At 37.9% G+C, this 239,785-nt stretch overlaps 1 protein-coding gene across 2 annotated transcripts; it reads right to left on the reverse strand.

The window, feature by feature from the left end:
• Positions 1-66,411: 66,411 nt before the first annotated feature.
• ntrk3b (neurotrophic tyrosine kinase, receptor, type 3b) lies at positions 66,412-205,126 on the reverse strand. 2 transcript variants are annotated; one of them, XM_058400188.1, is made up of 18 exons: positions 204,631-205,126; positions 176,833-176,907; positions 173,868-173,939; positions 153,773-153,841; positions 147,553-147,707; positions 145,730-145,872; positions 145,481-145,622; positions 124,601-124,906; positions 124,443-124,457; positions 123,501-123,553; positions 123,240-123,342; positions 95,933-96,121; positions 89,355-89,411; positions 82,744-82,874; positions 77,267-77,439; positions 75,714-75,957; positions 69,011-69,169; positions 66,412-67,941 (listed from the first exon to the last, which is right to left on the reverse strand). In XM_058400188.1, exons 1-18 carry the CDS (start codon positions 204,867-204,869, stop codon positions 67,756-67,758), a joined length of 2,511 nt encoding a protein of 836 aa, XP_058256171.1. In that variant the 5' UTR covers positions 204,870-205,126; the 3' UTR covers positions 66,412-67,755. The 2 variants fall into 2 exon arrangements, with proteins under 2 accessions (XP_058256171.1, XP_058256172.1); XM_058400189.1 differs by lacking the exon at positions 89,355-89,411 and having other exon boundaries at positions 204,631-205,125.
• Between the last annotated feature and the right edge of the window lie 34,659 nt (positions 205,127-239,785).

Below are 239,785 nucleotides of genomic sequence, written 5' to 3' on the forward strand. Positions count from 1 at the left end.
ACTGTTCGGTACGGAGCAGTGAAACCTGTTGCTAAGGTAACAGTCCATCTCCAGCGCAGGTACAGTGAACTTGTTCAGGAGTCAAAAAATGACATTGAATTATGAAAGCTGAGCTGCACTTACTCTAAAGGATGTGTTTACTGTCCAGGAAAGTGACACAGGAAGCAGAGCTAATGAAGCAGATTCATTATCAGATGTTTCTGGATATCTGGGCTGGATGACAACCACTTTGGATCCGATTTAATGAAAATCTAGGCTCAAACAAGGTTGTTATAATCACCTTTACTATATTTCATTGCGATATACCGTATCTTCCAGTCATGCAATTACAATAAAGATAAATAAATTTAAACTAAACTGTCAGAGGAACACTTTGTAATCTCCTGCTCATGTGTCCAGTCTCCTGTTACCAGTTCCACATTTTTACTTTTAGATTGGGATGAACTTTAGTGGAGGTTCATCAATATGTACATTATTGAACAATTATTAGGTCGTATAAATGGGTAATTATAGGCCATATAAATGAGTAGGAAATATGATATGATGTTCGTTGTTGGCAATAAGCTGGAATAACAAGCTACAACACATGCTGTTACAGGAAAATAATCACATAATCAAATTTAGGGGGAGAAACCATCACATCGCCATGTCATTGATCGTCATAGATGAGAGATCCTATAACAGAACATTGCAGTTAACCTACTGAAAGATGTTTGTATCATTTGGAGGGAAAATGTCATCATTTTTGAGCCAGTAGAAAAAAAAAAACTAAGCTTATTCTAAAGCACAAAGTTCTAGTGCTTCTGTCAGTCAGCCAGGAAAACGTGATATAGCAAAATGTAAATTACAAGTGATCTGTAAGGAAAGGCAATACATCATTGCACACTGGCTCCACAACTAGATATGACTTTATTACCAACCAAACACAATCAGCCATAGACCGGGCTGTGAGCTACTGGGAACTCCTAGCTCTGTCCACTAGGGGCTCTATTGGACAAGGCTGCTGATAGGGCTATATTAAAAATAAAAAACAGATTAATAAATAAAATGGATGCTGCTTTGCCAGGTGTTGGTATTTTATTAATCCAAACACTGCTCCAGCTACTACTGTTTTTTTTTTTTTTTTATTATTATTATTATTTGATTAGATTTTATTCATTCCATCCTGAGCTCCTGCTACGCTTCCAGTATTGCCGGGATGCAGACAGGAAGGAACGAATATTTTAAACATGCAACAAAATGTGAGTGTTAAAGAAAGGCATCTGCATTGGATAGCTGTGTTTAGTGATACTGTCTCTATAGATACCCGAGTCAGATTTCTGACCTATTTTACAGAATGTGGAGAGAAGCAGACTGTCCATTGCAGACACACATACACACACACACACAACGGAGGTGTGAGGTGACATCCCTACCTGCTGTGCCACTGTACCACCCACACAGTCCACCTTCAATTACAAACTGTTTCTCTCCAAGCTGCTTGTAAAAAGCATGTTTCAGAAAGCTCTCAATATTATTACAAAATCTGCAGTGTGGTACTGCATGACCCTTGCCACAGTATGAATAATTATTTTAACAAACAAACAAACCAAAAAATAAATAACATTTTATTTAAAAGACCCCATTACCTCTGACACAGTGATTTTTTTTTAAAAAAATGGCTTTTAACAGTATGATAATAGCCAGTTTTCAATTAATAATTAAATCTGTTATTAAGAATATTCACTATTCACACACTTTGGTTGTTAAGCAACAGAACAGAAAACTATTAGAGTATAAATTGTTTAATTGGTTTAAACCCTGGCACGATCACACTGCCATCAAACCTGCAACACATATTGATCACTTAAAAAAGAGAAAAAAACTCCACATGATTGACAGCTATAGTACATATTCTTAAATACTTTACTTGAGTGAGACTTGCTTAAGAAAAATATGATAAAAGTTTCCACACACAAAGTATTAGTAAACTGAAAGAAGCATACTTTCAGTAAGGGTTACATAACACCCCGCTCATAAAAAAAAAAAAAAATAATGAAGGTACAATTTTCTTTTCTTATATAGCAAAGTTTTACTCAAACTTTTGTACCAATAAATTACAAATTATAAAGATCATTGCTACTCCTTAACTGCTACTGACACATGAAACTGTTCCATCTAGAAACTAAAATCCGGAGATAAATGCATTTATACCTCAACCATCAAAAAGACAGAAACTAGCTGTCTGCTTAAACTAGGCTGCCTGCATACACATAATCCATACACATAACTGAGAAACACCATGAAAGCTGAGCCAAGAAACCTCTACTGACACTTGATCTTCCAAAACATTTCATAATACAACAGCCTCAGGCCTTAAAGTGAAAACCCCCAAACAATGAAAAGCCGAAAAACAACCCGATGATAACACACAAACTCATTCAGTTTAATGAACACATGCAAACCGAGTCCAAAAAACCAAGCCTGCACATTATTATGCAATTGGTTCAATGTCCTTTTTACTAGTTTTCTGAGCTCTTTTAAAATAATAGCAAAACTAACCAGTAAAGTAGGTACAGATATATATACAGATTAGCCACATATTTACTTTAGAGTACTTATGTACTTACAGCATTTAAGGAAATCTATCTTTTCTGCCGGAAAGTTGAATTTTTACTAATATTTCTAGCATATTTACTGAACCTCTTGATATATATTTTTCAAAATTTCATTTCAAGTAACCCTAGAGTTTTTTCCCCCTCTAATACAGTTCATCATTACAAGACTTTTTGATAGTCCAAACTCCAAGTCTACACAGTTGATGCTTCAATTACGCCTAATAGAGTCCACTGGGAAGGAACTGCACCACTGGTCATAACAGCAGTGAAAAACCCACTCTGATGTCCCTTTTAATAATGTTCCAGTGCTCTCGCTTCTCATCAACCCCACTGAGTCAAAGAGCTTCCTGCTTTCATGTCATTTAATCTCTGATGTCAAGCTTTCTTCATGAAGGCTCTATTCATGAACGGGGATTTCTTTATGAAGCTTTTCTTAACAGGCTTTCGGTACTCTCATTCAATTATTCCTTGTAGTTTTTAAGAGAATCCGGATGAAACAGAGCCTAAATTAGCATGCTTTAGAAATTGGTTGGCGCCAGACATGTCATACATGTCAGATAACATAGCTGGATAATTCAAGCAAAAGTCAGATGGCTTTAATCGGCTTTAATAATGTGTATTTAACCCAATGAACAAGAATCATATTGAAACATTGGCAGGCTAACAAGAAATTTGTTATCTTTAAGCTACAAGGCTACAAGATCTGCGGGACATTTGAAGCTTCATTTCATTACGGTACTTCAGTGAGGATCGTCAGTGTCATGCAGGAACAAGTGAGTTCAGACAGCTAACACAGAAATCTCTGACCACGAAGAAAATGCTGAGCGAACTTAATGACATTCATTGTTGGGAAGCATGACATCTAGTTTCTATAAGGCAGTGATAACCAATAGATGTTGAATTTGTAACACTAGTAACTAATAGGTCATATGATGTGACCTATTGTTGTGTTAGCTTTTATGTAGCTTGCCAGATGACAAACAAAAGTTGCTGAAGTGTGTGCTGTTTATTCCCAATGTTGAGGCCATAAACTGATAGGTGTAGTCATATTATGCTACTTTATATGGATGTAGGTTAGAATTTTGCTTTACTTTAGATTGATATGACAATATAATCAATGGATCTATCCTTGCAAAAGGTCTGTTCCAGCTGGAATGGTACTACAGACAACATTTTATCATTCAGTTGTCTGTATCATGTCTCTCTGCACTAGATTCTTTGAGTTTGCTAAGAACTTACATTAAAGAAGCTAATGCAAATGATCCAAAATACAGCTATGCGACTTGTTTTCAACCTGCCTAAGTTCTCTCACACCTTCCCATTGCTTCCAGGAGCTGCACACATCAGATTCAAAACACTGACACTTGCCTATAAAGCCAAGAATGGACCAGCACCCTCTTACCTCAAAGCTCTTACAACTAGATCACTACGATCTACTAGCACTGATCGACTGGTCCTACCATCTCTCAGGGTACAAGTTAGGTATACATCTAGACTATTCTCTGTTCTGGCACCGAGGTGGTGGAATAATCTTCCCCTAGATGTCCTTACAGCTGAGTCACTGACTGCCGGATGAAGACCTACATCTTCCTGAAACACTTAAACTAGCTCTTATTTTCCCCTGTTTGTTTTATGTATTGTTGTAAACTCCCAATAGAGTTTTTAGGCTGATGGTATCCAAAGTCTGTGACCTGCTGAACCAGTGGTATGCACTGAGAGCTATTCACTGATAGAGAAGCACTTTGGCACTTCGCTCTGGATAAGAGCATCTGCCAACTGCCAGAAATAATGTAAATGCATGGTGTGATATAAACTAAAAACCATTGCGGTCTGCACACAATGTGAAGTTGCCATTTGTATTTTTATTTATCTTTTTTAAATATGCAAATTGCAAGAGGTTCCTGAAAGGAAATGTGTTCAATGCCAAATCACATGTTCTAAAAAGGTGTCAAGCTTTTTCACACCACTGTGAGACTACGAACAAAACTGAGGTTTTGAGGGCAAAGAATATCAAAAGCCTACAAAAAAAATAATAATTTGCATACACAGAAATGGTTTAGTGTGGAATTCATCACAGTATGTGGTAACAGGGTCTAAGTGCTTCAGAAAGATGTTCAAACTCTTGAATTATGTACCTAATCATCAAGCCCCCCCCCCCCCCCACACACACACACACATATACACACCTCAAAAGCTGATTCAAGTAAGCTACTTGCTGTGAGTTATAGATTTCAATATTAAATATAGATTACAGATTAAAATATTCGTCAGGTTCCCCTCCGTATAAGGAGATCATTCAGTTTGAATGTGCTCACCTCATCAAGCCCAACAGCGAACAGAGATCATGCTTGCACACATTATTCCCCAGGGTGAAGGAAGCATAATTTTAGCCGGAGGAGATCTTCACCAAGATATAGTTCAGAGCTTGCAATCTGTGGACGCAGCTTTCCCTTGGATGAGCCATATGGCCACTGTGTGCAAGGCTCCTCATGAGAAAATAGAAGAAAAGTAGGTCACCATGCAGGAGCACTACAAGGTCCTATCAAATACTTCCCACTTCTGTGGCAGAAAGTTTTGCCAGAGTGTTACAGCTTTACCAGATTCTGAAAACACTTATGCAAGGATCACAATATTCTCAAAATCTAGCCGGAGAAATTCTAACTGATCTCTGATGTTGTGTATCAGCTGCAGAGTTAGCCTTTAACAGAGATTTTAGTAGACTAATTCGATTAACGGATAATGCCTTTTTGCTAAGTAGCCGCCATGATATTCATGTATTATCTATAATTAACCCAAGGTTTGTACTTTGATTCCAATTATTTGCTCACTCTGTAATTGTTGGCTAAATCTCACTTCATTTGTGTTTATCATGGACTTTCAAATTTTATGTTTCGAAGCTTACTTGCTCTGCAGATCCCTCCACATTTATGGAATATGTTTATTTAAAACCCCATTAAACTCTGAATTTATATTTCATTTTTTGACAGGTTTATACCTTGGATGTCTCAAAAGATGATGCATTTCTCATTACTTGTGATTTGATATAGGTGACTTGTAGACTGACTTGTGGGTGATGTAGGGTGACTGAACACTAACCAAGGTTAGAGGTGACAATACACACAAACACACACCAATCTCCACCTACACATACACAGATCTCCACTCACCTTTATCCTTCCATTCTCCTACTTTTCCCTAAATTCCTGAAGACGCTTCTGCTGATTAAAAGTTTTCAAATACTTTAAGTTATATGAATAAGCATCAAGGGCCTAGAGTTCAACACCTCTCCTGTTTACAAATTCATCTACGGTAAATTTTTTAACAACTTGGTGCCGTGACCCTCACACTAACACCTTTCTGGTGAGGTTTGTCATTATCTGTGAACCTAACATAAAAGTGTTTGGTGGGATGTAGTGGCATTGAACATCTTAGCTACTGCTTGTTAGAAAAGAGAAAAGAAGTCAATTTTACTAGCTTGCAGGATAATCATTGTCAAAAGTTTAAAGTTGTGTAGTTGCAGCTGTATGACTGAGCCTTGACCTTGTACAAGAATTAGACTGAAAGCAACATTTTTTCATCTACACACTGAAGCCACAAAATCGCAATAGTCAAGATAGTCAAGCTGTCTGCTTTATTTCAACTGTTCCTTTCTGCATTCCATTCGTAATTCAATGTCTATCGAAGACAATGCGGCCATTCAACATCTATTTTTTGCAATTAGATTATGAATTGTGGTCCAAGTTCAGAGAACACAAAGTGGCTTGTTTACTGATTAGGAATCTAAATCTACATCCCCAGTCTCGGTAAATCTGCTTGGTTGCAAAAGTCACAAAGCGTGAGTGGAGACGGATGCAAATGCAGCTCAACACTTTTTAATAAGGGCAAAGGCAGAGAAATCCAAAAACGTCAAGCACGATCAAGATCAAAACACAGGCGTGGGTCAGACGATGAGCAAACAGAGTAGACGAGACAAAACAAGCTCGTAAATCAAGAAACAGGCAATAATCCAGAAAAGGAGAACAACAGTCTGCAATGACAATGGCTTAGTAGGTGAAGCAGACACAGGAACACTGAGTGCTTACTTCAGAAGATGAGTTGGAAATCTGAGTGCTTATATACTCTGGTCTGTAACTGTGAACAGGTCTGTTATCAGTAAGATGGTGAACTTGAACTTGGGTGTTGAGTGTTGTAGTCCATAGTGGCCATGTTTGTAGTACTCTAGATTGTGTAGCGGAAAGTTGTTTACCATGACTCTTATTTCAGGGATGTCCAATCTTATCCACAAAGGGCCGGTGTGGGTGCAGGTTTTCATTTCCAACCGAACAGAAGCCACACCTGAGGTGGGTTTTAAGACTGGACACTCCTGCTCTATATACTAAAGATAAAATTTTAATTGAGTTTTCAGATTAAAACATCCAAATGGGCTGTTTTGAAGAATTTTAAATAGTGACAAAATGATCTAAATGACCTTTGCTTCCTTGTACCCCTCTTTTAGATAGATAGATAGATAGATAGATAGATAGATAGATAGATAGATAGATAGATAGAAATCTAATATCGATAGATAGATCTACAAATTTAAGCAGTATCCACAAGCATAAGTAACAAGGTAAAAAATAAAATAGAAATACAGCAAAAATACTAAATACTAGAATTTAAGGGTACAAAATATAACAAAATATAATAAAAAATAACAAAAAATACTAAATACTAGAATTTAAGGGTACAAAATATAACAAATAAAATAATAATAAAAAATAACAAAAAATACTAAATACTAGAATTTAAGGGTACAAAATATAACAAATAAAATAGTAATAAAAAATAACAAAAAATACTAAATACTAGAAATTTAAAGGTATAAGAGTTAATAATTCTGATTATTAGGTCACTGTTGATCAAGATTCTGACATTTTAGCCACACCCCTTTTCTTTCTTTATAACTCTTTCATCATCACGTCAGAAGACTGAGAGGACCACTGCAAAAATGTTCTTTCCTTTTGGATTGTTGGTTGACGATGCAGCATGCACCTTTCTATTCATGACATGGTCTCAGATAAACTGTAAAACAGAGGTGCTTGACATGTTCAAGGTCTGCTAACCGGTCCTTACTGCACATGCTTGCAGCAGGTCACCCAATACATTTGCTCATAGGTCTAATGGGATGAGCATATTCATCAGCAGCCCCTGCATAATGCAAGAGCATGAGAGGATGAGGTGTTGGTACGAGGTCTGTTAATGCTATATTGAGCCTCGCAGGCTTATTAGAAGACGAGTGGGAACACACAGATTACAGGGTAGTTAATCATGGCTGTAATGTGCTCCTGTATCTCAGCCAGGTTAATGGAATCCGTGTGCGCTCTCGCAGCATTAGGTGAAGATGTTTCATGATTCACTGTCTACAAATGATAAATGTTAAGGCTCACTGAGCCATAAGGTGGTCGTCTTACAGAGGAAACCTGTAGATTAGCCTTTACTTACACAGTGCCAACCAGAAGTGTTTAGACAACCTATATTTTGATATTGTTTTGTGATGAACTCATTTTAAATAACAAATTTCTTGCAAATGGAAGAACTAGGGTGTGCTTTCATGGGAAAATAACCAGTGTCACTGTTACCAGCCCAAAGCTGATTATTTTCCTCTAACAGCACAACCCAAAGTGTATTATTCTGATTATACCACAGTAATTCCCTAAAAATCACAAGTTTTTACCTTATTAACGATGAGTGTGTTTTAAAACTATTTATAGATACATTTAAAGGTGAATGAAAGAGAAAGTAAAGAAAGCTGTATACAGTTATTCCCTCAGCTTCTCATTTCCACACTCTTGATGTTAACTGAGAATTGTTTGACTCCATTTCCATAATATAAATCTAATCTAATCAGAAAAATCCAAAATCTGTATTACCCAATTCTGCACTTGTAGTAGCCCCCATATCCTTTTTCACAGTAATACTAGCACTGTCTATGAGTCTTTTATCTACAGGCTTAATGGGTTTATCCTCGCAGTGAGTCTCCTTATGATCTGAGGGTGACCAGATCCACATTTAGGATTGCTTATTTAATTACTGTTCTGTGTCATTGTATTTGGTCTGTGGCAATAAAAATGTAATATCACATAAAAAGAACTCCAGATATTTAAAACCCTTTTGACTGACAGTGTACCCAATTTACTTAAACTGTTAGATTCAAGTGTTCAAAGTAATTAAAGAAGTATATAAAAACCCGCCAGATAGAATTACATCTTATGCTAGATTAATATATTACGTGCTTCCTTTGATAATTAAAACAGTCAATACATATGCCGCCTGTTACATGCACATAATTAAGCAATACAGATTTGTGGATTTTTCTGAGATTATATTACACCGATTAAAAAATTTCTCACAACTTTTAGAGTGAAGTAGAGAAGCTGGTGAGGGTTTATAGCTTAGATGGATATTTACATTTATGGCATTTGGTAGATGTCGTCATTCAGAGCAACTTACATTTTCTCTCAGTTATATAGCTTGGCAGGGTAGGATTGAAGGCCTTGCGTGGGGGCCTGGTGGTCCACAACCTTCCAATAAGAAATCTGACACCTTTACCACTGAGCTACAACGACCCCCAGAGAGATATACAGATAAATAAAGATACACAAAACAGCCATAACATAAAAACCACCTGCTTAATATTATGTACTGTAGGTCCACCTTATGACACCAGATCACCAGATTGAGGCATGGACTCCACAAGACCTCTGAAGGAGATCTCTGGTATCTGGAACCAAAACACTGACAGCAAATCCTTTAAGTCCTATAAGTTGTGAGTTGTGGACTCCATGGATCAGGCTTGTTTGTCCAGCACATCTCACAGATGCTCAATCAAATTGAGGTCTGGGGAATTCGGAGGCCATGTCAACACCTTGAACTCATGTCATGTTCCTAAAACCATTCCTGAACAATTTTTGTGTGGCGGGGAGCATTATCTTGCTGAAAGAGACCAGTGCCATCAGAGGCCACTGCCATTAGGGAATACCAGCAAGCTGTGATGCACTGTGTGTTCTGACACCTTTCTATCAAAGCCAGCATTTACTTTTTTCAGCAATTTGTGCTACACTAGCTCTTCTGTGTGATCAGACCAGGCAGACTAGCCTTTACTCCCCACGCACATCAATGAGCCTTGGGTGGCTATGAGCTTTCTGGTAGGTACTAACCACTGCATACTGGGAAACCCCATCATACCAGCTGTTTTAGAAATGCCATGTCTGAAAAGTCTAGCTTTTACACTTTGTCCTTTGTCAAAGTCACTTAGATCCTTACTCTTGTGTATTTTTCCTAGTTGCAACACATCAACTTGGAGAACTGCTTGTTCACTTGCTGACTAATATACTTCGACCCCTTGACTGGTGTCACTGTAACAAGGTAATCATTGTTATTCACTTCACCTCTCACTGGTTATAATGTTATGGCTAATCGGTGTATATATATACACTTAAGCTGCAAATATTTCATAATCCATAAAGAGGGAAAGGTGCAGAGGTGTACATATGATCACCTGTAGGTGGTGCTGTCTCTGTGTGCTGAGCAAATATCTGTATCTCTCCCATACAAAATTCTGTTGAATTACCATAATGTAAAATCAGACTTGAACTCGTGAGGATTTCTTCACGCACCAATCTCATGGGCACTAATGGCACCATCGAGTCCTCATCCTCACATGGAAAGTGGGTTGAAACACGTACTTCATGTAATTCATGCTCACTTTACCTCTGAAGAAGGTCCTCATCGTGGCATATTCCTGTTGATCATGTTGATCTGGATTGATTTTACAATTGGTGGGCGATATACGGCCAGCTCTTCCTGTCTTGAAAGGCTTTTCCTCTAAACGGCTGCCATTCTTTTAATGGCCTTCGCCATTATTTTTTGCAAACAGTTTATTGGCTTTTACGATATGAAGACAAACAACACACACGGTATCACAAAATCAATAGGAATATGGCACCTCCCAGGGGATAGAAGAAAAAAATGAGAGTAGCGCATCAAACATGATCATTCACTGCAGATGACATTTGACCAGTTATCTAATGTATGCTATTTATTCTGAGGTGAAATTAAAACTATTTTTACTCTAGCTATAGAATTCAGCTGCTCCTTGGCTGGAGTCTACAGATTTATGTGGCAGTCAGACACCAGCAAATGGAGACGTGTGCAACGGGTGCAGACTCCAGCCTTGCAGAAAATCACAAATGTTACACGTGCTTCACATGCGATTATATACAATAAATCACGTGCAAAATATGGTTCAACATCCATCCATCCATCCATTGTCTATACCCGCTTTATTCCTAATTAGGGTCACGGGGATCTGCTGGAGCCTATCCCAGCACACATTGGGCGAAATGCAGGGGTACACCCTGGACTGGTCACCAGTCCATCAGAGGGCCACAACTGTTCAACTTATGCCTAAAAAAACCCCAAATGAACTCAAATAAACATGACAGCATCTAAATAATACCCCTAAAACCCTAAAAATTGAAAACGAGTTAATGGTGTGTAAAACATGAAACATTGTAATGTGCATTTATCTGAGTTAATATGAAATGAATAATTATGAATAATTTCTTTAGAAAATTGAAAAATAAATGAATCATATGGGAAAACAAATTAATCATTGGTGAAAAGCAAGTGTGAAAGCAAATGAATTATATATTAAAATAGCCTAATTAATATGAGTAAAAAATGTGAATACACAGAAAAATAAATGAATAATAATAATAATAATAATAATTAGTAGTAGTAGTATTATTATTATAATTATTTTTATTATTGATAATAGCAATAATAAGAATAAGAAGAAACGCTTTTTTATTTACACTTTACATTAAATTTTATGAATCATTTGTAAAAACATATGTGGAAAAAAATATTAATAGGTAAAATAAAACTAAAAATAAATAAATAAAATAAATAGATAAAAATAAATAAATAAATTTAAAAAAAAATCTAAATAAACTTAAAATACATTAATTACATGGAGGGGGAAAAAGTCCACATGTGACAATGTGTGAATCTCAGCATGTGAATGTTTATTGCTCAGTGGAGCTTTATCCCATAGCTAGAAACAGCTTACTAAATTAGCTTTGCTAAAACTGCAACATTTCGTTTTAAAAGAATGAAGATAATAAAGCTCTTTAAATGTGTCTTTAGATTTGTTTGCTATTGGTATCTCCTAGTAACTGGTAAATGCTGTGTTCAGTTCAGCAGCAGGTTATAAATTGTAAAGCTGTTGTAAAGCTGCTAGTTTGTCATATTACTCCATTTACTGTTCCCCCAAATTTACATTTTTTTTAAATAACACTATAAAAACCATGAAGGATTGTGAGCAGATGTGAAATCACTGATTATACAGGGAAATCTCTGCTTTCAAGCTTTTTATATATACATATAATGTGGCTTTGAAGGACAATAGATTTCATTCTCTGTCACATATTTACCTTTTACAGCAGACACAACAGGTTGTTTTTTTCTCCTCAATATTTCAGCTGATGAAAGACTCATTTCCCAGTGAGACTGGATTTAATTTGTAATTTCCAGGCACCACAAATTATTTCATCATTCAGTCAGATAATTTTAAGGGTATTTTGGAGATATGGGAGAGGTGGATGCCAATCACACACACACACACACATTTCCTGGTGATGATGGTGTTTTTAGGAACTGAAGCATCTGCAAAAGCGAGCAGCAGTTTGGCTCCGTTCCGGATGATTCCTCCGTACTCATTTGCCGTCCCTGCAGTAACACACAATAAGCTCTGTGTTCATGTGCACTATGTAGTCAATAGAGTGTGAGGGTTGGGACACACCCACAGCAGGGTGCATGCTCTTGCCTGGCAGGAAACCAGGAAACTAAATGAAGGTTATGATGGGAATGTTGAAGGCATGACAGAAGCTGAGGAGTTAATATCCAAACATCCTGAGAGACACAGAATAAAGTGTGTGTGTATATTTCTCTCTCTTACATGAAACTATTTTCGGTTGAGTACCCACAATGCCACCAGTGCAGTCATTCACTCACACACACACACACACACACACACACACACACCCTTACTTATGGGCAATTTAAAATGCGAGGAAATGAGAGAACCCTGAGGAATCCCATGCAATCATGGAGGAAACATGTGAAACACACTGAAATTAAACCAAGCTCAAGATTGAACCCTGGAGCTGCGAGGCAGCAACATTAGCCATTATGCCACAGTGACCCCATTCGTCATATGCCGTGAAATAAAAATAAAAACAAGCGTATTATCCTGATTTCAGGTAGGCCATACTGTACTCTCTGGTTAGAAGCTCCCACTCCAGACTGTAGTGAGTAGGCACTGACACTATTTCAGGCGATCCACTTTTGGTCCGTCTGAAATCATTTCCTTTGCACAGAGCGAGATGACTCATTTAGTAACTCTCTCATTACCAGCAAACCAGATTCATGTGCATCCCACAGGCAACAAAAAGCCTTTCACTTTCCTTCCAATTACGCCTTAGGATTGAGTTTGTTGCTATTGGAGAATCTAATCGTCGACGATGAATAGCTGCTTGTGTGGAAATGGGGTGTCGTGTCTGCGCTGAGCCTCATCTCTGAAAAGTCAGTTGTATGCAGTTTATAATTCGAGAGGGTAATGGGTAAATAGAATAGTTATCTTTTTGATACACAACTGGCATAAAACGTTTACACAGGAATGCGGTGAATCGGCTTCCCAAAATGGTTAATGTGCCATTTTCTGTGATTCACTGTGCTCACACTGAATTGGTCATCATGTGATGATATTCATGAATTCATGCTTGCATTACAGTGTGTTACTACATGTTGAAAACTTGAATCTGATTGTTCAGGTTGTATTGATTATTAATAAAGATTATTTTCAAAATCAAGACAAGCAGATCATAGTGTACGGTAACGATCATGTCTTGGTGTAACAATTAATTTGAGATGCAGTCGCATTTGATCGGTCATAATGTCTTAGCTCATTGCTATTAACTTAACAAGCTACACGAAGGTTAATCCACTATTTCTGGCTTTGCTACAGCTAAATCTTTTTAGTATATGATACCACAAAATAATTAACTTTCAACATAATTGCTAGGCTCTGGAAAAAAAAACAAAAAAACAAGCCTGGTCCTGGAACGGCACTCCTCCCCATGTGTCCTCTGTCCTTTAAAATGACACGAGCTGTTGGCTCTGTTCCTGCACATTTCCTCTACCATGCATTATGCGGAGATTTCGTGCAGCGGCTCGCTTCATGCTCTGATCCGCTCTCACACTCCCATTCTTCCTGGCAGTCAATAGATTTGTCAGCATTAATAATTTCAAGGGACTCATTTCTTTGACTCATCAGTAATGTCTGCATAGTGACTGCAGTGAATCTATCACACAATAGAAGAAGGGGGGAAAAAAATATGTTGCCCTGGTGATTCCTGTGACATCTGTCAGATTTGCAGCACTTTTTTTCATTTGCAGAAAGTCACATTTGTCCTGCTATCCATCACAAACGACATCCTGGCATATATATATATATATATATAAAAGATATATGGATGAATTATGAATTACTCACCTTCTGGTGTAAGAGCTAGAATTAATACTTTCAGACCATGATGCCTTGCTGCCCGCTAAGTAAGATAATTGTTTACGGTAAATACTGGAGCACTGATTAGCTTATGTGCTTATATTATATGCATTATGTACATTTGTTATGAAACATCAGTGCGCACGTTTTCTTCAAATTTGTTCAGCTTTATAGCGTTCTGAAAACGAGTAAGAGCTTTTACAGGAACAAAATGAACAACTTTAGGCCTGAAAGCAGTCAGAACAGTGAGAGCAATCAGTCAACGAGGGAGTAAGAAAGTGAGCAAGATTGTAAACGAGCAGAAGTCAGAATGTGAATATGGTACTAGAAGAGCAGACAGTTTACTCCTAACAGGTAATGCAATTATTTGCCTCTTATTTGGTTTGAAGCTACTGAATGATAGATGATAGCCAAGTTATCCTCACTCTTGTGTTAGAATCATTTCCCAGCTGTGAAGTTGTTGGGATAGAGAAGTATTTTTTAGTTCTGGTGCTGGACTGAGGCATTGCACACAATTTTACACCCATGAGATTTAAATGAACTGTATCTTAGCTTAATTAAATGAAGAACAGTCTAAATAAAGGGATTCAGTGTCAAAGTTATGAACGTTTATTAGGCAAAGTAACAGGAGAAATGGTACAGATTAGATATTAGGTAGAAATCATATGATTTAAACACCCTTTAAATAAGCTTTAAACACCCAGTGTCACATAATGAGATGCTGAGAGGATGCAAGTGGAGGTAAAATGGTTTAATGGTTTAAACGTCCAAGCAAACAATTTAAAACACAGCAGGTTGGAAGTCAAAGCAGGTTATAGTCAGGGAATGAACAAACAACATTAACTGTGCAAGGCAAGAACAAGTCGAGGAAACCAGAAAAAACACTAGGATAGCAATACACAATTAAACAGATTTGTAATAACCTGCTGATAAACGACACAGAATGTAAACCTCACCATGTGCTCGGTTAGAAGAGTCTCTTGGTGGTGTGGTGAGGCTGATTGTGCACAGGTGCTCTCACTCAGAAGTGTGTGTGTGTGTGTGTGTGTGTGTTGGGGATTGTAGTCCATGGAGGCCATGTCTGTAAGCTGAGGTGTTTGCTTGGAAATGGAGTATGGGGTTGGTGTTGATGTGATACCAGCATTGGTAGTAGTATAATTTGACCTAGGCTGGTCCTCAACATATCATTTCAAAATGCTTGAAAATGATCCTAGCAGAAGTTTCAAAGGAAATACGTTTCTTCCAGGGTAAGAAAAAATAAGTAAGTCTGTTTGAGACGAGTATGTAATGATTTATACATACAAGTATGTATGAGTTTGGACCAGGTCTTACAGACTTCCCTTATTTGTTAGCAATATTTGCCCTGAAGCACCAGTGCAAAGCTTTAAAGCAAACTTTAGAATTCAAAATCTGAGTTTAGGAGAAAACAATGTACATTAGCTGGAATAGAAGAAGCAGGATACCACAAATACATATAGAGACATAATATTGGGGCTGAAAAGTTACGAATATCGGATTTTGTTTCTCACTTGTCCATGATCTGAATACTGAATCCACTGAACAACACATTTCTCTGGCTGAAATTTCGGTCCATAAGCCAGGCCTGTCTAAAGCTGAATTGATGTTTGGCATGTTCAAGCCTGCACCGGGGAATTTGCTTTTCTGTCTGAGTCTAAATTTAAGCACGTCCTGCACTTTGCCCTCATCAAAGCCATTTTCAGAGAGCAAACTGACCGTTACGTCTCCACACAGCATTGAATTTACAGCCTACAGAAATAAAAGAGCATTGCTTGAAGGATGATGTATGCTCTATAAATGAAGAGTGAAATTTTAGTGATCGCATGCAAAAATGAAGGCAGAAGATTGCTGCATTGTGCAGTTTTGGAATCTTTGTATCCATTCCTGAATGAGGTAATATAATGCAATGCAAATGCAAAAACGACCCTGAACTAATACAAATATTAAAAAAACAAAAACAACCCTATAGTTAGGTAACATTTTTGCTTATTTTGAGCTAAAGGTTTTTGGTGGCATTCCAGATGTTCTACATCACTATATACAGTATTATATAAAGGCAAACCTATGTGGAAACCAGACCAATCATTAAGTGTTTGTTGAATATCCCAGTCCAGATTAAGCCACCCTTTCCGGCTATAACAGCCTCCACTCATCTGGGAAGGCTTTCCATTCATTTTTAGAAAGTGACTTTACCCAATCTGCCCCAAGAGAGATCAGACAGTAAAGTAAGGTCTGGCAGTGAAGTTTGGCACAAAGTCAGCTCAAGTTTTTCCACACCAACTTTGGCAAACCATGTCTTCATGGAGTTCACTTTGTGCACAGGGCATTGCCATGCTGGAGCATGTTTTGGGCATCCTGGTTCAAATGAATGAAAATCTTAATGCTACACCAAAGACTATTCTAGACTAAATGTATGGCAATAGTTTGTGATGAAAACACACACTGGAGTGTCTGCATTCTTTTGGCCATATAGTGTAGATTTTATTCATATTACATTAAATATGAATAAATTATATTAAAAACATTTTCCATTTACCTGACAGACAGCTAGGCCACAATTGTCAAAGAAGAAAACTGCTTCTAGGGAGTCAATATTAAATATTGAATTAATAATGGAGACATATTCAGCCGTAAGTGTTGCCAGATTCACTTGTCGATTGGTTTTTCTGCCATTGAGTATAATCAGTGTCAAACTGCAGTGTTCCTCTGCCACAAGTTTGGCAGGTCTATGTAACCAAAATGTACTTACTTTAGATATGAATTTTAGACAGACCCCATGACATGATCTTAACCCCTTGTCAGCTTCTCAAACTTTAGACTACTATTGCAATATTAAACCACCAGTTTACCTCAAAGATCCTAAAAAAGGGCACAGAGCAACAACTGAGCTCATAGTTACATAGAAATTGCATACAAATAAATGATTTTCATCTGAGTACTGAGATAGTACTGGGTAAAGTAGTTAATGACAACAGGCTTCTGATCAGAGTTGTGTCTGCTTGCTTGTTTTTCTCAAACACAGTGCAGCTTTTGATACCGCAGACCACAATATTCTTTAGACTAGACTTTTTGGAGATAAAGGAAGAGCTTGTTCCTGATTCAAGTCTTATCTCACTGACTGTTATCAGTTTGTAAATGTTGATGGCAACACAAAGCAACACTATTTCTCCCACATGTGCTTCAGTACTGCTTTTATAAATTTAAGACTTTTGACTGAAGTTCTGAGAAGTTCCATTTTTTTTATATAAAGTTACAACATATACGGTGAACTATTTTTATATTTCAAGTCAAGTCAGATGGGTTTCATTATCATCGTTCCTCCACACAGTGGAATGGACAAATAGAAAATGTTTCTTCAAGACTGTGCTGCAAGACAGGATTGATTATATAAAGTTCCAAATATACAATAGTGTAAGATGAGTGCAAACACACAGGAAGTGGGTATAGGCTCAACAAAACTGGACAAGTGAAGACATAAAAAAAGACGTCCCCAATATAAGCTTCGATTCCTGTTCTTGGCTGACAGGTATGGATTTCATGAGACATCCTCAAAATCTCAGCCAGGCAACACATCACTTCCCACCTTCTCAACTTGCGTTCCAAAATCATAAAAACCCCAAATCATAAAAAATTATATAGCTCTTTACGTTACAGACTGGCTGGTAGGTGATAAGGACTTATAAGGACTTTTCTGGTTGCACTATATTGTAAAAACATTGTAAGGTTTGAAATTTTTATGATCATTGTTTTATTACTTCATAGTGTCCTGTTTCATCCTGTTGTTTAAAAGGCCTATGTGATACAACTGCGATGAAAAAGATGAACAAGTGTGAAGTGTAAAAAAAAAATAAAAATGTCTGTACTGCATTACCATGTGACCGGCCACTGAGAACTACCACTGAGAAGAGGAGAAATTAGGCTTGTTTCATGAGCTTTTTAAGCCTAATCCTATTATAATTCTAATAGAGAAAAAGTGCCAAATTACCCATGAAGTAGGCCCATTATGTTTACAACTGATGTAAATGTATTTATTATATATCGATTTTATTACATTAGTATAATGGAGATGTGGGAGTGCTAAATTACGGTGGTGCAGAATGTGACCTACAGAGTGGTCAAGTAAAAAGCTTGATTTGTTTCTGTGTGCTTGCAACAGAACAACGAAATCATAGAAATCAGATATATTGACATTTTTCTGTGAGTCTACCAGCAATCACTATATGCATCAGACAACAAAAATTCAAAGCAAGCTGCAGCTGAACTGCAACCTATGAAGAATCCGGAAATGTGTTCCTCTTTTCTAACCTCTCTGATATTCTAGTGTAACCTATAACCTCCTGAGAGATGGGAACCGTGAAATTTTAGAAGAAGACCTTAATGCCTTAAAGAGCATGGCCAATTAGAGATGCAGAAGTCAATCTAGTCAATGAGGCTATGGCTCAAATAGGACCACATTGCACTGAAAAATAGAAACTGCAAAAAAGTCCCATTTTGTAATCATTATATATTAATTTCTTTGGCTTTTCCCCCTTTCTGAATCAGCACCAGATTCAAGCTCAATGTAGCAGCTAAAAAACAGGAACAGGCTGACTTTCTCTTAATAAACTGCAAAGTAAGAAGCACTCAGGTGTCCTGGCCTCCACATTTTACTCATTTAGCAGTAAAGAACATCATGCCAAGGTGTTCAGTGGCACTGTGAGATTAGTAATGGTTGATCCATTTAAAGATGATGGTGCTATAATGATGATGTGCTGAAGCTGAGGGAAAAAGTAAGGCATTAGAGCTGGACTGCAGATGATTTAGGTATGAAGAGGTGTGGAATGCCATGAAAAATTCATGGTAGAATAAATGTATGGCAAAAGTATTGCAGTAGTGCATCACAGGATATGGTTACATCTTCGCTTTTTCAAAGAAGATGACATTAAATCACATGTTACAACAATAGCAGTTCAAATATTACATCTTTTTATTTGGAAAAAATCATAATTTATTTATATTTATATTTTTAAACAGAGATGTTTCAGCATTTTTGCTTTTAAGAAGAAAACTAGTCCACGTTTAGTCCAGGAAGAGTTCCTTAATTTGACCGAATCAACCAGTGCTGGAGTCTGCACAGATGTGGCATCATGTAGCGTACTCAGAAATGGCCAAAAAATAAATAAATAATGTGGAGTCATTTACCATAGTAATATTCACCTTACATCTTAAATGAACCTATTCTGACAGCAAAATGTTGATGCAAAATGTTAACTATTTTAGATTTCCTTATTATTATTTTTTTTACAGTCACACCATTAAGCAGAAACCTCAGCTCAATGGAACTTTTTTATTTAATTAATATATATATATATATATATATATATATATATATATATATATATATATATATATATATATATATATATATATATATATATATATAAGCACTTTTCACAATGGACAGTGCCATGAAGCAGAAACCCAGGTAAGGATTTAGATCCCTAATGAGCAAGACAGAAGCTGTGTTGCAAAGAAAAAGCTTCTTGGGTCTACAGGGAAGAAACCTTGAGAGGACTCAAAAGGGAAGTCAGCCTCATCTGGTGATACACAGTGCGAATTCTATATAATAGAATCATGCAGTATTAAGTCTGTTGAAAGCAGTAAGTAAAAAGCATTTTTTTTAAGGCTAGCTTTTTTTTAAAGCAAGATTTTTTTAAGGCTTTAAGTCTGTAATATGCAAGTAAATATATCCACTGAATAATGACTTACATTTACTGTACTTGACTTACATATACATGAGATCTACAGTTACATTTACTTTTTTGGCTGATGCTTTTAAACAAAGTGACCTATAATTGAGGTATTTGCTTCGGTGGTCTAGAGTACACACATACACTGTATATACTGTACATACACACTCACTGACCACTTTATTTTAATAGAAACTTCCTCACACCTACTCATTCAATAAAACATATCTAATACCATCATCATGTAGCGGCAGTGCAATGCATAAAATCATTCAGATACAGGCTAGCAGCTAATGTTCATATCAACTGTAAAAATTTGGTGATCTCAGTGATTTTTGGTGCCAGACAGCCTGGTTTGATTATTTCAGTAACTGCTTATCTGCTGGGAGTTTACATAAAATGGTGCATGAAAGAGAAAACTGCAGTTCTGCAGACAGAAACTCCTTGTAGAGTAGAGAGGTCAATGATGAGAGAATGGCCAGACTGGTTACAGAGATAACTACACTGTACAAATGTGGTGAGCAGAAAAGCATCTCAGAATGAACGACCTGTTGAACCCTGAGGTGGATGAGCTTCAACAGCAATAGACCACATCGGGTTCCACTTCTGTCTGCCGAGAACAGAAAGCTTAAGGCACAGTGGGCACAGGCTGATGAAGCTTGATTTCTGCTGAGACACACACATTGTAGGATCAGAATTTGACAGATATATACGAATTTACTATATATATAGGGCCAAAAGTATGTAGACGCCTGACCATCACAAACATGTGCACAGTGAACCATAGGCATAATAATGAAGCTGATCTTTGCTTTCATAACAAGCTCCAGGAAGAATTTCCACTAGATTTTGGAGTGCAGCTGTGTGGACTTGTGCTTATTAAGCACTGAGGTTGAGTGAGGAGGCTTGGTATGTAGTTGGCATTCCAGCTCATCTCAAAGGTGTTCACTGGGGTGGAGGTCAGGACTCTGCAGGCCACTTGAGTTCTTCCTAGAACATTTTGTGTACAGAGGCATTGGTATGCTTAGGCTGTATAGTTACCTACATAACTACAAATGTATATTAGAAGATATCTGATATAAATAACTTATGTAAATAAGGGTACGTGAAACCTGAGGGAAAATGTGCTCTCTTATTGTATTAATAAACACAAACAATGCTGTACATTTTTAAAGAACTGTATGCAACAAGCCCATGTACCTCATCTCCTCTGCTGAAACGGGACATGCCCTTTTAAGGTGCTGGGTCATTATCTGTGTAACTCGAAGTCTGAAGAGAAGAAAGTTCCCTTGCATGGCACTATTACAAATCACAGTTCTTATAATGTGTCTGAAATGATAACTATCATAGATTTAGAGACATTTTTAACACTACTGCACTTAGAATTGCTTTTTTGTCTCCAGACAAATATCCTAGTTGCAGGACTCCATCATCTGGGACTGAGCACTTGACCCTGGCTTACATTTCTTTTTCTTTTCTTTTTTTTTGTGAGCATCACTTTGAATGTTTTATAGGTTTGTAAAATGGACTAGGTATTACAGGAAGCCGTTCGTTTTCTCATCTCTTGCATTCAGATAGCTTTGCTGCTTTCTCACGCCAGTGTAGCAGATGAGCTCTGCTGAACAGCAAACCACCTGAACACTATTAAAAACATATTGTAAATCACAGTAATGGCCTTCTAAATGTAATGTACTGTATCTATTACAAGAATATTGTCTCGTTTCACTCAGCAAAACACATTACTCACAAATCCAGTCATAGTTGCAAATCCCTCGCCAGTGTTCTAGCTGTTGGACATTACAATGCTTGATAAATAACTTCATCATTTTGTGAACTGAACCAGTAAGCTTGCTAAAAATCATTCATTAAGACATGTAATGAGTTGGAATGAAATATACTTGTTTATTTACATACGAAGCCGTTTCAGAAGCGAGTAATAGGCTAACTGCTGTTAAGAATGAGTAAAAATGTCATGTAAGTACATATATAGGTGCCACATTTACATATAGCAAGTAAAAAAGCAATTTAAAGCCTGTCAGTATGGTGTTTGGTGACCATGAAACACCAGATCAGCTTCAGCGAACGTTCAGTTTACAAATCCTACAAGTATATGGAATTGTACTGGGTGGATGAACGGCTTTATTTCAAAATATATCCCTTCAAGATTCCTGCACGTTAATGAGATGATTTTACAATCCCTTAAATTATGAATGACCTATAACTCTATAGGGCATAGAAAACTGAAAACATCTAAGAAGCAAAAACTATGACCAGCTACGGTAAATGTACCTTTATCAGCTAATCATTTTACACGAGTTCTTCTGTAGTTTCTGGATAATAAGGTACAGTTTTTCGAATGTAAAATCAGATCTCACAAACTTTGTATCTAATAAGTGTTTTTACATCCAATATGCTGAGAAAAAGCAGTTATTAAATGTTCACATTTATTATCATATTTATGCTAATCGTGGCCTGCTAAAAACAACACAATGCATTTTACTCATTTGCAATTCCATGACAGCTTCCCAGCCGCTGCATGTGTAACGAGTTTCATTGTCTGGGACATTTGATTATGTGTTTACCACAAAATCAGCATCAAGCAACTGAAGAACTGAATACAGCTGGGGTCAGTTTTATAGCTACAGAATAACACGAGGATTTAACAGAATACATATTTGCATTTGTTCATTTGGCAGAATGCAAAAATTCAAGCAGAGGCCAATTGAAATCAAAAATAGCTGAGCGTTTAAGGACTTGTAGTTCTGAGTGACATAACCATCCCAGTGACCATTTAAGAATAGAACAAAACACAGCTTAAATAAAAAAAAAACAGTCAAATTCTCAAAACTAGACTCTGTCTCAAAACAACAGCTGTGAGACTTTGATAAAAAAAAAAAGCTATTTTATTATTATTATTAATAATAATAATAATAATAATAATAATAATCAGGTCAAAAACAGCCAAGCAGAGTTTAAAAATGACAAAAAAAGAAACTTAGACAATACAGAGCACTGGTACGAAGGGAAAAACTAAACTGCGAAACCTGGGAAGTATTTAAAGCTGATGGTAATTACTAAATGAGGTGCAGATGAGTTTGATTAGTACACGGGTGAAGCTGATAGGAGGGTGTGACAGTGTGATGGTGAGAGAGATGGAGTAGCAGAAGATTTGACAGTTATATGGCAAATGCTTTGTATAAAAGAAACATTTTGTTAAAATTATGAAGCTCTTAAAGTGGTCCTGGATTAAAAGATTTTTTTTTTCTCAGCCATGAGAGTGATTAAACCTAATTAGTTTTACTGAATAGGTAGCCTATTAAAATAAATAAAACCTAAAGCTAAAAGTAGCCTATTAAAATAAGTAAGTAAATAAATAAATATCTTTTTTATATCTTATTTATAGTAACATAGCACATGGATATAATTGTGTGTGTGTGTGTGTGTGTGCCTCTGCTTCACGAGTGTCACTTGGCTGTAAGACTTGTAAGTCTCAATCCACTCCTGCCTTTTCCTTCTCTGTGATGACAGTCTGACGTCCAGTCAGGATTTGGGACACATGCTGGATCTGGTGTTCCTGACTGATGGAGTTTGATTCACCAGGGTGGAGCACATTGGACTCTCTGTCCCCCCCCACACATGCACATCTCCTTTGATGCATATTAACAGCAAGTTCTGCCATCTGCACCAATTTCCCCAGTGAAGGTCTAAGCATATGGCAGACAGAGCTGGCACAAAAGGCTCAAGAGCATATTATCACATCAAACTAGCTCAGTCGTCGCTCCAGGGAGTTAACCCTGTCACCTATGGCTTCATAAACGGACTCCATTACCATGATCAAACGCTGCTGCAGCACCTTGCACTCACACCCTCAAACTCTCAGAGGATGGAGCGCTCCATGAAAAATTGACAACGGGCCATCAGTGAATTTTTCATCTTGTCTCACTTTTTGGCCTCTTGAGCATGAAATTCAATTTCCTCACTTCTTGTAACTTCCACTGTAATGCATGCTAATCAACCCTGGATATCATTTGCATATATGTCTTTATTAAAGAAATAATTTGGCGAAGAATCAAATTGATACAATTTTCCCACTTCTCCCCGAAATGCAATCAATCAGCCGGTATTATATGCTGTCTGAAGTTTTGCTTCTTTCCTTTCGCACTGAAGATGAATACCACTAACAAGTCATTTGCGTCTGTGTCAGCAAAAATCTTATAAACATCTGCTTCACACACACATTCAGTTCTTCAGTAACATCACACAAACCTGCTGAGGTGGTTTAGTGTGACTGCAGACTGCTGTAGCGTTAGGGTACAATCACTTTTCTTAGCTCAGTTTAGTGTCATTTTTTTACACCGCTGTTTGAATTCACAGAACAAAATCTACCCAGTAGGCTGACTTACACTACAGCAAGAAGCAAAGTGGGTGTGACATTACACAGAAAATCAAGCAAAAGACCAAATTCACAGTTTAAACAACTTACTATCGCTAGTAGATCAGCGGTAATGCACAAGACAACTCTTTCTATTGTTCCCAGTAGTGTGAGGGTGGAATTGTGCTTCCAAAAAAAAAAGGTTATTTTAAATGTAGATTTGCACATATAGTTTCTCTCTTATTTGTTAGATGCATTAAAAGGAAAAATGAGAATGCCAGGCAACAAACAATAGTTGGCTCATGAAGTGCATGTGGGGGAAAACAAAGTATGCTTATTTATTTATTTATTTATTTATTTATTTATTTATTTATTTATTTATTTATTATTTTGTTTGTTTGTTTTTAATTTTTTTTTAAATTATTTTAAAATTTTATTTATTTATTTATTTTTAAAGTCCACATCTGGAAAGATTCGTCACTGTTCCAGGTCTTAACGACTCGAGCCTACTTCAGATTGCTGGAAAGTTCTATTCAAGTAATGTTTAGAATCAAAAGGGCTGTCTGAACATCACTCTCACTATCAATCATTTTAAGTTTGATACAGAGCTTTCATCTTGTCCAGCTAATTCAGCTCCCTCAGCTAGCTAACAGGTTTATCAGTGCATGTTTCCACAGGTTGAGCAGTAGGATAGCCAAATCTCCACAGGTTTGGCTAACATCATTTGCAGATGATTTTCACTCTGTATCCACTGAAGCATTTAAAACTAAAATACTGATAAATTCCACTGTTTCATACTGGTTCCAGTGGTTTCTCTTACTTAGTTACAATGATCCCAAAAATTTGCAGTGACAAACATTTTCTTAATATATTGTTTATGTAGTAGAGTATGATTTAAGTATACGCAAAAAATTGACTGTTACATTGAATTATGTTCTTGAGGACAGGAGCACATGCCATTTTTAGCCTTCTGCTCCTGCCAATTATTTATATATTTCAGCTGTCACATAGATGAACAGTGAAAGCAGAGTGAAGCTTCCTGCCCTGAGTTCATGAACATCAGGTTAATTTGGGATCGAGGGCTTCCTCACCAGAAATACCCTTCACACTACAAAACTTTTGTGTGTCATTCATTTTTCTGGTCAAAACTACTGGGAAGATGTCGATCCCCTGCTAATTCACAGGATCAGTGCTAGATCAGTGGTTCTTGCTGGAAAAGCAAGTGAGGTTTTTGCAAGCTCTGGAGAGATCAGACCTCTTTTCTCAGTCAGAGAGTCTATTTTTGTCTCAACTAATTGAGTGGACAACAGGTTCTCTTTTCAAGAGAGTTGCTTTTTCACATGAAAGAGCTCTGAGGGATTTGAGAACTGGTCATGCAGAGAGATCTGGGGACTGTGAATGTATTTTGTGGCCTTGAAGCACATAGTACTTGTGCGTGCCCTGAATGACACATGGCACAGCTTCCAGTCCTATTATGCTTAAGTATCTGTTTATTGGCCTTTATGCAACAGTTAGCTCTGCTCCACTAATTTGATCGGTCAAAAGGTGTTCCAAGAAGTGTTATATTTCCTATAACCTCACTGGGACGTTACACTGAGTGCTCGTTTATGTTCAACACGTAAAACTCCACTTCCTAGATTGAAACCTTAACTACAGTAGTGCTAGTAACAATTGTATCAGCAGTTGTGACGACTGTATCAGCAGACAAAACAAACAACCATTTTCAGGAATGACTTGAAATATGAAAGCTAGTCAGATAAAAGTAAGTAAGATAGAAAGGAAGCAGAGATGATCATTTTTACAGTAGCACCTTTAACAGGAATATACAAATCAGCGTGAGCTAGCTAGCAAGCTAGCCGACGAGCCATAAAGTGAGAGTTTTTACTTATAAAGTGAGAAATTTTTAATCCTGCAGAAACCACAAACAGAACATTTGCTCATGTTGTGTCCAAAAAGTGACTTACTTGATATTAAATTCTTCTTTATAGAACTGTTGTATAAAAGCAATATCACACTCGCAACTATGTGGCTTCAGCCGCAAAAGCTTGCTTGTGCAATATTGCTCTATTGTATTGCTACACAAGTCAATACACGGTATGTACTTTTTCAAACACTAAGAGAAACTGAGGCCAGAAAGCGGATCAGTCTATTAGGTGTTTCCGAAGAAGCTTTTGGGTAAAACTGTGCATCATATTCAGTCAGGAAAATAAAATTTACCCTAAGGTGGTTTTCACACCGGACACGTTTGCTGCTGTCTGAATCCGAGTGTGATTATTCCCTGTGCCCCCACAGTGTTGGTCTGGTTCTCAAAACAAATTGGTTTTTATTATAGATCTACATTCTTGTGAGTTTTGTTTGACTGTGTTCCACATGTGTTGTATAAACTAATAAAGTCATCGGCTACAACAATGAGCAGGTTGCTGTACTTCATGACCGAGTGTGAGTAGGAGTTGTGTTCACATTTATAGGAATCAAAGCACAGTTTCAGTGCAACTAAGCTCATTTAACTCTTCAGTGAATGGGTTAGCTCCCTGCCCAGGAATTGAACCCGGCCCACAGCAATGAGAGCATGGGATCCTGCCACTAGACCACCAGGAGGCTATCCATTTAACATCAGCTAATTAGCTAAAAAAAAACAAAACCCACAAATTGTTATCTGTATATTTTGTACTCTGTTACAGAGGTTTGTTATCCCTACTACATTTTAACAAGCCAGCTAATGGTAACCAACTAACTCATCACCACTGACCTCAAGGCTGTATTAAACATTTAGTAATGCATTGAACTAACATGAGTCTGGCAATAAAAGTGTTTTGGTGAAATAGCTAAGTAGCTAGCTCACCCTCTTGACTGTGTTGCTTTGATTCTTATAAAACCTCTGTGCAGAAAAGGAGATTACAGCCGCAGCACTAGCAGAGGTGCCAACACTGCTAACAAGAAGATGGTAGCAGGAAGACTAGAATTGTAGCACAAAATCCCTGGTGTATATCACTGGATGAGAAAGCTCAGTGCTCACAGCATAAATGATGCACATTTCCCCCTGCACTTTTACCAGTCAGAGACTAAAGCCCCACCCTCCATCTTCTTTTGGTTCACAAATTCACATGGTCAAGTTATAGCGGTGTAAAACTATCTGTTGACAGGAGTTGCATCTTTCATTACCCTTCAGTTTTCTCTTCAAACCATGTGAACTTTCTTTGCGTTTGATCTGATTGCTGGTTTAACTGAAGAAAACAAAAACATAGTTTTAAGGTATCTTCCATATCACCAGAGGATCGAAAAGCTTAAATGCTAAATCATTGATGATATGCAACTGATACCAGGAGCAGGAGAAAATGCTCATCTTTCATGTCCCACGTCCTTTCCCCTTCGGTGAATTGTCTTTTCTCCTGGGCGAATTTCATTTCTGATTACTTATTATTTATTTATGACTGACTGCTGCTGAAGTATATTTTTCAGCTTTCACCCATATTGACACAGTAACAGCTTAAAAATTGTTAAATGTTAAATAAAGCTAAAGAATAGCTGTTGGCAAATCTACACCAGATAATTATATCCTCCAAGTAGTGGATACTTGGGCTGCATCCCAAACGACATACTGCTAAATACCGCGTCAGTACACAAATGGTGTCATTAACATTTAGACATAATATTTAGTGTGCATTATGTGGTTTGGGACCAGTGTTAAATTCTAATTGAACGTATTAACTTGTCACTTGCAGCTGTCTGATTAATCCACACAGTGCAGCAGAAGGGTGCAGCACAACCCACATTCTAAAATGTTGTTTTTTCTTGCATCAATAAGAAGACTAACACTGAAATCTTACATGCTAAATATTGGAAGAGAGGACACTCATATTCCTGACATTCATGTCTATTAATGAATGTTTTCTACATAAACTGGCTTAGCTGGTCAGGTTTCTCTGTAGTGCCGTCTACTTTTAGAGCATTAATTATGTGGAACACAGTATATTGTTCACACAGCAGAGATTCTCAGAAGTAGTGATCTCTCATATTAGCTTGCTAGGGTCACAGCAACTCTGTTTACCATATGAAAATACATAATGTTTTCCTCTCTTGAGAAGGAAGGAACACTTCTCCAAATCCACTTATCCCCATTCAACCCGATGAGATTCAATCCTTACTCAAGGCTAGCCTGAATCTACCTACTGTATTAGTCATTTTTTCAACCTGTAGCAATGGAGAAATACACCGATTCTGTTGCTAAAATGATCTTTTGGGATTTTGCATTCCCTCATTAGAGGATGCCACTTTTCCCTTTCCCCGTAAGTAAATGATAAGAGCCTTGGATAAGAAGAGCTGCTCCCAAATCACTCCTCAAAGCATTGCACCTCCAGTAGCAGGTTCTTTTGCCTGACGTTTGTGTGTGTCCTCCGAGCCTCACTGAATGACTGCAGAGCTGTTACACTGGAACTGTTGCCAAAACAACTTCACATAAGCATCAGAAAATGAGTTTTTAATCTCACTCCAAGTCCTCTGGGTCACTTTTAAACATCGGTTTGAAAAAGGAACTGTAGGATTTCCACAATTTTTTCGTGCTTTTTGCAAATGTCAGAATCTGTATCTCAGATTAGTGCAGCTGCAGGAGGAAGAACGAGTTTGCTTGGTTTACTTGGTTGTTGCTGAGGCAAAAGTACCATAGCAGGATATATGCTGGGCTTCAGTGCATTTCATGTTACTTATTTACAGATACTATATGATTAAACCACATATGGATATATTGAGGGCAGTTCTTTAGCTACTTCAAAGCTCCAGTGTTCCTCTGTGTTATGCTTACTCAGAACTAAGCTTAAAAAGTGGCTAAATAATGTCATTTGAATAAAAAGCTGAAGAGCTTGAACTTGAATCCTTGAGAGGGATTTGTGCCAAAAAAGTGTTTTCACACCTGGCTCATTTGGAGCATTTATTTTGAAACGTGGTGCATTTTCCCATTTGGATCGGTTTGTTTAGACAATTATGAACATGCTAATCATGGGCAGTTTACAGAAAACAATCAAATTCGATTACAATCAAACTCGGTTCACTTGTGCTGAGAATGCAGTCCAACCTATAGGGCCAACCTGTATAGCAATAGATGATGGAAACTGTGTTACATACCACGTTTTGTAGCGTGTTTGGTTAGCTAATGGCACGCAACATCAATCACATTTTAATGTGTCTGATAGATTTTTTTGCATAAGCATGTCATGGTAATTTAAAACTTTTTAAGATGGCCTATAATGGCTCTTATGCGAAACAGGTGAATTGAAACAGTATTCTCTTGATGAAACCTTGATTCCTGCTCATCATCCTGATGGATGATGGCTATGAGCAGAACCCTGGAATGTAAACAGATGCATCTGACCAATAAGAGGACAGTCTACTCACATGTGACCTATATAAACACATTCTGATATGCTTTGAAATGTTGCAGTGTGAAAGCAAACCGAACTAATGAGAAACTACCGCACTGTAATAGTATAAGTCCCCTGTTTCTGGAACAAAGCACTGATCTACAGGTCTGAAAACACCCAAAGTCTTTATCCTTTCTTGATTACGTCTGTGGTGATGAAACGTTACGGTTGCACTATCAACAAAAAGCAGAAAGTCTTTGGCTAACACTTTGGCTGTGAACAGTGTTGTTCTGTCTTTGACTTGATTTGAGCTGAGATCTTAAATTTTGCTACATAAATGTGAGGTGATTATGTGTTTTTCTAGCATTAGTGGTACACAACAGGTTTATACTGAATTGTACTGTATTTTACACAGTTGTCATTGTTTTCATATCCTGGATCTGGAAAGATTTAGCTAATTAGTGAACATAGGTCCTAGCCACAGCCTTGTCTGTGTTGTGCAGCAGGAGGAAATTTCCAGGAAAAAGCATCTGAAGAATCAAGGTGCACTGAGAAATCTGTGAACCAAATGAAGTTTGTTTTATTACAAGTCATTAAAAAGCGTTTCCATTCTCAGTTGGTTGGACAAGTGGTTTAAAAAATAAAAAAAATGCCTGATTTCTATTGGATCAATACACATTAAGAAGCTTATAAATAGAAAATTGTGACGCACTTTCTCAAAGAGAACAAGCACATGACACATATCCAGTTTGGTCTCTTGTTTGATGCAATATGCAGTAATTATAGTGCCTTTATCTCAAAGGACATCACAATATTAGTAATGGTAATTGGTTGCAGTTGTGCTGTTGAACTCTATGATTTTTTTTTTGTTCCAATTTGGTCCATTGAATTACTAGGACACATAAATGATGAGATCATTTGGCTGTGTTTGGTAATTTCCTGCTAATATTTCCCAGTTGTAAATAACAGAGGAAGTGTGATAATTGTATGTGATTGGAGTCACCCATCGAACTGAAAACCACAAGCTCAAATAGTGTTGTTACTAAACCAGAGAGCTCTTGAACAGACATTTGCATGATTTCTTAGACACTGAATTATTTAAATGAATTGGGGGAGCTTCTCACCATCATAAGAGAATATCAAATACTCAACGTTGTGATGTAGTTATCAGCCCATGGACACAAACAGCAGAGAAGCTGAATTATCATTTAAAATACAAAACTGGGAAGCTCATTTGAATATAATTGTGATTGCACATTTAAAGAGACAACAACGAGGGCATATCCTACATAGGAAATGGGCTCGAGAGAATAAGTTGTATTCAATTTCATTCTGAAATGCAAACTTTTTTGAGAAAACTTCAGAAGATCTCCAGAAAAGATTTTCTTTGTGGTACTGTAGATGTTTCCATAGCTATCTAAAAATAACTCTGATCTATACATATCTGTAACCTTCTATGTTCCAGTGTTATACCTGGTTGCATTACATTATGGGTAAAATAGATAGATAGATAGATAGATAGATAGATAGATAGATAGATAGATAGATAGATAGATAGATAGATAGATAGATAGATAGATAGATAGATAGATAGATAGATAGATAGAAAGATAGATAGATAGACAGACAGACAGACAGACAGACAGACAGACAGATATATGTCTGTGCAATATGTGTGCCTTATGTACATTGTATGTACAACAGTAACAGAGATAATATACAGTGTATATGCAGATATAAATAAACTAGGGTAATCTATGAATTAACAGTTATGTACATTAATAATTAATAATAAAAACATTATGCAGAGAAGATGTAGCAGAACGTAGAGGGTGGAGCAGAACTGCAAGTTGATTACAGGCAGTGAAGTGTTAGTGAGACATGAGAGTCCTAGTGGTGGACTGTTGAGTTCAGTAGATTTATGGTTGTGGGGAAAAAACTGGCCTTACATTTACATTTACATTTCTAGCATCTGGCAGATGCTCTTATCCAGAGTGACGTACACGAGTGCTTTGAAGTCTTTATCAATGAATACATTAAGACTGGTTCAATAGGTCACAGACTTAGGATACCATAAGCCTACAAACTGTGTTGGGAGTATTTTTTTAAACAACAATACACAAAACAAACAGGGAAAAATAAAAGCTAGTTAAAGTGTTTCAGGAAGTGGTCGGCCTTCATCGTTTGAAGACAGTCTGTGACTCAGCTGTAAGGACATCTAGGGGAAGTTCATTTCACCACCTTGGTGCCAGAACAGAGAAGAGTCTAGATGTACTATATACCTACCTTTTATCCTGAGAGATAGTGGGACCAGTCAAGCAGTGCTAGTAGATCTGGAGGAGGTAAGAGGGTGTTGGTCCATTCTTGACGTTGTAGGCAAGTGTCAGTGTTTTGAATCTGATGTGTGCAGCTACTGGAAGCAATGGAGAGGTGTGAGAGAACTTAGGCAGATTGAAAACAAGTCGCATAGCTGTATTTTGGATCATTTGGATTAGCTTCTTTAATGTAAGTTCTTAGCAAACTCAAAGAATCTAGTGTAATGAGTTATCTTGAGACATGATATAGACAACTGAATGATTAAATGACATCTGTAGTAGGAAGCCAGTGGAGGGAACGCAGCAGGTTGGTGTGTGAGAACTTAGGACGGTTGAAAACAATTGCGGTCAGAGGTAGACCTGCCAGTAGAGAGTTGCAGTAGTCCAGTCTCGAAATGACCAGAGACTGAACAACCTTAGCAGCCTGTGTGGATAAACACGGCCGAATCCTTCTGATGTTGAACAGAAGAAATTGACAGGAGCGTGTGACAGTAGTAACATGGGACGAAAAGGACAGTTGATTGTCCATGGTTACCCCAAGGTTGCGGGCAGGGGCTGGGGATAAATCACCTAGGATGACCAGCAGTTTAGTTTTGCTGGGATTGAGTTTCATTTGATGAGCCATCATCCGCGATGATATGTCCGCCAGACATGCGGAGATACGAGCAGAAGCTGTGGTAACTGGCCTTGAAACTGCTGGTTCTGGTGTGGATGGTCCTGTATCTCTTTCTGGATGGAAGGCGGTTGAATAGTTTGTGACTAGGGTGGGAGGAGTCCATGATGATTTTGTGTACTCTGCGCAGACATATACTGTGGTGAAGAGACTCAATGGCAGGAAGTTTGGTGCCGGTGATGCGTTGGGCTTTTTTTTATACTCTTTGCAGTGATTTCTTTTCACACACTGTGGAGCTGCCATATCACACTGTGATGGAGCTCGTCAAGATGCTCTTAATGATGCAGCGTTAAAAATTGGTCAGGATTTTAGGGGATAGATGAACATGGTCCTGCAGCTAATGAGAATAATGCTGTATGCTTACAAACAATAATATTGAATTGGTGTATTTATATGAATTCATGATCTAAAGTGTAGCAGTGTGAAACAAATGCACAAGTGAATGCAAATGTTTCTGTACTTTAATTTCCTATTACTATTACTGTATGTCCAGGTGAATTGGGTATTTTGAGCTGTCCAAACACTTCAATAAGACATGTCTTGAGTGTTTTGAGTCACGAATCATCTCAGTAAAAAACCTTCAAATGCAGTAACTATGATTGCCCTAGACTCAGATTTCTGTAATATTTAGCCTGGATATTGTAATACTTTCTATACAAATGAATAACAAAAAATGAAATATAAAGTCTTGTTTTGCAGATAAAAGTAGAGGGATATCAAACAGTGGTCATTTTTTGTTTTAATCTAGAGACTAAGCGAGATCCAGACTTGTGCAGAAATCCACTGCATGCAGTAAGAAATAAATGAAAAATGAAAAATAACTTTTTGTAAAATGAAAAATTAAATACTATTCCATTTTAAACCCATCTAAAACAGCCTTTACTGTAACCTATGTGGATGTTTCACACAAATAACTTCACACATTAATGAAAGCTCCACAGCAATTAGAAATACTTTTCCTGCCCAAGCCCTCTGTGAATACATTTTACCTTGAAGTAAAATAATTAAAAAATATTTCAGAAAATCTAATTAGTTCTACATTAATGTGTGTAACCATACACACAAGTTGCCCATTCTAAGTCATAAAAAAATGCACATTTTAATGCAACATTCACGTGTACACATTCACCACTATGAAATATTTAATTAACACATTCAACAGGAGGAAAATGATCTGAATTTCCTGAAGATCATTGAAAAACGTCCTCTCGTTTCCTCCCTTATACAGTATTTATAATAATATTGTGATACTGTCTGACAGGGTCACTTTGAAAGTACGGCCCTGTTCACAAAAATATGGACTGAGAATAAATTATTCATTTGAAAAAAGTCAATATTTATGATGCTCTAAAGATCTTTATCCTATTAACATGGTTGCTAGTTAACCACATTTTCTTTATCTGTTAATTCTATGCAAAATTATTTTCGATTTTATGTTGAAGAGGTACTAGGGTTAAATGGAACTCTGCTCACAGAATCAGTACACAAGCAGTAAGATATAATATAGTGCAGTATATACTGTACAGTAATAATGGCAGAATCCAGGAATAAAATATATAGCATTAAAATTTACAGCAAAGCTACAGTTCCAAGAAATGACTGATAGCTTAAGAATAAGGATTATTATAAGCATCCACTTTCTGTACCACTTCCTACACAGGGTCACAGAAAACCTGGAGTCTATCCCAGGGGACACCCTGGTTGGGGTGTCAATCACACATACTCCCACATCATGGACAATATAGAGATGCCCCCAAACATGTGTTTGGATTCAGGGAGAAAACCCCTAAAGCACTGGGTGAACATGCAAAGTACACTCACACACCAGATGCTGGTATTCAAACCCCCAGCCATGAAGTTGTGAGGCATATGTGCTGAGCACTAAGCCACCATGCCCCTAGTGATCCAGTATATTCTAAATATATCTTGCATATATATTTCAGCTGACGCCTTTTCTTTAGCAATGTTGCCTGTAGATATCACCGAACACAACACCTCTCTTCTGTATGAATACTCCCTGTTGGTCTCAGTAAATTTTGAAGAGCTATTGAGTCCCCATCTCTGTGTGGTACTTTTGGCATTGGTAGCAGACTTCTTCTATGAGTGAACCTGTAAAAATTAGAAACCTAGGATCAACTATATTGATGTATACTGATATATTGATGTCTGCCATCGAAACTTAAAATCAGTCTACATCTAGAGGCAAAGGCCATATTGACTGAAGTCTTTAGGACATTAGTCACAAACCTGGAATTAATCCAAGTCCCAAACTAATCAAGGCTTTTTGTCACACCAACACTCTAAAGGCCAGACTGGACATGTTGCTGATTCTTGTTCTTCCTCGTGCTCACTGGCTGCTGAAACGTTAACATTAATGTTCTTTAACAGATTCATTCCTTCCCCTTCACTAAACGCTTTATCAGTGTCAGGGTTGGGGTAGGGCTGGATTCTGCCCGGAGACACTGAGCGTAAGGGAGGAGAATACACACCAGGTCATTACAGGGCACCACACACACACACACATGCACACACACAAAAATCACTCACTCACATTTACGAGCAGTAGCCAGTCCACCAACCTGCATGTTTTCAAGTCAAGTTAAGTCAAGAGTCAAGAAGCTTTTATTGTCATTTCAACCATACAGTATATAGCTGATGCAGTAGACAATGAAATGAAACAGCGTTTCTCCAGGACCCGGGTGCTTCATAAAACAACACAGAGCTAAGGACTGAAAGTAAGTTGTTCTAGCTATATAAAGTGTAACATGTGCAACCTAGTGCAAGCAGTGCAAGACAAAAAGACAGTGCAGAACAGACACAAAACAGTACAGGACAGATGCACAAAATATGTCATATAGTACAATGTGCAAAAATAAGAGAACTGTACAGAAAGAGGGTTCTTGTAAAAGTGGACAGAAACTAGTGAACTTGGTGGAAACCCAAACAAGCATGGGGAAGTACTGCAAAGACAGTAACCTGAACTGAGGATCAAATCAAGGATCACCTGATATCACCAGAGGTTAATACAAACATGCTCATTCTGATATGTTATCATTACTATAGATTCACTGTGCAGTAATGTATAGTATCTCACAAAAGTGAGTACACCCCTCACATTTTTGTAAATATTTTATTATATCTTTTCATGTGACAACACTGAAGAAATGACACTCTGCTACAATGTAAAGTAGTGAGTGTACAGCCTGTATAACAGTGTAAATTTGCTGTCCCCTCAAAATAACTCAACACACAGCCATCAATGTCTAAACCGTTGGCAACAAAAGTGACTACACCCCTAAATATACAAATTGGGCCCAAAGTGTCAATATTTTGTGTGGCCACCATTATTTCCCAGCACTGCCTTAACCCTCTTGGGCATGGAGTTCACCAGAGCTTCCAGGTTGCCACTGGAGTCCTCTTCCATTCCTCCATGATGACATCCCAGAGCTGGTGGATGCTCAATAGGGTTTAGGTCTGGAGACATGCTTGGCCAGTCCATCACCTTTACCTTCAGCTTATTATAAAAAATAATAATAGTTGGTAAATTGCCTGTATTATTTCATCATCCCGGTCCATCATCTCTTATTCCTTACATTTCATCTAAAACAGAAACACAGCTGAAACTTTTGAACTTGGGGTAATATAACAACTATGAAGACTTTGCTTACCTATCAGAATACACTATAACTGCATACACACTTTGCACTTTACTTAATAGTATATTCATATACATTTCACTCATGTCAAGATATCACATGCCATATATATTTCTTTTTTCCTCCATATTTAGTCCATTATCACCTTTAAATTGCAGCCTCCCACTTATTTATTTCCTTAATATTCTATTTCGGTATTTTATTTTTCACTTCATTTCAGTTTTATTTGCATAGTGCTTTTAATAGTGGACATTCTCAAAGCATCGTGATGAATCGTGATCTTATCTCGATTTATTTTTTACAGTTGTAAAAAGCATTTCATCACGTCATACTGTGTAGGATTGGGTATATGACAAATAAAATTTGAATTATTAAAAGAGGGTTTTACAGTATGTGGCTGACATTCATGAGAAGCTAGACATCAGTTTTGTCATCGAGAGAACTTTGTCCTGTGTGGACTGGACATCAGTAATGTCATCAGTAAGAGCAGCTCTAGGCCATCACTCTACAGCGATGGTTTTGCTGCGAGAGTCGTAAGACACATTAAGGAGTTCGGTTTATCTCCTTTGGTCACCATTTCGCTCCATCCCCCACACTCGGCTGTCTGCACTATCACTGTGTCTAATCAAAATCATAATTGCCTTCTACTAACGCTCCTTTGAGCAGGCAGAGAAACGCCGACAGCTTAATCACGCCGCCTGTTGTTCGATGAAGCTGATGAGCCGCGGCCTGAAAGTGCCACTTTGTTCGAGTAGCTCCGTTTCAGAAAACTTCAACATAAATGCAGTACTACTTATGTTAAAAATATAGAGTGTAAAGATCCCACTTCTGTCCTAAGGGTCAGTTTAGAGTTTGTTCCTTAAATAATAATCAAAAGTATAAGATTGTAATATGGAGACAGCTGTATACTGTAACACAGACTACACTGTTAAGCCATGCAATGCTAATAACATCCATTTATCATGTTGCAGAAGGTCGAGCAAACAGATTTCACGACGCATTCTTTCATCATTAGCCTCGTTTGTATGGGTTTTTTTTTTGTAGTGTACGTCTAAAGATAGTCACCTTGCAAATGCGAAAAGGATCTGACAGTGTTAAAAAATATGTCTTTTCGTGTTCCTGATAATTTAGAATCACAATCAAGCATTTGTGAGCTCACTACTCTTAAAATTACAGCCTGCATCATTTATAATCAATGCAAATTGTTTTGACTTTTTTTTTTTAGCAGATTCTGTATAAAAAAAAAGTGAAAATTATGCACTTAAAATGTACATGCTCCAGATATCGGAGAAACATTGCTATGCAGACCATCAAAGCCGGGAGAGAAAAAGATTTTTTAGAGAGCGTGAAGGAAGCAAGGCATGGTAAAGTGGATAATCATGTTATATGAGATGGCATTATGTAACTCCCTCTTTTCTTTTTTAAATTCAATCTTTGGTGCATAATGTATAGTAGCAGTTTGGCCTGAAAATGGCAGATTAACCTCAGCTTTCAGGTTGAAAATACATGAGTGCTTGTTAGAAGTGCAAAGAAGCAGAGTGTTGTCAGTTCCTCGCAGGGCACCATTCACGTAAACACTCTCTAAGTCGTAATTACCTTCCACTGAAGTGACTTTGCATATTAAATATCCAATAACTAAAGGGGACATCAGCAGCTTTCCGTTTACCTTCCAAACATACAGTGAGCATATAATGTTCCTAATTGCTGTGAGTGTTTTTAAAGCCGGTCATGAATATACCATGAAGATTAAGCATCCCAGCGGTGCTAGCGAGGCAAGCTCGGAAATATCAAGCCAAAGCAGCACTCTGCTTAGTGGCTTTGTGTTCAGATTCTAGCCTGCGCTATGGGATGACATAACTCAGCCATCACAGTTTTACCCTGGAGCTGCTTACTCTGAAAGCCACACTGTCGCATCTATCTATTTGACCTTGCCCGTGAGTCAAAAAGCAAAAGAAAGAAAAACACCAGCTGTCCAGATTTCTTTTATTTAGTGCTGGGAGGAGAAATATGACTCAATCCCAAGCAAAGGGACCTGGAGAGACGAGCCATGCTGAGACGGCACGATGCTCTGTGGCCATCCAGCCTGAGACAGTGACACAGTGTCGAGGTTTCAGCAGTCAGAGCAAGGCAGGTGTATGACAAATGGCACGAGCAATCAAGAAACATATGTTATTCATCATTCCTCCCCACCCCAGATCCATCCCTCTGGTGCAGTGCCAGCCAGCTTTAAAGACAGAGGTCAGGTCTGCAGGGGTATAGGGCATGAAGGTTAACACGAGTCACGGGCAGAAAGAAAGCCTGAGTCCCAGTGAATGGATTTGCATGAAAATCTAGAGTTCTAGAAAATACTGTGTTCACTCGACCGTGAAAAATGGCTGTTAATCCAATGTGCTTAATAAATTTGCATTTTATTTTCTTACTTCTATATTCATAAATAATTTACACCTATTATAAAATGTGGTAGTGTGTTGAATAAAACTATGGTTATTTGTGTTGTAAGCATATGTAAGGTTTTATTTGAGGAGTTATTTTTTATTATTGCCCCATTTTCCTCCAATTTAGTTACCAATTTATTCTTAGCTCTGTCTTCCCTATTGCTACCAGGTACGTAGAGTTACACAAAATAATCACACACATGATGAGCTGCTCATGTAATGCCATTGTGCAGATGAACATGCTGGGAGGACAACATTAACTGCACAATCCTGTATACATGAGCTAACAGCCGCCTGTGCTAATCTAGCATGTCTTTGTTTTGACCAAGAAGAAGCAAGGTCAGACAGAGATGAGGAGCAGATAGACAAATTTACTAGCTAAACAGTAGAGACAAAGAAGGAACATGAGAGAAAATAATGCAAACAACTGATCTGAACATCCAATGTCTCATTACTATCCACGTAATCGATCAAAATCCAACCCTAATAATGAAAGAAAAACATATAATCATTGATATGATGGATATATTTATTTAACATTTATTGAATGAGGCTGTAGAGAAGATCGTTATCATCCTGAGAGTTTCTGTAACATACAGGTTAACTTTGAGGAAGTTCCACAACATTAAAAAATGACTATGAACAGATAAAAAAGTACAATGTGTTGTTCATTGATAAATTTAAAATGATAATAATTGGCAAACTGCTGTGGTATAAAAGAAATGCAGCATTATTGGCGTCCTGTTGGGTCTCACCTTATTCTTCTTCTTTTCCTATAACAGCAAAAGCGCCGGTGTTTTATTCCAGCATCTGGAAAGCACTTCAGGATTAGCTTTGATTTCTTATGTACATTTTTAAACTGTGTCTATCAAACCTCCTATGATACCTAAGCACTATTATGAGCAACTGCTCATAATTTCCTTTGGGAAACCTCCAAAGATGCGATAAATGTGAACATGATGTTTTTTTTTATTTTATTTTATTTAAACCATGCTCTGACAATAATTTCAGATCTCCACATAGAGAAAGCTGTCAGTCAAAAGGTGTTTTTTTCTCCGTCACACTGCAGCACTTCGGCGTTAAGCAAAGGTTAAAATCTGGTTATCTTGACTTGATATCAGTAAGTCATTCAGCTGACATTCAGTACAGCAGTGTTGGAGATGCCCTTAACAACATCTGAGGACCGCCGCTGATCATGCAATTACAATTACACCCACATGCCCTCTGAGAGCTCCACTGCTACTCATGGATGCACCGTAATTAATTGTATCATAATGTAGGATTATTACTCCAGACAATAAAGGCTGTGTTTATACAAAGAGTCATTGTATAAATCCTCACTAGATGGGGTGTAAAGAAAACAATGTGCATTTACCAAAGATTATAATGCAGCAGTTACTGGGTCCTCTCACCTTAGGTGTATTAGCCACTATAAATTGCTGCTAGGTGTGATTTGTGTGTGTGTGTGTGTGTGTGTGTGTGTATGCGCGTGCGTGTGTGTGTGTGTATTAGACACAGTGACCCTTCCAGAGAGCACACACACTTTGCAACCCTTTAGATTCACAACAACTATCACCAGTAGTTAATAAAGATGGATGGTTGAAAATATCTGCTTTCTCAAGTTAGAACATGGATCAGAATCACTTATGGTCACTTTACACCCAAGTGTAGGATGAGTATGTTTAGCTCACCTCTGTGCTGAGTTACCTACAGTACATTTACATTCTCGGCATTTGGCAGATGCACTTATCTATAGCGACTTATTTTTCTCATTTATACAACTGAGCAATTGAGGGATAAGGGCCTTGCTCAAGGGGCCCAGCAGTGGCAGCTCAGTGCCTCGCGATTTTAACTCAGAACCTCCTGATCAGCAATATAATTTTTTTAAGAGAGCAGCTAATATTGGTTAATTACAAACCATGAACTTGCTCATGACTCTCCAGGTATATGAAAAAAGTTCACCAAAGGAAAAATGTCAGGTTGCTGTTCCTGGAGTAACGTTTCTTTTGCCCAATCAGTGAGATCTAATGTCATCAGTTACACTCCAACCACCTGCACTAGATGTATAGTTTTGTGTCTAGCCTATTTGCACTGTAACCTTTTCCTATTTGCACTACATTTTGTCATTATCTTGTACACTGCTGTCATCTTTCTATAAGACAGAACACTATTTTGCTCTACAGCAAAGCTCTCGCTCTCTACTCTACTCTATTCTACTCTGCTGCATGACTCTACAGTCTGTGCTAGAAAGAAATCAGACTTCCTTCTTCATATCAATCTGTATATATTTCTATGATCATTACTGGTTTCTGTTCGCTCTTATTTCCCAAAAATCCAAAATAATCCACCTCAAGATATTCATCAACAGCTAATAATCTAATGTCGGTGCCAAAAATGAAACTGTTAATAAGTGTGTTTTTAAAAAGATAAAAAGTGTGTTTTTATCTTTAAAATACAGTAGGGTCTTAGCCCTGCTCGGTCATTTATACCAGCTGTCACATGAGGTGTTTGCATGGACAGCTAGCTACCATTAGCTTAACACTGCACGGCATGCAGTGCAAGTTAGGTAGCTTGAAATAAACAGTCTTACTGAAATGATGCAACAAACAGTGAAAGAACTACAGCTGAAACATGTTCTGTGTTTGAAGGAAAGGATTTTGTCCAGAACCATCATGCAGTGCTACATAACAGCTTACCTTTCTGAAAAACAAAAAAGAAAATTTGGCTCTGGAATGGAAGAAGTAGAAGTTTCGTGAGATTGGGTTCTGAAGGTGTGTGTTCAGCAGTCTAAAGGGGAAATAACGTTTTTTTTTTTGTTTTGTTTTGTTTTTTAAGCCTAGCAGGCAGGTTTCTTTTCCTGTTGAAACAGACTGAGCGATTCAGGAGATAGAAACAGGCCATGAAACAGTTGACTGTGAACAAAGAACAAGTCACACAGAGAGGTTTTACATGCCTCAGGCGACAGAGCCTAAGCCAGCCCTAACTGCTGATGCGCATACACAAAACGAGCAATAAAAAGGCCCACATCTCACATGAAGTGGCCTACAGGTGGTAGTACACCAGTCAGGCATTTTAGAAAGATTGGGGTGAGTTCAGCTGTCTGAAACCTGGGCTAGAATCCGTGTTTGAAAGAAGATAATATCCGTATCAGCGTATCTACATCAGCTAGTGTCATATTGTTTCATTAGATGAGACAACCAGAGAAGCACATAATTTTCAAGCTACATTATCCTAGGGCAAAACAGCACAACGTTTCAGTATTTTTAACTAGACGTGGCAAATGAGCAGTGATGAGAAGCAAGCTGCAGGCTAAGACTAGAAAGCCTACTTTGCATTGCTTCCTCATTACTGTAGCAATTGCATTTGCCAGGTTTAACTTCAGCACACTTTATAGTGAGGATTCACCGTTCACAGCGGAAAGCCAGTTTTCCACGATGCAAAGCTCGTGCCCAATAAGATTCAACTTGGTTCTGTGAAGACGCAGGAAGAGAGTTCTATCATGGCATAAGTAGCTCAGCAGCAGAACTGCATTAATCACCCCCCAAAAACAGTCAGTTAACATTGCATGGAATAACACGGATTGTATATCAACCAGAAAGGAGGTATGCAATCCACACCAGATGGTCTCATTATAAAAACATTAAGGACACAGTATGGCTTTTCTGTCTCCGAGTATCTGGTACCCATGCAAATCAGGTTACGTGCATATGATATATAATAGACTCTATATACTCTATGTTTTAGCCATCAGTACCTAAAACATGCTCTGTCACAGCTGAATGCTTGATGGTGACATGAAAATCTGGCTAATAATTCAAGTTATATAGACAGACATTAGAAAAATAAAAATAAAGTCTGCTTAAATATATGCAATGGATTTATAATGAAAGTTTTGGCATATATAGTTCTTTTTTTTATTTTTATGAGTGAGATTATCATGCTAATTATTAATGAGCTTACTCTTAACATGCTAAATTAAAGAAATTAAAAGAAAAGTCCTTTTAAAGAACTTAAGTTAGTGGGAGTAAAACTAGTCATAATGAGTGAGTTTGTCTCTTTAGATGCGTACAAAGTCATCGCAGCTCTGAGATTATAATTATCCGCTGTGTTTCCATAGTGCCTTGGTGTAACAGAAGCATTGCGAGAGTAAAAATCTCTAGGTAGCTCCACTGTAAACACATCACGCTGCTTTGCAGGCTTGCATCTATCTGCATGAGCCTACTTCATCCAATATAAAAATAAACACAGAACAAAACAATCACCTCTGTTCACTTCTTGTGTGTATTTTTATTACTTGATCTGTGTTTTCCAGGTATTTCATTATCTAAACTGTGTATTTTGTTCTTTACTCCGTGCAACACGTTAGACATTAGCTAGTTTCCCATAACCAGAGCTTCGGGCTGATGGCAGAACTCTATAGTCTGGCTATAGAACATCTTTTATTAGCCAAGAGGGCATCCGGCATGTAAAGCAACCAATCAGAATTTCTTTTGTTCAGTGTCATGTTTAGGTGGTAAAAATGTAAAGTTGATGTCCGTACGAAAACAGACCAGCATGCAACTATAGATTGTTGTTTTAAGAAACTCATGCAAAGTAATGAGTCTACACTGTAAACAACACAACATTTAGAAAATCTAGCATTTAGCTGAGCCTCATAAGTGTTCTTGTAGAATCCAACCAATCAGATGACGAATTTAAAACTCCTGAACTGCTTCCATATGCATCAGACATTCAGCCAGTGGTTCCTGGGGCATATCGTCTGATGCTGAGACTAAGCATGAGCTGGATTATGCTAGCAGCCTAGCTAAACCAAGAGCAATTAATGTTACACAACAAAGTATGAGTATGGATTATTTACTTTCACCTGATATACTTCCTAATACAAAACACCTCTTATTAGTCATTAGTTGGATATGAATTCTCTAGCACAACAACTTTTTATAGTATTAAAGCATAGCCTTAAAAAATCACTTTTTCACTCCCTTGTGCATTGTTTACACTCTTATACATGCTCTCTCCTGATTGGCTGGCTATATTTGTCAGTCATTGTGTACTTGGACTTCTTTCATGTTTGAATTTGGGGTCTGTTGATGTTTGCCATACTTCATCTGAGATAGTATATGACAACATGTTTGAATAAATCTTCTGACACCCCATTTATGAACGTAAATGTAGTAGAAGATTGTCAGGGTGTCTGGGTACAGCACATCAGGAACATCATAGCATAAAGCATTTCTCTTCTATCTCTTCATGACTAACTATCATGTTTTTTTTTTTGCTTTTAAAAGGCTTATGCACTGTAATTATAAATTTCTGCCTCAAACAACATCCCGCTCGTTAGCAATGTTACACAGACTCGTTGAATTGAGACGCTGTGAAAATCGCTGTAAAAAGTGTATGTGGTGACAAACAAGACTTTACAGTGAAGCTGTATTTTTATGCTATGGGGGGACACAGAACCACTTTCTTCTTCCTGTTCTACCTCCTGAGGTTTGAGAAGTTGGGATCAGAAAAAACAAATAAATAAAATAAATAAATAAATAAATGAAATAAAAATAAATAAATAAGATATAATATTCAATTCATTAAGAAATTTATTTTAATTTACAAAACCACTGTATAATTTAATTTATATATATATATATATATATATATATAAGTGATGCTAGCACAGTTTTGAATATTTTGTTGAGACTGTTATATATATTCAATTTATGCTGCAGAGCATTCATAAAGCACAATCATGCTTTCAAGCTATTCCAATTTGTGCAAGCTCGCTCTTATAAAAATGCAGCCAATTTTTTGTAATAATATTATTTGTAATAATGTTATGTCCGGTTTGATTTATTCTGCACATTTTTGTTTCTGCTTATTATTCAGATATGGACCTTTTACCACTTTATTTTTTTATTTTTTATTCGGTTTAGGAGGTCCTGTGTAAAGTTTTCATCCAGCAGCAAGCCGAAAGGTGGTTCATAATTGGACACATAAGGCGTCGGGGTCAAAGCATGCTCGTATTTATGCATCCCAAAGTGTCCTTTCCCACTAATGAAGGGGTACATGTGTCATCAAAATCATTCCACATTCCACAGGACAAGCTCATACAGAGACAGCCGAGCCTCCGGATGAGAATATTACCAGGAGTCAGTGGTTGTGGATTGGAATACTAAATGCTTGATTGTCCTCATTCTCGCTAAAGTCTCTGATGAGTGCTTTCATTAGAATTTATCCAGATACAGTCATCACGCCGAAGCCGTGACTTGCCTGTGTGAGAAGGGATGTGCTCGTGCTTTTAGTCTAATTCACAAATCATTTACTCTGGAGAATAAAGGTGACTGCAGCCTGCCTTGTTTTATGACTGATGCACTCAAAATGGGAAAAATGGCGAGCACTGATACATTTTTTCATATGATTTATTCAATAAGGAAATATTGTGCATATTGTTGTGTCCAGCTTCACAGCATTAGTTCATGATTTGCTTTGTGATTTGCTCGACAGGAAATGAGATATGGTGTAAAACATCCCTCTCTGTGGACATTTGACATATTGTTAATACAATCTGACATGCGCTGCCTTCTTGTTCTATTACAGTCTGCTAAATTAAGCCAGAATGCTTTATTTGCATGATAATAATACAGTCTTTAAAGCTGTAGCTGATAGAAGCCTGTTTCTGGTTATTCTAGTTTATACTTCTAGTTGAAATAATTGTTGGTAAGTTATAGCCACATGCTGTAAGTCCGTCCTGCTTGTCAGAGCAAATTTGCCCTGTGGAAATACCTAATCCTATCGAGTCTGTGTACCCAAGCTTAGAATTCTTGTCTTGTTTTTGTTGGGCTCTCATCTCATTTTCCACCCTAGAAAGCATATAATCTGTTCTAACAAGACTTCTTGATAGTCGTTGCTTTCAAATATCCATATGGTGAAAGAGCCATAATCAGTGTTGAATTATTATCTGTATTGAAATTGCATACATCAGCATTCAGACCTCAGATGGAACTGCAGTAACGTGGATGACTTGGACAGCTGCACTGGAAATGCATACAGATAAGTTTAATAATCTGACTATGAGGAACTTTTCTCAAGTAAACTCTGAATATAGTCCTATGTGTCAGTTTTGGGAGCATGTTCACTGAAAAAATGGCTGTAAATTGGTTCAGACAGAAATTAAAATATGGTCCCAAATCATATTTAGTGCCTTTTAAGGAAAGCTGTAATAAGGATGTCTAAAATAAGGATTAATAAATATGAGCTAAAATGTTTTGAAAGCAATGGGGCACCGAATATAACGGTTTAATACAGTTTCATTCTGACACATTTAGATAGAGATTTCAATAAAATTATTTTTTTTTTTAAAGTTCGTCTGAATGTAACGACAGGGAGAAGTACATGAGAAATGCGGTGAACCTATTTCCTATGGACAGGCTCAGAAAAAGAAGAAAAATGTGTCTCCCTTTTCCAGTGGCTGATTTTTGGCTAGTTTCGGGTCTTTTGTGTAGTTTTTGAGTAGTAGGAGTGGAAATTTTGCTGAATCCTGGAAAACCAGCTTGGTGATATAAGCTTTTCGGTGTGCGCCTCAGACATTATAACAACGCAGAGAGGAACACAGCTTCTCTATTGAACATGGCTGAATAAAGAAAGGTTTAAAACCACAATATCAGCTGCTAATGACCGTGTGTTGTTATTTGTTACAGGGTTAGTCACTGTTTAAAATTCACTATATAGGACCTTATACTGTAGTATGAGCCAAGTATGATCGGTTATTGGTTTAAGTTTGTTTGAGGTCGTGTTGTTATTAATATCATGCTGCAATCCGTGATAATGAGCCACTGTTGAATTCAACGAAACTTATATCCTGTTTTCAGGGCTGCTCTGTTCCAGAAATGTAGTCCAACCAGGGCTGAAAATGCTCGGCTGCAGCCTGAGAGCGAGGAAATGAGTTGCGCCTGGAAGTGCAGCCCAGTGTGTGTCGGAGAACAGAGGGTAGTAAGGCTCCACTGAGCGCTGCCTAAAACACCTGTCAGCGATGACAAATCACCTATAATGTCTGGCCGCGTTTCCAAAGGGAGGTACAGACAGAACATTGCCTTCATTTCTAGATGTCAGAAGTGCAGCCGAAGCTTTATTGTGATGGATCTCGTCAAAGAGATGGCAGTCTGAATAGCGCAATGGTTGAAAAACTGACATTTTGAACAGGGAATCACATATCTCGGAAACTTTAGGATTCATGCCCTTACTTCTATGATGTGTAAGAAATATTGGCACCCTAAACCGGTAGTTGTGAAATATTAGTATGTAAAGCTGAGAGAAAAGTGTATTGTTATTGCACATGCTTTTTTTCTGTTTGGTCAGCATGTCCATACTTAGCTTAAGACAGCAGACCGATTATACACCTCCAAATCCAATATTTCAGCAATATTTTCCAAACGGAAATCAAAATACATACGTGCTTGAATGTTAATGTTGCCTATGAATAGTCACTGCTTGGAGCTAGATTCACTGCACATCTATTCTGTTCTAGAGCTAAAGCTAAAAAAGCATTGTTCCTTTACAAACAGTCCTGAAGGTTAAGCAGTGTGCAAAGTGTCAGAGTTAATCAGTTCCACTGAGCGCGCCCGGCAAAGGTGACACATAATTATCATTCTTTAAGATGACACAAATAGCCCATAGCACAATACTAATTAGATAAAGGGAACGTCTGCTCTTCTGAGCACCAAGCTGGGGTGATCATTAAGAGATGGGAAAAGAACTATTTTCATTACTGGGAATAAAATCTCCCCGAAATGCAGCACACACTGTAATTCCATTATATTCATATCCAAAACACAAAACACTGGTTTTGTCATCTGTACTATGTGTAAAGTTATTATCTGGGAATTATGGCTTTGTCTTACGTTAGGTCTTTGTTGTTTAGTGTAAAATGCATTCTTTGTATTATTAAAATGATAATTACATATATAGAGAAATATTTGGCAAATAAAAGGAAAAAAAAAACATTAAATCTTCACCAGAACAGTTTTAGTGCACCTTAACATTGTAGGATGCATTTGTTGAAATTCATAATGTGGTACAGAGTCTATAACCAAAACATATAGAAAGTTACGCAAAAACAATCCGTAATCAGAATCTCGGATAAGAGGCCAGAGTCTAAACTAGCAGACATGAAAATCACGATCCAAGCTTAACAAATCAAAATAATGATGTAAACATTACATCAATATCATGATATATGGATAAATATACATTTAAAATTGAAAGTTTATTTATATTCTGTCCAATGTCCATTGTTTAAAGCACTATACAAATTGAATTGAAATGAATAAAGAATATGAACACAGAAAATAATCTACAACTAATACAAAATATATGAACATGTGAGTGCTGTCCATCTCATGGAGGGTGGAGTCATCCTAAAAGAGACCACTTATTACATTATCATAGGATAAAAGTGATTTTTTTAAAAACTGGTTACAGCTTCAATGTTGCTAACTCGATGTGGTGACTTCTACCAGTGACGCTACCTAGATTCTACCAGTGACGTTATTTTAGGAATATTAGCCTAGCGACAAACAACTTTTTGAGCAACAGTTCTGCGCTCTGTATGGTCACAGACCAGTCTCTGATGATAGCATTTCATGCTGATCAGTTACTAATCATCATCACTTCCAGTGACCGAACACTGATCAATATTATATCCAGTGGCCTGTCAGTAATGCCCATTATCTCCAAGGACCAATCACTAATCACTATCGTTTCCACTGATCAGTCACTGACCACCATTTGTTCTGACCAAAGGACAGGGTGATTCTGATTCTTCAAGATGGCTTCCTTCATAACATTAGCATATCCAGCCACATGATGATGTTTTGTTCATTTTAGCAAGTCCAACTAAAAAACCACATCAAATCAAGTGCAAGAGCAGAAATGTCTGGAAATTACGGTATGCTAGCCAACATTCTTGGATGATCAATTACATTTAGGTAAACAGCAAAATCGAGTTAGCGCTACACAATTCTTTTAAGGTTAGGTGCAATGATGGATAGGATTCACAACATCCAAATAACACAAATGTTTGTTTGTTTTTTTTCCCTCCAGGTGTGTGACTCATATTATTCCATATTCTGTGGGCAGTGCAGACCTTGTGCACACACCCTGTGCATGTGAACTCCACTCCTGCCTGTGGTCACAGAGAGAGCTTTGTTATCTCCAATGCCTAAGGCGGTCCAAAAACTCCATCAACAATGCTGACAGTCAAAGGGACAGCTAAAAAAATTGTCAGAAGTGCGCCACAGGGCCAACTTCAAAGTCTGTAAAAGATTCATTTATCTCTTGCTGTCCCTCAGCGCTGGCTAGGGACACTTTCTAGTGCTTATAAAATTAACAGCACTGTATAAACCCTATTCACTATGGAACAGTTGACATTAAAAACATAAACTAGTTTACTTGCTAAAGTGGTAAACTAGCCTGCAGGTCATTTCTCTGTACGTGTCATTCTCTTATTTTTAGTCCATTTGCAGTAAATGGTGAGCTGATTGGTGGGGAAATTGGTTATTATTCATCATGGAACAGTATGATTACCATATTACAGCATGTTTGCCTCACACATCCAGGGTTGGGGATTTGATTCCTGCCTCCACCATCTGTGTTTGCATATTCTACTTGTGCCTCAGGGGTTTCCTCCAGGTACTCTGGTTTTCTCCCCCAGTCCAATGACATGCAATGTAGGTTGATTGGCATCTCTAAATTGTTTGTAGTGTGTGAATCAGTGTGTGAGTAAGTGTGTGATTGTGCTCTGTGATAGATTGGCACCCTGCCTTGGGATAGACTCCAGGTTCCCCGCAACCCAGCAGGATATGTGGTGTAGGGGATGGATGGATGGATAAATGGATGGATTGATGGATGGATATCTGTTCACAGATTTCAGACATCTAGGGGAAGTTCTTAAGTGCCAGAGCAGAGAAGAACCTTTGTGCCTTGTACCCTGAGAGTTGGTGGGTCCAACCAAGCAGCGTTAGAGGACCAGAGGGAGTGTGTTGCAGTGTGGTGTGTGAAAATTTCTTTAATATAGATGGTCCATTTTTAGCTTTGTAGGCAAGCATCAGTGTTTTACATTTGAAGCTACAGGAAGCCAGTGGAGGGAGTGTAGCAATGGGGTGATGTGGGAGAACTTGGGAAGGTTGAAAAGAAGTTGTTCAATTGCATTCTTGATCAGTTGAGGAGGTCGAATGGTGTGCAGAGGCAGACCTGCCAGGACCGAGTTGCAGTCTCAAAATAATAAGAGACTGAAAAAGCACCTGAGTGGACTCTGTGGATAGAAATGGACAAGTCCTTTTCTGATGATATAAAGGAGACGCTGGTATGAGCATGTCAGTTTAGCAACAAGGACTGTTGATTGTCCATGGTTGTGTGCAAGTAAAAACTAAGAAAGTCTATTGGTTTTGCATAGCAGCATAGCAATTCGCAGTTGACATTTTGCAGTTATTAAAGATAAACAAACTTCAAACTACAAACAACTTTAAGACTGGCATGATGGATAAGATTTTGATATCCTTTTGTGGTTTATCGAGTGCACCGGTGGTACTGAATAATGATTAGATAAACATTTACCACATTGCTGTTGGGGTATAATTTTTTTTATTTATTACATGAAAAGGATAAAATATTAAACATTAAAAGATACATGGGTTTAATCCTTGAAGGTCAGCTGACTTGAATGTGATCATTGATTGTGAAACAAAGTGTTTTTGTTCCCTCTTGATGTAAACATGTCTCTTCCTGAGGTCATGATGTTTTTCTATTATCTTAGCCGTGGATGCTGTCTATATGGTATAGAATAGAATAAATCCCGACTGTGTCCAACTTTTGTTTACACTGTTGAACACCCAGGATGTCTTTATGCATGCAGTAAACCATCTCTTTCATTATACCCTTGCTCCAGCTCTCCTGATTCTTCAGTCAGTTCTGATGAAATTGCACTATTTTTATGGCCATTCAGAAGGATTTACAACACTGTTGAGGTTTTGATTCTGACTGGTCAGAAGGTTGTTTCAACAGCAGCTCCGACAATAGATTCAGCTGTAAGGCAAATCACAGGTTTTACTAAAGTGATCATGGTTTCTATAGTAACAGCTGGTACATGTGGACTCGTATGACATAATCTAAGCCTTATAGGAGATCTAAGGAGAGGAATGTGTAGTTTACTGCTTAAGGAAATTGTTCATTGAAATGCTTTTTGTAGTCAGATATTACAGTCTGTTTAACATTTAGAAGGAGTCTCCAATGTCAGAGCTTTGTAACAGTCAGTGGTTTTCACCACAGAAAAGTCTTCAGGACAGAGGAAGTCTTTCTGGTTTCTCTGTTACATGACAAGCTGCATTTTAAATGTAAGTAAACATGGATAAAGTGTATAATGTGTTGTTCATAACAAAAATGTAATTAATTGCAAATGAGTTGTATAAAGGTATGTTCACACATACAGCGAATCATGGCATCAAAGCAACTAGAAACCATTCCTTTCAATCAGAGTTGCCAAATTCTGACAACATGAGCGACGGAAACTGATGGTGCGCTTGGATGTGGGTGTGTCCAGCCAAGCAACAACAATGTGGGGATGTGGTAGTTTAAGCTGTTGGACTAGTAATCTCAAGGTTGTGAGCTTGAACCCCAGGTCTACCAATCTGCCACTGCTGGGCCCCTGAGCAAGGCTCTTAACCCTCAAAAGATGTAATGTCACTCTGGATAAGGGTGTCTGCCAAAAATGGCATAAATGTAAAAAAGTAAAACAAAGTTGACAAAAGTTTAACTTTATAAGAAACATGGAACGACTACCAATAGGATTGAAGACATTAGAGTGCATGTCATCCATGACAAAGAGCACACACTTCTTCGCCTTATGTGATACGATGCATACATACACTTCTGAATTTTATATCCAAATGGCAAATCTCCCTCAGAAAGTTTCATTTCAGCAGCAAGAAACCTGATTTGTTGTCAAATGGAATGCTAGACACACCACCCGCTGATAAACATCATTACTATGGCAACCAGCAGTAGGACTTCATCGTACAGCGACTGACGACTTGCAGCAATAAATGTGTGAATGAAACTTAAGTGGAATCCAAAAATTTCAGCATACAGTGTGATATAGAAAAAGAATCAGTGACAACACATATCACAGCACGGTCCATCACATTTTATTCCTTGCATATTTTTTGAACCAGTGTGTGCCAACTTGAATGTTATTTTGAACATGGAATGTCTAGCTATAGGCCAAGACTGCCAGGCATCTTCTGAAAGCTTTTTCACAGCTACTCAGCCCTTTGGTCTTAAACTGCTGCTCACACAATCTAATAAACCCAATGAGCTCCAATTTGTTTCGACTAAACACAGTCGGGGTTGAAAGTGCCCTAGTTGTTTCCTGAAGAAGTTTCATCTATGCGAACTCTCGTTGCTCACCCCTGCGGCAATGTCTGCAGGTGTGACACCTCACTAATGAGACACTCTGAGACTTATTTTGAGGATTCAGTGTGGTGTGAAAACACAATCTGTTTGGGGTATGCTGATGTCTGGCTATCAGCAGAGAGCAGGTTAGTATGTTATTGCTCATTTCCAGCCAGAAAGCACACACTTCCTCTCCATGCATGTATGGTTATGTAAATGTATACATTTTGGGCATGATGGTTGTATAAGTAGGTAAGGTTTAGGGCTGTCTGTGTTGAGGTCCTGAGGAAGGACCTTAACCTCAACTGCTCAGCTGTGACACAGACCAGAATCGATGTGTTTATTCACCAAAGTCTGATATTGTAGCTTTTATTTTAAGAATAATACTAGTTGATCTGTAATCTTTCTTGCATGTTACAGGTGTATAGCATATGGCATCAGCTAGGTCAAAAGGATATATTTATTTTCAAACTAGCCCCAGATTATTTCTCATTTTATTTTCTCCAATGTGAGTACAGAAGCAATACTTCCTGACCCTACTTATATGTTCTGAAAAAACCTTTTTTTCATCACTGCAACCACTTTGGCATGACTTATTGAAGACTCACAACCAGAGGCACCATTAATGGTTTACAGCATGAGCTATTTTGAATACTTTTATGTTCACACACTCCCTGAAACTGACAAGGTGACATTACCATCTGAATTGAAAAAGAAACTTTGCTTTTTGCATATCAGCATATATTCAGATGGGTACCACTGATACCACAAATATCTATCCAGCCATCCTTTTTCTGTACAGGGATGCAGGGAAACAGGAGCCTATACCCCAATGGACATGAGGCACAAGGCAGGGGACAACCTGGACAGGGTGCCACAAACCCATCAAAGGGCATCAGAGATGCACAGACATACCCATTCATACACTGCCAATCAGTCTACAGAGCATGGGCAAGCTTTATGTACACAGGGCAGGGTTGGGAATCGACCCCTAGAACAAGGAATAATAAACGTCTTTATTAAGTCCATAATAAGTTTGGATTCTTCGTATATTATCAAATCTGGACGTCACATGAGCATCAATTCTATCATGTAGAGCTCGGGTCCAACATATCTGGACATTGTTTGCTTTTTCATACTCATTTACCAGATGCTTTTATCTAAATCCAATTCAGCTTAAAGGCACTTGATACAAGTGTGTTTTCCAGCAACTTACTAGAAACAAGTGTGAAATAGTTAGCAAGAAGAACATAAGGAGCCACAGCAGGTTGGGGTAAGTGGCGGTGCTCAGAAGAGCTACACACACTCATTACAATGCAGTCAGATAATCTACACATGTTGCAATCTTGTGAATTGAAATCTAAGTATTAAAATAGTTCAAATTATTTGTGGGAATCCTTTTACTATCTCATGCTTCTTACTGTGATTCATTCAACATGTTACGAAAAATGCAGTATGTTTTATTTGTGTCCAGGAAAATTGCCCATATTACCTGAATTCCTTTATAAAATATTTTTTAATTTTTTCACAAGTTGCAGGAATTTCAATTGGTTCAAGAATACTTTGAAAATTTGTACATGTATTTGAGCAAGAATAAATATTCCAGGAAGAAGAATGTTTTCTTAATGATACTGTGATATAAGCTAATGACTGATGTCGCCCAAATTACCCAAATTTAAGTAATTAAAAATAAGCAACTCATTAGCATGTCCCCAATGTCCTCATGCCATCAGCATTAAGACTAACTACATTTTGAATATTTGCTAATTATATGCTAAAAAAAAAAAAACCTCAGCTCTGCTATTTTCAACTTGAAAGCCAAATGACATTTTGGCAAAAAAACAAACAAACAAAAAACATGGGTTCTTGCTTGTTTTTTTATTAATGAATTTAAATAACTCATAATGTGTATCTTGAATTTATGTTTTTCTATATTCCTATAAAGCTGCTTTGTGACTACAATTGAATTTTTGCTTGTCATGACATTTTTTAGTTTTCTTAAGATTCATTGTTGAAAAAAATCAAAAGAAAAGGGAAAAGAAAAGGACTAATGGCACACCGGCTGTGGAATCAGTTTGGTCTTTCTTGGCTTATGTCAACCGCTGAAGTTAGTGACAAGGTCACACAGGACTGCCATTTCAGTGGACCATTGAATCAAGCAGCTCCAGATCACATGTCAAATCCCATGTCACATTGTTCGCTCCTCTCTGCTGGAGTTCTTCATTACAAGTCACACAGTCTCCTGTGTGCACTTTGATGGTGCTCTTTAGAAAACCTCGGCCTGCTGACAAAGCACCTGAGAATCACAGGGCAACATTTAACGTGCACCATTTTAACACCAACGGTTTCCCAATCATTTCATTAATATCTTGGGCTTTTTATTGCTATCAAGATGAAGGATAGATTTTTTTTTGTAATGACTGCATTATTTATTTCATCTATAGACTATTCATAGAAATAGTATGTATTAGTATATTCCTTAGTTTAGTATAAATAGCTGCTGAAATTAAGGCTGAAATTGAAGTCATCCATTGTTGGATTACATAAGAAGTGTAGGGTATACGTTTATGTTTCCATCATGTTTTCAATCAGGATTTGAAATTCTGTTACATTTACATTTATTCATTTAGCAGACATTTTTATTCAAAGCGACTTCCAAATGAGGAAATTACAAGCAAAGCGAAATATCGAGCAGAGGACAATACAAGTAGTACCACCATACAATATTTATAATTGAGTGCTAAAGTGCACAGAGTAAGAGCTAGTGCAAGTGCAGTTGGGGGTTAGTGAAGTGTTCACAGAAGAGATGGGTCTTTAGCTGTTTTTTGAAGATGGAGACAAATTCTGCTGTCTGGATTAAGGTTGGAAGTTCATTCCGCTACTGAGGGACAGTCAGTTTGAAGATTCACGGCCCTGCGTTTGTATAGGAAAGAGCAAAGGTAGCTGTTTTAAATGTGCAAGCAGAGCCAAGTCCCTCCCAAGTTTATTTATCCATCCATTGTCTATACCCACTTATTCCTAATTGGGGTCACGGGGGTCTGCTGGAGCCTATCCCAGCACACATAGGACAAAAGGCAGGGGTACACCCTGGACAGGTCGCCAGTCCATCACAGGGCCACATATGGACAGACAGCCACACTCACTCCTATGGGCAATTTAGAATTAACAACCTGATGTACATGTTTTTGGACTGTGGGAGGAAACCGGAGTATACCCACACAGGCACGGGGAGAACATGCAAACCCCACACAGAAAGGCCCCTGTCTGTTTGAACCCGGGACTCAAACCCAGGACCTTCTTGCTGTGAGGCAACAGTGCTAACCACTACGCCACCGTGCTGCCCGCGTTTGTTTATATAAAGATTTTTTTTCTCCAGTTAGCGAAAGCTGTTTCAAAAGCGTCAACCCATGAGACCAAGACTGACTTTGGCACACGTTCAAAAGCTACGTGATTTTTCATGCGTTTTTTTGTTGTGACAGATTGGTGGCATGTGTGCTCTATTCTAATTTTAGCCCAAGCTTGGTGGCAAGACTTCCTGTGAGGACTCATGACATGGAATGCTTGGCTTGGGTCAGTTGTTTGTAAACAGCCATTTACATACGCTTCGTATTGGTAATATTGGCAATATTTTTGGGTGGCTAGAACAGATTCTCTGCATTTACATTATTTCATATGGGAAAATGTGTTTCGCAATACAAAATTTCATCTTAAGAACTCACCTCCAGAACGTATTAAATTTGTATGCCTAGGTTCCACTGTATAAGGTTTCATCTTTGATATCGGCATAAGATTATTTGCTATTAATTTAAGGAATTTCCTGGATTTATTTTTGGAAACAGCCACAACAGTCGCACCACTGGTCATAAGGAATGAAGCTGGGGCTGATTTCCTTACAGCCCAGATTGTATATGGATGCAGCTTCAGTGTCAGGTGATTCCACAGAGTGAAATATATAGATCTGTTCTCCATGTACACTGATACTTTTCAGCTTGCTTCACTGAAGCATCCCAACATAGCAGTGATTAAGAAGTGAAATACAGTCCAGTGTGTAATGAACACAAACAAGAAGGATTATTTACTCAGTCATCCTTTTCCCTAAACGGAGATAGACTAAGCACACATTGTCCAGTGAAAGCACGTGTTAATTACAGCAGTATGTATACACACATTTGGTGCATGGCCCTCTAATAAGTAAGTGAATATGACAGGACTGATTACAATCTGGACTTTACAGTCAGCAGCTGGAGGAAGATCTAATGAGGTATAAAGGAAACGTCCATGCTGTAATCCCTTACAATACTTTCCATGTTGTTATTGGAAAAGCAATCATTGGCTAGCATAAAAAAGTTTATAATCAGACTTTTAGCCCATTAGAATATTGAAAACACTAACAAACTAAAGTACGGGAGTATATAGTGTCTAGACATGCTTTGCTGTTGGGAATAAGCATGTCCCATGTTAGCTTTGGTGCTAATTTATTAAAAATGAAAAGCATTTTCAGCATCATATCTTTAAATTGAATTGTGCAAAACAAAAATCCCAGGCTAATTAATCATGTGTTCATCTTAGTGTGAAATTAGTGGAAAAAGTAATCATTTACAAATCTTCCACAGGTCAATTAGTGCAGGTGCCTGCAATGCATTAACCGCTCCTGGCAACAATATGAGGTGGATGGAGTGATCGATTGGGTGGCAGCAGATGACTGATATTCGTTTTTTGGGGTGGGGAAACCCAGACACTTGCCTTGAGTTCTAATTAAGAAAGTCAGTGAAGTGTAGGGCGCTAAATACTGATGGCATGGCAATGAAGCCCAGTGTATTTCCGTTGTCAGAACCTCCTCTCATTAAAGTCATTACGCTGTGAGATGTGTGCTCGGTAAGCGCAGATGAGGACACCGAGCGGATAGGTCAATGAGAGAACTGGTCAAGCCTGCACATTTATTTACCTGTAGGAGTTGTAACGGGAGTACAGTAAAGCTTTTATACATCATCAGCAGGGTGGCTAAGAGGCAGGACGTATATAGTGGGGTTTTGCTAAAAAGTGGCTGACTTTCCAGACTTCTCCAAAACACCTCAGGCTACTTAGTGAGTCATGACGCATTAGAAGCACCACACATTACTATTCATGCCTCAGTGAAAAATAGGAATGCAGTGTTTTATTAGAAGAGATGCATTTGGGCTGGTATCATTTATTCAGGCTTCTGTCAGTGAAAGAACACGGAAAAGTGCTTTTGCGGTGGAGCCTGGGTTCTGACTAGCTAACGGTGCGCTCTTCCCATCAGACTGATAATGAAAAATGACTCGGCCCATAGTGAGGGCTACTCATACATAAAGGGAGGGGCAAGAGACAAGAGACACAGAGTCGAGGCCGATTGCATAACAACGGAGCTGTATGCTGACTCCAGTGGTGGAGGTGACAGGCTTCTAAGAACCCAAGGCATCTTTTTGCCATCCTGAGTGACCGGATGCAGCTCAGAAAGAAAGTTATAAAAGAAGAGTTAAGAATAAATAAACTGAATACACTGTAAAATATATACAAAATTACATGTATGTGTAATGTGAAATTATTGAAATGGGTGTAAATATTGCACATATATATGAGTGTCAGGCTTCAACACACTGACCCCATGATGAAAATACTTGAAATACTTTTTCCAGCAAGGAATTCTAAATGATATATATATATATTTTTTTTATATACAATCACCAGCTACATTATTAGGAACACCCGCACATTCATACAATTATCCGATCAGCCCATTATATGGCAGTAGCACAATGCATACGATCATGTAGATACAAGTCTAGAGCTTTAATTAATATTCGCATGAACATCAGAATGGAGAAAGGTTTCATCTCAGTGACTTCGACCATGGCATGGTACCAAAGTGTTTTAAAAAGCTTCTGATCTCCTAGGATTTTCATACGAAACAGAATAGTGCAAAAAGAACCTAGAGTTTACACAGAAGGTTATACAGAAAGGTACACAAACAAACAAAAAAATATATCTAGTGAGCATCAGTTCTGTGGGCAGAAATCCATTATTGATGAGTGTGGGTCTGAGGAGAATAGCCAGACCAGTTCAATCTGACAAGGAAGTAACTTAATGCAGTAACTTAAAAATCACTCTTTACAGTCACGGTCTTTAGAAAAGCATTTCAACAGCACAGGATCTGAGCCAAGAAGGGGAGTTGTAGTGGACATTTGGTATTTATATGATTATATGTGTTGTGCTGCTGCTGTTTGATTAGAAAATGTGCAGGTGTTCCTAATACATTGGACGCTGGCACTCTGGATCCACCGCTGCCCTAAGCAGGATAAATGAATGAAAGATATATGTTTAACATAGTATTTGTCATGTCACTATACATTTCGCACGTATCCTGTGCAAGGCAACGTTAGGCACAGGAACGCTGTGCAAAGACAAAGCTCCCTACAGCACACTCATGCTCGTCATTCCAATCACGACACACTGACATCGAAAGCATTACCACATTCCAAAAAACAGACAGGGCAGCTCACCAGGCTCGAGTGCTAACCAATTCTGTATTTCTGCTCAGCTGTCTGTTTTCTGAACCTCTGCAGGAAGATGTGACCTTCACAGAGAAGCGTGTGATTGACAGTCAACATAAAGGCAAGCCCGCCTAATTAGATTAGGAAACACGGCTCCGTGGGGGCTGCAGATGTGAAGAGCACGCTGATCAGTTGAGCAGGCGCCTTTGTTCGTGTCTGCAGGTATCTGCAGTTTCCCACTGCTAACAGACATATGCACATACACACACACACACACACACACACATACTCAGATGCAGGAACACATAGGTGGTGTTGTGCACACAGTAAACATAAAAAGGTTTGCACAGTAGCCTCATGGTGTGGGAAAGAGAATCATCGTGCCATGCTAAAGATGCACAAAAGTAATTGTTTCACATTTTCTCTGATGTAGACCAATTTAAAAGTGCTATTGACACTGACTGCTATGGAAACACTCATTAACAGCAAAAGCAAAAGCATGAATGCACAGCATTAAATGTGCAATGAAACTTAATAGACAATGACAATTTTTAAGCAAATGGTGTTACATTTTGTACGGCTAATTGATGCTGAAATGGACAGAGTGCCGATAACGATGGCGAATGTGATGATGAAATGACTGCAGTGTTAAGCTCCGCTTTGATCAAAAGGCCAATTAAGCGATCACAGAGCCTCAGTCAGCCTGCGTTGTTTGTATAATGCAGCTTTAAAGGGCGCCATGAATCTTCTTGACAACTAATGATGCCACAGTCAAGCCTGGATCAGGTAGGGGACGTTTGTACATATTCCTGTGGAGTGGTGCATAGAAAGGGCTGGGTGGCTTTTCCGTGTGAATGGATTGGTCAATGTACAAAATTCCTTCCACATACCATGTTTTATGAATGTAATCCAGTAATCAATAAAATGTATATTACCGAATGGTTCCACAGCTGCTCGCTTATCTCACCCTTCATTGCACTGGAACTGACAAGCACATTGCTCCTATTCCCAACAGGAAGAAAATCTCCTCCGGGGAGAGCACAGGACAGAGTGGGTAGAGGTGAAAGGCCAATGAGACGTCCCTGCAATCCCCACATGCCCACTTAACTGACACACAGCAAGCACACACACACATACACACGGCTCAGACGAGCTGTCTCGCTTACACTCAGCCAGCACACACACATGGTGACTGCAATGAGCTGTCTCACACACACAGCAAGCAGAGACCCTGAGTGCTACAGCCCACCTGTGCAGCTATCGTCTCTGGTGCATTGTGAATTCTAATAAGCTTCCAGCAACAGCAACTCTGCAAGCCAAGGTTAATCTAAGTAGCATCACCTAGTGATGTTGTGCCGCAGTGACAGCAACAAGCACAACAATCCACTTGCAGCTCATCCCACACACTCTCCCCGATCAGTGTGTGTGTGTGTGTGTGTTTGCTGCATTGTGCCTCACTGGCCATCACATTGAGTCAGATATGATTTCTTTCTGGATTGCATTTTTATGACACTGGGAATTTCTTTGCTATTTGTAAATTCGAGGCATGTTAAATTGATAACACTACATTCTATAATTTGGGAAATCTGGGCAAGTGTACAACCTCAGGGCAATAACATCACTCGGTAACGTAACAATGGCACAATATCCTGACATTACTTATTTTTCAAGACATGCTTTATTCCTCTTATACCACAGGAATTTGCCAATTTTTCACTAATTAAAGACACTTTTTGTAGCCACCTCACATGGTTGTTGGGCTTCAGTCATGAGCTTGGGTTACTGCCTCTGTGGAGTTACATATATTCTTCCTGTGGAATTCCTCCTGGTTCTGTGGTTTCATCTCACCTCTAAAAACAGGCATGTTGTCTATGTGACTCTCTTCAAGATAAAGTCATTACTAAACATATCTAAATAAATGAGTTATGTTTAATGTTATGGATCGTCTATGAAACAGGGTCAGTCTATCTTTTACATTATTGCAGTTTCAGACTCCCACAAGCCTCTCTATTTCTCACGCTCTTGAAATAGCCAATAATAAATAAATAAATGCAGCTTGTTATGGTACCTGAAGACTCCTGCTCCCAAATCAGAAAAAATATTACAAATTACAGCTCACCCTTACGCATTACAAAGGGTTAGAACTAGAAACTCTTTCCATTCTTCCATCTTCTGTAGCACTTATCCTACACATGGTCTCAAGGAACCTAGAGTCTATCCAAGGGAACTTGGGACACAAGGCAGGTGACACCCTGGGTGAAGTCCAACCCATCACAGGACACAGAGAATTTAGAGATACCAAATGTCTCTGAACTAGGGAGGTAACCAGAGAACCCAGAGGAAACCCCTGTAACACAGGGAGAACATACAAACTCCCAGAGATGGGAACAGATCCCCCAACTCCTCACATCCATGTCACGTATCAAGAATAAGCTCTATTTATAATTATGATTTCATAGAATTTAAGTTGTTACTATAGAATGTGTGCATTATTATAAACTTGGCTTTGTATCAGAGCTAATGATAAAGAAAATTCATGAAAACCTTCTGACTAATCACAATTAATCATTTACAGCACTGTGGTATAAACCACTTAACGTGCAATAGTTCAGCTAGGTATGATATACGAGGAAATATTACATTTCCTATATTTGAAGCTACAATCTTCCGTGCATGGGACATTACTCACCCCAAGAACTCACCCTTAGTTGTCCATTACCCTAATAATATTAGGGTCAAAATAATACATAACAAGGACTCTTAATTAAATTATAAAATTAATAATAAGAAAAATACATAAGCCTAATACCTCAGCCTAAGTGTGATGTTGGTTTCCTCAGTCAGCTTCAGAATCTATGAATATATTTGTGTGCCATGAGACTCCTGCAGATCATCAACAAGCTTTTTAATCATAACAGCGCAACTGGACAGAAAACATCCTGTTTTGCCTGAAGTAGCAATCTTACTCATTTCCCATTGAATTTCCTGTGACCAGAGACATGCAATTCTGTTATTTATGAAGCATTCACAGATGTCATTCACAAGGGTCATTACAGAAACTAGGGATTCATGATACTCAAACAAAAATGGTGGCAGAAAAATCAATATTGATAGTAAGCTGCTCCAGTTTGGTGTAATTGTTTACCTAGCATCAAAATTTTCACTTGGACTTTGCTGCTGAGCAAATTCTCATCTTTTTATATAAAAAATATATATATAAGTATTTTGAGTGAGATCTGATTGTTTTAAATAACTAAATACACTCACTGAGCATTTTATTAGGAACACCTGGACAGCTACTCATTCTTGCAATCATCCAATGCATAAAATCATGCAGATGCAGCTTCAGGTAACAGCCATCAGAATGGGAAAATGTGCTCTCAGTGATTTTGACTGTGGTATGATTGTTGGTGACAGACAATTTTCTATAAATGCCGGTCTTCTGAGATTTCCAAGCACAACAGTCTCTAGAGTTTACTCAGAACAGGGCAATAAAGAAAAACTATCCAGTGAGTAGAAGCTCTGTGGACAGAGACGCCTTGTTGATGAGAGAGGTCAACTGGAAAATGGACAGATCTTCATCTTTAAAAAGCTTTTCTATATAAGTTAAATATTACCAAATCACAGGAATGACCCATATACTGTTCATTCTAGAGTAATGACTTAAACTTTATGCAAGACATGTAATCATACGATCTTTCACACTTGTACCACCTGCTGTTTCCCTCAATTCGTGCTCCAGCTCTGCCCTGACTCTCACCTGTATGTAGTGTGTTTTAGCAGTGTCTTGCTCTGTTGTTCTAGTCTTTCTAGTTATTTATATTTCATACAACTGCCTCTGGCTTTCTTGTGCCTTTGTGCACTAGAACCTCGGTCGAATTACCGCAGCAATTCCGAGCCATGTTTCAGATGCAGCTCCAGTTCCCTGTCTGCAGGTCACCTTGTTCCACCACGCTAGACTCTTACTGACCTAGTGTTTTTTTTTTTTTTTTTTACATACCGATATGTAGTCAAATAATCAATAGAAGGCATATAGCAGAATAGCTCTAGCTGCTGCCTGATTTCAACCTTTATGGGTTAGGAACTGAAAATGGCTTCACTCCCATTTGCAATAGAAACAGCTGAGGGCTAATTGCACACAATGGCTCTCCATCAGTGAATAGGGGTCAAAGGCCAACGAGACGGCCCCTGAAAGCCCCACGTATTCATTAAGCTGATACACTCACACACAGAGCCAGACTGGAGTGTGGATTTATGTTTCATAACCTAATGTCTACCTTGGCTGTGGTTTCTGTGAGTTTTGGACAAACCTAAATAGAACCTCCTTCCACAAAACCAACCGTTATATTACATGTAAACACATGAATACATTTATATAAGGGACTATTACATCAAAACTGTATCAAAAATTATTACACCAATTAGCACAAAGCCTTATGGGTAACACTTTACAATAAGGTTGTACAAGCACATGATATCATTTGGAATATAGTAACTGTTTGAAATGAATAATGTGTTACACTTCATTACAAATGAATGAAGGATAGTTTACCACTTTCCTATGGGGATTGAAAACGCTATTAGAAATGAAGGGTTTTAGTATTAAGACATTATTCCTGTTAATGATCCATGTACATATGCTGACGTTTCAGTAGTAGTAGTATTATTTTTTTAACCCAAAAATAATGATTGCAGTTTTCTGTGGAAGTGAATAAGTCCACAGTAGAATATACTCTGTAGTAGTAACTTTACAGTTTTTAAGCTATATTTTTTGAGTAGAGGTAGAAAAACTACTCTATTTGAGTGTATGACTCAATTTAATGGCAATTTTTAAATAATTCAGTTTTTACACACAATCAAAATCAATTAGTTTATTGGAAAATGTACATTTTAGAAGCTCCATTTTCATTTCGGAAGCAGCAATGACTGAGATAGTGAAGACTGATGAGCATCCCTGACCCAATATATCAGATATCTTCAATATCAAGTGCTTTAAATAAAACAACATGATAATGATCTCAAGTCAAAAGCCAATATGTAAATATCATCATTTCATTGCTGAACATCCGACTCGCAGAAATCTGTACAGTTAAGACATTAGTTATCTGAGTAACCTAGACTAGCTAGCCATCTACAGCATGAAAACACTGGATTAAATGTAAAATATCATTTTGATATTTAGCTAACCTGTTAAGTATCCTGTTAAGTTAATACCTAGGATATTGCAAAACCTAGCTAAATGTTGTTAAAACCAACATTTCTAGGCATAACCATTAATGATTTGGTCATGACCATAATTAGGAGAATTCAAAATGGTTATGATTTCATTCATAATGGTTAACTAGTGCCTCAGACTCTGTATCTGTGTTTAACTTGACAGAAGAGAACACACATACATCTCTGTACATCCATTTTCAGTACCACTTGTATTACACAGGGTCACGGGGAGTCTGGAGTCTATCCCACACTGACACACACACACACACACACACACACACAAACAACCACAAACACACAAATGCTAATCAGCCTACAACCTGTCTTTGGACTAGGGAGGAGACTGGAGGACCTGAAGGAAACCCTCAAAGCAGAGGTAAAATGTGCTAAACACTAAGACAATTAAATATTCTCTTTTCACCACTGACCTTTTTAAAGAAGCCATTGTATCATTTCACTAATGAGACCAAAGAAACTAAATGAAATTAAAATCTATGAAAGTCTGTGAACTTCTTTCTCAACGTGCTGCCTTCGGCTATATTACCCTGCTACAGCACAGCTCTGCTGGAGTATTTCTCACAAGCTCAGTCTGATCCGCTGAAATATTTTGCTGGGTCTGCCAGTTGACATCCCTTGATATAATTACTGCCAGATGTTTATTAGAATTTTTTGAGGCAAAATGCAATTTCTTATTCAAAGTATTCACATGACAGTTTCCATAAATCTTTACTCCCTTTGCGCCGAGGCTCTCTGTTAATCCCTTTTGTACTCTTCCTCCTGTAATCCTACTATCCGCTGTTCAGCTGATTGTCAATTCCTCCCAGGAATTCTTCCTAATGTTCTTATGGAGTATTTTCCTCACCATTGTCAGCTCCGAGCTCGAACTCGCTTACTTACTCACTCATTCACTCATTCACTCACTCATTCACTCACTCATTTGCTCACATGCTCACTCACTCACTCACTCACTCATTTATTCACTCACTCACTCATTCGCTCACATGCTTACTCACTCGCTCACTCACTCATTTGCTCACTCACTCACTCACTCGCTCGCTCACTCACTCACTCACTCACTCACTCACTCACTCACTCACTCACTCATTCGCTCACATGCTCACTCACTCACTCACCCACTCACTTGTTCAGTCATTTACTCACTTACTCAACTCACTCACTTGTTTACTCACTCATTCACTCACTCATTTACTCACTCACTCACTCATTCGCTCACTCACTCATTTACTCATTCGCTCACATGCTCACTCACTCACTCATTCGTTCACTCACTCATTTACTCATTCGCTCACATGCTCACTCACTCACTCACTCACTCACTCATTCGCTCACTCACTCATTTACTCATTCGCTCACATGCTCACTCACTCATTCGCTCACTCACTCATTTACTCATTCGCTCACATGCTCACTCACTCACTCACTCACTCATTCGTTCACTCACTCATTTACTCATTCGCTCACATGCTCACTCACTCACTCACTCACTCACTCATTTACTCATTCGCTCACATGCTCACTCACTCACTCACTCACTTGCTCACTCACTCACTCACTCATTCGCTCACATGCTCACTCACTCACTCACATGCTCACTCACTCACTCACTTGCTCACTCACTCACTCATTCGCTCACATGCTCACTCACTCACTCGTTCAGTCATTTACTCACTTACTCAACTCACTCGCTTGTTTACTCACTCATTCACTCACTCATTTACTCACTCACTCACTCACTTACTCATTCGCTCACATGCTCACTCACTCATTCGCTCACTCACTCATTTACTCATTTGCTCACATGCTCACTCACTCACTCATTCGCTCACTCACTCATTTACTCATTCGCTCACATGCTCACTCACTCACTCACACACTCAGTTGCTCACTCACTCACTCACACCCTCACTCACTCAGTCATTCACTCACTCATTGACTCACTCACTCGTTCACTTACTCACTCATTCACTTGCTCTCTCAGACTCAGACATTCACTCACTCACTCTTTCACTCAATCACTCACTTGTTCACTCACTCTTCACTTTCACTCACTCACTCACTCACTTCCTCACTCACTCCCTCCCTCCCTCCCTCCCTCACTCACTCACTCACTCACTCACTCACTTCCTCACTCACTCACTCACTTCCTCACTTCCTCACTCACTCACTCACTCACTCACTTCCTCACTCACTCACTCACTCACTCACTCACTTCCTCACTCACTTCCTCACTCACTCACTCACTCACTCACTTCCTCACTCACTCACTCACTCACTCACTTCCTCACTCACTCACTCACTCACTCACTCACTCACACTGGAGCTGCTGTGGATTTGTGTAAACCTTCACTGTTAAAAATGTTACATAAATATGGAAATTGTTTAGAAATGAATAACCTTGGGAAAAGTCCAGGTCGAAAAAAACAAACGCTGTGCAACATGCGGCAAGAAGTAAGTCTTTCCAACTAACCAGGTTTGAATATTTATTTAATACATCTTCTAAACATACATTTTTCATTTGTCTTTAGCAAACCTTTCTGGTACTGCAAAGAGGCAAGAGAATCGGAAGTTGTCAAAACGGTGACGCTGTGAAAGATTTGGTGTAAAATAACTACAAACACTCCCATTGCAAAAGAACACAGAATTGTTTCGCTACGGACAACAAACACCATGAGATCGTTAACTTCAGATGCAATGGCACTGATATCACGTACTATGAAGATTCGCAAAAAACATTGCTTAGATGGGTGTCATTGCAGAATAGTGACACAAAGCTTGCACTGTAGTTTATGTTGTTGTTTTTTTTTGGCAAGTTGGAAATAAAGCAGTTTACCATTGAATATGATTCTGCAGAGAGCTGACATTTCCTCCACAACACATTCACTTGCCTTTGACTGTCTTACAGCTGATTCTTTAAACTGTAAATGATTTGACTGTAGAGAGCGAGATTAAAGTGATACAATAGTGGTCACACTGAACAATATTTATGCCCTCTCATGGCTGTGTTTAGAAAATTCGATGCTACCAACCAAAGAACAAAACAAAAACAATCATATAAAGAAAAAAAAATAATTTAAGCTGACCAGTATAGAAATTTACAGTATGTACAATCACATACAATTAAAATATACCTATATTTTAGTATTCTAAAGATTTTTTTCCATTCAAGCACTCGTCACTGACAAATCAAAATGGCAGAGTATAAAAAGAAGAAAGAGGGGGGAAAAAAGAAAACAAAAAAGCCAACCAAACAAAAAAAAAAACTCAAAACAAAACAAAAAACAGACTCTAACTAGAGTAACTGAAGTTTAGTAAGGCTTTGCCGACTATGTGCCAGAGAAAACAACATCAGAAGTCCATCTTGAAATGAAGATCTAGCAACATTGCTAAACACGACAGGCACCCATACCTCCAAGAATGAAACTAAATAAATAAAAAATATATTCATATATGTATATATACGTTTATAAAATGAAACACTGGAAAGCTTTGTTCATTAGATACGTGGTCGCCATATCAAAGGCAACATATCTTTTACACAACTTTGCTGTCTTTTATTCATATCAGTTTTTAGGAAAATGTTTAGCTTTGTAGAATTCTGTACACTATATACTGTACGAGTAAAGAAAATGTAAAAGTTTTCTTTAAATATTTTGTACTTTTTATTCGAGTGTATTGAAAAAAAAAAATGGTGTTGCAGGCACTTAAGTCCATCCCCGACGTGTAGGTGATTTTACAGTGGCGCAGTAAGGTTAGGGGCCGTTTGGTTTCTCCTGGATTGTGTTGGCCTCAGGCCTGACGAAGCGCACCAGCGTTAGCCAAGGATGTCCAAGTAGACCGGTGCGGCTTTGCCCAAGGCATACAGGACTTTCTGAATGTCTTTGATGTTCAGTCGCTGCTGCGGTTCTCTCTGCCAACACCCCAGCATGAGGTCGTAAACTTCCTTGGGACAAAGACGAGGCCGATCCAGAACGCGCCCTTGTGTGATGCACTCAATCACCTGTAGGATGAAAAGGAGTTAGTAACTTCACTTTGTACTTACAACCTTATAAAGCGCCTAGAATTTGTAAAGGTTAAATAAAGTTTCTTTCTAACATTCAAAAGTAACCAACTGACTGAATAGTGACAACAGTTAACTTTTAATGCTTGCTTGATCGGCTATAAACAAGACCATTCAAAATGGTTGCTGGTTCACATTAGTACTTATGACAAACACCATGGACCAGACTCCAAGAAGAATAAACTTCTCCATCCATTTGCTTGTAAACATTGTTTTCATCACTGCCTTTAAAAAAAAAATCTATATGTAAAATATATAACCTATAAAAAAAACCTCATTTTTCTGACCTAAGGTCTTTAGACCTGTAGTCCAATGATCTGCCTTCAGGTAAATATTTGACATAAATGTATGTGATGAGCTAAACCACAATAGAGGATCAGCTACAGAAGCTGACGAAGCTATAACGAAGACAGTTTTTTTCTACAATCATCTGTTCAGTCTGCTGAAATACTTTGATGGGTCCATCAGTTAATGAACCATAAACCAAACTGGTAACTATATCATATAAACTATATGATAAATTCTGTATAAAAAGCTCTAAATGTTTAACTAAAGTCTTCTAATGCACATTACATAGTTGTATTATTACAGTACAGTACGTATTAAAATGCTCTTTTGGAGAATCCAAGCTCATATTAAGCATATGCTATTTTTATTGCATCATCAAATAGGCCAGCCAATCACATTGTAGTATGCAAATAATATTTGTCATAGCATTGCTTTACCAGAGCACAAGTGAGAGCAAGTAGGTTTGGGGTCAATTTCAATTTATCTGGATTTCGGAAAGAGAATTTCTTGAAGAGATGCACCCTTTTCTGTGCTATTTTCTATTTTCTAATGATTTTATCTGGAACTGCCACATCTAGAGATGTATTATCCAATAAAACCACAGACTTAAACTGCTCAGGGTGAATATGAATCACTACAAACTCTGCTGGCTGTGTGGCAGCCAGATCAGAGATCACACTCAGGTCCTAAATATGTCTGTATGCGTGAAATTCTTCAGCACCTCATTATTGGACAGCTGAAACCACGGCTGCTTGCCGTAGGTGAAGATCTCCCACATGATGACGCCGAAGCTCCACACGTCACTCTCTGTGCTGAACTTCCGGTACATGATGCTCTCAGGCGGCATCCAGCGAATGGGAAGCATGGTGTGACCGCCCACCTGGAGAAGAACAGATTACACACGCCACGGTTAGTCAGCCAGCACGCGTCACACTCGCTAACAGCATGATGAGCTGTGCCCCAGAGCACTTGTAGCTGTAAACAACAGATATAGTCTGATATTGAGTGATTAGAGGTGACATTCGAAGGTGAAATTGTGAAAAGAAGCACAATGAAGAATTGCACTTTTTTTTAGCAAAAGGATCATCATCCATTTAATCTCTCTGGACATAAAAAAAAAAACTTCCATGAATGGCAATAATTTATTGTACAATGACTCTTCTTTGCTGTTGTGGTCAGGGTAGATGTTTGAAGGCAAACACAGAGAGAATGAGGAGGAGCTTCTTCCCACAGGCCATTCAAGCCCTCAACCATGACAATACTTACAGCCTGGACTTTCTCTACGTAACACACGCAACCTCAACTGGACTGCACTACATACAGTATAGTGTACATATTTTGCACATCTGCACTTTAATCACAATAGTCATACTGTTCAATCATTGATCTGCATTGATCTCTTTTGTTTGCCCACTTTTCGGGTCACCACAGCGGATCACATGTTTTTGATTTGGCCAAGTCCTGACGCAACCCTCGCATTTTATCCGGGCTTGGGACTAGCGCTGAGAGTTAGTAGTGGCTGGGTTAGCTCCCTGCCCGGGAATTGAACCCAGGCCACGACAATGAGAGCAGAGGATCCTGCCACTGGACCATCAGGAGGCCGCACTGATCTGCACTGATATACACTGATCAGGCATAACGTTATGAGCAGTGACAGGTGAAGTGAATAACACCGATTATCTTCTCATCACGGCACCTGTTAGTAGGTGGGATATATTAGGCAGCAAGTGAACATTTTGTCCTCAAAGTTGATAGGAGTGTCAGAAGTGTTAGAAGCAGGAGAAATGGGCAAGCGTAAGGATTTGAGCGAGTTTGACAAGGGCCAAATTGTGATGGCTAGACGACTGGATCAGAGCATCTCCAAAACTGCAGCTCTTGTGGGGTGTTCCCGGTCTGCAGTGGTCAGTATCTATCAAAAGTGGTCCAAGGAAGGAACAGTGGTGAACCGGCGACAGGGTCAAGGGCGGCCAAAGGTCATTGATGCACGTGGGGAGTGAAGGCTGGCCCGTGTGATCCGATCCAACAGACGAGCTACTGTTGCTCAAATTGCTGAAGAAGTTAATGCTGGTTCTGATAGAAAGGTGTCAGGATACACAGTGCATGATGGGTCAGGGCTGTTATGGCAGCAAAAGGGGGGACCAACATAATATTAGGCAGGTGGTCATAATGGTTTACTTTCTTCCTTTTCCAACCTTTACAAAATATTCTGTTGTTTATTGTAATATGTAAAATCTAATTTCAGAATACCATCTGAAATTTAAATATTTAAATTTTATCATTAGTATTTTTTATTCTTTATTTTGATTCTATTTTCTAATATTTTTGATGACTGATTCTATTTTATGACCCGGACAGTCAATAAAGCATTTCACTTCACCACCCGCAACGTATGGTTGTGTATCTCACAAATGAGCTGGACAGTTCGCGAACCTGGATAAATGAAAGTGTCTCAACACTGACACATCCAGCCATAACGGCCATAATCTGTAATGGCCGGACAACAGGTTCTGTGCTGCATTAATCAAGCTAACACTCTGCTTTCATTAGAGGGGAATATTCTCAAATCTCACATGGCTATTACTGATCCCCGAGATGATGTTTTCCGTTCTAATTCCCATCCCTCCTGCTGTCCCATGTTACTTCAGGCTACTCTAACTTAATGTTGTGCACACAAACGTAAACGTGCTTTGTCAATATCTCCCTCTGCCAGATTTAATTAGGTGCTTTTATCATAATTCTGGAACCATGTTGTTCAAACATATTCATTTACATGCCATCACACAGCGTTCACTATAGCACGTCTCCTCACCTTCGTAAAAGTGTGAGCTTTTTTTTTCCAGCATGGCATCTGTGGGATGCTTCTCGCTGGATTAAGCAAACTAATTAAGTTAGGGTGGTGATTTGAAATGACCTTTTGGTGGCACACACACACCGACACACACAAACACACACACACACACACACTGGCTTCACTACACGTGCAAATGGATCTGAATCCCTCTTTAAAGAAGGCGAATTATAACCGGTTAAACAGGCGTGCAAATGATAGCGCTATCACCTTGGGCTTTGTGGCTGAGGCCAAAGCAATTAGCCCAGCAGGGTAGGAAATTAATAACTCCCCAAACCCCCTCCTCCGCCCCCCCCCCCTATAAATAAAATAAAATTATAGAAATATCTGTTGAAAAAAACAAATGATCTTCTCATTCGCAATTACTCACACATTTCCTTGTCATTCTGGAGCTTTCGCTTTCACTGGCGTGTAAACTGGATTACAGGCCAGTCGTGGCTGCACGGTGGAAGGTGAGATTGGATTAGTGGTGTGGAAAGTCGTGCAGCATGGCAGAGGACGGATTACAGTTCCTCAAGTGCTACTCACCAGGCATTTACACTTTTAAGTGAAGATGAAGCAGATTGTACTTCGCCCATAGGCTTTTTTCAAACTCCAGAAGAAAACAAGTTTATCCGTTGTACAATGCTTGTTCTATAAACACTATAGGACAGCTAGAACACTGGTTCCAGCTTGCAAGATATTTATCGATTTTTCTGCTCAAAATGACTGACATGGCTGAGCTGTGAATTTCATTGGTTTATCAACAGCCACCGCAGGAAATCTGAAGCCTGAGCAACAATAATCCAGGCAAGCTGAACTCGTACTGTTATTTTCTGGGGTCGCTGAATTTGCAAATACAGGATGTGAGGTGATGCAGGCTCACATGATGAATGTGCCTGTGTGTGTGTGTATGTGTGTGTATTTGTCACAGTAGCTCTCTTTTACGTTCTGTTTTACTGCCTCATGCTTTCTGGTTCCTAACAGCTCCTGGGTTCTCATCCATGAGTTCATCAGTGTGTGTCCAGAGATCAATTTAAATCCACAACCATCATCGTCTTATATTTACATTTATGGCACTTGACATACGCCCTTATCCAGAGCGACTTACATTTATCACATTTATACAACGGAGCAGTTATGGGTTAAAGGCTCTGCTCAAAGGTCCAACAGTGGCAACTTGGTGGTCCTGGGATTTGAACTCACAACCTTCATTTGAACTCCACACATCAGTATTCACACATTAAGATTTATGAATTCCTTCAGTATTTCATGTAATTCTCTGTCAGGGCATGATGTCAAAAACAAAATGAAATTCATATTATTCCAATCTGCTGGATCAAGTGCTATTTTATATGATGGGGTATAATGAGAGTGGAAATAAGTTGAACTAAATTTGAATTGACTAGGATAATGATATAACTATATCACAGCAATATACCAGACTCGTGTTAGATGTTTATTTCAATGCTGGCAGCAAGGACCTTCTCATTCTTATATCACTGTGCTAGTCTTTCTATTTTTCTGTCCCTCTTACTTTTGTGATGCATATGACCAGGGAAAAAAAAAAGCTGTTTCCTTCGTCAGCCTGCAGTTTCTTGTCCTGTTTTTTTTCTCATTTAAAGGCATGTGTTTACATTTAAAGCTCAGTCCCACCAGGATTTTCTGATTTTGCAGTTGCGGAAATTAATGCAAAATCAGCAGATTTCAGAGGAGCTGGCAATTTTTGAAAATTTACTGCAGATTTTTCAACAGATTTGGGCCGAGACATGGCATGTGACATCATCACGACATGGCACATTCAGCCAAAGCCCATGCACATGAGTACAGCAATCATAGAAAGTGATTACATATGTGTATTGACTGGTAGAAGCTTAAAAGAAGAAATTGTGCTTGCAATTTTGTGAATTCAGTTAGTTTTCTGATTAAAGCACCAAAAACTCACAAATGTCACAAATTAAAACAAAACAATCCCCAAAAAACTCTGAAAACCAGGCAGGACTAAAAGGTGGTGGTCTAGCCTCTATTGGAAATTCCTGTATAGGACAATTCTACTAAGACAAATCTGAATGGGGCTGCATAACTCATCCGTGAATAAGCCTAACTTTGCCCACGTAAATATTGACGTAACTTTTAGACTTAAGTTCTCGACTCTGAATACAGCCCTATACTGTGATCATGTAAATTAGTAGTAGTTTGTGGCGTAAAGACACTGTATGCGGTTACCTCAGGATCAGGTTGCTATTGTTTTTCCCCCTGAAAGTTTCATTCCATTTATCAAAAGACCTAAGACATTGGATACTTGACACAGCATTAAACGTCAGGAAATCAATGCAGCACTTTCAATACCAGCACAAAAGTGTTCGGATTGGCTGTTAGTGAAAAGGTTGCTATCTTTTCCCATTCTCCCCCATTCACTTGTTTCTGTTGGCCAGGTGCTCGAGGCCTGCAGGAGCGCCAATGTCAATATGACTAGTGGTGTGTGGATTGTGTGCTTGGCAGAACCCATGTTTATAATCACTCGATGCAGTGAATATGTCCAGTGTGGTTATGATTTCCTAATCTTTCAGCTGTGTCAATATCGCAGCATGTGTGTGCTTGGGAGATGCTATCAGCTGGTGCAATATGAGCTTTCTACTTCCTGCTTACTGGCCTACATTCAGACCTCCATCACTTAATAAGGACAGGAGGTTTCACTAACGTAATGTGGGTGCAAGCAAAAGAAGTCTGAGGTTTAAATTCAAATTAATTAGGTATTTTAATGCTAATTAAAAAAACACAAGCTTTGATCTAAGGTTTGAGCAGGTGTATTAATACTAATTGAGAATTCAACACAAAAATAATTAGACGTAATTACGCAAATGAATTAGATTATTTGGTCTATGATATAATAAATTACAATTTAATTATAGGCCAAACATTTGGTCCCTATGTGACTCCTGCTTGGTTTTTATAGTCTCGTATAAATCATCGCCAGCTGTGTTGACATGCAAATCTGAATGATTTCAGTCTAACAGACTAAACCTAAACCTGGCGAAATTCATTTAGTTAAATTTACACACATGCGAAGAGCAGCATTTTGCATCAACGTTACCATGGCCTAAGTTGGCACTTGACTTCGTTACCCACCAGCCCATGCCTGTCACATGATCAAAACACTCATGTCACATGCCCCAGTCACCCTCACCTGTGGCCCTAACCCTGAGCACCACTATTTAACTTCCTGTGTTTCGGTGTATCACTGACAAGCTTCTGTTATTTGGCTGAGTCATCGTCCATTAGCCTCTTTCTTATTCTGTATGTTTTACTATTTTGGTTTGTGCTTCCCTGTTTGTTTGCTCTTTTTACACCTTGTAAAAAAAAAATTCTGAACATGCATCCCCTGACTCTGCGATTGCTTGACATATCTCTGCATGTTAACCAGATATTCAGTTTTATCAAGTCATGACCTTGCTATTATAATGTTCTATCTCTCACTCCTTCTAGAACCAGTTAGAAACTTCTGATACTACGATGACAATGTGCTAAATGAGTTTTAGCAAAATGTCCCACACATGTCCTTACTGAACAGAAGGTGAGAGGAAGAATTTGCATTAACTGAAAGGTTACTTGGATGCCCTCCAAATTCTCAATACATTTTAAAGGGTTTAAAATCCATAACTCTATCTTTGTTTCACAGCATGATGGAGCTGAATGTATGCCAGGATTCAGATTAGTGAAGCAGTGATTCTTGCCCTGAATACATTCGCATAAATGAAGTTTATTGAGCTATCTGCTGGATTATTAACACACACCTAAGTTGCACCCTCACTTTGGTTCATATTCAGATCCAGGAACTTAAGTACATAATTTATGTCTGTATTTATGCAGGGAAAGTTACTCATATTCAGACTCGGGTTATGCAATTGCTTGACTTTGCCATTCAATTTGTGCAAAGCACTTGCATGTAGTTGCTCATTTTTCTTGAGTAGAAACATCTGAGACAGGGTGATAGAAGGACCAGCTTCAAAATATATGCACCTACAATTAGACCAAAAAATTAGGATAGAAATAGACAGAAAATTAGGGATAAAAAATGCAGACTAAGGAAGGACATAGCTGGGGATCACACCTCATGCTGAGAGGGTTAAATCTACATGTAGGTTATTTTATCATGCTTTTATTTCACTATGTTCTATTGTTATTTTGTTCATTTGATTAAAAAATCATGCATATAGTTTGAAGGATAAGCTGATCATACACTCATCTAGTACAGATGCTTGAAACTAATTCGTAATTTTACGATAGATAGGCGTTTAGATAAGTGTCTCTGATAAAGATACTGTCTCCTCCAATTTCCTCCATATTAGAAAAGGATGGAACTATTCATTCATTAATTACAGCCACAAAATCTCATACTGTGGATACATCAAGAATTGAGAAGCTACAGCAAATATGTGAGAATATTCTGTTTTCAACTAACTTCACCACGTTGACGCAACTCTCACATAACTCTGTAAGTTCTGAATCCTGATGTGCATAATCTCGGCATCTTCACTACACTGTTAACATCTGCTGAATGCAGATCTTTAAAATCAGCCGTGAAACCGATACACACCCGATAGTAGTCCATGCTGTAGATGTCCCTGGACATGCCGAAGTCTCCAATCTTCACCAGGAGCCCATTTCCCACCAGGCAGTTGCGTGTGGCCAGGTCACGGTGCACAAAGTGCTGTGAGGACAGATAGACCATGCCGGCTGCAATCTGTGTAGCAATGTGAAGCATCTGAGAGAGACCGAGTTCGCCGTTGCTCTGCATCGGATGGCCGTCCACCAAGATGGTGGCGTCTGGACCATGAGCCCTGGGAAACAAAACAGGAGCAAAGATTCTCAGTCTACTTGGTCATTAATGCTGAAGTTCTTGCAGCTTTTCTATAAAAAGAGGCAGAGGCGAGGCATAAACGGGTAAGAAGCTTGTCCTGGATTGCCGTGAAAGGTCAGACTATGCAAAAAAGTTGCCCTACAGTCACTGCAACCTCTCGAATCTGTGAACGTGCTATAACTTTGAAGTAGCTCGATGTGTAGCAAAATATCTCACATTTCGTTTCCCTCTTTCCTGCTAAACAGAACTCACACGTTGTTTAGGGTCCGGGACTTTGTTGATTTGCCGGGCCCTTTTTCATTCTCACTGAATAGCTGTGATGATTGCAGACGGATTTGCATAAGGTGTCTGTTTAAATGTGCTCCAGCGTAATTTCTGCCTTGCAGATAGTCTAACACGGGAAACGCCCCCTCGCCAATGTGCTGGAGATCTAACAATCAAGCAGTCTTCGAGTCAGAGAAGCTATTTTGCATGTAAAACACACTCCTGCTTGTCTTGTGAGCTGGATAGCGAGTTCTCTTCAGGCCAGCTTTATTCCACACACGCAGCGTCTGGGTAAGACCTAATTGGAGTCAGCGACCAGCATCGCTCTATTCTTTTATTCCCCCCCCAAAAAAACTGACTAGCTCCATGTGCCTGCTGCATTTTGGGGGAAAAAAAATCATTATTTGGCATCTCAGAGTGCGAGTCGATAGGAAGCCTTTGTGCGTGAGAGATGAAATGTATCCTGTTTTAATTCACAATTGAATAACGTTATCTTGTTCAACAATATTCATTTAACTCCGAAGAGCACCTTCTCTAGACATGATCAGCTGAGAATATCTGTAGCACAGATATTTTCACCCCATAGACACAAAGGAATTATCCTGTATGCTGCATGTACAGTGAATATTTATGACAGGATAATTCAGGCAGAGAGTAGTATGAGCTGTGAAATATCTCACAGTTGAACTGTCATGCAAGAGCAGAGTAATAAGACTTTTTTTGAAAGAATTTCTTCAGCCATACTACACAGGATTTGAGACGTGAGTAGCAATTACTCTATGTGTACGCTACGCGCAATCTTCCTTACACTTGCATCGTAACCTGGCGAGCTGACTTGTCGCGGTAAATTACTCAGGACAGATGCAATCATCAAAATGCACTTCTGGCACAAGTGGCAGCATCCCGCTGGCGTGATAAACAGCACTTTGCTTCAGCAATATTGAGCGTCTCATTGATGGGAAGTTTCATTGCTGCTTTAGCACTGCCTGTTCCCGACGCTCGTTTTCTGAAGGAAGGCATCTCACCTCAGAAACTTATTAAGGTCTCCATGCTTCATATACTCGAACACCATGATGAGCGGGTCGCCGTCCACACACACGCCGTAAAACTTCACAATGTGCTCGTGCTGCAGGTTGGTGAGCAGCTCAGCTTCTCTCTGGAAGTCTTTTCTGGCGGCCAGAGTCGGGTCTTTCAAGGTCTGGGAAAAGGGAAACATCTAAATTAGATTTAGAAAAAAAAAATGGAACAAATCCACACTATGATGTCTATCCTGAGAAAACAGGGACATCTATACTGCAGAATATCTATAAATCCTCTACAATATTAAATAACTCACACTTTCACACTGATGGGAGCCCTTATGAAAGAAATTAAGCAGGATAAATAATGGTGTTCAGTTGAATGTACATCTATGAGTGTAATTAATCTAATACAATAACTGAACTGAAAAAATATTAAAAAAAAAAAAAATTCCCCTTAGGCTAAATGTTCTTGATCGGACATGCTGATTAATGAGTTATAATAAAGGGATAATTCTGTTGATTGACTTTTGGGCCATTTGTGGGTGCAGGATTGTCAAATGCAGGGCTGACTTTGTTCAGACAAGTGGCTCAAATGAGACCATGGAAGCAGAGGCATGGTTAAGTGCTGGTTTGTGAATGGAGAGTGAAGTGAGAGTGAAAATTTTGCAAAATCATAACACATACAGCATTCAGCATCACTGATATTCCATATTTAACAGCAAACGAATGCATTCCTGAGTTTGTTTAGTCACTTTTATTAGCTACTTTCTACTCTGATGAGAAAAAAAAAACATCAACCAATCAGAATCATGCATTTTTCCTGTTTCTGTTTGAACACCTGACTCTGAACAGAGGGATATGGAGGTGACATTTCTTTGTTTGTAATGCTCTGAATGTCTAAGAAATAGAATGGCACAACCACACTGTAATAGGAACACTGCATACTATCAACTGTGCTTTTAGTTGATAATTTGTTGAATACACCAGATTGCAAACATCCATCCATTTTCTATACCACTTATCCTACACAGGGTCACAAGGAGCCTGAAGCCTATCTCAGGGGTCTCAGGGTCAACTCATCAAATTGCACAATCCCACATTTTAGAGATGTCTGTGGACTGCGGAGGTAAGAACTGAGGGCACAAAGCCTTTATCTCCACATGTACATTACAGCGGAATCCTTTCATTGCATATCCCAGCTGAGGAAGTTGGGGTACAGAGCGGCTATGATACAGCACCCCTGGGGCAGTTAGGAATAAGGGCCTTGCTTGATTGCCCAACAGTGGAGCTTAGCAGTGCTGGAGCTTGAACCCCGATCCACTGATCAACAACAGAAAACCTTAACCACTTTAGCCACCACTGCCACTATAACTGGAATATTCAGAGAAAATCCCAAAGTACAGGGAGAACATACAAACTCCATACACACCACAAGAGTGGGAATCAAACAACCAGCCCTGGAGGTACAAGGCGAATGTGCTAAACTCTAAGCCACTGTGGTCATAGTAGTTTATGGACCCTTAATATGCAGTTCTAATGCTGTTGGGCAATAGTCAGTCACACTCTACAATGACTGTCCCTCAGTGGTGGAATGAACTTTCAACCTCACCAGAACATGTTAAAAAAAATGGCTAAAACCCACTTCGTCTATGAAACCCTTAACTACCTCTAACTTTCCCATAGTCCAAACAAACAAAAAAAAACTTATTTTACCTCTTACACCTCTACTCTGTGTATTTTGTTCCTGTGCACTCAATTATGGTTGTATTGTCCTCTGCTTTGCTTGTATTTCCTCATTTGTAAGTTGCTTTGGATAAAAGCATCTGCTAAATGAATATGTAAATGTAGATGGATATCCAGTGTGAAGCTCACCTTTCTTTCAAACAAAAATCTATCAATATAAGATTTTTAGTTTTGTTGCCCACTGTTTACAAATGTTTTAGGATTATTTTTGAGGAATCAAGCATAATAGCACCACCAACAGTACACAATACAACTGAATGGTATGAAGAAGAGATACTAGGGCTGATTTCTTTCTAGTCCAGACTGTAGATTCCTGAAGCATATCATTGACAGCCTCGCCAGTCGATTACACAAATTACACAGACACTCTCTGGATTTAGATTTGTTGTCCATTTGGGGTGATATTTTTCATCCCACTTTGCTCATCTGCCTCATCTGTAGCATGTCATCAGCAGTGACTGAGAAGGTGTGTGTGAAATAATGAGTGTATTGAATGTGAACAAAGAGTTATGTTTCTATTTCCTGTCTCTGATATTTTGAGAAGAAAAACCCAGCAAACCCAGTAGAACGTCATGCATTTGGAAGACTTTTAAATTAGATATCATAACTGTAGCTGCCTTATTATGCCAACAAGATACAATGCAACACTCAATCCTAATACTTTTATGGCTGAGATAGTGATACACACTAGATTTAAGCCGTCCTAACTGATATCACAAGTATCCGCCACTGTAGGTATCATACTACTACTCACTCACAGATGAACTTGACAATTTATTGTGACCTTACATGTAATGAATCTAGTCCTAATCTGCTATATTCAGTTCCTCAATTTTCAAATCTCATGCTTTATGTTATCACAGATCTGTGAAATGGCATCAGACACGGATATGCTATTTTAATGATGCACCATTGTGCTTAGCAGGAGTGCTCTGAATGGCTGGGAAGATCCTTAATAATCATCAAATCCTCCGTTTTGTATTTTAATAGGCCAGGACTCATATGAATGAAATCTGAATGCGGCTTTTGGATATACTCTTATGACCTTGTAGCAGTGACTGCGTAGGTTGAGGCTTTTGCCCGATAAAGATAGGTGCCTCATGCTGCCACAAATGTTCAGCCTATCCACTGCAGATATTTAGAGAGATTCCTCAGTGTAGCCTGCAGCTTCCTCCCACGCTCCATTACTCTGGGTATTGGATATTTCTTTCTGTGATATAATCCAATCAATTACACCATCCTTAAAAAATAGCTGGGGCTCAAACAGCACATGGGCTGATCTGACTGCTCGACGAAAAACTCTCTGAAACACGCCACGTGGATGTTCAGATGGAGAGCAGTGCTAACACTACAGATGGCTCACCATCCCCCCTGTCAGCGAATCTGTTAGCTTCCTGTAGCTCACTGCCATGTCCTTAACAGTGTTCCTGCCCTGCATAACAGACACCCCATCAACGGTATCACTGCGGTGTGTGCTGTCTGCCTGCGAATCTGTCTTACCCTCGCTCCACAGTGAGGCACCTTGGAGGCAGAGGAGCACTGGCCTCTGAGTTTATTTTCATGCTGTAATGGTTTTAATTCACTCAATTGAATCAACAGAAAAGAGTTCAGTTGCTGAGAGCGCACGTTCAACACTAAACATCATTACAGGTCCTAAAAAGCAGTTCCAAAACTGTGTTATTGCTGGCACAGCAAAACAGAACCGTCAAGAAAACAGGACGCCTGATGATATCACTTAGGTAATGGAGAGGATCTGCCCTGAAGGCTTCATTTTTACATGTTACTAAATTCACTGTATGCTCTACAAGACAAAGTAGTGATGCTTGAAGAGATACGGTAGACATGGACGAAGATATATGTCGCCTAAAACATGCAAAAATCAATATGACCAACAGACCTCTGTGCCTTCTATAAAAACGGCTAACGACCCAACATCCATCAAAATGCCTGAACTATAAATTGGGGTGAAGTCAAGACAGAAATGGTCCAGCGTTGCAGATACTCAGCCATTTCACTGAGAAAAATTGAATTTGAATAGCTGTCTCACAAACTTCAACAGGCCCAAATCGAGGGCATAATTTTGACCCTCTCTTGAACACAATACAGCAAAAGGAACTGTACAAGTAAAGTGCACAAGCCTGATGTGTAACAACTAAAAACAGCAGGCACTTCCTTTAACTCTCCAGTTCTGTTTTACAGCAACCCTCTTTAGTGCCCACTTTTCTCCCAGTTATAGACTACCAAATCCCATCCACTGGTCTCCTATAATAGTATAGAAGGATGAAGACTAACACATCCTTTACCGATTCAAGAAAAGCCAGCCAATGCATTTTTTTTCAGAGATACACTACCAGTCAAAAGTTTGGACACACCTTCTAATTCCATGGTCTTTCCTGATGTTTATTTCTTTCTACATTGTAAAACAATGCTGAAGGCGGCCGAAATACACAATAATCTCGTTTGAACAGTTGATATTGAGATATGTCTGCTACTGATGCTCTGTACAGCCTTCATAACGGCTCTAATCTGAGGTGCTGTTAATTGGTGATTTCTGAGGCTGGTAACTCTAAATGAACTTCTCCTCTGCAGCAGAGGTCAGTTTTGGTCTTGCTTTACTGGGATGGTCTTCATGTGAGCCAGTTTCATCATGGTGCTTGATGGGTTTTGCAAATGCACTTGACAATACTGTTCTTGCAAGAACTATTCCACAACACCTGACCTTCGTGTCTTAAAATAACAACTGACTGGTTTTTGTTGTCATTACATATGGATTACTTAAGTCCATGTGTGTTATTTCATAGTTTTGAAATCTCCAGTATTGTTCTAGAATGTAGAAAATAAATCCCTAAACAAAAAACACTGAATTAAAAGGTGTGTCCAAACTTTTGACTGGTAGTGTACATCTCAGTCAATGTTACAATGGCTAAACACTCTTGGAGGAGAGCACTGAGGGTGACCTGAGAATGTTTTATACATCATTTGCAAACATTGCCACTTTGTATGAAAGCATTAGCACTAATGTTTATGTCTGATTGAGAGCATTGTTCTAGATATTTTTTAAACATTGGTGGAAAATAATTTTGAATACTTTGTGATTGAGTATTTGAATACTTTCTGCTAGTTGGAAATAGGGCAAAACTTCAGACTATGGAAATCTGTATTAATTAAAGGAAATATTAAATAATATCAAAACAAAACAAAGCAAAATATCTTTACACATTTGGCCATCTTTTTACTTTATCTTTACTTACAGGGCTAAATGTGTTTTTTTGTTTGTTTGTTTGTTTGTATTTGTAATATAAATCTGTAAAATATATATTGCAAAAAATATAAATTTGTGATTTTTGTTGAAATAATTTTTCAGGTTGATAAAAGGCTTTAAAAAATAAAATGCATTTAAATAAATAAATAAATAAATAAATAAATAAATAAATAAATAAATAAATAAATAAATAAGCAGTATTGCTCCATTCATTAATTCATCTTCAGTGCTTTATCCTGCTCAGGGTCATGGTAAATCTGGAGGACACTAGGTGCAAAGTGGGAAAAAGCAGCTTTGTGACCATATCTACGGTTAAATGCAGCATACAAATAAACTTGAATTCAATATTCAACACAGCCATAAGCACTGAACATGAACGTAGCAGAAACTAACACAGATGTTGGGAAGTATTATAAATGGCTCATTATAAGTTACAATAAACAGAACAGGGTTAACTGAATAAGACACGACGCACCTTGACAGCTACCAGCATCTTCTCCTTGGTAGGGCTGAGGTTGTAGCACTCAGCCAGGAAGACTTTGCCGAAAGCCCCTTCTCCCAGCTCCCTCTTCAGAACAATGTCCCGCCGCTTCACATGCTGGACATCTAAGTGAGAGAAAGAGAGAGACAACAGAAAAATGAGTCAGAGACAATGTTTTATAATAGATGTGTTGTCTGGTAAAGGAAGACAGACAGACAGACAAAATCAAGAGATTGACCATAATACCTAGGAACATCGCACCAGTTTTCAGCTTTGTTCTCATTACCCATTTCTGAGCTCTCTCTAAGAATATTCATTGTTGACACATTAGTAGTTGCCAATTCGAGCGTGAGTAACTATGCATGTGCGAGGTTGTGAGTATATGATGTGTATGTGTGGGTGTGTTTTTCATAGTGTCTGAAAGGTCACTTCCTGTGCAGATGGAGCTCTGGAGGTTTCATTCACTCTTACAACTGGATGTGTTTTCTGCATTCCTCAGAGCTGACTTAAAAAAAAAAATTGAAAAAAATAAATGCAAATGAGAGTCAATTGTAAAAAGCCTCTTTAAACCATCTGTGAAAATTCACTTGGGGCCATTTAGGCATCGGCACTCGATCATTTTCATTATAGTGCTGGATATTAGCATTTCTAAAAAATGCACAACTATCCTCATGCATACGATCAGGCCCCTCTGGATATAAACACGTTTTCAAATATGACCTTCATTTATGAAGCTAAAATGTGATATGTCACTTTTTTTGTTTTTGTTTTTTTTTAGTTTTACTCTAAGTAGTGTGACTTTTCTAATTTTCTTGAAGAGATCTAAATCTATATCTAGATTTCCCTAAAGCTAAAAGCTGCTTTGTCACAAATCGTCAAAAGAACTGTATAAGTTGTATTCCGCTGTATTGAACCAACCCCTTACTATGTTTAGATAGATAGATAGATAGATAGATAGATAGATAGATAGATAGATAGATAGATAGATAGATAGATAGATAGATAGATAGATAGATAAGCCATCTCCTCAAACTGTTCATTTTAAATAACCACAAACCTTTATTTTATGTGTCCACAAAGCACAAAATGTGCTGTTAAGACTCTTCACACCAGAGCTGTCCTGCCTATTCACACTCCATTTCCAAATTTAGACCAACCTTGGACTAAAATCCATCGACAGATGGACAGTTTCCTTAGAATATGTAGTGTGAAGTACTTCGCCAAAAATCTTGCTCTGCATCAGAAGTTCATCGCAAACTCCCTGTCTGTCTGCATTATTCTTTACAATTCATTATAATGTGTGAGTTTCCTGAAACTCTTTGTACTAAACCTTTTAAGACAGTCATTATGACTGAACTGTTGTCTGTCTGATTTATATCATGTTAGAACCAGACGGAAGTTTTTCCTATGTGTCAGGAAACACTTTTGTTCACTCTTTTTTGTTTTTATCAGAGCCAATACAAATCTGCAGTTTCATGCCCCAGAAACAGATCTATACACCAATGGCAATACCAATAAAGCACCATGCAGGAGGGGACAGTTATTATTTGTAAAAATGATATACTCTAAGTTACTATAAATGTGTAAGGTTATTGAGAGAAAGAAACCCTCTACACTGAGAAACTGATGTCAGGTAGTTAGCATGTGTCTCTAGAAAACACACCTATGGTGATCTAAAGACAGCCGTGAACACTGCTGTATGTTACAGGGCTAATAAGGTTACTATATTAAGTTATCCATGTTGTTATTCGATGAAATCTCATTATAATACATACATGTCACAGTCACTGAAAATCTGTGACTGAACTCTGGGAAACAGATGAAATTAAAAATCCCAGGGAACTTTAGGGAAAGAAAGTGGTAGCTCAGTGGATAAGGTGTTGGGTTCCTGGTCAAAAGGTTGTGAGCGCAAATCCCAGGACTACCAAGCTGCCACTGCTGGGTCCTTGAGCAAGGCCTTTAACCTCCACTTGTTCAGCTGTACAAATATAAGTTTCTGTGGATAAGGATTTCAGACAAATGCTGTAAATGTAAAACTTTAAAATATATGCCAATAAAACAGCATGGAGATGTTTTTTTTTTGCTTTACTACACTCTTAACCTTGCCTTGGCTTTGTTCCTATAAAGATAATATTAGGTAACAAGCCAGTTAACATACACAGTCAGTCTGACTAAAGATTTCTAAAACCTTGCTAGCTAAGTATGATTTCCTTGATCAAGCTGAATACGCTATAGCAAAATGGACACAAGCCTAATCAATTTGGCACCATGATCATCAGAGAAGAAGGTTTACTGACCCAGTAGAGACGACAACGTAAAAAGCTTTAGGATGTTTAAATGGCCTAATAAATATATATTTAACAGCAATAACATTAACATGAACATTTGAATGAACAGACTCTGACAAGCTTGAGATTTTTTTTTTTTTTAGTTTGACTTTTACCTCAGGTGATGACGGCTGATGTAGATGATGATGATAATCAAAGTGAGAATTTATTTCCCATTCTTTCCAAGATTGCAGTAATGTTTCTCCCCCATGAGTAGATTATAATGGCAAATTTAGAATTAGAATTAAATTATTTAAATGCAATTTTCTCCTTTTCACTTTTGCCATTAACCAGATTCGAAATTGTTAAGCAGTAGCAAAATTAATTAAAAATCACAAAAATTTTGATAACTATATATAGTAGAGAGGTTCATAACCATGGGAAGGGTATTTCCAGGTTGCCACACCTACATGATTAACAAAAGGATAACTGTTGATGAATGTTGCTAGTTTCTGATTGTTTTGTATGTCCATGCATGTGTAACCTACACAATATAGCTCTTCATTACAAATTCAGTCTAAGTTCAAACCCCTAAATTGCTGAAAAGTCACTGTTATGACCTTCTCAGCTCTGTGCTTAGACTCCCATGTACAACACTTTGTACAATATTGTTTGCCAAATGCATAAAAATGTAAATGAGGCATTTCACATAGATTAAATATGTACAACTGCTGTGTCCAATTGGGTGACAGTTAATAACATTAACAAAGGTTACTGCAGTTAATTTAATTATACAGATGATATTCTATTTATTATTGACATTTTAATTACTGCAAATGATCACAAAAGTGACCAAAACGGCAACCGATTTCTAAGTTTGTGAATGTTTTATTAATGTTAATGCTCTCCAAAGCTTTTGGCCCAGCAACATGCTGAGAAATTAACAAAGAAGAACTGTGAATGCTTCTGGCTGGTAAAATCAACAGTTACAAAGGCTTTTGGAAAACGCTTGCAAAAGTAACACATTCTCTTCACACCTCCACCTCCAAGTGGCTCATTAAAGTCTAAAATTTATCAATATTGGAAAAGCAGTCCAGTGCAGACTTCAGCGTTAAATTAACACATACAGAATGTTCACAAATAGCTAGTATGGATGATGATACTGACTAAAACTCTATAGAATATATCCTATGTGTTGGACCTGCTTGGAGCTGCATAAGATAGGACAACTGAGATATTACTACTTATGGTTAGATGCATGCAAAAGAGAATCATATTTCAGAGCCTACATTTTTTAGAAGTATATATTGTGTGAAAATATCATCATGCGAAGACTCCTGTTTGTTCTTGGCTAACATGATTGGAACCCAGTGTGGTCTTCTGCTGTTGCAGCCCATATGCCTCAAGGTTTAATGTGGGCCTTCTGAGATGCAGAGATGCAATAAGTGTGAGATATATATATATATATATATATATATATATATATATATATATATATATATATATATATATATATATATATATATATATATATATTAGGAATATATATATTATATATATATATATATATTAGGAACACCTACACATCCAAACAGTTATCTAATCTGCCAATCATGTGGCAGCAGCACAATGGAAAAAATCATGCAGCTACAGGTCAAGACCTTCAGTTAATGTTTACATCAAATATTAGTATGGGGAAAAAAACTCGGATTTAATCACCAAAAAAAATCACCTAACTTTTGCACCACACTAGCCCATCCTCAGCCAGAAACCCAACATGACTCGTCTCTCACGCCACCTTGTCAGAATTCTGACTTCCGCCCACAAATCTTTGACAACAGAGGGCGAACGCACTCGAGCTGTGAATGGCATCTCATAGCCGCTGTTATTGCGTTCATCATTCATGCACGGAAAATGTAGGAGTCTAAGAGGGGAGACGCGAGGAAGGGTCAAACCTCCACTTCTGCCTCAAATTTGTAATTTATATTCACTTATTTGATCATTAAGTGGTCTACTGCCTTTGTTCCGTCCTCTGAAAGAGCCATTTCACAACACACCTGACAGCACAGAGCTGGATGGGTTGCCTTAACCTTTTTTTTGCGATCCCTGATCCCATCCCTAACGCACATGCACACTTCAGCAGTAGATTTAAATGAAATGTAACACTTGGATCAAAATAATAATTACACCAAAACATACATCGGAAACAAAACGCTTTGTACCGTATGTGCGTTGTTTATCTTTAACTAGAAAACAATTCGTCAAGACACCATTATTGACAAAATGTTATCACTTTATTTTGTTCGCTGAGTAGCTGTAATGAGGTCAAGTGCACTCCAGATCTCAGCAGTTGTACAATTATGATTCCTAACAATAGGCTTTGTGTGGAGAGAACCATGTTGTTTTTTGGAGTCACTTCATCCACAGGTGCTGATATCTTTGTCCTCTTGTCTTTACTAATAGTCCTCCTCATAAATTGTTAGCTTGAGATGAGATGACATAAATTGTACCTTTATTAAACGCCCATGGGGTAATTTAAGTTGATAGTGCAAGTAAGTGGAAAAAAAAAACACAAAACCAAAAAACTATACATAAAGAAATGGTGCAAATTAAAAAGATGTGTAAGATGAATAGAAATGATAATAATCAGTGTGTATGTATTATACTATACCCCCCCACTCTCTCCCTCTATCACTCTGTCTATCTGTACACACACACACACACAAACACACACACACACACACGTGCAATATCCAGAAACCAGAAATTAAATTAAGTACAATTTCTGGATATTGCACATGTGTGTGTGGTTGTGTGTGTGTGTGTGTATGAGAGAGAGAGAGAGAGAGAGAGAGAGAGAGAGAGAGACTACCTTGAAGCTCTAAAATTATCTTGTAAGAAACAGACAGTCCATGGGCAGGGTGGTCATCGTGAAAACAAAAATAATCACTGCGTTCCTAATTATCTCCGTTCAATGGGTCAATTTTAGCTAGGGAGAAAAAAAATCTCTAGACAAAAGACAAAGAGAATATAAAGATTTGACTCTGAATAAAATGAAATGACATTTCTAAAGGTTCCTTTCCAAAACATTCTTTTTTTATCTCTCGCTTCAATTAATGGCAGACAGCCTGTTAGCCTGCTTTTAATCCCCAATTCATTTCAAAACTGTCTACTTTTAAAAGTGATTTCTGATCTTTAGCCTTCTAATCTTCTTCCACAATGATCTAAAGCCTCCTGGTATTTTTAAACATACATTGACTTTATAGCGTGAGATGCTAAGTGATGTAATTGGATGAGTGATTCAGGCAACAGCTGGGAGGGGGGGGGGGGAGCAGAGAGACGTAGAAGCACTTTATTTGACTTTACAGATGGAGGATGAGCTTGTGAACCTCCAGCAAATGCAAAAGTGCCTTCATAAAGCATCATGTACAACTGACTATAACTGGTGTGACAGAAAAAAAATTCCTGTCTGTTGGCTTCATCAGGGTTTATATCAGGGAAAAAACAAGCAATATGCCCAAATTTGTCTGAGAGTCGCATGATAATGCAAGGAATAACGCAGCTTAGGATGTACAGAAAAATAAAATAAAATAAAATAAAATAAAATAAATAATTCTTAGAAATAAAATTACATGTGAAAGGCTTTGTTTTCTGCCATAAAGTTTTGTCATGTCTGCTCATACTGTATACCAGGCTATTTTAATTTTCCTTTCTTATAATATTGTATAAAATAATGATTGATTGGCAGCAACATTATCAATCAATAAAATAACAATTATTAAACATTCAGTCTGTTAAAGAAAGTCCAGTATGACAGTGTTGAGAAGAGAGAAGACTCTGAGGATGTTAACTAGTGAGTTAGCTGGGATGAAAGGAAGCTCCTCTGAGAAAGGCAGAGCCCCGGGGGTCTGGCCTGAGGCAAAACACGGGAAATGAAGCTCTACACAGATGCAGAGAGCTCAGTGCCTGGACGCTGGCAGTGCTATTCTCTCTCTCTCTCTCTCTCTCTCTCTCTCCTTCCGCCTTCCTTTCTATGGGTGTGAAACTGAAATAGGTAAACTTAATGGCAAAGCTTCCACGTTTTTCTCTATATTTTGTTTCCCATAAGTGTTGCGTCTGTGTTCCGTCTCTACATGTCTGTGTTTTGACCTTGAGTATAAATATTCCTCTTTTACCTGTTTCTGTCTGTGCATTGATGTCTGCAAGGGATATTGACAATAGTTCTCAGATAAACCCAAATAAACCAGTTATATTTACACAAGTTTATACAAATTGACAAGTCAGTTGGCATGTTATGTCTGATCTCAAAACATCAAACAAAAATGAATGAATATTTACCGTTTTCTTCTTTGTCTGAACAGAAGACATCAAAACGGTCATAACTGTAATGATACTCTGAGGAGGAAAAAAAGGCCGTGTCTAAGGAAACCAGACATTCAGAATAAAAAATCATTTCAACTTTGTACCATGGAGACTCAGCATGAAGTCAAATAAATGACACCTGACTGACAAGCTGGAAATATTTTTTTCTGCTCAAAGAAGCTTGCTACAGCATACAAGTGCATTTATGACACATACTGATGGTGTTTTGACTAGTGCATTCATGACAGCTGGGAACTTGATGTTTTCAGAACTTCCTACTTCCCACCTCAGAGTGTTCCTGAGACCTCACAGTAAGCTAGCATTTGTTTGGCTTCTGTATGAATATAAAAAGCTCCTGAGTAGCTTTTAAAAAGACAGACGAGACCTGTTTAGTTAGTCCTATATTAAAGCAATAAAACACAATGGGATGTGCTGTTACGGGAAAATAATCAATGACAGACGGGTTTCATGCTGCTAGCACCATGAAGTTGATTGTTTTCCTATAACATCACATCTTGATTGCTTTTGTTCCTTTTCCACAACAGCAAGTTTTATTTTTGCAACTTCAAAAAACATCATACTTTTTGTCCATTTATAGTTATGTTTAAAGCCACAGAACACCACAAAACAAGCTGTTATCTATCAGCATGTTATCACTTATTCCGTAGCAGCTACAGTATAAACAGGAACAAGTCAACAAGGAAACAAAAATCTAGCTCGGGATGTTGCAGAGAAACAGCAAACGCAAGAATAAAACTTTTATCCATTTATAGGAACATTTAATGTTCTGGAACGTCTGTGGAAACAAGCTACTTCCTGTTCCCTCCCCAGCCTATTTATTTATTTATTTATTTATTTATTTATTTATTTATTTATTTATTTATTTAAAATCGGTTATTAAGACCAAACTTGCAGCTTGTTTCAAAGACGCCACAAAACCCACCTGAATCCCCAGCACTTGTCAAAATATCCTAAAGTATTCCAATAAGAATCTTGAACAAGATTCTAATTAGAATTCCTATCATATTTTTGAAACCGTTCCTAGAAGATTCCTAGTGGAATTGTCTTATAGAACAAGACCTAAATATCCTGTAGGACCATTTCTACAAGATTTTTAATGGGGTTCATTTTAATTCCTATTCAGCTCCTTATGGGAAATCAATCTGATATTTTTAAGAATCCTAAAGGTGCACTTTTCCACATTATATAAAATATAATCTTATGTTACAAAATGGTCTACGGGAAAGGGGTTCCTTTGCTGCTAAATTTTTACTTGTAGGTACATACAACTAAAGCCATCAATTATTTCTTATCTAAAAGTTGCACAGGCAAAAAAAAAAAAAAAATGATGTGAAACTCTCATTACAGCAGATGCTATCAGAGGAATATGAAATTTAGAACATAACCTTCTAAGAACCTGTTGAGCAAATTCTCATAATATTTTCTGTTAAACGAACATAAGGAGATTGTGATATGCTTATCAGGTCAAAGTTAGGTTTCACTGGTTAATTACCCAGCCTTGTATGTACCACCATTTCTTGCCTCCTCTCTTAGAAATTATATTTTTAATGCGCCTTTTTACATTAAATAAATTTACTGAAATAATACAGTTCTGAGCAAATTATGTTGTTTCAGTGAATTATAGCTCATTCAGCGATGTGTTTATTTCTACAAGGTAATTTGGCAAGAACACTCTCTCTAGGGGGCAAAAAAGCAAACAAAAAAAAAATAAAAAGACACTTTAGTCTAAAAGAATTATCAGTATGCAGTCAGTGATAGAGCACTAAAGAGAGAGAGAGAGAAGAAGAAAACTGTAGTCCTACAAAATCCGGATGAAAATATTGCTTCACAGATAACGCATTTTATCACCATATGAAACATATTGTGTGTTTTGAGCCAAATCAAAAACAGATTGAGCCAAATGTGTTTCTAATTTTAAACAGCAGTCTAACAGACTCACTGAAATCTAGAGGCAGAGGACTAAAAATGTGTGCATTCCTTTTAAGAAAGTGGCACTGAAATATCACGCGCTCGTGTTCCAGGGTGTTTAACGTGAAATGGCCACGAGCCATAAAGAATTTATACAATCTATAATGAATAGTTTTTTAATTTATTCATGAGAGCTTAATTTGAATTTCTCTTCCTTGTGTCCGAGATGGCTCCACATGGCTATCACAGTGCTCATAGTTAACAGACCGCTGCAGAGTGCAGGGAATATCAATGTGTGAAAAGTGTGTGTGTGTGTGTGTGTGTGTGTGTGCACGACAAAAAAAAAAAAGAAAAAAGGAATTCATCTCTCTCAGTGAACGTGCTTCCTTTTACTGTTTATATATGTGACAAACATCACAAAAAAAGGATCTATGTGGCAAAAGGACAGTGTGTTCTTATTTATTTCAAAGGATTTAAATGAAGAATCTCCATTAAGATCAGACCGACAGATGAGTAGGCCACCGGGATTCGGCAGAGCAAAAAATAAATCTTAGCAGCACCAATGATCAAAAGAGCAGCCAAGAAGCTCCATTTGGCCAACAATAGAGTGGTATTTGTGCCAGTACAATTTGCAATGACAGCAGGTCTGTGCCATCCATGAGTCATCTAGTTTTAATATGTGCGACTTCAGCTTATCGAAGCTTTGCACTTATCTCCATGTCCTACATATCGTATTTTAGTAATGACACAATATATTGGTGTAATGATTAGGGCAGACGCCCACAAAAGTCTACATCAGGGTGTGTTTTCTGACCTTTAGAGAGCCAAATGCAAACAGCAGCTGTGTGCAGATTTAAGTGCAAGTGAATAATAAGAATAAAAGTATGCTTCCACAATAAAAGTCTTGAGGCACATGAAAAGAAATGCTGTAAGGCAAAGTTGTCTTAAAAAAAAATGAAATTCTAAATAAAAAAATATATAAAAACAGCAATAAACTAAATGCATATATTAAATTTTTTATCTTTAAAAGTGCATTAGTGTACTCAGATGCACCTCATGAAGTTTTATGACAACATAGGATGCTATTTATTTTGGACAACCTTCCATAATTCTTCTGGAGACTTGCTTCTGCTTATATTTGCTTTCTTTCTTTCTTTCTTTCTTTCTTTTTTCAGTCAATCCCCGACCTTGAGCATTTCCTTCTGTCTAACATTTTTTTCTGTAAAATGAATTTCTTTTTTAATAAATCGAAAAATCGAACTTTTCTTCTAATGCACTAATGCAGAAAACATCCATTAAATATTTACTCATTCACTTTCACTTTATTCTGGTCAGGTTCCCGTATCCAGAGCTCATCTCATGAAGACTGGGTGTGATGTGGTAATACACCTCTCAGATGAGATGGCAGGGTTTCATAGGACAACCTTCACACACTAAATCTCACTTAGGGGTAGCTTAAGCTAGTTAAACCTTCTAGCTTGTTTTTGGGAATTCGGAGGTAACTAGAAATGAGTAAGTACAAAATCTCCACACTGAGTTCAGGATCAAACCCAGGATTTTGGAGCTATCATGCTGCACCACTTTGTTGCCCTCAAATAAACCTATATGCCAAATTTGTAAAAATAAAAAATAAATAAAAATACTAAGAGCCTAAGACCCACAGTAATTGCACAGTAATACATCTTCCTTCTTTATGACATTTAATATGCAAGCACCAAGGAAGCATATAAATTCCTGCTCTAAAAACCCTCAAATCAATATCTTCATCTCATATTTCAGCAACATTGACACAAAACTATTCATGGGATTCCTTCTGATGATTGGTGTGTGGTGCACAGGTGGGAGTGAAATAAGAGGTGAAGGAGTGTAAAAGTGACCAGAGCCAGCTGAAATAAATGCGCCAGAGGGGCTAAGCTACTTCATATTTGCTGTTTAAAAATGGCTTGAAGTGGATTTATTTTTACTTTCGTAGAACCAAAAGCAATAAAACCACCAATGGTCATAAGAAAGAGCACACATGGGCAAGTAAAGGTGTGAGGCTGATTTCTTTCTTGCCCAAACTGTACATCTATTAAAAACACTTGTTTTTTGCAAATTTATTGTTGTCAGAGCTGTAAACCTCCATAACATGTGAAATGCAAACGTTTGTGAAATACAGTAGTGAATATGAACATAGTGCATTACTTTCTTGATAACTCTTGATCATTTTTCAGAATCAGAATCAGAAAACGTTTTATTGCCAGGTACAGCAAAGGGTCAGCAAAGAGCACTTTACAGTACTAGGAATTTGTCTTGGTGTCAGGGTGCAAACATATACACAGGTATGTAATGTCTGTACAAATGAACACAATTTTAGAAAAGAGCTAGAATAAGTTAAATAAATGCTGTATAAAGTGACTTGCATGAGAAGTAGTGCAATAGAATGTAAAAAGTGAAAGTGACTGTCCAAACATACACTATATTGCCAAAAGTATTCGCTCACCCATCCAAATAAACAGAATCAGGTGTTCCAATCACTTCCATGGCCACAGGTGTATAAAATCAAGCACCTAGGCATGGAGACTGTTTTTACAAACATTTGTGAAAGAATGGGTCGCTCTCAGGAGCTCAGTGAATTCCAGCGTGGAACTGTGATAGGATGCCACCTGTGCAACAAATCCAGTTGTGAAATTTCCTCACTCCTAAATATTCCACAGTCAACTGTCAGCTGTATTATAAGAACGTGGAAGTGTTTGGGAACGACAGCAACACAGCCACGAAGTGGTAGGCCACGTAAACTGACGGAGCGGGGTCAGCGGATGCTGAGGCGCATAGTGCGAAGAGGTCGCCAACTTTCTGCAGAGTCAATCGCTACAGACCTCCAAACTTCATGTGGCCTTCAGATTAGCTCAAGAACAGTGCGCAGAGAGCTTCATGGAATGGGTTTCCATGGCCGAGCAGCTGCATCCAAGCCATACATCCCCAAGTGCAGTGCAAAGCGTCGGATGCAGTGGTGTAAAGCACACCGCCACTGGACTCTAGAGCAGTGGAGACGCGTTCTCTGGAGTGACGAATCACGCTTCTCCATCTGGCAATCTGATGGACGAGTCTGGGTTTGGCGGTTGCCAGGAGAACGCGTCTACACCACTGCATCCTTAGTTCCAGTGAAAGGAACTCTGAATGCTTCAGCATACCAAGACATTTTGGACAATTCCATGCTCCCAACTTTGTGGGAACAGTTTGGAGCTGGCCCCTTCCTATTCCAACATGACTGTGCACCAGTGCACAAAGCAAGGTCCATAAAGACATGGATGACAGAGTCTGGTGTGGATGAACTTGACTGGCCTGCACAGAGTCCTGACCTCAACCCGATAGAACACCTTTGGGATGAATTAGAGCGGAGACTGAGAGCCAGGCCTTCTCGTCCAACATCAGTGTGTGACCTCACAAATGCGCTTCTGGAAAAATGGTCAAAAATTCCCATAAACACACTCCTAAACCTTGTGGACAGCCTTCCCAGAAGAGTTGAAGCTGTTATAGCTGCAAAGGGTGGACCGACGTCATATTGAATCCTATGGATTAGGAATGGGATGTCACTTAAGTTCATATGCGAGTCAAGGCAGGTGAGCGAATACTTTTGGCAATATAGTGTATATACAGATGTGAGGTCTGTACACAATCTAGAATGAGATAAGTATTGTGTACAAAAGTGTGAGTTTGAATGAACAGTAGTGCAATTTATGTGGAAGTGAGTGTCCGGGTGGGGGTGGGGGTCATCTGGGGGTAAGTGAGGCACTGTTCAGCAGGCTGACTGCAGTGGGAAAGACTTGTGGTGTGAGGTCCTGGTCCTGATGGACCGGAGCCTCTTGCCAGAGGGGAGGGACTTTGCCTTTGGAGAAGCTACTCGAAGTAAACAGACTTACATAATAAACAAAGGAAGAAATTACAGAAGAGTGCATTTTAAATTGTTTAAACAAAAGGCCCAGTTAATGGCAAGTGCACAGTGTAACACTGTGAGTGCCATATCAGGCAAACCCGCAGCTTCCTGCATATGCTTTAATCACAGATCCTACACTGATTGCAGTGCAACACCCTCATGCAGGTAATGACCTTGTTGAAAGTTACTAAAGTTACTTGGTTCACACCCTAGCCAAGGTGCGAACCTCGTTTCGCTAAGCTTGTTAGCGGTCAGCGTGCACTTTCCCATTCGCTTTCACACTTGGTACCCTTAATTATACATCGCCCTTTCAGCGACAAACAGGTCGAATATTGTGCGGCTACCTTCATCCTGCATGAGCTCCGTAACAAGCACAGCTTTTCTGTTTACCTTGTTTGCCATTCAGAAGAGACGCTGCATGATTAGAATGACGAACACTTAAATAAGAATATGGAAAGCACAAGTAGTGCTGCCTTAATGTCTTTGAATGAAAGATAAAGGAAGTGTGTCTGTTCCTGACATGTATAATAGTTTTTATGTTTACACAGTGGAATTTATCTTCAGTATCATGACCAGCCATCACTAAAACTGACAAACTTATAATGGCCTGAACTGAATCTCTGGAATGTGTGTATACGTGAGTGAGCATATAAGTCGAGTTCGACTTTCTGTACAAAACAGTAGAGAAAGTAGTGTATAGCTGACTCACGAGTGGTCGGTTTGTTACAGTTGTGTCCGTGCCGGAAGTACTGCGGGTTCTCCAGCACAGGAATGCGGCTCATTCCGATCACCACGGCGTCAGGGCCGGCGTCCAGCGTGCAGGGCGTGATGATTCCATGGTTGACATGATGAAGTGGACTGGCGGAGTCTTCCTCCCCACTGATCACTGCTACAGGACCTGTGGACATAAGACAGATTAAATTTCAGAGGGACACTGAAGACAATAAGGTGAGTGTAGTGGAGATTGACACGATTTAGCCCTTAGTTCTGTTATGTAGCTTTAGCACTTTTAGTTCTGGAGGAACACTGTTTCATTTCAGTATCAGCTGCAAATGGCAATAAAGCCTCTTGATTTGGCTTGACTTTTATTAATAAACACCATCATGCATATTTTTTCTTTTTAATTATATTTATTGTGGTGGAATGTCCACAAAACAGAGTATGACACACTTATGACATCGCAGCTCCAAATTCCCTCCCCAGTCTTTCTGTTTTTCCTCTCTCATGGAGATAATAAGTCGAACCGCAGCTTGTCATGTTAGAGAAACCTCAAAGCGAAAATCCTTCATCCTTTAGACTTTTTAGAAGTTACTGCTTTAGGTTTGACAAAAAGCTGACACTCGAGACTCTTTCCAAAATGCCACTATTCCAAAATAAACATTTTAAAATTCATTTATTTACACTTTGTCAATTCACAGTTTACCTAGGTAAAAAGAGAGAGAAAAAACATTGAAATCAATTAATCAGTTAAAATAGATATAGGTAATATTGGGCATGGTGGAGAAGTGTGTCTTAGTATATGTATATGTCTTAGTAATGTGATTAGTATATATAATCTAAAGTATGTATAATATATTGTGCTATACTATATATTATTCTTAATTATGTGTAGTTTTTACCATAGAAAGGTATTAGGAAGTATTATAAGCAGATTAATATAAAACTTGTGGCTGGAACTACTGTCAGAACTGCTCTTATAGAAAATTTTTTGACCAATCAGAATCATTTAGCAATATAGTAATCTAATGTGAAATATTACTTTGGTTACGTTATGATGGTTATGATGGTAACTCTCTCTCTCTCTCTCTTTCTTTTTGAAATACTCAAGATCACCCTGAGAATCAAAAGCTTTTATTCGAACCCAAATATTCAAGATCGCCCTGAGATGTTCAGTGGGTAAAAATTTACACTTCTCCCGTCCTTTGCTACATTCATTCTTTAGCCTTTATAGCATCAAAAGCCTTTTCAAACCATTTTAAAGATTACCGTGCAATTTGTAACCAAGAAGCACATTCTGATTCATGCAAACCCTCCAGTACTCATCTATGTTTATTGCTAAGCACAACTGCAAATTGCAGCTTCTTCACAGGGGTCAATATAACCAGGGTGAGATAAACCAATTACAGAAACCCAACTGTACAAAAAATATTTAATCAATTTTGCCTGCTGACTTTTTGTTGCCTTCCTTGCTTTCTAAAAAAAAAATAATAATAATAATAAAAAATCAGGATTTTATACAGATGAAAAAATAAAGCCTATAAATAAGTGGTATATCTCTAATTTCCATTGGCTCTTAGAGTGTAAGTACTTTAAATTTGTTAGGGATCTCTAGGAACATCGGAGGAAATTGCATGCCTACCATTTCCTGCCTCATTTAAATTCTCTGTGATGCCGCATGGCTGCAGCCTGATGAGTCGAAGATAGTCCAACTTCTCAAATGGGCTCCACAGCACTCTGACCTTGTCCCAGTGAGATGGCAGTTCTACAGCACTTGCCCTCACACAGGTCACTGCCCTCGAGAAAACCACTTAACCCAGGTAACTCCAGTAGTGAAGCAACGTGGCACTCAATGTTCCACTCTGCTCTCATCAGGGTGGCCTTAAGATGAAGAATCCAGTTCACAGTGGGCTCACCCTTAATTAAATGGGGGAAAGCAAACTACATGTATTGGTATTCATTGCAAATCAGGTCATAAATAAGTAAAAGCTCAGTGGTGAATTCCTGGTTTTAATAATGGTGCTAGACAATTCTCAATGGCCTTGACCTTAATTAAACAAGTGGAACAAAGAAACCATGCTGGTGTTATTAGACTGGTTGAAGCTTTAAAATCTATAACCTGGACACTCATGAGACTTTTTTTAATCTTAGAAAGTAACTATACATAAAAATGAGTTAAATAAAATAAGGAATGTCAGAAAAGTCCACTCTGCAATTCGGTATTATTTGGCTCTGTCGATTTGGACACATTTGGTTCTGAGTCTCAATTAGCTTGACATTTTATGGAAACTTCACAAAGTGAAAAACACATGAATTTCTAGTTCGCTGGTGAATTTGTGGTCAGGATGGAGTGTATGCAAGCTAGTGTACTGATTCTTATGTTTCCTAATGGTGCCATAAGTTTGTTAAAAGCCTCACCCTTCAATAAATTAAGATGGTAAATAACCCTTTCTTGTAAATCTGGTCCTAACTTTGATTAACATTGGTTAAATCAGGATTATTTACACAGTTTTAAGGAATCCCATTCTGTAGGGTAACACAGGCAATCTGAACCGCAAATCATTTATAATCGATGAGCGCTAGCGACCTCCGGCTACATGAGTAACTGTGATCTTCAGTGGGCGTGTCCAGTGAAGTTTAAATTTATACAAATGTGGAGAGACTACATGCAGTGACTACCAATGGGATTGAAGACAGCAGAGTGATCCGTGTCAAAGAGCACACACTGTTTCTCCTTCATCTCGTATAAAATTATGCATATATATATATATATATATATATATATATATATATATATATATACACTGGTGAATTCTATATACAAACACTCTCTTTCCTGAATGTTTCATTTGGGTAGCAATGAAACTGTCTTGCCGTCAAATGGAATGCTAGGATTTGGATGGATGTGCCACCCACTGAGAAACGTTATTATTATGGCAACCAGCAATAGGAATGCCTACAGGTGATGTTATCGTACAGCATCTGGCGACTTACAGTGTAAAATCTGTGTATGTGTGAATGTAGGATAAGTGTTCATGATTGAACTAGATGGCAGTGTGACGTATCCATCTTTAGAGTGTGATACACTACCAGTAGCGTAAATACAAAATGGGGTCTATAAAGCATATATAGAGAGTCCTATGTTTGAGAGTGTAAGCCATAACCCACCATTATTAAAGTTAATATCCCTATAAATAAGGTTTATATGTATATTTAGATAAATATGGTAAGATCTTTATTTAGATTATAAACTGAATTATACATCGGAAATGAACCCTACTACAGTGCATTCTGTTTCTGAAACACCAGTGCACAAGACTATATTTTCATTCTTTCGCTTGTATTTATTATTTTTGTTTGTACCTGCTTGAGATATTTCCTAATGAATTTATTTGGTTTTCTTTCCGCTGTGACTCAGAACAGGTAGGTACTAAAATGTCGTAAAAGCATCACTCAGTGCCACATGTTTGTTATGCTTTCTTTTTTTTTTGTCCCCCATTTTTCATATACCTCCATAAAATTAAAAACACAGCAGTCTCAGCCAGGATGCCATGTGAAACTTTCTGCAGGCAGATTTTCTTTTTGTTTTGTTTTTTAAAGGTGCCACCTATTCCTCTTATTCGCATTGTCTGTTCATTTCAAATAATACATTCAGTTACATCTCTACTATAAATAATGTCAAAATGGAACCTGACACTTTCTGACAAAATGGGTTTCACTGAACACATGGGCCATGGATATTTCAGGAAAAAAACTGATTTTGAAGAATGTCTGCCTAGAATAAATAACAGCACTATTATTGCGCACATTTCCTCAATTTTTTTTGAAAGATTTGTTTTGTAAAAATAAATCTGTACTGAAGTGGTCTGTGGCACGCTCCCTCACTGTAGAGTCTGCAAATCCTTGAGGTTGATATTTCAAATCACACCAGATCAAAATCAATATGTTAATTTATTAGAGGTTTCTACTATTCTACTACATGACCTACAGTTATAACCTAGATTTACATTTAGAGCATTTTTGGCAGACGCTCAAATCCAGAACGATGTGCATTTATCTCATTTTATACAGCTGGGAAGTTAAGGGTTAAGGGCCCAGCAGTGGCAGCTGGGGGGTCCTGGGTTTTAAACTAACAAGGGGGAAAAAAATGTTTGGTTTGTTTAGTCAAGTGTAACATTTTCCTGAAGGTACAGCAGATTTCATGGCATTGCAGAAACGGTGCAGTTTCTAACCCAGACATGCACAAGGTAAATATTAAGGTTGTATATTATAATACTTGTTTTTTTTTTCAGTTCACTGTTATACTAACCATCCCTGTGATTCCTGTTAGACGACTTGGGAGGACATCAATATTTATGATCCATCATGAAGGAGGCCTTGCAAAAATTGATGCTTTCTCCATCAGTGCAATTGCTCATTTTGTTTATGGAGGCATAAAATGCATCTTAGACATAAGGGAGGGCAAGGAGCACATATCTGTTCACATAAAATCTAAATCTGGCATGCATGAATTTCAGCTGTTAATGGTTTATCTCAAAAGCGTCGATCAACAGCCTTATGGGTGCCATGTAAATGAGATGAATAAAAAATGAAAGGTGAAAATACTGTATATAAACCTTTCATCAGCAGGAAAAAAGAAAGAGTAATCGAAAACCTTTGCTATCTAAATGAAACATACTTTGAATCAACCTGAGAAATTAACCAATATCGAGAGCTCCATCTATGCGTGTGTTACACTCCTCAAGTGGCAGAGTTAATAACCGGCTATGGATCATAAAATGGTAATGAGAGAGTGCTGACAAGAAGAAGAGTGAAGTCAAGCATAAATAAAAGGAGGTGAAAGTAACTAAAGAGGGTTGAATATAGTGTAAGTGTGTGTTCAGTAAGTAAAGTAAAAGGATCACATAGAATGCACAATAAATGCCCAAACTGATAGAAAGCAAGAACTTTTTCCACGGCAGAAGTGTACCTCATGTCCTCCGTCTCCGCCGACATCAAAGTGATGCCGGTTATATTCAGGTGTCATCAGTCACTTGGAGGACAGCAGAACAGAAAGGTGCTAGAAACTTGATAATACGGCATGGCTCTAGGCAGCTGGGTGGTGTTCGCCGATTGAGCTCAGGGCATTAAACATTTACCTTTTATTACCATCTCACAGGGAAGGAGAGAGGGAAAAAAATGAGATAGTTGCGGTGGCCACTGTAAAGCCGTCATCGATCAGACCTCGGAAATGCCCCGAAACGCAGCTGCTCCAGCAGAGCAGAGCAAACTCCCTTCACTGAGTCGCACTCAAAGGCCACAATACCAGGTCCACAACAATACACACATAGGTTTAGGAGATTGCGTACTTAAACTGAAGATGAATAGGGTGCCGATGGAGCTATTTCTACAAATAGCAGGGAGGAAATCATGCATCAGGATTTTACATTGCACATTCCAGAGGCATAGTCAGACTCATTCAATCAGAAAGCTCATTTTCACTGGTATTATCATTGGAATGTGTATTTGATCTGTAGGCAGGAAATAGCATCATTTCAAATCAAGAATCATATCCTGTGAAATAATAAGAGAACCTTCTGAATAATTTTTTTTCAAAGCAGTGATGAGAACAGGATGTATTTAAAGAACGTTCACTGGCTCTTTCTCTCTCTCTTAGCCCTAAAGGTACTTAAAGTTTTTTATTCGATGATTTGACAAAAAATGATTAATTCAGTTAATTTCCTTAGTTTCCCACTGTTTCATAAAAGTTTGTTATTGCTTTATACTCGCAGTAAATCAAATATTTATTCATCACATATCAGGAACTCACGTGTTTATCTGATATATAAATGTAATTGTAGCATGCATGATCTCAGAATTGGTATAATTCAATCGATTGGTGACAATTATGTATTAGAAGTGTGTCGTTTTTCAAAATGCACGTACATGATTCCATTGTGAAGCAGTGCAAGTGTTTGCAGATTTCATTTTATTTATTGTTTGTTCTTGCATCAGCTCTCTTTATGAATTTTAAGAATGCAAAATATAGCAAAACTCCATCTTCAGCAGTTTGGAACACTTAGTGCCAGGGGCTGCTACTTTGTTTCTCTGAAAATCCGGCAATTTCAAAACCTAGGCAAACTTATTTGCAAGCTTTATATTTATTTATTTAGCAGGATGAGAGCTTAAGGCAGGTTCATTTTGCATGTAGTGGCTTCTTTGGCACGAATTAAGCTTGAGTGCCATGCCAATGTCAATCAAAATGCTTTTGGATACTGTTGTCATCTTTAAAATTGCCATGATCTTGGATGCTGTGCACATCCAAAGAGAAAAGGTGTTGTAATGCTCCATCTGAACCAGCAGGATGTTATGATATGCGCATTTCATGCTGTTATTTCCTCTGACTATAAATATCGCTGGAGGTTTCTGGGAATGTGAGAGTATGCTACTGTCTTCTACTGTTGCCATGCAGGCTGAGCAGGACATTTGCTCTCTGTTTAGCTTTACATTCTGGCTACTATTTGGGCAAAGAATCTACTTTTTCATGTTTAATGAGTCTAACGATGTTGCAGAATAACAAATGATATACATTTACAGTCCATATGCCATACAACCATATAAATAATTCATTGTTCATATAAGATAGATATTCAAATGTGAAAGAGAGACAGGATCGGGTAGTTTCTCGATACATTAAAGTTATAAAATGAGTCCATACATTATTTAATATTATTCCATTTGAATGGTTAGTTGCATGCTAAGCCATTCAACTGCATGAAACTCAAACACATGAAATTGGGCTCTGGGTCATGAATGTCTTCCCTGTCTAGTTTTTGTCTTTGTAATGAGCTCTCATGAGCTTCTATGCCCTGGTTTTTGCATTGTTTAGCTGCATGGGGAAAAGCTGGTACTAAACTGCACCTTGTGGCTGGGGTACACCTTTTCTACCTTTAATATGCCTGTTACACCTAGAAAGATGGACACAATTTAGCTTTAAAGCTTTACTCTAAAAACTACTCATGGTACATTTGTCATTTTTAAAGGTTTAAAAAAGGAACATTATTACTATTTTATCTAGGAATGGTCCTTTAGTACAAAATTCATTTTTTTTCTGATATGATCTGGACACTGAAGAAAAATATTCTGGATACAAATTTTATTTTCCTGGTAGCTCAGAAACAACAGTGTGGTCGTAGTTTCTAGGTTAAGATAAAGGGTTTGGTAAGCTAGGAGTGGTGGTGTCTATCATTATAGACAATTTCTAGACAGCACATATTGTACAAAAGAGACATGGAAAGCATCTAAAGTATCTTTCAAACACAAATCAGTCATCTTTTAAGCATTACTTTGTAATGGATTGTAACCATCCAGAATGCCCTGACTGATAATAGCCACAGAGATTTTGCTGAAATCCCATACAAGCTTTTCCAAAAATCATGGAAAATCATCAATCAGCTTCAGGTATCCAGATGGTTCTGAAGAAAGATGGCTGGAGGCAATGCTACAGTAGGATGTAATAGTCTAAATCCATTAAAAAGAACGGATATTTTACCACATAAAGGACTTTTTTTCCCCCCATATAATACTCCTCAGGCAAAGATCCTACCTATGTTTCACTAATTCAGTACAAACACTATTACTGCCTGAAAGCAGTAGCAAAAGCAGAAAGTACAGAAAGTGTAGAGGATCACACTAGACCCTGAAAAATAGGTTCCTCTAAAATTAGGTTTCTTTCAGCAGCCTAACCTGTAAGGGTTATTCAGTTTATCATGTAGGAACTCTAAAACTGTAAAACTACAACAGAGGGGTTTCCTCTTACAGGGGATTCCTAGAAGGTAGGAACATGAAAGATATAAAAAAGAAAATAAAATGTTTCCAGACATTAAATGTATGTTTTGAGGCTAGTCACATTTTCTACATGATCATCTTCTTCTTCTTCTTCTTCATAATAATAATAATAATAATAATAATAATAATAATAATAACAATAATAATAATAATAATAATAATTATTATTATTATTATTATTATTATTATTATTGTTGTTGTTGTTGTTGTTGTTGTTGTTGTTTTTGTTGTTGCTGTTGATGGATATTTAGAAACCAGATCAATGTGGACGAGGACCAACAATGACCAATGCTCCTCTTTTCTTATAGGTTAATATACAGTAGGTCTGGACAGTTTGGCATTTTTTGGACACATTTGGTCAGTGAGTGCAAAGTGAGATCTGTTTTAGTCTTTTGCAGAATTACAGGCAAGCAATTCCTTAAAATCTTATATGACGTTCTTGAACAGCTACAGATACTTGAACTGAATTCAGCACCTGAGCATCCTTTTAAATAAAAGGGTAAAAATGTCTGTTAGTATGAGATCAATGTAGCATCTTGGAAAACATTACACAGTCTTTTATAAATTCCAGGAATCCATCTCGAACAAAAGCCTAGGTCTGTGGCGTTTATTGTCCTTACAATGTCTGACTGTTTGGTATTCCACTGGCAATTAATTCTCTGACACTGCTTTGTAGTATTCACTTAATCAAGATCTTCACCAATGTGCAGTTTAATTGAATCATGTGCAATCATGTGAATCGTGTGTCTGGTAAAATAAAATGCTTTAGGTAGGAGGGCCTGAGGACACTGGTGCAAATTTCAATGGAGAGATAGGGGAATTTAATTATTTATCATTTAATTGTACTTGTACTTTTTGAGCCTTAAACTCCAGAGCTCCATATATATATACATTAAGGGGAAATCATTGTGCTTTCTGGGCTTGTTAATCCAAGTCATTTATGCGCTTATTCACTTTCAAGCTCATACTTTCATATTTGTGGGCTTTACACTTTTTTATTAAAACCGATTGCAGCAAGTTTCTGCTAGACCTGCAAATATGTCCATATCATTTACCAGGTACTGCAACTACATTTTCCATTTAAGTCTGTATTTCACAGAATAATTATGGTATCCATTTTAATTTCCCACTGTGCTATTTATGTTGCCTTTGATACTAAATCTGGGTACTGGATACCACTAGTTAACTGGTTGAGATGACTTTTGAATAGTGTGCCATCCTTTATCTGTTATCCAGTCATTTGCCTCATGATTAATTCAGTTCTTTACACCAATCAACCATAACTTTATAACCAGACAGATTTGAATAAAATTGATTATCTTGTTACAATGGCACCTGTCCAGGGCTGGGATATATGCACCTTTCTATTATAGCCAACATTAACTTTCTCAGCAATTTGTCATACTGTGGGATCAGACCAAACAGGCTTGCCGTTGCGCCTCAAGGGCATCAGTGAGCCTTGTGTGCCCATGACCCTGCTGCTGGTTCACTGGTTGTCCTTCCTTATGTGTACTAACCATTGCATACTGGGAACACCTCAGAAGACCAGCTGCTTTGGAGATGCTCTGACCCAGTTGTCTAGTTATCACAATTTAGCACCTGTCAGAGCCACTCAGATCCTTATGCATGCCATTTTTCCTGCTTCCAACGCATCAACTTGGAGAACTCTTTCTTTTTCAGCCCTTTGACAGGAGCCACTGAAATGAGATAATCAATGTTATTTACTTCTTACTTCACCTGTTAGTGGTTTTAATGTTATGGCTGCACCATCTGTATATATATATATATATATATATATATATATATATATATATATATATACAAGCTATTTTCCATCAGCCTTAGACCTGCACACCAACTGTAAGTGGTTTGTAAGTGTAAGTGGTTTACTTTAATTCAATTATATTAGTTTAGTGCTTTTAACACATGACATTTTAATAGTAGCTTTAAAGAACCCAACCCCTGGTCTTCTTGTAAGTGGTGGTCTGAGGCTCGCATCCACTGAATTGTGGTGTGGTCCACATTGTGTGTGGAGGAAACTATCTGATCTTAACACTGCATGCTCTCTAATTTGATTAGTTCAACTTGTCACTTTGCTTCCTGTTTAATGTTTTGTGAAGTGCAGGAAGGTCAGCTTCCTGACATATAAAACTACACTTTCCTAGGACTGGAGTGCTGTAATTAGCTCACCTTTGTTGTGTGAGTGCTTTCTTATATCCAGAAAGTGCCGTTTTATTTCCTACTATTTATCTTAGTATTCTAGAGGCTACTATTTGGCAAATCTGAGTCACAAACGTGACCTCTGGAATTGTGCAATCAGTCCATGGTTTGGAAGAGATTCTTCAGTGTGAAAGCCACCAAACCAAGTGTGAAAATGCCCTTAGACAGAGGACAGTTCGCCCGTAAGACACACTTCTTTGTCATTTAACACTCTCTCACATGCAATCATGTTCTACAATCGGGATGTATTAGGTCAGTTGAATAGCAGATGAGGGAAATCCAATAACTGCCTTGGTGTGATGAAATAAGATTGTAGGTCTTCAGGCTTGAAAGGAAAATCACTGCCTAGGAAATAAAAAAATAAATAACAGCACATGCACACAACCAAATAAAAACTCCCAGGACCCACATGACCAAATGCTGCTTGGAAAGGTCTAAAAATACAGCTGTAGCAGATCCAATCGGTGAGGTGAGCCAGTGTCACGCTGAATCTGGGTTAAGATAATGGGCTAAATCATTCGTCAAGCCGAAAGCAAATGTAATTATTGTTTGAGTCTACTCAAGTAGCAGTGCAGGTGGCTGCAGGAACCACTGTCTCAGCATTTTTGGCCTCAGAGGATGGAGCTGTAGTAAGAGATATGCGGCTAGAACATTGTGAGTCCTTTAACTGGGCTGCACTGAGACTTTGGGAAGCAAGTATGCACACACACACACACGCTTAAGCCCTCATATTTGCAAACTGTACAGTGGTGATAAGAAATTAATACAAGGGACTTGTAAAGGCTCGCATAAGGTTTTTATAATCCAAATGTCTCTGATCGTCACATTATGCAACAGCAATCTGCAAAGGTTTCCATTTCACTTAACAAAAAAATAATAATCTAGTTGGGTTATGTGAACTAAATTTGCTGTCAAGTCAATTTCAGTACAAGTTTTCTGAGTACAGTTTTGTTAATTGCTTGATCATGTACTGCTTTGTACACACATTATTTTACATAAATTAAAGACAAGACATGATGTCCAAAAGATGCATTTGCTTTTCTACTTCTACAGTACTTAAGTAAAAGGGTTTGGTGGGGTGGGTGGTGGGGGTGGGGGTGTCTACCTTATCATCATAAAGCTAACCGTAATTTCCAGACAAAACATAAAGCATCTTTCAAATACAAATCAGTCACTTGTTAAGCATTACTTTATAAAGGATTGTAATCATCCGGAATGACCTGACTGATAATAGTCATAGAGATTTTGATATCCCACACAAGCTTGTTCAAAAATTCTTGTAAATCATCAATCAGTTTCAAATATCCAGATGATTCTGAAGAAGGATGGCTGTAGGCAACGCTACAGGAGGATGTAATAGTCTAAATCCATTACAGAGAACAGATTTTTTTATCGCATAAAGGACATTTATTGCCAAATAATACTCCTCTGGCAAGATCCTACCTATGTTTAACTAATTTAGTACAAATGCTATTACCGACTAAAAGCAGTAGCAAAAATATAAAGTATAAAGGATCAAACTAGACCCTCAAAGAACAGATTCCTCTCAGTAACCTTAAGGGGTAAGGGTTATTCTGTTTATTATGTAGAAATTCGGTAGAACTACAACAACGGGTTTTCCTCTTACAAGGGATTTCCAGAAGGTAATTTGCTAGAAACCCCTAAAGCAGGGGTGTCCGAGCTTATCCAGAAAGGGCCGGTGCAGATTTTCATTCTAACCAATCAGAAGCCACACCTGAATCTATTTAAAGCCAAACAGATCTATTTAAAGATTAAACAGGTGGAATCAGTTAGTTAGAATCAGATGCAGTTATCAACCCCAAGTTTTAGTTGCTGAGGGAACGCAAACAATTAGCACAATATAGTAAAAGTGTGCATGTGTTAGTGTTATTCCCAAAGAAAATGGGTGTAATCCGTCACATACTTGCTGCCTGACTGGCATTCCCCTGATCCCGGTGGTCTGAGAACATGATCCCCCAGGACTGTCTTGAGTGGTGATAACCTTAATCCAGCCAGCATACACTTTACCCTTTTTTGTATGTTTCATGGGAGTATTTAGGCTCATTATTTGTCTGATGCCCTTAGATCTATATGCCAAGGATGGCCATACTAGGACGTTTAACATTCATTGATGAGCTGATAGCTTGAAGAAGTAGCAGCAGTAATAGAATTCTGAATTCTAGACCATCAGTAGATCTCAGTTTTGCCTCTGGCAAGCTGCTTACATTAAACCATAATGCTGGCTTTCAGTCCCAGCGTATGCAATGCCATTCGCGCATTCAACCCTGCACTCCCTGTCATCCAATAAGGTCTGTGAATGAGCTGCATTTCATTTATTCCCTGCTGAAAAACCCTGCTAACTAACTTAGTCTAGCTAACTACCATCTACCAGAACACAGGGGTCAAGCTGGTAGAACATTTCTGCAAATTAGTATCAAGCTGTCAAGTAATAGACAAGCTGGAAAATATCTAACTAGCTGGCAAAGATGGTCTACCAGCTTGACCCCTTCAGCCTATGTTTTGGTAGCTGGTCAGAACCAAGAGGAATTTTCCAGCAGGGTTCCTGATTTAACATCATTAGCGACTCTTGCAAGCATCTCAAGAACCATCTCAAGACTAATCTGATCTCTTTTGCCCCTAGATTACAACATGATGGTACCAGGAGTTGCATATTGCAGGACATTTTAGTTTTTATAGCTCTTTTTATATCTATATCTTTTTATATTATATCTTTTAGCTCTTGGCATTGAAATGGAGTTTCCTTTCTTAACTTGTACAGCTGTCTTGTGCTATTTCTGAAGGGCAAGCATAGTCATGTACTGTAAGTCCTGCATCAATATTGGCTCATGTCAAAGCTCTATATTTGGATTGTATCTACTTCAGTTAAGATACTTCGAACACGGGCATTTTTTGAATGTATAATTGTAAATAAATGTAGCAAATAAATTCACATTTAAATCATCAAAAAGGGCAAAACTTGAAGTCGTTAAAAGCAGACTGGCCTATCCAAGAGTCCTGCAAAAACATTCACACCTTAGCCTATTTGTGACGATATAAATATTCAATGTGGAGGCTGCGGAACATTGCCTGGGGCTTATCTGCATTTGAGAGAAAGCAAACAGCTCTCGTTTGCTGTTTCAATAAAGCTCTGGCCAGCATCCTTTTTTGCATCTTATTTTGCATGAACACCTTCCAGCTTTTCTTTACAAACGTCTTTGCAAGTTTTTTGTTTTTTTTTTTGCCTCCGTGGTCTATTTTGTGATGCGCAAACCGAGACAAATAACCTCCTTGCTGAATTGTAGAGTCTCTTAGCAATGTGGCTTCATTCCAAACTACTTATGTTTCAAAATGAAAGATTTCATATCTGCTGCAAGAAAGGTATTAAGGTACTTGAAAATAAAAGAAGCTTGTTCAATCGAATTTTTAAAATATTTTCCAAATATACATATATTTTTTTTTAAGTGAGAAGAAATAAAATTCTTTTTTATTTGCTGCCTACTGCTGATTAATGAAACCCTGGAAACTCTGGAGCTGTAAACCATATTTGTTCTCTAGCAATTCTCAGTTTTGGGAATTTCTTTTCACATTTTTCTGAGCATGAAGTCACAGGATGTCTCCATAGGAGGTGTCTTTTTCTTCTCTCCAACACCAAGCAAAATCGACATGTTTCTGCCTGAGAATTGATCGGCCTGTCTCACAAGTGGCTCCCTCATTTCTGAATGTCAGAAATGGACACGATGCACATACCAGATTCACCTTTTTTCCCCCTCATATTGTAATCTTGTAATCATATTGTAATCTTTAAATATTGAATATATTTGAAGATATTTGTATCTTTGAATTCACTAGGAATGGTCTTAAATGTTTTATGCCTCTGCAGTAAATAATGAAGAGCAAAATATAACAGCTTGAAGAATTATTCACAAATAAAAAGTTGTGATTGCATAAGTACAAAGAAATAAATCTATATAAAACAATCCAGATTGGAAGCAAAAGGAGAGGAGCATTAAATCTGGTATTAAATGATGGAAAAATATACGCCATAACTTCATCTCTGCTAAAGAAAGCCAGTCACCATTTTTTTCAGTCACTTTAACAGTGGCATGGTTGTTGGTGCCAGATGGGCTAGTTTGAGTATTTTAGCTGATCTCCCAGGATTTCAATCTCTAGAGATTACACCAAAACGGTACAGAAATAAATGAACAAAAATATCTAGTAAGCATCAATTTAGCACATGGAACAGAAAACATTTACATTCATGCCAATTTTTGATGCCCTTATCCAGATCAACATTTATCTCATTTATACAACTGTGCAGTTGAGGGTTAAGAGTTCTTGCTCAAGGGCCCAACCTTCTGAACCACTGAGCTATCATTTCCCAGACCACTCCTATGTGCCAAGAGCATGACTCTAAGGCTACAGCAGGCACAGACTCACCCAAAATGGGCAGCTGAAGACTGGAAAAAGACCAGACGATGCTTTCTATTGCTTGTCAAGAACTTGGCCTACAAGAACTTCAGAATCTTGAGTTGTCCAGATAATGACTTCGTCAGTTAGGGACAAGAAGACAAATGTAAAAGGACGTGGAATGCATCTCGGCTGCTTATTGCTCTTCAAAACACAATATATGAGAAGAAATATTGCAGTACTGCTCTGAATAGCCACAAGATTCCAGCTCATTTCCTCCAAAACTCCATCAAACCCACAGCCATTTTCTTCTCCTCTATAAAGTGAATGAATTCCTCAAAGAATCCAGAGGCAGAGACTAAGACGATAAGCAACCACCCTTTTTTTTTATTAACCATCTTGATTATGAAAAACGATTATCCCACCCGTTCTCTTCCTTTCACATCTCATCGTTTAGTTTCCTGTGTAATGTGCATTATAATTCACCCCCCACCCCCCAGCCCCCGAAGATCAAAATGAAGCAAATGAAAGCGCTTAGAAATAAAAAAATAAAAAAAAGTGCCAGAATTGTTCATGTATTCCCAGAGGAGGAGAGGGGCCAATCAAAAAGAGGTCGGCTAACAATCAGTACAATCCTTTTCTTTGATCCCTGAGGGAGAAAAGACAGGAGCTGTGAGCCTTCTCGCGCATACACTCGTCGCGTCATGACATCTTTTCTGTGATGTAAAAATAAATAAATAAAAAAAGAAGTGAGACTCCCGCCCACATCTGGGATTCAAACAATTAGAGCTATTTTCAGGACACGCGTTTGGTACAGTAGTGCTCAACAAACACTACAGCGTTTGTCTTGAACACAAGCAGTGATTTGCATCCGCCCCTGTGCCAATGTGTCGTGTTCTTTTTCAGGATCACAGGTTGCTTTCAGAGCAGATTTGTAATTTGTGTTTGCTCACATACAGTATGGACTGCTTCTCTTGCAGACTAAGCCAATACAATGTTAACAAAATGTCAATAATCGGTAAAAAAAAATATATGGTAAGCGCTGCATATATGTGATAAAGAAATCCAGGAGCGTTCATTTGGAGCGTTATTATGTGGCTGTGTAAGCTATTTGACGTGTCCTATTTTCCTGTCCCAGTTGGGGGACTGTTTTCATTTGATCTGACTTCCTTGACTGACATCTCAATTGACCTCTGCTGTGTCACTTTTCCTGCTCATATTAGCTTCTTAAATTAACTGGCATCATTTTCTAGGTTGTTTGACTTGGTTAACTGCTTTTACTACAGGTGCTAATCATGGCCCTAAGTGGGAGCGAAAAAGAAGAACTGCACGTAGGGCTGAATTATAACTAATTAGAACTGAGAGTTAAAATGAAAGGAAGAATTAATGAGCGATTAAATTACACTGCCCCCTTTTTAAAAAAAAATCATTTCCCCTGTGCTCTGTAATTCAGCAAGCAACAATCCTCTGCCATTTTAATGCAAAGCAGCACTAAGGGCTGTTAGAGTAGAAGAAAGTACCAGAAACTTTGGCACCAGTGAAGTGAAAACAGATCCAGGACTTAAAGTTCCAGTTGTGGTACTGATCATTTTGGTTGGTGATATATACTGCATCCTGCACACCAGATGTGAAGGCAAACATCACATAATGTGAAATGGCAAAGTTCTCTGTTTACACCAACACTGTACAATTTTATTTCTCAACCTGCATAAACTGTATATATTGTAAAATTACATAGAATATTGGTGGCATAAATGTTGCACTAACAACTGCTATTTATTTATTTATTTATTTATTTATCTATCTATCTATCTATCTATCTATCTATCTATCTATCTATCTATCTATCTATCTATCTATCTATCTATCTATCATAAATTGTAACCCTTTTATAACAGTTTATAGATTATATAACAGATTATAACAGTACAATTTTTTGCATGGCACAAATAAAGCATTAACAGATGGAATGTATTTATTTATTTATTCCTTCATTTTTGTTTTAAATAAAACTGCTTAAAATCTAACATTTGCAAGAAATTCTACCAGTACAGTGTTTTTGCGTGGCACAAATCATCCATTAATAAATGGAAAATCTTACTTTTGTAAGATTACTTTTTTGGTTTGAAAATTAAAAACCATTTTAGTTTTGTCTCTGGGTACCTTTTTCATTGTTAGAAGGTTTTTTGTCATTAGAACTGACAAAAATAAATAACCTTTTTTTTCAGCAGTAATTTGGTTGCTGTCAATATAATAATGTCGGCTCATCAGGCAAGAGAACCCTGACAGGCGGCATTCTTCACTTTTGTATTTATCAGAAATTCCCTAATTTCAATTCCATCAAATTTGAGATCAAATGTGTTTACTGGCAATAACAATCAACACATAGCAGTGTGAAAATAATCTCCAGATAAACATCTGCAGTGTAAATTCTGATGAAGCTTTATCCTGTTGTTAGTGTGTGTCAGCCAATAGGAGATAATGGGTGGGGCTTCAGATATCATGTAGCATGAAAGGAGATGCTCATCAGGGCTGGATAGGGTCGATACACAGTCAGAACACAGGTTGTTGCGTTGCAGCACGAAGCAACAGTTTACCTAAAATCTATCTCTAAGCACAAACCCACCTACTGCATAATTACAACACATAGCAGAGAGGCTAAGACTCCACGAAGTTCAATTCAATACAGAATATTAATATACATTATACTGTATGTACACTCATATTTTCAATAAAGCAAGTGAATGCCTTTAATGAAAAATAAAACAAACAAAAAATATTTAAATAATAGCACTTTAATAAAATGATAGTGTACTTTTAAAATTTGGGTCACATGGCATAGAAGCATCATGGGATATCTGTAGAATTTCTTATGCAAAAATATAGAATTATGATGAACTTAAACAGTTGTAACCTTGCTGTAGTGTGTGTTTGTATCCCTCACGTTCTCTGGAAAATAACAAATTAAATTAAATTAAAATTAAATAAATTAAATTAAATAATGCAATTTACAGATAAACACTAAGCTCTCTGTAGGAAGACTTTCCTGTGGTGGAAAACATAAAGCACTGATACTCTGAGACTCCATTCATGTTAAATGTTAAATAATCACCTCCTTACAGAAAGCTTCACTATATATCTGGCTCTTTGGCTTAAATAACAATGTTTTCAATATTATGTATTTTACCAGTAGAATCAGTAACGAACAAGCACATTTATATATAATACGTGGAATTTGCCTCGCAGAAATGCACCACTGCACCAGTGCAGTACAAAATTAGCAGCACTACACTTTCCAACAAGAAAACACCACAGAACTCAATAGAACAAAAAATAGAATGTTATGAATGATTAGTAGATGCAAGCATGCCATTTCAACAACAAAGCTAACAGAGCATGCTGAGATGTGATTCAGAAAAGAAAAAGGCCCAACGGATGTGTGAATGCACGTCTCTGTTTTCCGTCGCCTGGGCTAGGGCTGCGATAAACGAGGCTTGTAGTGGCTCCATTAAATCAAGTGGCCAGTCGCTGCATGCCAGCCAGGAGTGTGTGGGAGAGTCCTGATGTAGCATGGAAATAAAAAGAATCTCTCACTCCCTCTAGCACTCTCGCCGGCCGCAGCCACATCTCCTCTGACAGCCGTGACAACACACCATGATGATCACAGAAATTGCCTATTATAGATGACAGTTCCACTACAGCCCCCACGTTTTTTTTAATGCAGTGTACAGGTGGCGTCAGCATGCTTTAGGAGCTTGAGACGTAAGCACTCACACGTGTGCTGATTATTAATTGTTCCTTTTTGGCATTGTTTAGGGTTTCGATTAGAAAAGAAATCTCTTCATATCCCTTCAGATCTCCCTGGCCCTTTAGCTAGTTAGCGAAGCAACCAACACAAAAATAAAATCAAATGTGCCTCGTATTGAGAATCTTACCCAGAGGCTGTGCGCAAATTAACCATTACTTGAGCGTTCTGTAACATTTGCCGTGATCTTAGCAATGGGGTAGAAGGGGCTTTTTTTTGCATCATGTGAACAGGGTGTGAAAAAATTAATTTCCTGACAAACTCGTTCTCAGCATCTGTCACAGAGGCGTAAATCTCTGAAGGGTGGTGTTGAGCTGTCTGCATATCATCACGCCCATCATTATCAAAGCATGTGCGCATTACGCCGCTCTAAATCATGTTTAATGGTGTTGTGGCAGTGAAGATCGGGCCGTTTTGCAGTCATTAAATTGATTTACTGCGCTTCCTTTGAGCAGCCAGTAATGACCACTCATCTCCACCACACAACACACCTCAATCTCCATTTCACGCACGTTTAGGATGAAAAGGACGGCCTTGACACCCTCCTGAAGACTGTTTGCTTGCATCCTGTTCTCTCATGTAATGAGGTCAGCTGCAGCACATCCTTAGGAAGATCAGCAGCGAAGAGTGAGGTATTGTTAGGAAACTGGGCACGTTATTGAAAAAGAGAACATTTATATTGGCTTCACAAGACTTTAATGACTGTCTGCAGAAAATCTAGCAATCTCATTTTCTGGGCTGGTCAAAAGCATTTATTAATGCTTACATTTCATTAAGCTTCTATTGTAAGCGCAGAACTATAGGTGAGCCTGGGAGAGCCATTAAAAGCTCCATTGATTGATTTGACTCGTGATCTGTAGCACTCAGACAAAGACACATCTGAGACCGAAAGAAAAAACAAAGCCTACATGCAGCTGAACATTTAATAGACTGGTTTCTAAAGGCAGCGTGAGGCTATCGCTAGAAGGCTGAGGATTTTATAGCCAATTAAAAATCTATTGATGTTTTAAAATTAGGTGGAATTCGGGTAATTACGTGAGACTTTAGATTTAGACAAGGAAGTACAACTTTCTTAAAAGTGTTGCATAAACACCTTCTGGATAATAAAAACCTATATTGTATGTAATGATACCAGAAGGGATGGAGCAAACATCAAAGCACAGAGAGTGTTTTATTCAATATAAACGGTTTACTGACTGGTTTGAACTGATAGTAAAGGTACAGCAACTCAAAGAAAAAAACAACCATGGTGTACTGGAAGGCATCTGAGAATACACAATTTCAAAACATGAGATGGATGAGTTACAGCAAAATAGTAAGAGTCTGAGGCTACAGTGAGAAAGGCTAGGAGATAATATAATGATAAAATAATGAGATATGTGTCAGCAATAATACCTGAATTGGCACTATTTGAGTGCAGGCATGGTATTTCTCTCTTTTCTTGCACTTACAACAAACCACTTCAGACGAGTCTGAATGCCTGACCAATGCCCTGCCCAACTGTTTTTATTGCCATTTTAGAGCACTTTTCTTATGTCAGTAGAAATTCTCACAATGTGTTGTGACTGCGGAAAAGCAGACAGGATCAAAGTCTCTGTCTAATACCCACCTGCAGCAAAGTGAGGCACTTATTTTTTCAAAATTGCAAAATGGAGAGGTACAACACTAACGAGAAAGCTGTATTTATCCGGCGATGCCGACGTGCCAAATGCAGAACCATTTCTTCATACACCGTACAGTCAGTTTATTTCTGCCTCTTTCTTCCTGCCCATCTGTTGATGAAACTACGTGTCACGTTAGCCTCAGAAAAGCAAACGTCTCTGTAGGCAGCTTGCTATATTCTGTGTGTACTGTACCAGCAGCTGACACTAAGCCACTCTCAGGCAGGAAATGCTTTGGTTAACCAGTGGGTGCAAAATAGCCTGGGGCTTATTTGCAGTTCTGTAGTGGAGAGTTGGCTAACCTTGTATGACAGCAGTGATATGATGCTGAAAGGCTGCTGAGGATGATGAAAACACTGAACTTTACTGATGAGAGCCATGCTCTGGTCAAATACTGTAACAACCACATGCACAGTTACACCCTTAACCCAAATGTAGTCATGTTCAATCTTCAGATTTGCAGGACTGAACACCCAAGCTTTAACTCAACACACACGTCTTCAAATTGGCTAATTTTTTACAAAAGGTAGTTTCAGAAAATAGCAGAACAAGTGTGCACTTAAAAAATTACTATAAACCACAGTGTTCTAACTTTGGGCCACACCTCCTTCATAAATGTCTGCCAATCAATTTTCCTGTATCAAGAGAGCTAAAAGGACTTGCTTTATGTCTGAATTAAAATCTTGGCTGCTGGTCTGTCCACTTTTTTAACTTTCAGCCTCTCATCTCTTATAAATATAAGCATTAATAAGACTTTTTTTTTTAAGTAAAGCTAAATGATACTGCTAGATGAAAATAGGCCTGACAGCTAGCAAGACTTAATAAACAACAAATTTCAACAATGAGCACAAATAATCAAACAAAACTTTATACTAACAATTTATTTATAATAATTACAAACCACAAGGATTAAATAACAAGATGACTCCTTTCTTAAATACTTAAAGTAGCACTTGTTTTATTTATTTATTTATTTATTTATAAATATTTATTTATAAATGTACATTTCTTGCTGTATTTCATCCCAAAACAGTTTTAGACTCATGGTATTTTAGTCCTAGTGAACCATATCGATTGATAGAAACTCCAAAAGCACTTTTCTTAGTCCCTCTGGATAAAGCCGTCTTCCAAATGCTGTAAATGTAAATATTTATTTTATGTTTTAGAGAGAGATTATTATAACTGTATAGTCCATGAGGTTCTGCCACTTGGTATTTGTTACCCTTCAGTCTTTTTCTTAAGAAACATCATAAGCAAGTTTAATTGTGGTACTGAACAATTTAAGAGCGTTTGAAGCAAATATTTTTAATGACTTAGAAATGCCTTAAAAAATCATATGATATTTCTGTCATAATGCCCACTCTTAAATACTCAAATGTAGCCTCAGTGGTTAAGGCTTTAGGTTACTGATTGGGTTGTGAGTTCAATTCCCAGTATTGCCAAGCTGCCAAGGTCCTTAAGCAATGCCCTTAATCCGTCACTCAGCTGTTTCCTGTCTCAGTTGTACATTGCTTCATTAAAGCATCAGCCAAATCAGTACATGTAAATAACTCCCATAAGCATCCCATACCTGTTAGCTACATTAGACTTGTAGCTCCAGGACAAAACGAAACTTCAGATGCCAAACATGTCTTGGCTGATCGAGGACATTTGTTCTAAATTTGTATGTGTTTCATTCCTGAGCTGTTATTTTAATATTTGGCCACTACATGTTGGAGCTAGCATGAGCAGCTCAACAATACAGTTCCAGCATCCTACTCAGTTCTCTATCCTATGCCTATAATGACACACTGCACACTGCTCACACTATCCCTTACATCAAGCAACAACAACAAAAAAAACCCTATATTTGTGAGGTCTCATCGGGTCAGGAGAGACATCACTGGGCTCTCTTTCACCCAGTAACATTAACATAGAAGAGAAACATCTATCCATTGCTGCAAAACCATCTCACAGTTCCTAATGTGCCAGCTGTGAGTCACTACTAGATAATTTCTGCTTCCACAGTTATTGGAGAAAAAAGCTCTGTTCCCTGAGACTGCAATATTACTCCAGGCTTGAGATATTATCTAGTCTCAGTTCAGCTAGCTATAAAGGAAACTCCCATGTCTCTTTATGACCACAACTTCAAAATCATGCAATGATCAAGCAATGAGATTGAATTAAAAGAAGAAACAGGGCCAAAGGATTGGACTCTAATTCAATCAAAACGGTGGCCCACACCAGGCCTATAAGGAAGGCTTAGCCTGAAGCTCCTTGAAGGAAAAATAATAATATCCGACCCTGGTAATGGTAGAATGAATTATATGGAAAGCACTCCAGCAAAAAGTCCCATATGGGAGGAAATCAGTGTAATATACTGAAGGGATTGTGCATTAAGCTAATTAGCCTGTGTTCTGTTTGATTTTTTTTTTCAACTTATTGCTTTATGCTCTCTCTGGATTCTGAATGAACAGGATGTTCAAGGCAAACAGGATGTCAACATGACGAACAAAGGCCAGATTTTTCTATCTACATGAAAGAGATATATAAGAAAATAAAACGTGAAATATTTTTGATTCAGGACCAATGAGTACTAAAAAGGAATAAACCTAGTGGGAAATTAAATCGACAACATTACACTAAACAAGTATAAAACTTGCGAGTGCATGCTTTCAGAGGTTTGAGGTATATTTGAAAAAAGTGAATTTTTTGCCATAATCATGTTTTTAATATATAATATTTTGTCTTTTCTTTTTAATTATGACTCAAATCTATTGCTTAAAACTGAGACCAAACAGAGATTTACAGCTGAATGTTTACTTTAGAGATTCACAAAATCCCATAAAGAATAAGTTTTTGTCTGTAATACTCTTAAATGATTATAATAATATGAATAGTGGATGTAATGATACTTACATTTCCATTGCTAAAGGCGATTTCAACAGTTCTCAACATTTCAACACGGGATGGTGTGAGGCAAATTTGACACAAGTTAGTGTTGCCAACCGAAAGTTGTCCATTTATTTATCCATTCTCTACCCCGCTTATCATACTGGGTTGCAGGGAATCTGGAGCCTATTCCAGTAGAGACGGAGCACAAGGCAGGGTAGACCCTGGATATGATGCCAGCATATACACTCACACCCCCACTGACCCACTACACACAATTTAGAGATGCCTACAAAGCATGTCCATGGACTAGGAAAGGAAACCTGAGTATTCAGAGGAAACCCCTGAGGCACGGGGAGAACATGCAAACTTTACACACACACATAGTGGAGGCAGGAATCGAACCCTGAAACTTGGAGGTGTGAGGCAAGCGTGTTACCCAAAGTTGTTTCTATTTTAAATACAGCACATACAATAGGAAGTATTTTATTACTCTTCCACTACAGCAATTTTCCTCTGATGGGTTTTTTTTTATCTATTTATTTTTAGCTTTACTTTATATAGTGGCCACACAAGTCCCTTTGAATGAGCTGTTGCTTTGAAATAATAAAGCTGAATTACAGCCGGCACTGCTGTAAGAGCGGTTGTTATAGCAAATAAATTGACACTGACTGACAAGATGTGAGAATTGTACAGCGCAATGATATCAGAAGTGTTTAAACTTGGGGTTTTTATTCCATCCCCAAGACATTTTTCGTGTAAGATATCCTGAGCTAAATTAAATTACCTCTGTGTCTTTATAGTAGATAAATAGTATGAAAAGTGGGGCAAGATAAATAAATGCTACGATGAAAAAAACCCTGTTACAAGACTCATTTTCCTGTACTTAGCCTTCTAAGGATAATCTTAGTGATCGGATTGTTATTGACAAGCATGGACACCTTTTCTGCTCTCTAGGCTTATGACTCACATACAAGCTGCTATTATAATCAAACCCCCAGGCACTCAGCACAAGAGAATTAAAGCAGCAGCACAATCATTAAAATGGCAGACGTTAGACAGCAGCCATGTTTGAATGGCAGGTAAATCAATCGCATGTAAAGCTGCATGCAACCCTGCAGCAATTTAATTGCAATCTGGGGGTCTCACCAGAAAAAAGAAAAAAAAAGAAACGCTGCCACACACCCTGTGTACATGCTGTGATTAGCTTTGGCACCTAGGAATAGGCTGTGATCAAACACCAGTCGGCAAAAACAGGGCCCCAGAGCGCCTGCGACAGGCACAAATCGGCTTCATACAGCCTCGGGTAATGACTGCCTAAGACCTCCAGCTGATGTGAGGAGAAAAAACAGGACAAGTAGGTCTATTATTGGAGTGAGGGGATGCTGAAAAAGGCTCCATATTAACGTCACAGTCTGAACACCGCCTCCTTCATGGCTCTTCAACCTTGTCGATCATGATGAAGTGCAGTATAATGAGGCGTTCCGCTTAAAACACAAAGAAGGAGCTCATATTCTGCGGACTGAAAGGGAGCGCATCACAACTTGTGAAACAATGGTATCTGATGGGTGCAAAAAAAAATTTTTAAGGGAAATAGCAGTGAGGTTTATTTCATGCAGTGTTTTGTAAAGGGAGAGAAAAAGATGATGGGTGAAGGTTTTGCCAGGAAAAGCCAAGCAATTACTGCAACTTTGCTCACTTTCATATTGTCCTGGTTTTTTTCCCCTGATTTAATAAGCATTTAATATTATCAGTGCTGAGCAGATATACAGGTGACATTGAACTGTCCCCAGACACGAACGATTGCAGTAAATGACCTCAAGCTCCACAGCTCATATTGAGATTCGGCTACTCAATTTAAAGCCATATTGATAGATAGACTGTTCTCTGTCTTCAGAGCAGGTGCTTGACTTGATTTTTTTTTTAGATTATCTTCATACGATTCACACCTCTGAGGTTGCTAGTTTTATTGGGTAGCACTCTTGGGACATCCATTTTTTTGATTACATTTTAGTCTCGAGCTCAGCCTCAGCCGGCGAATACCCACTATGCACTTATCTGGCTATAAGCTTCAGAATCTCGAAAGTTTTAATCTGATTGGCTGCCTGCACACACTTCTGTTTATATGCACTTGTGTGCACTTGTTTGTGATGAGAAAATAAGTTCTGAACACTTGCAGCCCTGCGAGCTTTTCAGAACAAGATACAGTCACCCTGTATCTTGTCTTTAAAAGCTATTCCAAAGTTTCACTTGAAGCACTTGTGGGTGAACAAGATGTGTTTGCCAGTGGGCTCAGGGAGAAGTTCAGTGGTTGCTCATTTGTAGTGTGTGCCAAATGGCCTCCTTTCTGTAAATATAGGTGGTTCTTGGCCAAATTTAGTGACAGAAATGAACAGACTCTCTAGCCACAGTCTGGCTCAATAAACTATTTGCATATAGTCTCTCCCCTTCAAAAACAAAAGACTATCTTTTAAGCCTGAAAAAAAGGGGGATCTGCTGATTTGAATGCAAATTAGAAGCAAGCTTCCACCCACTAGTCCATTCACTTCTATGTCATATGCATACGACACGTCTCAATTTACCCTCCTATCCATTTCCTGGACATGATTAAACGCCCTAATTTATGCAGATGTTGAGTTAGTTATCCTCCGTTCACGGATTCAGCGAAACACGGCAACAAAGCGACCAGAGACTGTTCATTTTCAGAGAGAGCTGGCGACTTCCGGCGACATAACCGACATCAACTGCTGGTTTATAAAAGTGGGTGTTTCCAGCCTTGAGAAAAGTTTAACTTTATGCAAATATGGAGTGACTTGGTGCAGCAGCTACCAATGGGAGTGAAGACAGTAGAGCGCACGTGATCTGTGACAAAAAAGCACACGCTGCTTCTCTCTCATCTTGTATGATATCATGCATACATACAAACACCGTTGTTTCATTTTAGCAGCAAGAAAACTGAGTTGTAATGTTGTTGCACCACCCACTGAGAAACCGTATCACTATGGCAACCAGTGGTAGAAACGCATATAGGCAACATTGTGGTACGGTGTGTGAATCGCTGTATGTGTAAATGTGACATAAGAATAATCCAAGATCTAAGAAAGAAGTAAGAAAATGGACAGTAGAAAAAACTAATAATATCGCAGAAGCCTTAAATAAAAAGACAGTTAAGGAAGTGTACTCCTTAATAGCGCTTAACTGTAATCAGCTAGCAAATAAAATCCAGTCTCACTTGCAGGCAATTATGTGAACTTTATTTATCATTAGGTTTTTATTCTTTTTAGACCCTGAATAGATCAGACGTAACTGAAGTTTTATTTATAAATAGGAGTAAGTCATCCTGATCAAATAGTTAAATCTATATTGTACAAATAATGCTAAATGATTATAGACTACTAGAATAAATAAAATTACATCTGTTATGTTTAGTATATATTTACAATGAATAACCTTATATTAACTTTATAATTATTAATGTATAATAATATCCAAAGACTTGGTTCATATGTCAAAAAGGTTTGCTTCCAGGCCTCTTTTATGCATCTAATGTACCTATTATTTCCAAATATAGCATAATGATATGAAAAAGATCCACATCTTTGTATTCTGCTGCATATTTACAAATGACATGTTGACACTAAGCCTTGTAATCTACATGTATGGTTAAGTTTGGTGTTATCAGTGTTATTATCTATTTTTATTGTTATTACTTATAATATTCTACCTCAAATACTTGCTAAAATGAGTCCAGTGATTTTATATGTTTAGCAGGAAATCAAGTATTTCCTGCACACTCAGATACCAAGTTATACAAACTCTATACAGGTAGATCAAAGATTTAAAAAAAAAAAGAGATAAATAAGGAAACTGTAGGTTTTTGTGTATACGCATTTTATAATTGTTCTTAACCAAACTCAAGGTTGATATGTAACAGCTCTTGAGTATCCCATCCTCTGTCCTACACATATTTCAGTATTTACTCTATCCCAATACAACTGATTCACCTAATCAGCTAATAAATAGACCTTACTGAAGATTAAGTAGACTAACCAAGCCACTGAGGGGTTAGCTCTCAGTTTTGGTCTCAAGCCAGGGTAAAATAGGAGGGTTGCATCAGAAAGGGCATCTGGCATAAACAGCCTGTGCCAAATCAAAATATTCGGATTAGATGATCCTCTGTGGCGACCCTGAACAGCCAAAGGACAACAACAACAACAACTGAAGTTTAATTAGACTAAAACACACTCGAATGTGCAGGACAGTGAGTAATCCAGGAGCAGAGTTGGCAACCTGTAGCCCAAGAAAACATGCAGCGTCTTCCAAATGCCAATAGAGACGAGAGGAGAAATCTCTAGTAAGTTTGATCTCTGGGCTTTATTCAAAATGAAAGATGACCTTTGTCCTCTGATATGTCAGACATTTTCTAGCTCTCAAAAGCTTTCTTATGAACCATTCAGCAAGTCTTGCAGCTGACTTCTCCCAAATGAAACCAACCGAGTTTCTCTTACCTTTCATTCCATACTTGTTGCGTCTGCCGTACTTGTTGATCAGCACGAACATCACAATGAGAAACACGCAGCCAAAAGCAGCCAATCCGACGGCTATAGACATCTACGGGAACAGAGGGAGCAGCGGAGCGGGTAATTAAGAACAGCATGGCGTTAACACGGAGCAGAATATAGAAAATGCTCAGGGTGTGAGTAGGAAAGATCACTTAACAGCGCTGAACTGTAAATAAATGCAACAGACAAATGTAACATGTAGCTCACCCCGAACGAGTCCTCGTCCGGCCGGTTCACATCGTTTCCAGGCGTGGGGTCTCCTGGTAAAAAAAACCCCAAAATAAAACAGTCTCTCAAATGGTGTCAAGAAACAATGTGCAAGTGATATCAGGTGTCCTTTTGTTAAACCGTCATTATATAACAAGGAACAAGGAAAATGTCATGGTATTAAGGTGAATAATTTTATGCACATGTGACTCTAAGTGCACTCACAGGAAGCTGTGGAAATGAATATGAGTCCCTGATTTATTAAAGAGAAGGAAGTACAATGCAATCGCAAACTGAAGCCAGGTTCATTTTGGCTGGAGAGAAATGCATTTTGTAGGCTGGCGAGTTCGGCACTCGAGATCAAAGGGTAATTCCAAGCTAATTAATTGTCCAATAATGGAATAGGCGCCATGGGTTAAAGTGATATCAAAGCAGGTTTAACAGGAAGCACAGGCCTTCCTTCTCTAAGCTTAGACTATTTGTTCAGTTTCATTCTCCGTTTCCAAATTTTGTACTGCACCAAGTGTCAAGCAGCATTTAATAAGCAGAGAGTGAATGGATTTAAGACATATCAGCATATAGGTGCACAGATCACAGGACAGAGGTTATGTCTATTTTATTGCTTTTCTTATTGCTCATTTGCAACATTTGTAGTAGGACAATAGAAAATGGGACATTGATCAAATTTAGGAACTTAAGTTGCCAGTAACTTAATTTAAAAAAAAAAAAAAAAAAAAAAATCTGATCAAGAAGAGAAAGACCACAGTACCACATGAGTGAGCACTGAATAGCTGGTTAATGACTGTCATTTAGTGTTTGAAACATCATAATACTGATGATTAAATCGACTTTCAAGAGCATCACAAGGGGCAAGCAAAGTTCACTTCTTAAATTGCTTAGACACACAATTCTGAAAATATTCCGTGCCAAAGAAACACTCACCGTACTCGATAATTCCTTTCACCGCAGACAAAAAGAGAAAGAGACAAAAAAAAAAAACTCAATGAGATAATATATATTTATGGATTTCTTCAAGAATTAATCATTAACCACCGTCATTGTCAAAAGTACCACATGAGACTCAAAAATCAAAAGCCTACCGTCCATGTCGGGAAACGGCGGTGCCTCAAGGAAATGTCCGAAGACAGTTTTGGTGACCGACCCGAGCGGGTTACTGGCCACCAGTGTGTAGTTCCCATTATCATGGTGTGTAGGGTTTTCAAAAGTCAGGCAGCCTTCCAGGTAGTCCTTATAAACCTCAACCTCCATGTGGATGTACCTGGACTTGATCTCGCTGCCTTTGTGGAACCACTTTAGTGTAGGATGAGGGAAACCTCTCACTGTGAACTCGATGCAGGTGTGGTGTCTGCGTTCAGGTTCATCCAACTTTATAATCACTGGGGGAACTGTAAGAGAGAGAGAGGAGGAAAACTACTGAGTAAATACAGATGTTCCTTACGATCAAAAATATTCAACTAAAATTTAGGAAGATCAAGTTACACCGTGTTTCCAGATAAAATATGTAAAATATGACCAAATAACTGCATGACTAAATACAATATACTGATTCCTATATCACAGACTCTTTGTACAGAACCCACAACCACAACTGACTCTTTATACAGCACAGAGTCTTTATACAGAACCCACAACCACAACTGACTCTTTATACAGCAGTCTTTATACAGAACCCACAACCTCAACTGACTCTTTATACAGCACAGACTCTTTATACAGAACCCACAACCACAACTGACTCTTTATACAGCACAGAGTCTTTATACAGAACCCACAACCACAACTGACTCTTTATACAGCAGAGTCTTTATACAGAACGCACAACCTCAACTGACTCTTTATACAGCACAGACTCTTTATACAGAATCCACAACCTCAACTGACTCTTTATACAGCACAGAGTCTTTATACAGAACCCACAACCTCAACTGACTCTTTATACAGCACAGAGTCTTTATACAGAACCCACAACCTCAACTGACTCTTTATACAGCACAGAGTCATTATACAGAAACCACAACCTCAAATGACTCTTTATACAGCACAGAGTCTTTATACAGAAACCACAACCTCAACTGACTCTTTATACAGCACAGAGTCTTTATACAGAACCCACAACCACAACTGACTCTTTATACAGCAGACTCTTTATACAGAACCCACAACCTCAACTGACTCTTTATACAGCACAGAGTCTTTATACAGAACCCACAACCTCAACTGACTCTTTATACAGCACAGAGTCTTTATACAGAACCCACAACCTCAACTGACTCTTTATACAGCACAGAGTCTTTATACAGAACCCACAACCTCAACTGACTCTTTATACAGCACAGAGTCTTTATACAGAACCCACAACCTCAACTGACTCTTTATACAGCACAGACTCTTTATACAGAACCCACAACCTCAACTGACTCTTTATACAGCACAGAGTCTTTATACAGAACCCACAACATCAACTGATTCTTTATACAGCACAGAGTCTTTATACAGAAACCACAACCTCAACTGACTCTTTATACAGCACAGAGTCTTTATACAGAATCCACAACCACAACTGACTCTTATACAGCACAGAGTCTTTATACAGAACCCACAACCTCAACTGACTCTTTATACAGCACAGAGTCTTTATACAGAACCCACAACCTCAACTGACTCTTTATACAGCACAGAGTCTTTATACAGAACCCACAACCTCAACTGACTCTTTATACAGCACAGAGTCTTTATACAGAACCCACAACCTCAACTGACTCTTTATACAGCACAGAGTCTTTATACAGAACCCACAACCTCAACTGACTCTCTATACAGCACAGAGTCTTTATACAGAATCCACAACCACAACTGACTCTTATACAGCACAGAGTCTTTATACAGAACCCACAACCTCAACTGACTCTTTATACAGCACAGAGTCTTTATACAGAACCCACAACCTCAACTGACTCTTTATACAGCACAGACTCTTTGTACAGAATCCACAACCTCAACTGACTCTTTATACAGCACAGACTCTTTGTACAGAATCCACAACCTCAACTGACTCTTTATACAGCACAGACTCTTTGTACAGAATCCACAACCTCAACTGACTCTTTATACAGCACAGACTCTTTGTACAGAATCCACAACCTCAACTGACTCTTTATACAGCAGAGACTCTTTATTCAAAACCCACAACCTCAACTGACTCTTTATACAGCACAGACTCTTTGTACATCACCAACAACCTCAACTGACTCTTTATACAGCACAGACTCTTTGTACAGAATCCACAACCTCAACTGACTCTTTACACAGCAGAGACTCTTTATTCAAAACCCACAACCTCAACTGACTCTTTATACAGCACAGACTCTTTGTACATCACCAACAACCTCAACTGACTCTTTATACAGCACAGACTCTTTGTACAGAATCCACAACCTCAACTGACTCTTTATACAGCAGAGACTCTTTATTCAAAACCCACAACCTCAACTGACTCTTTATACAGCACAGACTCTTTGTACATCACCAACAACCTCAACTGACTCTTTATACAGCACAGACACTTTGTACAGAATCCACAACCTCAACTGACTCTTTACACAGCACAGACTCTTTGTACAGAATCCACAACCTCAACTGACTCTTTATACAGCACAGAGTCTTTGTACAGAATCCACAACCTCAACTGACTCTTTACACAGCACAGACTCTTTGTACAGAATCCACAACCTCAACTGACTCTTTATACAGCACAGAGTCTTTGTACAGAATCCACAACCTCAACTGACTCTTTACACAGCACAGACTCTTTGTACAGAATCCACAACCTCAACTGACTCTTTATACAGCACAGACTCTTTGTACAGAATCCACAACCTCAACTGACTCTTTATACAGCACAGACTCTTTGTACAGAATCCACAACCTCAACTGACTCTTTATACAGCACAGACTCTTTGTACAGAATCCACAACGTCAACTGACTCTTTATACAGCACAGAGTCTTTATACAGAACCCACAACCTCAACTGACTCTCTATACAGCACAGACTCTTTGTACAGAATCCACAACCTCAACTGACTCTTTATACAGCACAGACTCTTTGTACAGAATCCACAACCTCAACTGACTCTTTATACAGCACAGACTCTTTGTACAGAATCCACAACCTCAACTGACTCTTTATACAGCACAGACTCTTTGTACAGAATCCACAACGTCAACTGACTCTTTATACAGCACAGAGTCTTTGTACAGAATCCACAACCTCAACTGACTCTTTATACAGCACAGAGTCTTTATACAGAACCCACAACCTCAACTGACTCTTTATACAGCACAGAGTCTTTATACAGAACCCACAACCTCAACTGACTCTTTATACAGCACAGACTCTTTATACAGAACCCACAACCTCAACTGACTCTTTATACAGCACAGACTCTTTGTACAGAATCCACAACCTCAACTGACTCTTTATACAGCACAGACTCTTTGTACAGAATCCACAACCTCAACTGACTCTTTATACAGCACAGACTCTTTGTACAGAATCCACAACCTCAACTGACTCTTTATACAGCACAGACTCTTTGTACAGAATCCACAACCTCAACTGACTCTTTATACAGCACAGACTCTTGTACAGAATCCACAACCTCAACTGACTCTTTATACAGCACAGACTCTTTGTACAGAATCCACAACCTCAACTGACTCTTTATACAGCACAGACTCTTGTACAGAATCCACAACCTCAACTGACTCTTTATACAGCACAGACTCTTTGTACAGAATCCACAACCTCAACTGACTCTTTATACAGCACAGACTCTTTGTACATCACCAACAACCTCAACTGACTCTTTATACAGCACAGACTCTTTGTACAGAATCCACAACCTCAACTGACTCTTTATTCAGCATAGACTCTTTGTACATCACCAACAACCACAACTGACTCTTTATACAGCACAGACTCTTTGTACAGAACCCACAACCACAACTGACTCTCTATACAGCACAGACTCTTTGTACAGAATCCACAACCTCAACTGACTCTTTATACAGCACAGACTCTTTGTACATCACCAACAACCACAACTGACTCTTTATACAGCACAGACTCTTTGTACAGAACCCACAACCACAACTGACTCTCTATACAGCACAGAGTCTTTGTACAGAATCCACAACCTCAACTGACTCTTTACACAGCACAGACTCTTTGTACAGAACCCACAACCTCAACTGACTCTTTATACAGCACAGACTCTTTGTACAGAATCCACAACGTCAACTGACTCTTTACACAGCACAGACTCTTTGTACAGAACCCACAACCTCAACTGACTCTTTACACAGCACAGAGTCTTTGTACATCACCAACAACCTCAACTGACTCTTTACACAGCACAGACTCTTTGTACATCACCAACAACCTCAACTGACTCTTTATACAGCACAGACTCTTTGTACAGAATCCACAACCTCAACTGACTCTTTATACAGCACAGACTCTTTGTACAGAATCCACAACCTCAACTGACTCTTTACACAGCACAGACTCTTTGTACAGAACCCACAACCTCAACTGACTCTTTATACAGCACAGACTCTTTGTACAGAACCCACAACCTCAACTGACTCTTTACACAGCACAGAGTCTTTGTACATCACCAACAACCTCAACTGACTCTTTACACAGCACAGACTCTTTGTACATCACCAACAACCTCAACTGACTCTTTATACAGCACAGACTCTTTGTACAGAATCCACAACCTCAACTGACTCTTTATACAGCACAGACTCTTTGTACAGAATCCACAACCTCAACTGACTCTTTACACAGCACAGACTCTTTGTACAGAACCCACAACCTCAACTGACTCTCTATACAGCACAGAGTCTTTATACAGAATCCACAACCACAACTGACTCTTATACAGCACAGAGTCTTTATACAGAACCCACAACCTCAACTGACTCTTTATACAGCACAGAGTCTTTATACAGAACCCACAACCTCAACTGACTCTTTATACAGCACAGACTCTTTGTACAGAATCCACAACCTCAACTGACTCTTTATACAGCACAGACTCTTTGTACAGAATCCACAACCTCAACTGACTCTTTATACAGCACAGACTCTTTGTACAGAATCCACAACCTCAACTGACTCTTTATACAGCACAGACTCTTTGTACAGAATCCACAACCTCAACTGACTCTTTATACAGCAGAGACTCTTTATTCAAAACCCACAACCTCAACTGACTCTTTATACAGCACAGACTCTTTGTACATCACCAACAACCTCAACTGACTCTTTATACAGCACAGACTCTTTGTACAGAATCCACAACCTCAACTGACTCTTTACACAGCAGAGACTCTTTATTCAAAACCCACAACCTCAACTGACTCTTTATACAGCACAGACTCTTTGTACATCACCAACAACCTCAACTGACTCTTTATACAGCACAGACTCTTTGTACAGAATCCACAACCTCAACTGACTCTTTATACAGCAGAGACTCTTTATTCAAAACCCACAACCTCAACTGACTCTTTATACAGCACAGACTCTTTGTACATCACCAACAACCTCAACTGACTCTTTATACAGCACAGACACTTTGTACAGAATCCACAACCTCAACTGACTCTTTACACAGCACAGACTCTTTGTACAGAATCCACAACCTCAACTGACTCTTTATACAGCACAGAGTCTTTGTACAGAATCCACAACCTCAACTGACTCTTTACACAGCACAGACTCTTTGTACAGAATCCACAACCTCAACTGACTCTTTATACAGCACAGAGTCTTTGTACAGAATCCACAACCTCAACTGACTCTTTACACAGCACAGACTCTTTGTACAGAATCCACAACCTCAACTGACTCTTTATACAGCACAGACTCTTTGTACAGAATCCACAACCTCAACTGACTCTTTATACAGCACAGACTCTTTGTACAGAATCCACAACCTCAACTGACTCTTTATACAGCACAGACTCTTTGTACAGAATCCACAACGTCAACTGACTCTTTATACAGCACAGAGTCTTTATACAGAACCCACAACCTCAACTGACTCTCTATACAGCACAGACTCTTTGTACAGAATCCACAACCTCAACTGACTCTTTATACAGCACAGACTCTTTGTACAGAATCCACAACCTCAACTGACTCTTTATACAGCACAGACTCTTTGTACAGAATCCACAACCTCAACTGACTCTTTATACAGCACAGACTCTTTGTACAGAATCCACAACGTCAACTGACTCTTTATACAGCACAGAGTCTTTATACAGAATCCACAACCACAACTGACTCTTATACAGCACAGAGTCTTTATACAGAACCCACAACCTCAACTGACTCTTTATACAGCACAGACTCTTTATACAGAACCCACAACCTCAACTGACTCTTTATACAGCACAGAGTCTTTATACAGAACCCACAACCTCAACTGACTCTTTATACAGCACAGAGTCTTTATACAGAACCCACAACCTCAACTGACTCTTTATACAGCACAGAGTCTTTATACAGAACCCACAACCTCAACTGACTCTTTATACAGCACAGAGTCTTTATACAGAATCCACAACCACAACTGACTCTTATACAGCACAGAGTCTTTATACAGAACACACAACCTCAACTGACTCTTTATACAGCACAGAGTCTTTATACAGAACCCACAACCTCAACTGACTCTTTATACAGCACAGACTCTTTATACAGAACCCACAACCTCAACTGACTCTTTATACAGCACAGAGTCTTTATACAGAACCCACAACCTCAACTGACTCTTTATACAGCACAGACTCTTTGTACAGAATCCACAACCTCAACTGACTCTTTATACAGCACAGAGTCTTTATACAGAACCCACAACCTCAACTGACTCTTTATACAGCACAGACTCTTTGTACAGAACCCACAACCTCAACTGACTCTTTATACAGCACAGACTCTTTGTACAGAATCCACAACCTCAACTGACTCTTTATACAGCACAGACTCTTTGTACAGAATCCACAACCTCAACTGACTCTTTATACAGCACAGACTCTTTGTACAGAATCCACAACCTCAACTGACTCTTTATACAGCACAGACTCTTTGTACAGAATCCACAACCTCAACTGACTCTTTATACAGCACAGACTCTTGTACAGAATCCACAACCTCAACTGACTCTTTATACAGCACAGACTCTTTGTACAGAATCCACAACCTCAACTGACTCTTTATACAGCACAGACTCTTTGTACATCACCAACAACCTCAACTGACTCTTTATACAGCACAGACTCTTTGTACAGAATCCACAACCTCAACTGACTCTTTATTCAGCATAGACTCTTTGTACATCACCAACAACCACAACTGACTCTTTATACAGCACAGACTCTTTGTACAGAACCCACAACCACAACTGACTCTCTATACAGCACAGACTCTTTGTACAGAATCCACAACCTCAACTGACTCTTTATACAGCACAGACTCTTTGTACATCACCAACAACCACAACTGACTCTTTATACAGCACAGACTCTTTGTACAGAACCCACAACCACAACTGACTCTCTATACAGCACAGAGTCTTTATACAGAACCCACAACCTCAACTGACTCTTTATACAGCACAGAGTCTTTATACAGAACCCACAACCTCAACTGACTCTTTATACAGCACAGAGTCTTTATACAGAATCCACAACCACAACTGACTCTTATACAGCACAGAGTCTTTATACAGAACCCACAACCTCAACTGACTCTTTATACAGCACAGAGTCTTTATACAGAACCAACAACCTCAACTGACTCTTTATACAGCACAGACTCTTTGTACAGAATCCACAACCTCAACTGACTCTTTATACAGCACAGACTCTTGTACAGAATCCACAACCTCAACTGACTCTTTATACAGCACAGACTCTTTGTACAGAATCCACAACCTCAACTGACTCTTTACACAGCACAGACTCTTTGTACAGAACCCACAACCTCAACTGACTCTTTATACAGCACAGACTCTTTGTACAGAATCCACAACCTCAACTGACTCTTTATACAGCACAGACTCTTTGTACAGAATCCACAACCTCAACTGACTCTTTACACAGCACAGACTCTTTGTACAGAATCCACAACCTCAACTGACTCTTTATACAGCACAGACTCTTTGTACAGAATCCACAACCTCAACTGACTCTTTATACAGCACAGACTCTTTGTACAGAATCCACAACCTCAACTGACTCTTTCCACACCCCAGACTCTTTGTACATCACCAGCAACCTCAACTGACTCTTTATACAGCACAGACTCTTTGTACAGAATCCACAATCTCAACTGACTCTTTATACAGCACAGAGTCTTTATTCAAAACCCACAACCTCAACTGACTCTTTACACAGCACAGACTCTTTGTACAGAATCCACAACGTCAACTGACACTTTATACAGCACAGACTCTTTGTACAGAATCCACAACCTCAACTGACTCTTTATACAGCACAGATTCTTTGTACAGAATCCACAACCTCAACTGACACTTTATACAGCACAGACTCTTTGTACATCACCAACAACCACAACTGACTCTTTATACAGCACAGACTCTTTGTACATCACCAACAACCACAACTGACTCTTTATACAGCACAGACTCTTTATACAGAATCCATAACGTCAACTGACTCTTTATACAGCACAGACTCTTTGTACAGAACCCACAACCTCAACTGACTCTTTATACAGCACAGACTCTTTGTACAGAACCCACAACCACAACTGACTCTCTATACAGCACAGACTCTTTGTACAGAATCCACAACCTCAACTGACTCTTTATACAGCACAGACTCTTTGTACAGAACCCACAACCACAACTGACTCTTTATACAGCACAGACTCTTTGTACAGAACCCACAACCTCAACTGACTCTTTACACAGCACAGACTCTTTGTACAGAATCCACAACCTCAACTGACTCTTTATACAGTACAGACTCTTTGTACAGAATCCACAACCTCAACTGACTCTTTATACAGCACAGACTCTTTGTACAGAATCCACAACCTCAACTGACTCTTTATACAGCACAGACTCTTTGTACAGAATCCACAACCTCAACTGACTCTTTATACAGCACAGACTCTTTGTACAGAATCCACAACCTCAACTGACTCTTTATACAGCACAGACTCTTTGTACAGAATCCACAACCTCAACTGACTCTTTATACAGCACAGACTCTTTGTACAGAATCCACAACCTCAACTGACTCTTTATACAGCACAGACTCTTTGTACAGAATCCACAACCTCAACTGACTCTTTATACAGCACAGAGTCTTTATACAGAACCCACAACCTCAACTGACTCTTTATACAGCACAGAGTCTTTATACAGAACCCACAACCTCAACTGACTCTTTATACAGCACAGAGTCTTTATACAGAATCCACAACCACAACTGACTCTTATACAGCACAGAGTCTTTATGCAGAACCCACAACCTCAACTGACTCTTTATACAGCACAGACTCTTTATACAGAACCCACAACCTCAACTGACTCTTTATACAGCACAGAGTCTTTATACAGAACCCACAACCTCAACTGACTCTTTATACAGCACAGAGTCTTTATACAGAACCCACAACCTCAACTGACTCTTTATACAGCACAGAGTCTTTATACAGAATCCACAACCACAACTGACTCTTATACAGCACAGAGTCTTTATACAGAACCCACAACCTCAACTGACTCTTTATACAGCACAGACTCTTTATACAGAACCCACAACCTCAACTGACTCTTTATACAGCACAGACTCTTTGTACAGAATCCACAACCTCAACTGACTCTTTATACAGCACAGACTCTTTGTACAGAATCCACAACCTCAACTGACTCTTTATACAGCACAGACTCTTTGTACAGAATCCACAACCTCAACTGACTCTTTATACAGCACAGACTCTTTGTACAGAATCCACAACCTCAACTGACTCTTTATACAGCACAGACTCTTGTACAGAATCCACAACCTCAACTGACTCTTTATACAGCACAGACTCTTTGTACAGAATCCACAACCTCAACTGACTCTTTATACAGCACAGAGTCTTTATACAGAACCCACAACCTCAACTGACTCTTTATACAGCACAGACTCTTTGTACAGAATCCACAACCTCAACTGACTCTTTATACAGCACAGACTCTTTGTACAGAATCCACAACCTCAACTGACTCTTTATACAGCACAGACTCTTTGTACAGAATCCACAACCTCAACTGACTCTTTATACAGCACAGACTCTTGTACAGAATCCACAACCTCAACTGACTCTTTATACAGCACAGACTCTTTGTACAGAATCCACAACCTCAACTGACTCTTTATACAGCACAGACTCTTTGTACATCACCAACAACCTCAACTGACTCTTTATACAGCACAGACTCTTTGTACAGAATCCACAACCTCAACTGACTCTTTATACAGCACAGACTCTTTATTCAAAACCCACAACCTCAACTGACTCTTTATTCAGCATAGACTCTTTGTACATCACCAACAACCACAACTGACTCTTTATACAGCACAGACTCTTTGTACAGAACCCACAACCACAACTGACTCTCTATACAGCACAGACTCTTTGTACAGAATCCACAACCTCAACTGACTCTTTATACAGCACAGACTCTTTGTACATCACCAACAACCACAACTGACTCTTTATACAGCACAGACTCTTTGTACATCACCAACAACCACAACTGACTCTTTATACAGCACAGACTCTTTGTACAGAATCCACAACCACAACTGACTCTCTATACAGCACAGAGTCTTTGTACAGAATCCACAACCTCAACTGACTCTTTATACAGCACAGACTCTTTGTACAGAACCCACAACCACAACTGACTCTCTATACAGCACAGACTCTTTGTACAGAATCCACAACCTCAACTGACTCTTTACACAGCACAGACTCTTTGTACAGAACCCACAACCTCAACTGACTCTTTATACAGCACAGACTCTTTGTACAGAATCCACAACGTCAACTGACTCTTTATACAGCACAGACTCTTTGTACAGAATCCACAACCTCAACTGACTCTTTATACAGCACAGACTCTTTGTACAGAATCCACAACGTCAACTGACTCTTTACACAGCACAGACTCTTTGTACAGAACCCACAACCTCAACTGACTCTTTATACAGCACAGACTCTTTGTACAGAACCCACAACCTCAACTGACTCTTTACACAGCACAGAGTCTTTGTACATCACCAACAACCTCAACTGACTCTTTACACAGCACAGACTCTTTGTACATCACCAACAACCTCAACTGACTCTTTATACAGCACAGACTCTTTGTACAGAATCCACAACCTCAACTGACTCTTTATACAGCACAGACTCTTTGTACAGAATCCACAACCTCAACTGACTCTTTACACAGCACAGACTCTTTATACAGAATCCACAACGTCAACTGACACTTTAAACAGCACAGACTCTTTGTACAGAATCCACAACCTCAACTGACTCTTTATACAGCACAGACTCTTTGTACAGAATCCACAACCTCAACTGACTCTTTACACAGCACAGACTCTTTGTACAGAATCCACAACCTCAACTGACTCTTTACACAGCACAGACTCTTTGTACAGAATCCACAACGTCAACTGACTCTTTATACAGCACAGACTCTTTGTACATCACCAACAACCACAACTGACTCTTTATACAGCACAGAGTCTTTGTACAGAACCCACAACCACAAGTGACTCTTTATTCAGCATAGACTCTTTGTACATCACCAACAACCACAACTGACTCATTATACAGCACAGTCTCTTTGTACAGAATCCACAACCTCAACTGACTCTTTATACAGCACAGACTCTTTGTACAGAACCCACAACCACAACTGACTCTTTATACAGCACAGACTCTTTGTACAGAACCAACAACCTCAGCTGACTCTTTACACAGCACAGACTCTTTGTACAGAACCCACAACCTCAACTGACTCTTTATACAGCACAGACTCTTTGTACAGAACCCACAACCTCAACTGACTCTTTATACAGCACAGACTCTTTGTACAGAATCCACAACGTCAACTGACTCTTTACACAGCACAGACTCTTTGTACAGAACCCACAACCTCAACTGACTCTTTACACAGCACAGACTCTTTATACAGAATCCATAACGTCAACTGACTCTTTATACAGCACAGACTCTTTGTACAGAATCCATAACGTCAACTGACTCTTTATACAGCACAGAGTCTTTGTACAGAATCCACAACGTCAACTGACTCTTTACACAGCACAGACTCTTTGTACAGAATCCACAACCTCAACTGACTCTTTATACAGCACAGACTCTTGTACAGAATCCACAACCACAACTGACTCTTTACACAGCACAGACTCTTTGTACAGAATCCATAACGTCAAGTGACTCTTTATACAGCACAGACTCTTTGTACAGAATCCATAACGTCAAGTGACTCTTTATACAGCACAGACTCTTTGTACAGAACCCACAACCACAACTGACTCTTTATACAGCACAGACTCTTTATACAGAATCCATAACGTCAACTGACTCTTTATACAGCACAGACTCTTTGTACAGAATCCATAACGTCAACTGACTCTTTATACAGCACAGAGTCTTTGTACATCACCAACAACCTCAACTGACTCTTTATACAGCACAGACTCTTTGTACATCACCAACAACCTCAACTGACTCTTTATACAGCACAGACTCTTTGTACAGAATCCACAACCTCAACTGACTCTTTATACAGCACAGACTCTTTGTACAGAATCCACAACCTCAACTGACTCTTTATACAGCACAGACTCTTTGTACAGAATCCACAACCTCAACTGACTCTTTATACAGCACAGACTCTTTGTACAGAACCCACAAACTCAACTGACTCTCTATACAGCACAGACTCTTTGTACAGAATCCACAACCTCAACTGACTCTTTATACAGCACAGACTCTTTGTACAGAATCCACAACCTCAACTGACTCTTTATACAGCACAGACTCTTTGTACAGAATCCACAACCTCAACTGACTCTTTATACAGCACAGTTATTCATAACAGTCATCCTATATTCATACCACTGTATCTCATCAGTAATTGTATCATTTCATATGTTGTATTTTTCTATATTTTTATCTATATACTTTTCCACTTTACAGCTAATGCCACTTTATTTCATTTGCTACTCTACTTTGCATAGCTATTTCCAACTGATCTTATTTTATTTGATCTCGTTTTTTTTTTTATCTCATCCTTTCATTTTATTTCATTGAATTTTATTCTGTATTAATTTTATTGGCCCTATCCTATTTATTATATTTTATTATATTTTTTTAGAGAACAGACAGTCGGAAAAAAATGCCATATTGTGTATGATTGTCTAGATGAAGATGGCCAATAGAATTTAAATTTGAAATTGAATAAATAAATCAATTCAATTCATCAATTCAAAATGGTCTGATTTGTACACTGGTTTTTCATATGGTCAATTCTGACATCCTGGACAGGGACGCAATCACACATACTTTCACAAACCATTTAGAGACACCAGTCAGCCTACAACACTTGTATTTGAACTGAGGAGGAAACCAGACTACCCAGAGAAAACCACTGAGATAACATGCAAAAAGAGTGGAGGCAGGAATCAAAACCCTAACCACTGAGGAGGAGCTAACCACTAACCCACAATGCCCCACTGCATATTCATAATATTTGGATTTTTCAAGCTAGCATCCCATGATTTTTTCTGCTGACACTGACCTACACTTATCTGACTTCATCTCTGCCTTCATTTAAGAATGGCATCTAATCAACATCTAATCATGCAGTATCAACATCATTTTTAGTAAGTGCCCCATTTTATTATAATCCTCAATTGATGCTAGGAAAAACACTGACTACTAATCTCTGCCTGCTAAAATAAGAGGAAGCATTTAATGCCCCGACATATTTCGTGATTGATCTCCTTCAATTTTTCAGCAACTTAAAATCAATGGTGCTGGAATTCCTCTACAAGTATTTCTACTGTGTTTTTGTGTACTGTGTATTGTTAGCTCTTAAATATAGTGTATTCAAGTATGCAGGTTCTTAACTGCAAGAGAAGAGATGAGACAAGTCCCAAATGACACACAGATCATAGCCATTACTGGATAGTAAAAAAAAAAAAAAAAAAAGCTATCAAGCTTTGAAAGTGTAATAAAATCCACCTTGTATTAAACCTTTCAACATTTTATCGGTCTAGCAAAGAAAAGCTTTTTCGGCTGAATATGCGCCACTGAACAATGCTAAATTAGGTCTCCAAACGGAAAGTGGTTGTTAAATCCAAGAATGTAATCTTGCTGTCACAAAATATACATTAGTGCTCGTTTTTCAGATTAAGGCGGCGTGTGATCTGGCATCAAAATGAGAGAACATCATAAGTGCCAGTCGATCGCTCTCATCCACAACTGAATTGATTTGATGTTTTCTTTTTCAGAGGTTCAAACTGATGGGCTGATGACTGATATATGCCTCCCTTTATGCTTGGAGCTGCCCAAAACCAACCAAATGATGCTCAGCTTAGGGATTTAAAAATCAGCATGCTGCAGCATCCCTCACTCACTTTACACGCCCTCTCCACTATATAGGGTGTTATTTACAGAGTCCTGCTGAAGCTCCCAAACACACAGAGAGAGATCCATTTACCTCCTCCAAATCTACAATAGCCGCAGTATCCTTTTATAGATTTTTTATAGCACAGCTCATCTCAGCTAAAAAGAAAATCTCTGGTTGTTGAGTAGCAGTAAGTGAAGGCAGACTTGCAGTGCAATGTTCAAGGTGAACTAAAGTGGCCCTTTAGTTCAGAGAAGGAGAGAAAAGAGATCGAGATTATACCACGGATGTAGTTTTCCTGACCTATCATCAGAAAAATCTTGGATACGCAACAAGACAAAAAAATATATATTTTAGTATATAAGTTCATGATGCATAACTTTGCATCTTTGTTAAGGTGTCAATAAAGCAGTAGAGCCAGAATGAAATTATTCGTAAAATAAGGAAAAGGAGGAAAAATAAATAAAAACAATCAACAGTATAGTCAATCAGTGTTGACAATTAGACAGCAATGTACAGTACAAAGACACTGATTTACTAAAGGTTGAAACTGCACAAATATCCAGGCAATATGCGGCGTTTTTCTACCCAATTTCCACCCAATAAGTGCAAAATAATACACGGTCTATACAAATAGATTAAGTTAGCACCTTCAGTGTGATTTACTGCAGCCTGAATAGTCACTTTATGAAGACCAAATAAAACATTCTCAAAATGATGTCTCAGTGTCTCAAAATTATGAAATATCACCACAGAAAAGTTTCATATTTCATATTTGCCACATATTTTTGCGTCTACAATGCCAACAGCCATACACACCATGCATATTGCCAAGGCCTGGCACAAACCATTTAAGAATGTACCCCTAGGATACACACACACAAACACACTCACACACACACACACACACACCCCTTGTGAATTGTAAACAGCTGTAACCCATAATAGAACTATAACTCATTCTAATGCAATATTCAATATTGCTTACACATACAGTCAGCCTTTTTTTCCTTTCCTTTTCTTTTTTGTCTACCTGATTTATCTGACATCCTAGCAAGCTTGCACGAATTAAAGTATCTAATATCTAGGTATACTCCGAATATGAGAAATCGTCTGTAATTAGCCGTAAATATTCATATTACTGTGAAAACTCAGCAGACTCAAGCATTTTACAACAACAGGAGCGTATTTTTTAATTATGGGAAAGATGCATAGACTTAGACCATCACAGTTTGATCAAATAGGTGCATTTCAGACCGTCCTAATCTGCATAGTCTGTTCTGGATTAGCACACCCCTCCTCAACCCTAGACAGCTTCTCTGTTTGTCCCGCTATGATGACAGGGCTGCCAACAGCATTTAAAGGGAGGGTTTCTTTACACAGACCTTATGAACAAAACACACTCTTGTTAGCACTCTTTGATTGCGTTCCTGTCCTATTTTCAACAGTTTCTTGACATTTTGTCACTTTTAATCTATGTTGCACTTGACAGCACTTTTGCAGACATGTGGCAGATTTCAATATCTCAGCATTGCTATTAACATCCATTAGCACAAACTTAAAGTCCATATGGCATCGTTTACAGATATGCACTGTAAAGCAGCCATAACATGCCCACACAAAGCATTAGCAATGTATCAGATTACACACAAATTACAGGTATTAGTGAATTAGTATTCAGCATGTTTGAAGGGTGGGTCGATTTCCACCTCCACTGTGTGTGCGCTGAGCTTGTAAGTTTTCCCACAGAGGTTACATGTTCAAGGGTTGAACATGTAGTCCGATTTACTCCCCAAGTCCAAAGACGTGTTGCAGTGTATGAATTGAGGTTGTGAGTGTGTGTGTGATTGTGCCCTGTGATGTCCAGTGTGTTCCCCGAATTGTGCCCCAGGCCCCTGGGATAATCTCCATGACTGTGTATAGAATAAGTGGTAAAAAAGGATGGATGAATTAACAGTCTTCATTTGGGATCTGCTCTGTGATGGACTGTTGTCCTATCCTGGGTATATTCCTATCTTGCATCCATTGTTCCTGGGATAGTTTCTGCATCCACTGCAGCCCTTATCAGAATAAAGTATTTACTGAAGATGAATAAATGAATATTTTGCACCACAGTATTTCAGGGCCTATTTATTTGCCCTATCAGTGAGAATTTAGAAGTTTGATGTGAATCCAAGTGATGCCCCAAGAGACCATAATGGGTCCTGATCTCTGGCCAGGAAAAAAAATTCTCTCCCTGTTGAATCAGAGATTATCACAAAATTACGGCAAGAGTAAAAAAAAACTTATGAGAAAGTAGAAATGACAGATGACAGAACAGTCAATTTAGTAATTTTGGCTTGAATGAAAGGGTTACAGCTTGTAGGGTATTCAGAGGAAGCACACCATGAACTCAGTAGATCATTACGGACTTAAAAAAGAGACTGACAGAGAGAGAAATCTTAACTGCCTTTCTGTCTGTAAATGTGTGTAATAGTTTGCCCTACATCATTCTTATTATGCCATCAGTGAGACCTCAAGATATAATCCATTGCTCAGCCCTAATAGTTGCATTGTCACACTATTGATATATAGACATAAGTGCTTAAGATCATTCCTAATTACAGACACACCAATACCTTTGAGGGTTGAAGCTGCTGCATGTCAAATAATCACACACTTCAGTCACTCATATCTAGCACTGTCATTCCACAGTCGTTCCTTAACAAGGAAAGCAATAGCACTCTTCATTGTGTTGTCACAGCTAAACATCCCGAGCGCGCCTCCTTGGGTCGGAGCTGTCATTTCATTTTACTGTCAACGTCGTTCATCGACGCGGCGATTAAACTAAATGGCTTCCTCTATGCAGCGGCTTAAATTCATGTGCTATTTATTAAACATAATGTCTCCTGAGCGACACACTCTTCCTTTAGTGCCTGAAATGTCTTCGATGCTGAGATATACTGGCTCTTATGGAAACTACTGCCAGACTGGACACTCAGTAGGGTTACATCCTAGGCTCAGCTCTCCAGCACAAAGCCACACACACACACACACACACAGAGCGTACAGTGTGTTACTGATAGCCCACTACCTATAATGAAGCATTTTCCCAAAATGGAACATCTATTTCGGTAATTAAATTCCAACTGGTGTCTTTCTTTTCACCTTCTCTGCCTACTAAGTGTTTCTGATTACACTTACATAAAAGCTTCGGGGTGCTTTCTTGTTAATTGGCTTATCTGTTCATTTGCCATCTTGTCACCATTTGAAACTTCTTGAGGAAGTACAGTGAGATTGTATCTCTCTCTCTCTATCTCTCTCTCCCCACACACATACAGTATATATATATATATATATATATATATATATATATATATATATATATATATATATATATATATATGTGTGTGTGTATATATATATATATATATATATATATATATATATGTATGTATGGAGAGAGAGATAGAGAGAGCGACAGAGGCAGAGAAAGAGAGAGAGAGCAGCTGGGATTATCTAAAGATTATCTAAGATCATCTGATTTCATCAGACCTTCCAAAATCATGTGGGTATGTAGCTATTCTGAACCATCCCTAGCTGTAAATGGGTGTGTGCATGGTGTCCCATGATGGCCTGGCAACACTTTAAGGGTGTATTCAAACTATTCATAGCATGACTCTGGATGTACCAGAACCCTGACCAGAATAAAGTAGTTACTAAAAATGAATGAATGGGTTCAGTTTCTAATCTACTTTATCATATATTTTTTAAAAGAAATAAAAAAAACAGAACATGGATGATTGTTCTTTGCTCACCAACTGGTGATACATAGTAATGGATATATTAAAAGATTTTCTATCTCATATAATATGCCTTATCTGACTTGCACTGGAATGGCAAATAATTAATCATTATATTTCAATTAAAGGCACTTAAACCAATCGATTCCTCACTAATGTTAAAAAAAGTCATTAAGACAATGAAATGGTGATCAGACACTAAGTAGATATTATAAGGATGTCGCCAGCAGTGCTGGAGTGCAGCACAGTTCATCTAATCTTGATTTCCACATTATGCCACGGTGTTGGAGAATAATCTGGAAGTCTTCTGTGCTTTTTATTTGCATATTTGGTTTCAATCCAACACCAGATAGCTGAACATTGGGGAACTGTTGATAGTGGAGCTTTAGGAAATGGTAATTTCGTTGCCATTACTTCAATTCAAGCAATTTACAAGAGTGCTATTATGGAAAAAGATGTAAGCACCACACAGGTTTGGAATAAAAAAGCAAACATTAGCCAACAACCTGTGGCCTGAGTCCTAGTAAGTGTTGTAAATGATCTCATGCCTATTCTGGGTGTGACACAGGAATATACTCTGGATGGGACACCAGTCCAGCCCATGGCAGGACATGTATACACACATTCACAACTAGGGGCAATTCTGAGCATCCAATACACCTCCTTGAATGTTCTCCTTTGAATGTTGTAAGTGGAAATCAGAGAACCCAGAAGATTAATATGAGCTCTGGATCAAACTAGGGACCCTAGAGCTGCTCCTATTTCCTACAAATATTGTAATATATTAGTTGCTTCACTCAAGCTGAGATTCAACTACAAGACAATAATGCAATAATTTGGTGGACAATTTTCACAGACTATGACATGTAGTACTGTAGTGTAGTCATAAATTTCTGCATGCTACAGATGTAAATGTTAGTCTATATGTACTGCCAGTATTTCCGCTGAGACTAATTCCTATAAACGTCCAGCAAATTTGAACGTTTTACAGCCACTGACCCATTTACATCCCCAACACAGTTGATAAATTAACTATTACAGTAGCCTAACAATGATAATGTAGAGATTAATTTATGATGCTTCCTTTGAACAGCTACAATTTCTATTCAAGTCAATTTTATTTGTTTAGAGCTTTTAGCAATGGACATTGTCTCAAAGTAGCTTTACAGGAATCTAAAAATTCTGAGTAGAAATTGCAAAGTTATACTTTAAAGTTATGTTTAAAGGGTAACACGGTTCTTGAATTGATGTTCACCAAAACCTGGAGTTGGTGGAGCAGGAGTAGTGATATCTGTAGCCAGCACAATTTCCCTGAACAAAGAGAATTGGTAGAACTTTGTGTGTCGAATGTTTGTGTTCTGTTTCATTGTACCAACACTAAAAACGAACTGTAATGAAATTTCTTAAAAACCAAAATTCATATGTATATTATGGTTGTATTACTGGGATTAGCCAATAAGGCATAAATGAATTGGTAATTAACAGAACAAAAGACTAAGTGTTTTCCTTTTTATGTTCTAATCTGTTGCATTTACATTAACTACTGTTATCAGTCTGTGGTGTAGAATTACTTTTTTAATCAAGTTCATTTTAGGTGGTAATATCATCATATATACCTACCAGTCCTCAGTCACAGACCGTTCGCTAAAGATTTTCATCCAGCTAAGCTCAGATGACTCAATGGTCTCTTAATGCATGTAATTACACAGCTGCCTGTCACAACAACTGACTCTTGTGCATATGTGTGATATGTGCATATGTGTGAAAAAAATCATTTCAGGAATCGTTTCAGGAATTAAACCACTGTGAATCAAAATAACTGCACTGCAGCCTGAGATCATTAGTTACTATAAATCTACCAGATTATAAAATAAAAGAAAATTGTCTACAATGAAGATTTGGAGAGTTATTAAAGGTAGTAAACAAACACCTTCAAGCATTTTCCAAGGTAATGTTTTGGCAGCTCCACAATGTTTGCAGATGTTTATTGCAGGCAGCATCCTTGAATTTTAAGAGTTTGTGTTATTATGTTGCAGATAATATCCACTGTAATTTCATACTGTCTCTTCTTGTTAGGGTAAACTATAATTTATGGCTTTTGCAGCTAAACTGAGATTATGTGAATGCAAAACAGTTTTGCGGAATGTTTAAGAATTCACTAAAAGAATAAACCCTAGCAGCATTAAAAACTAGAAGAGAAAGCATACAATGCTGAATCTGAGTTGATTTCATATAATAATTATAACCTCTCGAGACTGTTTGAATATAATAGTACTTTGAAAGCTTTTAACATTTTGACATCTTCAATTAAATATTATACTGCCAATAAAATGATTTCCCTAAAGGCATCTAGCTCAAAAATGCTCAATTCATTATGATTATACTAAAAGAGTGAGGGCCACTTACATTGCACAGCCAGCTGAAGAGACATGTTGGTCATGCCGACCACGTTCGCAGAGATGCAGGTGAGGACGAAGTCGTTGTCGTCCCGGCTTACATTGACGAGAGTAAGGTTGATGGAGTGAATGTTTGGCCAATAGACGTTTGACTAGAGGGCAGGGAAACAAATACCAGATAGCATTATAGGGGTATCAATACATGTGTATGTGAGAATGTATGAGCTCTATGAGCATGTAGCAAGCGAATGGACATCACCTGGTGGGTGTTGATAGAGTGAAGTCCTTTCACGGTCCAGTCCACATCAGGTAATGGAGAACCTGAACCGTTACAGCTGACTGTGATGTTGTCTCCCTCCATCACCGTCAGGTTACTGTGAGTTACGCTGATATCAGGGAGGTCTGCATTAGAAAGAAGACAAGATCAAGCTCAGTGTTAGGATTCTTGTAAGAATAATCTATAGCCACTCAAGGGGGCTGATGAGAGATACAGTGCATTCTCAGCTTGTTGTAGTAGATTTTTAATTTAAGATCGTTGCACCAGTTGGAAAGAAGACTGCATTTCTTACTAAGACTGAGTGGGATCAATCGCTAGATTGTTTCAAAGGTAAATGCTTTAGGGTACTTTCTAATATAGTCTGTTTGAATCCCTGGTTTGAAAACCCTGCTGTATTTTCCTCCTCTGTGTGGATTGTTTAGGCAGGTGAGACCACAGCAATCACACACAGACCAAAAACATGATCTCTTTCTGCTATCAAGAGAATTCTAGTATAGGTCAATTGCAGCGAGAAAATGACTTGACTCTGAATCTACCAAAGAAATGTACAAAAAGACCAAACTTTCTGTGTATTTTGTGCTGTTAGTGACATTTTTTTGTATGTACAAGTTGCAGATGTGTACTGGATATTTGGGTTGACAAAAAAAAAAGATAATATAAAATGGATCCGGTACACAAAATGATTTAGCTATTTATGTAATTATTTCATTATTCCATCTTCTCCATGCTTGGGTGATTTTGTGGTTTCTATGCACACTCGGCAAAGTATCACTGACCATGCTGTTCAGCCTCTTACGCCCCAAGCCATTTTTGCATTTTGCTTTTTGTGTTTTGCGTTTTATGTGAAACCAATCCAAAACCAGAAAACAGCAAACAAAGCAAAAGTATTCATTTCATTCTTATTCAGATTCGGCACATAGACTAATAGATGTGAAAGAGCCCTGGAATTTTAGTCAGTGCACTGCAATGGGTCTCATATTTATAATGAGCAAGATTTTAGACGTGGTTATTGTGGGTTAAAGATGTAAACTGCTTGAGCAAGTGTCTAGTTCTGTCTATGTATAAATTTGGAAATAGATTTTCTTTGTCGTGTCACACTCCACAGTGGAGGTTAATGACTCATATGAAAGTAGACACTCAGATTTAGGAAGGTTTAGTTTTTTTTGTATTATACTGTATTTCTGTTTTTTTACTAAGCTTACAAGGGGCAACATATTCATAGAAAAGTTCCCAAAGTAACTTCTGCTCTCTGAGATGCCCCAAGTGCTTGTTTATAAGGATCTAAATTTCAAAGACGTTATTTTCAACCACTAAAATTCTGTGTAAGGTTATCCCAACAGAGGTAAAAAACCGACTGAAAGCCAACAGAGTCCTGACTTGTTTTCTATCAGATATAAAATAATTCATTTGTTTATACTGATTGAAAATAAGATAAGTCGATTTCCATTCTGCCAGAATAGAAAGCAAGTGTACTGATAAAAATACTGGTTGTGATAATATTGTATTGTATTCTATCAAATCATATCATATCATATCATATCATAAATACCTTCTATTTAGCAGTTAAGGCTGTATAGGATAAGACCTGCACTTAAAACCTAATGAGCATGAAATTTCACTGGTACATATTTGTTACAGACTGGTTACTGACTTTTTGCCATACCTCAAGCGTTTTTCAAATCCCTTCCTTCCCACACTGTGTACGAAGTGATTTGTTTCTGATATACAGTATACATTTGCCTGGATATCAAAGCAACCACTGCAACAGCTCCTGACTATTAACGGTGCTCAGAAAAGGTTTATACCACAGTGAGCGATGTTCATTGAACGCAGGCGGATCTTGTTGGCTCCGGTCTTGCAGTAGAGCTGCTGGGTTTGTAAACCTGCCTCCCCTCTCTGCTGCCACAGCTGGATCCAGCGAATCTCACAGCCACAGCTGAACACAATCCCCTCCAGTCGTCTGCACACAGTCAGGTCAAGCAGAGCACAGATAGGAGACATGATTAATTGTTATGTTATGGTGATAAGAGTCCAACATGTTACATTAGTGAGGAATACAGAGGGCTTTGAAGTGTGCTGTTATAGGAAATGTGGTGTTGTGTTGTGGACCAGTATGTGCTGTTTGTGTTACAACACCATAAATATGTTTTGTGGGGCAGTGATAGTTCAAGTGCAGGGCAGTGATATCTCAAATGTGAGGCAATGGTAGCTCAAGTGTGGGGCAGTGGTAGTTCTAGTGTGAGGCAGTTGGTAGCTCAAGTGTGGGGCAGTGGTAGCTCAAGTGTGGGGTAATGGTAGCTCAAGCATAGGGAAGTGGTAGCTCAAGTGTGGGACAGTGGTAGCTAAAGTGTGGGGCAGTGGTAGCTCAAGTGTGGGACAGTGGTAGCTAAAATATGGGGCAGTGGTAGCTCAAGTGTGGGACAGTGGTAGCTAAAGTATGGGGCAGTGGTAGCTCAAGTGTGGGGCAGTGGTAGCTAAAGTGTGGGGCAGTGGTAGCTCAAGTGTGGAACAGTGGTAGCTCAAGTGTGGGACAGTGGTAGCTCAAGTGTGGGGCAGTGGTAGCTCAAGTGTGGGACAGTGGTAGCTCAAGTGTGGGGCAGTGGTAGCTCAAGTTTAAGGCAGGCGGTAGCTCAAGTTTAAGGCAGGTGGTAGCTCAAGTGTGGGGCAGTGGTAGCTCAAGTGTGGGGCAGTGGTAGCTCAAGTACTTACGGCTGTAGGTTGTTGATCAGAACAGCATTTATTGATCAGAATAGCTCATCTGTTGATGAGATTCACTGCTGTTGCTGTTTTGCCCACATTTCAAACTGCCACCAAATGCTGCTATTACAGAATGACAATAAAGCTTCTTGACTTGACTTGAGAAGATTGGCGTTCAAGCCCCAGCACCACCAAAAGACCACCACTGGGTCCCTGAGCAAGGCTCTCAACCCTCCCTGCTCCAGGGATACTGTATCATGGCTGACCCTGTGCTCTGACCTCAACCTCCAAAGGTGGGATATGTGATGAAAGAATTCCACTGTGCTCTAATGTATATGTGCATTTTGTGCTATTATGTATATGTGACAATAATAAAGGCTTCTTCTAAAATAAACATCTCCTCATAGAAAATCTATAATAAACAGTTTTTTTGGTTAAATAACAACACATTTATTCAATCTTAGCATGAATGAGCCATTAAAATTTCATTTATATCATATTTGGAGTGCATTAATATAAAACTGTCATTTATTTTGCAGCCAGAACGACTGTCAGAGCTGTGCTGTAAAAAAATAAATAAATCACTGACTTCTGACATGAAATTATCCGTCAGACACGTAAATCTGAATTATGTTTTTTTAAAAAAGGTCACATCAAACTACTCAACAGTGAGTTGTTCTGAAACTCCCCAAACCTTTAGAGACTCTGGAGTACTTTGATTTTATGCAGCAGCATTAATAGAGGACAAAACCATTTCATCTTTGGCTTAGAGGTCAACAAAACAAGTGTGAAAAGTGGGAGAGAGAATAATTTGAAAAGTAAAAAGGGTCTAGACACTAATTCCGTTCCCTATTATGATTACAATATTACACTGATAACAGATCTGTAAACATAAACATTTTCTTTATTTTCCCGCTTATATTATTCAGCAAGGATCAGGACACTTGATGATTTGCAATATTCTATTATCATTAATTCTGCTGCATCCAATAATCTATTGTATGACAAATAAGAGTAATTTGCAACGAGCATGCTGAACAAATAAACAAGTATTTGGACAGTCACTATACGTCAGTAATTACTGACCTAGAAATGATTATTATCCTCAGAATAGCAGAATTCAACATTGCAACTTGAATGAAAAGATTCTACAAAACTGCACTGTATATCATTATACATGGGCTTTCATCTCAGCATGATGCCCTTCCAATAATCTCTATGTCTGAGACTGAAACCAGTACTTCACTGTATGTTTTCAAACACTCCATCATTTTGCAAACCCTTTCATGCAATCTGAATGAATCTGTAGTGTGCTATTTGCTTGATTTAGCCTGCAGCCACAGTCCAGAGAACCCAGGCTTTGAAGTGAGCTCACAGGTTTCTATGCATTTTCTTTTGTCTTCTTTTGCACCCACCAGAGCAACTCGTCAGAAACAGCACTGCATTCGCAGGATCAGATGAACATTTTTTTCGCTCAGTTTTGAGCTGGTAATGAGAAAATGAGGCAGCATTTGAAATAAAACAGAGGTAAAGGATGAAAAGAGATGACTGGACCAGAGCGGAAAAATGGTAAAATTACAACAATCAATCATCTGTCTGTGCAATAAATCCCTTTTATTGACGTACAGGAGGGTAATCCTTTGTGTGCTAGCAATTCTTGGTTAGGCAGGATTCACAAAACAGGCATGCAAATATATATTTTTAATGGAAGAGTCAATAAAATTCTTAAAGACATTTGAAGAATCTAAGTACAATAAGGCTATACGCACATTGTTCAATAAAGAACAAGGGTCCTCTAAGGATAACTGCTTCTCAGCCCAAGGACCCAGGAACAGATAACTGAGCTGAATGACATGTTGTGCTGGCTAAGTCATATTTTTCCCCGTGACCACTTTTGGCGACGTGCCCAAGTATAACAGGAGTAATACTGAGAAATGATTTTTCTGGCAGTGCTCCATGCATCAGGTTGAAGGCGCAGACCAGGACAATGGCAATATGGTGATATATATTCAGTACATTGTGCACATAGCGTGCACTCGCTGACCACACCTGTACATCTGCACAGTCATGCAATTATCCAAGAAGCCAATCATGCATAAAATCATGCAGATACGGGACAATTAATGTTCCAATATCAGAATGGGTGAAAAATTTTAGTCATTTTGAATGTGGCATGATTTCTGAAGTCTGGATTTTTACATATAGCACTTTTTTTTACACAGAAAGATGTAATAAGAAAAAACATCTAGTAAGCAGAGGTTTTGCTGGTGGAAATGTCTTTTAGATAAGAGACATGAGAGAGGTCAGAGGAGAATGGCAGACTAGTTCAAGCTGACATCAAGGCTACTGTGTGGTGACTCAATTAACCACTCTTTACAACTGTAGCGAGTTAAAAAGCATCAGTTTGCATAACACATTGAACCTTGAAGCAGAACACATTTACATTTACAGCATTTGGCAGACACCCGTATCCAGAGCAACTTATATTTATCTCTTTTATACAACTGAGCAGTTGAGGATTAAGGGCCTTGCTCAAGGGCGTCGTCCTGGGATTTGAACTCACAACCTCACCTTAACCAGTGTGCTACCACTTCCCAGAAGGCCACCTTGGGTTCCACTCATATCAGCCATGAACAGTAATCTGAGGCTACAGCAAGCACAGGCTCAGCAAGACTGAACAGGTGAAGACTACAAAAATGTTGTTTGGTCTTTGTCCTGTTTAGGACATTTCTTCAATAATATATCTGGATATAAATTCACAAACACTAAACACAAACACTGACCGCTCTTTTGTGTAGCCTTTGGACTTGGCTACTGAACCGCCCAGAGAGGGCTCGAGTATTCTGATGGCAGTTTTAGTCATCTGGGCGCATCATCAAAATCCTGCAGATGTGAACGCGCATATAGTTTCTAAGAGCTTAGAGCACTGACAGGGCTTCTTCTGTCAGGAAAGATAAAGTGGACTCTGCCGGATTCAGGCGGGGCTAAGAGTGCAGGTGGGCACTTTATCAGCGATTCTCATGCTGAGCTTCACTGAAATAATTACAAACAAACTGCAACACCCACCTGGTAAATAAGCCTAATTCACTGTGACTGATGGCTGCTTCAGGTTGGAAGAAAAAAACCTATTTTTCAACATTTTACTGAGAATGCAGAACCTAGTCTGGCACATATTTTCCACACAAATGGCATATTTTTAAAACCTGAGGAAATAATACTGCTCATTTTTTCAAACAAGCATGCATTCAGGCAAAGACCTGACCATAAAAATAGACGAAACCACTTCTCTGTAACCCACCGGTAATAAAAACAAGGCTGTAATTAGCAATGAGGACACACTGAGGACACTTTTGTTTGCATCTCCAGTTGTCATATTTAATATTGAATCCACAACATCCTGATAATGTCATGGCAGAATTTAAGATATATAGACTTTACATATATAGACTTTACATTTTAACACCAAATCTGTAATGATGATTAGTTGTAACTTCAGAGAACACTTTATTTTCCTGTACCACACATTATGTTTAGCTCTCTCTACACAGAGCGCACAACACTGGGCATGATCATTAAAAATGAACAAAAAGATGCTGTGAATTGTGCACATACAAAGGTGTTTGCTAGCATGAAGTCTGTTATGAGTGTGAGCACTTCATGCCTGAGAGCACTGAGCACTGTAAAGTAAAAAAAAAAAGTGATTTATAATCTTTTTTAATTGCATTTAAAAAAATAAATAAATAAATAAATGTACTTAAAAATGTTAATAAAAATATTTTGTATTCATTTTCACCAAAAACTACTATTATTTTTTATTTATTATTATTAGTATTTGCCATTTTATTTTTATTTTCTTATATTTACTTTTATTTTGGGTTATTTTTTGATATTGCTGTATATGTAAGCACTCTGAAAAATAAGAAAAATAAAAGGTAATCCAAAGGGGAAAAAACATGGCCTCCTCTGTTGAATTCTGCGTTAACCTCCTCCTCCTGCCAGACAGGTTTAAAAATTTAGCATGGTTATTTTATTCACTCTTACTCCTAATAAGACTGTTACCCTCACAGGCCTAAATGGAAGTATAATATAATGGCTAATTAGCAACTAGTAATTGGTGTAGTACACATTGGGCACTGCAGTATAACAAATACGAAGTGGGTCACGTTTCCGCAATGTGGACCTCGCAAAAATTTTGATCCGTGTTCCGGCCATGAATACAAATAAGATCTTTGGTAATCATGGTGTTGTGAGTGGCTGGCATGAGAATGTTAATTCACCAGGAGCTGTATTGTCTTACTAATTCCGGCATGGCACAATGACAGCGCCTCCCTCAATGATCTACGAACAAACTGCACGCTTTATTTAACCACAGAGTGCACAAATATTCATGACAAACAAGAAAATGAGGTCAGGCTCCCAGCAGACAAAACCAATACATTTCACTGCCACGTCTTAATTAAGTAGCTCAAATGCTTCGCTTGCTTACGGCTGTGTGGTGAAGCTCCAAGATCTGATGCAAATACACATTTATATGGGTGAGCCATAGTGCTGATGGTGCTTGTACAACCGGCAAATTACCTGTGTTGCAATAATTCATAGTAAATTGTCCTTAATCAGCAAGTGGTCAGGCTAGAAATGCGAGGATGACCACTGCAATATGACGAAGGAAAAGAATATAAAATTAATGACAGACTGAAGCAATGTCTGCTCTTCGGCTCCAGAATAAATAGCAATCGAAAACTGCAATTTTGCCCTATGCCATTAGTTAATGGAAGACTTTTATTGAGACATATGGACACTGCCTTCCAATCAAGCATCTCTAATTAGAAAAGGCACCATTCATCAAATGCTAAACAATCACAGTGATTTGTGGGACATGTGCTGTAGAGCATCCTGACCTCTGATATATGTCTAGAATGTTCCGCAAAAGATATGACACATTGCAGGTTCACACATCCTGACCAAATCACAGGATCTTCCAAGAACTTCATGGTAACTGTGAAGTCAAACGTGCTAATCATTGCAAATCCTGCCAACTGTTTTACTAATCATTATAATTGTCTACAGTTCTCACAATAGTACACGAGAAGGTAAACCATAAAGGGGAAAAACATGTGGAACTGTGTGACTGCACTAGTCTTTAGTTCTTTGGGGATTTTTTTTAATGTAGCTTTATGTCTTTAGGTTCTGGAAGCTATATATGGTTGAAATAACAATAAAAGCGTCTTGACTTGACTTGAGAAGGATGTTTGATTCTGTACGATGGAAACATTATTAAATTAACCATTAAAAAGTCACATAATCAAGTTAGTGCCTTAAAAAACTTACAGTTCAACCAGCTGAAGATTCTTGAAGAGCTGCCAGGAGAGCGTGGTAAGTGGGTTCTTGGACAGATTTCTGTAAGACAAGATAAACAATATTAATTAGAGTCTGCTCATGTAGAATTATTTAAATGTTTATGATAACAAAGTGATGAGATGCGATCCAAAATTAGGGGGAGTTCCTGCTGTAGAGTTTTATTCATCAGCAATTTTTATAATTTTGTCCCATTTTCGCCATTGTAATCCCCTATCATTCAGCATTTACCAATTGTGAAGACTAACATGGGTTTCCTCTGAAACACAAGAATCAAGCCAATCAGATCTGTTATAACAATGCTGCATTACAGAGTAGAGGAAAGCCAGACATGAGCTCACAGATGTCCATGATTGGCTAGCGTCACTGTGATTGACAGGGGAGTGGTATTATTCCCTCCCACCCTGGAAGAGCAGGCAAATTTGCTCTCATGGCTTCTGGCCACAGGTGGCTATGACATCTTTGAAATAATGACAGAGTGGGACAAAAGAATACCTATCTGCTGGTTCCTTCTGGAGCCCCAACAGTATGAATTTTAATTTAACCAGCAGAAACAACTTTGCAATTGTTAAAGTCACTGAGTTTTCCCATTTTGATGTTTGGTGTGAACACTAACTAAAGCTTTTGGACTGTAGTCTGCATGATTTTATGCATTTTGCTGCTTTAAGATGATTGGCTGATCAAATGTTATATGACTAGGAAATGTGATTAGTAGTTGTTCCTAATAAAGTGGACAGTGAGTGAGTGTATATCGAAATCTTTTCTATCTAGCTCTTATATAATTTTTAACGCTTATGAAAGTCTAAAAATTGTATGTGCAACAGCCTTAGTCCAAGTGTTACTAAAGGAGTTAACAAAAGCCAGGCAGGCTTTATGCAACAGGAAGTCAGGGAGAGTCTCCATCGCTGCCAAGAAGAGCTGAGAGAAAAGGAACACAGCTGCGAGGGACGAAGCTGCTCCGCCAACTCAATAAGGAGAACTCGAGCGCTTCGCAGTCGGCAAATTCAAGAGGCAATCAAAGGCTAGGGGTTATAAAAGCCAAAAAGCTGGCCGGGGACTCATAAATGGCTTCTAACCAATGACATTGGGGTCATGCTTTGTGTAACGGGGGCATTAGCAAATGGAGGTTCATGATACCGAGTGAAAGCTTCTCCTTTCAAAAAATGGAAGGTTATTTACCTAGTTATCTATGCCTGGTGGACCATAGGATATTGGCTAGTAGGCTATAAATAACATTCCCAGGTCCTGATTTTTTACAGACCCTTTTATCCTCAGTCAGCCGTCCAAATATTTCTGGACTATATTCAAGAAGATTCAAAAAGAATTCAACAGATATTCTGTCCTTTAACTTCAAAAGATGCTGTCAAAAATAGCAAGCTTAGCAAGAAAATCCTTATGACATTAATAAATAAATATACGATTGCATTCGCTAATTTCAATCTTAAATAAATTGCAGACTTATTGAGAAATAAATGATTTAAATAGGCAAAATGATGTGTCAATGGAATAAGTCAATTTCATGCTTGAATATAAAAGCAATTATTAATATCAGAATGAGATATAGTGGATAAAATTGCTTATATCTGAAATGTTTTTCACTTTTTAAATTTGACTGGATTCACTGGGTTTCTATTCAATTAGTACATCATGGACTATTTATTTCAGTTCATTTGATTTTGGGATTCAAGCTTCTTGGAGAGGTGTTTATTTGCAGTGTCTGCACACTGCTGATGAGTTGCTCAGGTTTGCCTAAAAACCCCAGATATTTGAGTTAAGCCCTTTTTCTGCTTGTTGTTATTCATTCTTCTGAATTCATGGCTAGGTTTTTTTTGTACAAGCACGGACATTGTTTTACAGTCAGAGTAAGATTTTGGCCAATGTGAATGACTGAATTTTATTCTATTTCTATTAAGATGGATACAGTTGCAGTTATTGTGATCGGTGCATTAAGAAAAGGAACAAATCATCACATCCTTACCTCACAGTCATTGTGTTAAATTAAATCCTGCTGAGTATCCCAAGAGAGAATACTTCAGTACAGTTTTAAATGGCAAAAACTCACCACCACAAAACAAGCAATTAACATCCTTGGACTAATTCACTGAATAAAACATGCTTTTTCCTCCTGTGAATACAACCACGTACGTGTTCCTACCTAACAGACAGGTCTGCACGCAACATGCAATTATGCAATTAATCCTATTAAATCCAGTACATGAAGCTAATTGTTCTTCGTCATGTTGACCTGCACTTAAATCCAAACTTAGTCTCGTACAGCTGAAATGACTCTCTAGTGCAGACAGCTGATTCAGAGGCAGTGGGTTGGGTTATGCATGTGTAAATGTTAGTTCATCCTATCGGATCTGATTCTGTATAGAAGCACGAAGGTTGGGGAAGGAAGTGGCGACGAGGCTGACTTTAGTGAGCCTATTTTGACTACATGACCGGCTCATTTTCAGGGTCGTTGGGAACTCTTATGAGTTTTATAACAAGCACGGCTCACTGCTGAGACCCGTCACCATAGCAACAAGCTCAGCCGATGCAAGCTGATGCAGTGGGAGGAGTTTGCTTGGCTCTGTGCTGGTCTCTGGTGTCATCACCCCCTACACACACACACACACACACACACACACAAACACACACACTTTCACACTCCTCAGGAAGTCTGGGTTGTACCTTTTTTGTATTCTGATGCTTGTTATTGACTCAAGAATTTCTGATGGAGATTATCAAACCATATTACATAACCCCAAACATGTGATAGATTTTTCTCTTTACTAAACCTTCTGAAGGGAAATATTCAAACTGTATTAACAAGTGGTCACTCATGATGGTGGGATTATTCTGAGATTAGGGTGACATCTCCGGCCACAAAGTCATATTAGCATTAAATATTTAAATATGTGGCTATAACACAATCTAAAACCAAGCTGTTTCTAACATCAGAACTATCAAGAAGTCAGTTTTCCTTTCTTTGCTGTCAACTCATCACACCCACATCGTGAACAGATAGCCTTTTATTTTTGTAGGTTCACTGAATCAGCGCCTTTCAGAGATCAAGGCCAGTCCACCAGAGCAAAGCAGGTGACTAAGCAGTGAGAATCATCTGCAGTGTATTCCTGAGCCTCAAGCTAGAAGCTCAGCCAAGTGAAGGAAACATCAGCACTGTAATCAGACAATTGCCTGGTGATATGAATATTTTATTACACGGCTGAGAGAAGAAACATGGCTGCGACAGATGTGAAGCCTATGGTATTTACAGAATTTCCTCCCGGGTGGAGGTTCGAGTGTCCCGCCGAGCATTAACATTGTGCAAAATCTTCAGTCTTGTCTCGTTTTTGGTTTATTTGTCCAAACCACCTACATATTTAAGGAGATGCTCTTTAAAAAGGTCACCTCTCACCACCGTGAAGAAAAATGTCAGCAAAAAAAAAAAAAAGAGAAGAAAAAGAATAATTTGCTGGATGGAAGTTAATAAATTAGAAAATAAATTAATTTGTCATGTGACGTGAAGATCCACGGTGAATTTAACATTTCCAATTCCAGTGAATATTGGAATTGAAAAACTGATAGCATGGCTGAGAGATAATAGGATAATCAGGTCAGAGGTCTCAGAGTCTAAATGCTACTAACCTGTTTCTCTTGCTCTTGGATTTCTAATTAAGGCATATTTAAGTGCTGAGAGTTTCAAAAGAATTGGCCTTATTGCAGTGGCTCACGTTGTGATTTGCAGAAAATTCACTATTCAACACAAAGAACTAATTTAGAAAAAAGAAATATTAGTAATAATTGTAGAGAGGCCATTTTCGTCATTTTTTGTATAACAGATTCAGCACATGGTAATTTGCAGCAGCTACTGGAACACTCAAGACAACAGCTTTAATATGGAGCTTGAGTAGGCACAAAAATATGCTTCATTCTTGTAATCATTGCCTCATTATGGACCATTGGTGTGGAGCAGAACAGAGAGAGTCATTAATCCCTGTGTGCTATAAGAGAACTATAAGAAGTCAGAGTGAATGATTCTGTACGGCAGCTGTTTGCTTTACTGACTCAATACACCTGACTCAGAGAAGGCAACGCTTTGGTATTACTCTTTACTCACAGCTAAATGTGTCATCTAGGGACATCTGTTGATTCTGTGCTAATTATAGAAATCAGATAGCATGGCAAAAGTGCATTATTAGATGCTTCGCAGTGGATGGATGGATGGATGGATGGGCAAAACATACAATAAATCCTGAAGAACTGCTTTTTTCAAATGCTTTATTTCTGTTCTGAATTTTCAGCAACTCGCCTTCTGCTGTTTTGGAGAATATTACATGAATACTTTTTTGGGGCATCAGAACAAGTCTCACTTTTGCTTCAGGTTTATATATATATATATATATATATATATATATATATATATATATATATATATATATATATATATATATATATATATATATATATATATGAGCTTCTGTTTTAATCATAAAGTCTGCCCTCTGCTCATCCCAGGAATCTTTTTCACATTATGCTCATTTTCAACATCCTTTCAATACACTTCATACCATTTGCCTTTACTCTTCACACCTCTATTCTGCAATGATTTATATTTCCACTATCCATTGCCAGCTTGCACAAAGAAAAAAAACTGAAAAAAGTACTCAACATTTTCTAGAATTCACTCCTGCATCTCTTAGTGCTGAAACTCTGCTTAAAATGGTTGCCCCACAGCCAACAAAAATACCTACATATGTGTTGAAAAGTGAGTGTTATGGCAAGAGAGATTGGAGACTAAGGACATATCTATGTTCTTAACAACCATGAGGTTGAGTGAGTGCTTAAATTGCATCAAGTTTCTGTTTTCTTCTTTCATAAAAATGCATTATTCTACTTTCAGAGCCTATTGCTTTTAATCGACTGAATAGGAAATATGTCAAGAAAAATAAATAGCCTCATATTATGGCTCACAAACATGTTGATGTGGCCCAGGATAAACCCTCGGCTTGAAAGGCTGGTTCGAATTGAAGTTTCTTCCTAATTTTCTCTCAGGCAGTTTTTCCTTGCTGCTCCGGCTTACTGACTATCAACGCCGAACACTCTACAAACCCACTGATCCTGATATTGTCCAAGTCTGGCTTCAGTACAGTTGTACAGTTTGATAGCTGTCAGCAGGAATGATTTCTTCTCACACTCCTTCCTATCATCTTTACTAAAAGGTACTCCACAAACTGACAAGTATGCCCTGGAGGAGGTGGAGATATTATCTGTAATAGTTATCAATCTGGACACTGTTCTCAACTCCACCACCACTTCCGAAACTTTCCTTATCTAGCCTGTTAGCCTCTGTCATTTTTATTGCACTACCCTGCCAGACCGGAGCATTGGGAATGGCACTCCTGGCACCCCAAAGTCAAGAGACTGCAAGTTTAAATCATGATAATTCCACAGATGTGTCTCATTGGGGGTCTATGAAAGTATAAATATCTCTAGCTAAAAACAGTACGTATACAGGATTGGGAAATTAAACAAGGGTCAGACCAGGTGGAAATCCAGTTTACATGAAAGAGAAAGGATACCAAATGTATAAGATGAATTTGTATTTACATAAAGTAGCAGAAAACAGGGGAATAGGTTGTTGACTATGTAGAAATCAATATGTAAAAAACAAAATTAGGAGCAATTACTCACACTGGACTTTGTTTATGTACTGCACAAAACCTAGCTAGCTAAGATACCATTTGTACAACTATATCTGTTACAAAATTACTGGATTAAGTGGCAGAGATTTACTTCAACTCAAGTTACAGGGCTAAACTCCTGGAGTGACTGTTGCTCCAAGAAAATGACATTTGCTAATATATGTTTTTATATCATGAGAAACTTTTTAATTCTTATATTCTTCTGAGTGGGATAAATAAGTACTGAGACATTTTAAATTATTTAATGGAGAAAAAGAAATGACAAATTAACAACATTAACTTTATTCCTAAGTTGTTATTGGCAATTACAGCTTCCAGATATCTACTGGAAGAAGTAATTAACTTTTTACAGCATTGTAGCTCAGTTTTGGCCTTTCCTCTTGGCAAATCCTTTTCAATACCCCAAGATTACTTGGGTCCCTCTGATGGATTTGCAATTTCCAAATCCTCAGTAAATTGTCAATGGGATTCAAGTCAGGAGATTGACTATAGGCCATGGAAGGTGTCCTTGACTTATTTCAACTGTATATTTGGGGTCATTGTCTTGTTAAAATGTCAATCCTCTTCTGGATCTGCTCAAATTCTTGAAATCTCCTGCTACGTCTCTCCGTTCAGGTTTTCTTTGAATGACATGTACTCATCTGAAGAGAAGATGCCCCAAATCATGATGCCTGGATATGATATACTTGCGATCATTCACACAAACTTTCTGTCTCCAAGTGTAACTAGCTGAGGTATTTCCAATGAGTTCTATTTTTGTATAGTCTGAAACATATTGTTCCAAAGAGTACTGTTTGGTGTAAATTTAGCTGTGCTTTTGTTTAACAGAGAATAAAAATAGTAGCAAGATAGATATATAGATAGGTATAGGTTGTTGTGTAAATTTGAAGTGGATATATGGACTGGAAGTATAGAAAACGGCACAAACATAAGAGTCTGAATGCTTTTTTCTCCTCACTGCATTGTACTGCAGATTGATACAGTATGTTAGACATGCAACAGTAAACCAGCAAAAATGAATGCATGCTTTATGAAGAAAACAGTGCTTCACCAGATGAAAATGGCCATTCACTACAAAATGCATATGTAAGGACTGCTCTGAATGGCAACCAAGATCAACTATTAGAGAACTCACAGCACCCTGGAGAAATGAAACCGTCACTTTAAAGGAAAATTCTACAAACTAATCATATCAGATTGCACTTAGACTTGATAAGTGAAACCCCACATCTTCATTATGTGCTGCATTATCTAACAGTTATTATTCAGACAAATAGATGTTAGATATGCTGCAATCTATTAGTGCTTAATAGTTGTTTATTCGGCCATGCATAGTAATAAGGTCTTAGAAGTATTGGAGAAGAGTCCTTTTGATCCATGTTAAGGACAATGACTAGCCCTGCATTTGCATGCCAAATAGGAAGAGAAAAAAAAGAACTGAGACCCTGCTCGGTGCCACAGTGAGAGCCGTGGCGGTTACACTGCGTATTTCAATAACCTGATGCAATACCACTCCTTGCGCCATCTGTGCTGTCCCATTTTAAATAACTGACTACTATATTATTCAGTCTCTGTCTGTGCATACTGACACAGAGTATGTAGTATACGTGTTAAAGATATCATACAGTACTGTGTAAATGTCTGAGTGTTCAAAAATAATAAAAACTCATTTTCAAACCTAAAAAAAAAATCAGACCAATAAACAATACTGAAATAAATGTCTAAATTATACTAAATAAAACAATACTAAACTTAAATTATTATTAGATAATTTAGATATTAGATATTAAAAGTCAATATATGATGTGAAAACCCTTTGCACTGAAAATAAGCTCAGTGACTTTATATAATTCAGCTGTGTACACTGTGACTGAATTGAGAAAAATGAATACAGTTTGCCTTGAATAAAATAGTTTTCTTGAGAAACTGAATATTTCTACATGAAGTATACATAATGTTTTTTTCTTCAGTCTGACTGACCACAAAAATATTTAAATATACACAGCTTCAAAACTCTGGGTTGTTGATTGGAAGATCACGGTTCAAGCCCCAACATCGTCAAGCTGCCACCCCCTCACGCTCCAAGGGTGCTGCATTATGGCTGTCCCTGTGCTCTGACCCCAATACTTCAAAAATGGGATATGCAAAGAAAGAATTTCCCTGTGCTATAATGTATAGGTGACTTAACTTAAAAGGAAATAAGATTTCTCAGCATCTTGGAGAATCTACAATTGCTCTTCTGTGCAAATTGCAATTGCATCTATTCTTACAGCTAAAACAGCCAGCATTCATTTTTGTTTCTTCACTCAAATACAAATATTTGACTTTAAAATGTATTTTTGGTTGGAAAAGTACTGTTTTAAAAAAATGCCATTTTGTAACACGGAAGTCATAAAATAATTAGTGTGTTTTTGCGCTGTGCTGTACAGTATTATACTTTTTACCACTGAGCTGTTTAACTCTGTAAGGAGACATTTATTTAACATTTATGGAAGGAGTCTCCAGTGTCAGGAAGTTTCCACCATGGGAGTTTGCACTTTTCAGTTTCATTTTAATGACAAGCTGCAATTTTTTATTTTTTTTGTCTTAATAACTTCAAGAGGAAAAAATGGCTGTTGAGGGGATTACTGTTTATAGCTGTTATATTGTAAGAGATAATAGGAATTCACATTTCTCCACGAGTACTATAAATACCTTGCGAAATCTCACTGTTTGGTTTATTTGCTTTACTTAAGTATCAGCATCAAGAGCACAGATAAGCAACATATTTGTAAACTGAAAATCAAGCAAACCAAGAAATTGCAGAACTAAAAAAACAAAACACTGGAAAACAAGACTCAGGCATAATGCTAGATATGGATAATAAAAAGTTCTCACAATGAGGAAATGAAACTCTAAATGCATGGCATTATAAACAAAAACACACAATATTAAACCAAAAGAAATTACATGAGAGCTTTTACATTTCTGCCATTTGGCAGACGCCCTTACTCATAGCAACTTACAGTTTATTTCACTTCATACAACTTAGTAATTGAGGGTTAAGGGCCTTGCTCAGTGGCCCAGCAGTGGCAGCTTGGTGGACCTGGGATTTGAACTCACAACCTTCCGATGAGTAGTACAACACCTTAACCACTAATCGACCACATCCTCAGATGAGCAGTTGACCATGTCGTGCCCAGAGAAGGGAGATTTGTGAGACTGTAACTTTAAACAATAATGATGTGTTTTTTTATTGATTTATAAAAAATTGTTATTGGCAAACTGCTATGGTATACAATGTATAAAACATTTCATAACATGCAATTATAGCAAATTTGGGATGCTACCAGTAACCCCACTTCACACTGTTAAGCATCACACAACCCTCTTAATTATTTTCCTACAACAACACTTTCCTCCATTACATTCCTTACATAATAACTACTATAATAATGAGGCATTAAGAAAAATAATCTTCTTCACTCTGTACTTGCACAGGTGTAGCAAAACTCATTAGTGAATCTGTTTGTGGATAAAAAATTGTACTGGCAAGTGATTTAGAGTTGCTACTACAGTTCAACAGCTTGGCACAGGTTCAAGTTAGGATGTACTCAGGCACTTGAAATCATTTTCGTCATGAATGAGAAATCCGTCTGAAAAGATCCCTTTGAACTTAACCTTTGAATGAACCATTTCAAATTGCGGTTCAGATTGCTTCACCCCTTTCCAACAACGTGAGACGCAAATGCATCCTTTTGCCCATTCATACTTGATCAGGCAGAGAATTATGCATAAAGCCTCTTCAAACAATCCTTCGAAAGGATGTGACTGTGCCGTGATTCAGCCGGAGTGAAACTGCCCACACTGAACGACTGACTAAATGTCGTCTTTCTGTCATAAAATAACAGCACAAAAAATTGTGCCAGATAACCTTGGAAAAAGGTAAACACAAAGCTGCAGATTAATTGCCTATCTGTGGTTCAAGGGCTGAAAAGATTTCTTCAGAATGGCTACAGCTAAGTTTCAAAAGGCGCTTTGGTGCAGGTGCGGCGCCTCCCATCCCACTGATGCTCTTTTGCTTCTCAATGCACCCAGGCTGAGTCATACAGCTGTCTATTATTCATAGCTGAAGATACCTGCTTTAAATTTAAAAACACAGAAAGTCCTAAAAGGTTTGCCGTCATGGCTGAAAGGAGGAGGAAAACAATATTTTGATGTCAGGCTGATCTGTACCGATGATTTGGGACAGAGTTCTCTCGTATGTAGTCTTTCACCTTCTCTTCCTTTGTAGTTCTCCCAAATTTACCATAACTGTCTCTCTGTTGCTATTTAAAAAACACTGTTTTTATCTCATAAAAAGTCTTAAAAACCCAACCATTTGGTGCTGATTATTACAACTTGAGTAACTGCATTTGAACTGCAGCTTGAATGAATCATTGAATATTTTTATTAGAATTAAGGATTATACAGTTATCTAATTTTCTGTAGCACTTATCCTTGCAGAGAACCTAGAGACCATTTCATGGGACCCGGGGCACAAGGCAGGGGACAGGGTGCCAACCCATCATTGGGCACAATCACAGAACACACAATACACCCAATTTACAAATGTAAATCTCCCTACAACGCATGTCTTTAGATTAGGGATGAGACCCACAGGAAACCCCATGTTCCCTTAACTAGGCTATCCAGGGAGGGGAGGATCCTTGACCCTGGAGGATACAAATTTGTGGAATCCTGCCAACTTCCCACAGACTAAAAAAGCTACTCAGATGAGTAGGGAAAACGTTTCCACTTGACATGACTCAACTTTCTGACCCCCTAACCTGTCACACCCACATCCTGCCCCGGTAAACCAGTGTTGCTTAAGACACATCTGCATGCCACAACATGGCTGCTTCTTATTTTTTACGATGCAGTGACACTCTCCTGCCATGTGCATACTGCTGTAGTGACAATTTTCCCATTGAAGAGTCTGTGCACTCAAATGACTGTCCCTAAATGGATTTAATAATGAATAGCATAATTTATGCTTTTAAGTTTAGGTTGACTTTGAACCAAGTAAGATAGCGATGTATTATCTATGAATGTTTTATGTTTTTCTGATGATGTATTCTGTTCACTGTTAGGTGATTGTTTTTTTTCAACTGACTGACCATGCCCTTTATTACACCAAATTATTATTTTACAGGATGCACATAGGCTGCCTGTTGGAATAGTTTTGCTTTATCTCAGCCTGAGCAATCCATGATAAATGAAGTCACATATGGTAGACATAATTTTGCTCTTTCTGCTGGAAAATGGCAAGAAATGGGAAGCATTTTCCAAAGGGCACACCGACAAGCAACTCTCTATTCAAATGCTCGTTCCTCTGATTGCCTGGCTTTGATGGAACTGGCTTTCAATGATTGCAAAACGGCTGAAAGAGATGAATTTAGGACGTCGGACATCACGCTTTGAGATATAATCCTGGCAAGAGATGTTTAAAAAGATAGAAAGTGGCATTGCTGGTGGTGGTGGATGGTGGTAGTGGGGTAATGGAACCCTGGAGGGAACAAAGAATAAAAACATTTTTGACATGAATGATCTGTAGCTTTCAGAGTCTGGGTAAAATGAAGGATCATCTAAGGTCCTGTTCCTCCAGCTGGTCTCTCCCAGCAGGTCGTCTCTCCACTGGCGCCTCCATATTAAACTCACGGATCAATTCAACCTCTCATCTGTTAATATTGCTGCACCAATAACAGAAGCCCTTAGCTCTTGGTCGCATATGGTCCTAGGGGCGAGAATCTGCAGCTGAATTGTTATTTCCCATTGCTTTTTTAGTCTGCACCATCAAAGGCGTTGATTGCAAGACCAAAGCTCAAAGAGATTGACACCATGCACAACGAAGGTGTGAGAGGGCAATAATGAACGTGGAGCTGTTACTGTGAGCTCGATCTGGCAGAAGGCCAGCACCTCGCAGCAGCAGCTCAAAACTGTCATCTGCCGAGCTGCTATGCCCTGGCACCTGGGCCTGGCATCTTGAGCTGTTCTGATGAACTGGAAGAGGAGGGCAGATGGCAGCAGGAACTGGCAGAGTTCTCTCTTTGGAGAGAAAAGCAGCACGCCCGTGCGAAATTCAAACCAGCAGGTTATCTTGACCTTACAGAGCTGCTCTTAATACTCTCACCCAATGGAAGGCACCAGCCAAGGATCCAGTGGAACCTCCAATTTTCGCCTATGGAACCAGGCTTTTATATACCTGTAACAATATTAAGCTCTCTGAAGAAGGGTTTGTTGTCTCAGACTTCATTTTCTTTTGTTCATGGGCAAAAATACTATTGCTTAGCAAAAATCTTTCATGTTTTTATGCTAGCTTGGTTTACGGAAAGCGCTCTCACAGGAAGAGGGTATGGGAAGCCGACCGTATATGTGCAGCATGTGCTTGTGATACTGCACAGGATAAAGATTTGCCTCCTCCGTGTCTCTGGCACTGCCACCGTAGTGTTGGCTGAAATGTCTCAAGAGCTCATCAGAGTCTCCACAAGCACAGCAGACCCGAGCAGATGTCACTCTGACTATTAAAATATTATGGGTCTCTTCTAAAACTTCTAGAACTCTTTTCAAATGAGATTTAGTTATAAGATACACAGATCAAATAAAACCGAACAGCATAGGAAAATAATCAACATCATCGTGGTGTGATTCTTTTCTGGTCATCATGGTGTGAGTTTTATTCCTGTTAGACCTCAGCAATTGCCATTTTAATTTATTAATAGACGACGAAGATAGTAGAAAATGAAGAAGATATCATACTTTTTTATCCAGATGCTGTTAAAGAAAATGAATGAAGACCTTGTAACCAGTCAGATTCAAGAATTCAGCAGTGCTGTGGTATCATTTACTTACTTCTAATTTATTCAACATGCATGACCAACTCTGCTGAGGGAAGAACTACTTAAGATTTTGCAGAATGACCCAGACATATGGTTAAAGATGTAATAAGCCTATATCAGCGCAGTCCCTAATCGACACAAGCAGAACTGTCTTAAGCTGTTTTAGTTTACTTCATTTAAATTCTGCCTGATCCCTAATGAACAGGCACCTTAATATGCCTCACTTACAAATTATACCTATTCTATGCTAATTTTAGCTTAAACAGTAGAGTTTTTTCCTTGACTTTTTTTGGACATCAATAAAAAGTGAAATGAACCACCAGGGCAAACGCTGAATTCAAATGAAATCCTTGATTGTTGCTTTAATAGGAAACCTGATTACTGGGTAAACACTCACAGAATGCACTCATTGATGAAGCCTAGCTTCCTGAGGGAAAGGAGTTTTATGGGAAGGAAAAGTCATGATGCTAAATTCAAATTATTTTCAGACAGGCGATTACAAAGGGCAGTATATGACAGATAAATGTCGACTGAGTGATCTGAATCCTAGTGCATCTTCAAGATTTTGATGTTTTGTTTTGTTTTTTGTATCGTTGCAAATATATAGTTGGTCTTGTAGTTGATTTAGTGAGAGTTAGCTCATAGGATGAATAAAGATTGTGGTGCTGTGTGGTGTACTTACAGCATCTTTATACCTGCATGGTTAGGATCATGCTAGTTTAAATTAGGCGAGTAGTTTGTTTATATTTTGGGACCAAAATTGGACCAGCTACATTCTTAGATGGCCAAGTAAACAAAATAATAACTCACATAGAAAAAAAGCAGTCCTACGCACGTCTCTAACACACCAATTATTCTATAAACCTGGATTAATGTAGGTGAGGTTGAGCAACTGCAGAGAGATTTGGTATTTCTAACTCTGGGTTTTTTGTGGTCATAGTGGTAGGGTTTATATTTAATTTGACATGTTTTAAAGGGTTTAAGCTACCCAATTTGGGTTTAAATCAAATATACAGATATACAGATTTTTGGGGCATTTCAGTAATACAGACGATGTCAGTCTTTTGTCCACACAACAGATGCACTTCAGTTGTAAGTTTTTTTGCAATTAAGCATACTTCAACCATGACAGTACAACGACAGATGAGAGGCTAACCGATCAGGTCTTACACAGGACTGTAGCAGCTGCGATATTATCTAAGACAACATTTTTACAAGCTAATGAGCATTCTGTGATAGTTTTATGGAACATCCAGGATTGCTGGTTCATCAGAAGATTTAATTTCCCACATGTACAACAAACAGAACATTAGAGGGAGATGTTTATTCTGGTTCCTCGTGTTGGTGCAATAAATATCATTATGGGACAAACACAATCATGGCATTGTGGGAGATTATGGATGATCATTCTTTAAGGTTATAGTTAAGTTTCTGTTTAACTGCAGAGTTCACCACCAAGCTACTACTGTTGGGCCCTTGAGCAAAGCTCTTCTTCAGAGACAATGCATAATAGCTGACCCTGAGTCCTGATCCCAACTCCCAAACAAGCTAGAATATTCAGAGAAAACAATTTCATTGTGCTGAACTTGCTATACTTGGAAAGCACATCTCCTAGAAAATGTGGGTGTTTGATTTTAAAGTACAGACGTTATTATGGCTTGAAATGTTGGTTAAAATAGAAGCCTCTGTGCTGTAACACAGGTATAGACAGCTCAAAAAACTTGCGGTAAACAAGTGCCCGTGTTAGACTCGTACTCAATCAAGCTAATTACTGGAAGGTCAAGTTTCCCCTTAGGGTGCTGACAAAGTTTATGCGCTTAGACCAAAATGGAAAGAGAGATGTCCAATATCGACAGGAAGAAGAAAAAGCACACAGGATGCAAGCAGGAGGAGCGGTGCTCCCCACGCCGCAAAAAATCGACTCCCAGCCAGAGTCTGATGAGCAGGCTGGAACAAGGCCCACCTCATTGGTGATCAGACAAGGTGTGAATGGAAGACATCTTTGCTAGCATCTCCCCAAGGTCTAAGAAAATCTCTCTCCCAGTCTCAGAGTTGAGCTGCTGTATTCTTGCCATCGCCTTCTCCAAGCTGTGTACACAGAGCTCCAGCGGCCGTCTGTCAAAGACAACCCGCCTTCGTCTCATCTAGACCTTCAAACGGTGCATTGTTATTTCAGCCGATGCTGCCACCAGCAGAATGAGATCTGGAGGGATTGACTCATCTGTCAATTACAGCTCGACTGTCGCTGTTCAGTCGGCAGCTAAGCGTGCTGAAAGCTTTCATACCGGAAAAAAAGCAGGAATGCGTCGCCTCGACATGACAAAGAGGGAGAAGCAAATTCACAGGGGATTCCCTGTGCGTAGACATCTCAGAGTTTATCAGCTACAGGGAATAAGCATGTCCCCAGAGGCTCGTGCACGGTTCAGCGATTGGGTGTTACACGTGTTAAAGCTGCTATTGATCCAAGCACAGTGTCACAGCGGGAAGACACGTTCTCCTGTGGGAAAGCGGTCACTGTATCCTGCTCCTGCAGTTGCAGCTATTAGCCCATCACCCTGCAGCAGCAGAACACAGACTGTGTGTTTACACACTGGGGTCTTTTGATGACGGCCTAGAAACACACTTGCTTTCTTCCACGTTAACTGTCTGCCGGAGGCCTGACATGAAACCAGTTCAAAAAACAGCAATTTGAACGGACAAGGAGTCTGTAGTAAGGAGGTCTCGAGTATAAAACAAACCATCAGTGGCAATTGAAGAAGATATGAATAAAGTAAAATATTTTAGCCATTAACCATCAGACCTTCAATTTTTGTGCCCATTCCCAGTACTTCAGAAGTAAAATAATTTGTTAAATCTTCTTAGATTAGGCCCCATGTATCAGTTATAAATTGGACACTCTGAAAACCCAAGCTGTTTTACTTCCGTTGTCATTGGACGATATACAGAGCCTCCCAGATGGTGTCTGGAGTCTGTCAGAAACACTTAGGAGCAGAAAATAAGGTCATTGAAACATTTTCCCCTGCAGATTTAGCACCTCATAGAGTTCAGGTTGATGTGAGAGAAAAGTATTACATTTGTATTCTCTCACATCCTTAGTATTTCTTCTATTGATGTGTACAATGATAACGGCATTGCTATAAAAGAAAAGACTCGATAGCGGTCACTGTGTGTTAGGTTCTCAGCTTCTCTGACTACTGGCCTAAAATGACCACATTTCCTCTGACACAATCCAGATATTTGGATTGTGTTCAAGATGTATAATGTTATACGGTCTACTTCACTCTTATTATAGGAGATACGGCTAGATATTAAAGCTCTGGCTGTGAGTTTCTGCATCTCCACATAACAAAATAAGTTTAATTTACAGTATATACAGATGATATGTGACCTGCAGGATCACTCATTTGTAACCAGCAGGAAATTCAGTTAAGAAACTTTATTTTCTGCTTTCTGTATACTATTCTGCTTAATAATGAATTGACTGAAAACCTTTACAACCTTTCTTTGTATGCTGTTTTTTTTTCAGAGGTGCTAATATCATTATTTTGAGAATTGCATTTTGATGATCAGAATTACACTTTATAATAATAATAATAATAAAAATAATAATAATTTTATAATTGTATAATTTTATATTTTTATCATTTTAATAATTTTATACTTTTACAATAATAATAATAATAATGTTAATAAACTTTTACATTATTTGAATATAGCATATAGCATCATTTGGTCTTCAACTGGCTAAAGCTAATATTTATCCGTTAATATGTGTATATACATATATCACTTTCTCATAGAGATTTTTTGGGTTTATTAAATCACATTGTGGCTGCTAAATGAATCTACAACGGATATAAGCCTACACACCCTCGATTAAATCATGCTAGATTTTTTTCCAGCCAACAAACAAGTGAAAAACAAACAAAAACAATTTCAAATTTTAGGAAAAAATGAAAAAGAAGCAATTTATATTAACCTGGTTTCACAACACCCTTTAACTAATACTTTGTTACAGCATCTCAGTCTTTCTGGGTAAGAGTCTGCCAACTCAGCACATCTTGATTTAGCAACTTTATTCCACTCTTCCCTAAAAAAATCTCCAGATCTATCATATTATAAGGGGATGTCCTGTGCAATGCCCTCTTCATGTCATTCCACAGGTTGTTTTTTTTTTTTACTTTGATCTGTGCTCTGACTGGGCCTTTCCAAAACATTGATCACCTTTCTCGGAAGCCGTTTATTTGTTGGCCTTGATTTGTGCTTTGGGTTGTTTTCATGCCAGTAGGTGAACATTTCCTTCATCTCTGTCTAACAGAGACCTGAAGGTTTTGGGCCAAAATAGGTTGGTATTTGGAGTGATCCATGACTCCCTATCTCTTGAACAGAGCCGCAGTCCAAGCTGAAGTGAAGCAGTCTGATAAAACGATGCTGCCACCACCATGCTTCACTGTGGGTATAGCGTTCTTTGGATGATTAGCTGTCTTGGTTTTGTGCCAAACTTGTCTTTTAGAATTATGTCCAAAACATTCCACCTTGGTATCCTCAGACCATAAAACAGTTTTCCACATGGTTCAAGGTGATTAATGTTGGCTTGGATCTTTTTTTCCTTTCGCAAAAAAGGGCTCCCATCTAGCAAACTTACCTTGTAGACCACACATGAAAAATAGGAGAGAACGTTTTCACATGCATGGAGTGACCAGCACTTGCCAGATATTCCTGCACCCCCTTGAACATTCCCATAGGTCTCTTGGCAACCTCCCTGATAGATTTTCTTCTTGTACTTTCAGCAATTTTGGAGAGATGCCCTGTTCTTGGTAATGTCACTGTGGTGTCCCATTTTCTCCACTTGTTAATGATGGCCTTTACACTGTTCCATGATACATCTAATGATTTGGAAATTCTTTGTACCCCTCTATGATTTGTACTTTTCAACAACAAAATCTCATACATGCTTTTGTTTTTTTGGGGTTTTTTACCACTGCCTCCGTAAACAGATATAACCAAAAATATGTCAAGAAAATCCTTTAGAAACAGCTGAACTTTAGGTAGGTTTCATCAGGATCCCTTCACTGATGACATTTTGCATGAGTTGGAATACGCATATATGAATGTGTTACTTTGTGAAAATTATCCTCCGCAGACTCTGTTAGAAATTCAGCATGCGTATTTTTCCAGGTGTTATGAAGATTTCACAGGTTTTTAGATATGCAAACCTTCTATAACTCAGGGCCCTGGTGATGCCTTTCAGTTTTGTGCCCTGAGCCTCTGATTGTGTTATAGCAGGTGTCATAGAGTATTAAACTCATTGCTACAGCAGTGAGTTACAGCCAGTGCTACAGCAACAATATCAGGAAGGTTTTGTTTTTTATTTTCTTCTTTCTATTGCATACTGTAGATATCATCTTACTTTAAAACCTAATCTAAATTCAGAAAAATTGCATGGAAATCCTTCTCATGAGATACACTGTCGTGTAGGAGTAGGGCGGTTGAGTCAGGTAGGGGTAAACACTTTATAATTGGCCCTGAGTGAACGAGGTGACATTGAAAGTAGTTTCGCTAAAGTGACATTTTCAGACAATGCATTACGTAGGCTGGGACCGAGTTAATGAGGGACAGACTTTTCAGTCCCCCCAGCAGGACCTGACCTTTCCTCTTCCCCTATGACAACAAGCCCATCAGATTTATACTGTGTGAGGTGCAAGTATGAAGCTTTGAAGCTGGCAGAATTATTTCAATATAAATTGCATATTTTTAAATGACACATTATTAAATATGCATCACATTAAATAGCAGCTCTTTTTTCTGTGCTGTGTTTAATAAAGTAAAATAAATAAACATATTTGGCAGGGTTTATTTTCTTTGTTTTGAACTTGCTAGGGGTAAGAATTTACAAAAAAATATACAGTAAATATGATGTTTTTGTCATTTTTAAAATCAAATAAGATTTTTTTGGAAATTATGCAAAAGGTGTTTGCTTCCAGGAATTCCTGGGAAACTTTTTTAGTTTCTACTTACAGTGGTAATTCTCTGTAGTGGCAGCTCTTAGCAGTTAAAAGTCAAATTTAGATGCTGAATTGGAATTCAGTTATTTCACCATTAATTCATTCATTTATTCATTCATTCATTTTTTAAATCAGCATTTTTAGAACATAAAAAACCATGCTCAAAACAACTATGTGTTTGACCACTCTGAAAGAGTCTAGCTATCCTTTTGTCTAATTTATATAAAATCTTTACTTTTGAGATTTGATATTTTGAAATCTGTCTTTAAAACTGTGAATTATTTTAAAAAGCAATTCAAATTATATCTGTACAAAGTCAAATCTTCCCCCGAGCAAGTCCAAACAAAGAGAAAAACAAATAAATAAATAATTGTATTTCATGTAATGTATTTAGAATTCAAATAAACAAGTTTTTTTCTGTTTCAAAGCTCCATATGGAAGGAAACTGAAGGGTCAGTGAATCAAAAACATGCACAACAGAGCAAGAAACTATCCCTTTGTTTGTACACCAAAGGATTAACGTTCAAGAGGAATCCTGAGTGGACATGAAGGCTAAAAATTGTTACTGAAACACAATACCTATTGACTAATGCACTGATACATGAAGGTGTGCACCAGCACCATTAAAACTGTTGATTGCTGGATTGATTGAAAGTCTAATGCACTGCCAGTGGGCTCAATCATTACAGTTTACAGCTAAATTAGCAGTAATTTAAGCACCAAGCGCATGTGTTAAATAATAAAACGTCTTTTGTAGTCGAACATATTAAAAGTAAAATGCGTCATCCCAATCATAACCAGGAAAAGTATTGCATCTTGTAGTACAATAGATTAAATGTGACTGTGGCTATAATTTTCCCAGGGTCAATGTGTAGCTAAAAACTTTATGTAGTTCAAAGCGTAATATTCATTGATCCTTATTGTCTGCCTTGGTGCCCATTAACTGTGACACTTTTGTGCACTTCAAGTGTGCAACTTCAGTTCCTGGCATTTCAGAGTCCCTTTAAATCTGCATTGATGAAGCTCCCATCTTCGTCCTTAACGACTTCACAATTAGCATGTCCATCTGCTCTATTTGTGACTCAAGTGAAGACATCCTCTAAATGACTTTTATTCCATTCATTAAATCCTGATGAGCTACTCCAACTCAGCCTGTCCGATTGTTTATAATGGTGGCTGGTACCGCCCACTTGGCACCAAAGGACCAATTAGAAAGTGACTGACCAAATAGACCACCACAATGTCCAATCCAGCTCTGCTTGATTTACATTTACATCAGTTGGCAGATACCCTTATCCAGAGCAAGTTACATTTCTCTAATTTTAACAACTGAGCAGGTGATGGTCAAGGGCCAAAACAGTGGCAGCTTGGTCTCAGGGTCAACAACAGCAACAACAGTTCAAACTCCTAACTCCAAACTCCCACTGATCTACCATTTCTCTAAATTAATAACCACAATTTTGTCATGCTTTTATTAATCTATAACCCAAAACGGGGAAATTGAGATGATACTCACATGTAACGGAGATGAGGGTTTTGTGCAAACGCACGTGCTTGAATGGTTCGTAGATTGCAGTTTGTGATAGTCCTGGGGAATATAAACACAACTGGTATCAAAGAAAGAACTTCATATTCATGTCAAATAAGATGTGTAAACAGGTTTCAATTAGATTACCAAAGATAAAAGGAACTCAGATAGATTATTTGTGTTTTTCATGCCCATATCTTCCGTCAACACAGCTGTCCGTACCATCGTTTCATCTGAAGCCCTCTGTTATTGATCATTTGCAGAGGGTACTGCAGGTTAAACGTTCAGAAATGAGAATGCCACCAGTTCATTAGGAGCTGCCAGGCTGATTTTCAGGGAATCATTAGAATAATGGTATCATCAGGGGCCACAATTTCACCTTGATGATTTCCTGCAGCAGCTGCAATGAATAGTAGCTCCTGGAGAGCGATAAATTGGCAGTCATACCGGTGCTTTCATTACAGAAAGATCATGGAGAAATTGACTACACTTAACAAGTGATCAGTAGTCGTTACAGGATTACCCTTATTACCATGGCTGTAACGCATTATAACATTTGTTGCACAACTTGTGTTGCACATGGTTGATAAGGTGAATGAGAAGACTTTGCAAACAAGAATGTAAATCATAGTTAATATGCAGGAATCTTATCAGAAATTGGTATTGACTTCATGATAAGCATGTGTTACGATGTCATAAATCATAAGAGCCTACTATTTTCTGAGTTGTTGGAAACGCAAAACATTGCCTCTTCCATTTCTGAATCTAAAGTTTCAATAACTTTAGACTGTTGTTCTAGAATCTGTACCTTTTTCTGTTCTTCTTATGCCATTTTTCTGGGAATCTACAATATCGAGCAATTTATTGAAAGAAAATTAGTCTTCAAAATGAATTTGCAGACTTTAAAAAAGCCTCATAACAATGTTACCATTAAAGATGTGCCACAACTTATAACACCTTGTGAAGATCGTACTTATCAGAGCAGCTTCTTTTTTTTTTTTTTTTTAACTTTTAGTGGTTGGTACCAAATTTCAACCAGTCTACATCTAAAATGGATCGATCAGGCTGGTCTGTACCAGAAAACTACACTGTCACAGCCTGTCCAAATACAGAAATAATCACATCTCTGTGTCTTGGTATTATCTAATTAGAGCTTGAGAATGTTAGGTAGGGATTTGAACAAAAGATGATGATGCTTTGACCTCAAGTGGGTTTGGTGGTTGACTCAGATGCGGAAGTGTGAGTCACCCCCAAGGCGTAGGATGCACTAGGAGAGCCCAACAGGGGCAGGAGAAGAGTGTAACGCTAATGAGAAAAATGCAAATCGGAGTGGGGATCCATCACTTGTTCTTTCTTGTGAGGGATTAACAAGAAAGAGAGGACTGCACCATTTTCTGGGTGAGCACAAAACAAGCAAAAAAAAAGGGAAACAATGAGGAGGAAGTGGGAGGAGTTGATGGTCAGCATGATGGTGGTTGTGGGATTAGGAGGAGGGATAGGGAAGCTCTGCATAGGATCTACAGTAAATATCTTTGATGTCTGGTTCTGTAAAGTTGTCATAATGTTTGGATTTAGGTATGAATATACTGGTATTTTCTAAATCAGGGGTTCTCGGATGTTTTGGCAGCCAGGAACCCCTCAAACTTAAACAGAGCTTTCTATTAACACTACATCCATGTTATTATTTACAGGCTTGTGTTTGAGTGAGTCATTTGGATATAACCCACAAAACCAAGCTATTAGCTATAATGCTTTGATGAAAATTGCCTCTGATTTCCACCATTGTAACAAAATAAAATGACAGACCCCTGAGGGTTCTTGGACCCCACTTTAAGAACAGTTGTTCTAAATGGCCTGATTAATAAGACCTTGCCATTTCTTAATTCAGTACATAACCCACTCAGCCTTAATCAGCCCTTAGCTTCTGTAACTGAGGGTAGATCAAATGAGTCCAATCAGTTTTTAAAAGCCATTAGAGTTTTTCCACAATTGAGCTATTTCTGGATGCTATGCCATTTGCACTGTGGGTTCGGTATGCTTCGTTGAGTGTAAAAGCTGTTTTCAAACCCGGATGCTGTCCAGAATAGCAATCTCTCGACAGCAGCCTGGGGTTCACTTCAAAAGAAAGGGCTGGAAGTCGAATAATGTGATTGGTTCACCCTGTCATATTATTTCCTGTTTCACAGTGGCGGGTATCTTGAGAGGAAATTGAATGACTTCTAGATATATGGGGTGAAGAATGCCATTTAAGAAGAACAAGGAATAGTGATCAATGTTGTTTATAAGCCAGAATTTTCAACAGACAAGCACAGAAAAGAAATGCTTGTTTAAAAGATAAAAAGTTTTATTCTAAAGTTCTAAAGTTTTTTCTAAAGTTTTTTGGGGTGATACATATCAAATTATTTGCTTTTAACAAATGTCTTAAGGTGGATTATTTTGGTCTAGTGGAAACAAGTTGAACAACACCACCAGTGACTGTAAGAAAAGCAAGTCTGAAATCTTTCTAGAAGAGACTGTAGATTCATGCAGCCTAACAGCAACAGTCTAGTCAGATAATTACACAGAGTGAAACCTAGATTTTGTGTGTATTTGGGCTGAATTTTGTAGCCTGTGTCACCCATAATCTCATCATCAGTGACTGCGGAGGAGCATTTAAAATACAACCAAGGGTATAACTGAAAATGTTGGATTATTCACACTATTTTTCCCCCCAAGATTGGGAGGAGAAATAAAATGTAGACAGACTTAGGAAACATTGTCCTGTTTAGGTACAAATTACACAAAAAGACAAGTGTACCATTCCATGTTGGATACAGACATGACTACTTAGCTGTAATCAAATGGAATTTAAGTGCGAAAACAAAATGAGATAAATTTAGATAAGTAGCTAAGTAATAGTAAGTATACAAGGACTTGTACTAATGCATTTGAATTCAGCTAGTGATCCACTCACAGCCGCTGGAGTCCCGTGTACAGCTCCATGTCAACGTCCTTCAGGATCTGCAGTCCTGTCCAGTTCTCTATGTGTCTGCAAAGGGAACAGAGAAAAAAGAAGTGAATGCCACTGACACCAATTTATTCAGCAGGGGATGGAAATATTTGTGTTTCCATGTTCCTTCTATGCTGGGTGCATTTCTCCAGTGGATGGTCCCTGTGGTTTTGAATAATGCAAAAATAAAAGCCTCTGGTACACCTGTGAAATATATATACAGCATAGAGAACAACAGCTGCAATTCTTCCTGGGCAAAGTAGACAGCCTAAGGGAGTGATTGCTGGCAAACCACACAACCACACAAGTAATTAGAGCAAATCAATCCGTTTCCCAGACCCACTGTGAACACTAAGGTCACAATCAAAGCAACAACAAATGCTATATGTTATCAGCTGCAGTGAAATGATTGTATTGATTCTTATTCTGCATAAACAACATCTGAAAAAATATGCTGGGAGATCCAGTGAATGTCAGAGGACATAAAATGTCTTGACGTTCCATTCTGGCTAAAACAAACGCAGCCTAGGCAGAAGAGAGAGTCGTTCCTACTGAGATATCGCATATTCTGCTGACAGACGGACTCCACATACCGAATAAAAACCTTCTCAGTTGCATGCATGTGCACACTGCTGTGCTCATCCACTCCCTGGCAAGCCTACGAGCCCCTGAAAGCAGACTCCAGCGCAGTGGATCTGGCAGATTTAATGTTTCTGTTTACAGCAGGGAAGAGGGTGACACTTTACAAATGAGTTGCACTGCGGTTAATGTAATACAGGAGAGGCCACCGTGCTTTACTGGCCCTTGGTTTCAGACAGCCTCCTTAGGCCTGTAATTTCCCCAAAGAGCCTTGATGGCGGGCTCACTCTAATATGAGCTCAGCAGTACACTAAGCCGCCTGCCTTAAAACCAAATTGCAGTTGATTGCCTGGCCCTTTTTAACAACACACAGTGGTGTATGAAGCTCATCCGAGATGCTCTGGAGATCTGAGTTGGGAAGAAAAGGTCAGTCCATCACAAAACAGGAATACCACGAATAAATATTCAACTGTTCCCTGAACCTTAAAATGAGTTTAGCATGAGCTTAGCTCAGCATGTAACTATATCCATAAGACTGCAACAAGTGCTAATGCAGGTCCATTGGGGCAGGATTCACTCTTTCCCATACACACTCTATGAACATCTGTAGTTGAAAAGCATTTGCTGACAGAAACATTGCCAGAGTCACTGTTATTTACGCCATGGCTATACATCCAAAATTCAGTGACCTTGTTTCCTATTCAAAGACTTGGAAAAGGAAGAAAAACATGTCTTCCTTTTCCATATTCCTTTTTTTTTGTGTGGTGATTTGTGCGATTCTTGAGATGTATTTGTGTTCGTATCTTGAGAAGCTTCTAGACCGTATGCCAAATAACTCTCCATCATCAGCTCTTAACTGCTTATTATTGGATTACTCTAAATACTCACTAAATAGTAGCTTGTTGCATAAGTATGATAGCCACTTGACCGTTGTTATTAATGTTGTCCTGACCCATCAAAATCTACGGTCACAAGCTACTAACTATGCTAACCTCCATGTTGGTTTGCTCACAATATGAACAGAGAGGTAAAAAAAAAAAGACCACACGCAATTCAAGTGTCTCTAAATAATCAAATCACCCCAATCCAATTTAAAACCTTATCTCATATACGACTGGGGTAAAGTACGTCTTCTAGTTTACACTTAACTTCACAATGGTTTGTAGCCTGTTATCTTTTCCAATAATCATGACTGAACATGATTAACGACTTTGTTTAAATGATCTATGGCTCAGGTACATGTAACTTGATGGGAGAACATTTAATAAAAACAAACTGTCTGAGAAGCACTCTGCTGGCATTGATCTATGTTCTTTTCAATCTGAAACCTGGCATTGTGCAGCACTCTTCCAGGGAGAGAAATTCCCGGATGCTTTGGGGACTGGATGAATTTAGTCTGGAAACTTCAGAGTCACTTAGCAGACAAGTATTGTGAGGTGTTTGACATTTTTCTTTTTACTTTTGCTACTATAACAGCCAAGGTTTTAAAATAGAAACACTGCTCTGTGAAACAGAAGAACTCTGTACCTGTTCCTATGGCAGGTTTTTCAATTTTCTCATTTCTCAGTCCTGAAGCACCATCTAAAACAGTGTACCCATATGATTTTTAGCACTAAAGCAATAACATGAGCAAGCAATGACATTTACAAATCTTTGCCTAAATCCAAATGCAGTAAATTAGCTAAAATATGTGTTAAAGTTTGCATAGTTAAGCTACAGGGTTTCAGATTTGTATGTATGACATGCTACTGTTATCTATATAATGGATGGATGTTGGAGAGCTACAACCACTCCTAACTTTAAGTAAGTCTAACATAACGTTTGTTAAAATATCTCCATTGGCTTGCTGTGAAATGTATTTTTAGTAATATTAACACTCAGCATGTTTTAGTAGTTATTATGAAAAAAAGTTGATCAAGGGTTAATCAATGTAGTTGGACTGAAGCAATAATCAAGACAGTAATGTGTCCATGAAAATTAACCTAACCTATTGGTCTGATTGGAGAGGTATTACATTTCAGTGTGGGACGATTGATGAAAGTGAACTACAGTGCAATATAGAACTACCTTCACCTCTTATGCAAAGTCAGCATTTAATTCAAAAAGCAACACCATTATGATTGTGAAGTAACAGCAATGCAACAAAAAAAAAAAAAAGAAAAAAAAAAAGGTTTTGCTTTTTGGGTTTGCTTTTTAGGTCCTCACATCACAAATGAAAATCGATACTGTCTGTGCATTGCAGCTCTTTTCTTCTTTTAGTGTGATTGCTTTTTTATCTGGAATCTTCTCGATATACACACAGAGCGTCTGATATCTTTTCTACACCTTTCTGGCCACAAGCGTCAGAATCTTGGCTCTCTGCTCTTCTGTGTTTATGCATGTCAATGTGCTTGAGTCAATCAGGAAAACAAACTTTTGGACCCTGTGGCACCATGAGCTTTTCTTTAGAAAGGTTTTAAGTCTCTGGATTGAGAAAAAGGTTCATAAAATCTCATCTTTGAAAGTTATTAAAGAGTTTTGTTTGAAATAGTTATTGGTGAGTAAACAAGCTAAACTGAAACATATCAGACTCTAGCAAATGCTAAACATCTGGCTTTTAAGACTAGCTGCCACTTAGTGTAGAAGCCAGAATCATTTCCTCACCACCAAGTTTGGCATCATTCATTTGGCTTGGTCAGGACATAAGACAGCTATAGCCCAAAGCTTGAACCATCCTTACTCTTTCTTTTCTGGTAATCTGAACTATCCTCATCATTTTTTTTTCTATCCTTAGTGTAACTACATAAAACCAAGCTGCACAAACATGTCTGACATGCATAATCTTTCAAGAATTACTTCCTGAAATTACATCTGCCTCCCATCTGTTGTTGCAGTCATGTTTTGAGACACATTTTAGGTTTTCCGTGCAAAAAAAACAACAACAGAGGTTATGTAGAACAGAGGTTATGTAGGCTGGTCCCTGCATGATTCATACTAATACATGTAGAGTACACTATACATCTAAACATATATAATACATCAAAATCCTAATTATACACAATAAGTAGATAATATGTTCTAAACAGATACAGATAGGAGTCACACAATTTGGGGGGTTTATTTGGCCATCTGGTTAAGACTAGAGGTGTGTGTTCATGCTGAGATCCCATGGGACATGCAAGCAGGAGGTTTTCACTTTATTGCAGGTGCAAGTAAGCAGCCAGATATGAAGCTCATGCGACAAAAACCATGAATGTGAGGCACCATACATCATATTTGCATTGTTGCCTCATTCATCCTTAGTAACTGCTTGGTCAGGATCAGAACAGTTTAACATAAGGCCACATCCACATTATTCTAACTAAATTTGAAAATATACATTTTTATCTATGTTTTGGCCTTCTATCCGCACTGAGAGGCTGTTTTTTGTCCAGGGAAAACGGAGCATTTCAAATATGCTCTGCCGAGTGGATGCATTTGAAAACACTGAGAAAATGGAGGTATTCAAAAACAATGGAAACAACTCCACTTCCTTTTGAATGGCACTGTGCTTTTCCTCAACTTTCCAGCATCAATTCAAAGAGATAGAAAGTAAATAAGCACCTGATGGAAAGGACGCAGACCAAAGCTTCAGTGTAGACTAGCAAATTTAGGAAAACATTTGAAAATGCCCATCAAAACAAGAAGCATTTTAACATTTTTTTTAGCAATTAGTTTTAAATTTTATGGAAGAAAATAAACTAAATTTGGAGGTGCAAACAAAAATATTGACTGTGTGAGTATAATTAAAAAAAAGTCTCATGCATATCTTCAGTTGTGACCAATTATAAACTCAAATGATGTAGCTACGGCTGAGGAATTGTCAAAGACAGAATTTACAGTCCAAGCTGAAGGTACTGGCATTTATACTACTGGGGTTTATACTGCCATGGTGTTTTCCAGTGTTTCAGAGGGCAGAGTGGTTAAAATATATTTCCATTCACTTATCTGAATAGATATACAGGTATGGCTATGTGGAGCAATAAACAGATACAGATGCAGATCGTGACATTATAAGGAGCATAATGCAATGGCACTTTCACTGTGGACATTTTACTGCCAGCTGCCAGAGGGCCTCCTCCTACATATTTCTAAAAATCCTCCTCTGTTGTCTATCCTTTTTTTGTTATGGCTCTGATGGCTCAAATGTTTAGCCCCAGCACTGCCAGGCTGCTCTTGAACCCCCTCTCTACTCCAGGGTGCTGACCCTGTGCTGTGACCCCAACTTCCTAATCCGGGATAAGTGAAGAAAAGAATTTCACTGTGCTGTAATGTATACTTCTTCTTCATTTCCTGTGTATGTGCACACCTGCCTTGTGTTCTCCTTGATTAGGTTTCCTATATACTTTCTGTCTTTCCCTCCTTCATTTGCTTCAGTCCCTCCGTTCTGTTATCCATGATAGTGTAACATTATGTTTTTGTTGCTCTATACACAGTTATATGTTTTGTGCAGTTTATGAATCTTGCCATGACTTTGTCTACTTATGGGTTTGGGGTTGTTTTTCAAAAGTTTTTTAATAAATAAATGTAATAAAACCACCAAATTGCAATATTTGCAATACGATTACAGCGTTTGCATAGTTATTATGTCCGATGTCTTTTAATTATTTAAATGTAAATTCGTGTGGAAATTGTACCTATGCAGCATAACACACATCTACAATCACCACACATTTATTAGGAACAACTGTACAATAATCAGCCAATCCTGTAGCAGCAGCTCAGTGTATAAAATCATACAGATACCGATCAAGAGCTTAATGCTCAGATCAAACATCAGAATTGGGAGCAACAGTCCTGTGGGTGGAAACACATTGTTCCTATTTCACAACAGTAAAGTATTAAAAAATGTCTCAGACTTCGCAACATTCAAACAGTTCAGTCAAAAAATCATGGGACCTGAATGTGGCGTTTTTTGTATGACCCTTAAAATCTATATCTGTGAAAATGTGAAGTTATTAACCAATTCTGCTATATACTAAAATGTTATATTGCTTTGTACAGTTATGATACTGTGAATTCTTCCATACTGCCCGACCTCTATTTCTTATCTTATAATTTGTGCAGTTCTCCATTGTATTTTGTGCTTTACCACCTTTCCAAATCTATTTCTTAAAAAAAAAAAAAAAAAAAAGCAACGGAATGAAAGACTGTGGTGCAAAAAATAATAGAGAACATGAGTTTTCCATTATCTCCACTAGGTGCATGTGATGATAAAAGGACAGCATGACATTGTTCACTATCTCAGTCACTCTGTCAGTCTCTATTTTACTGCCTTCTCTCTCGTCTAAAGCTGCAATAAGACTAACCAACCAAATAATAAATAAGCAAAGCAACAAACTTGGAATGTGGGTAATTGTTTTCTTTGAAGGGGTAGTCAAAGAGGCAAAGAAAATACAATGAAAAGGGTATTTTTTATTCAAAATACTTGATACAGTGTCATGTAGACAAAGCAAAGTTATTACGCTGATGGTGCATGAGCATTTAAAATGAAAGCTCTGAAAAGGTCCTATTTTATAAGCCAGTTGTTTGACATTAGTCTCATATGATGTACTGCTTCATTGAAGAGACTTTAGAGATACAATCTTGTACGTATTAGTGTGACAACTTCCTAATTCATGATTGATTGATTATAATTATGATTATCTTATTAATTAGTTGTAATTAATGATTATGTTAAATAGGTATGGTAGTGTCTACATATAAGACATGATTTAGCACAGTTTAGATAATGAGATCCATTAGATCTTGTATTATTATTGTTGTTGTTGTTGTAATTGGAACGGGGATAATCTTTATTAACACTGACAGATTATTCAATTGTTTGTTATAAACATTGCTTGTTATAGTCCTGTTGTCTACACCCGAATTTCCGAAGTTCCATCACTGTTGGTTTTTCTATCTATAGAAAAATAATGGTAATGACTTGCATTGCCTGTACAGTAGCAATGATTGCTCAATTTATCTAAGTAAGCCTGCTTAGATCCTCCTTAGATCATCAATTTAAGTGATGTTCAGAGTCACTTATTAGAAATCAACAGAAAATAAAAGCAATCTGTATGACTGTAAATATATTATCGTGAATGTTGCATTTTGCAGATATGCTCACTTTAAGAAAATTTAGAAAATCTTTGCTTGCTTGAAATATCAGACAGAAGACATATTGTGACTCAAGCAAAGTGATTAATCGGTTAAATATCTCTTTAATGGTTGCAGGTACATCTTCCACTTTCTGCATCCCCTACAGTCCTTTTATTACAAATACCTGAAGAGCCTTCCACCCAGAGAGGCAGGTGGGAAAATATTTTTTGTCATGGTCAGCTTTCTGTTGAGGAAAATCGTAATTCTTAACGTTCCTGTAACCTGGTGTAATAAGTTAAAAAAGGATAAAGGCTGCCAAGAAAACACAGCAGGCCTTCGATAGCTCTTAACAGTTCGAGGTTGTGCAATGTATAGTCTGTGGCCAGCAATACAAGGGGGCCTACAGCTGGCGATGTTCCCAGCCTCACTCTTTGTGGAGGAAATGATTTAATCAGCTGTCTTGATAGTCGATCTGAGATCTAGATCGTAGATCTGAGGCCTCATGGGTCTCATTGTGTATTTAGTCTTCACTCCCATACCCTGATGGTACTGTCAGATGAGAATTACCGGTACAGAATAACAAGGCTTGGAAGCTGGAGACAACTACAAAACACAATGTGACATCTCACTTGTACCTGTTTATCCCATAAGAGTAAGGAGATACAGTTTGTACAGCCCACATTACCATATTATCTTTGTCAGTACTATAAATGAGAACAACAAAAGCTTAGCAACACTATTACAGGATCAACCAGGAAGTCTGATTGTAAAGAGATTTACACAGGGTATATTTAAATGCTAGACTTTGATACAAAAGTTATTCCTATAATTAAGAGAACTTAAAAGAGTAAGTAGCTTGGGACAGTGTACACACACTTGAAGAAAAAGAAGAAGATATCCATGATAGCTACGCATCCCTTTGGGATGAATAAAGTATCTATCTATCTATCTCTCTGGGTGGAAATGATGGCAGTACTCTCTCTCCTGTCAATCAGTGCAACACTATCCAATCATCTGTGAGCTCATGTATAGAAAAGAGGGTAGTTTGAATTTTTCTGACGATATAGAATGTTACAATTGTTAACAAATCTTATGCTTGTCGCCATTTCCTAGTCTTAAACCCATTAAGGTAAGCTTATGAATCTACTTTCTACTATGTTCATTAACAGGGGTGAGAATAACTCATAAGCCAGTGCAAGTCCACTGAGAGATGCAGCAACACCATGATAAAAATCTGCTATAACTCACTTTATGCCCTGTTTTTGTGCTTCTGTTTGGACATCATATATTTTTTATAATGCAGCTAATCATTTGATTAATGGAAACTTTGTTGTAGGTTATCATAAACTAAAACCTGCCCTGAGCTAGGGTTTTGTTTTGTTTTTGTTTTTTTTTACCACTAATGACACTTTTAATTCTACTACATATAATAACAGCCTAATAATACTTAATCAGACGACAGCTTAGAACAGAAATTAGCAATAACAAGACTATCTAAGACCTAATAACCAAATTAATCTACCTGATTCACGTGATCTACCAAATAACAGTAGTCAAGAGCTGAGTTTCAATTCAAGAAAACCAGTATTAAATGCTAATAAGCTGGTGAAAGGTAATCTTTTGTTCTCTTGCTTTGAGGTGTTAATGATTCTTACTTTCACTTGCTGCATAGTGTTACAAAAATATTCTGTTTAACTCAATGGGGACAATCAGCCATGAAAAGAGGGCAGCACCTTTCATGTGGCATACTTACATACATCTTCTTCAAGTTTCTTATATCTATGGATATGACGTGTTCACAGTGCATTATGGGTTAGTTATTCTGATAATAAATCCTTATAACACCTTATAAGATAACAGCATAAAAGAAATCTCATTATCATGGATGAATTTGGGAAAGTATCCCATTAAACAAATCTGATCAGCTTCACAATCCTCCCTGTTGAGCATGTCCAGACAAACCGCTGTTCCAACAACAGAGACTAATCTAACTATCAAAACACTAGATCATCTATAGTGTTCGAGTTAGCATGCTAGACTCGCTAGACTTTCTCATGATTTCATATTTTCATATTTCATGATTCATTTCTTATCATATCCACATACCAGTATCTGAATACTAACACACACTGAACCACTGAACCATACCATTGTTGTATTTTCTTGTGTATCCTGCCACTCAGGTTTCCTGATCTGCACTCTGATTTTTTTTTGTATTATTTTAGATTTTGGCTTATGGTTATAAGAAAAGGTCCTACTGTTTGTGTTTCCAGCAGAAATAACACCAGCTCTTGGATTCTTGGTTCCTGTTCACTGCTTTGACACACCGTGAAATTTAGTTGAAATTATCTGTGATAAGTGGTCATGCAATTTTCTGCTTTAGAACAGCAAAACAAGCATCATTTTTTTACTAATTGCCTAAGATAAACATGTAAACATGCCATGTTCAATCTAACTTGGGTTAACAACTATATATATATTGTAGCTTCATGAATACTAAAGACACAAAGCTGAAACTATCTTAGTAATTTCATGTTGCCTTTTACAGAAACTCTTCTCTTTCAGCTACGTTTGTAGAATCAAATTAGACAAGGAATAATTATTAAATAAAGTCTTGCAGCACGGCTGCTGTATTACAATGCTTTTGGCAGACAAATCAATCATTGCTAAGTGCTTTCTCCACTAGCATCTTTCCAAAGATAGGCATTGTATCAGCATACAGAATAGAATAAAGGGCAGCATTACAGCTCCAGAGTCCCCAGCTTGATCCTGTGCTTGTTTTTAATGTTTGTGTTGCGTTTCCTTATGTTGTCCAGGTTTCCTCCTGGTTCTTCAGTTTCCTCCAACCTCACAAATGCATGCAGTAAATGAATTAATGACTCTGAATTACTATTAGGTGTGAATGTGTGCTGCAATAGACCGACATCTCCTTCAAAGTGAATTCCCACCTGTCCACCACCATGTGATCCCGGGATAGGCTCCGGAGTCACCATGACCCTGACCTGGATAAATGGTTTACTGAAGATGAATAATGAATGAATGAGAATAGAAGAGAGACTTTACAGGATGTGTCCAAAAAGCTGCCCACAGACTGCATTCAAGGCATTACCAAAGAGAGGATTATGTTTGTTTACAGATTAAATGTATAATTGGACATGAATTAACGGTAGATTTTTGACAGAACAAAATCTTTGTTCTGTTACACACACACACACACACACACACAAACCCCCATGTTAACGTAATAGCCTGAAATCAGTAACCTGGCAATGTTGTGATGCATCACTACCTTCAAAGCATGTTTTAAGCATTTCCTTTATAAACAAGCACCTTTACAACTGACAAAAGACTGCCTTATAGGACACTGACTTATGAGATAGTGAAGGCTGCAAGGCATCAAGCCAGCTATTTCAAAGACAACCATTGTTCTGCTACAGTATGTTGAAAATGTATGTTTGGTCTGACTGTGGAAAACCACATAAACAGCCAGCACAAATAGCATGCAGTTAGACACAACATGAATAGCACAGAGGTTAATAGCATTATGATCAAAGGAAATGTTTTTTGTTTGTTTGTTTGCTTGCTTGCTTTTGCTTCTTCTTTTTTTTAATCAAATATCGGCAGCCAAAACATCACCTACATGAGGGCGACAATTCAGGGCGAGATCAAATTCAGAGTGACGCGCGCTAGGTACGAGACTTCAACATCAAATCAAACCGCTTTCTCTCCTGGCCAATGATCCTTTATGGTAAAGTGTGCCTCTGTTTTTTATATTTAAGTTCCAAAACTCAGGTATGATCATAAAAAGGACACTTTCCACAAACCTTTTTTTCACATCAAAACTTTAAGCTTCCTAATTAAATCAACCTCTGGCTGGCCTTCTTGAAAATGCTTTCTGTATTATCTGTGAAGGTGAGACTGTCATCTAACGCATTGTAGTCATTCACAATTTTCTCTGGTTGGCTATAGAGAAAGAAAAAGTAACAAGGTCAGCTCAGTTCCATCAAATTCAAAGCAGACTTTTCACGTGTGTTCAGGAAGACTCCATTCATATGTGAATACACTTGTGCATGCATGTGCTATTTAATATTTCAATTTAATCATGGATAATTGATCCAAATCAATTATCAATAATTACATGGGTCCAACTCCATCAAAGAAATAGCCCTGATATGAACATTAATATAATTGTGCCTCTGAAAATTAACTCCTCATTTCATAAAGGCACAGCTTCCTTTCACAAGTACTCTGATGTGGCCTATTTACCGTTTCATTACAATAATAGCGCTAGGTATGAATAACTAGGTTTACTGTGGGTGGCAAACTGGTGCAATATCACTTCATGTTGCATGTATTGTGGCGGTGTATTGTGCATCCTACGTATTACGAACGGCAGTCCATTTCTATTGTACATAGTAACGCACACCACACAGGAGAGCATGTACTTGGAGATTAAATGCATCACTCAAAATGGTGGTGATGAGGTTGAAGTAGTAGGAGTGAGTCAATTGAGTAGTGAGCTATTGAGCAAAAAGCTGATGAATTAAAGGATGGATCCAAAAAATTTTTCATTTGAAAATAAAGCTTCGAAGAAGTGAAAAGAATTCCTCCAGCATAGCAATGCAGTTACTTATGCACTGTGGTTGCAAACGGGAGCAAGGTAATGTATTTTATTTGTCAAATTAGCACCTGCAGCCAGAATAAAACAAAGCAAACCCAACACCTTTGCTGCCGGCGTCTGCACTGAATTTGCTAATAAGAAATGAAATGCTTATTTTAGCCGTTTGTCTTATGAGCCTAAGTAAATACATGGTAAATATATGATATGCAGAGATATGAGTTGTGATGACACTTCTGCTAGAAATAGCTAACTGTAGACCAGAAGTGTTAATCTCAGATCCAACAGTGCCACAGCTCTACAGAGATTTGTGATTTGCCTCTTTTAGACACAGTAAAATCAGCACTCAGTAATTAGCTGGTGAGCTGAATTATATTTGGAATTGTGGCCCTGTCACTGAGACTTTATATGACTGGTCAAGTCATGAAGGCATGCTTTGGCAAAAGTTCATATATTAAAAGTTGCTGTCTATTCAGAAATGCTCTTGAGTATAGCCTCCAGTATGTAAGAGTTGTAAAGAAGTGACGAAATTTCTTGTTGAAAATGAATCACAGGATACCCAGGCCCAAAAAAGTGATTTAATTTTCTTTTTTTACTTTTACATGCTCTGAATAAAACCTGATTTATTTTTATTTATTTATTTATTTATTTATTTATTTTTATTACAAAAATGATTGCCAGTCCGTTTAGATAAAAGTGAGCTAATAAATAAAAAGTTAACATAGACTAAATTTCCTAAAATTATTATGCTGATTTAAACTAATTAACTAAATTGGCTTCCAAAAAGCATTTTACCTCACTTTTATTACTGTGTAGGCAATGCAGCAAAAATAATAGTATAAAGCACAACCTTACCTTGGCTGAAACAGCAGAAGAGCACAATATGCTCTATTATACTAGGAAATCCAACGTCATCAACAGTTAATGGCTGGTCAACCAAGGCCATGAATTTCCATTATACTTTGAGATTTAGTACATTTGTGAATTTGTCATCTTTTCATAATTTATTTTTAACACAATCAAAAATTTTGTGTTGTGTCAGATTGGACACTTGGTTTTCTAGTTTTTTCTCAGTCAAAACCTTGGAACTATTTTATGCATACAACCAGTCTGTAGAAAAGAAACTTATTTTTCCTCCAAACTGTTCAAAGTTAGAGAGAACATTTTATAATTTATTGAGTAATGGACTACATTTCTGATAGAAGTTCTGGGATTTTACCAGCAGAAAGAAAAGAACTGTAGAAACTCTCTACCTGTCAATTTCCTTTCCCTTTCACAGTACTGTATGAGAAGGTATTTTCACAGTTTTCGTAAGCCAGCAAGTTAGAATAAGATAATTTGAGGATATATGAGGGAAAGAGATGGTCAAAAATCTTTATAATCTCCACTATCAATGCTAGTTAGATGTTTAATATAAGCTATGTTAACAGGCTAGCAGAGAAAACCTTGCTCCTTTGTTTGTTTATTACTTTTGAGAACTGTGTGCTACTCAGAAACATCTCTCAAAGATGGCCACAAGTCCTCCTTCAAGCTTGCAGTGTTGTGACCCTCCTGGACTGAAGTCTGACACCTATGCTGATTGTCTGTCCAAATCTGATGTCCCATCTGGTCCTCTAGAACACCTACGCTTTGATTTCCTGACTGTTCAAGAAAATGGATGTTGGTTTGTGAATACTTCATGCCGAGAAAAGCTCTTTCCAGAGAGCATAGTGAGACCCAGTGGTCACCTGTTATGCTCTTTGTACTCTGGAAAGCTTTCATGTTTACATGAATAAGTCAACGACTCCAGCTGTAACGATCTCTCGGCCATTACTCCCTTAGTTTGTGGGTGCGTCAGCCTCAGTCTGTAAGTTTACATTTGCTGAGCTTATCAGGGCCCTTATATATACACAGATGCACTGTTTTTATAAGACAAGCCTGCATATAATCATCAGTGTGACGCTTCTGCCACTTACCTCTGATTAAAACTTTAAATCCATTCATACTACGCAATGTCACACCTAATTGCATCCCGATAATGAAAACTCGCTTTGAATTTTTCTACGTCTATGTTTTGAGTAATGGGTAATATATCTTAGCTGACAGTTCTATCATGTATAGTGTCATCCCAAATCAGAATGTATCATATCACAGAATCAAATCCGTGGAAATCGGAGCTAAAATTAAAAATTTTACTTCATTGATTAGATATATGCTGCTTATCTATGGTTTTCTCGCTCTAAGAGGTAGCTGACAAATGCATTAATTTGCACCACAGAAAAGCCTTACGACTTTAGTATTATTATTTTTTGGAAATAAAGGAAGGCTCTTACTGTGTAAATTCATTTTGACCATGTTGTGGTCCAGCACCCACAGACTGAAGCTAAACTGCCATGAGTCCCAGAGAGAATAATGACCGAGATATGATTACGCCTGGAGACAATGACTTATTCATGTAAACACGAAAGCCTTCCAGAGTACAAAGAGCATAACGGATGACCACTGGGCCTCACTGTGCACTCTAAAAAGAGCTTTTCGCCGCATGAAGTATTCGTGATCCAAACTGCTGCTGGAGTGGTCATCAAAGCCAACATATGCAGGCACTTTACCTTGCACATTCAAGCTCTTCGAGGGGCAGATTCTCTTTTTTCCCCCCTCATGTATCAGTAATCAGCAGTGTGAGGAATCAACCTTAGCATCCCTGCTGTGCTTATGAGCGTGGCTTGGATTGGCACTTTAAACGTAGGCACACAGAAAGCCACCCTGAACTGTATCTGCATTCTGTATTGTACTTTTCTCCTCTTCCTCCGCCCACCTTCTGTCCAAAATAAAAATGAGTTGATGTGACATCACATGCCAGAAGCAGAGGCGAGCATCTGCTTCAAAACCTGCTCCTGCAGGTAAATTAAATATCAGGTTTCAAATCATTTATGGAGGCACCAGAAGTGGTAAAATACCGAAATTCCTCACTCAAATAAAGGTGTAATTACTCCTTTAATTAATCCTCTGGTAAAAGTTGAAGTACAGCTTCAAGTTAAAGTAAATTAAAGCATGAAAGTTAAAGTATGAGATATTCACAAAAAATGTGTCTCAAATCCCACTGATTTTAGTTACTGATGATAAATTATTGCTTTGTTTTAAGGAAGCAAGGAGGAAAACATTGGCAAAGGCTTTATCCCTAATCTCTCAAATGTTAGCTAGCATGGTAATAACTTTGACGATACACACTAGTTGAAATCTAATAGCTAGCTGTCACAATGCAAACTGTCTTAATAAGTACAAAGTGTACAAAAAAAAGATTACAGTGATTAGTATTATTAAAGTAAAGTACAGACAAAAGCAGGCCTAAATTCATTAACAAAGAAATTATACTGGCTATTAATTATTCCAAAGAAATGCAAGAGCCATAGCTAGCTTGGAAACGACTACTACTTAGAGGTTAAACAATTCCAGTTGAAAGAGTCAGCGAGAAATTTGTTTGTCTTCTCAAGCTCTTGTTAGCTAGTGGAGTCCTGTCAACATTCACAAACTGAGTATTCATGGCAAAAATCCCTTTTGATCTCAAGCCGCATAGTGCACTCTTTATAATGCTGGGCGCGCCTGGCCTTGACTTTAGAGTGCAGATCAGCAGATTCCAGATTTTTGCAATGTAAACAAGAGATGCCTGCAAGGCACATCAGTTTTCAAAGGAATAAATAACACTCTATTAAGCCTGCTTATCTACGACAAATTTTAATTGCTACCATGGTGAAGTAGATCCATGACCGTATCCGAAAGGCTTATAAAAGAATCTTTAACATGGGTTGCTAAAGCAGCGTGTATCCCAGGACAGTCCGGAATAAACGAGCTAGCAAGCTAAAGCTATCCTTTTGTTGGTAGGAAAACAACAGATAAAAACAAACCCGCCTTGGATTATTAATAAACCAGACTGTAGATTTGCAAAGCTTCAGCAGCAGTCTTATTAGCTAATTATGCTTAGTGAATAGACTAAGCAAACACTATCAGAACTAAAACAAAACACAAAAAAGCAAAAACACAAAAAAGCAAAAATCGTCAGATTTAAAATAAGAAATTGCGCAAAGGGACAAGAAAAATACTATAAGTGCTATGTCCATAAGAGCTGATTAATGGCAAGTGCATCTTTTGTGCTTGTTCAGCAGAGACATGACATTATTAGGGACTTAAAACACTTTAAAAAATCTCAAATGGTGCTTCCTGTGGGTCATTCAGTGAGAGTGTTCCTGTGACTTTTGTGCCTATGGTGAGACACAATGTTAAAAGCCTCAGCTGTAATGGACTTGTAATATTTACTGGGAGGTAGTACAATTTTTGTCTCTAGCATTCAATATCATGGCCACACATCACTGTTGTGTCCAAGTATTGGCTCTTGAACAGTAAAACTTAAAACTCTCAAATTTTTCAACAGAATCCATTCCTGTGATTAAATCTATGGAGCATAAAGCCTATTTTGTCTGCTCACAGCAAATAAAGAAGAGACACACGCTGTGTACAGCGTTTTTGTACATGACAAACAATCACACTCAGCCCTGTTACCCGTCCTTCTGTTGTGCTGTGCATTTTCATGTGCTGCGTTGGAAGTTTTTAATTAAATAAATGGTCACATTGCACTGGCGCAAGTCCAAAAAATCTATATAGCATGCAAATCTGTGAAGGGTTAGAGACTAGAGTGCGGTTAAAGCGCTTCCCATCTGGAAGCCTTATGCAAACATGCAGTAGCTCATCATTTGCACACCAGTGACTACTTCGCAAGCTGATATACAGTGTGAAGGAGGAAATGCTTAAACACATGTGGCTGAGAGAAATCTAGTAGCCTTGGGTACTAATGGTAGGAGGACAGCATTCATTATATACACCTTCTGACTTTAAACAAGGTCCATTAAAGGTACACTTGAAAATCTTGTTAACAACAAAGGAAAGCCAACAGGAAGCAGTTGGCATTACATAAATGTGACTTTGCTAAATGATCCCCAGAGGTGTTAATGTAGTACACATAAGGCTACATGACACCTGCATATTTCTTTCGTGACAACAGAAACATGTATAAAATCTTAATCCGACAGACATCCAGATTCATTTTGTTCATTTTTAGGTCAAGTTGACATAACGTGACATACGGTACTGTTATGACACTTACTTTAAGACATCATGACAATTGATTCTATCACTCAGTGTTCCACTAGAAGGTTAATATGATAACACGTGGCATAACCATGACACCATAATGACAGAGTTATGTCTATTTCTTCTAATACATCATAGTACCAAGTCAGCTGTCATGACAATCCAAAGCAAGTCAGACTACAAAGTCCTGACATAACCTTAACTCAACAGAAAATGACATCAGAATTGAGAAAAGCAGTCTTTTCCTTGACAGCTTGAAATAAGCTTTTATAAATGCCTGTGTAGGCTTTATATCAGTTTTAGAGAAGGCCTTGTATATGCCATGCAACCTTAGAATTGTAGACTTTAACTATTCTCCAGGGTTGTCTTTATTATTAGAGACTGGGAAGTTTTATCACTTAATGTGGAGTAGAGCTGATGCTCCTCTGAATTGAGAAGAGCAAGTTCAGATGGTTCGGGCACTTTGCCTCCTGGACTTCTCCTCCTGGCACTGTATCAGCTGTACAGATGGACTAGATGGAGACCCCAGGGGTAGACCAATGCCCTGCTGGAGAGATTATATCTTATGGTTGGCTTGGGAATGTTAGAGGAATCTGAAATCTATGGCAGGGAATAAAGAAGTCTAACCTTCTCAGTCTTTTCAGGAACTCTGAACCCTTGGGGCATTTACCTTCTTAGTAGACATCTATCACATTCAAGTCAAAACCAAAGACAACCATTCTGAGATGACTGGCAGAAAGGTGGTCATGGTACAATTCCAAATTTCCGGGGAAAAAGCATTCTTTGAAGTGGTTAATTTTGATTGTTAGATACTAAGCTTCTTAAATTAAAACTAGTCTACGTCCAGTCATATCTGACACGGAAAACGTCCATTGCAAGGTTTTTAAAAGAACTTCCCGGATGCTGTGAAGCTCAAAATCTTTTTGTTCATTTATATCATTCACAAGAAATTTGGAGATGGGATTTTGAACAAGCTGTACAGTGCCGCTATACTTATCAATACCGGCATCAATAGAAATAATGGACATGATTTTAAGAGGGTTGCAGATTTAGATACTATTGTGCAGTTCATTTGCAGACAAAACATGATTTAACCCTGACTGCAAGGAAGCAAGCAATGACTTAAATGTATCTTTATGTGTGTGTTTCCAGTCCGTCATCAACTGTGCTTTGATTTAGAACAGGAAAATGGACTAATAGGTGAAAAAGTGCCCCAAGTCAATTTCCTCATCTTAACATGGCCTCTGTTTTAATGTTGAAGCTCAGGGTCTATAAACAAACACTAAAAAAGTGTTATTCACATATGCAGTGACATTCAAATGTGTGTGTGGAAAAAAAAACAGCCTGGCTTATCTAGCTAGCAAAAAGCTTGCCTGGGGGAAATAAATGAAAGGTTGAAGAGAGTTCCCAATACACTGCAGTAGCACCTGAGTACCTAGGATTGGAGTAAAGGCAATAATGGATTAGCATATTTATATCAACCGTGAGAAATATGAAGATGGTATTTTAAACAAGTAATGCAGCTGCTTTGCAATCATCAATTTAGCACTGTGATTATAAAAATTACGTATGTCACGACTTTAAGATTCGATTGAATGTTCGCTTTCCTTAAATGGAAATTGAAGGCAAGCATTAAATCTATCATTCATTTATCCATTAGTCCTGTATACTACACTTGATAATAATACTGTATATTCATCTTCGTACATGAAAAGAAGCAAAGCATTACTTTCCATGTATAATGTTAAAAGGGAAAACCTGTTTAAGCATGTCTAACAGAAATCAAAACTCTATTTATTTATTTTTTTAACGCTATTATCACTGTCGAGCTCTACTAAAGCTATTCTACTCCAAATGGTCTGACATTTCATTTCATGGTCTCAGCGCCTACACACATGCACAGTGTGGGCTGCTACTGTAGTCGATTCATGCAAGAACACACTTCCCCAGAAGGAGGAGGAGTAGGAGGAGGAGGAAGAGGAGGAAGGTGCTCAGCCCGCTCAGGGAGCGTTTCATAATAGACTATCGACTGCATTTTTTAAAATTACAGCCCTTGAGTGATTAGTTTTTTTGTTTTTTCTTAAATTACGTGTTGCCAGCAGTGTGAGCACAAATTAGAGAAAATATTAATTAAATTGAACCTAATTAGAAATGTGTCGGCATAAGAAACGTACGTCACACTTGTCTTTTACATGACCTAGAAAAAGAAGATCAAAGGAATTTTGTTCATGGATTGGAAGAGTTCAATATTTTATGGTGGGGGAAAATTTTTCACTTGAAAGGGGGCTGCAATGGCGCACAAAAATGATGCAGGACCACACATCTGTAATAAAAAGGTTTTATTTATTACTATTATACATAACTCTCCCGTTTGGCTTTAAAACAATACATATAATTTCGAAACATCTCATATCTCTGCTTGTTGTTCATAATTTCTGATTCATTTCGGGGCCAAAACTAATGAACAAGCTTGAATGATCCTAATTGGTTTTCAGCAATTACCGAGTAGCTAGATTAAAATTACATGCTTTTTAAAAACAGCATGAGAGTGACGCTAAATTAGGATGACATGGCAGCTGAAAATATCAGCAGGATTCTCCAGATGCTACATTTTTGGGGGATAAAACTCAACCCAAATCACACAAAATTTATTTTTTACATTTGAGGGTCCCAGTTTTATCAAGAAACAGATTAGGGTTCAGAAGACACACCTTAACCATATAATAACCTTTAGCTTCCAGGTTGAGTCTGTTGAGTCTGCCATACACTGCAGCTGGCATTTCTTTATACATATAATGCCTGTCTGGTCATTTCAACCTGAAAAACAAGCCCAGAGAGAAATGCTTCAATGTAATATGGATGTCCTCGCTCTCGCTCTTTTTCCGGGCTCCTCTCTCTCTCTTGCTCCATGCATAAACAATTAAGCGATGATTATTTCATGATGTGACCTTTTTATCAGATGTTTTGCACACTTATTTCCATTTTAACTGTCAAAAGCCAGCAAATACCTATTCCCCTTCACTGCTTACACTTCTTGTATTGCCAGAATTACTCCGAACAGCAAGACGACAAAAAAATCGATACTGAAGGGTGCTGCCCATGCAACATGCTGTTACTGCTAATTGCGAGTGCATGCTGTGTTGTGCATGCTGTTACATGCTATCAGTGCCAGTGATGCACCAACCTGTTCTTCAGAGACCCAATTTGCTACTATAGTGGTAGTGCAACATCTCAGGGACGTCATTATGCGGCTGTATGCTGGTAGACAGCACCTAAGGGCTCTTTGAAATCAATCACGAATTCAGGAGTCATAAAGTATTTGCACTGATCTCCTTAAAAAAGTCATTGACACCACTATTTGATACCTCTTATATAACATCATGTAGTAACTACAATCTGAGCAATATTCTAGCTATATTTGTATGTACTTCCTGTGTCCATGTCAGTTTTCTTTCCAGTTTTCTCCCATCTCACAAAATCATGATGGTAGGTGGATTGGCTACTCTGAATTGTCCCTAGCTGTGGAGTGTGGATGTGTGTGCATGGTACTCTGCCACCATGAACCAGCGTCCCATCCTGTGTGTGTTCCTGCTTCGTGTTCAGTGTTTCCTGGTAACGACACCATGATCTACCATGATCCTGACCATGCAGGATGAATGAATGTATCCAGCATCGCAATGGCTCATGAACATTTAGCTCATGAACAACAGCAAGCCATAGACACTTCCAGTATATTTAAAACGAGGCCCATATTTGAAGAGGTGATCTATAATATTTAGCTACTTATGCCGTGATTTCCAATCACTTCCTAACTGAACATGCCCCAAAACTCGGTTGAAACTACATAAACCACAAGTGTTGGCTTTTTTTTTTTTTTTAAGGCTGAGCTCAGTTATAGCCGGGGTAGAGTCTGTTTCAGGGTCTGAAAATATTCACAGACAAGGTAAAATGATAAATTGCCCCTTTAATCTACCTTGCCTATTTGTATTATGCAACATATGGTACCTCTATGCCACTGATCCCATGTGATGACCCTTACCCTGCAAAGTGAATATACTGTTCCTTTACTTTGTGAGCAATTAGTGAAGCAGGTATGACACTGGAAACATCTGGTCGGGGGGCATGTGTGTTGACCTTGCTGACCAAACTGTCTAGACGGTAAGCAAGAATAGGGAATGTATCTCTTTTTTTATATCTAGCCATGTGTAACATGACAGTATGCTGATTTTTCCACAGGTCTCCACAGGTCTATCATCTCTCCCTTTTTGTCTTGACTAAGAGATAATCATAATAATGTTAACTCTTGAGCTAAATTTGAAGGCTATTTATAACTCTGTGTTTAAGCCAACTGAATACTGAAATTGCAGTTAATAGAGGACATTGTGCCATGTATATTGCAGGGACTGAACACAAAACACTGTGTGGTTAAAAATAAAAGCTCCTCAGCTTATGTAACATTTGTCAAATTCATTTGGAACAGATTAATGTGTTTTCCTGTTCACTGACAGCTTGTGATTTTTTTTTGTACACCCACCTAGTCTTGCAATAACCCTAACCAAGTGATTAGTACTTTTGGGGTGGCTTAGAAGTGTCAAGGCAAACCTAACAAGTCTTCATAATTAAAAAGTGTCCCATCACATTTATTTGTAGTCCACAATATATCACTTATGCTACATGAAGTGATTTACTTCCTGAATAAGATATTGCTAACATGGACACTTTATAATATTGGGTAATGGTTGCTTAGATAGGCAGCATTTTTTGGTGGCAGCTGTGCTTCTCAGATAAAGTGTGCACCATTTCCTTATGTGGAAAAAAATAGCAAGTCAGGACAAATACATTTCTGTTGCATAACTCACCAGACCATATATAGTTTATTCTTAAATGTTGCTGTGAGATAAAACAAATACAGCCTGATGGAATGAAACTACCTGATGAATTCAGATGAATTAGGACAATGTGGTTAAATTTTGTGGGCATGGTTTGGTGTTTAAATCCTGCCGTTTCCATGTTTCAAGAGTTTCCTCTGGTTACTCTAGTTTTCTTCCCTGATCCAAAGAAATGTAAGGTAGGTTTATTGGCTTCTCTAAGTTGTCCATGGTGTTTGAGTGGATTATATGGGTGATTGTGCCCTGCAATGGGTTGAGCCCTGAGTCCATAGGTGTATCCATTATTCCATTACAATAACCGTGTTGTATTAGTGTGACTATCGCTTCCCACATTCTTTGCTAAAGCACCTTTTGCTTGTAATACAGTGCTCAGTTTTATTTTGTTAAAAATCTACCAACTTGGCTCATAATGCTTTAGCAATTTTATTTCACTCTTCCTTGATCCAAACCAATCAAATTGCAAAGGATATAAAGTCATTCCACAGGTTTTCAATAGGATTTAGGCTAGACCATTCCTAAACAATGATCATCTTTGTTTGAAGTCATTCCTTTGTGGACTTGGATTTGTGTTTAGGGGAAAATGTTTAATCTTCAGCTGTCGAGATCTGCAGAGACATTTTATGGCAAAACAGACTGGTATTTGGAGCTATCCAAGATCCCTTCTTTCTTGACTAGGCCCAGATGAAAGCAAGAAGCCTTATAACATGATGCTGCCCTCACTGTGCTTTACCATGGGTGCAGTGTTCTTTGGGTGATTAGCTGTCTTGGTTCAGCACCAAAATCTTTTAGAATTATTACCAAAACGTTTACCTAGGTCTCATCAGACAATTACACATCTTGCCAGATGGTTTCGGGTCTTGGATTTTTTTTCTGAGACTCAGCTTCTGTCAAGTCATCCTACACCCAGCTATCTGAAGAATATTAGAGATTACGGTCACATTCAAGGAGTGTGCAGCATGTCCCAGATATTCTTGAAGCTCCTTTAATGTTGCAGTAGGTCTTTACTTATTCTTCTTGTCTTTTTTTACAATTTTGGAGGGACATCCTGTTCTCAGTAATGTCACAGTGGTGCCCCATTTTCTTCACTTGTTAATGATGGCATTTAGTGTGTTTTTGGTACATCTTATGTTTTGGAAATTCTTTCATACCCTTTTCCCGATCGATGCCTTTTGACAATAAGATCCTATACATGCTATGTAAGTTCTTTTATTGTAACATATTTTTCTTTTCATTCTCCTCCCCAAAATGTTTCTATGTGTTTTTCACCTGGATTTTTGCTGGTTGCTATATCACAATAAAGATGGAAACATAATCATCTGATATGCTTGGGCTTGGTTTCATGATTTCCATCACAAAAACCTGCAATTTGAACAATGGTGTGTATATCCACTGCATGTATTTAATGACAGTCATTTGACACACAGTTTCATTACTTCAAACCCTCCGGCCTTATTCTCTGACCGTAACCTCTTCCCTCTCAGATTGTGGTTGCTTCCCCTCCACACAGGTTATCAATGTGTCTTTTGATTGTTGCCTAAGAAGGTTCTTCATTTATATTCCTGAGTAAAAGTGGAGCCTCTGCAGATGGCTCATAGAAGGTCTTTCATACTGACGTAGGAGCAGCTTCCACCAGCCACGCTGTTACTTCAGCCATGATAACTGAAAATGCTGCAAGGCCGAGTTCATGAAGGCAACTTCTACCAGCATTCTGCAGATGTGTGTGTGTGTGTGTGAGAGAGAGAGAGAGAGAGAGAGAGAGAGAGAGAGAAATAGAGAGAGAGAGATGGTGCATGGGATAAGCAGGGTCACATGTACAGGCAGTTTTGCTGCAGCTTGGTTTGCTGGGGAGTTGAGCCCAATGCTCCTCCTAATTCTCAGATGGCAGCCCTGACCTAGTTAGCAAGATAACACAAAAATCGACTTGAACAAACTTTTACTTCTACAGGCAGTAGCAAAAGCAGTAATTATTGCACTTGGGTCTGACTTTCTTTTTGAATTTGACTGGACTCTTCTAAATTGAATATTATATTATAATCAATGAACTGAAAATACTAAATCTACATGGGTTTCTGTAAAGCTGATTTGTGACAATATCTGTTGTTTAAAGGGCTATATAAATTTTATTTTATTAGATTATTTAGCTATTCTAGTTAAGGATATTATTCATTAATTTCTGCAAGTGACTATGAAATAAAAATAATAAAAATGTATATAGTTTGGGGACCATACGTCTGAATTTATTAAGTTATTAGGTTTAAGGAAAATACATTTGTTATGGCCAAAGTATAAAGTAAAATTATAAGCATGGAAGTGTCTTCTTTAATCTGGATCATGACAACAGCCATATTTAGGCTGGACTCTAAAACCCAAACCAAGACTAAGCACTGAAATTAAAGATACTACAACAATGAGATATAATTTAGGACTGAATGATTACCATAAAGGATGTATTTTCCAACAGAAGAATTTTTAAAGTTGTATTTCTTCACACATTTAAATGTCCAGACAAGCGCATCATGAATTAACACATGAATAGGCGAAAGTAGACATCTGGGGATGGTGACATACTTGCAGTTTTACAAATTGTTTTATAACTCGCAGGCTGTTGCGTACGATTGCACTCAGTCATGCCAAGACGCCAGACTCTATAATTCTAACACATCGCTCTTTATTCTCAAATACAGCACGGTAGTCTAAACAAAGTGTGTTCACAAGTCACAAGTACATCACTTTCATCATGAAATACTGTACAGCAAGGCTGTATACAAAGATAGATAGATAGACAGACAGACAGACAGACAGATAGATAGATAGATAGATAGATAGATAGATAGATAGATAGATAGATAGATAGATAGATAGATAGATAGATAGATAGATAGATAGATAGACAGACAGTCTTTCTATGGGGGAGCTGTCCAAGGTGTTGAAAGTATGTGGTAAGCTATGATTCTAACCCAAAAGAATGTGGCCATTTATAAAAAGATGATTAATTACATACAGATTTTCAATGCTCCTTTGACATGTTCATATTAAAAGGCCTAAATTACTCAAGAGCCATTTCAGTGATTTGTCATGACATTCATCAAACCACTCCGGGAACGACACCCACACAGGAGAACAGCTTTGGTGTTAGTTTCAACATTGCTGTAGATTGTTTTGAACTCAGTGAATAAAGTCTGCACTGAAAGGTGAATTAACTTCCCATTTGCCATCCAAATGATCAGCAAACTCCAATGGCACTTTGTCAGCCTTAAACACATTCAAGTGGCTTTGATAATAAATAGATTAGTTACTTTGATAATAATTTACAATAATGAATCAAGCATGCTAGTGGATAGAACTGCAGCTCCCAGATTAATTATATGGCTAACAAGCAACAGCTCTTACATCATGTTTATACTAACATTGTGTTTATAAGCCTGGAGAGCATAGCTGGAGCTCAATTTTCAAACCAAAGTCACTTAATGTATAATGTGTGCAATCTTGACTAAATAATGGATTGGGAAAGTACTCTTTCCTACACAACACCTCTTTCTATCCAGTTTTCCATTAAAAGTGAGAAGTCCTGCCCTTAAACCAAACTGTTTAGAAGTCAAATGCAACTGGTGTCTTCCTTTTTGCCTCCTACTGTTTCATATTTCTGTCCCAGCAATTTAGAAAGTACTTCATAAAAGTGTATATAGTCTGTCCTGTTTGTGTCTCTTAAAGCATTCAGTTCAATTTTAATTTTTGTCTGTGTTTCCACTGGTGACTCTATGCATTAAAAATCATAGTTAGCTATCTAGTAGTGGCCAAGAATAACAGGCTTCAGTGATCCACTCTCTAATTCTGAGTGGCATCTGTGTAGTGTCTGTAGACCATCCATTCCCACATTTAATGCCTTTGTGAACAGTTGGACCACAGTTTTTATCCTTAATGCTACAATAATCCAATTACTAAATTATGTTTGGCCATTAAATTCTATAGATAGTAAGTGTAATTTATTTTGCTATAAATGTTCATTTACATATACTGTATTGTGAACAGTATATTGTATTTTTGTACAGTAATGACAGATCAATACTATCACTTCTCTTTACTGGATGTAGGAATACTCTAAATACATCTTAATAACTGTCCCTGGAGCTGTAATATGTGTTGTAAAATGTTAGTCTATACCAGGTTCTTTTCTTTTCTGCTTATTTTTACTTCCCAAATTTACTAATTCACTTGTTTGTAGCTCATCACATTATATTTGACCTTTTCTTACCTGCTGTGATGGTGATTATGGCTTCCTGTCATCCTGTGTTTTGACCCTAGCCGAGCGTTATGGCTATGTCTAAAAAATGGTTCCCAACTGGCTCAGAGCACCTTATTTAAGTGCATTACCTCAGGAATGAAATAATAGCTTCAATACCATATGTAGCTGACAATATGTCCAACCAGGAGCCATTTGGGGAGCTATTTCCTTTACCAGACTGGAGAGAAGGACACAGCAAAAAAAAAAAACTAAAATATCATTATGCTGCATGGTATAGCTGACTGACCAACACATCCTGTTTGAAAGGTACTCTAGAATAAACCCTAATACAGAGAATCAGCATTTGTTTCTATGCAAGTGTTACAGCTAGACATCCTAATAGAATACACTCAAGATCCTTTTGTCTCATGTGGAAATACACTGAGCTGCTTATTTAACCAAAATCATCCAAAAGTGGATGATTTCAAGCTACACTAACAAGCTCACAGGCTCTTTTATGACTCATCAGGTACTCCTGGTAAAAATACTATTCAGACTTGCCATGTCTTAAACTAGATACCTATGTATGTTTGCGTTCCTTGTCTTCTAATGTTGCCTACAATCCTCGAAGACAGCATGCAAATTGAACTGCAGCTGAGAGTCCTGAATACATCAGCAGCATAAACTGCTGCTTTCTGCTCTCTTGCAGGAGATATGGGACTTGTTGCTGATTGGAACAAAAGCAGTGTCTACGTGCGGACAATGAACATTATGTAATGCAGTGCAATTTAACCATCTCAAAGCACACATTTTCAGCAGATGGTTTTGTTGCGTTACTGGAATAAAAATATATATATAAAGGCTGGCATACAGGAATTATGGGTTACCATCAAAACAGACACTTACTAATAAAAGAAGCAACGTTAGGCAGTTTTAGCACATTGTATGAGATTTGACTTTCATTTGATACTTCTACAGACGTAATCTTGGCTGTGTGGATACCGTTGTGCTGATTTTAACATATGGAAAACACCTACATTCATCTAATGCAGATTGAATATTGGAGTTATAGGAATGGAGAATATCTGATTTTTATTTGTCCTGGATTAATGCACATAAAACATTCAAATGTAATAATAATAATAATAATAATAATAATAATAATAATAATAATAATAAAATCCATTTTTAAAAAGGGGTAAAAAAATATATATGTACTGGTTTTGTCACATTGATATGATACATAAGTAAAAGCAAAAATAATGGACAGCATGCTGTGGTCAACAAGGGCTATACAGCAACAAGCCCAGTGTTAATTTAAAACCTATAATCCGAGCTTGACCCAGACTTTTGAGCAACAATTATTGACGAATTAACACATTGAATAAAATAGGAAATATATATATATATATATATATATATACACGGTAAATTTCTCACACCGTGTCTTCTCGTACGCGATTTAGCCCCTACCTCTCTGTATGAGTGCACTAAACAGGGTATGAAATAATGGTTTCTACATCATACCTAGTGCATTATATGTGCACCAGAGAGACATTTGGGATTCAGCCCGTGAAATCACTCGAGGTTTGCTCTCAGTAGAGATGAGTATTTTTCCGCAGTGAGGAGAGAAATAAAATGAAGTAACGGCACGTAGCGTTTACCATTAATACAAAAAAATCTGTTTGGTGCCAAACTGTTCGGTTCAGATGCTGAATAATAGGTGATTGAACCTAGCAACCATAATAGTGTCTATTAATAAAAGAATAGCCTACCCAGTCACACACATGTGTTTAACAAGTGTTTATTTAATTAACAAATTGTTGTGATGGTGCTACTTTGTATAAGCTTTGCTTAACCGGATGCTAGAGAATAAATGATGCTGCTTATTATTATATTCCCCTCAACACCGCCAGGCTACACGATATCGATAACCGACCAAAACTCGCTGACGGTTTAAGTATGGTACTTTAAAAAACAACAACAACTAAAATGTCAGTATTTCATTATGAATAAAATGCAAAACTACTTTATGTAAGTAATTCCCTGATGGTGTAGCTCACAGCAGCAACCTAAATGTGTTGCTATAGTGACCAACCTGTCAGAAAAAGGACGGAAGAGAAGTTAGCACGCGCGGCCAAAGGAGCCGTTCTAAACGCCAGTGGAGTTAGTTATGGTTAGCGCTGAAAACGAGGATTTCGATGTAAAGGGAATGCAAACGAAAGCATAATTACATGGTGGTGATGTTTCTGAACAGGTCTTCGATGTCTCCGCCGCCGCTGCTGCCGTTGCTGCTGTCCTGCAGAGCGAGCAGAGGGAAGAAATTCCCCCCGTCCGATTTATTGCAGTAAATGTCGGTGGAGGAACAGGTGCAGGCCGGCGGGCAGTCGAGCACCGACAACACACAGCCATGAAAGACGCTGGAAAACAGCAAAATCCTCAAAAGCACCACGAAACACAGCCCAACATCCATGGTCCAAAACCGAGTTAATGAATCCGGGGGGAAAAAAATAGGGAAAAATGTGCGGCGTGTCTGAATGCGGTTTTGGGCTACATAAGAGCGCCTATGTACATGATGAGATGGGGGGGAAAAAGATTAGTGGGGGGGGAAATCCTTAATGTCTTTTAGAAAGTATTCCGTTATGAAGACAAGGTGAACGAATAGCACCGGCTTTTCTCTCCACAGTCCATGACAGGAGGAGGCTGAGGAGTGCAGTGATGCTGAGAGTACTGACAGCAAGCAAGAGCATAAAGACCCACCTCCCGGCCAGAGAGAGAGAGAGAGAGAGAGAGACGGGGGTGGAGAGAGAGAGAGAGAGAGAGAAGGAGAGGAAAAGAAGAAGAGAGAGAGATGGGGGTGGAGAGAGAGAGAGACAGAGAGATGGAAAGAGAGGAAAGGAAGGAGAGAGAGAGGGAGGGAAAGAGAGATCACGACTAATGTCGTGAGGGTCTAAAGTCAGCACCAAAGCAAAAAAATCTCTTGTTGAATCAACACCTGCTGCGTATATAAGTTATAATTTCAGATAGGCACACCCACCAAGAAGCAAAGACTAAACAGAATTCAGAGATTCATTCAGAGTTTACTTTAATTTCCATTCAGACTCTGTTGCATTTAGTTTTAAACGTCAAACAGCTTAGCAAATCAATGTGTACTGGCACTTTTTCTTTGCTCTTTTGCGTACCAACACATCCCATGAAGGTGCTCTGCTTTATGCATGCCTAATAACATTAACTAAACTTCATTACCCTTGATCACAGCTGTCGTCTACTGTACATTTGTATGCAGCTAGATGTCCTACCCTTCTCTTGCCCTATCTTCTTTCCTCAATTATAAACCAAAAAAGCTTCTTCTTCTTTTTTTTTTTAGTTTATTTAGACTTTTTAAACTAATTTAATAGTTTGTGTTCATAATTCTGGCTCATTTAATAAAGTAATATATGTTATGTTTCAAACTTTGGTTTAAAGTAATTGAGCAGCAAGATTAAAGTCAATCTAAATGTGTTGTCTAATTCCAGTAATAAATATTCTGAAGATACTTTTTCTTGTCTCTGGGGTGGTACCATCAAGGGTACATTTTTTACATGTATAGTATGCATCTAATACCTAGAAAGGTACATGTGGTGTACCTTTAGTTGGCTTAAAAGCAAAACTATTAAAGCTTTAAGTATACATAGGTCCTTAAGGTCCAATTACGTACCTTGAATTATTGTTAAAGGTATAAGATATATACTAAAAGTAGAAAAAAAAGAGATATAACACCAGCGGGACAAAGAAGAAGACAGTTACCTTATTTCTGAGAGTGCTCTAACAATAGGATTAAATGATGCTTTAATGCAATTATAGTCATTTTAACATGGTTTAACCTTTGGTACAAGCCTCGATATGTTGAACAGTAAACTCAACATGATGAAATAGTGAACTTAATTTGAAGTTTTTCCACTCCAATCATGTTTTATTGACTTTTTTATGCATGAGGAATTGTCATTCTGCCACTTACTTGAGGTAGGGGCTCCTAAGTTCCAATGAGGGGAAATTATTATGCTACACTGTACAAACCATACAAAGATGTCCTATACAATTCTATGCTTCAAACTTTGTGGTACCAGATTGGGGAAAAATGACATATGGTTATGATATATATATATATATATACAGTTCTGGAAAAGAGAGAGACCACTGCCCAATCTCCAGAATTGAACCCTATTGAAAACCTCTGGAATGTCATCAAGAGGAAGATGGATGGTCACAAACCATCGAGCAAAGCTGAGCTGTTTGCTTTTTGTGGTATAAAAGAGTGGTATGAAGTTCCCCAACAGCAATGTGAAAAACTTTTGGAGAGCATGGAGCCAAAACGCATGCAAATCAGGGTTATTCCACCAAATACTGATTTCTTAATGTTATTTAGCCAAAGCATTAACACAATTTGTTTACAAATTATTTGCATTTTGTTTTATTTGAGTTATTAAAGCTCTGCAAATACTGCATGATCTTGGGTTATTTTGATGTGTTGTCATTTCCTTTAAATATACACTCTAAATAACAATAGTTATATTTTGAATTTAGGAGAAATATTGTCAGCAGTTCGCAAAAAATGAAACAAAACTGTTCATCTCACCAATACATGTACCTGTAAGAAAAAAACATAAGAAAATAATCATGGATCACAGTCTATACACCTGTATCAGATTTAATAGTGATTATTAGTATTATTTTAGTTTTTTAAGTTTTGGAATTGATTAAGTTCTATTCTGGCTATATGTACCTGTTTGGATAAGGAAATACATTTGGGTGCTGTATTTATGGAAGTTAATTTATATATAATATGGATGGAAATATTATGTGTGTGTATGTGTTCTCATATTGCATATTCCATATGTTTTTACTATGTCCCTGAACTGAATACTGTAGGTGTTACATCATGTTTGTAATTGTTAATTGGGCATTTGGGGGATTACAGTTTGTTGTGTGAGGCAGGGAGAAAGAAAAGAGAAATCCAAGTGCTATATTAAAATAGAAGAATTTCCATTGTAACTTGACAATGAAATTGTAGCCAGCATGGTGTCTTGCAGACTCCTACACACAGTGGGATTTTTTTTCCAGTCCTTTTCTGCAATCCACAAGTTGGGCCTGTCGGACTGACACCGAGGTTGTCTCTACAGCCTATAAATAAATCATCATGAATACATTTGCTGCTTTTAGGATATTCACACTCTAACTTACAGTAGAGCTGCAAAATTTCTCCAGAAGGAAATCCAAAGCTGTCATAAGCTATATGACATATTTCAAAATTGATAACTGCACACTATATAATGCTTACACAGTATTATGTCACTTATTTAGACCTTTCGTGGCCAATTAATGTATTTACATCATTGTTTCACTATATATCAAACAAACAGCCCCCCCTACATGAGGCTGAAATGATGATCAGGATTATTAATGTTCAGTTTGGAAATTACAGCTCCTTATAACCTCCACATTATATATTAAAACCTTATATTGATTTCCATGGATGAACCTACGACTCAAAAGCAGATTGGCTGTAAGTCACTTTCAATAAAATGTAAATTTTATGTTATTTTTTATACCACATTGGCACAAAGCAGCTTTACAGAAATCCCTAACCATCCCTAATGAACAAGCCAGAGGCAACATTGGGTAAGAATAAACTCCCTGAGATGGAATAAAGAAGTGCCCTTGAGAGAAACCAGACTCAAAAGACAACCCATCCTCTTCTGACTAATGCCAGATGGTGAGATTTTAATAACTACTGCAAACAGTCCTATAGTCAAAAGACAAGTACAAAATTCACTGAACGGGCAAAAAAGAATAAAATACATTAAAATGAGTCTACTTTAGAATGCTAAATATAAACACAATTTGGAAGCATCTAATGCACCAGAGTGAATTTAAAACAACAACAACAACAACATTTATTAGCCACAAGTGAATTGTGTAACTTCACCAATCACCAAATCATCAACAAAGCCAAAATAAAAGTCATGGTCATGATTAACTGTGCTACCTTAACAACCAAGGACATTGAAAGAACAACGTCCTGCTTTTGAATCGGCCATAAACCCAGACCCAGAAAGCCTAGAACTCTAAGCCATCGTGTTTTCTTTATAATTTTAACTTGAATGCATCTTCGATTTGACTTTCCAGCAATACCTGGTGTACAAGTTGATTTAAAAATGCCAATCACAAACTAGCAGGTAGGCTGATGCAATCTCTTGATAAGAACGTGAAAATAGCGAGGACTGTATCAGCCAGTGCGCCAGGCTTGCTGAGAATGACATTGCACTTCTGGAGACGAAGGTAAAAGTGTTATTTTTGGGACGGTTCTACAGGAAACCTCAATTCTTATAACATAAAGAAAACACCGTAGCTTTGTATCAGTCCTGTTCTTGAAAAGCAAGCAGGTCAGAATCAGTAGTGTCAATATTTTCGTTATCGACCTACTGACACCTTCTTTGTTCTGTAGAGAGGTATGGAATCCAGAGTATGTTCCCCGCCTTAGGTTGAATTGGAGTTATGACCATTGTGAAATATTCAGGCCTTATTCAACCAAGCCTTAAGGCGCACAGTGATAGCTTGGTCCTGGCTGCAGTCTATCACACCTGCCAAACACGAGCAATAAGGTACGCATGCATGACACAGCAGCTGCTAACAACATGGCCTGGAGGTAATGTTCACACTTGGAAGAATCCCTTGCTGCTTATTTGGCACCCTCCATTAACTTGACTAACACTCCCGATGGTGTTGCCCATGTGCACGATTCGCTAACCTGACTGAATTCATAAACCCTTGTTGGTTTTTACCCTTCTGTATACTCAGTAAAATGTTTATATTGCCTTACTGTAAATATGGTGTTTAAATAAACATTTTTTTAGTTTTTAACCTTTGACACTTTGCCACATACTGTAATTGTTTTATACCTACCAATAAGTGTTATTATTATAGCCATGTAATTAAACAAATGGGATGGAACTAAGATGAAAACTTTTTTTTCCTGGAAGCATTTTGCATGGATTCTGCTATTGTGTAGACTGAATGATTATGGGCATACATATTTTTCCCCCAGTGGTACAGTGTACAGGTTCCACCCCCATATCAACTGATGCAGCTACTATTAAAAAGAGGGAGTAAAAAACTGCAGCTGTTTTAGTGCATAATACATTATACACAGCCTACCATTTGGGTGTTACTACTGTGATAAGCAGAGGATGGTATTAGGGCATGTTTCATTTCTTCTTTACATACCTGAGGCAACAGAAAACCTTGGGGAAATTACAGGAAATTGTCAAAACATCCGTCAGAAACATGGGCAACAAGGTTAACTTGTTGTTGAATAGTGACAGCATAGTGCCATGCTCAATTTACCAACATTTATGAGACCACAGGGTCAAGCTGAGACTGGAAATATGAGGTAATTGATTAAAATTGCATTTTTGTTTCCTCTGTATGTAGCCAATTACAAGGTGCATGCAAGTTATGCACCTTAAAAAACGGGATATCTTTAAATGCCCAGATTCAGTAAGCATTTGCAACCTTACAGTTCAACATTTCGTCCATACTTAGACGCTTTTCAAGGTAAAGAATGGTTATTTGAATTACTGTAGCCTTCCTCAGCTCTAGCAGCCTGTCCATTCTCCTCAGACCTTTCTAATCAACTATGCATTTTTACCTGCAGGACTGCCACTCACTGGATCTTTTTTTCCCTGCACCATTCTGTATAAACTCTAGAGACTGTTGTGTTTAAAATTCCCAGGAGATCAGCCATTTCTGAAATACTCATTCCAACCCATCTGGCACCAACATCCGTGCCACAGTGAAATTCACTGAGATCACTTTCCCTCCTTCTAATATAAAACGTGAACATTAACTAAAGCTCCTATCATAATTATATGAATTATGCTGCTACCATCTAATTAAATGATTGTATAATCGCATGAATGAACAGGTGCGCAGGTGTTCTTAACAAAGTGGACACTGTCTTCATGAGCATCACTAACTAAGCTTTCCTTGTTATACCACAAATTAACAAAAAAGCATGCCTTCATATTGTTGATCATTAAAAATGGGCCTAAATGAATATGCTACTCCTATGCTAGGTATGGTTACATTACTATCACTATTTAGTTTATCAGTTTAATTTCCTTTTGTTCAGTCAATTATTATGGCATGTAATTATTTCTGTAAACACTTTTTTATCACAATGCACAAAGGCACTCAACAGCATAACATTGATCTCAGCTTTTTGTACATTTGTATGCTATAGATCGTTCGTTATATATATATAGAGGGGGACATAACTCAGAAACAGTAGTAAAATCAGGCAATAACAATACACAAAGCCCCACAACAATATATCATTGATCTCAGCTTTTTGCTGAATCTCTATAACTAGATCCTATTTGTGCCTTTACATGGCAGAGTTCTCATTCCTAATTATAAAAGAATCGCACATCTAGTGTCTACTATTTTTCACATTTTAAGTATTAGGTTAGCACTGTTTGGATGATCAATAAATCTTTAGACTGTTAACATCCAGTCTTGTGTTTGTCATCAGCAAGCAAGTCTATTCTTTCTAAACAATATGTTAACAGTTCATGATTGGTGATGTTTATTAAATAAAGAATTCGTACTCTACAGACATCTATTTTCCTTTTATTTCATTTAATTAATCTTGTTTATAGGTCTTGAGGCTATAAAAATCTACTGACTACTGAAAAATCTACTTAAGCCTTTTTAGGAAGGATGTAAATCATTTTAACATTGCCATAGATTCTACAAGCCTATAGAATTGCCCTGGAAGATGACCACTATTTTTCCAAAATAGACATTCCATCAACTGGTGTTGTTATGACAGTGTCTAGAAATGGCAGTCCAAAATCTCCCATATTGGGAGATCTGGTGATTCAGTGACCCCTTGTGTCCTTTGTCTGGGGGTAGGGTCATCCTGGAAGAGATCACTTCCATCAGGATAGAAATGGTTCATTATAGGACAATGGTGATCAGTCAGGACACGTTTTGGAACTTAGAAAACAAGTGCAACAAAAATTCTTCCTGCAAAACAACAAACTCACCAGCTTTCACTGGGCACCCATCTATAAACTATATTAGGAATCAGGAACCTGGCATAGCCTTCTGCTTCTGTAGCCAATCCACCTCAAGGTTTGATGTGTTGTTCATTCTGTGATTTTATCTGCTGGACACATTTGTATAGACTGGTTATCTGAGTTACTGTAACCTTTCTGACAGCTTGAACTAATCTGGCCATTCTCCATTGTCCTCTCTCATCAACATCGAGTTTCCATGCACAGAGCTTGCTGCTCACTGGATGTTGTTTCTTTATTGCACTATTCTGAGTAAACTCTAGAGACTGTTGTGCTTGAAAATCCCAGGAGATCAGCAGTTATAGAATATACTCAAACCAGACTGTCTGGCACAAACAATCATACCACTGTCAAAATCACTGAGATCATACTTTTTTCCCCATTCTGATGCCTGATGTGAACGTTACCTGAACCTGATGGCCCGCATCTGCGTGATTTTATGCATGCATTACTGCCACATGACTGGCTGATTAGATAATTGCATGAATGAGTAAGGTGCGCAGGTAAAAACATGAGTATATATGCTAACAATATTCCTCAGGTACATTCTTTGGCATTCTTACCTGCTCACTTGGAGATTTTGGTGTTCATTTCTTCTTCCTCTACATTTCATCTAGCCCTGGCACATACATGTAACACCACAGACACTAGCTCAAACATAAGCCTTCTGGACATGCATGCAAATTTCTCTTTGAAAAGCTCCATTTATTATACATCTAGAGACTCTAATTCTTACTTTCTGCATAGCTCTTCCCACCAAAACACGGCAAAAATTACATTCCTTGTTCAAAACTACTGAAACTTAAACACATTGAAACTTCTCTCAGACAAATGAGCAGTTGTTTTTTTTTTAAATATAACCATGGTCCAACAGTGATAATAGACAAATTAACCTTTCCTATGAATTGCACACTTATCATCATACATATCAAGCAGCAGCTTATAACAATTATAAATTTTAATAATAAAAGGCAAAACAATTAAATGCTTCCTACAGCACAACAAAGTCACCAGTATTTCCTTTGGTCACCCATCTATATGTACAGTATATAAACTCACCAGCCGCTTTAACCTCCAGGCGGCTTCTCTTTTGCAAAAAAAAACTTCTCTTTTTATTAATCATCACTCCTAATGCATCAGAAAGGTTGCTTGGGGGAAATTCAGGTTTTAACCCACTACAGGTATCATTTTGGCTCTTTCATATTTAATACCCGAGACATCAAATGAACACATTCATAGATCATATTTACTGACTAGCACCTGCTGTGGTGATAAGTAGGATTAACCAATCAGGATTTTATATCTAATATAATGATTGCCACATACAGCAAATGTAGCAAATAAGTGAATTTCTTAAATTCAGTTATGGGTATTAATCAAGAGGACAAGAGAATGGAAACTTTAGTGTGTCCTATGTAATGTCATAGGAATATGACTCCATATGCAATAACATTTCAGTTCTTCTTTTTTGCATATTGTGCAATAGTTCTGTTCATAGCGAACATGATACAATACCAGCCTTGTGTATGTCCTTGCCTTTGTTACCGTGATCTGTGAAGATCACAAGAGCAAGAACAAGAACAAGAGCTCAACAACATTGTATACGCTAGTGTTCTTGGCATGATTCTGATTCCGACAAAACATGACTTTATACTTTGACCTAAATGTACAGCACTTGAGTGAAAAAGTGAACGTTTTCAGCCACACTGGATAAATCATGGCTAGTTCTTGAACACCAGCACCACAAATGGTGCATGAGCGTGTCACACTGTTCTATTTAATTTTACAGATCACCCAGTGATTTTATTTAGCATATTTCCTAATCCCCCTGAAATGAATTCCTGGCTACGCCACTGCCATGAATCACAGCAGGAGTTGTTTATTCTCTCTTCTGCAAGAGATGCAATCAGCTGCACACTGGAGAAACCAAAAGAAGACTGGCTGATTGTGTTGTTGAGCACTTTCTTTCTATTAGAATGAAGGATTTCTTTTTTCCACTAGCGAGACACTTCCATGGACATAACGTTAACGACACCTCTGTTTGCATTGCTGAAGAAAGTTCCGAAAAGGAGAGCTCATTCTCTGCACGTCACACTCTCTGAACTTCAGGCCATGGATTGAACGTCAAGCTTTGACAACAGCCATTACGTTATCAACCATTTTGAATAGCCACTCGTTTTTCCTTCGATGTGCTTACCTCCTATTTCCTGGCACAGCTAATGGAGGATCTTTGTCCAAAACAAAAATGTTTTTTGTCCAAAACATTTCGATTTTTAACTTTAAAAGCTTTTTCAAAAGATATTTGATCCTTTATGCAGGCCAAGACTATTTTTTTGGGCTCTTTTGATGACTAACACCATGATACATGCTCATATTTTTCATTTATAAAGTCTAAAATTTGTATTATCTAATAAATCACTAGCAGCCATGTTAAAAGGGAATTCAGATGAAGAAAATATCACTGTGAATATCTAATTCCTCAGTGTTCTCTTCTCTTATTCAGTTTCTTGGTGTTCTTAAATGAACTTTTCTCTTCGTGTTCAGCTGCCTGTCACTCCTACATACAAATGGAGAATATATATATATATAGAATATAGTTTGATGTGAACATCAAGCGGTGTATCACAATATGGATTTCCCATCGTTGCTTGGAAAGACAGTGTACTGCACAAACCTATCGTTTTTGAAACTGTTTGTGTGAGATCTGTCCATCTCTCTCTCTCTCTCCCTGTCACTGTAGTCTGCCTTCTTTCATCTACAGTGCTTTATTCTGTATCTGAATGATCTACTGGAACTGCAGAAACTGAAGAGTACCTCTCAAAAAATTTGTTTGTTTTATATATAAATAGTGGCATTTCATTTTATTTAGGTTAGCCCTTTCCTGTGGGATGTGGAAAGGAATGAACTGGATTAATAAGGAGGAAAAAACTGCAACATACAACATTACATTTAAAAAAATGCACCTTACTATGCCCTTACATAATTAATGTGAATGTGACAAGCCATGAATTATACAGGTTTAAATAAGATATGTACAGAGACATCGCTTACAAGAAGTAAAACCACCAGGCAAAATCAAATTCTTATAAATTCTTCTGTGATATTGAAATACATTAAGGTTTGCCGACGTTCATCAAAAGTAGACCTATACTTGAACTGTATTTTACATAGTATATTGTATTTTTAATAAATGTAATATATTTAATATATTTTAACAACCAAATACACTTAGAATATATTGTCACCGTATGTATTATTAAAAGAAATTGTTAAATGGTTCCTAATATAAAATACCAAAGTTTAGTGAATTTATATGCTAATATACTAAAACACAGCACACAAACGTATGATTAAATTCTAGTTGTAAAATTAAGTCATGCAACAATACAATTTGAAATATGGTATGCTACGATACTGTATACTAGAGTGAGTCCATACTATAAAATATTTACATATCCCAATAAAATCTATAAATTACAAAGCGTGTATCTGTAATCTGTGATATATAAATAGAATATTTTTTATTATTATTTTAGGAGGTATTTTGAGGGCCGTTGCCATATCCCAGTGTCTGACAATAAAGGAAATATGCTTACTGATTTTTTGCTTATCATTTAAATCATAACAACTAGGGTTTTTGCAATCTTCCATTGTTTAATGGAATTTTCAGATTTTCAGACTTTATTCAATCCCAGAATTTAACAGAAATAAATCAATCCCACCCCGTTAATGAAACATGAGATACTTTTTAATTAGAGATAGAAATTTACACTGAACATTCCTCAAAGGACATATCTGTCTCCTTTGCCACTGTGTCTGCTAAAACTCATTTTCTACATCATGGGTCCACCTGTTACTATGGTACAGCTCATCATCAGTGTTATCTATAGAAATAGAAATGGTCAGCGACATCCTCTTCATAGCCCAGCCATAGAATATTTCCTTGTCCTGAACAAAAGACACAGATTGCTGCCTGTCTGAAGTTTAGTATGTTCTCTCCATGTCCATGTGAGTTTCCTCTGGGATCTCTGGTTTCCTCCAACCTTCCAAAAAGCATGCTGTTAAGTGGATTTTCTAACCTAAATTACCCTTAGGGTAAATAATTATGTAAATGTATGCACACCTCATGCCCAGTGATCCCAAGACAGGCTCTGGATTCACCATGACCCTGACCAAAGTGGTTACTGAGGATGAGTGATTGTATAATGCATAAAATAATAGTGGAATAATACATTATAAAAGGAAATGTCATATCACCTTCACAAATGAAATGAACAATTTTATGTAGACGTTTTTCTATAAGAGCAGCTCTGAGATTCAAGATTCAAGAAGCTTTATTGTCATTTCAACCACATATAGCTGACGCAGTACATAGTGAAATGAAACAACGTTTCTCCAGGACCTGGTGTTACATAAACATACAACAACAAAGAGTTCAACACAAAAAAAAACAACACCACAGAGCTAGGACAGAAGTTAGTCTTAGCCACGTAAAGTGCACAGTGTGCAGCTAGGTGCAAACAGAGCATAGACAAGACAGTGCAAAAGACAAGAAATACAAGAAAGACAACACAAAAGAACACAGCGCCGAAAAAGAAAGAAAAGAACGTGTGTAATGGAATGTAAGTGAAATAAAATAAGATAAAATAATAAGAGAAAAATAAGAGAGTAGTGTTATATGATTTTTCTAATCTGTTATCGTTTCTATAGTAACAGCTAATACACAGGGACTTGTACAAACGCTCAGTGTCGTTTAAGCCTAGAAAATAAATGGATTAAAAAGTAATCCAGCAAAATATCATATCATGAGAATACAAAATTGCTTCAACACACCATCCTGGTATTATTTTCCTATTTGCCCTATCATGTTTTATTCCTTACATGATAATTGTAGTACCATAGTATTTTAAAGTTACATAATGCAATTTAAATACAAATTAAGTTCTTAAAAATGCACAAAGCACAACAATAATCATTTACAATATATTGCAACATTACATATATCTTTCAGCTTAAATCATTAGTTCCAAAAGATGAATAATATATATATATATATATATATATATATATATATATATACTTGATGTGTGAAATATCAAGACAGAAATTATATTTAAAAAACTTATTAATTTCACTTAAATGCACTTTTTAATCACAATTGCTTTACACATATCTGAAGTTATTTTTATGCTGTTGGAAGGAAAAGTCGCAGAGAAACTTATATTAATGTTTTCCACTGGAGATGAAGGGTAAGAAATGTTTGCATTCTGTCAGATCCCTCAGTTTATTTTTATTTTTTTTCATCATTCAATACCAAATGACAGTTACAGCATATAAAGGACATTTGACATAAACTCCTGAACCTGTGTTCAAGGATTTATCAAAATTCTTGAAAACAGATGTTGTTTGTCTAGAAAATCTCACTAAGTTAGCATTTGGGGGTGATTTCAAGAGACCTGCAATATTACTGAGCACTGAAGCCCTGCAAAATAGTAACTTGTGAAATCTTTTCTTCTCTGAGTCTGAGTCATGCTGCAATGACACCTGATGATCTGAGAGCACTATTACAGAAGCATTGGAAAAAGAAGGCTGCTGGAAACAAAATTACAATTGAGTGTCTTTACAGTACTTTTGCTTTTTTATGCCCTTCCAGCTGGTGACCCATTTTACAGAGAGCAAGAGAGAGAGAGAGAGAGAGAGAGAAGGAAGAGCAGTGTTGGATGAAACATCCAGATTTTCAATGTGTCACCCTTAATTAAATATGGATTAATCAGAACTAGGTAGGGAATGAGTCCGAGGGGAAAGAAGAGTGGAGATCTTCAATTCATCATCCCAGTCTGTCTGATAAGTAATTATGTAACAGTTCTCTTGTTCGCCCAGAGGTCTGGGACTACACATAACTGAAATGAGCTCCAGAGAGAAGCAAACCTTTCTGTGGGCTTGTGCTTTTTTTTTTACAAAACAAAATAATACAAACATTTTTTTTTTTATCATCCATTCAGCGTTTCCATTTCATTTAGTACATACTCAGAACCACCGAGTTGAAAGCATGAGCTTGTGTAGGCTTTTTACTAAACTTAGAAAAGTGCAGGCTCTTATGTAATGCTTGTTAGAGATTGCAGTATTGCAGTATCTTACGCTTAGAATATTCATTTTTGTTGATGTTAACCATTGTTTTAATAAAAGTGCTGCGAGGAGGTCTGGCAACAGATATGGGGCTGCTCAGTAGCAGCTTCACATATCCGCTCCCACACAGCGGTTTAGAGAGCAGTGCTTTCTGGGAGTGGGCGTAGGGCTCTCTGCCGGAGGCCGCTGATTTCAGTGCCAGGAAGTACAGAATGCACTGAATGCTTGCAGGCTTATGTCAGAGGAGAGGATGCACAGATATGGCAATGACATTTAATAGACAAAATCTCAACTACTGGTCTCAAGAGTTTTCTGTCGGTTGTGGTAACTGAGACAGGTACATTGGAATAAGATAAGAGCGTTGGAATGGTGGGGCAGATCAATAAAATTTTAATCTTCATAAACTCCATTGAAATGGCAAATTTCAAATTCAAAGTACATTATAGAGCATGATTGTTAGCATAAAATATTGCCAGTATCAAGTATCAAGATGGCGTTACAGAGTTATAATTGCACCTAGTGGTCAAAATGGAAATTGCAGCATTGCAGAAAGTGTTGACAGCCTCAGCTTCAATTTGTTTAAGAAAATATTGTCTGCCCCACTAAATTCATGTCAAAGACTACGATGGAAAGATGAAAACCAAGAACATTTATCACAGTCAGAGATGTTCACCTCGATTATGATCACCTCAAGAAACAAGGTAATGCTTCTTTTACCCAAATAAAGTACTAGAACCACCTAGACAGGACCAGAGTTTTTTTTATATTTTTTTGTTCCCCAAGAGAAAACGCTGCTCTAGTGCATATTACATTATATACAAAATCTGTTTTAAAAAGGCTTAGCTTCTGGGGAAGCTGTTCAAGTGCATTTCAATGACTGTGTGATCATTTTTTTGTTTCCATTTTGTTGAAATTCTCCTTCAAAAGGTTTCTAAGGAGACTGCTAAAAACAGAGAAGTTTCCAGGTAGAGTCCTTAACTATCAAAAGGACCTTTAAGAAACACTTTTATTTTCCAACTGGGCTAAGAATACGGCATGTAGTGTGTAATTTGAGACGAAGTCAATGTCATGCCCTCCTGCCTGGGTATTTTTGTTCTACATTTAACTTCATATATATATATATATATATATATATATATATGTATATATATATATATACTATATTTTAAGCGCTTGTTTATACATATTTTGCCATTAATTTTGAAGTTTGTGTGGTCAAGCCTCAATGCCCTCATGAATTTTGGCATGTATTTTAGACTCTGGTTTATGATTGCTTCACACACACACAAACACACACAATACAATACAACAAAAAAACAAACAAATAAATAAATAAATAAACAAACAAACCTCTGGGGGAGTTCTGTCAAAAAGTAAAGAAATCTTTACAGTTTGAATTTATTTATATACTTAATAGCCAACTAAAAGGTACTTTTGACAGCTTGGATGTATGTTTATTCTGTTGGTCTGTATTGCACAAACATGCATTTCACACTTGGTCAGCTCCTAATGCTCTGCTGCTAATCTAATAAGATAAAGTCTTCTTCTAGGCTTCTCCTTTATTCCAGTCACAAATGTAACAGTCAGTAAAAATCTGTTATGTGTTGGAAACTAGGAGGCATGGTGGCTTTGTGGTTAGCACGTTTGCCTTGTACCTCCAGTGTCCTGGGTTCAAATGTTGCTCCTGCTTACTTTGTGTATGGAGTTTGCATGTTCTCCCTGTGCTTGGTGGGTTTCCTCCCACAGTCCATAGACATGCTTCTAGGCTGATTGGAGTGTGTGTGTGTGTGTGTGTGTGTGTGACCTGCGATGGGTTGGTACTCTGTCCAGGGTGTATCCTGCTTGATGCCCAATGATGCCTGAGATAGACACAGGCTCCCTGTGACCCGAGTATAGATAGGATAAGTGGTACAGACGATGAAATGAATGAAAATCTGGGATTCTGTATTTTTTAAAAACAACTGGGATTTTTTTAAATTAGTGTAATCACATTATTTTGTATATTAAATATAATAATAGGCATCTGTTTTTTGAGTACATCACTTCATATCTGTTATTTTCATATATATCCATTTTACATTGTCTTTAGTCTATCTTTTTTTTGTATGGCCACATGATACCTCTCTGAACGTTTGTATACCATGGGTTGTATTCAGACTCAGACACTTGCATCAGTATTCAGTATTTACACAGCAAAGTTACTTGTATTCAGTGTACTTAATAACGTCTAGACTATCCTTTTTAAAAAAAAACATACCCCCCCAAAACAAAATAGATGAATAAATAAAGCTTTAAAATACAGAATAAAAAAGCAAATAGAATTTATTCTTTGGTGAAACATATAATAACTCAACTCTGAATGCAGCCTTATTTGAAAACATCGTTTTTATTATGGCTCTAAGTATTCATATATAAGAAGTTTATGACAGCTAACATGAAAAATTGCAAAATTAAAGAAAGAAAAATGTCTGAACATCAACCTACATCTTGAGTCCTAGCATTAGAGACAGCCAGATTGTAGAGGATCAGCCCTCGAACCGTTTGTGACAGCTAAAGGTCACTTACAGTACTTGTCGCAATTGAGAACGCCAGACTTCATTTGTTATGTCTCTCTCAAACCATGCCCTGCAGAAAGCCACAGAGGAAAGACAACAAGGTTCCATGAGAAGATCCTGACTAAGTGCATCTGGAGAGTCTTTCTCAATTTCTCTCAGCTTTTAAACTAACCACAATTTGTGCCACTTCAGCCAATTGAGAAGAGAGGTGCAAATGTTCCACCTATATTCCACTCTGAGATAAGCTGATCAAAGTGGGTATAAGATCGCCCTTGAAATGAGGGCTAGGACGTGTTCTGGGTTTAAAAGGCAAGCTGCGACCAACCGACTCTCTGATTTACAAGAATCACCATGTTCTTTTAGTCATTACATCCAGCAGCTCTCATTCATTTGCGGTAGAAACTGTTGAAGCGTTCACAATGACTTTGTTCATTTGTTTAAAAAAGAAACCTAAAGTAAATACTATTTTCAGTTTGAAGAGAAGCATTACTATGCTAAGATTTAAAAAAAAAGAGAGAGAGGGAGAGCCCATGTACTATTTAAAAAGATTACTCATTCATTTCCATTTTCTTGCTATCGGAGGAAAATACAATTTAGTTTCTTTTTCTTACAGACAGAATGCTTTGAGAGAGGTTTTTTGGAGAATCAATGGGTACACTTGTGTTAGGAGGGAGGTCATGTGTGTGTTATTTTCCACTGCTCTATTTCCACATGCACTTTCAGTGTGAATCAAGGGCCAGCAGGGCAGCTAGAGGAGACAGATGAAAGCTTCAATCCCATATATATATATATATATATATATATATATATATATATATATATATACATATATATATATATATATATATATATGTATATATATATATATATATATTTATATATATATATGGGATTGAAGAGAGAGAGACAGAGAGAGAGAGTCGCATATACGGTACTTTTAGCGATGGAACAGACAACAGAAGACAACCCAAGAAGGTTGAGAGATTGGAGAACTTAGAATTTATTCTGTTAAGACAGAAAATGTGAGTACTGGTGTTTATTCATCTAAGCATACTATTAATGTTATTTTTGCTAGACAACTATAAGATAACCAATGAGTAAAAGCAAATATTACTGGCTCTTATTCAGTTTTCAGACATTATATTAAGGCTTACTACTACTTAATGCTACATGGAATCCTATCTGATTGGATAACAATCTTCTGTATGGTTCTACAGATGTCATAAGTTTGCATCCTCCTTGCTGAATCTGCAAAATATTAATAAGAAGAAGTAAGAGGGATCTTAAAAATTGTAGATTGTTTATTATTTAGTTGGCCCTGAATAAGATATTTCACATAACAGATGTTTACATATAGTGTAAAAATAAATGAAATTACACAAATGAACCAGCTGAAAAGTTTAAATTCACACTTTTACTGTAAATAAGCTCATGCTTACAAATATGTCTATATAAATTAGATTAAATTTTATATTGAAAATACCCCCAAGAACTATATGCCCCTTTTCCATGTCCTTTTCCTCTCTTCTCTTCTCTTCTCTTCTCTTCTCTTCTCTTCTCTTCTCTTCTCTTCTCTCTCCTTCTTTCTTTCTTTCTTGCTTGTTTTCACTTATTTGTTAGAGGCTTACTGTTTTGGGTGAAATAATGTGTTATAAACATTACTTACATACGCATTATAACCATTGCAGGTCATTATAGTGCCTTTATAGAAAGCATTATTAGCAATTTTCACTTATAACAGCTCTAAATTTATATTCATCTGACTGTTTTCTTTTCATTGTCTACATAATTGTTTTTAGTTTAAACAGAACTTCAAGACCTACATCATTTTATCAAGTGTGATAAAATTAGAACAGATTATTTTCCTGTACCAGAGATGACATTTGAAACAGCAGCCTTTAAGGTGGCACTGTCAGGTTCTTTTTAATCAAATTGGGTATCAAACAGAGATTAAAGGGACTTCAAGTTGTCAGTTAATTGCTTTCCCTCATTTTCCCTCTTCTTTTTCTTTCTTTCCCATTTGAGTAGAAACTGCAGGACTGCAGCAACAATAGGAAGAAAAATTGTTTCTAATATCAGCAGATTTTGGTGTTGACACTGTTAGTGGCCCATTAGGAGCACTATTCCATGTGGGATTATGTATCCAGTATCTGCAACATTATAGGAAAGGTTAAGCATATTCATTAGGGTAAAGGTTAAAGGTTACATTTGAATACTGACATATGAATACAATACACAGCTGAGAAGCACTGGACTCTATGAAGCAATGTCCCTTGGCAAGTCAGTGACAATGAGATCATTTTTGAATAGATGAACGCTCAGTGTGCATGAATTATGTATTTAGCTACAAATCCTTTAACCAAAATGAACATTCACCATTGTGAACAGAAACATACATCCTCTTAATTAAAGGGAGACAATATTTTTTATCCGCCTGCATTGAGCACTTCAGCATTATCAATGCTAGATGTTGCATAACTCTGGATGAGTCAGAGGCTCAAGGCTGGTGCTTAATTCCTCTCTCAGACAGATCTCTCTGTAGATCTGAAATCTGTGATCAAAACTTAATACAGGCAGGTTGTGCTGGCGAAGGCTACATTTCCACCTTTCATTCACTCCCAGTCTTTAAGTCGGAACATTTCCAAGGACAGCATCCAAGTCTGCCACATTTACTGCATCAGACTTGAGAAATTAGGCACTGAGGCATTTCTGTTGAGGTAAAGTCATGGCCATAAAAGCAGAATGCTCCTTTGATTTGGCAAGGAACTGTGACATAATGACTAAATCAATAGCACTGAACAAAATATAGGAAACACAACTTGAGTGCACCAGAACCCCTATTTTAGATATGATGAAGTAAAGAACATACTGTATATATCAAGTATAGAATAAAAATCATTTCTTGGCATGGTGAAATGGTGTCGAAGAGACTACATCTAGAGACTGGAGTCAACTAATAACTGCCTCATATTTTTTGTGAAAAGCATTAGAACACACAGCTCATGCATGTACATGCTCCTGCTGTGTGAAAGGAAATAACTTTCTACCAACAGGGGCAGTAGTCTGTATTCCTGTGGGAACTCAGCAAGTGATCTAGTCGAACAAATGGGAGCTGAGAAGGGCTTACTTGTGCCACTGGAGAGGAAATGCTGCATGATGCTACTTGGTGTGTCAGAACCCTAAAATCCAAGCACCAGTATGCAGTCTATAGTTCTGATATGAAGTAAAACTAATTTAGTGTGTAATTTAAGTCTTCATCAGAAAAGGCACAGTACTCACTGCAAAAAAAAACGAGATCTCAGTAAGTTAAATATAATCAAAATGATCTAGTGCTTCCTTTTGGATGATTACAAGACAACAAATCTGAGATTATTAAATGTATTTCTTGGCATTTTTACTCATTTCAAGCTTCACTTTGCAGAACATTTTGCTAATTTCAAGTTGAAGTTATTTCTAGAAAGAAACAAAATTATCTGCCAACAGAATAAGAAAATGTAAAGTTAAAAAAAAAAGTGAAATATGTCTAGAAATAGGCTTCATAATAGTATGCTTGATTTATTGTAATCGTATAATAGGAAGTAGAAGATAAGATTGACTATATTCAGGATATTTTCACTTAAATGACTTAAGATGTCATTTTTTGCCGTGTTCTGAAGACATCTTCATAACCTAAGATGGCACTCAGATTACCAACTACTTTATGCTAATGTCACATATTCCCAGTCCTCAGGATGCTATCCACTGTTCATTTTGGGGTTTTACCCATCTATCATATCTCATCTTGGTAATAACCCTATTAGATGAATCTGCTGTATTAGAGCAGGAAATGGGGTCATCAAGCCTGAGATTGAAAAATACTACTCTACATTCTGTTCACTCAAAACCAAATGACTAATACATTTGATAAAAGTTGCTAAAAAGTTAGTACAACCCTATGTGTAAAAGAAAGATGCAGAAGGAAAATGGAGCTATAAAGCAGAAACATTATTAGAAGCAATGGGAAATAAAGTCATGACAGCCACTGGCGCCATGTCTGTGCTGAAGGATTTCCTTTGTACTTTTTCATTTTTATGGTATAGCTGTATATTATCTCCGGGCTTGCTGTAAGTCTTCACCGTCTGCCTTCCTCCGTCACAGCACATAGGCTGCACCTCCAGAGGAAATTGAGGAGAAAATCTCCTTCACAGCAACAACAGTGGAGTTCAATTAGAACTCTATACTATATGCAAGTAAGGTCAGAACCTTGGCAGAGATTAGCCCGTGCAGGCAAACCGCAGTTCATCAGTGTCAAGCAGCTGAGTGGGATTAGGATGGAGGAAATGCTGAGTAGACAGAAATAACCTTCTGTCATTTAGGTGTCAGGGAGCAGCCCGTTTCAAATACATCATCTGCTCAGGGAGATATTAAGAAGCAAGGGTGCTGAGCCAGCCGAGAGATGATTATCATATTTCTGCATTAAGCGCTGCATTCTTCCTGTGCTAAATATGTAATTTCTGCAGGGCTTTTGACACATGGATGCTCTGTAGGTATTGGCTGAAAAGGAATGGACATGAAAAGGTCTATTTCAACTATATTTACACAACTTATATCTGAATTAAGAAAAAGTGCAACTTGCAGAAAGCCCAATTTGCATTGTGTGTTCAAAATGGCACATAAAATACCTATACATTCCTGAGTAAAGTGTATAGATTGGTACCCACACTATATTGCATACCAAGCCTAATTTAAACTTTAAAATTTATGGCAATTTTAGACATAATTACAGCAGTCATTTAAGATTATTACTTGTTACTCTGTATAAGATGATCCTAATAAAACTTTACTCAAATTATGCCGGATTATATGACGACAATCCTCAAATGATAAGATCTACAATTTTAGACAAATGACTATGTCCTGCTTATGTCATCAGTCAGTCACAATCTCGGTTTGTGCAGAAAATGAAGTCGTATAAGCTGAAACACTCTGCGTAGCCTGTTTTTTTTTATTATTATGTTTTGCCATTGCTACTATTATATTTGTTGATGTTCAATGAGTTGCACGCAGTCCTACATCATTGTTACTGACACTGCCAGAACTTGTGCTGTTGGTTATCTTTGGTTGCCATGGCAATAAATTGGATGCCGATGAGTATGTAATGTTACGTGTTGAAATGTAAAAGAATCTTTTACAATGTGTGTGTCAGGAACCACTGGACAGTTCCCTGCCAGGCCTGGAGAGGGTGCTGGCAGGTGATTCTATGAAGCTTGCTTTATTGTGTGTATTTTGTGCCACACCTTTCCTATTGTTCTCGTTCCCGCTGTTTCAACTGTTCCCTAATTAGCCTCAATGTTTAGCCCTATAAATAGGGATACTTTTGTACCTGCTATTGTTCTATGTTTCTTGTTTGTTTTATTAGCATCATGTCTAGTGTTTAGGTTAGTCTTCCCCATGTCTCGTGTTTATGTTAATAAAGCAGTGCTTATTTGAATCCTGTATCTGGGTCTGTCTCTGTGGTGTGCTGGTGCGTGCAGCTACCACAGTGGTCCGGGTTCAAGCCCCGTGCAGGGCGGGGGCGCCCAGATGTTACAGTGTGTGATTTATCCTTGTAAACTCAGCTTTAGCAAATTGCGTAGGGCTTCTAAATTGATTTGAGGTTCATGCTAGGGAACACATGTAACATGTACATATGGATGTACAATACAGGAAGTAGTAAATTAGAAACTAATCATCTATTCTACTCCCATCAAGTTATGAGTTTTTAGATGTAGGAATGAGTCAGAAACCCAAGCCTGGTGCTTAGTTTCTCCCTCAGGCATATCCCTCTCTGAGTCTCAAATCTGTTGTCTAAAAACTTTATACAGTCAAGTTGAACTGGCAAAGTGTCTCCCACTTATTCACTCCCAGTCTTTTAGTCTGGACAACCCCAGGGACAGCAGTCAGCTCTGCCACATTTAATCTATCTAATGAAAAACATTTCAGGCAGTAAGGCATTTCTGGTAGGTTAGATCCGCACCATTGATGGTTTTCAAAGGTTTTCATCTACCTTTATTTCTAACCTCTTTGTTCTAATGCTGCCTGATACCTTGGCCAATATTTGCATATCCTTCCTAAAATATCTGTTATATCTGCCAGGTCTTAAACCCTAGCTTGTTTAACTTAAGTCTGGAGAGGTCATGGCAAGACTATTTTCTTGTGATTTTTATATTGTTGTCTGGCTGCAGTATATATAAACAAAATTTAAACATCTCTTTGAAAGCCTGCTTAGGTAATAATTGTACACTCTCAGAAAAAAAGAGAAATAAACTGTACCATTACATGTCTCTGGAGTGGAACCCTTATGTTTTGTACCTTTAAAATTAATCTTTCACTTGGAAATGTGAAAATAATTCACTGTTTTTTTTAAGGTACATAATTGAACATTAATTTCCTCTAAGAGTAAAGCATCACAAAATGTACCTGTCTAGGTAAAAAAAAGAAATACACACAACACAGGTACAAACTAATAATTATTCTCTAAATAAGTCTGATTCTTTAATATTGTTTAAATTCAGTGTTATTTGGATGTAGGTTACAGTTAACAGTAATCGTTTTAATCCGTAAACAACATCATCTATTTTTTAAAACTACTCGTTAATCTAAGTTCATTATGAGGCCTTTTACAATGAGACATACTTTTCTCCAGAGAACGGACGTTGTTGGTGTTAATTGCATGCTACAAAGGGATCAAAGCCACTTCAACAGTAATCATGAGCCACCGGAATATACAGCAGCAGAGTGTGTGAGTGCATCATAACGACAGATGACTTGACCCGTGGGTTAGAAGCTTGTGTTGATTGCTATAGTAAGTGGAAAACAAGACAACATGAAGGCTAACAAGGGTCAAACGTGGCTTCCCACACATCATCAGCTGGGTTTGGCCTTAGGTGTGACTTCCACATGGTCAGAATTTAATCCTGTTCTCCCAGTTGCTCTCTCGCTCTCCCCTCTTTTCACACACTCTCACACACTCTCTCTCACGCACACTTTGAGGCCCTGCCAAGTTCCTGAGGCCCATTTATTCCCTCCTGCTTCCACCCCTCTGACCACCTGCACTCTTTATTGGAGAAAACAATGTTTACACAGGAAGAGAGTAAAAACCTCTTAATTGAGCATCAATTATAAAAGATTCAATTAACAAACCTGGCGCTGAGAGCACCACTGCATGCATCACGTGCATGCCTAATTAGCCAAACTGTTTAGAGAACTCCTCCTTATAACACTGTGTCTCGTTATGGAATAATATTCATGGCTTAACGGTCGCCTATTAGGCTACATCAATGAATATGACACTCTCAATATAACATGCTTTTATAATAGTGCAGCAAGCCATTTCCCAGAGCACTACACAACAAATGAGGAAGATTTAAGATCTTAAATGCTTTCTTTATGAAAATTAAAGGTCATTTAGGAAACACAGCTTTAATTCCCTCTCTAATGGATTAAGCAATCGTTAGTAACTGCAGCTTGAAAAATGTGAGCAGAGCAAAATAGCATTTCTGCGTCTGACAATACTTACGACCTCTCTCAACCTGTAGCAGTGGTGCACTACAGGAGAAACACCATGAGTGTGTGGGAAGTAGTACACTAATGAGACATCACATGGCGTAGGAGCCTGAGGGTGGAAATTACACTGTACGGGTACATGGGAATGCTATAAATACAAGCCCAGTTTCCAGATCCAGCAGGCTCACCAGAGACTGAGCCTTTTTTCCACAGCTGAGTCATCTATGGTACTAAGAATAAAGCCTTGTTAATGCACTTTAATCACTGTAATATAATAACGTGGATTACTTTTGTTAGGAGAGGATGTGAATTAGATATCTGTATACCAGCTTATAAATATAAATCATGGGAGAATGATTTGGTTCTTGGACTGCCTGCAAACATTAGTAACAGGCAACCAGGAATTTTTTTTTTTTTTTTTTACAAAACACTGTAAATGGGTGGGTGGAGAAATGGCCTCATAAAAATACTATGTCATAGAAGTCAAATTTAGAATTAATCCCAGTCAGAAGAAAGAGAAGGAGGTAAGGAGAAAGAGAGAAATAGAGCATAGGTGAGGTGAACGGCACGGTGGATAATTAGCGCTGAATTGCCTTGTCAGAATGTGACCCAAGAGGTCGAGCACATGATGTGTTGAAAAACACCCAACAGTGCGCTAAATCTGGGCAGACAAGGGCCAAGAGACGAATCACGAGAGTTCCCATAAGCTCCCTGCCACCGTGAGCAGCAAGAAATGAATACCTTGCCCCTGTCTGAACTTGATTACGAGATGAATTCTAACACTAATTGCTTTGCCTTGTGAGCTGTTCTCTGTGGTGGCCACACCAAACTGATAATGGGTTAAAACCTCCCTCGTCAGCGCTTTTTCAGCCTAATCAAATGTAGTATTCCGTTGTATTTTGCATTTCGATTTATTGAGCACGTCAGGAAGGATGAGACTTTATCAGATTATCTAGTGAAATCTATTTGCTGCTTGTTTATTTTTCCCGTTCTAACATGGCACGGCTAGAATAATGCACTTTAAAGTGCTGAGTCGCTGTTTTAAGTTGACGCTTAAACAGATTATGAATGTATTTTCTTGCTCTTTAGCAATTAGTGGTCATTCTTGATAGTGAAGATGGTCAGCTAGCCAATAATGATGCGTTTACCTCATGGCCCAAACTTTGTCTGGCCATCACATTTATATGCTGTTTAACATTTATAACAAATTAACATCATGAAATATGTCTCATGAAAGTTATAAAGACATTAGGAATGGAGACAGTTCTGGTAGATGGTAATGGACCCTTGTGATTTTAAAAAACAACTTAGCAACCGTGAGTGTTTGCCATACAGTGTAGGAAAGTGAACACTACATAGACAGTAACCCTGACCTCAGAAAGAGAGTCTAAGGCGTAGTTATGCCATTACATATCTGAATTTGCCAAACACTATAACTACACAATTTCCGAGCTTCAGTGTGATTTTCAGTTAATCAGATAAAATGCGCCAATTCTCTCTATTTTGGCTAGAACATAGTGAGTGAATGGAAATTGCTCATTCACAGCACGCACATCCGTACTGGCACTGGAGAATCAATCTAGCGTAGGACAAAAATGGAATTCAGATTATTGCTCTCTGAATTATTGGACTTTTACGTCTGCTCCAGATAACAAAGACCCACATACACTGATCAGGATCCTGTGTTGAGTAGATTATTGAAGAAATATAATCACATTCCAGATTACATGGTTAGATATAATCAGCAATAATAATAATAATTGTTTTATTAATATTATATTAAGATAGTTTTGTCTCAGAAATACTGGCACATATAATGCACAATAATCTGTACATGCAAATGTATGTACCTTTATCTTCTATAGAGAATATCTAGCTCATATTTACACATTTTCTGCCCAAATATCCCATAGCTTGTTCAAACATTTAGAAATATACTTCTTTCAATAACTGTAAGACTTTTTCTTGTATAGAACTGGTTTGCCATTTGTATTCTTCCATTCTAAGAAGGCTCTGAAGCTTTTGCTGTTCTGATGGATCTGAGTTGTTACATGTCAGGAAAATGTATTCGTCAAGATCCTGCCTCCTTTTATGAGAAAACAAATGATAGAACATTATGAAGAAACGACAGACACAATGCCTGGTTGCTGTGTAGCATTTTGTACATGAAATAAAACCAAGAATCTAAAATGCTCAGATTTGCTTGCTTTTCATATCAACATAATGGTTAAGAAGACTTTTGTGGTGCGAAAACATGAGGCTCAGCATTTGCACATGCATTATTTCCTAAAAGTTCCAGATTATATTAACTAATGCAATGGGAAAAGGCTGGAGTATAGAGTAACAATATAAAGTGAATATATTTTTTAAATGAAACGTGTTTTATCAGAGTGGCTTTATTGGGATGACATATATGGTTATGATATACTGTTGTCCCCTGCCTTTCGCCTTATGTGTGCTGGGATAGGCACCAGCAGACCCCCGTGACCCTAATTAGGAATATGCGGGTATAGACGATGGATGGATGGATGGATATACTGTTGTTGTGCTACAGCATGACAATGTCAGCAATGACAAAAAAAGCAATGTAAGCTCAAACCTAGAGGAAAAATCGGATGTCACTGTGGTTCATTCCTAGCGACTAAAAATCATCTTTGACTATTTGAAACCACAACTATTTCATAAAATCTTTTAATCTTACCTAGACCATATTCCTATCAAGCCAGGCTGAGTGAGACTGTTGTCACAATGCTTCACAGTTATCACTAAGCTATATTAACAATAACCTACATGCCATAAAGAAACAAAATTAGACTGCTAACGTTACCACCATAAACCAAAATCTTAGTTATGGATAAAACATAAAATACTGAATATAATGTAACAGCTGACAGCCACATAGGCAGCCCTGGAAATTATATTAAGTAATGACAGGCACATATGTCAGGATATGAAATCTCTAAGCACTCGACTCATTTTCAGAAAACTGAAAGGACCTTGAGATTTATTAGTTTGTAACCTTTTTTTGCAGCAGTCATGTCAGTCTTTGGATTCATCCTGTTCCTCTGTTTAATTGAAGAGAGACATCAACGGGAGCAAAATCTAAGAATAAAGAGGAGTTTGAAATATTCTGCTTAAGAAAGGGTCAAGATCACTCTACAAATATCTGCGACCGTGTTAGACAGAAAAAAGCTCAGTGGTGTTATTCTCTCCAGTGGAGGTATCACCCCATATTAATTGTAGGGTGCTGATAAATTTGAAAAACTGTTGTTTCAAGTTTGCACTATTCAGATGCCTTAGGTTAAAGCTAAATACATTAGACTCATTTTTGCACATTATTCACGAAGGGTGCCAATAGACTTGCTTTAATGAACAGAGGGAGCCTCTTTAGGTCTATTTTACTCAGGTTGGATAAATCTGAGCCCACGTGAAGTGGAATTATACAGTTTTCTTCAAATCTACACGCCTTCTTATTCTGTCTCTCGGGTTTCTCGATTTTCATCTCTTAATCATTCAAATTCAGAGATTTCTCCAATTTGGAGAAGTTCAACAAGAAAAGATATCAAGTAAGAAATAAAACCCCTAAAAATGTGCTTTAATTGGAAAAAAAAAAAACTCCAGGGTGATGTAAGGAGGCCTGATGCAAAGCACAGTTACAGTTGTCAACCTTTTTAGTAAAAGCAAAATGTTTTATTCCAATTATATTATAGAAATGAACGACATCATAGTTTTTATCCATTTACGTTTATTGTTTTGGAATGTCCTGTCACAAATTAGCTTCTTTTTGGACATACATTATAGCAGCTATCAATGTGCATTCCCTCGCCATGAAAAATATCCAGTTTGTCAAAAAAAATGGCAAAAATTATCCAGTTTGTCATGTTACAGAGAAACCAGAAAGTCCTCTGTGTTAAAGACTTAAATTCCTTACAACGAGCTGGGATTTTGGACTCCTTACGGAATGTTTTATCATATCAGCAATTAGAAGTTTTTTCTTAGTTAAATCTCAGCATTCCTTTTAATGCGGTTACTTTTAGCCTTAGATTAAATGTCTGCTACATCTGTAAATGAGCTGTTAATAGAAACAATAATATGTAAACAGTACATTTATATAAACCTGTAAATTGAATTACCGCCAATGCTGGAATCTTCATCAACACGGTCTTTGCAATTAGGATTTCAATTTCACAACAGTGTGGTTTAATAATGTTTAGCAAGCACCATGTCAGTGGCACCTCAGACCCATAACTACAAGGTCACTGGTTCAAATTTCTGCACTGTGACCAAATAAATGCCAGAGATGATGAGGTTATAAGATTCCTGTCCTTCTACTGTACTGTGTTATTGTATGCAATGAAAGCTTGAGTTATGAGAGCTTGAGTTATGCTCCCTGGCAAGGACAAAGTAAAGAATACTCTTTCGACTGAAGATTTCATTGAAGACAGATTAAATATTCGCAAGACATCCATAATTTGATCATTCAAGCGGTGATATAGATGACTCATTTGGATTCATGAGTAATAAAGAACACTTCCGCAGCAATGACACTCAACAATGACATGCTTTGGTTATGGGAATTTAGCATTTGCATAATGTCCTTCATCATGGTACACTGGTGTCAGTTGAGGCGTCTAACAGGGACACGAGGTGATGTCAAACTGACACACAGAAAAGCCTTTAGAGTTTTACTCAACATGGCTGGTATGAGTGCCAGATGAATTCAGCAGACTTTGACATTTAAGTGAAATTCTTGAACGAGTGAAAATACCCAATGGAATACTTTGGAGGTAAAAATAGTCCGTCTGGAGTGTTAAAACAATAATTACAGTGCCAATACAGACGGAAGAACTGAGAAGGAAAAGGAACCTGTGACACTTTCATTAACTGCTTCATTAATTATTATTTCACAAGATACAGTATGTGACAGCAGCACTGTGCTTTGCAAACACACATTAGTTAAAATGTATTTGTTCTCATATTTTTCATACGCTAATAGGGTCCTATTTATATATATAATCAGTGTCACAAAGTTTATTTTAAGGTCCATTACAAATTAGAGAGTCTTAACTTACAGTATTTTGTACAGCAAAGTTAATTGGCCTGTTCTTTCCACTCAGCAGCTTAGTCATTGAGGTATTCACATCATTTTATTGGATATACTGTAAATATCCCATTAGGAAGAATTTGGAATGACCTAGAGGTGTTCTGACTGTGTTATGCTTAATGTATTTGAAATCATTGTAAAAGCTATGGGATTTGATTTGATTCAATACACTAAACTGAAAGGATTGTTGGATTGCAGTTTATTGGTCGCATTGGTAAATAATATTTACAGCATTCATACTGAAATGTTTATTTACACTAATGGCACAGTGCTCTATAATTTAATTTAAGCATAAAACAATCATTACATGGATACATATTGATAACAGTATATTAATGTAAAAAAAACAAACAAACAGAAACCCCATGTGGGATAACTTGAGTGAATAGAATCTTACGTGAATTTTAGAATTTCTTAATATTCGTAATGTTCCCTTTTTTTTGTTTTAATGATGGTGTGCACTCACATGAGCTCCAACGGTTCGTGTAAAAGCCGAGGATCCGTACCAGGTCAATTTCAATTGAGTGTCAAAAAATGAAATGGATAAGACTCTGCTCAGTATCACAAATTGGATTAAGTCTAAAAGGTGACCTAAAATTACTTCTGTCCTGTTACTCGAATGTTATCCTACCATGTCTACTCTTCTATGTTAGCTCACTGTAAATAGTTTGCCATATTGTTATGTATCTTTGTTTCTCAACAATGTCTTATTGTGCATTCATATTGGTAAATCTAAGACGCAATTCCTTAGAGCTGACAATGTTTAATGGATTGCCTTTAATAAAACTCAACCTGCATCCCACTCCTACACACTGCACAATCATTTTATTCAGTTCACAAAAAAAGCATCACATATCAAATTTCACAATAAGAAAACTGTTAAAATAAAGGAAAGTAATAAGAACATAATCAAGGAGTCCTGAATACTGAAGGGGGAAAAAAACAAGAAATAAATAAATAAAAATAAATAAAGCTGCATGAGTTTAAAATATCTATTTAAAATATACCTATGCAATATGAATATTTAAAATTTAGTCAGATGGGGTTCCTTTCCTGTTTCAAGTGAATGCTTTTGTTATCTAGTTTTATAGTAAAGTTAATTATACTGCATGTTTTACTGTGGCATTACATTCCAGCCTCGACAGTATTATAGTAGCTATATAATAAGGTTCTTTGATACACTATAATATTTTCACAGAATACCAAACTGGCTGCACTGAACAGTAAAACACATTATTAAAGCATTAAATTGGTTTGAACACAGCAGTTTATTGTAGAATTACAACAGTTATTTACAGTGTATTACTGTCTTCTTTTGCCAAGTCTCCTTTGCAGAAGAGATTTATAATTACATGGGACAATTGAAGATTATTAATAATAAAGGTTCATTTAAAGAAATCCTCAAACTAGAATAAGCTCCATCTTATGCTCCATTTTATTCTAATATTATTCTGTTATGCACTAAGCCTGAATTCCATTATTCAGTCCTTTATTCATGACATTTTTAATATTCAGGATAAAAGAATTATAAAAATCTAAAATTGCGAACATGTTCAGTTCATACACTCAGATAAAAATGGACACTCTCAGAGTCTTCTGAATAGTTAAGTGCTCACAGCTCACAGGAATACTGTTTGGAGCACCCTAGTGAGTATCTTTCATGGGTCAAACTCCATAGAGTTGTGGATTTGACCTGTTAATTCACCTAAGAATGTAATTTTAATTGGCCTTTTAGATCTTTCTATATTCCCCTTTTTCTGATTTTACCACTGTTCATGTAGAGCCCCATCCAGTGGTCAGTTAGACCCAGTAATATATTCCTTTCTTTTGACAAAATGAAAAGCATTTTAGGGGGAAATGTGGGACAGAAGCCCCACCTCAAATATATTTGATATTTTATATATTAGAAACCATTCACCTCTTATGTGGTGATCTGTCCTTTATATGCACTTCATAACACTGGTGTCAAGAGGCTGTTTTTTTGTACATCCCTTTGTCAGCATATTGCAGTACATCTTTTACCTCCACAGCATTTTGAGAGTTTTTTGTAGTAGCTGGTAGTTTCGAGTTAGTAGGACTCATGTACCACACAGTATAGGCAATTCCTCAAATCTATTGATCCACAAAGCTTTTCTGATGAGTACAAGATTTGGGGAAAAGAAAGTAAAACAACATTATGAAATTGAAATTGAGGACACAACACAGAAAAATGATAAAGATTATGTGGTAATTCTGCTCTGTCCAAACTACTACTACTAGTACTACTATTACTACTACATATAATAATCATCATCATCATCATCTATTTTCTCTAATGCTTATCTTACACAGGGTTGAGGGGAACCTGGAGCTTGTTCCACAAGACGGTGGACATCCTCACACACCCATTTACACACTACAGCTAATTTAGAGATGTCGATTAGTGGAGCACACATGACTTGTGGACTGTGGGAGGAAACTAGAGTACAGAGAGGAAACCCCCAAAACATGGGGAGAACATGCAAGCTCTGTGCACTTTGAGTGCAGGCGGTAAACGAACCCTCAACCTAAATAATAATAATAATAATAATAATAATAATAATAATGGCATTAAACTGCCCTTAAAATCAACCTTAACTATCATGTGTCATGACAAGTCCATAAATCTAATAATGCAGCATAATATCCCATACCTTCAGAGAAGCAAAGTTCAATTTAGTCATCTTTGCCCACAGCCTCCAGTTTTGCATCATTAAAATGAATCCTCTCCCATGAAATATTGCAATATTGCACAGCTTAAGGTTAGAAACATTATGTGCTTTGATGTCTAATGATCCATGAAGTGCCCGTAATATCACCCTGCCCAGGAAAATGCATTAACATTTGTGAGCCTACAAAGCCTTAAAGAAAAAAAAAAAAAACTTTTATTAATATCCACTGTCACACTGTTGATTATGTGATACCTTTGTTAATAGCCCGCTCATTTGAAGGGAGAATTAAATCATTATTTTATTCCTTTTTTTCATCCTTTCTGAAGCTGTGAGAGACCGTCCCTTGCCATAATATGATTATATTTCGCTCTTTTTAAAAAAAAATATGATCCAAAAATGAGCGTCTAATCACTATACTGAGAAAGAACAAACAGCTTGTGCTGACAGATGTGGGTATGTTTAATCATTGCCATGGAAGGATGTTAAGAGGGAGAGGGAAAACCAGAGAAATGAAGGATTAGAGCTAAATCGGTCACAGCTCAAGCCCACTGCCACTCCCACCTAGAAGAATTTCTCTCTGTCAGATGCAAAGACAAGAGAGATATTTATTGGACTTTAGTAAACACTTATGCATGAATGATGGCGATGTCACACACGTTTAGAAAACAGAATATATTTTTAGCTTGTGGCTGTGTAACAGTGTATAAGTTTTGCAGCATGGGAGAGTCTTCAGAACAGAGGACTCTGCAATTTCTTTGTCTTACTAACGTCAGAATAAAGTACAAAAAAGAGACAGGTGAAGAAATGATTGTTTATTGCTGCTATAACATAAGGGATCACAGAAACCAAGTAGTTTTGCTGATGGTCTACAACATTTATAGTTATAGAATGGATAAAAACTTGATGTGTGCGTTAATAAATAAAAAATTCTGGGTGGTAACAGTAACACTTTGTTGTATTTTCCTATAACAGGAAAAGTTTTATTCCTTACATAAAAAATGAGACTTCTAAAATCCTAAAATATTAATAATGTTCTAATTAAGCAATATTGCACAAGCTAGAGAGACCTTTACTAAATATGTGCCAATATTCAGTATAGCCAGACAATTGTGGGTTCAATATTGCTTTTATATGTGTAATATAATAATAATATGGTCAAATGTTTTAAGTTTGCAGCGAGTTTGCTGCTTGTTGCACCTATACTGATTTGTAAATTCCTGTTAAAGTTGTATCCAGTGAAACCAGCTTCGTTTCTTACTTTTCGTCTTCATCTGATGAGATTTCAGAAGATTTATTCATGAAAAATGTATCGTTTGCCATGTCTGCTGATGATGTTACTAACTCTATGGTAGTAATGGTTTTTCAGTGGTTATATTAAATATAAACCTACTTGAAATGGCACTCCAGTCAGATTAGTGAACCAGAACTAAAAAAGTATTAGCATCTTTAGTATGAACTGGAAATATGAGGCTAATATATGGATGTTTCAATTATAGTTATTAAGTCATACTGTGTGTACTTAAACCACATCATAGTTTATTTCCATATATATTTTCTTAGCCTCACAAGCTCCAGAGCAAAATTAAAGCAATAACAGGGACTCAACATGTCACAGCTAATTAAAACATCTGGTGTAGTTTGGAAATTGTGCATATTTTTAATTTTCAGCAATTCCTTTAAAGCTGAGAAAGGTTATAAGCACTGCTTTGTGTGTAGCATCATATAAACTATTTTGAGAAAGTGTTTTGAATCAAGCCGTTTTAATCCTATTTCAAGTGATAGACCCACAGACCTTTTTTTCTCATCAATCAAATTCCCTCAGTAGTTCTCTCCAGCTGTCAACTCAAAGATTGATACCTAGATTTCCATCTCTCTGTGTTCGCCAATAAAATCCGACCTCCCAGCAAACTCCCAGGTCAGGTGGTCCTGGGGAAAGAGCCACAGCGCCTCTGCTACTGCAAACAGGTGTGGATTTCACACACTATTTCATCTCCATGTTTTCAAGCATGGTGCGTGGTCGTCATTAATAATAACTGTCTCCATGGATGCTTGGCAACCCTCAGTTGGGGTGGCCCCTGGTGAGGGGATGTACAGATGGCAGCAGGTGAAGAAGCCATGGATCATGAGGGATTCATGGCACAGAGCTGACATCTACATCAGTCACATCCTGAGCCCACTACCCACTGTGGCTCATGCTGAGGACGTTTTCTCTCTGTCAGATGCAAAGGGAAGCGCAATGTATCAATCTTTTATATTAAGTGCCCTATTGTTATGACTACAACATCCATGCTGGGGAGAACACACATTTATAAAACTTAACTTTATGTCCTAATTGACTTTTTACACACATACAAAAAAAAACATAAAGGATTGGAACATGACCTTGTCTGTGAGTCATGCTGTAGTTCGTAAATCCAAAACAAATGCATAAAGCTCCAGTTACATAAAATTCCTTGCTTGACTTGCTTAAAATGACTGAATGTTGACAACAGTTACCTTTTATGCTTAGCCATTACATACCATATACTATACTGCTATTCCACTTTTGAATAGCATCCTAGAATATGACACTGGGCGAATAAATTCATACTTTGTCCAGTCCTCTTTTCTGTAAACAAGCCATGTTTTCAGCTTGTCATTCAAACCACAGGGTAAATAAAAATGGAGTCTTTAAAATCTCTACCTCTACTTTACTCTGACCAAATGTATCTACTCCTAAACATTTCCACTCTGATGAGCTGCCTTCAGCAAAGAAAAAAAAATTGCATAAACATTGTTTTTTTTTTTCATACATTCATCAGATCTGCTGCAGGATTTTCCACGCACTCCTTTCCATCTACTGAAATACTTTGCCGTTTCTGTATCCAGACTATAGTCCACCAGTTGATGACCTCTGCTCCAATAGCTGTGAAGGGATCAATGTAGGAGCGAGTGCTGTTGGGAACAAACAGTTCATTCTCACAAACAAAATGAAGCATCCCCAAGGCCATTATAACTCATTTAATACAACTTTCCTAACACACATACTCTAAAACATGTCGAACTTCTCTTAGTTTCTACACCTCCCAGAGATTTCAGCTTCCATGTAACCTGCTTCAGGTCAGCCAAGGGGCTCAGTCCCCTGGCCCCTCACAGTGGCACGCAATAAGTGTAATTATGATAGATGGGACAATTTCTACTGGCCCTTTTTTTGCCAAGAGCGTCATACTCATCTTGCTTCCCTGCAGCTGTAATGGCTTTCTGATGGACTTTTTAACTCACAAAAGCATGGCAAGAGCAGAGCAGACCTGTGGGGCTTCTAATATAAGAGGTAATAGCACCCAGTGACACTTCCAGCTTTGTCCTCAAGTAGTCAACCCTGCTTCTGTTTGGATTTATTTATTTATTTGCTAAGAATGGTGCAACATGTTGGCTTAATGGCTCTCTTTATAGCACTGACACTTTTGTGTGAGACAATAATATCTCTTCTGACATCAGTATATGAGCAGCACTGTCCTAAATATAACAGTGCAGGAAGCAATAAAAGTGCATGCTCACGTCTAAAAATAGAAATATGCAAAGTTCAGACGCCAAACTAAGGTTTGTGATCTTCATCTTCAATGCTAACACAGTCAGATGTTTGAGATATGTAAAATATCCAACATTTTAAATGTTTTAGGTTGAAGTCATAGATTCATTTGAACTGATTCTATAAATAATAAAGTCATGAAGGACAAAAAAATAATAATAGGGGTCTAATGAAATGCCACAATGATTTACAATTATGCTGATCACATTCAGAAATACTGCTGTGTACCTACAAAATAAGAAAATATGAAAATGTATACCTTGACTACTAAAAGTTTGAGTTTGCAAAGTTGTCATCTGTCTTCAATCCCCTCATGGCGTGCCCGAATCCTGCACCATTTGTAACCATAAAGCCACGACGGAGACCAAAAAAGTATTTCCACAAAACCTTTGCTGAACGACCAGAAAAACCTCATTGGGATAAAAGGGCATTGCTTCTAGATGGAGTCAATATTTTTTTAAAAAATATACAGCTCATTTGTCATATGGAAGAATTTCTAACCTTTAACAAAGGTTAACAATCTAAAACTAGCACTTCATTGCTAGCTTTCCTTTCATATTTGCAGAGTTTTAATAGAATGCTTCTTTAAGAGGCAGGTTGTCACTTTTAAAACTATTTGGTGCCATGGTTTAAAAAGTTCTAATGTCTAAAATAGTTTGTTTCCAACCATGTGTGTCCAACCATGTTAAACATAAAAGGGCAA

The sequence above is a fragment of the Hemibagrus wyckioides genome, linkage group LG10, assembly GCF_019097595.1.
Source record: "Hemibagrus wyckioides isolate EC202008001 linkage group LG10, SWU_Hwy_1.0, whole genome shotgun sequence".
Classification (NCBI taxonomy): domain Eukaryota; kingdom Metazoa; phylum Chordata; class Actinopteri; order Siluriformes; family Bagridae; genus Hemibagrus; species Hemibagrus wyckioides.

Bases quoted from the DNA above. Each gene is read 5' to 3' on its own strand.
- ntrk3b (XM_058400188.1), bottom strand. From the start codon at position 204,869: ATGGATGTTGGGCTGTGTTTCGTGGTGCTTTTGAGGATTTTGCTGTTT. The intron at 173,940-176,832 runs GTGAGTGGATCA...TATATTCCCCAG, and splicing joins TACACGGGACTCCAGCGGCT to GACTATCACAAACTGCAATC. The intron at 96,122-123,239 runs GTAAGAGAAACT...TTATGTCCACAG, and splicing joins CAACAAGTATGGAATGAAAG to GTCCTGTAGCAGTGATCAGT.